This window comes from Bos indicus x Bos taurus, chromosome 3 (genome assembly GCF_003369695.1).
Source record: "Bos indicus x Bos taurus breed Angus x Brahman F1 hybrid chromosome 3, Bos_hybrid_MaternalHap_v2.0, whole genome shotgun sequence".
NCBI classification, from domain to species: Eukaryota; Metazoa; Chordata; class Mammalia; order Artiodactyla; family Bovidae; genus Bos; species Bos indicus x Bos taurus.
The window spans coordinates 2633955-2922312 of NC_040078.1; the positions used below are offsets into that span (position 1 = coordinate 2633955).

Below are 288358 nucleotides of genomic sequence, written 5' to 3' on the forward strand. Positions count from 1 at the left end.
ATTCTTCTGTTTTTCCTCCTGCTTTCTTAAATATGGGCATGATGGCTGAGCTTCTGCAACCACATTGAACCATTAGGTTACTGTGAAGTTAAAGACTATGGTCTAGAGATAGTGAAACCAAAAAGATAGAACCTGTGTCTGAATGACTTCATGGTGCTGCCATACCAGTTCTGAATTTCCTACTTCTGGATTGCTTTTATGTGAGAGAATAAGTACTGTGTGTCTATAATGTTGCTTAGGTTTTTTAGTAATTTACAGCAATATCAAGTCCTGACACAGAAGCTACCTGTGGTTAACTTTTCCAGCAAAAGATTTCACTGTAAGCCTCCTTTTATGTACTCTGTTTAACAAGGAAAAATCATGAAGGACTAAGATAAGGACATATAGTATATGCTAAGTGGAGAGTGAAAAAGTTGGCTGAAAGCTCAACATTCAGAAAACGAAGATCATGGCATCCGGTCCCATCACTTCATGGGAAATAGATGGGGAAACAGTGTCAGACTTTATTTTGGGGGGCTCCAAAATCACTGCAGATGGTGACTGCAGCCATGAAATTAAAAGATGCTTATTCCTTGGAAGGAAAGTTATGACCAACCTAGATAGCATATTCAAAAGCAGAGACATTGCTTTGCCAACAAAGGTCCGTCTAGTCAAGGCTATGGTTTTTCCAGTGGTCATGTATGGATGTGAGAGTTGGACTGTGAAGAAGGCTGAGCACCGAAGAATTGATGCTTTTGAACTGTGGTGTTGGAGAAGACTCTTGAGAGTCCCTTGGACTGCAAGGAGATCCAACCAGTCCATTCTGAAGATCAGCCCTGGAATTTCTTTGAAGGAATGATGCTATAGCTGAAACTCCAGTACTTTGGCCACCTCATGTGAAGAGTTGACTCACTGGAAAAGACTCTGATGCTGGGAGAGATTGGGGGCAGGAGGAGAAGGGGACGACAGAGGATGAGATGGCTGGATGGCATCACTGACTCAATGGGCGTGAGTCTGAGTGAACTCCGGGAGTTGGTGATGGACAGGGAGGCCTGGCGTGCTGCAATTCATGGGGTTGCAAGGGGTCGGACATGACTGAGCGACTGAACTGAACTGAACTGATATACCATATGGGTCAAATTTGTTTAAAAATTCATAAAATTTATTTTTAAATTTATAAAATTAATACAAATAGCTAAAATTTACTGGGTGCTTACTGTAGGCTAGGCTATCTGCTAAGCATTTGTGCATATATTATTTCATTTACTACTCAAGCCAACCACATGAAGTACGTGATATAATGATAGTTTTCAGATGGCTGGTGCACTGGGACGACTCAGAGGGATGGTACGGGGAGGCAGGAGGGAGGAGGGTTCAGGATGGGGAACACGTGTATACCTGTGGCGGATTCGTGTTGATATACGGCAAAACCAATACCATATTGTAAAGTTTTAAAAAAAAAAAGAATTAAAAAAAAAATCAAGGCCAGGAGGAGTCCGCTACTTATCTACGGTTTCACAGCTAGTTCATTGCAGAGCAGAGATCTGAGACTATATCTCCTTTCTATAACAAACAGCAAATGAAAGGGGACTGAAAGTTTAAGCAAAATAATTTGATCAATAAAGGGTCTTTTGAAGTACTTTATAATAAGGATAGTCTAAGCAGAGTATGTTCTGACTCAAGTTCTCTTTCATGATCTAAACTTGGGATAAAGCAGCTCTGGAATCAGACTGGCTTGGGTACAAATTCTTTCTCTACCACTTTTTGGAAGTGTGATTTTGAGCAAAATTCTTTAACTTCTCTGAGCCTCAGACTGCCTTGCACAGTAAGGTGGATCCATGAACTAAGGCATGTGAAGTTTACAGCACAATGCCTGCATCTGATAGGTGAGCAAGTCTCAGTGTTGTAGCACAGGGCAGGCTCAAATGGGAGGAATGAGGTAAGAGGTTATTCACTTCTTTTCAGAAGGGTTTCCAAACATCTCCTTGGAGGTTTTGCACAGAACAGAAGAATGTTTGTAGCATTTGTGAAACTGAACAAGATACCTCTCTTTCATCTCAGTTTTCTCACCTGTAAAGTGGGAATTACAATGTCTTTTATGCAGGATCATTGGAAAAAAGACACAATTGGCCATAGAATGCTACACAGTGTTAAAGATCATTATTAATCTTCACTCACCCCGGTCACTTCTTAATTTTTCCAAATGAAGCAACAAACTACCTATCCCATCTTATTTTTCTTATTCCAAGCCATTACTAAGATTTCTTTCATATTGTGGAAATTGATGCCAACAGTTATGATTCAGAATTGCTAACCCTAAAGAAGGTGAAGTATCAGAATTGGATAACAGAGAAAAAAAAGTGTGGCAAATACACAGAATGGTAATTTCTACAGGAAAAAATGGTAATTTCTAAAATCACAAAACTCATTAGGAGATTAAGTCAGAATTTAAAACTTCTGTGCATCGAAAAACACAATCAACAGAATGAAAAAGTGGCTTATGGAATAAGGGAAATGCAAGTCATATCTGATTAAAAAGATTAATATCTAGAATATATAAAGAACTCCTATGACAACACAAAAAACCTGACTGAAAAATGAGCAAAGAACTTAAATAGATATTTCTTCAAAGAAGATATACAAACGGCTACCAAGCTATGAAAAGATGCTCAGCATCACTACTCATTATAGAAATGCAGACCAGAACCACCAGGGCTGTGCTGTGTGTGCTTAGTCACTCAGTCGTGTCTGACTGTGACCCCATGGACTGTATTCCACCAGGCTCCTCTGTCCATGGGGATTCTCCAGGCAAGAATACTGGACTGGGTTGCCACGCCATCCTCCAGGAGACCTTCCCAACTTAGCATCGAACCCAAGTCTCCAGCACTGCAGGCAGATTCTTCACCATCTGAGCTACTGGGAAGACCAAAACCACCATGAAGTATCACTGTATACACATTAGGTTGGGTACAACCAAAAAGATAGGAGTAACAAATGCTGGGAAAGATATAGAGAAACTGAAAATTTGGTGCACTGTTAGGAATGTTAAATGGTGACCCACTGTGGAAAATAGTATAACAGTCTCTCAAACAAATTCTATTAAAAATAGAATTTCCATATGATTCTGCAATTTCACTTCTGGGTATATAAATAAAAGAATCAAAAGAAATGTACACCCTGCAATATTCACAATAACTGAAAGGTAGAAGCAACCCAATTGTCCATTAACAGATGTATCGATAGTCAAAATTTAGTGTAGATATATATGTAGATATATATAATGGAGTATACATATATATATATATATATATATAATGGAATATTATTTAGTCTTAAAGGGAAAGAAATTCTGACACATGCTTCAATGTGAATGAACCTTGAGGACATTATGCTAAGTGAAATAAGTAAGTCACAAAAAGATAAATACTCTATGATTCTACTCACACAGGGTATCCAGAGTAACCAAATTTGTAAAAAAAGAAAGTAGAGTGTTCCAGGGGCTTAGAGGAAGAGAAAATGAGAGCGGTTGTTCAATGGGTATAGAGTTTAATTTTGCAAGATAAAAATGTTCTGGGGATTACTTGCACAAGAGTATGAATATACTTAATACTACTGAACTGTACACTTAAAATGGCTAAGGTAGTAAATTTAATGTTATGTGCATTTTATTACAATTGAAAAAACTTGTTTGGCAAAAAGCAACAGGAAGAAGTGTAAAAGAGATAGAACAGAAGAGTGAGCAGGTGACAGGAGTACAGTAACATTAGGTGGGCATCAGAAGTGCATTTGACAACTACTTCCATAAAAGTTGTGCTCCAATTAAATTGGCCTGTTTTTGAATGCTGTCATCTAAATGGATTGCTGGCAGGGTGAAAATACTACGTAATCAGGGATAAACGGGAAGTACATGTGGTTGGAAGCAAAAGGTCCACTAGGGCATGTCAGAGGCTGGTGCTGGAACTGACCTCATTTAACAAACTCATTAATGACCTAGAAGAAAACGGAAATAGCCACTGCTAATGAAATTTGCAAAGATATCTTGGTGATGCCCTGGACTTGGCCATCACAGCATAAGCATTGCTGGGATGGAGAGATTTTCCACTAGGTAGTTAATCAGATTAAACCAATGACTTCCTGGGATAAGAACACTTGCTCATTTCCAACTCTCATCTCCAGAGCAAAAAGCAAATTTTGAAATGTGATGCAGATCAGAAAACCATACTTGATAGAGGCCTATGAAAGAATAGTGCTTTCCCAGAGCACAATTCTGCCTTTGTCCTTTATCTCTCAATGGCACCCCACTCCAGTACTCTTGCCTGGAGAATCCCATGGACAGAGGAGCCTGGTAGGCTGCAGTCCATGGGGTCGCTAAGGGTCAGACATGACTGAGCGACTTCACTTTCCCTTTTCACTTTCATGCATTGGAGAAGGAAATGGCAACCCACTCCAGTGTTCTTGCCTGGAGAATCCCAGGGATGGGGGAGCCTGGTGGGCTGCCGTCTATGGGGTCTCACAGAGTTGGACACAACTGAAGTGACTTAGCAAAGAAGACAATGGAATCTATTCATTAAAAAGATATAAGAAAGGAGAAGGTAAGAGAGGCAGAGGAGATACAGTGTTTCTTCCACGGAGGAAAGTCTAGGCAAGAAGCCCATATGTGCGTGCATGCTCAGTCGCGTCTCCACTAAACTTAGTGTACACGCTCTGAATTTTGGCACAAATTATGCCATCCTAATCCCTTGCTTAAAACCTGTCTGTGGTCTCCCAGTGCACTCAGGAGGAATCCAGCATCTTTGACAAGGCCCTGAGTGATCGGCCCTGCCTCCCTATCCAGCCTCACCTTGCACCACTGCCCTTCTCACCCATGTAATGGTCTTCAGCTTCTCTGCCAGCCCAGCAGAAGTTCAGCACCACTATTTGCCTTGGTAGTTCCACCCCTTGCCACTCTGAGTCACTGTGCTTGGTTCAGGAGTGGACAGGGGACTCAAGCTGTGCCAATCTGATTCTGTCCCCTCACTTCCAGAGAAACAAACACTGAGGGGCAGCTCTCCTGATGCGGTTGGCTGCCTATGGGCTTCTCAGATGAAGACGTTTTGGCATTTCAAGCAGGACTCTTCTTTGTTATGCAGAACCATCATTAGCATTTAGTATTGGTGCTTCTGTACACAAACTTTCAGTTATACTCCCTGAATCTTTGTGATGACAACCGCAACAACGAAATGACACACCTGAACACTACCCAGGGTTGAGAACTCCAAGACTTAGAACTTTTTGCCACAAGATGGAAATCGAGGAATGAAGCAATTTGCCTAAGGCATTCGAGTCTTCAGTTAATGTGTCACTTCCTCAAAGAGACCTTTTCATATCTCCCCCATCTGAAATATATCTCTGTCATGACACTACTTATTATATATAGTACAGAACACGTTTACAAATACGTGCTTAGTTGTGTGGTTTTTTGTTTCATATCTGTTTTCTCCCACTAGACTGTAAGTTCCATGCTGTTGCTGTTCAGCTGCTAAGTCATGTCTGACTCTTTTTGACCCCATGTACTGCAGCACACCAGGGTCCCCGTCCTCTACTATCTCCCAGAATCTGCTCAAATTCATGTCTATTGAATAAGTGATGCTATCTAACCATCTCATCTTCTGTCACCACCTTCTTCTTTTGTCTTCGATCTTTCCCAGCATCAGGGTCTTTTCCAATGAGTCAGCTCTTCACATCGGGTGGTCAAAGTACTGGAGCTTAAAAAGGGGCTGTTTTGGTTTCCAATGACTGACATTCAATAAACATTTGTAGAGAAAAGAAGAGAGGGGAAAAGGAAGGTCCTTTGGAAACTAGTAACACTGTTCAGTATTAACATCTCAATCCAACCCACAAAAGCCTGTTTAATCTAAAAACCTAAATGTCATCTCCTACACTGCTTTATGAGAGATGAGTTGACTGTAGGACGCCAGGAGCCCACCTGCCTCTCCATAAAACCAGTTTTGAGAATTCCCCTGGCTCCCAAGGGAACAGGTCCCACTTCAGAAGAGCAGGTCTTGGAAGACGCAGGGCCATTAGGAGTCTGATAGCATTTCATTAACCCTTACCTCTCCCCTCCCTCACTCCGCATTAGCAGTAGGGGCCACGGGAGGGAGAAAAGGCAGGCTCCAGAGAGGGAACGTTTGCACCACTTTGGAAATCAGACACCTCTCTTTTAGAATGCTCCTTTTTTGGAAACGTGTTGTTTGTGCTCACCCAGCACTATGCCCTCCCCTCCCTAGCACACTCCTGTCCCTTAACAGAATTACCCTTTATTTTGTGGGTTAGCCTTTGGGGGTGGGAAATCTAGATGCCTGGCTCCCACTCCAGAAGCCAGTAGATCAAATCCTTCCTGCCATGCTTGTTGTATAGCTGCACAGCTGATAGAGTCTCTCCAGGGCTTTAAATATTGAGTGAGCAATTTTTTAAAAAAGCCTGGGGGACATTTCCTCAGGAATGTAACACTGATCATAGTGTTTCTACTGCTTGGTTAATCCTGACTTCTAGTTTCCTGGCCCTCAAGGGGTGCCTTGCCTCCTGCCCATTTCCAGGCCTAGTTCTCTGTTTTCTCAATTCTTGGACTATCTCAATATCATTCCAATAAAATCTCCTTTGTTTAAATTATCAGAGTCAAAGACTCTGTGGGCAATGCAAGAGTCTAGATGAATTTCCTGAGTCCTGATCAAATTATTCATTGGAGTTTCATATTTGCATTCATGCATTTCAACTATAGCTAATGAAAGTCCATTATGCCCCATGCACTGGGCCAAGTGTTAAGTGTGCAAAAACAAATAGGATTCAGGCCCAGGCCTAAGAGGACACATTCTGCTGGAAAAGGCAGAGAATTAGATCAGAAATTGAAACTGAAGTGGTATAACCTGTTGCAAGAGTCCTTGGAAGATAATGATCTGAACTCCTTTGCTCTCTCAGGCACGCATTCAATCTCTCTACCTCTCCCACTTCTAATGGCTTCTGGGGTCTTTGGACAGCAGGCTCTAGTGAAGATGTGGGTAATGTGAGTTTCTGCTGACACAGAAATATCCATAAGAAGACACAGAATGTATGTACAGTGAAATAGAGCTGCTGAAGAAGAATGTCAACACTTTTTAAATAAAAATAATGAGTACTTGGGGACTTCCCTGGTGGTCCATTGGTTAAGACTCCATTCTCTCAATGCAGGGGACATGTGCTCAATCCCTGGTTGGGGAAATAAGATCCCACATGCTACAAAGCATGGCCTAAAAAGATAAATTAAAAATAAAATAAAATATAAAATAACAAGTACTTATGGAGACTCAAGTACAAAACACACAACAACAAGATAGCCTTACTGGAGTCTAAAAAAATCTCAACTAAGAGATTCAGGAAAGAAATCAAAATAGAGAGTGGTCATTGTTGAGACCCAAATTAGTGGCCTGGAAGATCAAATTATAAGAAATATTTCAAAGCACAAAGGAAAAATGTGAAGAGATGTAAATCATGAAGGAAAACTTAAGAGCCATGGAGAATATATCCAGAAGACCCAATATGTGAACCATGGGTGTTCCAGAAGAAGCAAAGAAGAGTTATAAGACATAAGACTCTTTGAGTTCTGTCAGGACTATAGAGTAAAGAGACACATGAAGAAACATCTTGGTAATATTCCAAACTTTGGGTAAAGACAAAAGCATTCAAATAAAAATAATGTAAGCTCAGACTTGTAGAGACAATGCAGGAAGGAGACGGTGGGACAAATTGAGAGAATAGCATTGAAACACTGCCATATGTAAAATTAAATAGCCAGTGGAAATTTGCTGTATATGATGCAGGGAACTCAAGTCGTGTGCTCTGTGACAACCTAAAAGGGTGGGTTGGGGTGTGAGGTGGGAGGGAGGTTCAAGAGGAAGGGGACATACTTATACCTATGGCTGATCCATGCTGATATATGGTAGAAACTAACACAATATTGTAAAGCAATTATCCTTCAATTAAAAATATTAAAAAAAAGAAGAACACAAGCTCTGTAAGGGAAAAATAATCAGAATGGCAACAGATTTCTTTACTGCCACCAGAGAAGTTGAAAAACAGTTAAATAGCAGCCACAGACACTGTGAGATTGCAACCAAGATTCTACTCCCAGTCAAGATTATTCACATATTAGAATGAATGGAAAATGTATAGGAACATGCCAGAAATTGGAGAGTGTATCCACACCTTAGGAAAAGAATCTAGGGAGGATATCCATATGCAAAACAACAAACTGGGACTCCTACTTAACACTATACAAAAAACAACCCAAAGTGGAACATAGACCTAAATACAATAGCTAAAACTCCGAGAAGAAAATATAGGAGTAAATCTTCGTGACTTTGGGTAAAGCAATGATTTCTAAGCTATGTCACTAAATCACAAGCAACTGATGAAAATATTAGAAATATTGGACTCATTGAAATTTAAAATGTTTGTGGTTAAAGTGACACCATCAAGAAAATAAAAAGACAACCCATAAAAAGGGAGAGAGTATCCACAATTCATGTATCTGATAAATGACATCTATCCAGAATACAAAAAGAACTCTTTTCAATTCATTATTTTAAAGGTAGACTTTATTTTGGGGACCTCCAAAATCACTGCAGATGGTGACTGCAGGCATGAAATTAAAAGATGCTTCCTCCTTGGAAGAAAAGCTATGACCAACCTAGACAGCATATTAAAAAGCAGAGACATCACTTTGCCAACAAAGGTCCATCTAGTCAAAGCTCTGTTTTTTCCAGTAATCAGGTATGGATGTGAGAGTTGGACCATAAAGAAAGCTGAGCACCAAAGAATTGATGTTTTTGAACTGTGGTGTTGGAGGAGACTCTTGAGAGTCCCTTGGACTGCAAGGAGATCAAACCAGTCCATCCTAAAGGAAATCAGTCCTGACTATTCATTGGAAGGACTGATGTTGAAGCTGAAACTCCAATTCTTTGGCCACCTTATGTGAAGAACTGACTCATTTGAAAAGACCCTAATGCTGGGAGGGATTGAGGGCACGAGGAGAAGGGGACTACAGAGGATGAGACAGTTGGATGGCATCACTGACTTGATGGACATGGGTTTGAGCAAGCTCCAGGAGTTGGTGATGAACAGTGAAGCCTGGCGTGCTGCAGTCCCTGGGGTCACAAAGAGTCGGACAAGACTGAGAGACTGAACTGAGCTGAACTGAGAACTAACAATAGAAAGGTCTTACCAGACCCACTCCCACAATATACATTTTAAGATGACAGAATTAGTCAGAAGGTTCTTAAGAAGGAAAAACAAGTCCTCAAGCAGGATACATTGTTGTTAGATAATCATTGGTACAGAGCTTAAGGAAAAACAGAGTCTCAAAGAGTCCGACACAACTGAGCGACTTCACTTCGCTTTAAGGAAAAACATACCCTTGAGCCATTCAGTTCAGTTCAGTAGCTCAGTCATGTCCGACTCTTTGCGACCCCATGAATCGCAGCATGCCAGGCCTCCCTGTCCATCACTATCTCCTGCGGTTCACCCAAACTCATGTCCATCGAATCAGTGATGGCATCCAGCCATCTCATCCTCTGTCGTCCCATTCTCCTCCTGCCCCCAATCCCTCCCAGCATTAGAGTCTTTTCCAATGAGTCAACTCTTCATATGAGGTGGCCCAAGTATTGGAGTTTCAGCTTTAGCATCAGTCCTTCCAAAGAACACCCAGGACTAATCTCCTTCAGAATGGACTGGTTGGATTTCCTTGCAGTCCAAGGGACTCTCAAGAGTCTTCTCCAACACCACACTTCAAAAGCATCAATTCTTCGGCACTCAGCTTTCTTCACAGTCCAACTCTAACATCCATACACGACCACAGGAAAAACCATAGCCTTGACTAGACAGACCTTTTTTGGCAAAGTAGTGTCTCTGCTTTTGAATATGCTATCTAGGTTGGTCATAACTTGCCTTCCAAGGAGTAAGCGTCTTTTAATTTCATGGCCTCAATCACCATCTGCAGTGATTTCTGGTCTTAAAGAAAAAACGTTTTATGTGACTAAGACAAAGGAATGTAGGAAAAAAAAAAATGTTTGTCCTTTTCTCCTCCTTGAGAGCCCAGGACACTTTTATCCTTCTCAAGGGCCTGGACCCTTTCCTCCTTGAGGGCTCTGAACTTCTTATCAACCTACCTAAATTAACTCTCTCACATGGAGATTGAGGAAATGAACAATAAAATTATAGGTATGTTTCAATCCCAAATCCACCAAACAAGAACTACTCATTTTTTTCTTATGTCCCTGGAATATTTATGAAAACCAACTATGCATTTGTCCACAAAGAATATATTATTTGGAAAAAATTAAGGATTAAATTAATAGTCAATAAAAAAAGAAAGTTTTTCAGCCAATAAAAAAATGAATAATTAAAAAGTAATCAAAAGAAAATCTTAACTTCTGGAAATTAGAAATACCTTCTTGACTAATATAGCATATATATGCTATATATTAGTCAAGTTTTTCTCTAGAGAAGCAGAATTGAAAACAGGGACTCAGATTCATGTACATCATAATTATTTTGCTTTTAAAATTTTTATTTTATTGAAGGATAATTGATTTACCATGTTGTGTGAATTTCTGCTTTACAGAAAAATGATTCAGTTATACATAATACATATATATATATTTTTTTTAATTTCTTTTCCATTATGGTTTATTATAGGATATTGAATATAGTTCCCTGTGCTATATATAGGATCTTGTTGCTTATCCATTCTGTACATAAAAGCTTGCATCTGCTAATCCCAAACTGCTAATCCATCCCACCTCCACTCCCTATTGGTAACCACAAGTTTGTTCTCTGTATCTGTGAGTCTGTTGGTGGGGAGAGAGCAAATGAGCCAAGATGGCGTGATCAGGCTCTCTCGCCCATTTTGTAAATAATGAGTGTGTAACAGTTGAGATCACTTATGTCTGACACCTGAGCTTAAAAACTGAAAAATTTAGGGACTTTTCCCATGGTCCAGCAATTAAGACTCTGTGCTCCCATTGCAGGGTGGGGCGGCGTGGGGGCAGGTTTGATACCTGAGGGCTTCCCTTGTGGCTCAGAGGGTAAAGTGTCTGCCCGCAGTGCGGGAGACCTGGGTTCGATCCCTGGGTTGGGAAGATCCCCTGGAGAAGGAAAAAGCAACCCACTCCGGTACTCTTGCCTGGAAAATCCCATGGACGGAGGAGCCTGGTAGGCTACAGTCCATAGGGTCGGAAAGAGTCAGACACGACTGAGCGACTTCACTTTCAATTTCAGGGAACTAGATCCCACATGATGCAACTATGAGTTTTCATGTTGCAACTAAGACCCGGCACAGCCAAACAAACAAGTTACAGTGTGAGTGTGAGTGCACGCTCAGTCATGTCCGACTCTTTGTGACTCCATGGGCTGTAGCCTGCCAGGCTTCTCTGGCCATGGATTTCCTAGGCAATAGTACTGGAGTGGGTTGCCATTTCATCCTCCAGGGGGTCTTTGTGACCCGGGTATCAAATTGGCATCTCCTGCACTAGCAGATAGATTTTTCACATGTGAGCCACCTGGGAAACCCAAATAAATAAATAAATAATAAATAAATAAACATTTTTTCAAAAGGGAAAATTTAAAAGCTACTAAAATTTAGGATCTGTATAAATTATATGTTAGCTTCACAGGCTCCAGTCTCAATCATTTGGTAGTTACATTAGCACACTTATTTGGGGCATATTATGTGTAAACTCTCTGTGCCTCAGTTTCCTCAGCTAAAAGGAGATGATCACAGCACATTCTCCAGAGAGTGGCTGTAAGAATTGAGAAAGTTAATATATATATAAAACATTCAAATGGTACTTGTTATCATTACTTTCTATATGGCTGGTTCTTTCTGCACATTTTGTATAAAACCACAGCTGGTCCTATACAGAAAGTAAACAGATAATCATTTTTCTTCTCATTGATTTTTCTTCCTCTTCTCCCCTCCTTTTTCCTGTAATGGAAGGAAGTGTGCTCCTTGCTTGTTCTGTGGCAACTCTGGAGTCATGGCAACACTGAAATGAGAAGTAGGCCAAGCATCGGGCAAGGCCAAGTGATAATATAAATGGACTTAGTGGATTAGAAATATGGACAGCACATAATAAAATGAGATTTATTTGGGGAGAAAAATAGTTTATCTAAGAAGAAACAGTTCAATGCATAGTCAGCCCAGAAGGGGAAAAGTGTGTATCTCAGGGAGGTAGAGATAATGAACAGAGAGAGGAAAGGGTACTGGCAGAAATACAGCCAGAGTGTCCCTGTGCTATACAGCATGACCCTAGGAAAAGGAGATGGGATGCCCTTTGATAAGTATCTCCTCATCCTATGGACTGCTTGTTTTGTGCTTGATTTAAAATTTCCAACTCTAACAGAGGTCAGTGGTCAAGTGGTTGATGTCATTGTGCACCAAAAATATTTTTGTCAGTTGCATTAGTCATTATTTTGGCTGTTTAAATAACCAAATTAGAACAATCACAGACAGTCTGAACCATAGCTGGGCAATGTGCCCTAATGACAAGCACAGATACCAAATCTAGTACCGAGAGAAGTCTCAGTCACACTGCATAGACACAGCCTTGGGCTCCAGAGCTATTGCCAGAAAACACAGTCCAGTCCAGAGCTGGTGCTGGGAGCTAAGAGGCCATGCCACAGTTGCATCTCTAAACTGGATGCCACGGGAGCCTGCCCTTCCTCTTCTGTGCGTTAAGTCACCTCAGGAGGCTTTATGTCTGTAGACAAGAGCTTTGGACTCCCTTAATTAAGAACTAAGGCTTTAGTGTAAAATTGATCTATAAAGACACAATCTTGCTTGAAATCCCTCCCCATCTTAATTGGTTTAAAACTGACATCAATGGAGAAAACAAAGAGAGCCAGGATATAATTAGTCCCTGGAATGGTGCTGTGAGGACCAAGAAAGCAGTAGATCCAACAGAGGCTGTGATACCTTTATCGCATCCCTCCAGGGCTGAAAACCCCAGACGAGGAAGACCTTCAGCCTGGGAGGCACCCAGAGCCAGAAGGGTGACTTCCTGCTGTCTGACCATGACGGGAAAAAATTCCCAAGCACTGGATTCACCCCCAAAATAGATCATTATGTTCCCTCAGTTTTCCCTTCAAACAATCTCAGGGACCTGTTCTTAGTTCTTCAACACCACTGATTGTCCCTTAGTTCAGATCCCCCCTATACTGGATCCCGAACTGATCTCCCTGCTTCTCGGCCTCGAAGCCTTCTCCCCTTCAACACCTCCCCGACTTCATCTGTCCTTTGAACAATGAAATGCGTGTAGCCTAAGAGATCTACTTAAAGCACAAATCTGACTATGACAGTCCCTCATCCGTCAAATTAAAAATATCCAGGTAATTTATTCAACAAACATTTAATGTGCACAGATGGGTCCCAGGCACTGTACCAGGGACTGAGAATATGATGATAAAAAAATAAAGAAGACCCACCCTCATAAGCTTGGAGTTTAATGGGGAAAAAAGATGCCAAACCATTATGCAAGACATAGTTAAATTCTATGAAGAAGAGGGGGATCTAGCAGAGGCTCAATCTAGCCTGGGAGATCAGGAGACTTTCCCGAAAAAGCAACTTGTGAACGGAGATCTGAAAGATAAGTAGGAATCAACTAGGCCAATGCTTCTTGTAAACTCTTATCAGGTTAAGGAAATTAATTACTGTGTTACAACCAACGTCTTTTGAAATGAAATAATAGACTGGACAATAGTACAGTAGAAGAGAAAATAATGGAAGGAAACAGAATAGAGTATAGATCGGAACATGATTCAGGTAGCAAAGGTTAATATTTCATGATATGTTTATAATGCTGCTGCTGCTGCTGCTAAGTCGCTTCAGTCATGTCTGACTTTGTGCAGTCCCATAGATAGCAGCCCACCAGGCTCCCCCATCCCTGAGATTCTCCAGGCAAGAACACTGGAGTGGGTTGCCATTTCTTTCTCCAATGCATGAAAGTGAAAAGGGAAAGTGAAGTCGCTCAGTCGTGTCTGACTCTTAGCGACCCCATTGACTGCAGCCTACCAGGCTCCTCTGTCCATGGGATTTTCCAGGCAAGAATACTGGAGTGGGGTGCCATCACTTTCTCTGATGTTTATAATGAGTTGACTATAAAATGTATTTCTTAGTGTGGGCTGTAAACTAGACAGTGGCAGAAGTAAGGAGAATGGAAACCCAGATCCTGGAAAGGGAATAGCCTGTGCAAGACTCAGAGGTGAGAGAAAGGACGAGGTATTTAGCCTCATTTTTAATCTGAAAGAACCCACACGTCATTCATTCAGCAGGTGCTTATTTAATTCTCTTTCAAAGCAGCACACCCAATCAGAGTCACAAGGAAGAGCCAGGCAGCTTTCCTTGTCCTAATGAGTTTACGTGCCATCAGGAGAGAGAGGTATGTAAATAAATATCAGACTAAGTTTGAAAAAAAAGCTGCAGGAATAAATCAAATATAATGAGAAAAGAATATAAAGAAATTGCTTCTATCTAGGAAAGATCTCAGAGAGCTTTATGAAAACAGAAGGCTTTTTCCTGAGGTCTGGAAGGACAACTAGACGTGAAAATTCAGAAAGGAGGAGACACAGAGGCACAAACAGTCCAGGATAAACATCAGCGGTAATAAAGGCATGGAAAAGTAGAAGGCATATTTTGGGAATGGTGAATCAGGGCTGAGAGTGGAGAGAGGGTCATTGAAAGACCTCATAAGGACCAAAGCAGATCAGTATCTGTCTCAACCTCCAACTGTGATACCTCAGACAACTCTAGCCTTCTCTCCATTGGTTATTCCCTCTGTGAATTTGGGAATATAACTCTGGCCTCTGATACAATCAGCAGAGCTGGGGAAAATAAAATGCATTCAACCACATAAAGTGTTTACAGCTCACTGGAGTAAAGGTGCCCAAAATCTACAAAAATCTTAGTAGCCCCCAAAAAAGTCCGTTGTTTTAGAGTAATAGGATTAATGGGGTTTTGGGGGAGGGGGTGTATTTTTCAGTCCTTCCAATCTTCTTATCATTGAGCTGCCTCAATTTCCTTTTTAAGAAAAAATTTCCTTTTTAAGAATAAAAACTAAAAGACCTGAGGGTCATTATAGAGTAAAACAAATATCAAAGCCTGAATATTTCTGTAATTATATTATGAACACACCCTCAAAGTCATAGGATCTATCCTCAGGTGGTACTACCCATCAATAAAGGGTATTATCAAAATCTGTTGATTTTTCTCTATATTTATGTATCCTAGATTCTTGATTCACTAAAATCTATTAGATTATAATCTCTGTTAGGTAAACACATATCTTGTTCACCTGACACATCTTTATCACCTCGCACAAGTAGATACCCATCACTGAATGAATGAATGAACTGGGTCTCTTCCAGTGAATGAAGCCATTCTCCTACCAGCAAGATGTCACAGAATCACTTTAATCAGACCACTCCAATAAAATAAGGGGAAGTGTCAGATGGACCCAAGCACTTTTTCCAGGGGAGGAAATATATTTTTTAAATGTATATATATTTCTGGGACTTTCATGGTGGTGCAGTGGTCAGAACTCTGCACTTTCACTGCAGGGGGTCACAGTTTCAATCTCTGGCCAGAGATCTAAGATCTCACATGCCTCACAGCATGGCCAAAAAGAAAGTATAAGTATCTCTAAAACACTGATTCTTATTTCCTGCTGACTGACTTCTTTCTGTCTCAGTCTCATTTTTCTTAAGGATCTGTACATAAATGCTGAGGCAGAAGGTATGGGGATCAGCAGCATCATTTGAGTCAAGAGTCTATGTTACAAGTGACAAAAATCTATTCAAACTGGTTCATATAATGGCAAAGCACAGCATCGGGTTTGTCGTCAGGTATGACTAAACCCACATATTCAAACAAGGCCAGCAGAGTTTGGCTGTCCTTCCCTCTGTCTGTATTCTTGGCTGAACTCTCCTTTGTTTGTGACGAAGAGACCAGAAACTCTAGGCTTAATAAAAAGAGAGAGCTGTTCTTTCCCCATGTGTGTGTGTGTTAAGACGCTTCAGTCGTGCTCGACTTTTTGTGACCCTATGGACTATGGCCCACCAGGCTTCTCTGTCTGTGGGATCTTCCAGGCAAGAATACTGGAGTTGGTTGCCATTTCCTCCTACAGGGGATCTGTCCAAGCCAGGGATAGAACCTGTGTCTCTTGCATCTCCTGCTTTGGCAGGTGGGTTCTTTACCACTAGTCCCACCTAGGTCCCAGGGTTGCCTCTCACTGGCTCAGCTTGGGTCACATGACCATCCTTAAACCAATCATTGAGATTCTAATTGTGTAAGACCTGCCCTGGAGCATGGGAAATGAGATCAGCTCTACTTGAACCACACGGAATATAAGCAGGCAAAGTGTAGGAGGAAGGGTAGGTCCCAAAAGAAAATCAGGTTCCATTAACAAAAAGGGTAAATGATTGTTGAGAAGACTAGACTGGCAGCTGTCATCATCTCCATCTGTCCAGAAAGAGGCTGGCAAAAAGAAAGTGATTAAGCCTTTTGCCACTATTGATGCCATGCATGTGCTTAATGATAACAGATGAGATTCAGTGCCAGTGAACAGCTGCAGAAAAGAGCCAGCAGGGTTGGAAGTGGAAACCTAGTGGCAATCCATCTCACAGCCCATGAGTTCCCCCAAGTCTGTTTTACTGCATGAAATGCCCAAACTGACTCAGGCACTTTTCAAGTTGCAAAACTTGCACTCATGATCAGCAGATATATTTAAAACTGTTTTACAACCAACAATTAAACAGAAGGAAATTAAGGGAGAAAAATCAAGGATACAGCTTCATGCATAAAATTCAACCATACAATTAACAGAGCCCAAATTAATCACATGTCAGTTAGGCCTCAGTGGTTCGGTAGTTTTTTGTCGGCAGAAATAAGCCAATCCTGATAGGCAAAGATGGTTGATGCCAGTGTAACTGAAAGACTTTAAACATAGGGCCTCTATCATTAATTAATCAAGTAATTACTCTCTTAGTGCCATATTTGGTAATTAGGTTTTTAGCGTTTCTCCCCCTTTAGCTCCAGCTCTTTATCATACCAACATTACTTTATCTAGAGGTTCCAGTGGAAGATGAGATGTGTTTTTAATAATAATAAAAATGCTTGTATTTGTAGATCACTTTGTACTTTATAAAATTGCTCACTAGAGTCTTCCAGCAGCTTTTGCAGATAAGCAGGACAAATATTATTCTCCCAAATAACTGCCAGAGTGTCTGGTTTAGACTCAGACCTGAAAAATGCCAACAGAACCCCATTCTCTTGCAGGTAGAGTAAGACATCATCTCATTCTGATGGTGGAGTCTTGGTTCTGGGCTAATGCATGGACCAGAATCACCCTTAGTACTTACAGTCCCCAAGGACATGAGTCAGCACTACACGACTCCAAAGGCATTAAATATACCTGGGCTTGAATGGAACGATAACTTTCTTGAGGGGGAGGAAAGCAATCAAATAGAAAACATGAGTTCACAAGATAATATTTCACAAGATAATTAAAATGTGCTTTAATGTTGCTCCCACTCATATTGTGGTTAGGAATCCTTCATGAAATGCATTATCCCATTAGTCCTCAATCTCTGTAGATCAGAAGTACTGTCATCTCTATTATGGTGAGAAATCTTATAGGAAACAGACAAGGTCCTGCATTGCTGAGAAACCTCATAGTTTTTAGATTAATCTTTCTCGGGGCTGATAATACAATAAATGCATTCAGGAAGTGGCTCTTTATTTTAATAAGAAAAATATTGGCTCCTTGAATTAATACTCATTAGCTTTTTGCATGATTTTGAGGCCCATTCTTGGAACTACTATCTTGAAAAATGATAATTATAAAAAGGTAACTGAATTTACTGTCTAAAGCATTCATTTGTCCATTCATTTAGTCAATAAACTTACAAGGACATGATGCCAAGTTCGACAATGGTGCAGAGTATGTAAAGATGAAAATTATAGTCCCTTAATTCAGTGGCTAGACATGCAAGTCAATCATTACAACATTAACAACAAATAATGCCAGATGTTTTTGAGCACTTACCATAGTCCAGGCACTGTGCCAAGTGCCTTCTTTGTAGTTTTTAATCTTTCCCACAGCCAATGAGGTAGATATTATTAATAAAACCATTTTATAGATGAGTAAACTGAGCCCTGAGAAGGGAAAAAGTAGAAGCAGTGACAGATTTTAATTTCTTGGGCTCCAAAATCACTGTGGATGGTGACTGCAGCCATGAAATTAAAAGATCCTTGCCACTTGGAAGAAAAGCTATGACAAACCTAGACAGGTATTAAAAAGAAATATCACTTTGCTGGCAAAGGTCCATCTAGTCAAAGTTATGGTTTTTCCAGTAGTCAGGTATGGATGTGAGAGTTGGTCCATTAAAAACACTAGGCATCAAAGATCTGATGCTTTTGGACTGTGGTGCTGGAGAAGACTCTTAAGAGTCCCTTGGACTGCAAGGATATCAAACCCATCAATCCTAAAGGAAATCAACCCTGAATATTCATTGGAAGGACTGATGCTGAAGCTATAGCTCCAATTCCTTGGCCACCTTTTGCAAAGAGCCAACTCACTGGAAAAAAACTCCAATGCTGGGAAAAATTGAAGGCAAAAGGAGAAGGAGGCAGCAGAGGATGAGATGGTTAAGTATCATGACATGACTTTGAGCAAATTCCATTACTTAGAGGAGCCTGGCATGCTCCAGTCCATGGGGTCACAAAGAGTCAGATATGACTTAGCAACTTAACAACAATAAACTGAGGCTCCAGTTATTTTAGTGACTTGCCCAGTTAGAGGTGGACCTGAGAGCCAAGCTCAGGCAGTCTGACAACACAACACATTCTTTTAGCTCTGTAACTCATACTCCATATGAACACATTAGTTATAGCATATAGAGAAAGTTTGAATGTTGCACAAGGGAAGAGGCTGTATGATATCCATGAAGAAATTAGGTAAGCATCACAGGGGAGAGAGGACCTAGGCTGAGACCTAATGGACTTGTAACACTTTTTCAGGCTGAATAGCTTGCAAAGAGCATTCCATGTAAGGGAACAGCATGCACAAGCACAAAGCGGGAAGAGAAGCCTGGCACATTCTGTGATGGAGACCTAGATCCAAGGGGCTTGGCGTGAGCAAAGACTGGGGAGAATGGAAGGCAAGGCCAGTGAGGAAGGCAGGGTCTGAATACCATGCCTTATTATATAAGGCATCTATGAGTGGCAAGCAGTGGCAGTGCTGGAGCAGCGAGTGGCCAAGAGGAGATACCCCACGCCCAATGTAAGAGAAACCCCAGGAAGATGGTAGGCACTGAGAGAAGGCATCAGAGGGCAGACAGCCTGAAACCACAACCATAGAAAATGAACCAATCTGATCACATGGACCACAGCCTTGTCTAACTTAATGAAATTAAGCCATGCTGTGTGGGGCCACCCAAGACACACTGGTCATGCTGGAGAGTTCTGACAAAATGTGGTCCACTGGAGAAGGGAAGGGCAAACCACTTCAATATTCTTGCCTTGAGAACCCCATGAACAGTATGAAAAGGCAAAAAGATAGGACACTGAAAGATGAGCTGCCCAGGTCAGGTCAGTTCAGTTCAGTCGCTCAATCGTGTCTGAATCGCAGCACTCCAGGCCTCCCTATCCATCACCAACTCCTGGAGTTCACTCAGATTCATGTCTATCGAGTTGGTGATGCCATCCAGCCATCTCATCCTCTGTCGTCCCCTTCTCCTCCTGCCCTCAATCCCTCCCAGCATCAGAGTCTTTTTCAATGAGTCAGTTCTTCTCATGAGGTGGCCAAAGTATTGGAGTTTCAGCTTTAGCATCAGTCCTTCCAAAGAACACTCAGGACTGATCTCCTTTAGGATGGACTGGTTGGATCTCCTTGCAGTCCAGGGGACTCTCAAGAGTCTTCTCCAACACCACAGTTCAAAAGCATCAATTCTTTGGCACTCAGCTTTATTCACAGTCCAACTCTCACATCCATACATGACCACTGGAAAAACCATAGCCTTGACTAGATGGACCTTTTTGACAAAGTGATGTCTCTGCTTTTGAATATGCTATCTAGGTTGGTCATAACTTTTGGAAAGTTATGACCAACCTACATAGACCAGGTCAGTAGGTGCCCAAAATGCTACAGGAGATCAATGGAAAAATAACTCCAGAAAGAATGAAGAGACGGAGCCAAAGTGAAAACAATGCCCAGTTGTGGTTGTGACTGGTGATAGAATCAAGGTCCAATGCTGTAAAGAACAATATTGCATAGGAACTTTGAATGTTAGGTCCATGAATTGGAAGTGGTCAAACAGGAGATGACAAGAGTGAACACCAACATTTTAGGATTCAGTGAAGTAAAATGGACTTGAATGGGTGAATTTAACTCAGATGATCATTTTATCTACTACTGTGGGCAAGAGTCCCTTAGAAGAGATGGAATAGCCATCATAATCAGCAAAAGAGTCTGAAATACAGTACTTGGATGCAATCTCAAAAAAGACAGAACGATCTCTGTTTGTTTCCAAGGCAAACCATTCAATATCACGGTAATCCAAGTCTATGTCCTGACCAGTAACACTAAAGAAGCTGAAGTTGAATGGTTCTATGAAAACCTACAAGACCTTTTAGAACTAACACTCAAAAAAAGATGTCCTCTTCATTATAGAGGACTGGAATGAAAAAATAGGAAGTCAAGAAACACCCGGAGTAACAGGCAAATTTGACCTTGGAGTACAGAATGAAGCAGGGCAAAGGCTAATAGAGTTTTGCCAAGTGAATGCACTGGTCATAGCAAAACACCCCTTCCAAAAACACAAGACTCTACACATGGACATCACCAGATGGTCGACACCGAAATCAGATTGATTATGTTCTTTGCAGCCAAAGATGGAGAAGATCTATACAGTCAGCAAAAACAAGACTAGGAGCTGACTGTGGTTCGGATCATGAACTCCTTATTGCCAAATTCAGACTTAAATTGAAGAAAGTAGGGAAACAACTAGCCCATTCAGGTATGACCTAAATCAAATCCCTTATGATTATACAGTGGAAGTGAGAAATAGATTTAAGGGCCTAGATCTGATAGAGTGCCTGATGAGCTATGGACAGAGCTTCATGACATTATACAGAAGACAGGGATTAAGACCATCCTCAAGAAAAAGAAATGCAAAAAGGCAAAATGGCTGTCTGAGGAGGGCTTACTAATAGCTGTGAAAAGAAGAGAAGAGAAAAGCAAAGGAGAACAGGAAAGATATACCCATCTGAATGCAGAGTTCCAAAGAATAGCAAGGAGAGTTAAGAAAGCCTTCCTCAGTGATTGGTGCAAAGAAATAGAGGAAAACAATAGAATGGGAAAGACTAAAAATCTCTTCAAGAAAATTAGACATACCAAGGGAAAGTTTCGTGCAAAAATGAGCTTAATAAAGGACAGAAATGGTATGGACCTAACAGAAGCAGAAGATATTAAGAAGAGGTGGTGAAAATACACAGAAGAACTGTACAAAAAAGATGTTCATGACCCAGATAATCACGATGGTGTGACCACTCACCTAGAGCCAGACATCCTGGAATGTGAATTCAAGTTGGACTTAGGAAGCATCACTACAAAGCTAGTGGAGGTGATGGAATTCCAGTTGAGCTCTTTCAAATCCTAAAAGATGATGCTGTGAAAGTGCTGCACTCAATATGCCAGCAAATTTGGAAAACTCAGCAGTGGCCACTGGACTGGAAAAGGTCAGTTTTCATTCCAATCCCAAAGAAAGGCAATGCCAAAGAATGCTCAAACTACTACACAATTGCACTCGTCTCACACGCTAGTAAAGTGATGCTCAAAATTCTCCAAGCCAGGCTTCAGTAATACGTGAACCATGAACTTCGTGATGTTCAAGCTGGTTTTAGAAAAGGAAGAGGAACCAGAGATCAAATTGCCAACATCTGCTGGATCATCACCAGAAAAACATCTATTTTTGCTTTATTGACTATGCCAAAGCCTTTGACTGTGTAGATCACAATAAACTGTGGAAAACTCTGAAAGAGACAGGAATACCAGACCCTCTGATCTGCTTCTTAAGAAACCTATATGCAGGTCAGGAAGCAACAGTTAGAACTGGACATGGAACAACAGACTGGTTCCAAATAAGAAAAGGAGTACGTCTAGGCTGTATATTGTCACCCTGCTTATTTAACTTATATGCAGAATATGTCATGAGAAACGCTGGGCTGGAAGAAGCACAAGCTGGAATCAAGATTGCCAGGAGAAATATCAATAACTTCAGATATGCACATGACACCACCCTTAAGTGAAGAAGAATTAAAGAGCTTCTTCATGAAAATGAAAGAGGAGAGTGAAAAAGTTGGCTTAAAGCTCAACATTCAGAAAACTAAGACCATGGTATCTGGTCCCATCACTTCATGGCAAATAGATGGGGAAACAGTGAAAACAGTGGCTGACTTTTGGTGGGGGGGGCTCCAAAATCACTGCAGATGGTGATTGTAGCCATGAAATTAAAAGACGCTTACTCCTTGGAAGGAATGTTATAACAAACCTAGACAGAATATTTAAAAGCAGAGACATCACTTTGTCAACAAAGGTCCATCTAGTCAAGGCTATGGTTTTTCCAGTAGTTATGTATGTATGTAAGAGTTGGACTATAAAGAAAACTGAGCACCAAAGAATTGATGCTTTTGAACTGTTGTGTTGGAGAAGACTCTTGAGAATCCCTTGGACTGCAAGGAGATCCAACCAGTCCATCCTAAAGGAGATCAGTCCTGAGTGTTCATTGGAAGGACTGATGTTGAAGCTCAAATTCCAATACTTTGGCCACCTGATGTGAAGAACTGACTCATTGGAAAAGACCCTGATGCTGGGAAAGATTGAAGGCAGGCGGTGAGGGGGATGTCCAAGGATAAGATGGTTGGATGGCATCACCAACTCAATGAACATGAACTTGGGTAAACTCCAGGAGTGGTGATGGACAGGGAGGCCTGGCATGCTGTGGTCCATGGGGTCACTAAGAATTGGACATGACTGAGTGACTGAACTGAACTGAATTGATGTAACTGTCCAGTTATGAAACAAATCTGTCATTTAATTTTGTCAGGCAAGTCATAGCTATCACTGCCTGATTAACATCAGAATGAACTTGACCGTAGTTTGTTGGGGTCTAGTCATCTTGGTAAATAGGCTAATTTTATTGCTACTGTTTAATGCCAAGGTCTCTTTGCAGAAAGATTTTAATATCATGTTTGTTTTGGTTTCATTTGAAATTGTAAAGGAGATTTTAAATGTTACAAATTACCTATGGAATCTAAGTTAATCAGTTTAGCTTCACAAATTTTTGTTTGTTTGTTTGTTTGTTTTTTAATTTTTTATTTTTTGGCTGCACCAGATCTTAGTTGCAGCACACAGGATTTTTGTTGCTGAGTGTGGGATCTTAGTCACAGCATGTGGGATCTAGTTCCCTGACCAGGGATTGAACCCAGGCCTCCTGCATCGGAAGTGGGAATCTTAACCACTGGGCTATCAGGGAAGTCTCCCTAGCTTCACAAATTTTAATACATCAAGTTTTATCCTTACTCCACATAATCACAAATGTATGTAAATGTAATTGATTTCAAAAGACTGGAAGAAAATGAGCCAATATTTTAAGAGTTACCTCTAAATCCTGAAGAAGTTTTCTATAGTTTCTAGATTTTCCATAATGAAAACATATCACTTTCAGGAGTACAGAAAGAAATTTTTGTAGAGTGGAAACCAGATATTTTAAAATTCAGTGTAATGCACACACATTGTTCAAAAGTCAAATTTGTCCCAAATGACTAATAATGAAATTAATACTCTATTCTTCACTCTCACCCTGTCTTAATTCCCCAAAGTCAACCCACTAACTCTATATCTTGGTTATTCTGTAGTTACATCAAAATTCTGTATTTCTTCTATGATTCTACAGTATATGTGAGTTTATATACAATGTCTGAATTTGTCCATTTTAGATATTCAAGTTGCTGCTATAAGATTTAGCTCACTTATATCACCTCACATCGATCTTCCCCAAGTTCCCAGTGTAATTATAACACATATTTAGTTCTCTATTGTTTGGCTATCTTTGAAATTTTAGGCAGTAAACATATACCAAATATAATCTGTCTCTTAAAATCCCCTTGAGTATAAAGAGAACACTGATGCTCTTAGACTTATCTTTATAGCTCTGCTGTCTACCTTTTCTGGCATTCCAATCATAGGGCATTCCAGGTGACAACATTTACATTCAGTTCTGTAATTAAAATTAAATCTTCCATGCTTTCTCTATCAGTTCATTTTAAAATTTGAAGACTAATAACAACGTTATACATTATTGTGACTTTGAGAGCATTATTCACGGAGGAGTCAAATGGTATTCTGTGAAGTTAACTTTCTCCTTATACTTGTTTTAGTTTCTTCTAATTCTCACACTATTTTTAAATTTTCCATGACAACAGATATTCTACAACGTCTCCTTTTGTCTCAGGAGACCTCTCTCCCAGAGCCATTTGTCCTCCTGCTTTGACTGGGATTGTACGTTCTCCAGGTACAGTGGACACTGTGGCTGATTCCCCAAATCCATTCCATCGCAGACAACGACTGAGGAGACAGTCAAGTCCCTCACTAGACTGAGCACACATCCTCAGTGAGGATGTTCCCAAACACCCTTCCCAAAGTTCCAGCAGTCTACAACACTTCCTATTCCCTCCTCTACTTTATTTATCGCGCCAACACATATCACTTTATAGCATAGTTTCTTCTCATCTCTTCACCTGAATGCAAGCTCTATGAAGGCAGGAAATGGCATTCCATTCCATTTCTATTTCCTTTATTTTCTATTAATATTTTTTCCTAGTGCTGAAAATAGTGCCTGTCTAATGAAAGAATCAAATGAAATGAGCTAAATGAAAGAATCAAAATAACTCCATCTTCCTTGCTAGAACTCTTTCAGCAAAGGGCAACCCCCTAGACCAGTTTGGGCTAATGAATTGTGAGGGGATACTTGCTGGAAAAGAAAAACCAGTCCTTTTCCCACTAGAAATGAAAAAAGAAGCATTTGATCAAGTTGCTTCAGGCAGCCAGGTATCATCAGGAGGAAAAGCATCTTTGTGCTAAGTTCCTACAGTCGTGTCCGACTCTTTGTGACCCATGAACTGTAGCCCACCAGGCTCCTCTCTCCATGGGGTTCTCCAGGCAAGAATATTGGAGTGGGTTGCCATGCCCTCCTCCAGGGGATCTTCCCGACCCAGAGATTGAACATGCATCTCTTATGTCTTCTGCATTGGCAGGCAGGCTCTTTACCACTAGTGCCACCTGGGAAGCCCCCTAGCTTTAGGATGAAGGTAATACCAGGAATGACAGAGCAGAAAGATGGTAAAAAAAAGACTGGATCTTTGTTGATCTATGAACCATTAAATCAATTTGGGAGACCTCCCTATCTTCACTTTTTATTTAAGCCAACTTGAGTTGGATATTTCTTTACTTGCAAAGAATCTCACCAGTTACTTTAGTTCTGCTGCATACCTGACATCATAGGAGCTCCCTTCACTGCCTTTCTGAACCTGAGTCACGCTTTTATGTACTCTATGTCTTCTTTGGTTTACTTGCCAGTTTTACTGGGATGCATACTGGATAACATTCTGAGAGGCAATTTTTTTCTAGGCCCTTGAATGTCTTAAAAAGTTTTCATTTATCCCTTCATTGATGACTTGGGTAGGTATTGGACTCAAGGTTGAAATTTTTAATGTCTCTGAATTTTGAAAACATCAGTCAAATTGCCTATTGATGGGCTAATTGATGGGATGTTTGGGTGATCTGGTTTTACTCTGAAAAAGAGGATTGCCACATCTAGCAAGTAAAAATATAGGATATCCAACTAAGTTTGCATTTCAGATAAACAAGGAAATTTTAGAAATAAAAAAAATTACTTATTGTCTATTTGAACTTCAACATTAACTAGCTGTCCTATATTTTATGTTAACACTATTGGCACACTTTTAGGATATTCTTTTATCCTTAACATTCTGAAATTTCACAGTATTTCTGGTTGTGAGTCTTTAAAAAAAAAAAAAAACTCTTTATATTAGTGCTTGAGCCCCAAGAAAGAGGGTATGATTATTATTGACATGCTGCTGCTGCTGTTGCTGCTGCTAAGTCGCGTCAGTCATGTCCGACTCTGCACAACCCCATAGACCGCAGCCCAACAGGCTCCTCCATCCCTGGGATTCTCCAGGCAAGAACACTGGAGTGGGTTGCCATTTCCTTCTCCAAAGCATGAAAGTGAAAAGTGAAAGTGAAGTCGCTCATTCATGTCCAACTCTGTGCGACCCCATGGACTGCAGCCCACCAGGCTCTTCTGTCCATGGGATTTTCCAGGCAAGAGTACTGGAGTGGGGTGCCCTTGCCTTCTCCTATTATTGACATAATAATGTTTAAATGATGAGTCACCATCGCTTCCGTGCTCTGGCTGTCTATCAGCTTGTGTCTGCGGAACAGGAACAAGAAAAAAAAATGTAAAAAGTTTCATCAATCTTAGGGTTTGAAAATCTTTAGAGTAGTTATCAGAGTGGAAGCACGAAATGACTATAACCTATTTCATACAAAGCCTGGTTGTCTAGTAGAGTTGTCTGGTTTCAAAACTTGCCACCCAACTAGCATTTCATACAAGTATCAGTGAACAATCAAAAGTTCAGGCTGAAGAGCCTTGTTTTATAAGAGTGAATACTCTGGACACATCCCAAATTTACCACGTAATTGCTCCACAGTGAACACAGCACAGAGATACACTGTCTCCAAAGGAGAAAATGATTTGCTTGTGAGATGCATATTTCCTGTGGTTATCTGTGGGTGAACTAGACAAAAAGCAAGTGAAGAGTTGAAAGATAAGTCATCACTTTGCAAAGTAGTGGTAAAATCAAGCAAGGTAAAACTGGTTTAAAGAAACTCGGACAACTATAGAGTTGAGAGAGAAATTTTAAAATCTGACTTTAGAATCAGTGAACGGGACATAACCTTAGAAGTTATCTAGGTCAGCCCCCCTTTTATAGGTGACACTACCCAGGCTAACAGAGTTGAAGAGACTTGCCCAGAGTCACAGAACCAGCTTAAACCAGTTCCCCTGATTCCCAGTTCAGTGTTTACTCCCCTCCATTGCTGCTGTGCATTGGGACCTATTGCACAACAGCCCTATTTAATCATCCTGACAGCAATCCTGAAAATGATAAACTTTCTCTGCAACAATCTGACTCAGCTCAGGGTAGCAGCTTCACCAAATGCCCCGTTAAAATGCAGTGAACTCCAAGGGGAGGTGAAAAAAAAGGGAGGGGGGTCGTGGTCCAGAGGGCCTGGAAAAGTTTCTCCTAACCAAAAATATTGCCCACACCCACATGCCTGTGTGCCTGAAATTAAACATTGACAATGTCTGCTGTAATGCAAATTATTATCTGTAACAGCTTGCTTGGATCTCTAGAGAGGCTCCTTAACAAAGAAGAAGGTCTTAATGGTATATGACACCAGATAAATACATTGTGATTGGACATGGTAGAATGATTAGACAGTGGTCTGAACTGTATTAGGACCCATCAGGTACAAATAGCAGCAGGTGCCTACTTTACCATCATCATTTCAAATCAGAACAAAGCAAAAGATTGCTTTGTGCTCTAATCATTTCCCTGTCATCAGATTTCACTTTTGGTGCCTGATGTCATGGTAAGGTATTTTAGTAGACCCAGTTTCCTTGATTACTTGAATAATTCACATTTTGATTCTGAATATGGGATGTTTTCCGCAGAACAAAGGCCCTTTAAATGGCAATTTTGATTTCAGTTTTGAGACTCAGTTTGTCTGGACTCAAACTTAAAAATGTATTTCCCACACCTTAAGGTCATTTGCCTTCTTCTCCTTGTGGTCAAGAGTTAAGGAAGATAAAGATCAAAAGGTAACCATTTGTTTTTGTTAATGAAGAGGTAGTTTTAACCAGAGCTGGTGTAATGATAGTTAGGAGGCCAAGGGCAGATTGCCATGCCTTGTTAAGAAACAACTGCAATGGAAAGGTGGAGGAAAATTAACGCAGATAACCTTTTAGGAAGGTTGACTATGACCAAAAAGAGAAAGTCATTTATTGAAATGTTTGGATGGATATTGATTGACTGGTTGATTTTAAAGGGCATGGGGGAGACATGTGCATTTCTATTACCTGGGAGGGGTGAGTCAGGTCTCAGATTCTTCATCCAAATATTGCAGAAATGTTAATATAACTGTAAACAAAAACTGTCCAAGGTCATCCAGCCAACTGACCAAAGCATCAGAATTAAAATCCTGGTCTTTCAACAGCTTGTTTTCTTGGGCACATGAGGTCTCTCCATTTTGCAACTGTTTCTGATTTCAGTGGGTCATGGGAGGATGAAGGTGGTCATTTCTGTACAACTGCACTTGTAAAGAGCTATAAAGTCTTCTTGGGCAGGGAAGGGATAAGGAAAGTAAATACTTGATTAAGTTAACATTTTCCATTTGACAGACACCAGGCTAAGTGCTTTACCTAAATAAGTTATTCAACCCTCACAGCAACATATGAAGCAGATAAAGTTATTATCCTTTCACAGACAAAGAAATTGTAGCTCAAAGAGATTTAGTAATTCGCCTGAAATCACATCAGCAAAAGCCAAATTAAAAAACTGTGGATTTTAACCACTAGATTATCCCATCTCTCACAAGAATGTAGAGTCATACTGATTTAACATCACAATTAGTTAGTCATATTTTTAAATATCACAACTCATTTTTTCTAGGCATAGTCATATTTTTGTCCTGTTTCATTTTATTTCCAGGAAATGCTGAAGACAACTGAGAACATCAACTCCATTTGAGAATAGGGATAATGAAACACATTCTCTCTCTGTCCTCTGCTCCCACCTCTCTCTCGTACACACACATACACACATACACACACCATTAGGGAGGGAAGCCCATTAGAACGGAACTAACAGAGCCTAGATAGCTCAGTGGCCAAATTTGCCACAGAGCTGCCAGGACCCTTAAGAGAAGAGATTCAGTCCTTTGCTGTTTTTAGCCAGTCGCACCTCGTGTCCAGGGTAAAGAAAATAAAACCATTCCATCAAAATGCCAAAATGTAGGCCCTCAAGCAGCTTTATCAGAAGACCAGGTGAGAGGATTCATAAATAATAACTAGGAAAACTATTTCTAAGTGGAACAAACTCTTAAAATAATAAATGCAGCAGATCTTGACCACTACAAGAATTCTTTCCTCTTCCAAGTGAACTACAGTGAGTCTCTTGCCATCATAGGGCTCTGTGCTGAGATGAGAATTTGCAATTAGCTTTAAGAATAAAAGAGTAAGTACAAATTGGACCCATATAGCCTTGATGCATAACATACCACTTAAAAGACAGTATCCATCAGTTATACATCAGTCTTTAGTGTGAAGAACAAAGGTCAGCCTAGGTATGGTTTGTTGATAATTTTTGTGCAAGAGCTATGTCTTATTCATCTTTGCATCCCCAGCACCCAGCATAATGTCTAGCATATTGTTAGTGCCCAATAAGTTTTGTTTAGTGATTAATGAATGTTCAGTTCAGTTCAGTTCAGTCGCTCAGTCGTGTCTGACTCTGTGACCCCGTGAATCGCAGCACGCCAGGCCTCCCTGTCCAACACCAACTCCCGGAGTTCACTCAAACTCACATCCATCGAGTCAGTGATGCCATCCAGTCATCTCATCCTCTGTCGTCCCCTTTTCCTCCTGCCCCCAATCCCTCCCAGCATCAGTCTTTCCCAATGAGTCAACTCTTCACATGAGGTGGCCAAAGTATTGGAGTTTTAGCTTTAGCATCAGTCTTTCCAAAGAACACCCAGGACTAATCTCCTTTAGAATGGAGTGGTTGGATCTCCTTGCAGTCCAAGGGACTCTCAAGAGTCTTCTCCAACACCACAGTTCAAAAACATCAATTCTTCAGTGCTCAGCTTTATTCACAATCCAACTCTCACATCCATACATGACTACTGGAAAAACCATAGCCTTGACTATTAGCCAGGACATAATGATGCCATGTCTGCCACTTTGCTCCAATTCTCTAAAACTAAGGAATATATTTAGGATTCAGTTCAGTTCAGTCACTCAGTCATATCCGACTCTTTGCAACCCCATGAATTGCAGCACGCCAGGCCTCCCTATCCATCACCAACTCCCGGAATCCACCCAAACCCATGTCCATCGAGTCGATGATGCCATCTACCCATCTCATCCTCTGTCATCCCTTTCTCCTCTGGCCTTCAATCTTTCCCAGTATCAGGGTCTTTTCCAATGAGTCAGCTCTTCGCATCAGATGACCAAAGTATTGGAGTTTCAGCTTCACCATCAGTCATTCCAATGAACACCCAGGACTGATCTCCTTTAGGATGGACTGGTTGGATCTCCTTGCATTCCAAGGGACTCTCAAGACTCCTCTCCAACACCACAGTTCAAAAGCATCAATTCTTCAGCGCTCAGATTTCTTTATAGTCTAACTCTCACGTCCATACATGACTACTGGAGAAATCATAGCCTTGACTAGAAGGACCTTTGTTAGCAAAGTAATGTCTCTGCTTTTTAATGTGCTATCTAGGTTGGTCATAACTTTCCTTCCAAGGAGTAACTGTCTTTTAATTTTATCGCTGCAATCACCATTGCAGTGATTTTGGAGCACCCCTCAAAAAGGTCAGCCACTGTTTCTCCATCTATTTGCCATGAAATGATGGGACTGGATGCCATGATCTTAGTTTTCTGAATGTTGAGCTTTAAGCCAACATTTTTACTTTCCTCTTTCACTTTCATCAAGAGGCTCTTTAGTTCTTCTTCACTTTCTGCCATAAGGGTGGTGTCATCTGCATATCTGAGGTTATTGATATTTCTCCTGGCAATCTTGATTCCAGCCTGTGCTTCATCCAGCCCAGCGTTTCTTATGATGTACTCTGCATATAAGTTAGGATTTACTCTACATATAAGTTAGTCTGCATATGTTTAGGATTATGTTGATCAGATATACTTAGCTGGATGAAGGGAACACTGGATTGACATCAAAAAATTCTAGCCTGAATTTCCTAGGGAATTGCCTCAACTTTTAACTTACATGGTTTTTAGCATTCTGATTTAATGGAAGCAATCCCATTATTAATGGATGAGTTTCTAGATCAACTTGTAAAATTCAGTCAGTTCAGTTATTCAATCATGTCCAGCTGTTTGCAGCACCATGGACTACAGCACGCCAGGCTTCCCTGTCCATCACCAACTCCCAGAGCTTACTCAAACTCATGTCCATAGAGTCAGTGGTGCCATCCAACTATCTCATCTCTGTCATCCCCTTCTCCTCTTGCCTTCAATTTTTCCCAGAATCAGGGTCTTTTCAAATGAGTCAGTTCCTTGCATCAGGTGACCAAAGAATTGGAGTTTCAGCTTCAGCATCAGTCCTTCCAATGAATATTCAGGACTGATTTCCTTTAGGATGGACTGGTTGGATCTTCTTGCAGTCCAAGGGACTCTCAAGAGTCTTCCTGTACACCACAGTTCAAAAGCATCAATTAAAACCTTCTGCACAACAAAAAGAAACTATAAACAAGGTGAAAAGACAGCCTTCATAATGGGAGAAAATAATAGCAAATGAAGCAACTGACAAACAACTAATCTCAAAAATATACAACCAACTCCTGCAGCTCAATTCCAGAAAAATAAACGACCCAGTCAAAAAATGGGCCCAAGAACTAAACAGACATTTCTCCAAAGAAAACATATAGATGGCTAACAAACACATGAAAAGATTCTCAACATCACTCACTATCAGAGAAATGCAAATCAAAACCACAATGAGGTACCATTTCACGCCAGTCAGAATGGCTGCGATCCAAAAGTCTACAAGCAATAAATGCTGGAGAAGGTGTGGAGAAAAGGGAACCCTCTTACACTGTTGGTAGGAATGCAAACTAGTACAGCCACTATGGAGAACAGTGTGGAGATTCCTTAAAAAACTGGAAATAGAACTGCCATATGACCCAGCAATCCCACTGCTGGGCATACACACTGAGGAAACCAGAACTGAAAGAGACATGTGTATCCCAATGTTCATCGCAGCACTGTTTATAATAGCCAGGACATGGAAGCAACCTAGATGTCCATCAGCAGACGAATGGATAAGAAAGCTGTGATACATATACACAATGGAGTATTACTCAGCCATTAAAAAGAATACATTTGAATCAGTTCTAATGAGGTGGATGAAACTGGAGCCGATTATACAGAGTGAAGTAAGCCAGAAAGAGAAACACCAATACAGTATACTAACGTATATATATGGAATTTAGAAAGATGGTAACGATAACCTTGTATGTGAGACAGCAAAAGAGACCCAGATGTATAGAACAGTCTTTTGGACTCTGTGGGAGAGGGAGGGAAGGGGATGATTTGGGAGAATGGCACTGAAACATGTATAATATCATATAAGAAATGAATCGGCAGTCCAGGTTCGATGCAGGATACAGGATGCTTGGGGCTGGTGCACTGAGATGACCCAGAGGGATGGTACAGGGAGGGAGGTGGGAGGGGGGTTCAGGATTGGGAACACGTGTACACCCATGGCAGATTCATGTTGATGTTTGGCAAAACCAATACAATATTGTAAAGTAATTAGCCTCTAATTAAAATAAATAAATTTAAAAAGAAAACAAAACAAAACAAAAGCATCAATTCTTTGGCACCCAGCTTTCTTTATGGTCCAACTCACATCCATATATGACTACAGGAAAAACCATAGCTTTGACTAGTTGGACCTTTGTTGGCAAAGTAGGTCTCTGCTTTTGAATATGCTATCTAGGTTGGTCATAACTTTCCTCCCAAGAAGTAAGAGCCTTTTAATTTCATGGCTGCAGTCACCATCTTCAGTGATTTTGGAGCCTCAAAAAATAAAGGTCTGTCCTTGTTTCCACTGTTTCCCCATCTACTTGCCATAAAGTGATGGGACCAGATGCCATGATCTTAGGTTTTTGAATGTTGAGTTTTAAGCCTGCTTTTTCACTCTCCCCTTTCACTTTCATCAGGAGGCTTTTTAGTTTCTCTTCGCTTTCTGCCATAAGGGTGGTGTCATCTGCATATTTGAGATTATTGATATTTCTTCTGTCAATCCTGATTCCAGCTTGTGCTTCACCCAGCCCAGCATTTTGCATGATGTATTCTGCATATAAGCTAAATAAGCAGGTGACAATATACAGCTTTGATGTACTCCTTGTAAAATTACTTTATCTGAATATAGAAAAGTAATGGCATTCAATAGTATTACAGACCTGTTTTCCCATTGTAATCATTCTTACTTGGCAACATTTATTTGAAGTTCCAGTCTAAGATGGCAGAAAGAGATTGCCTGCTGTTCAGATTTGGGAATTCATTCGTAATTCTCCACTCTTTCTTGCCTTCCATTACCTGTATTCACCTCCCCACCTTCATCCACAGAAAGCCTACTTCTCCTGTTTTCTGAGTCTCAGTGAGTGGCACTTGTCGTCTAGCCATTGATTAAAGTCTGACACTTTGGAGTCATTCTCCCCTAGTGTGTCCCCTCACTCCCATCACATAGACCCACATCTACACATACATGTCTAAGAGGCTATCAAGTACTGATGACTATCTCAGCCACTGCTTTAGTTCAGGGCATTATCTTTCTGGACTACTTCATATGGTTTCTGGGTTCCAGAGAGAAGAAATCTGTAAATATGGTAACTCTTCTTGTCATTTCCATGCATATAAAACTTACTTGAATTCATAAGTTAGTATGTATACTCAGGTGAAGACAACACTGAGGTAATAAATAAGACTTTAGTAGTGGATAAAGTCTCCAAAGAAGGACACAATCTTTCATCAGGACCTTGGACAGAACCAACAAACTGCTGCTGCTAAGTCGCTTCAGTCGTGTCCGACTCTGTGCGACCCCAAAGACGGCAGCCCACCAGGCTCCCCCGTCCCTGGGATTCTCCAGGCAAGAACACTGGAGTGGGTTGCCATTTCCTTCTCCAAGGCATGAAAGTGAAAATGAAAGTGAAGTCGCTCAGTCGTGTCCGACTCTTAGCGACCCCATGGACTGCAGCCCACCAGGCTCCTCCATCCATGGGATTTTCCAGGCAAGAGTACTGGAGTGGGGTGCCATTGCCTTCTCCGAGAACCAACAAAGGTAGCTGATAAGTAGAACTAGCCAAGTTCTGTCAAAACCAGGATTATAAACATGCAAATACTGGAAAGAAGTCAGGTTAGACTTTTCCAGCCACAAGTTGTCTTTCTGATCCTTAAATGCTTCAAGTCCAGTCCTGTGACAGGTTTTGCACCAGATGTTTCCCTTGATAGCAACCTTCTTCCCCCATATCTTTGCATTGCTGTCACCTTCTCACCATTCCGGTCTCAATCCAAATGACTGTGCAGTACAGCCTTTCCTCAATCACTCCTATCCCATTTCCCCATTTTACTTTCTTAATAACAATCATCACTGCTTGAAACTGTGTTATTTATTCATTTGTTTACATGACTATTGTCTCCCTAGGCTTCACAGAGAGTAAGCTTTGTGGGTGAATGGACCATGCCTATGTGATTAACAAAGAGGGCAGACACCCTGAAACCATAATCACAGAAAACTAGCCCATCTGATCACATGGACCACAGCCTTGTCTAACCCAATGAAACAAAGCCATGCTGTGTGGGGCTACCCAGGACAGGCGGGTCATGGTGGAGAGGTCTGACAGAATGTGGTCCACCGGAGAAGGGAATGGCAAACTACTTCAGTATTCTTGCCTTCAGAACCCCAAGAACAGTATGAAAAGGCAAAATGATAGTATACTGAAAGAGGAACTCCCCAGGTCGGTAGGTGCCCAATATGTTAGTGGAGATCGGTGGAGAAATAACTCCAGAAAGAATGAAGGGATGGAGCCAAAGCAAAAACAACACCCAGTTGTGAATGTGACTGGTGATAGAAGCAAGGTCCAATGCTGTAAAGAGCAATATTGCATAAGAACATGGAATGTCAGGTCCATGAATCAAGGCAAATTAGAAGTGGTCAAACAGGAGATGGCAAGACTGAATGTCAACATTCTAGGAATCAGCAAACTAAAATGGACTGGAATGGGTGAATTTAACTCAGATGACCATTATATCTATTATTATGGGCAGGAATCCCTTAGAAGAAATGGAGTAGCCATCATGGTCAACAAAACAGTCTGAAATGCAGTACTTGGATGCAATCTCAAAAAAGACAGAATGATCACTGTTCATTTCCAAGGCAAAACATTCAATATCACAGTAATCCAAGCCTATGCCCCAACCAGATACTGAAGAAGCTGAAGTTGAACGGTTCTATGAAGACCTAAAAAACCTTTTAGAACTAACACCCCCAAAAAGATGTCTTTTTCATTATAGGGGACTGGAATGCAAAAGTAAGAAGTCAAAAAACACCTGGAGTAACAGGCAAATTTGGCCTGGAGTATGGAATGAAGCAGGGGAAAGGCTAATAGAGTTTTGCCAAGAAAACACACTGGTCATAGCAAACACCTTCTTCCAACAACACAAGAGAAGACTCTATACATGGAAACCACCAGATGGTCAATACCGAAATCAGACTGATTATCTTCTTTGCAGCCAAAGATGGAGAAGTTCTATACAGTCAGCAAAAACAAGACCAGGAGCTGACTATGGCTCAGATCATCAACTCCTTATTGCCAAATTCAGACTTAAATTGAAGAAAGTAGGGGAAACCACTAGACCATTCAGGTATGACCTAAATCAAATCCCTTATGATTATACAGTGGAAGTGAGAAATAGATTTAAGGGCCTAGATCTGATAGATAGAGTGCCTGAAGAACTATGGACGGAGGTTCGTGACATTGTGCAGGAGACAGGGATCAAGACCATCCCCATGGGAAAGAAATGCAAAAAAGTAAAATGCCTGTCTGAGGAGGCCTTACAAATAGCTGTGAACAGAAAAGAAGTGAAAAGCAAAGGAGAAAAGGAACTATATAAGCATCTGAATGAAGAGTTCCAAAGAATAGCAAGGAGAGATAAGAAAGCCTTCCTCAGAGATTAATGAAAAGAAATAGAGGAAAACAACAGAATGGGACAGATTAGAGATCTCTTCAAGAAAATTAGATATACCAAGGGAACATTTCATGCAAAGATGGGCTTGATTAAGGACAGAAATGGTATGGACCCAACAGAAACAGAAGATATTAAGAAAAAGTGGCAAGAATACACAGGAAAACTTTGTAAAAAAGCTTCACAACCCATATAATCACGATGGTGTGGTCACTCACCTAGAGGCAGACATCCTGGAATGTGAAGTCAAGTGGCCCTAAGAAAGCATCACACGAACAAAGCTAGTGGAGGTGATGGAATTCCAGTTGAGTTCTTTCAAATCCTGAAAAATGATGCTGTGAAAGTGCTGCACTCAATATGCCAGCAAATTTGGAAAACGCAGCAGTGGCCACTGGACTGGAAAAGGTCAGTTTTCATTCCAATCCCAAAGAAAGGCAATGCCAAAGAATGCTCAAACTACCGCACAATTGCACTCATCTCACACGCTAGTAAAGTAATGCTCAAAATTCTCCAAGCCAGGCTTCAGCAATACGTGAACTGTGAACTTCCAGATGTTCAAGCTGGTTTTAGAAAAGGCAGAGGAACCAGAGATCAAATTGCCAACATCTGCTGGATCATCGTAAAAGAAAGAGAGTTCCAGAAAAACATCTATTTCTGCTTTTATTGACTATGCCAAAGCCTTTGACTGTGTGGATCACAATGAACTGTGGAAAATTCTGAAGGAGATGGGAATACCAGACCACCTGACCTGCCTCTTGAGAAACCTGTATGCAGGTCAGGAAGCAATAGTTATAACTGGACATGGAACAACAGACTGGTTCCAAATAGGAAAAGGAGTACGTCAAGGCTGTGTATTGTCACCCTGCTTATTTAACTTCTATGCAGAGTACATCATGAGAAATGCTGGGCTGGAAGAAGCACAAGCTGGAATCAAGGTTACTGGGAGAAGTATCAATAACCTCAGATATGCAGATGACACCACCCTTATGGCAGAAAGTGAAGAGGAATTGTAAAGCCTCTTGATGAAAGTGAAAGGAGAATGAAAAAGTTGACTTAAAGCTCAATATTCAGAAAACTAAGATCATGGCATCCAGTCCCATCACTTCATAGCAAATAGATGGGAAAACAGTGGAAATAGCATCAGACTTTATTTTGGGGGGCTCCAAAGTCACTATAGATGGTGACTGCAGCCATGAAATTAAAAGACGCTTACTCCTTGGAAGGAAGGTTATGACCAACCTAGATAGCATATTCAAAAGCAGAGACATTACTTTGCCAACAAAGGTCCATCTAGTTAAGGATATTTTTCCAGTGGTCATGTATGGATGTGAGAGTCAGACTGTGAAGAAAGCTGAGTGCCGAAGAATTGATGCTTTTGAACTGTGGCGTTGGAGAAGACTCTTGAGAGTCCCTTGGACTGCAGGGAATTCCAACCAGTCCATCCTAAAGGAGATCAGTCCTGGGTGTTCATTGGAAGGAATGATGCTAAAGCTGAAATGCCAATACTTTGGCCACCTGATGCAAAGAGCTGACTCATTGGAAAAGACCCTGATGCTGGGAGAGATTGGGGGCAGGAGGAGAAGGGGACGACAGGATGGATAGCATCACCAACTCGATGGACATGAGTTTGAATGAACTCTGGGAGTTGGTGACGGACAGGGAGGCCTGATATGTCTCGATTCATGGGGTTGCAAAGAGTAGGACATGACTGAGTGACCGAACTGAACTGAACTGATGTGATTAACTGTCATGTATATTTAGTGTTTAAAACATACCTGACATGTAGGAGGCAGCCTATAAATATTTGACAAATGGGAAAATGAAATAAGACATGCAATGAGAACAGGCAATTAGATTTGAGGTTTAGGAGACTAGTGAGGACCTTGAACTGAGCAGTTGGAGCTAATATCAGACACTAATTATTGAGTTTGGAGAAATAGGATTCAAGATGCCATGTATAGATTTTTGTTCGCACGACCCATGTAGGACCAAACATCACACACACTCATTGGGTGTCATGCATGCCAATACTACATTTTAATCTCTAGAATAGTTGATATAGCTTGAATAAAAGCAAGACAGCCCTTATTTTGATCTCTGCAAAAGGAACAACACTTTTCCTTTCATTTCCTCTAGAAAGGGATTTTTATTTTCTCAATGGCATTAAGTGGGAACTGACCAAGCAAATCAAAGGGTGGGTTGTTTGACTACTCCAGAGGTCAGTGAGTTCGGACTATTTCCCTTGAGCCCTCACTTTCAGAATTCTTAGAAATGAGAGAGTCCTGTGGCTTGGAGTCTTGGGTCTTGCCATTTGTCTCTGCAAATGGAGAAAGCACACAAATGGTGGTAGGATTAGCATAGCACACAAACTGTATGTCCAGGATTTTAATCAGGTACACATGTTTCATTTGGCCAATGCAGAGGTTTTAAATGTTTTTGATTAATCACCAACATTTTAAAAATCAGAAGATTTCATTTAAACAAAGATTTCCAGCCTCTCTTAGAAATACAGAAGTTCTAGAAATATTAGCCCTTGATTTCCCACATGACAAAAATCACCTAACATGGAGTGGCAGCTGCCCCCTTCAAATAGGACTTGTAGTCTCAACACCACCACTGTCTCCAGTACTCCACCTACTTCACTCCTTTATCTTAACTACATGGCCCTTGAAGGTATTTGAGTTTGAGGTCCTCCACTATCAAATACAAGAATTAGATGATTCTAAGAATTGGAGACATGGGAATAATTATAAAGGTAAACTATCTATAAAGAATCACAGTGTGCATTTCCCCCAAAAAGCAACTAATTCTTGGTCTATTGCTATGGGCATGAAACTTGTATGTATTATAAGATATTTATGAGGATATTGACACCATTCACACAGTGTCTCCTTAAAAGAAGATGTAAGGAAATTGTGTTTATGTGTATATGTGTTCACACATGCACACAGATATGCATAGAGTAGATACTCAATAAATATTTATTGAATAAATTAATGAGAGGCTTGAGAACATTCATCAAAATCCTAAGCAATAAAAAATATTATGAACTGCTGCTGCACACCTTACAGCTTATGAACTCACTCTACTTCTCTTTTTTCCACTTATTTTCCCCCAGTTGTAGTCCAAGACTGAGAATCTAATTGAGATATAATTAAAATGTATTAATTAATTGTAAATAGAACTGGTTGATCAAGCATCAGTTAGTCTGTCTGCATTAGTTTGATGTGGTCTGAGAGTGAATTCATTACTATAGTGAAACCAGAACTTCTTGGTTTGGAGATATGGGTTCTGGCCCTGATTCTGCCACTAACTATAGTTCTTTGAATAAGTCACTTGGCTCTCTGGCGAAAGTTTGATCATCCATAAAATTATATGGTCTTCAGGGCTTCTCTCTGCTTTATGATCTCTATTTATGTGAAAAACAAAGACACATCAGAAGTAAGAGGTAGAAACTCAGAGCCAGCAATGTCTAGTACAGAAAGACCAAGAAGAGATTTTTTTTTCCCCCCAATAATTAAGACAAGGACGTCTCCAAATGCATGGGCAGCAATCCATAGAGGGACAAGAGTGGAATGTGAACTCATTAGCAGACTGTTGAGTAAAACTCAGGGAGGAAAAGAGAGTAATGGAGAAGGAGTCCAACTGTAGACTAAGAAAATTCTAAAGAAAAAAAAAAAAAAAATGGAAAAACTGCTGCTAATTAGGTCATTTAGAAACTGAACAACTGAATGTAATTCTTGCTGAAGCAATAAGAAAACAGCCATGGGATGCATGATAATAACAAGAACACATGCTAATAGACAAAATAGGATCCCCCAAATAACTTAACAAGGCCCATGCAAGCTAGTAGATATCAGGTGGAAAACGGCACCTGAATTTCATGCAGATTTTTAAAATATACTGAGGAAACATGTAGCAAAGGATCAGATAATATTTGCTGAAACAAATTCTGTTATTAAAAACTCTGGTATGCTTCACTATTTAAAAAATTTAATGTGAAAAAAATTAAAAATTTGAAAAAAATTTCAGAAAGATTATTTCTTTTTCCAAAAGAATTCATTGCCGGTATATTTTGTTTCTTTTTTTTTTCCCCACTTTATTTATTTATTTATTTTTGGATGCTAATTACTTTACAATATTGTAGTGGTTTTGTCATACATTGACATGAATCCACCACGGGTGTACATGTGTTCCCCATCCTGAACCCTCCTCCCACCTTCCTCCCCATCGCAAGTCTCAGGGTCATCCCAGTGCACCAGCCCTGAGCACCCTGTATCATGCATCAAATCTGCACTGGCAATCCATTTCACATATGATAATATACATGTTTCAATGTCATTCTCCCAAACCATCCCACCCTCACCCTCTCCCACAGAGTCCAAAAGACTATTCTATACATCTGTGTCTCTTTTGCTGTCTTGCATACAGGGTTATCATTACCGTCTTTCTAAATTCCATATATATGTGTTAGTATACTGTAGTGGTGAAGAAGACAATGGCAACCCACTCCAGTACTCTTGCCTGGAAAATCCCATGGATGGAGGAGCCTGGTAGGCTGCAGTCCATGGGGTCGCTAGGAGTCAGACACGACTGAGCGACTTCACTTTCACTTTTCACTTTCATGCATTGGACAAGGAAATGGCAACCCACTCCAGTGTTCTTGCCTGGAGAATCCCAGGGACGGGGGAGCCTGGTGGTCTTTGGGGTCGCACAGAGTTGGACATGACTGAAGCGACTTAGCAGCAGCAGCAGCAGCATACTGTATTGGTGTTTTTCTTTCTGGCTTACTTCACTCTGTATAATCGGCTCCAGTTTCATCCACCTCATTAGAACTGATTCAAATGTATTCTTTTTAATGGCTGAGTAATACTCCATTGTGTATATGTACCACGGCTTTCTTATCCATTCCTCTGCTGATGGACATCTAGGTTGCTTCCATGTCCTGGCTATTATAAACAGTGCTGCGATGAACATTGGGATACACATGTCTCTTTCAATTCTGGTTTCCTCAGTGTGTATGCCCAGCAGTGGGATTGCTGGGTCGTATGGCAGTTCTATTTCCAGTTTTTTAAGGAATCTCCACACTGTTCTCCATAGTGGCTGTACTAGTTTACATTCCTACCAACAGTGTAGGAGGGTTCCCTTTTCTCCACACCCTCTGCAGCATTTATTGCTTGTAGACTTTTGATAGCAACCATTCTGACTGGTGTGAAATGGTACCTCATTGTGGTTTTGATTTGCATTTCTCTAATAATGATCAGTGTTGAGCATTTTTTCATGTGTTTGTTAGCCATCTATATGTCTTCTTTGGAGAAATGTCTATTTAGTTCTTTGGCCCAATTTTTGATTGGGCCATTTATTTTTCTGGAGTTGAGCTGCAGGAGTTGCTTGTATATTCTTGAGATTAATCCTTTGTCAGTTGCTTTGTTTGCTATTATTTTCTCTCATTCTTAAGGCTGTCTTTTCACCTTGCTTATAGTTTCCTTTGTTGTGCAAAAGCTTTTAGAAATCTTTCACCCTTAAAAAAAAAATTGAAACATTTCCTTTGACAAAAATCTTTCATTAACAAACATATAAACGAGGTAGAGTTCAGAATCACTGCTGTATTTAGTCTTGCATTCACCTCGCCTAATGCAGAGTCAGGCACAGATGGACAGTTCAGTAACTTTCAGTGAATGGATTATGTGTGGTTTTCTACCGCTGCATAACAAACCACTCCAATTCAATGGCTTAAAATGACTTTAGCTTTCACAGTTCAAAAGGTTGACTAGGCTCAGTGGGAAGTTCTTCTGGTGGTTTCAGTTGGGTTCTCTCATTTGCTTGCAGTCAGATGACAACTTAGCATGGATTTATCTGGAGGCTCAACCAGGATGCTGGGATGACATGGTCTCTCTCCCTCTCCATAGTCTCAAGTTTCTTCCTCTTTATGTAGACTCTACATGTGTTCTTTGCAACAGGGAAACAAGTACAAAATCAGAAAACTGCCAGGGCTTCTTAACCATTGTCCATTGGTTAAAATAGATCACTGGGCCAGCCCAGATTCAATGAGTAGGGGAACCACATAAGAATATGAACCAGAGATGTGATTCACTGGGGCATTTTCATAGACTAGCCACCCCAGTTTGCCTTCACTTTGGGCCCTTAACTTCCAAAGAGATAGGAAACAGGTTTAGAGTTATGCAGCTACAAACATAGCCCATTTTAATGAAAATGGAAGAATGACTCAGAGCCAGAACCCAGAGGATAAAACCAAGAGCAGAGGGAAACCATTCCTAAAAAGCAAAATTGTATCTTAACCAAGGACTATCCTCTGCCTTGAGTTAGAGAAATTGGGATATGCACCAGGCTGGATTTTAGAGTTGCTATAAATTAGGAAATGCTCATGTCTCCCTTTTCTCCTTTTTTTGAACAAGGGAGTCTGCTGAAGTTTTTCTGTCTCTTTCACCATTACATGAAAGAGATGGGTTGGGGGTGGGTGGATAACCTGCTCATCCTCACTCGTCTCTGCACCTGAGGAAGTGCATATGAGAAGATGCCTCCTAGCAGTCACATCCATACCAGCACCTGATTTTGTTGACAATATCCTGGAATTTAAACTGATACAATATTAGGATGAGATTTGCAGAGATAAGATTTTTCATGTAGAAAGGCCATGAATCAGTAAGAGCCAAAGGATCGTACCTAGTCTCCAAAGATGGCTCCCAATGAACCACATCTCCTTGAATTTACACCATGTGTAGACCCCTCCCTCATTGAAGTTGGGCTTTCCTGGGACTTGATTTAAATGACAGAATACGGCAGAACTGACACTATACCAGCTAGAGCCTAAGTTTTATAGGCCTGGCAGCTTCCACTTTTTTAGTTTTGGAAACCTTGAGCCTTTACATAAGAAGTCTGGCTCTCATTCTGGAAAGACCACATTGAGAGAAGGCATGGAGAGGCCACCCAGAGAGACAGAGGAGACCACTTAAAATGGGAAAGAGGAGCAGCTATCCTGGCATCTCAGCCAAGCCTCCATCTAACTACAACTGCATAAGAAAACTCAAGAGTGATCAGCAGAAGAACTGCCCTGATGACCCCAGGCATCCCACAGAAATATGAAAGATAATAAAATCATTGTTCTAAGCCACCAAGTTTTTCAATAGCTTATTAATGCAGCTATAGATAAATAAAACAGTATCCATAAATGAATATGGACAAAGTATCCTATTTAGGGGAGTTACAGTTTCACATACTGTCCATAAAGTTCTTTTCTCTCTTCAAGAAATATTTACTAAGCCCCTACATCAGTCAACACATCCTTCTTATGTATAAAAGAAAGATTTAGGCTTATGGAAAAACATTTTTAATTGAAAATTGAAATGTTTAGTTGAAAAAAATTTTCATCTATCATTTGCTCCAGCCTCCTCAGGCCTCAGGGGAGATAATTTCAATACATTAGCAACAGGAAACTATTGCAAACTCTTGGGGGAAGAGTGACATGATGGAAATGGTATTTGGAAAGGTTCATTTGGCAGCAGAAAACAGGATTAGTGGCAGGGTTAGTGAGGCACAATCTTAGATGCAAGTTGATCTGGCTTGAAACCAGGGTAAATGGAAGAGGAAAGAACTTGATTACAGATCTTGAAATTTTGTTGAAAGAGTAAAAGAGAACATGTCCAAGATTATAGAGGCTAGGAGAATAATGGTGACAACAACTAAAGGAAAATGTGGGACACTTGGAAAAGGAGTCATGAATGGGAAGAACAGATCTGTACAGATTTGGATTTAATCATTTGGATAAGAGGACAATTGAAAAGAGCTATCTGATAGGCAGCTGGTATTTAGTTAACTTAAAAACAAAACAAACAAGCAAAAAGACTAGGGCAGCAGACTACAGGTGAGAGAAAGAAAGACAAGAATTCAGGAGATGATGATCTGCTTCTACACTTACACCCTTGGATTCAACATGGCTTTGCTGCACCAGCCAGTGAACCGTGTGGTCTAGGCCACAGTGTCTAGATCTGAGACCTGGAATTCTGCAGACCTATCCAGTCATCCTGCTTCTAATGAAGATCCTACTTCATGTGGGAGGATCCAGGAAACACAGTGGGGGGCTGAGTGCTAGCAGGGAGCAGATATCAAAGACCAGGCCTCTGTGGAGCAGCCAGTGACAAAGCTAGCAAAATTTGAGCCCAAAGCATATCATTTTCTGACTTCTCCCTCAAAATTATCTTCAAAGTGGTACAATTTCATTACTGATTGTTTTGGACTGAATGTTTGTGTCTCACCTCAAATTTATTTGTTGAAGCCCTAACCCTAAGCATTTTGAACTGTGGTGTTGGAGAAGACTCTTGAGAGTCCTTGGACTGCAAGGAGATCCAACCAGTCCATTCTGAAAGAGATCAGCCCTGGGATTTCTTTGGAAGGAATGATGCTAAAGCTGAAACTCCAGTACTTTGGCCACCGCATGCGGAGAGTTGACTCATTGGAAAAGACTCTGATGCTGGGAGGGATTGGGGGCAGGAGGAGAAGGGGACGACAGAGGATGAGATGGCTGGATGGCATCACTGACTCAATGGACGTGAGTCTGAGTGAACTCCGGGAGTTGGTGATGGACAGGGAGGCCTGGTGTGCTGCAATTCATGGGGTCACAAAGAGTCGGACACAACTGAGCAAGTGAACTGAATTGAACTAACCCTAAGCATTAGAAGGTAGGGCTTTGGGGATGTGATTAAATTTAGATGATTTCATAAAGGTGGAACCCCCATGGTGGGACTAGTGCCCTTATAAGAAGAGGAGTAGACATCAGAGTTTCCTTTCTCTACCATGTGTGGATACAGCAACAAGGCAGCCATTTGCAAGCCAGGAAGAGAGCCCTTACCAAGAACCAAACTGGCCAGCGTCTTCACCCAGGACTTACCAGCCTCCAGAACTGTGAGAAACAAATGTTGTTCTTTAGGCCAGCCAGTATGTGGTGTGTTTTATAGCAGACCATGAAGAAAGTAGGGAAAACCACTAGACCATTCAGGTATGACCTAAATCAAATCCCTTATGATTATACAGTGGAAGTGAGAAATAGATTTAAGGGCCTAGATGTGATAGATAGAGTGCCTAATGAACTATGGAATGAGGCTCGTGACATTGTACAGGAGACAGGGATCAAGAACATCCCCATGGAAAAGAAATGAAAAAAGCAAAATGGCTCTCTGGGGAGGCCTTACAAATAGCTGTGAAAAGAAGAGACATGAAAAGCAAAGGAAAAAAAGGAACTATATAAACATCTGAATGCAGAGTTCCAAAGAATAGCAAGAAGAGATAAGAAAGCCTTCTTCAGCGATCAATGCAAAGAAATAGAGGAAAACAATAGAATGGGAAAGACTAGAGATCTCCTCAAGAAAATCAGAGATACCAAAGGAACATTTCATGCAAAGATGGGCTCAAAAAAGGACAGAAATAGTATGGACCTAACAGAAGCAGAAGATATTAAGAAGAAATGGCAAGAATACACAGAAGAATTGTACAAAAAAGATCTTCACTACCCAGGTAATCACAATGGTGTGATCACTCACCTAGAGCCAGACATCCTGGAATATGAAGTCAAGTGGGCCTTAGAAAGTATCACTACGAACAAAGCTAGTGGAGGTGATGGAATTCCAGTTGAGCTATTCCAAATCCTGAAAGATGATGCCGTGAAAGTGCTGCACTCAATATGCCAGCAAATTTGGAAAACGCAGCAGTGGCCACTGGACTGGAAAATGTCAGTTTTCATTCCAATCCCAAAGAAAGGCAATGCCAAAGAATTCTCAAACTACCACACAATTGCACTCATTTCACACACTAGTAAAGTTATGCTCAAAATTCTTTAAGCTAGGCTTCAGCAATAGGTGAACCATGAACTTCCTGATGTTCAAGCTGGTTTTAGAAGAGGAAGAGGAACCAGAGATCAAATTGCCAACAACCTCTGCATCATGGAAAAAGCAAAAGAGTTCCAGAAAAACATCTATTTCTGCTTTATTGACTATGCCAAAGCCTTTGACTGTGTGGATCACAATAAACTGTGGAAAATTCTGAAGGAGATGGGAATACCAGACCCATCTCAGGAAGCAACAGTTAGAACGGGACATGGAACAACAGACTGGTTCCAAATAGGAAAAGGAGTACATCAAGGCTATATATTGTCACCCTGCTTATTTAACTTCTATGCAGAGTACATCATGAGAAACGCTGGACTGGAAGAAACACAAGCTGGACTCAAGATTGCTGGGAGAAATATCAATAACCTCAGATATGCAGATGACACCACCCATATGGCAGAAGGTGAAGAGGAACTAAAAAGCCTCTTGAGGAAAGTGAAAGTGGAGAGTGAAAATGTTGGCTTAAAGCTCAACATTCAGAAAACGAAGATCATGGCATCTGGTCCCATCACGTCATGGGAAATAGATGGGGAAACAGTGGAAACAGTGTCAGACTTTATTTTTCTGGGCTCCAAAATCACTGCAGATGGTTAGTGCAGCCATGAAATTAAAAGATGCTTACTCCTTGGAAGGAAAGTTATTTCCAACCTAGATAGCATATTGAAAAGCAGAGACATTACTTTGCCAACAAAGGTCCATCTAGTCAAGGCTATGGTTTTTCCTGTGGTCATGTATGGATGTGAGAGTTGGACTGTGAAGAAGGCTGAGCACCGAAGAATTGATACTTTTGAACTGTGGTGTTGGAGAAGACTCTTGAGAGTCCCTTGGACTGCAAGGAGATCCAACCAGTCCATCCTGAAGGAGATCAGTCCTGGGGTTTCTTTGGAAGGAATGATGCTAAAGCTGAAACTCCAGTACTTTGGCCACCTCATGCGAAGAGCTGACTCATTGGAAAAGACTCTGATGCTGGGAGGGATTGGGGGCAGGAGGAGAAGGGGACGACAGAGGATGAGATGGCTGGATCGCATCACTGACTCAATGGACATGAGTCTGAGTGAACTCCGGGAGTTGGTGATGGACAGAGAGGCCTGGTGTGCAGCAATTCATGGGGTCGAAAAGAGTCAGACACGACTGAGCGACTGATCTGATCTGATCTGATCTGATGCTGACTAAAACACTTATCCTTTAAGTAGATACGATATTCTATATGGAAGTGAATTCAGTGAGCTTCCAATAAATTCATAATGGTTTAGCATAACTGGAAAAGACTCTTGACAATCCCTTGGACAGCAAGGAGACCAACCCAGTCAATCCTAAAAGAAATCAACCCTGAATACTCATTGGAAGGACTGATGTTGAAGCTGAAGCTCCAAAACTTCAGGCACCTGATATGAAGAGCCAATTCATTGGAAAAGACCCTGATGCTGGGAAAGACTGAGGGCAGGAGGGGAAGGGGGTGACAGAGGATGAGATGGTTGGATGGCATCATTGACTCAATGGGCATGAATTTGAGCAAACTCGGAGATAGTGAAAGACAGGGAAGACTGACATGCTGCTGTCCATGGGGTTGCAAAGAGTTGGACATGACTTAGCAACTGAAAAACAACAAAAGCTCCCTTTGGAATCAGTTTGTGTCTCCAACACCTGCGGTACTAGATATTCTTGAATTTAAGCTGTAAAGCAAAAATAAACAATGCTTGTGAAGATGATGAAACAGAACCTGAGTTCCTTTAGTTCTAACATTCTATGTGACCACATGCTTTCTATTTGTGTTTAAAAGCTTAAAACAGTGAAACCTCCCACCCTTGCCTTCTCCCACTGATGATTTGAGAGAATAGCACTGAAACAGGTAAATTACCATATGTAAAATAGATAACCAGTGCAAATTCAATGCATGAAGCAGGGAATCCAAAGCCTGTGCTCTGGGACAACCAGAGAGATAGGGTGGGGAGGGGTGTGGGAGGGGCGTTCAGGATGGGGCAGGGGGTAACATGAATACCTGTGGCTGATTCATGTTGATATATGGCAAATCCATCACAATATTGTAAAGTAATTATTCCCCAATTAAATTATTTAATTTAAGTAAATAAATAAAACAGTGAAACAGAGTGACCAGGGTGATTATTTGAAAACATGCTCAAATGAATCTGAAATCCAAATACCTCTCCAAAGTACTCTTCAAGTGTGGGGTTGGGCCCTTGTGTTTTAAGGGCCCATTCTAGCTACATAATACCATTAAATATCAATAGTATTGCAGTAAGTCTTTAAGTCTTCAGTTCAGTTCAGTTCAGTTCAGTCACTCAGTGTCCGACTCTTTGCGACCCCATGGCCTGCAGCACACCAGGCAGTCCATCAGCAACACCCAGAGTTTACTCAAACTCATCTCCATTGAGTCGGTGATGCCATCCAAACATTTCATCCTCTGTCATCCCCCTCTCCTCCTGCCTTCAATCTTTCCCAGCATCAAGGTCTTTGCAAATGAGTCAGTTCTTCGCACCAGGTGGCCAAAGTATTGGAGTTTCAGTTTCAACATCAGTCCTTCCAATGAACACTCAGGACTGATCTCCTTTAGGATAAACTGGTTGGATCTCCTTGCAGTCCAAGGGACTCTCAGGAGTCTTCTCCAACACCACAGTTCAAAAGCATCAATTCTTCGGCTCTCAGCTTTCTTTATAGTCCAACTCTCACATCCATACATGACCACTGGAAAAACCATAGCCTTGACTAGATGGACTTTTGTTGGCAAAGTGTTGTCTCTGCTTTTGAATATGCTGTCTAGGTTGGCCATAACTTTCCTTCCAAGGAGTAAGCATCTTTCAATTTCATGGCTGCATTCACCATCTGCAGTGATTTTGGAGCCCCCCAAAATAAAGCCTGCCACTGTTTCCCCATCTATTTGCCATGAAATGATGGGACTAGATGCCATGATCTTAGTTTTCTGAATGTTGAACTTTAGGCCAACTTTTTCACTCTCCTCTTTCACTTTCATCAAGAGACTTTTTAGTTCTTCACTTTCTGCCATAAGGGTGGTGTCATCTGCATATCTGAAGTTATTGATATTTCTCCCAGCAATCTTGAGTCCAGCTTGTGCTTCTTCCAGCCCAGCATTTCTCATGATGTATTCTGCATAGAAGTTAAATAAGCAGGGTGACAATATACAGCCTTGATGTACTCCTTTTCCTGTTTGGAACCAGTCTGTTGTTCCATGTCCAGTTCTAACTGTTGCTTCCTGACCTGCATACAGATTTCTCAAGAGACAGGTCAGGTGCTCTGTTATTCCCATCTCTTTCAGAATTTTCCACAGTTAGATAACAGTTTTTCTTTTCAGTTCAGTTCAGTTCAGTCGCTCAGTCATGTCCAACTCTTTGTGACCCCATGAATCGCAGCATGCCAGGCCTTCCTGTCCATCACCAACTCCCGGAGTTCACTCAGACTCACGTCCATCGAGTCAGTGATGTCATCCAGCCATCTCATCCTCTGTCGTCCCCTTCTCCTCCTGCCCCCAATCCCTCCCAGCATCAGAGTCTTTTCCAATGAGTCAACTCTTCACATGAGGTGGCCAAAGTACTGGAGCTTCAGCTTTAGTGTCATTCCCTCCAAAGAAATCCCAGGGCTGATCTCCTTCAGAATGGACTGGCTGGATCTCCTTGCAGTGCAAGGGACTCTCAAGAGTCTTCTCCAACACCACAGTTCAAAAGTATCAATTCTTCGGTGCTCAGCCTTCTTCACAGTCCAACTCTCACATCCATACATGACCACAGGAAAAACCATAGCCTTGACTAGATGGACCTTTGTTGGCAAAGTAATGTCTCTGCTTTTCAATATGCTATCTAGGTTGGAAATAACTTTCCTTCCAAGGAGTAAGCGTCTTTTAATTTCATGGCTGCAGTCACCATCTGCAATGATTTTGGAGCCCAGAAAAATAAAGTCTGACACTGTTTCCACTATTTCCCCATCTATTTCCCATGACGTGATGGGACCAGATGCCATGATCTTCGTTTTCTGAATGTTGAGCTTTAAGCCAACATTTTCACTCTCCACTTTCACTTTCCTCAAGAGGCTTTTTAGTTCCTCTTCACTTTCTGCCATAAGGGTGGTGTCATCTGCAATCTGAGGTTATTGATATTTCTCCCAGCAATCTTGAGTCCAGCTTGTGCTTCTTCCAGTCCAGTGTTTCTCATGATGTACTCTGCATAGAAGTTAAATAAGCAGGGTGACAATATACAGCCTTGATGTACTCCTTTTCCTATTTGGAACCAGTCTGTTGTTCCATGTCCAGTTCTAACTGTTGCTTCCTGACCTGCATACAGATTTCTCAAGAGGCAGATCAGGTGGTCTGGTATTCCCATCTCTTTCAGAATTTTCCATAGTTTATTGTGATCCACACAGTCAAAGGCTTTGGCATAGTCAATAAAGCAGAAATAGATATTTTTCTGGAACTCTCTTGCTTTTTCCATGATCCAGCGGATGTTGGCAATTTGATCTCTGGTTCCTCTGCCTTTTCTAAAACCAGCTTGAACATCAGGAAGTTCACGGTTCACGTATTACTGAAGCCTGGCTTGGAGAATTTTGAGCATCACTTTACTAGCATGTGAGATGAGTGCAATTGTGTGGTAGTTTGAGCATTCTTTGGCATTACCTTTCTTTGGGATTGGTATTAAAACTGACCTTTTCCAGTCCTGTGGCCACTGCTGAGTTTTCCAAATTTGTTGGCATATTGAGTGCAGCACTTTCACAGCATCATCTTTCAGGATTTGAAACAGCTCAACTGGAATTCCATCACCTCCACTAGCTTTGTTCATAGTCATGCTTTCTAAGGCCTACTGGACTTCACATTCCAGGATGTCTGGCTCTAGGTTTTTCTTTTAGGAAGGTGTATTTTATTATTATTTACTGCATATGACAATAATAAAAAAAAGACCAACTCACAGATGGTTTATAATTTTAAAAATTTCCTTGCAAAAAATGCACCCACTCATTTCCTGCACCCAGGGAAAACCATTCATGTGCTTCTTCCTTGGTATGCCAGATAGGGCCTGATTCTCAGAAATAGCATAGCAATGTCGCATTAAACAGCCTCAGTTCTTAGTATGAATGGACACAGACCAGAATGAAAAGACAGATTGGCATGAGGTCACTTCTGTATGATTGTACAATCCACACAGGACTATTTAACTATCAAAGAAATCAAGTAACTTGCCTAATTGCCTAGTTAATGAATTGCTAAATGAGACAGATTTCTGTGTCTCACCAATATGTATTTTCTCTCTTTCCTTGGCACACTACTGGATCATGTTCCCAGTCCCTTTACATCTAGATGGGGCCATTTGACTAGTTCTAGCAATGGAATGAGGCAGGAATTAACTTCTGGCATTTACAGCCCTTAAACCAACCAGACTCTCCATGTTCTTTCTCTTTTCTTGTCTCCTGGCTAGTTGCAGAAGATCCAGTGGAGGACTCAAAGAACACACTAGGTGGAAGGATCCTTGGTCCCTGAATCTCTACATGACTATACATGAGTGTGATCATGCACAAGTTAGCTGGAGGACAAGATACCATCCCAACTGAGCCCTCTTAGACCTGCCAGCCAGCCAGCTATGCAGATCATCACAGATGTGAGTGAAGTGTGTTAGTTGCTCAACCATGTCCAACTCTTTGCAATCCCATGGACTGTAGCCCACCAGGCTCCTCTGTCCCTGGAATTCTCTAGGCATGAATACTGGAGTGGGTTCCCACTTCCTTCTCCAGGGCATCTTCCTGACTCAAAGATCAAACCTGATCTCCTGCATTGCAGGCAGATTCTTTACCATCTGAGCCATCAGAGAATCCCACTGCATATGTATAGGGCACCAAATACATAAATATATAGATGAGCAGTGACATAGGAAAGAAATACACCTTTATGGTGTGAAGCCACTGAGATTTTTATGTTTTTATACCATTGAGATTTTATAGCCATTACTTCCACACTGACATAATGCCATGATTGGAATCAAGGCCAGTTTGACTCCAAAGCCTGTGCTCCCAAACAGCACAGAGCATGACTGGTAACAGAGCCCCCCTGCTAGCCCAGTTCACCCACATTACACTTGGCACAGTAGAAAATGTCCCTAAAATCCCAGCCATATGATCCCACCAGTGGCACTGGGCTCCAGGAGAACCCTTAGGGAAATATCTGTGTCAGTTAACTTTTGCTACATAACAAAACACTTCAAAACCAGGTGGCCTACAACAACAAAAAGAAAAAGGGGAAACAAAGACATTACTCTGGCTCACAATTTTGATAAGTTGTAGTGTAGGCCTCTTGTGCCTGAGTGGTTCTTGCAGCTTGGGACCATACTCTGCTAATAACAGCTGGGCATTCATACATCTATAATCAGCTGTAGAGTTGACTGGCAATGGGCTAGTCTATGATGGCTCAACTGGGATGGCTTATCTCTGATCATGTGGTATCTCCTCCAGGAAGCAAACTTGTGCTTGATCATTTGGTGGCAGCAGCAGTGGTTGCAAGGCCAGCAAGAGGACCAGCCCCAATATACAGGTGCTTTTCGGGCTGCTCCCTTGGCCAAATCAAGACACGTGACTATGCCAAAAGTCAGCACAGGGGGGCATTATCAAATGCCTGGATACAGGCGGTGGGAACAAATTCAGTCATTACTACAATTAATCTACCCCAATATCCAAGAGTCACTGGGTGGAGACCAGAGCACAGAACAAGTGTGTCCTAGATATTAAAGCACCTCAAATAATTTCTTCCAGTTTCTGACTTGCATACGTGCAGCAATCCCATGGTAATACTGATATAATCTATGAGACAACAGCATCAGTTGGTTGTTTCTTGTGTGTGTGTGTGTGTGTGTGTGTGTGTGTGTGTGTGTGTTTTAGTTTATTGAAAGCCATGCTTGGGAGGAAATGACCAACTCACTGCTCTTGTGGATGGTTTGGCAGAACCCTGGAGGCAGAGCCTTCTCCATCTGACAGAAGGATGGTTTTTCTGGGTGTGAGGAATCTTCTTCCTGTAAAAAGAAAAATGAGTCATGATAAGAATAGAGTGCCAGACCTCCTTCGTACTCCTCATGTGGAAAGGAGAATGTGACCAAATCCCTGGTGAATACAGCCCTTTTCCTAAGAGGGAAGAGATAAAAGGCTGTCAGGGAGAAGAAAACTGCTATTGAAGCTACTTCCTGGTCTACTCTCTCCTAGAAGTTTCCCTTTTGTCTTGATTTCTATGTTCAAGATCTTCTCTTTGTGGCTTGCTGTTATTTCTATAAAAATGCCTTTCACTTGGCAACATCTTAGCCAAGAAAAGCAAAATATCTACCATGAAAAAACACAGCATGTCTGTCATTCCAGTGACTTAAGGCCAGAGCAATAATGAGTTGTTACAGATTAAATTGTGCTCTCTCAAAATTCATATGTTAAAGTTTTAATCCTCAGTATCTCAGAATGTCACCTTATTTGGAAATAAGAATATTGCAGATGTAATTAGTTAGGATGGGGTCATAGTGGACATTCACACAGAGAACATGCTGTATGATGATAAAACCAGATTGGTGTGATGCAGCAGAAGACAAGAAACACCAAAGACTGGCAGCAAAGCAGCAGAAGCTCGGAGAGAGGCATGGCGACAAAGTTCAGAAGGAACTGACCTCACCACACCTTGGACTTCTGGGCTTCAGAACTATGAGACAAATTTCTGCTCTTTAAGCAGCTTGGTTTGTGGTACTTTGTTATAGCTGTCCTAGCAAACTAATACACCAGTGAACAACCACCCATGTCATGGGCTATTTCAAGCTCATTTTCTTTTTTAATACTTGCCCCCCCAAGACTGTTGGCCCCTGTTCCAGGCTGAACCAGCATGGCCAAAAGCCAGATTCAAATCTGGCTCTCCTGACCCTCTCTATACATTTCCCTTTATTCACTGTTGCTGTGTAATGGTTGCTGGCAAAGGCTGGTGGCAAAGCAAAGGTTGGAGCGGCAATTCTAAAGATAGTCACATCCCCCTTGTGCAATAGATCGGTTTCTGAAAGAATTGGTTCTTAATCGATTCCTTATAAACTCAATGATATTTTAACTGCTCCTTAGCAGTTTCCTATTTAAAGGAGCCCTGTGGGAGATCCTTTTGTTTAGAACAGGGTCTCTTTGGATTGTGAGTTATCACCTGCCTCTCTCCAAATTCATTTGCTTCACGAGTGTAATTTATTTTCATATGAGAGTTTTTTATGAAAGCAGGCCTGCTGCCTTCAATTCTGCACCTCTGCCTCGGCTGGCAGGGGCTCGGTGAACACTGGCTGTTGCCATTGTGGTTAACGATGGTAATGAAGGACACCCACCAGCAGCACTGTCTTTTAAATACACGTGATGTCTGGAATGATTTCCTCCCCTTTCATGCCATTTTGAGCATCCTCAATTTAAAATCACTGCTTGGGTAGAAAAAGGGGAAAACATTTTGTTAAATGCCAACATTTACCTATTAATTACTCCCTAACTATTAGTGAGCTCTGTGCTAATTATTATTCAAAATACCTAGGTGTTTGTAAATTAGCAGGTGTTTCATTGCCTTTTCTGGGTCTGCTTAGGCTGTCTATGCAAAAAGATTCCCCTTAGGGGATGCACATGGTTCACTGGAGATGGGACAGCTGTGGCCAGAGTGACTAGAATCTTACTATTTTAATAACAGCCTCTATTCGGGAATTCAGGTTGCCGAGTTGCCAGTGTTTTCAACTAGTTTCAAGATTCTTTCCTGCAAGTGTTTTTATTATTAACTAATTTGTTAATTTCACAAGCATCATCTGAGTTTGTACTAAGTGCCAGGCACTGTCCTTGAACCTGAGGATGCAGAGGTGAAAAGAACTTTGCCCCTACTCTTTACAACTTCACTGTCCAGTGAGAAGATAAACACGTAAGAGTCAATAAACACAATAATGTGGTGAGTGCTATATTAGAAGGAAGGGGAAAGGCTGGGAGCACAGAAAAAGAATTGCTACACATTGATGGAAATGGCAGAAACCATTTCCCAGAGTTGGGTGGCATTATCACTAAATCTTGAAGGATGAGTAGGAGTATGCCAAATTCATAATATGACAAAGGACATTTCAAGAAAAGGGAATAGTGCACAATGAGATGCAGCTCTGAAAGCCAGGTACTTGGAGACTGGTGGGTGGCTAGACAAGAGAGGTGATGAGGGCACAGCAGGAAGTGTATCTAGAATGATTTTCTGGAGCAAGATTACAAAAGAGCTTGGACATTTTTCTACTAGAAATAGGTAACCATTGGAGGGTTTTATCTTCAAAGGAAGGGTAGCTTGATTAAATTCAGTGGCATGGAAGATGGCCTGAAACGTGAAGAGGCTGGAGACAGGGGCTGAACTAGGAGACAAATACGACAGACAGAGGACTAAGCTAAGGGAGTACCAGTGGAGATGGGAAGAATAGCAATAGTTTAAGCAATAATATCAAGGTCAAATTCTGAAAGTTTGTCACTGGTAAATGAGGGAGAGGAACGGTCTGGGATGACTGCACACCTCAGGCTGGGCATCCAAGGATACTAATGAAAAAGGAGGATGCAGGCAGAAGAACACTCATGTCCAGTATATTTAAAGTGCAGAAATTGCAAGGAAACTTTCAGAAGTGAGAAGTATGCTCACTTCTTCAAGAACAGTTTGGGACCTACTCGCTCATTCTGACCCAGCAGCTCTTAAAAGGCTGCATCTTTAATCAAAAAAACAAACAAATGACATCTCTTCATGTTTGCTTAAAAAGGAAGCACTTGAAAAGGAAGTCTTACCAGTCAACAAAGGAGAGTTTTTTCAGTCAGGTTCTCAGTTACACATAACAGAACTTCCTCTAGCTACCTTAAGCAGAAAAATGATTTATTAAAGATTTTGGGGAATTTCCTTGGTGATCCAGTGAGTAAGAATCCACCGTATAATACATGGGACTCAGGTTCGATCCCTGGTCAGGAAATTAAGATCCCACATGCCTCAGAACAAGTTAAGCCTGCCAGCCAAAACTAAGATCCGACCCAGTCAAATAAATAAATAAATAAATATTTAAAAAAATTAAAATTGGAGGGTTAGCTCAGAAAATCTCTAGAAGGGTCAGAAAGCCAGCCTTGGAGGTGACATGATAAGGTATAATATTTGGACCATACTGATGTCTTCCTGGGAGATCCCACTGAAGGACTTGACACAGCACAGATTTCACACTGCTGACACTGGGACCTGGAAGCCTAAAACCCTGCCTCTGCTGCTCCCAACAGCCAAGTGCCCCACCGTCTTCCTCGTCATCAACTGGGCCCCTGCTTCTTCACTCTACTCTTTTCCTAATCAGAGTTTCCCATCAGCATATCTGATTGGCAGAACTTGGATCTGTGAATATACATAACCCAACTGCAAGGACAACTGGAAAAGTGAGTGTCTACTTTTCCCCTGGGGGTGGGCGAGACTTGTAATGCAGAAACTATCCCAAATATAGGAAGGGTTTTACAACATGTGATTAGAAAACAGACACGCACTAGCTTCAGAGGGCTACTGTTTTAAGAAGAAGCTTGAATTAAGGGTTCTCTTTCTCCTGGGTTTTGTGAGTCACTGCTTTTGTAGACATTACAACTTTTTTATTTTGTACTACAGTTCTTTGCCCCAGACTGCAAAACTCACTATGGCAGATGAGGTGTCATTTTTAGTTTCGTGTACCACAAGGTTGCTGCCACACACCCAGGAAGAGCTCAATAAATGCATCCATCTCCAAGCCCATGGCAACTATAGAACTCTCTCTGCTTACTCATTCAGTGAGCATTTCCTGTGTGCCTACTGTGTGTCCTGACCTACATCAGGCATTTCAGTGATTCAGCAGACATTTTGGACACACATATGCTTATGCTTACAGTCAACAATGCTTTCTAAGCAAAGTGCACAGAGACGATGCCTGGCATTTGTTATCACTATGATAACCTATCATCATTGTATGAGTCATCACAACTGGCCCTTAGGAAGAGCCCTTCCTAGTCATTCAAGGAGGTGATGGCTTTGCTTGTACTTCCCTCCACTGGCTGCATTTCCTCGGCATTGGCTTCTATGGACTCTGCCTCAATAAAAAGAAACTAAATGGGAAATGATACTGTTTCAGGAAGATATAAAGTAAGGATCTTCTAGGCTATTTAGCCAGACTGTTTTTTTTTTTTTTCTTTCTTAAAAATGCTTTTGTATTTATTTATTGTTGGCTGCACTGGGTATTCACTGCTGCAGGGCTTTCTCTAGCTGTGGTGAGTAGGGACTACTCTCTAGCTGCAATTGCATGAGCTTCTCATTGCCATGGCTTCTCTTGTTGCAGAGCATAAGCTCTAGGTATGCAGACTTCAGTAGTTGCAGCACACAGGCTCAGTAGTTGTGGCTTGTGGGTTTATATACCTCTGGGCACGTGGGATCTTCCCAGATGAGGGATTAAACCCATGTCCCCTGCATTGGCAGGTAAAGAGTTCTTAACCACTGGACCACCAGAGAAGTCCTAGCCAGATTCTTTAAAATAAGGATCCTAGACCTGGGAGGCTTAGCCTATAGGTAACTCCTTCCCTATCTGCCTATCCCCAGAAGGTAGTCATCAGGGATGCTCAACCATCCAGGCCACCAGTTCCCCTGCAGCATAGGGAACGGCCCAACACTTATTTCTTAACCCAGCAGAGCTGATCCACCCAGGAAATCTGAATTACTATTAAGGAAAGAAGGTAGTTTATCAAAACTCTGTTGCCACAAAGTTAATCATGACTCCAGTGGGCAGAATTGAGGCACTAGAGGATGGCTTCACTTCTCGCTCTTCAGTTCCAGTGCTGAGGTGTTAGGAGGTCCCATGGGCTCAAGCTTGTTTCCCTATAAACACAGGCAGAAATAATCTTCAAGGAAGCCTGGAAAATCTACTGTGACCAGGGACCCAGGCCCAACCTTGTCTGATGACTTCATCAACTTCCTGCAGATTGGGGCAGCTGGGTTTCCTAGAACCAAGAATACAGTAATGCCCCTTACCCATGATGATGAGGGTTTAGATGCCCTGCTCCAGCAGTTTTCAGCAGGGTCTAGTGTGTGCTTTTGATCTGAAGCAGGGTGGAACTGATTATATCAACTTTAGGCATACTAATATTAGTCACTTGCTCCCTATTATGTCATAGATTTCCATGCTCTAGGTTTTTGTGACCATGGCATTATTTTTTTGGATCTAAAGCATCTTGAAATCAAATCTTTAAGCAATCTCATCTTGAGCTATTTTCATGTTTATGTCTACTTTCAACAAAGATGAATTGAAAATGCCTAAAGTTACCCTCTCTCCTTAGACAATTAAAATACAAAATATATGATTTTAGACATTGGGAATAAGCAGTAAAAGACAGAGTCCCCTGACAAAAGAAGAAACAAGCAAAGGAAGCCCTATGGTTGTCCCAGACTGATGCCTAGGAAGTGTTTCCTAGGCAAAGAACAGAGAGAGGAGTCCAGGGTAAGTTGAGTTGAGGAGATAGAGTTGGGAGTTTGGGAAGCCCAAGGCAGCTAGAGTTCACAGAGTGAAGTATCAGAGAAATAGACTTGCATACAGAAAGGGCTCCAGAGCTCTGCAGAGGGTTCACTTTGATACTTTGGCTGAATACTGATTACTGCTTATGTATGAGGAAACTGGGCTTCCCCAGCGGCCCTGACAGTAAAGAATCTGCCTGCAATGCAGGAGACTTGGATTCTGCCCCTGCATTGGGAAGATCCCCTGGAGAAGGGAATGGCAACCCACTCCAGTATTCCTGCCTAGAGAATTCCTTGGACAGAGGAACCTGGCATGTTACAGTCCATGGGGGTCACACAGAGGTGGACACAACTGAGTGACTGACAAACATATGAGGAAAGTAGCTTAGGTAGGAGGAAGAACCACTGGAAAAGAGCAGAATAAACAACTCTCAAAGCTATACAGGGCTGGGAATAGTTTATGTTCCCAAAATTAGAGTGGAATAGGTTGGGTTTTCAGGAATAGGATTCCAAAGAGTATTGCCAAATTAGCCCCATGTAAAAGATTGCCTGACCTGTCTCTTGAGAAATCTGTATGCAGGTCAGGAAGCAACAGTTAGAACTGGACATGGAACAACAGACTGGTTCCAAATAGGAAAAGGGGTATGTCAAGGCTGTATATTGTCACCCTGCTTATTTAACTTATATGCAGAGTACATCATGAGAAACGCTGGGCTGGATGAAGCACAAGCTGGAATCAAGATTGCTGGGAGAAATATCAATAATCTCAGATATGCAGATGACACCACCCTTATGGCAGGAAGTGAAGAACTAAAGAGCCTGTTGATAAAAGTGAAAGAGGAGAGTGAAAAAGTTGGCTTAAAGTTCAACATTCAGAAAACTAAGAATATGGTTTCTAGTCCCATCACTTCATGGCAAATAGAAGTGGAAACAGTGGCAGGCTTTATTTTTAGGGGCTCCAAAATCACTGCAGATGGTGACTGCAGCCATGAAATTAAAAGACGCTTACTCCTTAGAAGGAAAGTTATGGCCAACCTAGACAGCATATTAAAAAGCAGAGACATTCCTTTGCCAACAAAGGTCCATCTAGTCAAGGCTATGGTTTTTCCAGTACTCATGTATGGATGTGAGAGTTGGACTATGAAGAAAACTGAGCGCCGAAGAATTGATACTTTTGAACTGTGGTGTTGGAGAAGACTCTTGAGAGTCCCTTGGACTGCAAGGAGATCCAACCAGTCCATCCTAAAGGAGATCATTGGAAGTGTTCATTGAAGTGTTCATTGAGTGTTCATTGGAAGGACTGATGTTGAAGCTGAAACTCCAATACTTTGGCCACCTAATAGGAAGAGCTGACTCATTTGAAAAGACTCTGATGCTGGGAAAGATTGAGGGCAGGAGAAGAAGGGGACGACAGAGGATGAGATGGTTGGATGACATCACTGACTCAATGGAGATGAGTTTGAATAAACTGTGGGAGTTGGTGATGGACAGTGAGGCCTGGCGTGCTGCAGTCCATGGGGTCACAAAGAGTCAGACATGACTGAGTGACTGAACTGAACTGAACTGAAAAGATTGCCTGGTCCCACTTACCAAAGTTTAAAAACAAACCTCAAAAGGATCAGATGAAAGAACTATTAAACAAAGACCTTAAAACAACTATTAGATATACAAGTACATTCCATATACTCAAGAAGATAGTGGAAACCATGGACATGTTAAGGAGATATATAAAAGATATTTTTTAAAGATCTAAATTGAATTTTTATAGATGAAAAATACTCCTAATATGAAAAAATATAATAAAAAATGTTAAGAGCACTGTAGAAGAAAAGTTCAGTAAATAATAATAAGAATAATGATAGAGTATTCTAAATAAACTACAGAGAGAAAAATTATTGAAAAAAATTACCAAAGTACCAATGAGCTGTGGAAGAACTTTAAGTAGTCTAATATATGTATAATTGATGGCCATAAATGAAAGGAAACGGAAAGAGGAAGAAGATGTAAAAAAATTTTGAAGAAAAAATTTTTTTTCAAAATTTGGTGAAAACTATAGACACAGACCCAAGAAGTTCAAAAGAAGAAACATTACAAAAAGTATACCAAGGCATATCAAAATCAGATTGCTCAAAACCCATGATAAAGCAAAAATCTTTTTTAAATGGAGATTAAAAAGCAAAAAAACATATCACATGTAGAGGAACAGGGTAAGAATCACAGGAGATTTCTCTTTGAGTACAATATAAGGCCCAAGAAAGTGGAGCAACATCTTTAAAATGCTTAAAGAAGAAAACCATCAACCTAGAATTCCGTAAATACTTAAACATTAAACAGCACATATATAACTAAACCATGGGTCAAAGAAGAAATCACAAGGGTCCATATAAAGTATTTTGGACTGAAATAAATCTAGTGTAAGAAGAAAGCAAATAATAACAATCTAAACCAATAAAATAAAAAGAGAATAACAATAGATAAAATCAGTGAAACAAAAGCTTTTTCTTTGAGAATATCAATAAAACTCATAAACTTCTACACAGATTGTTCATGACCAAAAAAGAGAAATGACACTAATAACCAATTAGAACAAGAGATTGGATTTCACAATATATCCTATGGGACTAAAAAAAAATAACAAAGGAATATTATAACCAACTTTATGCTAATAAATTCAGCAACTTAGATGAAATGTTAAAAATTATGTTTAAAGGCATTATCTACTGAAGCTCTCTTAAAAAGAAGTATATAATCTGAATAGTGTTAAGCCTATTAAAGAAATTTCATCTGTAGCTAAAAATCTTTACATGAAGAAATCTCCAGGCCCAGATGACTTCACCAGCAAATTCTACCAAACATTTAAGGAAGAAATAATACTAATTCTACACAAATTTTTCCTTTAAAAAATTGAGTAAAAGTAGGAAGGAAGAACAGAACATGTTACCTTATATGGCAAAGGGGACTTTGTAGAAGTAATTAAACTTAAGGACCTTAGGATGGAGAGACTAATCTGCATTATCCTGATGGACCCGATGTAATCACAAGAGTCCTTTCACTTCAGAGAGAGTCAGGAGACTTGAAATGAGAGATCAAAAAAGATGCTACACTTCTGGCTTTGAAGATAAAGGAAGATGATATGAGCCAAGGAATGCAGGTAGCCTCCAGAAGCCAGAAAAGGCAAGGAAACTGATTCTGTCCTAGGGCCTCCAGAAGGAAGTCAGCCCTATCAATACCTTGATTTTACCTCAGTAAAATTCATCTTGGACTTCTGATCTCCAGAACTGTATGATAATAGATTTTTGTTGTGTTAAGCCACAAAATCTGTGTTACTTTGTTGAGCAGCAATAAAAAACTGATATGATAAAGAAGGACCACTTACAACTTATTCTATGATGCCTGCACTACTTTGATAGAAAAACCAGACAGTGATATTACAATAAAGAAACCACAGAATATAAACACTAAATGTCATTACCACATTTTAGCAAACCCAGTCTATCAGTATATAAAGAAGATGATTCACCATGACCAAATGGAGTTTAACCAAGGAAAACTATTATGGTAATACTCTATTGTTTTTCCAACCTGCTCCAAATTCATTGAAAAGACCTAGCCTCCAGCAACCCATCCTATATTGTCTTCCATCTTTCCCCATTCCACCCCTAAATTAGAATTTATCTGCATCAGTCTTCTCTCCATTTCCTAAATACTTAAAATACTTCCATATGCTCATACCTTTGCCCACGCCATTCCCCTGCAAACACCACCCCACAATGGCCCTCTCAATGGGGAATGCTTATTCATCCTTCAGATCCTAGAACATCTATCTTCTGTTCTGAGAAGACTTCCCCCTCTGCCTCAAGCTTCTCTTCCCTATCTCTCCTATCTCTCCCACAACTTAAAACTTCTATTATAGAACTTCACTGTCTTTTATATTAATTTCTTTCTTCCTAGACTGTGAGTTCTACCAGGGCAAGAATAGTATTTACCTTTGAATCTTCAATGGCTAGCATATTGTCTGACATGTGGGAGATTTTTCATAAATTATCAGTCAATAAACACCTTAGCAGAGAATAGTTGACAGTCACTTGAGATACAGTCTAGTGCTTTACAGAAAGAGGACATTAATCCAAAAGGAAGAAAAGATCCTCAGAGGGGCTTACAAGAGTTCCAGAAACAAACACATCATCTTTTCCACTCAAAATGTCATCATCTGACTTACGCATTCATAGTCCCACTATGTCCAAGTATTTATACATATAATATTCTATTTGGAGGCAATGAGGAAGGTGTGACTAATTCTACTTTTCTGATGAAGAAACTGAAGCTCAGAAAGGATAAATTATTCACCCAAGGTTGTAGTATGAGATAGTAGATGAGCACAAAGTCTACTTCCAACCTGGCTGACAGTTCCCTACTCTGACTTCTTTTGAGCAAATGCCACAGTTGTCAAACCCCCGTTTCAAGAAAGTAAAAATTAATCGAGCCTTTGTGCTGGCCTGTATGTATCGCATCTGATTTCTGAATTGCCCATCCTTTGGATGACTTCCACCACAGGTCAAGGTGTTAGAAGTCTTCCCAGCCCTGTACCATGCTACTCTTACCTGTAGACCTTCTAGGCATTGCTTTTACCTCCAACAAAGTGCTCAGCTCCCCTTACTTCTCTCCTCAAAATACTAGTAACAACAGAAAAAAGAATGTTTGAACTGAAGCTTAATAGGTAAACCCACATAGTAGGCTAACAGCCCACTGAGTCTTTCCCATTTCACATCTTAGAAATCATCTAATCTCCCAGACACACCCTACCAGCTCCAGGACAGTGCTGCCTTCCACCCTGGGGGAGTCAGGGGTCACTGCCCCAAGCTAATGTGCCTGCAGGTAATCCCTTTATGCCTGTTTGCCATGTATCTTATCACACTAATTTCCTCGGTCTGCCTTTTGGTTTTTATCATTTCTGCTTATATATCTTCTTTACACATTCTGCTCAGTTGTCTCCACATCCCCCTGAAACTTGGATAAAGTAGGTAAAATCGCTTTTGCTTTTGCCTCTACTCCTTACCTTGAAAATTTCCTTTAGATTGCCTCTTTTCAGATGCCATTACTCTCTGTCATCTGGAAAAGGAGCTGAATTCCCTTCCATTGATCATTTTTTCATTTGTTTAATGTCATATTTTAATTTCTTCTTCTTTGAGGAGGAAATTGCTCAATTTCTTTATACCTTTGCAACATTTCTCAGTTTTGCATTTATTTTAGTTATTACCATAGATAGCTTGCTTAGAAAGATGCTACCTCTACAGAGTGGCCTTTGGTCTCCAACAACCAAGAAGAACAAACAATAACCTTTGTGTAATGCTTTCCAGTATGAAAATTGAGTCATCAAGTCTGAGGACACAAGAAGAGAGCGCTTTAAGCTGCATAAAATAGTAACAGTAATAACAATATCTGACTAAGTGATAAACTTTCACATACATACACTATCCACCTGATGGCCCCCGTCAACCTTTAACAACCATATAAGGTAAGCAGGGCAGGGCAGTTTCCAGCAATAATAAAAGGAATTACTTATTCCAGTGGTATGTGCTCACAAAGGTTTCTGCTTTTGTGTTTTTGCCATTTTGAATGTGACCTGGTGTATTTGGGCCTGCCTTCTCCTTCAGAAAGAAGGATTGGCTTGGCTCAAATTCTTCTTACCTATGCCCTCAGAGGAGAAGGCAATGGCAACCCACCCCAGTACTCTTGCCTGGAAAATCCCATGGATGGAGGAGCCTGGTAGGCTGCAGTCCATGGGGTCGCTAAGAGTAGAAAACCACTGACTGACTTCACCTTCACTTTTCACTTTCATGCATTGGAGAAGGAAATGGCAACCCACTCCAGTGTTCTTGCCTGGAGAATCCCAGGGATGGGGGAGCCTGGTGGGCTGCCATCTATGGGGTCGCACAGAGTTGACACGACTAAAGCGACTTAGCAGCAGCAGCAGCATGCCCTCAGAAAATTTATTCACTTTTTCCAAGGTTTCTGTCAACTCCAGGAAGTTTATGTCTCCATAGGCTCTTTTGACTCTAACTTCATGTCACTTCTCAACTCTTGTTCTTATTCTAACTCATACAGTTGTTTGCCCTTTAATTGACCCAGACATGGGTGGAACTCAGTCCTATTCTTTAATTTACAAACACACACATACACCCAATGCCTTTGTAAATAAGGAAGGTTGTATTAAAGGTTTGGGAACAAAGAGGAGTGGGTTTTTTACACGAAAAAATAATACAGAACTTCTATACTGGAAATTAGATATCCCTGTTCTAATCTTCCTACCCAGAGAGCAGGCCACCTGCTCTCATGTCTTTCCTCTCTCTTCCCTGTGCTACATTCTCTTCCCATCCCCCGAGTTCTATGGGAGAAGCAACTACCAGGTTTTTAACCAGGTCTCAAGTTCCTGTTGTCAAATTCTCATCTTTTGCCCCAAGCAAAGTTTTTTCCAAAAACAAAAACAAGAGGAAATCTGGAGATAACCATGAAGATCATCTTTTTGAATTACAAATCTAAACAAGAGGCTCAAAATCTTTTTGTGACTTCCTGGGACTAGAGAGTTGATATCATTTTCAATCCTCTAAAAGCCAATTAAAATACATAAATTTAAATTAAAAAAAAAAAAGCCTCAAAGACATAACTTTCTAATAAAGCTCCCAGTGCCAGGCTTTGGGCCTATTTTAAGATGTAATAAATTGTGCTTCAAACATTTTGGGGAGAGAGCATGGCATTCTCCACCCAGCTCCATGAGGTGTTTATGAAATAAAATGCGTGACCTACTTGATACTTGTCTCATGTTGGTACAGAATTGTGGGTGTTGCCTGAGGAAGTGAAAACACTAATGTTATTTTGCTTCTACTGTGTGTGATACTTACTGAGCAATACCAATAAAATTAGTTTCTGTTTCAGTAAAAACCCAATTTAAAGATCTTCTCTGTTTTTCTCCTTCCCTTTTGTATTGTGTTCATATACTACTCATTCCTTTTATTATAATGTGATTTGGTCTTGTTTTCCATCAATCACTATTTCCCAACAGTAATAAAAAAAATAAATAAATAAATACTTTTTTCAAATGGTAAACCCTCACTAAGAGTTCTACCCCAGATTGTATTTCTTTAGCCTGGACCAAGCCCCAGGTTGAATTTTCTGAGTAAATACAACCCACATTAAAGCACTCCACACAATCAGTACCTGGGAATCCACACACCATCTCATCACAACCTCTTGTGCTATCTCCAGATACATGTCCCCAACACAATTTGGATGAGGAAGTCCAGGAGGGGTAGGACTTGAAACTAAGGAGGAGATCCCAAAGCTGGCACTGAGAGAAATGTGTCTAGTCCTGAAACCACGCAACTCAGACTGGGACTCGAACCCATGGTCTTTTAACTGAGATCCCAGACCCATGGTCTTTTAACTGAGATCGCACCTGGTCCCAAGACTTAATGAAGCTTAAGCTCTTGACATCTCATCGCATAAAGAATTCAGTGAGAGAAAAATTGACAGGTAAGTGGATTTATTTAAAAAGAAGCACACTTCACGGATAGAGTGCAGATTATCTCAGAAGGCGAGAGAGGCACCAGGGTAGGGAGTTGTCAGTTTTTATTGTTGTTGCTGCTCAGTTCCCAAGTTTTGTCCAACCCTTTGTGACCCCATGGACTGCAGCACACAAGGCCTCCCTGTCCTTCACTATATCCCAGAATTTGCTCAAATTCATGTCCATGGAGTCAGTGATGCTATCTAACCATCTCATCCGCTGCTGCCTTCTTCTCCTTTTACCTTCAATCTTGCCCAGCATCAGAGTCTTTTCCAGTGAGTCAGCTTTTAGCATCAGGTAACCAAACTATTGGAGCTTCACCTTCAGCATAAGTCCTTCCAAGGGATATTCAAGGTTGATTTCCTTTAGGATTGACAGGTTTGATCTCCTTGCAGTCCAACAGACTCTCAAGAATCTTCTCCAGCACCAAAGTGTGAAAACATCAATTCTTTAGTGCTTAGCCTTCTTAATGGTCCAATTCTCACACCCATACATGACTACTGGAAAAACCATAGCTTTGACTAGATAGACCACTTGGTTGGCAAAGTGATATCTTTGCTTTTTAGTATGCTGTCTAGGTTTGTCATAGTTTTTCTTCCAAGGAGCAAGTGTCTTTTAATTTCATGGCCACAGACACCATCAGCAGTGATTTTGGAGCCCAAGAAAATAAAATCTGCCACCGGTTCCACTTTTCCCCCTTCCTATTTGCCATGAAGTGATGGAACCGGATGCCATTTTCTTAGTTTTTTGGAATGCTGAGTTTTAAGCCAGATTTTTCACTCTTCTCTTTCACCCTCATCAAGAGGTTCTTTAGTTTCTCTTCACTTTTGGCCATAAGGGTGGTGTCATCTGCATATCTGAGGTTGTTGATATTTCTCCAAGAAATTTTGATTCCAGCTTGTGATTCATTCAACCCAAGATTACACATGATGTACTTTGAATATAAGTTAAATAAGTAGATTGACAATGTATAGCCTTGTCATACTCCTTTCCCAATTCTGAACCAGTCAATTGAGAGGTCTGACAGAATGTGGTCCACTGGAGAAGGGAATGGCAAACCACTTCAGTATTCTTGCCTTGAGAACCCCATGAACAGTATGAAAAGGCAAAAATTATAAGATACTGAAAGAGGAATTCCCCAGGTCAGTAAGTGCCCAATATGCTACTGGAGATTAATGGAGAAATAACTCCAGAAAAAATGAAGGGATGGAGTCAAAGCAAAAACAATACCCAGTTGTGGATGTAACTGGTGATAGAGTCAAGTTCTGATGCTGTAAAGAGCAATATTGCTTAGGAACATGGAATGTTAGGTCCATGAATCAAGGCAAATTGGAAGTGGTCAAACAGGAGATGGCAAGAATGAAAGTCAACATTCTAGGAATCAGTGAACTAAAATGGACTGGAATGGGTGAATTTAACTCAGATGACCATTATATCTTCTACTGTGGGCAGGAATCCCTTGGAAGAAATGGAGTAGCCATCATGGTCAACAAAAGAGTCCAAAGTACAGTACTTGGATGCAACCTCAAAAACGACAGAATGATCTTTGTTCATTTGCAAGGCAAACCATTCAATATCATAGTAATCCAAGCCTATGCCCCAACAAGTAATACTGAAGAAGCTGAAGTTGAACATTTCTATGAAGACCTACAAGACCTTTTAGAACTAACACCCAAAAAAGATGTCCTTTTCATTATAGGGGACTGGAATGCACAAGTAGGAAGTCAAGAAACACCTGGAGTAACAGGCAAATTTGGCCTTGGAGTACGGAATGAAGCAGGGCAAAGGCTAATAGAGTTTTGCCAAGAGAACGCACTGGTTATAGCAAACACCCACTTCCACCAACAAAAGAGAAGACTCTACACATGGACATCACCAGATGGTCGACACCAAAATCAGATTGATTATATTCTTTGCAGCCAAAGATGGAGAAGCCCTATACAGTCAGCAAAAACAAGACCAGGAGCTGACTGTGGCTTGGATCATTAACTCCTTATTGCCGAATTCAGACTCAAATTGAAGAAAGTGGAGAAAACCACTAGACCATTCAGGTATGACCTAAATCAAATCCCTTATGATTATACAGTGGAAGTGAGAAATAGATTTAAGGGACTAGATCTGATAGACAGAGTGCCTGAAGATATATGGGCGGAAGTTTGTGACATTGTACAGGAGACAAGATTCAAGATCATCCCCAAGAAAAAGAAAGGCAAAAAAAGCAAAATGGCTGTCTGAGGAGGCCTTACAAATAGCTGTGAAAAGACGGGAAGTGAAAAGCAAAAGAGAAAAGGAAAGATATACCCATTTGAATACAGAGTTCCAAAGAAAATCAAGGACAGATAAGAAAGCCTTCCTCAGCGATCAATGCAAAGAAATAGAGAAAAACAATAGAATGGGAAACACTAGAGATCTCTTCAAGAAAATCAGAGATACCAAAGGAACATTTCATGCAAAGAAGGGCTCAATAAAGGACAGAAATGGTAGGGACCTAACAGAAGCAGAAGATATTAAGAAGAGGTGGCAAGAATACACAGAAGAACTGTATACAAAAGAGCTTCACAACCAAGATAATCACAATGGTGTGATCACTCATTTAGACCCAGACATCCTGGAATGTGAAGTCAAGTCACATTTTCTAAGTCAAGCCTTAGAAAGCATCACTATGAACAAAGCTAGTGGAGGTGATGGAATTCCAGTTGAGCTATTTCAAATCCTGAAAGATGATGCTGTGAAAGTGCTACACTCAATATGCCAGCAAATTGGGAAAACTCAGCAGTGGCCACAGGACCAGAAAAGGTCAGTTTTCATTCCAATCCCAAAGGAAGGCAATGCCAAAGAATGCTCAAACTACCACACAATTGCACTCATCTCATATGCTAGTAAAGTGATGCTCGAAATTCTCCAAGCCAGGCTTCAGCAATATGTGAACCGTGAACTTCCTGATGTTCAAGATGGTTTTAGAAAAGGCAGAGGAACCAGAGATCAAATTGCCAACATCTACTGGATCATTGAAAAAGCAAGAGAGTTCCAAAAAAACATCTATTTCTGCTTTATTGATTATGCCAAAGCCTTTGACTGTGTGGATCACAATAAACTGTGGAAAATTCTGAAAGAGATGGGAATACCAGACCACCTGACCTGCCTCTTGAGAAACCTGTATGCAGGTCAGGAAGCAACAGTTAGAACTGGACATGGAACAACAGACTGGTTCCAAATAGGAAAAGGAGTACATCAAGGCTGTATATTGTCACCCTGCTTATTTAATGTATAGGCAGAGTACATCATGAGAAATGCTGGGCTGGATGAAGCACAAGCTGGAATCAAGATTGCCAGGAGAAATATCAACAACCTCAGATATGCAGATGACAGCACTCGTACGGCAGAAAGTGAAGAGGAAGTAAAAAGCTTCTTGATGAAAGTGAAAGAGGAAAGTGAGAAAGTTGGCTTAAAGCTCAACATTCAGAAAATGAAGATCATGGCATCTGGTCCCATCACTTCATGGGAAATAGATGGGGAAACAGTGGAAACAGTGTCAGACTTTATTTTTCTGGGCTCCAAAATCACTGCAGATGGTGACTGCAGCCATGAAATTAAAAGATGCTTACTCCTTGGAAGGAAAGTTATGACCAACCTAGATAGCATATTGAAAAGCAGAGACATTACTTTGCCAACAAAGGTCCGTCTAGTCAAGGCTATGGTTTTTCCTGTGGTCATGTATGGATGTGAGAGTTGGACTGTGAAGAAAGCTGAGTGCTGAAGAATTGATGCTTTTGAACTGTGGTGTTGGAAAAGACTCTTGAGAGTCCCTTGGACTGCAAGGAGATCCAACCAGTCCATTCTGAAGGAGATCAGCCCTGGTTTTTCTTTGGAAGGTATGATGCTAAAGCTGAAACTCCAGTACTTTGGCCACCTCATGCAAAGAGTTGACTCATTGGAAAAGACGCTGATGCTGTGAGGGATTGGGGGCAGGAGGAGAAGGGGACGACAGAGGATGAGATGGCTGGATGGCATCACGGACTCAATGGACGTGAGTCTGGGTAAACTTCAGGAGTTGGTAATGGACAGGGAGGCCTGGCATGCTGTGATTCATGGGGTTGCAAAGAGTTGGATGCAACTGAGAGACTGAACTGAACTGAACTGAAGGTTCTAACTGTTGCTTCTTGACCCACATACAGGTTTCTCAGAAGACAGGTAAGGTGGTCTGGTAAACCCTTTTCTTTAAGAATTTTCCACAGTTTGTTGTGATGCATACAATCAAATGCTTTATTGTAATCAATGAATCAGAAGTAGATGTTTTTATAGGCATGGGTAATTTCCTAGGCTAACGAGTGGCTGAAGTATTCCAGCTATTTGAGGGAAGGGATGGGGATTTCTAAGAATTGGGCCACTGCCCACTTTTTTACCTTTATGGTCAACCTTTGAACTGTCATGGGATTGGTGGGTATGTCATTTAGCTTGCTGATGTGTCAAAATGAGCGTACGCTGAGGTACACAAGGTCTAGTGGAAGCCAACTCATCAGCCATCTTGGGCCTATTTTGTTCTAATCAGTTTGAGTCATGTCCTTGGCCTAGGTCACTCTTTTAAAGGTTGTGCCCTGTCCCTTTCCCTCCTGTCAGAAGGACTGGGAAACTGGGCAGGTTACATCACCCTCATTTGACATTTTGTGAACAACCACTATGCATTGGGCATTGTTTTGAAGGCTGGAGAAAATAGCAATGACAAAATTAAACATAGTCCCTACCCTTACGGAGTCTATAATCTAGAGATGAAGACAGAATAATTAAATAATCCCAGAAATGATTATTAATAATATGATACATGGTGTGAGGAAAAGATACAGAGGGATTTAAGGATGCACAATAGTGAGCCCTCACTGAGTCCGGGAAGTCAAAAGCATTGCTGAAGGAGTGGCATTTACGCTGAGATCTGAAGGATGAGTTGGCTATGTGAAAGATATGTGACAGAGAGAAAAGATCTTAATGAGGAAGGGAATCAACACACACTGAGTAGTCCTGCAGTCAATAAGTATTTATTAAGCACCCACTATATACGGGCATTTGGAATACAAAGATCCCTGCCCTTATGGAGCTTACATTTTTGCAGAATGTGAAAGTGGAGAGCACACGGGTGGAAATTAGGCAATGCTAATCACCTCGGTGTGACTAAATTTAAACAGGAGAGTTTGGAAATTAGGTTGCAGATTACAAAATCTTTCATCACGTGGTGGAACAGGAGATCACAAGGAGCCTACTTCCCTGGATTCTGTAAAGGCAAGGACGGCATCTCACTCATCTTTGTAAGTCTAGAGTACAATAGTGCCTGACCGGTGGCAGCTGCTCAGCACATGAATGAATGAATGACTTTAGACAGGCCAGTGAACAATGAGAAATACATTTCAGAAAGAGAATCTTTGGTATAAGGCAGATAAATTAGGAGCTTAGGGCTAATGTATATACACTACCATAGTATACCCAATATAGATAAACATATACACACAACATAGATAAACAACAAGGACCTACTGTATAGCACAGGGAACTATATGCAATGTTTTGTAATAACCTATAAAGGAAAAAAATTGAAAAGAATATATATATTCTTTTTCAGATCACTTTTCTGTACACCTGAAGCTAACCCACATTGTAAATTAACATAATTTCAACTTTTAAAAAGAGATTGAAAAAAAAAAGAGATAATCCTCAGTGTAATATACAAGATGGGATTGAGCCAAGACCAGTTAGAAGGAATTGCAATTAGACAATTGCAAAGATAAAAGATCAGTAGTTGCCATATGGGTTTGCCTGTTTGATTATAAATTGTATCCATCAGTACCACAACACTGATACTGTATAGTCATTAATAAAACACAAAATAGGAATTTTATTATTTTCTTCCTCTCCTCCAGTGGAGACTGTCCTGGAGACTAGTGCTCTGGATGATGAGGACTGAACACAAATAGAGACAAAGGAGTTGGAGAAGGGTGTGTTTGAGGACAAGTAGGGGTCTGCTTCCCACACAGCACAAGAGCTGGACAGCAACTAATGAAAAATAATCATGTGTGGATAGACAATGGCACCGAATTGTTGCTCCAACAAATTCTATTGTCTGACCCACATGAAAGAATTTGGTCAGACACATCTCTTCCAAGATTAGTTGGAATTTGGCAGGATAACCTGAGACTGAAGTAAGAAGAGAAAAGGGAAGTTGTCTAAAAGAAATGTGGTTGACAGCAAAGCAAATCCAGGTGCCTGCCTTCTGCTAAGGGTGTTTCCTGACCTGATCTACTGTGAGTAGAAATCTCACCTGGGGCCTCACGCCGTGAAATCAGTTTACAGTTTATCCCCTTGAGTCATGAAGCCAAAATAGAGAAGCTTCTAAAGAAGTGAAGTCTCTCAGTCGTGTCCGACTCTTTGCGACCCCATGGACTGTAGCCTACCAAGCTCCTCTGTCCATGGGATTTTCCAGGCAAGAGTACTGGAGTGGGTTGCCATTTCCTTCTCCAGGGGATCTTCCTGACCCAGGGATTGAACCCCGGTCTCCCTCATTGTAGGCAGACGCGTTTACCATCTGAGCCACCAGGGAAGTATGACCAAAATAGAGAAGGGAGAGGCAATAGCCAGAAGGCCTAACACATGGATGATTCATCCACTCTAGAAATCCCTATAGGCAGAAATGATATTTTCTCTATCTGCCCAGACTCACACTGTCCGTCACCTACCCTGGTAATGATGATCACTACCATTTATTGAGTGCCCACCATGGGCCAGGCATTGACCTAGAAAATTTACATCAAGTTAATGCTCACAGCAGCCTTGTGAAGGAGACATTTTGCTTTCCCTGTTCTCATGTGTAAACAAGGAAAGTGAGAATTAGGAGCAATGACATTGTACCACCAGTACTTGTCCAAACTGAGATTAGAACTCAAGTATGTCTGACTCTGGGCTTCCTGGGTAGTTCAGCTGGTAAAGAATCTGCCTGCAATGTCGGAGACCTGGGTTCAATCCCTGGGTTGGGAAGATTCCCTGGGGGAGAGCATGGCAACCACTCCAGTACTCTTGCCTGGAGAATCCTCATGGACAAAGAAGCCTGGTGGACTCCAGTCCATGGGGTTGCAAAGAGTCAGACATGACTGAGCAACTAAGTACAGCACAGTACAGCATGCCTGACTCCAACTGCATTAGCTTCCCACTATACCTGGGAGCCATGGCCTCTGGTCCTAACCTCCTTTCTGGGCTCATCAATCCCCATGCCTGCCCTTTCAGGGGCTATTCTCTGCCGCACTAAATTTCCTACTTCTCCCTTACACACCATCCTCTCCATCATGCTTCTCAACTTGTCTGCCAATGCTATGAGTCCACAAACCACATTTTGAATAACAAGGACCTAGAAACTGACTGCAAAGGCAGAATCTCATTTCTGGGCCCCTCCATGCCCCCGCCCCAGACCTACTGAATCAGAATCTTTTAACAAGATCCCCAGGGGATTTATACATGCATTACAATTTAAGGAGCACTGATCTCAACCCAAAATATCCTTTCCTTTGTTCTGTAGCACATGACTTTTTACTCAATATCATTTGAGCATTTACTATTTGCCAGGCACTGTGTTTAGAACTAAAGACACAAAATCAAATTAAATATGAGGCACAAACTTAAGATGATAATGTATTCATGAGAAAGATATATAATAAATAGTATTTTTAAAAGGGTGAGTGCTATGAACAACATAAGAACAGGATGTAGTATCTTACATATCCAACTCTAAGCACCATCATAATATCAGATACTAAAAAAAGGCTCAATGATATTTCTGAAGGAAAATAAAGAAGGGAAGACAAAAGACATAAAAGGAAGGAAGGAAAAATGATAGAAGGAATTGCACTAAACTGTAATTTCCAGGAAATTCTCTGGTAGTCCAGTGGGTAGGACTTTGCACTTCCACTGCAGGGGGCACGGGTTCAATCTCTGGTCAGGGAACTAAGATCCCACAAGCCACGCTGTGCGGTCTAAAATGCATAAATAAAATAAACTGCAATTTCTAAAATGACAACTCAGACAAGACACTCATCAATGACTTCCCCATGGGGTAGCTTCATTTGGATGCGCGGTTATATCCCGATATCAAGATCACTGCAACCCTCAACCCACCAAACTCTCCTTCTCTCAAATTAGTCCAGAAATCTGGATTTATCCTTAATGCTTTCTTCTCCTTTAATCTTATAAAGCTATTAAAATTGCTATTATTCTATTCATTCATGTATGAGCTATTCAGTGTCCAGTGTATGCTCTGAGCAGGAGTTCAGGGGTTGAAAAGATCATATCTAGCTGAAGTGCTTGCAGAAGTTCTCATGAGTCAGGGGGTCAGATTGTGTGGTCAGACAGAGATCTGAATCTTGACACAGCCACTTGCTATTTGATCCTGGGGCAGGTTCCTACTCTCTTTGCACCACTGTCTGTAAGACAGGATAATGATATTGCCTCACAGACCTAGAGGAGGAATCAATGAGACACACACCATTGCTATTATTATGATTGTGTGGAGCAGGGTGGGATATGAACATTCAGTCAACAACATAACTTACAAAGAGAAGAGGAAAGAATGGCGACCTCTTGAGGGACGGATGAGCCATCTGCTTGGCCTGAAATCCAGGGTATAGTAGAAGTAGAGAAAAAGGGCTAGAAGCACTGCTTGGGGTTCCGTCAATGGAGCACTTCAACACCAACTCAAAAACCTGTGGTGAATTCAAATAATAACAAAAAATACCCGAAATTTCTAGAATAGGCGGGATTAGGATCAAAATTTGCTCTGCCTTGATGTGTGGGAGGAGAATGGCAAAAATGGAGAGGGAGGAAGCTTCACCTAGAAACAAGGTCATCAAGAGGAGACCCTGGCTTGCAGGAAGAGAGGTGTCAACTCACCGAGATGAACAAGTTGGCAGTATATCCACACAGAAACATCTAGAGGCAGATGGACAAGCTGGTGTTGAGTTCAGGAAATGTCTGGGCTGGAGGGAAGAACTTGGCACACAGACATCACTGAATAATAAATAATTTTGAAAATAATAGTTAAAACCAGAAACATGAGTAAATGCCTTGAGGGAGTTCAGGCTGGGGAGGAGGGCTCCTTAGGAAGTATACCCTGGGGGAAGGCAGGAAGCAAGAGGAGTCAAAGAAGCCAAGAGAACTGGGATTTGCAGAATCCTAGAATTAAAAGAAAGCCTTCAAGGGATATCCTTAGTTGTCGAGTGGCTAAGACTCTGTATTCCCAATGCAGGGGGCCCAGGTTCAATCCCTTGTCAGGAAACTAGATTCCACATGCTGCAACTAAGATCCAGTGCAGCCAAATAAATAAATTTTTTTTTTTTTAAAGCACATGCTGTGTGTATTTAAAAAAGAAGAAGAGCATCAAGCCCTGCATATAAGGACTGAGAAAAGGATTTTGTGGCAAAGACAGGCACAAGTGACATTCAACAAGACAGCTCACCAACTAGGCCATCCTTGGTAGTCTCTGCAGCCTATTGTAATGTGAGGCTACTAGAAAAACTTGATGAATATTGGCCACTTGAAGAAGCTGCTGCACCTTGGACTGAACGCATTCAGCAAAGCAGCCTGAGTCCATTGCCAGGGTCCACTTCCTATTTCCTGTAAGGCTTCTTAGCCGAGCCTGGAAAGGAAACTGGTTACTCTGACTTGAAGTGGCGGTAGGAGAGCTTTACCCACCGCCCCCCACCCCCACACCGCCCGCCAAGAGTCGTTTCTTTAATCATATTCTCTAAGACCTTGAGGATTCAGTTAACCCCTTGCTTGCCTTTGGACCATCTAAATCAAATAGAAATTATCTCCCTTTTAAGAAATTCCAGGGGTAATTCCTCAACAATTTTTGGTGGTCTGTTACAGTCTCTGAAAACTCTTACCAAGATCAACTAGAAAATAGGCCTTTGTGACCCAGAGTTTCCAAAAAGCTCACTTAACAAATTGAGTAATGAGTCAACTGATAGGAAAAATAAAGTCAGAGATTGACCAGCTTCTAGAAACATGGAGTGTGGGGTCACTGGAGGCTGAGGGAGGCGGTTGTAAAGGGGATACAGAGGCCAGCGTCCTGGAGAGTGCGCGCTAGGGCTCTCACTCGGGGAACTGAGAGGCTCTGTCATGCACAAGAACATCAGAAGCATGAAGTACAAAGGAGGAATTGTGTGTGCCCTGAGAATAAACTCGAATGAAGTTATTCACAAGGAATGATTGTCTCCGAGGTCCTGTCATTAAAGCTTTTCCATTTCTTGGTGTTCAGAACTGATAACCTTTGAGAGGAGATAATAGTGCTCAAGACAAAGGATGTCAATTTGACATCAAGTAGGGATGCTAATCGAAGAAGGCAATGACACCCCACTCCAGTACTCTTGCCTGGAAAATCCCATGGATGGAGGAGCCTGGTAGGCTGCAGTCCATGGGGTCGCTAAGAGTCGGACACGACTGAGCGTCTTCACTTTCACTTTTCACTTTCATTCATTGGAGAAGGAAATGGCAACCCACTCCAGTGTTCTTGCCTGGAGAATCCCAGGGACAGGGGAGCCTGGTGGGCTGCTGTCTATAGGGTCGCACAGAGTCTGACATGACTGAAGCAACTTAGCAGCAGCAGCAGCAGCAGGGATGCTAGAGAGAGAGACAAAGTGGGTGGGGGACAAAGAGGTGCCATGCAGAAAGAAGTAGATTAAAAAATATATGCTCATTGGGCTTCCTGATGGCTCAGTGGTAAAGAATCCGCCTGCCAGTGCCAAAGGTACGGGTTCAAATCCTGGTCCAGGAAGATCCCACATGCCATGGAGCAACAAAGCTCATGCACCAAAACTACTGAGACACAACTACTGAGCCTGACGCGCTGGAACCGTGCTCCACAAAAGAAGCCACCACAATGAGAAGCCCACACACCGCAACTACTGAAAAGCCCTCATGTAGCAACGAAGATCCAGCATAGCCAAAAATAAATAAATAAAATTAATTAAAAATATATAAAAATATACGCTTAATGTAAGTAAAGAGACAGTGCTCATAGTTAAGTTATGGGAAATAGTATTTTATCAGATTAAAAAAATAAATTTAGTGATTCAAACATTTATGGAGCAGCTCCTAGGTGCCAGGCACTAGGCTGGGCAACAGGGCAGACGACACATCCCCTTGAGAAGTGTACAGCCTGCTGAGGGAGACAAGAGTGAGCAAACAACCATGAAACAGCAGGAAAGATGCTAATAGAGGCAGGTACATGATGCTCACAGAGGCAGGGGAGACTTCACCAAGAGAGAAAGAGAAACTTACAAGAGCAGCACAGAGGCATCGTCACACTTCTGAGGACTCTGGTTTGAGCTACATGCAGCAGCCCATTGCTCTTTGCAGACTGAGTGTTAATGAACGAAAATAGTCTCTACTGAGTGACCTGAAACATCCCTGTAGTTAGATACTTTGCTGAGACACAAATTTGAATGGTCTGCTAGGAGGCCAGAGTGTACTTGCCAGCCATTTACTAGTGAATGGATCACACCCCACACCTGGCATTTGTGCCCCAGCACAGCTTACCTCTTCTTTTCTCATTGGCATCTATGTAGTAATTCTCACCCTGTGATTAACTTTTTTTCCTTTGCAGAGTCAGAGAAATATGGAGTTAATAAGGTACAGATGTAATGAAGTAAAGAGTTTATTTTAATGGCAAAATTTATTTAAGAAGCTTTAGAAATTACCTTGGCCCCATATTTATAGAACCATTAAGAGTCTAAAAAAGATCCCTTACATTTTTCAGTTACACTTTACTGCTTTTTATAGTGGAAATTATAAGTCATGGTGATATTCATGATTCTGGTAAGGTCATGGATGAACCCTTTGAGAATGTCAGGGGTCCACGTCTGTGAATAATGAATTTTATTTTATTGGCACTCTACTGGATATAATACGTTCTCATTTTAAATTGGAAAAATAAGATATATTCTCTATTATACGATTTTCTTATAATTTGGAGAAGACTACTATTGCCCTTCCCTGTTTATAAAGGCTCAGTATGTATTACCAGAAGACAAAGAATAATATTTATCCACAAAATTGCAGCCTGACAAATCAACATAGATAACTAAATTCCCCCAACTGAATGCTTTTCCCTTAGTCTATTTCCTGTAACTTAATAACCACTGAAACTTCAATCTGGCCCCCTCCCCAAAATACCTCAAACTTAACATGACAACACACAACCTCAATCTGCTTCCACTTGTCACCTTGTTTTGGCTATTAGGATCACATGTATTTAATTGCTGAAGCTGGAAAACTTAGAACTGGCCAGACTCTTCTCTTAACATCTAATCAATTACCAAGTAAATCGATGTTACCTCTTAAATGACTCTCAAAAGCAATTGGGCCTCTCCAGTCCCCTGGCACTGCCCTAGCTCAGACCCAAATCATCTGGCATCACAATATTCTGACACAGTGCCTCTAACCTGTCCTTCCTCTATCCCCCAAGTTGATAGAGAGTAATTTTTCTCAAAATGCAAATCTTGCATTCATTAGTTTCCACTGAAGATAAAAATATGGTTCCATCAATAACTGGTTCCTGGCCCGTGAGTCTGATGTCCATGGGTCTACACATAACACTTTGAGAATTGCATTGACTGTGAGCTGTTTATTTTCCTAATTATGCGGTGTTCTTTCATACCTCTATGCATTTTTGTATTTATCCAATTCTTGTGCTGCCCGGCCTTTTCACTCCTGTACTCTTAGCGAATTTCTACCAGACCTTGTAGATTCAATTCAAATGCCACTGCTTCAGGAAAGCCACGTGTGAATCTCTCAGTGGCTCCTCTATCTGGGCTCCTGTGGCCCTGAAAACATGCTATTAAAGCACGTGTCACAGTTCACAGCAAGAACGTGGTAACAAAGTTATCTTCTCCTGTGATCCACAAGCTCTTGTCTTTGAATCCTAGTATTTAGCACGATGCTTGGCTCCTGCCACGCAGTCAGTGTTTGCTGAATGGAAGGACCAGCGATTGAGATTGGTGGTTACATGGTAAAATGAGAGAAGCATGTTATCAAAGGGCAAAAACTACATTTTTTGTTAACTCTAAACTGAATCAAGGTGCCAGGAAAGTTAAAATAAGGATAGGGTACTTTTAGATCTCAACTGACTTTTAAATTACTCATCACATCTGTCCTTAGCTAAAGACTAACTCTAACCAGCGTCCTGTGCAGCCTAAGTCAGAATATTTCATACTTGGACACTGGATCCAACAAATGCTCAATGACCATGGAAGAAGTACTTAAAAAGAAGGTACTGGCTTTAAAAATACAAATGGGAAAAAAATGCCCAGTAAAATCATTTGCTTTTTTTTTTTTTTTTTTTCCCCTGTTTGGTATTTTAGAGCACAATATCAGACACAGGGCATCACACTGTACACAATGTCCAACATCTGTGGTGGCAGTCTCCACTAAACAGTTACTGCGATGCTGTTTTTTGTTCACTCATTCATTCACTCACAGAAACTGCTGTGCAGCTACTGCGGGCCAGTCACCAAAGCACAAGTGAAGGAAACAACAGGTCCCTGAGATCCAGGATTTCTACAGGACAGATGGATTACTACAAATGGCCCTGGACTTGTATCATTAAGCAGTTACTATTTAAATCCAGCCCGGTTCCAAAAATGTTCTCAAGTTCTCCTTGTACTTAACAGGTCACAGGTTACCTTGGGTAACCTCAAGAAGGCTGCTAAGCATTCTAATGCAGCCAGTCTGTAACGCAAGGCATAACCCGTCTTGGGACACAGCTACATTCAAAATGCAGCGTTTAGGGTACGTTCACTACTGCTCTAATCTCCCAGTGGGTAGGGGTTTGCTGAAAGTCGGTTTTCTAAGAAGGAAAAGATTTGGATGAAGACAGATGATGAGTGAAGCTGAGTTCGAACTTCAACCAAAACTCTTGGCGTGTTAGGGCACGGATGAATTCTCTGGATACCCTCACCATGTAGAGTGGTGCAAAGAAAAGCTTCCAGGGCAAACCCAGTCAGGGAAAGACGTAAATTCACTGCATTTAGCACCATACTGGAGCCCAGACTTCGGCCTTCTTCAGGGTAAAATACTAGGGGAGCTCAAGCCTAATTCTTAACAAACTACCTTATAAATGACGGGCCAATCTCAGATATAGCTGCTCCCCTAACCCTTAGGCTGCCCCATAGGTTCACTGCCGGGTTCCCACCCAGACTCTGGACAGCGCCCCGCCCTTCTCGGTCCCACCCACTCACCCCAGAAGGGGTCCCCGCAACCCCCAAGCCCACCCCTAGAGAACCACCCACTGCAGCCCCGCCCCTCCCGAGACCCACGTGTCGGGCCCCACCCCGGCGCTGGCGGCCCTTTAAACACCCCCACCCTTACACAGTACCCCCCCAACCCCGACCCGAACGGCAGCCGGAGAGGGACAAAACTCATGGCGTTCAGCCAGCTTCCTCCGCGGATCTCGTCCCGGACTGCCCTGCCCGTGGGGCCTTCCACCCTGGGTCACAGCCCCTTGCGGCCCCGAGCCCGCGGCGGCCCGGCAGAGGAGTGTCGCAGCGGCCCAGCTGCGGGGCGGGGCCGGCGGGAGAGCAGGTCTCCGCCGCTGCCACGGCTGCCTCCGCCTGCTGCTCAGGCCGCCCGCTCGCCCGCCGCTGGGTGCGCTGCACGCGGGGGGCCGCCGCGGTGCAGAGGTTCATGCAGCGGCGGCGGCGGCGGCGGCGGCGGCGGCTGCTGCCGCTGCCGCCGCGGAGGCAGACAGACCGGGCGCTGCCGCCGCCGCCGCCCTCCCCCGGCTCCATGCCGCCACCGCTGCCGCCTCCTCCTCTCCGGCGAGGGGCGGGGGGCTCCGGCCCGGGGTGGGCACCACTCCTCGCAGCGCCGCTCCCCTCCCTGCCCTCCGCTAGGGCCCTGGAGCTGGCGGGGGCGCCCGCTGCCTTCTAGGAGCGCACGCTCTCCGCGCGCCCTGCGGGAGAGAGGGGGCGGGCGTGGGCGGGGGCGGGCGGGCGTCGGGGCAGCCGGGACCCCGCAAGGCGGCGAGAGGAGGGGGCTGCCTCGGAGGATGCCCGGCGGCGGCTCCCCGCTCTTGGGCGCGAGCTGAGCCGGACCCAGAGCGGGCGGCGCGTCGCCATGCCGGTGTGACGGGCGCCCCCGGCTGCCCGCGCGGTCCCCGGCGCTGCCCCACGCCGCGCCGCGCCGGCGCCGGGCGGCAGGATGGGCTGTATCCAAAGCATTACCTGCAAGGCGCGGATCCGGCGCGAGAACATCGTCGTGTACGATGTGTGCGCCACCATCGACCAGTGCCCCACGCGCATCGAGGAGACCTCGCCCATCGTCCTGCGCTACAAGACCCCCTACTTCAAAGCTTCAGCCCGCGTGGTCATGCCCCCCATCCCCCGCCACGAGACCTGGGTGGTGGGCTGGATCCAGGCGTGCAACCAGATGGAGTTCTTCAACACCTACAGCGACCTGGGCATGTAAGCGACCGGCCGCGCGGAGTAGGAGCGGGCTTCGTGGCAGGGTCTCTCCCCACCCCGACCCTCCTCCCCAGCTCCTTCTTACTGCTCTCCCCATCCTTTTTATAAACCTTCCTCCCGCCTCCTTTTCCATCTCCCTCCTCCCTACGCTTTTGTCTCAGTGACAGGGCTGATGTGTGTAGGGAGGCTCCTCGCGAAGGCATTTTCTCGTAGTTTGCTTCTGATTCCCTATGAATGCTAGGAGCACGGTGCGGGGCGGGAAGAACGCTCTGAGGAGGGTTCAAGAGACGGAGGTGGGGGTGGCTGGCTAGTGCCCTGGGAGTTTTGGGGCGCCGTCTGTGGTTTGCAGGGCTTCTGGGGAAGAGTTTGGGGGGACCTGTAGAGAGTAGTGGAGTGCTGGGGGCGCGTGGGCTGTACCGCGCGTGCTTTGGAGAAACCCGAGCCGGTTTGGAGAGGAAGGTCCCAGGCGTCCAGCCTGGACTTGGTCTGCCCTTGTTCCTTCGACTGTTGACTTCGAGTTCTTGTACCCCGAACCGGAAAGCCTGGAGGCGTTTCCATCCGGAACCGCACACCCGACAGCCACCTCTCTGGCTCAGCGCCCTCCTGAAGAGTACTGGAGGTGGTGGGAGTGGGAAGGCTCCGGGCGCGTCCCAGCGGAGCGAGGCTGATGGCCTTGTGCGAGCAGCCTCTGATTGGCGTGGTGCGATACGTGTCTTTGCTCAGTGAAAGTATGGGTCTCATGTCGGTCTAGGGTCTTTACTTACTCCAAAACTTTATTCTCCGGCGCTGGGAGGGATTCCCCAGCGCCCACCGCCGAATTCTGTCCGAGAGATGGGAGCTCTCCAACTTCTTTCAGCAGCGCCGCTCGGCGCGCGCCTGGCTCCGCAGCTGCGGTGGAGACCCGGGATCGCGGCGACTCCTCTGCCGCCAGGGGCCGACAGCCTGCCCCGGAACCGCAGGCTGCTGACAGTCGCGTCCAGGACTTTTTTATTAACTAAATTTTCATAACTCCCTGCCAGACTCCTTTCAGAAGTACACTCTACACAGTTGGCAACTACAATGGCTAAAAGGTTTGGGGCCTGCATTTTGCCTGCTGTTACAATGTAGGTCTAAACACCCTAATTAGCTTGCAGCCCGTAGGGAAACCCTCTTCTGAAAAGTCAGCCTCATTTCATTAGTAATCTAAAACTCCAGAGTTCCCAAGGTTCATCTTTTGAATATGGATATAAGGTGGGAGAGTTTCCATTTTAAAAGGTCAAACTATCTTTTTAACAGCAGTTTGCAGGCTTTTTATTGCACTTTGGGAGCATGTAAGTTAACACTAGTCATAGGTGCTAAAAGGAATTCTGACAGGTTGCTTTGTCTCTCCCGGCTTCCACTCCCACCCTTTTCCCCACCCCAGAGAGTCTGAACTTTCCTCTCTAATCATAAAAATACAATTCTGGAGAAAGCTCCTTCCTAGGGAAGATATGTGACAGCCCGGTTTACTCCGTCTCTGCACCCGGAGTGTATCTTGTCTTTCTGGAAGGCAGCTGGATGTGAGAAATAGGGGAAATCTTATTTGGGGTGAATTCTGGTGGCTCAGATGGTAAAGAATCTGCCTGCAATTCAAGAGATCCTAGTTCAGTCCCTGGGTTGGGAAGATCCCCTGGAGAAGGAAATGGCTACCTACTCCAGTATTCTTGCCTGAAGAATCACATGGACAGAGGAGCCTGGTGGGCTACAGTCTCAAAGAGTCGGACACAACTGAGCAACTAACACACATGCCATTTACAAACATACAGCCCCTCAAAAGAATTATTATATCTGAACATGTGTGTCTTTTAAAGATTTTTTTTTTTAAGAAACTCATTATTTCCAGCTAAATCAGAGAAAGCCCCAGACAGGGCAAGGGCACCCTCACGTTTGTTCTCTTGGCCTGGCCCTAACGGCAGTGTGCAGCATTGGTTGGGGGCAGTAATTGCAGCCTGGGGCCACTCTGGGAGACACGAGGTGGGACTGAGCCGAAAGTCTTATTTTTCCCAAGACTGCACAGCCAAGAGTCTCTGCTGCCTCACATCTCCTGTAAATTAGTAATCTGAAAGTAAATAAATCATTCTTTCATAAAAGAGAATATATTCCACCTCAGGAGAAGCCAAGGTGAGGTATAAACAGACATGGTAGTTGAACTTCCTTGACTCTATGAGATGTGTCTACATGGGAACCCACTTTAGGGTGTGAGTTGGTGCCTGCTCAGAGGGACACATTCTCCCTGACCCTTCCTTGCTGAGTTCTTGCCTTTGGGATTTGGAGGGGAAAAAAAGTTCTGCCTTTAAACTACCACTTTCAGTATTTTAAGATTCTTGCTTTTCATGTTGTTGTTGGCGGGGGACAAAAATAGTCCCCAAGAAATCATAAAACATATTATTTTAGATTTGTGTCCAGGGGCCTCCTGTCTTTGTGGCTGCAATAATGGCTGTGTGTGTTTAAGGCCTCTTTGGAGCCTGGATTTGATTGAACCAATTTCCACGAAATGTTTGAGCCCTGAAAACTTGGCCAATGTAAACTTTCTGATAGAAACCCATATTGCATGAAAGTCACTGCAGCCTATTAGTTATTATGTCCATTTTAGCCAGTACCTTGAGTGGAGAAAACACCACAGGCTGAATTCTCCCCCCTGTGTAATGCTCTTGTTACATGAAGTATGGTATGATGAGAGACTATAGGTTATAAAACTGCCTTTTTCAACATTTAAAAGGGACTATGCCAGAGGAAACCTGCAACTTAAAATGCCAAGAAAATTTATCTATAGGTTTAAAGAAAACATGAGCTTTCATGGTTTAAATTTCTCCACATTTCCAAGAAAGAAAAGGCTTCTACAAGAGCATTTGAAGTAGCTGATGGTCAGGATGGCCAGAGCTTAATTTGAACTTTAACTCAAGTGACTTGAAACTCCCTCTAGTGATTCTGTAGGAAGCAGGCTATTAATGCTTGTGGCCCCCATTTCTTTCTCATTTGGCCCTAATGAACCTGCTCCTGCAGCCCTGCCAAGACTGCTGCAAGGCTTCATCCTTCAGGGAGGAAGAACCACTGGATTTTCTCAATCAACCCATCAATAAACAAATGTTTATTTTACCAACTGCCTCTGATGTACCAGTGCCAGCAAAGAAAACAAAGGAATAAGCAGGCAGCTTCAGTGTTCCTCAGTGCAGGAGGTAAGTAGGGGCACAGGCAGAAAAGGCCAGTGCTCCCAAGTAATATAGGAGAAATGCCAGAGAAAGGGACCAGGCCAGGTATTCTCGATATGTAAAGACTCAAGCTGGATGCAAGGGACTGGTGAGATTCAGCCAGGCAAGGAGGAGGGGCTAGTTCTAAAGGGCAAAACCAGCAAATACATGGAGTAAGCAAATATAAGGGGGCGCACAGAGGCAGTAGAGGAGCTTTCAAGGTGAAGAACAGTGGGCGATAAGGTCAGAAAGGGTCTGCTGGGAAGGCCTGGAAGAGTAGATCTAGAAAAGGGAAGCTTGAGATCAGATCTTCTTAACCAAAGGAGTATGAGGAAGCTCTTCATACCCTTTCAGTGCCTCTTGGGCATACAGGAGCTTTTCAGTAGAGACTTAAGACCTTTATGATAGAACAGGGTTTGTTTTATTTTCTAATTTATTGATATAGTTGACTTACAGTGTTGTGCCAATTTCTGCTGTACAATGGAGTGATTCAGCCTACATATGGACAGGGAGGCCTGGCATGCTGTGATTCATGGGGTCACAAAGAGTTGGACACGACTGAGCAACTGATCTGATCTGATCTGTTATTTGGGGGGGCTCAGCCCATAAAGAATCCACCAGCAATGCGGGAGACTGGGTTCAATCCCTGGGTTGGGAAGATCCCCTGGAGCTGGGCATGGCAACCCACCCCCGTATTCTTGTCTAGAGAATCCCATGGACAGAGGAGACTGGCAGGCTACAGCCCATGGGGTCACAAAGAGTCAGACATGACTTGGAGGACTAAGCACAAGTACATATATGTGTACACACACACACACACACACATTCTTTTCTGTTACGGTTTATCACAGGATAGAGCGCAGTTCCTGTACAGCACGGTAGGCCCTTTTTGTTTATCTGTTGTATGTGTGATAGTTTGCATCTGCTAATCTCAGACTCCCAATCCATCCCTCCCCCCACCCCATGATGGAAGTTTTGAATGCTCGAGTACAATACCCAAGAGTAAGGAGTGGGGTTCATGTGCCAAAGATGCAGGCAAAGCTGAGGTCAGGGGGAGAGCCGGCAGCGGCTGAAGGCCCTTCCCGCTCCCTCCCCGCCTAGGTGTGGTGTCTTCTAGAGCTGTAAGGGTCAGCTGTGGTCAGCTTAGGGCTGACAGTGTAGGGCTTGGAGAGCCTTGGCCTGGGTGCAGCTTGAGGAGCTGGGAGCTTACACCTCACCTTCAGGAGACAGCTCCTGCCTGTCTCTCTCCTCCTCCCGCAGAGCCAACATTACTGAGGGTTTGACTATCCCCACCCACCTCTGTTACCGTTTCAGTTTATTCCAAGCTGGTTTCTCTCAGTTCCAAATTTGCGCTTGCTCAGCTCGTCTGGGCTTTCCATATTTCCAGATCCAGCGGACACTTACCTTTTCATCAATATTCCGCATGACAGCTTTCCTGTGTCTTGAGTCACTTCCATCATTTAGCCCTCCTGCTGTTTTTCTGGCTGTTCCTCTATCTGACCTCAAAGTGCAGTTCACTGGGACACTTCTCATTCTGTACTGGATGGATAGTTATTTCATCCATCCCAAGGGCACCAGATGGCCTCTGGGACAGAGTCACCTGCAGTACAGGCGTATGTGTCTACACAGTGTCCACTTGGCTGGCTGGAAGAAATCTCAAGCTCAGCGTATCCAAACCTGTGCTCTCGATCTCCGCTATAGCTCCCACCCAAAAGCTGCACCTCTGCCATTCTTTCCCATCTTAGTAACACCTTCAGTCCCTGGGTTGCTTCAGCTGAAAATCCGTTTGTCACTGTAGATATTTCCCCTGACATTCATTCCATTATCAAATCCTGCTGATCCCATCCCGCAGATAACTAATCCAGCCACCACTTTCTATGCCCACCTCTTCCAGTGTAGGACATGTCACCATCCCCTATCACTTGCTCCGACAGAGGATTTCTGACCAAACTTGCCACTTCTGTTCTTGCCCTCCCCCATATGTTCCAGCCTATCCCCCATATGATAGTCAAGTGACATTTTAGAAATGTAAATACTGTTGCTTTCTTGCTTAAACCCTTTAATGGCTTCCCTTTACAATCCCAGGATGAAATTTGCAAATCTCTTCCCACTCTGAATGTCTGTTCTTAAGCCTCTTCAACCTTTTTTCATTTCTTCAGAGAAACTAGCTTCATCCTGATTCAGAACTTCTCCATGTGCTGCTCTCTGTCTGAAATGCTCTACACACCTACCCTTTTCTAGCAAATTCCTACTCCTCATTCAGGTCTCAGCCGTTACCTCAGAGAGGCAACCCTGAGTTCATAGTTTATATTAGGGTTGTCCTGTTCTCTTGAATAACACACTACTCTTTTAGTTGTTACCGTTAATAAGCCAGTATTTATATGTTTATGTAACTTCTGATTTATCTACAAGACTGTAAGCCCCATTAAAGCAGGTATTATATACATTTTATTTCTCTGTGAATAGTGCTTGGCCCATAACAGGTGTTAAACATTTGATCAAAATAAAGGAGCCCTTTTTCTAACCTCAAATAGTCTGTGTCCCTTTCAAAAAATCATGTGTCTCTGGAAAATTAGCCTTTCATGTAAAACCTAGTGCTAATTCCACAAATCTCTCCAACTCCCGACACTCCAGCAGTCGCTTGACACACGAGCAGTTGAACTCCACCGTGCTTCTGTGTCATTTTGAGCTGCATCGTCCCGTGAGATTCCCTGCTCCTCAACCCAGGGCACGTGTATGCCGCTCCCCCTGTTTCCCTGTGGTCTTCTGCACACCAGGAGTGGGGTTCAGTAAACACTGAGGCCTGCCTGTCACGTTGCCTGCTGCAGAGTGGCATTCAGCTGAATGCCATGTCCCATGCCCAAGGAGCTGGGACATGGAAGCCGTGTCCTAGCACAGCTCCACCTGCATCATCAACTCATAGCCTGAACTCTGGGACTTCTGGAGGTGATGGTCCTAGCCAGGCCGAGTAGGGCGATTGCCCCCCTTGTTCAGGGCAGCACGTGCAGCATAGCTTTGAGCGTGGCCCTCACTGGTCATCAAGATGCCTCCTTCAGGCACTTTGCTCTTGCGTCCCAGGAGCCAGATGAGCGTGAGGTGCAGTGTCCCACCAGGCCCAGTGCCCCTCAGCAGCTGGCGGCCACGTTCTCAGTCTCCCTGTGGAGACCAGAACCGACACCCCTCCCCCATTCCCATGACGCCCCCAGTCAGGGGCCTTATTATCTGGAAGTAGTGAAGGCGGATCCTCACCAGAAACGATGGGGACCCCTGTCCCAGAGCATCAGATGGGAAAGCAGGATGCAATTCCCTTATTAAAGTCCTGAGTGCCCTTGAAAGGGAGGCAGCCTAACCCTTTGCCTCTAATCTTCTCCATCTCGGCAAAAGAGGAGCAGCAGCAGATTAGCTGGTCTTATCAGGAAGCATTAATCTCACTGGAGATAAAGCACAACTCTGGAGTTGGAGGGGGTTAGAGGAACAGGCAAGGAAACATGATTCAGAAAAAGAAGGGGAGCAGTACGTGGGAGTTAAAAACAAAATGTGGCTTGTGTAGCATGGGATGCTGAAACAGCTGCGCTGGGTGGAGAAAGCAGGACAGGTGAGCTGGGAGGTGCGGGACTGCAGGGTGTCAGCGACCTTCCCCATGACAGCAGCGGCAGATACTGTTTGTGGGGTGAGGTCTGCACATGCTTCATGATCCAGGTTAAAGGAGGCTGCCAGTTGAGTCAGGAAATGCAGAATCTAGTGTAAGATGCAAGATCCCAAACATCCCCTTCCCTCTGATTTGTGGAGTGCTGCGATCTTGTCTCATCCTCCCTATTATGACCCTGGGAGCTAGATGCTCTGATTATATCTGTTGAGAAAACTAAGGCTCAGGGAGTCAGAGGACTTGCCTGAGATCATGCATCTAGTTGATGGCTGAGCTGAATCTTTGTGAGAGGGTAGGGCCAGGAGGGTGAGATACCAGGTCCATCCATTGCTGAGCTCATTCCCTGGGAGCAGGGGGACACCTCCTCACCTCTCAGGGACCCAAGCTGGCCAGGACTGCAGGTTTTAGTCCTGTGCTGTCTCCTCCAGGATCTTCCCTTGGGCTCACATGTCAGCCCAAATGGGCAGCCCTGGACCCCAGACCCCTCAGTTATTGTACTTGTGAGCCCTTTCATCCCTCAAACTCTCCACACAATTGCTGTTTGGACAGATGATTAAGAGGAAAAAAGAGGACCCCCTTCTGGTAGTGGGAAGGACCCCTGGCTCTACCCTCACTCATTGGACTTTCCACTGGCTCCTAGGAATTCTTATACTGTTATTGCAAGGTTCACTCAGGCCTAGCTGTGTGGACTGTGTGCGCTGTGTTAGCTGTGTGGACCCCACTCCCTCAGCAGCTCTGACACAAGCCAGTTGGAACTGTCCACTGTGCCAGTTGAGGGTATACCAGCTCTCTTTCCAGCACAGGGATTTGAGTCAGAAGACCTTGGATTTGATTCTGAGCCATATGACCTTTGGCAAATTCCTTAACAATCAATCTAGTGTCTAGTTCGCATTCATGTAAATAGACAGCAAAAAGTCCTGTGCTGTCTACTTGGCTGGGGGTCAGGAATCAAGTGAGATGAAAACCGAGAAAGTGCTCTCCAGACTGGTGTATTGTGCACGTGTTTTTTTGTTTTGTTTTTTTTATAGCGCATGACTCTTGTTGGGCTTCCCACGTGGCTCAGCAGTAAAAAATCTACCTGCCAATGCAGGAGATGTGGGGTCAATCCCTGGGTTGGAAAGATCCTCTGGAGAAGGAAAGGGCAACCCACTCCAGTATTCTTGCCTGGAGAATTCCATAGGTGGAGGAGCCTGATGGGCTCCAGTCCATGGGTTCGCAAAGAGTCAGACATGACAGAGCAACTAAACAGCAACATGGCTGTTGTTACTAGAGGGTGACTCTGGATCAGCCTCAAGGAACAGGGAGGTTGTGGCTTCCCGCACAGAGAGAAGCATTCACACTCTGGGGAAGGGTCCCTCGTGCATCAGCCACACTCCCCCAGGTGCCACTCAGAGTCAGAGGGGAGGAGAAAGGCTCACTTTATACTTCAGATCCAGGGCTGTTTTTCATTCATACTCAGAGGAAGGGGGTAGCTGCTACCTTTTGTCCCACCCAGAGGTTGCCCTCCCAGATCTGCTCTGAGCTGTGGACTCTGGGCAGCAGCCAGGACCCTGCCGCTCCCAGTCCTTGGCACCATGCCTGCATCTCAGCCAGGTCCTCATGGGGACTGCCAGCCCTGCCCCCAGACCCCCTGATGTCAGTGTCAGTTAGGCCCCAGATGAGAAGTCAGGGACTTGGGGCTGGAGTGATACTGTGCTGTCCCTTTTCAGGAAGGTCTGGAGTTTCCAGCCTGAGTGGGCAATGAGACCCACACCTGAAATAATTTGTGTCCAAAACTATTTCTAATACATTCTTCCTGATACATCTTATAGTAGATCTTTAACTTATACTTTCATGAATTTGTCCCTTTAGAAGGCAACCTCACGTAATCCTGAAATCATGAGACCTATGTAGGACAGCCATTTTTCCTATTTTAGATAAGCAAGCTGATTAAATAACTAATGTACTCAAGGTCACTCACTGTGGCAGGCACTGGTAGAATCAGGGCTGCCTCATGCCCTCCTGTGCCAAGTGCATGGTCTGTGCCAACCCTGTACAGGAGGTGGGGATGAGAGAGGTCATCCCCGGGGTTGTGTACATGGAGCCCCAGGGGCAGTCGGTGCACAGGCATTTTGGAGGGCATCATTTATGGTCTCTGAAGATAAGAGTGGGCAGATAGGAACATCCAAATGTGTTCCAAAAAGGCAAACAGAAATTTTCAGGCTGTCCAATTAAGCAAAATAAATAAGGCCGTGTGTCACCTGACGGCGCCTCGGTGGGGTTACTGTGACAAGCCTGTCTCAAAAAGCCTCTGGCTGACTGACTCTCTGGAGACCTGACCTTTCCAAGCTGGCGTGTGGGCTATGTCAGGCCAGGGTGCCTAGAGGCTGTCAGAAGTCTGGCTAATGGGAAGCAATAAATCGGCATCCTCAGTCAGCAAGCTCAGCAGCATCCTGAAGGGACAGGCAGGCCAGGGAGGTCACGGTTTGTGGGCACGAGTGGTGACAGGGACAGCCTTTGGCAAGGCTGGAAACTGCCAGAAACAGGCAAAGGAAATGTTCCTTTGCCCTGGGCATGGGTAAGGGGAGTGAGTCAGGATCTGGCATGTGTCGGGAGGGAAGGATGAAGAATGAGAAGTGGCTTTCTCCCTCCTCCTCCTCCCAAGAACCACCAGCTGAGCCTCCATTCCAAAATGGCAAATGACAGCCTTCACACCAAAGCCTGGGCAACTCGCTTCAAGACCAGGCTTTAACTGACTCGAATATCTGAGGCTCTTTCAAATTTCCATAAATAAACTTCACTGTTTTTTTTTGTTGGTTTGTTTTTGTTTTTTGAGGAAGGATAAGAGATTTGTGCTAAAGAACTAAACCCAAATTCCTGTTGAAGATGTCTTCCTGACCCTTGGAGCCAGGGAGCTTGTCTTCCTGGGACACATGTACACTTTAAGAAATGGGCAGGCATTAGGCTATTGTCTGTCTCCCACGAGGCTGTAAACAATGTATTCAACTTAATGATCACAGCCACCGTTTATTGAAGACTTCGCCAGTGCTAGATACTTCGTATGCTCTGAGAGCCAGGTACCATACTATCCCCACATTAGAGATGACAAAACCAAGGCCCAGAGAGAGTGGGTAATTTCCCTAGCATTAACCAGCTCACAAGCAACAGAGCTAGGATCGGAACCCAGAATTCCAGTGACTCCTTACGATGTTTCACTGCTGCATTAAGGCCAAATGGTAGAGAGAATGGATGAACACATGGGTGAGCAGAGAGCGTTCAATATAATGCCTTGAGTGCTTGCCTTTGTCCTTGCTGTGGAGACTCAGGGAACAAAGCGTTTAAATCACTTTGGAAGCAGCCAGTCTCGTCGCCTCCCAGCTGGTTTGCTCAGCTGGTCCAGGCATGTTAATGAGATCAGGGTCTTGGGGTCAGACCCAGGGGACCCTCCCAGCACCCAGGTCAGCACTCTCTGCCCTTCCAGCTGCCTCACACAAGACTGCTTCCAGGTACCAGTCATAGCAGACTCTAGGTTACAGGGCAGAGGCACAGCCGGGAAAATGCGAGTCAACAGAGTCACCCTTGACTTGGGGGTGTTAGGGCCATGTGAGAAATCGTGTAGCCCAGCCGCTCACATTACAGACGGGGACAGTGAGCCCCAGAGAGGTGCACTGACACAGCGAGTGAGTGCTGGAGCCGGGAAGAGACCCGGGTCTCTCTGACTCCACAGCCAACGTTCTTCACCACCAGGCTGCACTGGGCCTGACGGGGAGCAGGTAGCTCACTCCATGAGTCAAGGCTGGTGCACCCCGGTCTGTAATGCAGTCATCAGGGGTCAGCGCCACCTATTTCTCGTTTGTTGAGGGTCCGAGTCTGTGGGCCGCCCAAGGGAGGCCAAAGCACAGCCCTTCTGCACAGAGAGGAAGTCAGATGGGCCCTGGGGAACAGCTACCCAGGTGCCAGGAGCACAGAGACCAGCCTCTTCCCAGTGTCCATAGGCAGTGATTAGCAAACCAGAAAGGAGAGGGGCTCCCCGGAGACGCCCGGCACAGATGGCAGGAAACGGGAGGGCTTGGCAGCCAGGGGAGGAGGCATGCATGGAAAAATTGAAAATTGAGATTCGGCCTGGATGCCCAACAACCCAGAATCCATTTCCTCCGCCCCTCAATGCTCCCCAGCCCCAGCCCAGGTGCCGAGGCCATCCCCGGGCCCCTGGTCCCCTGCCCACAGGCAGCAGGGTAGCTCCAGGGCCCCTGGCAGCTCCAGAAGAAATGAGATCCAAGTGATGTCAGAGATGGCAGATTGTGAGGGGGCCAGGGCCCTCCCCTGACAGCAGGGCTCAGCTGGGTGGCCCCTGTGGAGCGGGAGCAGATGGGGAGTCTGAAAGGGAGATCCTGGAAGCCTGGAGACTGTTTCTATTGTGGCTTTTAGTTGGGTTTTCTCCTTTTTTTTTTTTTTTTTTGTGTGAACTCAATACAGTTTAGCATCGGGTTCTGATCCAGTTTTGCTGTGTCTGCTTACTCTAAAGGAGGTGAGGGCAGGGAGGAGCAGGAGCGAGCAAGCTGGGCTACAGCACAGTTTGCTTTGTCCTTGTTGGGATCTGAGGGATGGATTAGAGGAAGAGGGAGCTGAGTTTGTGCCTCCAAGCAGCCTGTCACCTCTGCCTATCTGGCTGAATCCAAGATCTTTGCACCACTCCAGGCTGCCTCTCCTGAGGAAGATGCTAGAAATTCAGCATGATGTCAGGGAGTCTGCTTTCTCTACACATGGTCCCATTCCAGCGTTAGCCCTCCCTTTCAAAACCTGTACTAGTGACCTACCTCTGGCATTCTCTAGAGGCCTCCGTGGAGGAGGAGGCACCTTTAGGTCTCCTGTCTAATCAGCCTATATTTGGGAAGGCTTTGCCTGCCTTTATCCCTGTCCAACACTTGTGCTGTCTCCGTGTCCATCTCAGTATCTCCCTGCTTGCCCTCTGACCCTGTTTCTGGTCAGGCGCTCTTTCAAGCTGTTGGGCTTTAGCCAGATGCCTGCTCCCAGGCGCCCTGTCTCCTGGCCCTCCTTGTCAGGCTTACTCTGTCCCTCTGATGGGGAGACACAAGTGCAGAGGGAGCTGCTGCCAGAGAAGCTCACACACGCCTCTGTCCTCCTTGGACCCTCCAAGCCTGTCCTGGACTTCCACCTTCGTCTCTTGAGTGAGCATGATCTCTGTAAAGAAAACTGCTTGTGCCTTAAATGGGCAACTAAACTAGTGTTCTGGAGGTCTGATGAGGCAGCCGGAAGAGCTAGAACCAGAGCACCAGAGACAGCCTCAGAGCAGGTGGGGGCAGGGATGAGGAGATCAGTGTGACAAGCCTTCAGGCCTAGGCAGCACACAGTCTGGAGCAGGGAGAGGGGGCATAAAAGGAGGTTCAGAACCTGCTTTACAGCCCTTGGCTTCCCAGCAGCCATCAGAAAGGCCTGGGTGTCCAGAGCAGACCCTCAGACAGAGAGGACAAGTGGCAGGGATAGATGGAGTCCCGGGGAACCATGGGCAGCCTCATTCCTGCCCAGCATGCCGAGATAAGCTCTGGACGCTTTGTCTTCCCAGGTGTGAACGTGGGGGGGACTGGCCCATCCTTGTTTGGACCCCACCCCACCGCACAGCCGATGCCACAGAACAACCTCCCGCAGAGGCTTCCCTGCAGAAAAGCCCCCGCAGGAAACTTTCTCCACATGGGTAGTCGAGCTGAGAGGCTTCTGAGATGGAAGGGAGGACCGGAGCCGGGAACTCCAAAGTGGTCTCTCTGCAGCCAAGGCAAACATCCTCCTGCCCGAGCCAGTGCCAGCTCCTCTCAGATGTCTCTGGAAGAGTTCATCTTTTCAGGACCTAAATCCCACCGGGAACCTAGACCATCTGGCTACTAGTGGGGTTGCTAAATCACTGTTGAAAAGACTTTCAGAAATGGACCTGATGGAGAGTTGGACCCAGGGCAAGGCTGACAGAGAGGGGTCTTGCAGATGTAGTGCCAAGGGCCCCTCTCTCCTGCAGAAACCCCAGGCCTCACCGCCGAATGGAAGGAGAGAATTTGTCCGCATGAGAAGAAGTTTTCATGGAAACTGTCAACCTTAGGATCTGTGCCCAGTTACCTTTCCACCAAGTGGCCAGTGGTCTTTCACCAAATAGTGGCGTGGATCCCACATTAAGGCTGAGACATGGGTACAGCCCTCATGGAGGATTGTTTGTATCTACTTGGAATTGAAGATGGTTTCCTCTCCACTCACAGAGGCCATAGTTTCTGCAGTTTGTATCAATGCCTTCAGACTTGGGATTAAGGAGTCACAGGCCAGGTACCCCTACCATCGGACAAACAACCGCTATTGAGCCGAGAACAGTGGGGGTGCTTCTGGATGAGAACACAGGCATGTTTGTGTGGTTATTCTGAGAAAGAAATCCCCTACTTGGATGCCAAGAGGTTTTTTTCAAGATTTACCCTCAGCATCTGGTGCCTCCTGAAACGTCTGGTTGTCAGAATTGGTATCTAGAGTTACATGCCAGTGTCTGGGTCCACGAGAAGGAAAAGCACCTTGGAGTGTTGTCATCCCATCTTGAAAGAACAAAGACATTGAAAAAGTATTCTCCTAGAAATATCTCTGGTTAAATGGAAGCAGAGTAGCCAGAGAGAAAGAAGTGGGTGGGATGGTCAGGCTGTTTTCACTGGGACAGGTCAAGGGCTAAGTATCTATCAACAGTTCAAGAGCGCAGACCAGTTTACAAGGTAGCAACGAATTCCTGAACTGTTTCAAGTCTACATGCAGTTGTTTCCAGTCTCAAGTGTTCATTTTCTTCAGATGCATCCCTGTTTGTCAACAGTGGGATATTTACATGACCCAGGATAGAACTGAGGTGGGTCTCCCTGGCAGAAATCACTTTTCATAGGAGCTCAAAATTCCAGTACCAGGCCACTCCATTTAACTTCTAAACATTCCCAACGGGCTTCTATGTATGCTTAAAATGAATGTATTTTTACTATTTCTTATGTCCATAAGCTCAAGCTTGTTAGCTGTGTTATGGAAATGTTCTATATTCTTGCCAAGTTTTATCTGCTCAGTCTATCAATGATTGAGAAAGTGTGTTGAAATTTCTCTCTCGCTTGTGTATTCATGACTCTTCCTGCAGGGCTGTCCACTGTCGTTTTATACATTTTGAGCCTGAGCTTGTTTACCTGTTTGATTTTCAGTTTCCTCTTCATTGCTGACTCCTGGGGATTTGTTTTGCAACCTGAACTGTGGATTCAGTAAGAAATTTGTAACGGAGGGTTTTTCAAGATATTTAGTTTACCACAATTATGATTTGCATACTAGATTCTTCTGTTCCTCAACTATAGACAGAGCTTTTAGTGGCTACTTTTTCCAGTTTGAAGGGATGCCTTTCAAAGCAAGCTGCCTATCTAGGAAAGGTGCTAAGGTGCTTTGATAAAAAGAGCTGAAGTTTCTTAGCACTGACATTGAGGGTGAAGAGAGGAGCTAAGGCACTGTAAGGATCTTGGGCCCACAGCTCAGGACAAGAGTGTCCAACAAGACCCCTGCTCTGTACTGGGCATGAATGACAGGTGCAAACCACTGCCTCAGTGGACCCAGCGCCTCTGCAATGTGGTAAGCGACTGCTGAATGATAACTGCATTTGCCAACCATTTGTACACAATTCAGGGCCCTGAGATAGCCTTGGCAGGACAGAATGTTCTGCTGGAGAAGAAGCTGCTTTCCTAAGAAACCTCAAGGCCCCACTCAAACACAGGCATCCTCAGTGACTCTCTGTAGTGGCAGAGACATGAGTTGGCTCCAAGATTCCCCACTCTCCTTCCCTGGGCCTTTCCCCCCTCCCCCCCCCCACCCCCACCCCGAGGCTCACTTTGCACTGGCATTTGGCTTCTGGCAAATGGTGAGCTTGTTTTACCTCCTTCTGTTCCAGATGGCTCTGAGAAGGAGCAACAGGAGGAAGAAGGGTGGGAGGGCAGCTGGGAGGCAAAGCTGTCTGCTATTTGGAAGGCATATCGAGGGACCCCTGAGAAGGCATACATGCCTGGCATACATGGCCCTGGCACTCAGCAGGCTGACTGTCTCCAGAGGTAGGGGCAGGGGGTGGAGATTCCCTGTATTGAGCTATTTAGGGCTGTGTAGATCTCAGGGTGGTTGGGGCCACATAAAGCTCAACTTAGATAAAAAAAGACAAAGCTAGCATGTCGGCATTTACAAAAATGCTTTCAAGTATGTTACCTCTGTTGAACTTCATGCTCACTCTTAGAGATGATATTGTCCATATAACAAGGGGAAAACCAAGGCTAAGCAAGTTGTAAGTGATTTGTCAGGTTAAGTGAGGAAGTGGTAACACTTGCTATCTGATTCCAAGTTGATTGTTCCCTTTAGGTAGCTGATATTGGAAGGAAAAACAGTGATAGACCTTTGGAAGCTGAAAAGATGTTGAAATTCCATGCTCTGACTCCTTTAAATTTTTTGCAGGTTAAAAGAAGAGGGGAAAAAAAAAAAAAAAAACATAAAAAGAGGTAAAAGGAATTGTCCAAGGTCATACAAAAAGTAAAATGGCAGACCACTTAGCAATCCTCAAAGGATTGCATTTATTTTAAAACTTTGTGTTTCTGATAGCATATCAATTCAGTGAATTTCATTTTTTATGAAAGCTTATCATTTCTTTGGGAAATACACTCCATAATGTAATGATAGTCTACAGGAATGGCCTAGCCTAATAGACAACTATATTGGTAAGAAAGGTCCTGACCACAATTGTCAGCTGGGCCTCCTGACTCCTAACTGGTTGAATGAATTGTCTCCTCCTTCACATCCATTTAGTACCCATCAGAAATCTGAGTTGTGTAACCCACTTGGCTGTCAGTATAGGTCCATTCCTAACCCAGATGTCTATTATTGATTCATCACCTGATAAGCACAAGACGAACAGGAGATGTTAGGTGTTTTACACAAATTGTTGTTGTTCAGTAGCTCAGTCATATCTGACTCTTTGCGATCCCATGGACTGCAGCATGCCAGGCTGCCCTGTCCTTCACCATCTTGTGAAGCTTGCTCAAACTCCTGTCCATTGAGTTGGTGATGCCATCCAAGCATCTCATCCTCTGTTTTCCCCTTCTCCTCCTCACTTCAGTCTTTCCCAGCATCAGGGTCTTTTCCAATTAGTCATTTATTTGCATCACTTGGCCAAAGTATTGGAGCTTCAGCTTCAGCATCAGTCCTTCCAAAGAATATTCATGATTTGATTTTCTTTGGAATCTGGTTTGATCTCCTTGCAGTCCAAGGGGCTTTCAAGAGTTTTCTCCAACACCACAGTTCAAAAGCATCAGTTCTTCAGTGCTCAGTCTTTTTACGGTCCAACTCTCACATCCATACATGACTACTGGAAAAACCATAGTTTTGACTATATGAACCCTTGCCGGCAGGGTAATGTCTCTGCTTTTTAATATGCTGCCTAGGTTTGTCATAGCTTTTCTTCCAAGGAGCAAGCGTCTTTTAATTTCATGGCTGCAGTCACCATCTGCGGTGATTTTGGAGTGCAATAAAATAAAGTCTGTCACTGTTTCCATTGTATCCCCACCTATATACCATGACATAATGGGACCAGATGCCATGATCTGCTTTTTGAATGTTGAGTTTTAAGCCAGCTTTTTCACTCTCCTCTTTGATCTTTATCAAGAGGCTCTATAGTTCTTCTTCACTTTCTGCCATAAGGGTCCTGTCATCTGCATATCTGAGGTTATTGATATTTCTCCCGTCAATCTTGATTCCAGCTTGTGCTTCATCCAGTACAGCATTTCATGTGATGTACTCTGCATAGATATTAAATAAGCAGGGTGACAATATACGATCTTGAATCTCCTTTCCCAATTTTGAACAAGTCCGTTGTTCCATGTTCAATTCTAACTGTTGCTTCTTGATCTGTGAAACCTATATAGGTTTCTCAGGAGGCAGGTACACAAATTACATCTCATTTAAAGTTCATTTATATTCATCTTATCTCTGTTTCACACATAAAGAAACTGAGGTTTTTGAAAGATCATGTAACTTGCCCAAACTCAACAGTGCTAAAACCAGAATTTAACACCAGGTTCAAAGGACTCCAAACATACGCTCTGACCACCAATATTAGTATATTATTGCTTCATCTGAAAGAATAATTCAAACTCCAGGCGGTGGTTGAGAATGCTGGGAACAGCGAATAATTTGAACATCTGATAACAAAACTATTGCAAACATTCTTACCAAACTGCATGCATATGAAAGGTATTTCAAGATTTATCTGTTAAGCCAAAAAATCAGACTTAACAGAATAGTATCAAAGATTTCAGTTCTTTTTGTGTTAACAGCTCTCTAGACCCCTTACATCTTACCTTGCATTCATCTGGGGTTTCTGTGTAGGTGGACCACAGCATTGGAGACTCATTGTTGTAGTTATTATTGTTAAAGATAAAGCCATAGGTGAACAGGTAGAGTGTGCCCCTAGGGAGAAGAGCATGGGGTTCATAGCCATTGGTCACTGAAAATGCATTGTGCTTTACTTCTCTCTGACGGGAAGCACTGTAGCATTAAAAAGCACTGACCTTGCAGCCTCTGTACACAGGTTCAAATCCTGCCTCCACCACTTGTGTGTGTGTGTGTTAGTTGCTCAGTCATGTCTGACTCTTTGCGACCCCATGGACATCTTCTCTGTCCGTGGAATTCTTCAGACAAGAATATTGGAGTGGGTTGCCATTCCCTTCTCCAGGTGGTCTTCCCGACCCAGGATCACACCTGGGTCTCCCGCATTGCCGGCAGATTCTTTACCATCGGAGCTTCTCGGGGAGCCCCTCCCTGCCTCCACCACTTACTAGCCGAGTAACTTCAGGCAGCATAACTAACCTCTCTACAACTCTGCTTCTCCATCCATAATGAGAGGTAATAATATTTCCTACATCATAAAGTTATTAGGAAGATGTAATGAATTCACATTTATAAAGTGCTTAGTATGGTGCCTGATGAGTTGCAGGCATTATGTTTTTGTTACGTTTTAAAAAATAGAATGGAAACCACAATTACAGAAAACTAACCAAACTGATCACATGGACCACAGGCTTGTCTAACTCAATGAAACTATGAGCCATGCCATGTAGGGCCACCAAAGACGGACGGGTCATGGTGGAGAGTTCTGACAAAACATGGTCCACTGGAGAAGGATATGGCAAACCACTTCAGTATTCTTGCCTTGAGAACCCAATGAGCAGTATGAAAAGGCAAAAAGATACGGCACTGAAAGATGAACTCCCTAGGTCAGTAGGTGCTCAATATGCTACTGAAGAAGAATGGAGAAATAGCTCCAGAAAGAATGAAGAGGCTGAGCCAAAGTGAAACCAGTTGTGGATGTGACTGGTGATGGAAGTAATAGCTGAGAAAAGAAGAGAAGCAAAAGGCAAAGAAGAAAAGGAAAGATATATCCATTTGAATGCAGAGTTCCAAAGAATAGCAAGGAGAGATAAGAAAGGCTTCCTAAGTGATCAGTGCAAAGAAATAGAGGAAAAGAGTAGAATGGCAAAGACTAGAGATCTCTTCAAGAAAATCAGAGATACCAAGGGAACATTTCATGCAGAAATGGGCACAATAAAGGACAGAAACTGTATGGACCTAATAGAGGCAGAAGATACTAAGAAGAGATGGCAGGAATACACAGAAGAACGACAGAAAATCTAAGATCACTTACCTAGAGCCAGACATCCTGGAGTGCACAGTCAAGTGGATCTTAGGAAGCACTATTACGAACAAAGCTAGTGGAGGTGATGGAATTCCATCTTTGTATCCTCAAAGATGATGCTGTGAAAGTGCTGCACTCAGTCTGCCAGCAAATCTGGAAAACTGTGCAGTGGCCACAGGCCACAGGAAAAGGTCAGTTTTCGTTCCAATCCCAAAGAAAGGCAATGCCAAAGAATGTTCAAACTACAGCACAACTGCACTCATCTCACACGCTAGCAAAGTGATGCTCATAATTCTCCAAGCCAGGCTTCAACAGTACGTGAACCAAGAATTCTAGATGTTCAAGCTGGTTTTAGAAAAGGCAGAGGAACCAGAGATCAAATTGCCAGAAAAGGCAAGAGAATTCCAGAAAAACATCTACTTCTGCCAAAGCCTTTGACTGTGTGGATCACAGCAAACTGTGGAAAATACTTCAAGAGATGGGAATGCCAGACCACCTTACCTGCCTCCTGAGAAATCTGTATGCAGGTCAAAAAGCAACAGTTAGAACCGGATGTGGAACAACAGACTGGTTCCAAATCAGGAAAGGAGTACGTCAAGGGTGTATATCATCACCCTGCTTATTTAACCTATATGCAGAGTTTATCATTTAAAATGCTGGACTGGATGAAGCACAAGTTGAAATCAAGATTGACGGGAGAAATATCAATAACCTCAGATATGCAGACGATACCACCCTTATGGCAGAAAGCGAAGAGGAACTAAAGAGCCTCCTGAGGAAGGTGAAAGGGGAGTGAAAAACCTGGCTTAAAACTCAACACTCAAAAACCTAAGATCATGGCATCCAGTCCCATCACTTCATGGCAAATAGATGGGGAAACAATGGAAACAGTGACAGACTTTATTTTCTTGGGCTCCAGAATCACTGCAGATGGTGACTGCAGTCATGAAATTAAAAGACACTTGCTCCTTGGAAGAAAAGTTATGACAAACCTAGGCAGTGTATTAAAAAGCAGAGACATTACTTTGCCAACAAAGGACCATCTAGTCAAAGCTATGATTTTTCCAGTGGTCATGGATGGTTGTGAGAGTTGGACCATAAAGAAGGCTGAGCACCAAAGAATTGATGCTTTTGAGCTGCAGTCCTGGAGAATACTCTCAAGAGTCCCTTGGTGAGCAAGGAGATCAATCCAGTCAATCCTAAAGGAAATTGGTCCTGAATATTCATTGAAAGAACTGATGCTGAAGCTGAAGCTCCAATACTTTGGCCAGGCGATGCAAAGAACTGACTCATTGGAAAAGACCCTGATGCTGGGAAAGATTGAAGGCTGGAGGAGAAGGGGATGACAGAGAATGAGATGGTTGGTGGTATCACTGACTTGATGGACATGAATTTGAGCAAGCTCAGGGAGCTGATGATGGACAGGGAAGCTTAATGTTCTTCAGTCCCTGAGGTCGCAAAGAGTCGGACATGACTGAGCGACTGAACTGAACTGAATGAACAGTGCCTGATGAGTAACAGGCATTATATGTTTCTGTTACATTTTTTGAAATGGGTGAAGAAATTATTAAATGGACAAATATTTATTGAATACCTGGTATGTGGCAGGAACTGTGCTGGGAAATATTTCATACTGTGAAGAAAAGCTTGCCGTGGTTGTGTAAGAACCCTTTATCCTGCTGGATCAGCCTGGTGGTACTGTGCAGCACCTTGGTACTTGGCACCATGCTGGGTCCAGGAGGCCCACCCAGAGGAGGGAGAACCCTGTAGATGTGTAAAGACCAGCTGACATCCACCATTAGTTCACCTTTTCATCCAGCTTTTCTAGGCAGAATTTCTAGGTATCCAGTTTCCTAGAGTATCCTTGTGGGGTCTAACTTGCTCATCCCTGGACTCTGTTCTCAGGGAAGATCTAGCCTGAGCAGGCAGCAGCCATGAGAGACTTCCCCAGGCCTCCTGTTTACTGATTTCCATCTGGGTGTTATTTTTCCCAGTGTTGTATCTGCTTCCTATCTCTGGAACCATAGCATTCCAGTAAGAGATACCAGCTGTTACCTTCAACAGCCCCTAGGACTTTGCTGACTGTCCTCACTTCACACACAGCCGGTCTTTCCTGTCCTGGGTTTGAACAAATTTCCTTTCCTTGTGTCAATTGCTGGCTTGCAAAGTTGCACTTTGTTCTTCCCGGACATCTCTGTGCTCATCTCCTCCTAGATATGGTCTCCCTTAAACACCAGGCAGGTGAGATCCAGAGCCAGAGCTCAAAGCCCTGGAATTAGGTTATGAACTCAGAATTTCTAGGAACCCTGATGGCAGGGGGTGAAACCAGCAAAGAGGGACCGTAAGTCATTATCACAAAGTCATAAACTGAGCTTGAGCACGGACTACTGGGGAAGGCTAAGGAACTAATGCTTCACCAGAAGGAAGCCCAGGAAAATTCCAGGTCCTGTGAGCCCAAATGAAATGAATACCAGTGCTCAGGAGGCTCTTTGCCTCTGCTGAGAGGTTGGAGGAAATGTCCCCCAAGACGTGTTCCCTGCTCTCGGTCCACTTTGACATCCTGTTGGCTTTATAATGTGCCACCCCTGGCCCAATAATCAAAAAGGTTAATTCAGAGATAGAAAAGGTGACTCAGACAGGACCTTCAATAAACCCAATGTTTTGTGGTCCCAGATGCCATAAAACCCTGAATGGAGAAGTTAGAAATTGGCCCTTGAGGTCAAAAGCCTTTTCAACAAAATGGTGGTGGCAGTAACTCTGAGATATTAGTCTGTTGGACTAAAGGCCTAAAGCACACCTCTGAATTGTCCTCAGGGAAGATTCTGGCCCTTGCAAGCCATGTTACTACTAACCATCCTTCATCCTGGTAATAAAAGCTTACAAAGTGCTTTTGCTTATAACATTTCTTTTGCTTCTCACAGTAGCTATGAAAGTAAAAGTAGAGAAAGTGTCATTTCTCTTCCAAATGAAGAAATGAAGACTCAGAAGTTATGTGACTTGTCCAAGGCCAGAAGGTGCAGATAGACTAAAGTATCTTTACCATCCTACTAGCCTTTCGGGTCCTGAATTTGAGAAACAGTTTAATGTGCCACCAACCAAGAAAAAGAGTCAGTCCCCTTTCATTTGGAAAACTTGCCTAGATGGGCCCCTTTGGGTGCCACAACTGTGTCAGACTGGAGATTGTTTTTGATCATATACAGACCCAAGACTGGACATTCTGCTGACTTTTTCTAAGATAATGCTTTGTGGCATCTCTCAAACTTGTGAAGCAACTGGAACGGAATTGGGGGAAACATCTGACTCTTCCTCTCCCTCCTCCACACCGCCCAGAACAGGTGGGTGTCCTGTACCATGCAGGCCCTTCCACACATTCCCTCTGCCCATTAGGAAGCCCTCTTTTCCTTTTAAAGCACAGGCAAAGTGCTGATGCTATGATGGCACCTGGTGCCAACCAGCAGGATGCCCTGGAGGCAGGATGCCAGATGTGCTCCAGGATGATATTTTTTGCCAAACAGGTTGGGCAGGGGAGTGAGGCAGGTGGGAAATCATGCAAAATGTAAAATCTTGGCTCTGTTCCTTGTGTAGGAGGCACCTCTAACTTGGAGAGGCAAACGTGACAGAGGCAACCTTGATGGAACAGATGAGAATCTGAAGCAAGGATGGTTAAGGATGTCACACAAGGGTTCAGCTTTTTTTGTCCTCGGGCACATTCTTCACTTTAACTATAATGGACTCAACCCAACCTGAGGGCACCCTGCCTCCTGTCTTCTTTGACAAAGTTTGAGATCTAGGAAACTGGGAGCAGATGTGTGTCTTTCAAATGATGGTCATGTCTGGCAGGTACTGAGTCCCCACAATACCCACCCCATCTTTGGCTTTTTCAAAGAAACCCCAAAGTTCTCCCTTTCCCAGGCAGGAGGTTGGAAGAGAGTTGCTTTTCTTATGGAAAGATGAATGAATTCCTAAGGAAGCCTCCAGGTGAGGTACCTCCATAGAGAACATAGAGGGGGCTTCCCTGGAAGGTTTGTCCTTCACCCATAGGCTCTGTACCTTTGGTGTGCTTTTTCCCTTTGCAGCAGAAGATCTTGCCCTGAGCGAAGTTAGTTTACACCTTGTTACTGAAGAAAATAGCTGAGGTTTGAGAGATAAACAGCCACCCACTCCCTGTCTGTCAAGAGCCAGTACAGCTGAAGATGAATGGGAGACCTCACTCTGCTCCCATCTCTGCCCGCCCCATTACTCTCTAATTCTTCCTGCTCCATCATGGGGACAGCCAGCCGCCTCTTCCCGGTCCTTGCCTCCCACCTTCCAGAACTGAGCTTATCCTTCAGGAAATATTTAATGTTCGTATGCCTCCCTTGCATAGAAGCAGTTTAAGGGTTCCTGTGATCCTGGATTTAAATCTGTCTCTTTCATTTTCTACAAATTTATTGCCATCTGTTGATTTCATTCCAGTGACACCCACATCACGATCATTCATAAGGAGAATCAGACTCATTCCTAGACCCCTCCCTTACTCACAGCTCTTTCTTCCCATCCAAATGCTGGAGCATGCATGAATTTGTGAAAATATAGTCTCTCTCTCTCTGTCTCACACACACACACACACACACACATTTGACAGACTGCAGACTGTCAGGCAGTTTTACATGTTGATATTTATTTCCTGAAGCATTAGCAGTAGAGACCCACCGACTCCTTTATGCTTTGGGAGCCCTGGTTACTGTGCCCACTGATCTGTGTTCAGGATTTCTTTGGTGCCTTTTGTCAGCTGTTTTGGCTGCCTCATGATTACTTACTCCTTGATAAAATTTCCTTTTTTATTTCTATCAAAGGTCAGTTAGTAGGAAGTGTCTTATCTGTCCTCTAGTCCCTAAGTGCATCTGTCCTTCCCTCATCCCTCCACCGCACCCCTGTGAAGTTCGTAAGGTAGGAGTAAGGACTAAATGAGATGATCCATGCGGGCTATTAAGCCCAGGGCCTGGACCGTTGTTGAGGGCTCCATATGTGTTATTATTGTTGGTAATTTAGTATATGCCAGTCTTGTTGTTTAACACGACTTATTTAACTAATCTTTCTGGGATCTGTCTGTCCTTTTCTCTCTGTCCCCACTTCTTTACTGCCAGCCTCAGCATCTCATCTGCCTTACTGCCATGGCCTCCTAACTGGCCTCCCTGCCTCCCCTCTCCACACTCTTCACCTCTACCACCCGTCCTCTGCATCACGGTCAGAACGAGCATCTCACAGTATAAATCTGATCAGGTCACTCCCTCCTAAGGTTCTGCATGCCCTTCAAGATAAAATTTAAACTCCTTAGCAACTAATGCCAGACCTTCCCCACTTAGAAAATCCGAGGCATCTCTTAACCATCTCATCTGTGGTCCCTCCGCCAGGTCCCATGGACACAGTCAGTCGTGTCCAACTCTTTGCAGCCCCATGGACTATAGCCTGCCAAGCTCCTCTGTCCATGGAATTTTTCAGGCAAGGATACTGGAGTGGTTTGCCATTTTCTTCTCCAGGGGATCTTCTTGACCCAGGGATCAAATCCACATCTCTTGTGTCTCCTACATTGGCAAGTGAATTCTTTACCACTAGTACCACCAGGGAAGCCCCCCTCAGCCAGAGCCATACCACATTACATGCAGTTCCCAGCCAGGATGTGTCATCTCCCCAGAGAGTCCCCCTGGCACCTTCCCCCAGCCTGATTTCAGTGTCCCTTCCCCCAGCCCAGCCTCTTCTATGTGTTAATAACTAGCACTTACGTGTTTCCAGATACTTCATATATCTTAACACATTTAAACTGGGATCAAGATTGCTAGGAGAAATATCAACAACCTCGGATATGCAGATGACACCACACTAATGGCAGAAAGCAAAGAGGAACTAAAGAGCCTCTTGATGAGGGTGAAAAAGGAGTTAAAAAGCTGGCCTCAACATTCAAAAAAAAAATTTTTTTTTCAAAATATTAAGATCATGGCTCCAGTCCCATTACTTTATGGAAAATAGATGGGTAAAAAGTGGAAACAGTGAAAGATTTTATTTTCTTAGGCTTCCACATCACTGCAGATGGTGACTGCAGTCCTGAAATTAAAAGACGCTTGCTCCTTGGAAGGAAAGTTATGACCACCCTGGACAGCACAAAAAGCAGAGACATTACTTTGCTGACAAAGGTCAGTCTAGTCAAAGTTATGCTTTTTCCAGTAGCCATGTACAGATGTGAGAGTTGGACCATAAAGAAGGCTGAGCACCAAAGAATTGATGCTTTCAAATTTTGGTGCTGGAGAATACTCTTGAGAGTCCTTTGGACTGTAAGGAGATCAAACCAGTCAATCCTAAAGAAAATCAACCCTGAATATTCATTGGAAGGACTGATGCTCAAACCGAAGCTCCAGTATTTTGACCACCTGATGCAAAAAGCTGACTCATTGGGAAAGACCCTGATGCTGGGAAAGATTGAGGGCAGGAGGAGAAGGGGATGACAGAGAATGAGATGGTTGGATAGCATCACTGACTGAATGGACATGAATTCGAGCAAACTCCAGGAGATGGTGAAGGACAGGGAAGCCTGGAATACTGCATTTCATGGGGTCACAAAGAGTCAGACATGAGTTAGCAACTGAACAACAACGACAAAACATTTAATCCTCACAGCAACCCTGTGAACTAGGCACTGTTACTGTGGCCACTCACAGAGGAGGAAATTGAGACACAGAGAAATTAACTGATTTGTCCAAGATCTCACAGCTCTTTGGAACTGGGATTTGAATCCAAATGAACTTGGCTCCAGAGTCTACACTTGTAACCACTGGGCTCTGTCACGTCTAGTGCTGTCGGCCAAGCCACAGTCCTCTCTGGTCCCAGCCCCTTGACCTGAGAAGCCCTGTGCTGTGCATGTTTGATCCTGGAGCCCATCCCACTGTCTCACTCAGGGTATAAGCACAGTTCCTTTTCAGGTAACCTTTCCACCAAACCATCGTTCTAAGTCTGTGGCACTCAGTAGATTTAAGATTAACCCAGTTTGCCACCAGTTGCCCCTGCATCATTCTATAAAAAAAGGTCTAGAAGGCCTTCATGTGCTAAAACTTTGGAGTCAGAGACATAGAAGATGCAGCTGCACCCTTGGGAGACTTATAATTTGGTTGAGATAGAGAACATTATACGCAGGCCTAAAGTAATGATATTGATTCCTCAAATCACAAACAAAATCACTTTCTTTGTTTTATAACAAGTCCTTGTGTAAAAATAGTCTCCCATTCGTCCCCACTAGATCCCAAGTCCCTTGAAAAGCGAGCCAGTGAACTGCAGCTCCACGCCCAGTGCTCAGCAAGGGCTTCTCTGTGAACCTAAGACTTCTGCAGCTGCACTGTGTCCTAGCTTCGGTTATGCAGTCTTCCCAGGCCTGAGTAATAAAGGTCATCTGAGAGATTCCAGGTTGGAAGTGGATTTCTGGGCACAAGAGTCCCAAACGGCAATAGACCCAAGTTGTTCAGGACACTGGAGCCTCAATAAGTACAGCCTGACCCCTCCACTCGTTACCAGTTGTTTTCCATTGCACAATACACTCTACAAGGCAGCTGCCTCCATCCATGCAGACACGCCCTAGGGCAGAGCAGGGCTGCCTGCCACTGTGTCAAGTCACCCTCATAGCCAGTCTGACCACAGGGAAACTATTCTCAGAACAAGGAAACCCAGGACCTCTCACAGTTGGCACATCTTGCCAGGATTGCAAGAAACACCACATTTTTGCGAGAGCAGCTCACTACCTATCAGCCTGCCTCCTCGCCTTCTCTACCTCATCCAGCCCAGAACAGTTTCCCTCTAACAGAGTCAGGGGCACTTGCAGTCTATCCCTGGCTTATACAGCTTTGCATCCTTCGATGTGGATTAAAAGGCAATGCACGCTGTCAGGGACTGCCTCTAGAAGCACCTTGGACAGCCAGAGGGTTGCCCACTCTTCTATAGGTCACTCTTTACCAGGTCCCGCATGCATATCCAAGTCCTGTCACCTTCTAGTAGGAACACACTTTTCTCTTCTGTAAAATGGGAATAAACATACCTACTTTGCAGAGTGTTTGTGGAGATTCTATAGCTGTTTGTTTAACAAATATTCAAGTACCTATTAGGGACACAGCTTCCGGTACATAGTAAACACTCAAATGTAATAGCTTTAAGAAATTCTGTCTTAGACAAAGTGGTTTCAAAACAACATGGAAAAACACACAGGTAGCAGTATTCCAACTCTTTTCCTTCAATTGTTTGATGCTTTTAGAATATGCAGGGAAATAGAGTGTCTTATTCGGTAACTAGAGTCAAACCCACAGAGATTTCCATGTCTCCAAACCTCTTGTGGTGGGGCACTTGCCCCATTAGTCATCTGTCTGACTATAATGTAACTGTGTGTTGACTTATCTCTTTGTTGCACTAGAGACCATGAGGGCAGAGACTGTCTCTGCACCTTACATGTTGTTGCCCCAGTGGGCACATCATACAGATTTGTTGGCCCATGGCGGGTGAGCCATTTATGCGCATTTTGCCTGCTCACTGACCCAGCCTTCAATATCAAGGGAGCATCGCAAACACATAAAGGTGTCCACTTTTTGGACACTTAGTGCCCCTCTAGTTGAGCTACTTTCACTTACAGAGGCAGCCTGGGCTTTAGTGTCCGAAGGTCAGATTGTAGTCACAGCTCTGCTATTGGTTGGTCATAAACTCTGAGCAAGTTGCCTGATTTTTCTAACCATCATTGTCTCTTCATCTAGAAAACAGACATTAATAGTAAGATCCCAGCCTCATGGGAGTGTTCTGAGAGTGTATAAGATGATGGGAATAGGAAGATTTTGTAAATTTCAGAGCACTGCCCCTCCTCTCTTGCTATAAACCAGTGGTCAAGACTGATACAAACCATGGAGAAAAAAAAAAAAATTTTTTTTAAGTCTTCTTTGTAGTTTTCTTATCAAGCGTTTTCTTAGAAATGTCCACTGTTTCCTTATATTCAGCAACTTTGCCCACTGTTTGCAATAAGGGAAACAGGCACATCATATGACTTTGCATTGGCAAAATAGAAAAGGACGGAGGCCTTCTGCAGGTCAGTTTCCTCATCCCACCCTAGTGCAGAGATGAGGGTGCCTCTTTCCTCTGGCTCAGATTCATTAGTTGCCCTAACGATCATTTTCTGAAGGCCCAGTGCTCTGTAATGCTGCTGTCTGACTTCCCAGATTTATAATCAGTCTCTAGCCCCTAACAATGTCTGGATTCTAATTTGCATATTCACTTTCACTGTCCAATCCAGATCCCCCAGGCCGCAGTCTGGCTGGGGCTGGTTCTGTCACCTAATTGTGGTTGCTGCTCTTGCCTCCTCTCTCCAGGATGGGGGCAACTCTTAGGAGTCGTATGTTGGCAGTTGATTGTGAGGTGGACGAAAGAATGAATAAGGAATCTGCACATTTGAAGGCTTGGTGGGGAGGGGGATGCGATGGGTAGATAGCAGTTCTGCTCCTGGAATAGAAAGGCTATCTCCTAGCTAAGAAGAGTCCAGCCCTGCTGGGTGGTGTCAGAAACACCTGTGCTCTGCAGCTCTCTTTCCTGGTCATTTAAAGCAGTCCTCCAAAAAGGTTTGGAGAAATCTCCCTCCACCCTGCCCCACATCCTGTATGGCCATCATTACATCCTGCCTTTGAGGGTCCCCTGCTGATGGTAGTAGTGAGGCGGCCACCCTGGCTCTGCATCATAGTAGAGTTCAGCCTGTAACCTTCATCCCCAAAGTAGGACAGCCCAACTTGGACTTGCCTGATAATGCAACGGCAGCAGGCTGTTCAGCTCTTTGGCCGAAAGAACATATTTCTGGGGCAACACAAGCCTGGCTGATGGTGTCCACAGGAAGAGTAGCCCATGGGATTTGCTAGTATGGTTAAGACCAGCCCTGCACCCCCTCTGCCAGCTACACATCTGTATGTATCAGGGTTCAACCTGAAACCAGTGGCAAACCCAGACCAGGCATGTCTTGGTGGTGCTTACTGGTGCTCAAATGCTCCTTCCCTCTCCAAGAAGCCTACCCCACCTCCTTGACACTGACTGAGTGGCTCCTCTCTCTCTATTCCTATTAACTCTGCCCCTGTATCACTGTGGCCATTTTGTCTGCTTGGGTTTCTCCACTAGACTGTAAGTATCAAGTATATAGAAGTCTAAGTGTCAAGTGTATAGAAGTGTGTCAAGTGTTTTTCCCTCCGCTTTGTAGCCTCAAAGCCCAGCACAGTTCATAGCACACACTGATTTGTCAACAATGCTCGTTGAAGAAATAAAAAATCTGACTAAATAGGGAGCCATAGTCGTTAGTTTCCCTTTAGAGACACCTGTTTATGCTACTCACAGGGATAGCATCAAAAAGTTGGGAAATGCGTTGGGACTTGTTTTACCTATGAAGTTTCTGCATCATAGAGCTTATCAGTTGTGTCTGATGTTGGCCTGCATGCCAAATCACTTCAGTCGTGTCCGATTCTTTGCGTCCCTATGGACTGTAGCCTGCCAAGCTCCTCTGTCTATGGGATTCTCCAGGCAAGAATACTGGAGTGGTTGCCATGCCCTCCTCCAGCGGATCTTCCTGACCCAGGGATTGAACCTGGATCTCCTGCATCTCCTGCATTGGCAGGTGGGTTCTTTACCACTAGTGCCACCTGGGAAGCCCTTATGTTGGCCTACCTGCTACTTAATAAAGATTTGAGCCCAGGCCTCTCCTCCTAGCATAGTTGCTGTGCCTTTATGGGTCTCCAAGTTTGAGTCTAAAGTGAGAACATGGATTAGCTCGGAAAACATCAGTTATCCCCCTTGCTGTCTTGTGATTCTGGAGCATGTTCAGAGAACACCCCAAGATGGGAAAAGGTCTGGATAAACTTCAGATAATATTTAAGGGATTGTCAGTATTTAGGGATGGAGGAAAAAGACTCAGGGATATACCAGTTGTTTTGAATTATATGAGGTGCTATAATATATAAGATAAAAAGAATCAGACTCTCTCAAAAAGCCCTAAGGGCTAGAAAGAAGACCAATTGTTGTTCAGCAAATAATTATTAAGCATCTTCCATATGCAGGCACTATTCTAAGCAATGTTGTTTAGTCGCTAAGTCATGTCCTACTCTTTTGAGACCCCATGGACTATAGCCCACCAAGGTCCTCTATCTGTGGGATTCCCCAGGCAAGCATACTGGAGTGGGTTGCCATTTCCTTCCCCAGGTGATCTTCCTGACACAGAGATTGAACATGCATCTCCCACGTTGCAGGAGGATTCTTTACTGCTGAGCCTCCAAGGAAGCCCTATTCTAGGCAATAGGGATGCAGTAATGAAAAAAAGAGACAAAAATCCTTACCTTCGTGGAGTTTGCATCTAGTGAGCAGTGACAACCCAAAAATAAAATAAATGTATTGGGTGGAGTTTCTTGGACTCCCAAAATGGGCTGCCTGGGAGCTAGTGTTTGCTGTGTTCAGGGATACTTTTCTAAATGAGTCACAAAGGACTCATATATCTGAACTCATAGAGCTGGAACTGAGTTCAGTTGCTCAGTCGTGTCCAGCTCTTTGTGACCCCATGGACTGCAGCATGGGGGAACTAGGTGTTGGGACCAGAATATCTGACATAATGAAAACGCAGTGGACTAGTTGTCAGGAGTCCTAGCTTCAGATTTCACTTCTGCTACAGTCCAGCTGTGTGACTTCAAATACATTAATTTTAATATTTATGATTTGTTTCCGGTGGCTGGTTAGACTAGAGCTTCTTAATGCCTTTTAGCTCTGCAATGTTATGAATCTAAGGCTAGTTAAGATGAGTGATCTGGCTGTATTCTAACACCTGTAGGCTTAATCATGGCCTCTACTCTGGTGACTTTCATTCTAGGAGAAAAGGTAGATGCTGTGGCTGTTTTTATGAAAGGCATGCAAGCTCAATACTTCACAAACATGCATGGCAAGGGGTGGGTGCTTTTTCTTGATATCACTGTGATACTGAGGCTGAAGAAGGAGGACTTCAGAAGCTATGCAAGTCGGTTGAAGAACCAATAAGAGTGAGTCAGAAGGAGGAGGAATTAGCAAGCCTGAGAGATGGAGCCTTTGATGAGCAGAATGAGGTGGGAGCAGAAGTAAGAGACAGACAGAAAACCCCTGAATGCAAAGCCAGAAATCCCAGCTCACTCTCCTGTAAGCCCTAATACTGACAAGTGGGGAGGCTACCTGCAGTCCAGAATTCCAGTCACACAACTCATGTTCATTGACTAGGTCTGGGACATGTACTCTGGAAAGTAGGCTAGAAGGATGAGTGGGATATAAGAGGACAAAGCTTCTACCTCCAGTCCCATGCTCTCCTCTGCAACATACACAGACCGACTGCCTCCCAGGGGACTGAGGACTGCTTCCCTGTTAGCCTTGCTTCTCTCCCGTCCTGAGTGTTCCTGAGCTGAGCCCATTTGGCTATAGAGAGAAAGCCTGCAGAGCACCTGCAGGTGTGGAGCAGATGCAGCTGAAGAGAATCTAGGGCTCCAGACTCCTCACTTCCAATAATACTGCTTTGCATTTTTAGGGCTGCTTTTGCCTTTCAGTGTTTTCATGTCTATTGATAGCATCGTGGTGCAGTAGCAAGAATGTGGGCCTGGAAGCTTCAAGTTCTGAAATTCTGGCATTTCATTTGGTTTTGAGTAATTCTGAGACTGATAAAACAGGGTTTTATCTCCTCTAATCTGCAAGTGAGGAAACAAGAGTCACAGGGGACTGTATTTGTATCTGTATTTGTAGAGCTAGAACTAAGTATTGGGGTCAGGATATTATTATGAAATAGTGAAAGTGTACTGGACTAGTAGTCAAGAGTCCCGGCTTCAGATTTCACCTCGCTTCCGTCCATCTGTGTGGCTTTGAATATATTAATTTTCTAATAGACTTTATTATCTATAATACAAATAGGTAGACTAGAAAAAGAAATATGACAATAGATAACATCCTTGGTTCTGTTCGCCCTTTCCAGACCTGTGGCAGACATGGCTAATCGGTCACAGCACACTTCTCCCCTCGGCAGCCCCAGAGTTCTCAGTGCCATGCTCCCAGGGGGTCGGCAGCCACCACTGAGAATCAGAGTTCGCACATAGAAGGAAACTGCTTGTCATCCCCCAGCTATTTCGCCAAGTTCTTTTCTAGCCTAACATTCTGGGGCGTAGAAACCTGGCCTCCTCCCTTCCAACTCATGCTGTTTCTACTAAGTCAGCCTGGGACATTCCTTTTCTACAGACATTTAGAAGAAGTTATGGAATGAGATGATCTGTGTTCAGGCGCTTTCTCTCTCCTTTAGAGTCGTAGTGTTCTTGAGTTTAATCTGAGGGTCAATAGCACCATGGTAGTTATGAGAAGTGAGGGGATGAGGTGAGCAAGCACTTTACTAAACTATAGAATGCAGTACATGTACGGACACTTAACAGACACTCGGTGGGCACCTGTTGTATGCCAGGCACTGAACTGACACGTGGGGTAGAGCCTTATTTGTACTGGGCCAGGCCAGGACCTAGAGCACCCCACCAGGCAACTAGATCTTCTTCCTGCCCAAGGGCAGAGAGCCTAGACTCTCTGGAGCAGATTCATTCCCAGCTATGGGCAGGGTGGCCTGGGACCTTAGGCAGGAGGTAGATTTGTCCACCCCATACTTACCATGTGCTCATTGTTTTTTTCTTTTGGAACATCTTTCTGTTACCCCCTGTACTCACTTATCTGCTCTTTGGCTCTCTTATTTTTGGTTATTACTTAATAAAGTTCTGCTGCCATAAAGAAAGTGAGAAGTAAGGAGTCACAGTTTGGAGTAACACTGGCAGTGAGAGCTGTCAGCACTGGCAGCAGCAATCAGGGCAGAAGGATGAGACATCTGGATATGGCTGTCTTGGTACCCACGTCACTGATCTGCTCTGGGGGGCCAGCACACAGCTATAAGTCTGCTTCCCCAACCTTACACCCTGTCCCTGAAGGCTCAGGCTTTCCATTACCCAGGCTCTGGGAAGATTAACGTGTCATCTTTAAAGCACTTGGCACTTCTTGGAATAAGCCATGCTGTGAATTCAGACATTGGTATAGATTGAACTCATTAAATCTCTGACACCCTCCATGCATTAGAATTCTTAGAGCCTTGTTCTGTTACATCTCCCGTGTCCTTTGCTAGTTCCCAGCTGGTCTCATAGACAAGCAAATTACTAGCAGGGTTTGGTTAAGGCATTGTACTTAGCCCATCTTGAAATACTGGTGATTGACAAGTCCCCCTCAAAGGGGCTATTTGAAAAGATTTAGTGTTGAGGCTTGCTATGTTTATACATTCCTTCTGCTCCATCTTACAAATGCATGAACCCCTGGGGATTTCCTGGGTCTTGGGAGACTAGATCTCTTCTTAATACATAGAAAACCGGCTTTTGGAAAGTGGGTTTGGTCTGTACTGATTCTAAAATACCTCAGATTATTAACCTTTGCACTATCTCTGTGGAATGCATACAGATTGTAAATCTATTTAGAGGAGAGAGAAGCACATTTGGGCACCAGCCTCCACTCTCCTCTGGACAGACGCCATGGTGCTGAACTAGAAGCACTCTGTGCCTGTGTCAGTTGGGGCTGCTAACGCAGAACCCTGCACCTTAGTGGAAACGGCTCCGTCTGGAATTCTCTCTGGCCCAGTTTTCTCTCCATCCCTTTCCTGCCCTGACCACAAAAGGAGACTCAGAGGGTGCCGTCTAGCTGTTCTTTCTTTGAGTCTGGGAAAATGTCTTCACCCAACATGTCTCATGCTATGGGCTGAATAGAAAACAACGGAAGCTTATTCCTTATTGTTAGCAAAACAGAGGCGGGGGTGGGGGTGGCAAAGCATACTTTCATTAAATCGTGATCTGGAAGGATTCAGGTGATGAAATCTGAATCTTCATCAAAATGGTGTTTCCTACTATCCTATCTCCCAGCTTTAGCTATGGGAGTCAGTTAACCATTCCCAACATACCTTTGTCAGAAAGGAGTTATTTTTGGTTTTGGACTTTGAAAACAAAAGAATGCATTTTCACGATGTCATTGCTATAAGACTCTAGTTACAGATTATATATCCCTGCCCCTCAGACTCCCTGTTTTCATTTTTCTTCTGGGGAAGCCACAAACCATGCCCACACAGGCATGAAAAGAAAATTCCTACTCAAGTAGATTCTACCTGGAAGACATCTGGAGAAGATCAAGTCCTGTAGGTGGACTGAACTCTTTCAGGAAACTTGTAGGAACCTCAAAATTGGCCTAATTAACGCTTTTGCATAGTAAATATACCTATTTTCATTGTAGACTTAATTAGCTGCTTTAAAAATAATTCTTCAGGTGAAAGATGTTAATGGCTTCTCGTCCTGACCTGCTGAGCACAGCTAGAGAACTTGATAGTTTTAGGCCAATAAAAGGAAGTAGTACTTTACACTGTAGGTAGTAAATGTGTGAAAACCATTGCTCCTAGAAACAGTATGGACTGAAATTATAAATAGATTCCAGGAATGAACTTTTAGAGTCATAGATGACAAATATAAATTGAGCTAAGGAACCCAATAAGTTAGGCAACATTTTCCAAATGCGTAAGTTAACATTAAAGATGAGTCTCCCATATTTTCCCTCGACCCTTGGTGACACCACCATCAGGGGCTCGGGATAGGGTGGAGTGAATGTTGGTCTGACTCACTGAGGTGTTTTAAATTCTCATACTCCATTCCTTTTAAGCCATTTTAACCAATTGAACCTCTTGTTTTTTCTTTCCTTTTCATTCTTTTCTTTCTTTCTGCTGTTGATGATTATGATGTTCTGATCGTTTCAACAGCCACTTTTTCAGAATTCTCTGAAATGGTCTGAAAAACCTACAGGGGATTAGTGGAGAAAACATAAAAATTCTAAGTAGGAATAAAGAAAAAAATCTTACAGGGTAGTACAGTCCAACCGTAAGACAGGGCCGTTGAGCTCCAGCCCTGCCTCTGCCACTAACTAGGTGCGTGACCCTGGAGTGTCACTGCATTTGTCCTGCCTGGTTTTCTTCTCAAAGAAAGGGAGTCCAATCAAATGCCCTCTGAGGTCCCATTCGTGGTGAAATTCTCTGAATCTATAAATAAGTATGTTATGCACATTCATTCGAGTAATTCATAGAGTAAAGAATAGTGGAGTGGAAGAGCTGTTTTGTCTTGTTTTACAATAGGGATAAAGTAGAGAATTTCCCCCTTCTGATAGGAAATGGACATTATAAGGGCGGTGCAAGGAAGCTGGTGTCCGCACCAGGAAGCTCATAACTTCCTTTTCTTTGAATTTGGTAGACGATGTGAGACAGAGAGAGGGGTGAGACAGTGTGTGTAAGAGTGAGGCAAAATCTGAATTCAGATGTGGCCCAGTCACCAGCAGAGTCCAGTCTTTCGATGGTAAAATGGAAATAATAATGGAACTTGTGGCATTGTAATGAGGCTGAAATGAAATTAGTGGCATAAAGTGTTCTGTCCAGTTTCTGGTATAGAGTCAGTACTCAGTAAATCATAATGTTTAGAGAAAAGAGAGAGGTGTTCCAAAACAGAACAGTTATAATGGCAAGCTCCTCGTTAGTAGCCTTCAAGGAAGGAGAAGCTGGTGCTGCTGAAGGAAGCAGCCTGGGAAAAGTTGCAGCCTGCAGTCCACAGCTGTACAAAGTCTTCTGCAATTAATTAGGCTTGAAATTAGCAGCGGAAAACATTCCTAACCAGTAAAAGTCAGATTCAGTGTTCCACATTATATCCATGTTTTCTTTTCTTTAAAATTGCTCAGCTTTGCATATAATATTGTTCAAACGTTGTACATGTTTTAATAAATCAGTGGACATAACAGTTATACACTTGTGGAGTTTGGGGAGAGATCTCCACAGAAGCAGATGTCTTGTTTGGTTCACATCATTGTCCTCTACTGGCAGAGTATGTAAATTGCAGGTTCTTTCAAGAAATTGTACCTTAGGAAAGATAAACCTAAAGTTATTATACAAGAACAACAATCATCTTTTCCTGAGATGTAGCCTGCTCTTCAAAAAGAAACAAAGAGGGCCTTATTAGGAGTTTCAGGCACTGCCTTCAGCTCCTGGATCAAGACATTCAGCTCTGCAAAGCTCAGCCCTTGTTCACCATAAAAAATGCCAAGAGAACACTGGGGTCTGGACTCTAGCAGAAATACTGTTCTCAAAGATGAGAAGGAAGCCACTTTGTCCTTCCTAGATTCAGCAATACCCCTTTCCTGCCAAGATCCTGCCAATTTAATAAACAACCCATCGCTTCCCACATTATTGGAAGCACAGTGGCCCAGCAAATACCCAGTGCTGCTGATGACATTGGACTGGCCCAGAGATTGTCCCCATATCCCTGAAGGAGACACATGGGACAATGGACATCCTTACAAACTGCTCTTCCTGCTTTCATCATGCTTCATCTTAAGAAGCCAACAGATATTGTGAAATATTGTTTCATCACACTGATAAGCCAGTGTTATAACTCAGGTCACTGTTTATCTAATAATACTTGGGGGCCATTAGCAACAAAACTGACCTTCCTGGTTCACATAGTTGATGAATTATACTATACTTTATAGTTGTTCCTTCACAGCAAACAACTGGAAGTGAGTGGCTTTTTAACTTGGTGCCTTCATCTTAACATGAGAATCTTTGTCTAGTTGGGCAGAATAATTCAGTGAGAAGAACAACTCTTAGGTGGAGAATTGTGCAGTGGAGGGAGGCAGAGCAGATTCTTCCTCTGCTGCGACTTACAGCAGTACAAGGAGAGGGAAATGACTTGGGAAAGCCCTTTGTAATGATGGCTGACATTCAGCAGCCACCTGACCACACTTCCTGTGCCCTGTATGAACATCTCGTTTAATCCTCAGCAGTCACCCTATAAAGGTAAGTAGTAGTATTATCCCAATTTTACAGATGAGGGAACCACAATGTGAAAATTACATGACTTACCTAAGGTCACCTGTTAAGCTGCAGTGTCAGATTTTGAATTCAAGAAGTGGCAGTCAACGTCAGTGTATCGTTCTCTTCATACTGTGAGTGTTGGGGGAGAAGAGAACTGGCACCACCCCTCTCAGTAACAAAGTGAGAACAGAAAAACCACTTTTCAATTGTTTACTGAGCCACTTAGCCCCCATGTTACACAAAAGTAATAAGATACCACTGAACATACCCACTTTATTACAAGTTTTCATAATGATAACCAATACATGCTGACTCTTCATAGCCTGTGGCACTTACCATAGAGACATCTGCTAACAAATTTAAAAAACTGGAGAAAACTGTACTTAAGCGAGTTTTTACGGCCTTCCTGACTTTCAGTCTCAAATTGAAGCGGAAGTCTTTCTCAACTGAAATCAACAGCTTTGATCAGAGTGAAAGCAGTGCATATTCGTCACTGTCACTGCAAAATTTAAGACCTAGGTCTTCTGAGTTGAGCTGAACGTCTCCTGCTATGTGGGGGCAGGGCTTTTTCAAGTCACATCTCCATCCCAGACCAATCATAAGCTTAGACCCTGCAATTGGCACATTGTCACATAACCTTGCTTTTTCTTTCATAAAGCACATAGGATTTTGGAGATATCTAATTGGGAACTTCTTCAACATCTCTTGGAGATCATCTAGCTTACTCAGAATCCCAATGATATGGAACTTCATGCAGTTGTATACGTTGTCTCTATTCTCTCTCATATTGGGCCCAAATCTGTCAAATTTTATCCTGTCCATGAATGTCAGTTCTACCCACAAGAGCCCCCAAGATAATTCCTTCTCAGAGATCCACATGGCTGTTGAAGAAGCGGTCATACCCACCAAGCCTCTGCGCTCCCCATCAGTCTTCCTCAGCCCTTTTCCATCCTATTGCTCTCCTACTGATGGTAGGTTTCAGGACATGGGCCCAAATGCTAAGAAAAAGTGATATCTGTGTCTGTCAAGCCCTCCATGCCAGCATGCTGCCTCTCTTGAATCAAGGAATTCAGTAAGCAAGCCTTGGTGTAGGGTTTCCCAGCATGACATTTTCATCACTGGATATTGACTCCCCTTGGGCCTCTTCCCAGACTTCATACAACACTTGGAGCAAGGAAAATTGACCTTGATGCTATTCGATCTCCACAAAGCCACTATCTGCTGGAGGGTTCAATTGTCTATTGATGGGAAGGGCCGGCGTTTTCCTCTCTCTGACACCCTTCCCAACATGGCACAGTGGAGTTGGTTCAACCCCAGAGCAATCTGGCCCTACCTCCTGGGATGGGGGTCCACTGCCCTCTGGCATTGCCTTATACTATCTTGTTCAATTTGGAGGATCTATAGAAGAGCATCCTGGAGCAGGGGTGGGTGGTAGACCAAGTTTTCCAACCTGGGCCTACCCGCATGGTTGTTTTGGCATCAACCAGGCTTAATAATAGCATCTTCGTCAGGTCTGGTGCCTCTGAGTTCCTGCCATGGTGTCTGCTCTGTAGATGGATGCATAATCTAAGAGAAAGAATGTAGGGCTGGAAAACAGGGAACCTGGAGTTTAGACAGAGGAAAATTACTGTCACTTAAACTGCTGTGTTATTGTGGGGAAATCATCTGTCTTGTCAGTTCTTCATCTGAATTATGGGGTTAATATGCCTGTTTTACATTAATCTAGGGTTTGTCAACAATAGTGTTGATATTTTGGCCCAAATAATTCTTTGGTGGGGGCCTGAGTGGAGGACTGTCCTGGGAATCGCAGCATGTATAACAGAAGGCCAGGCCTCTGCTCCCCAGATGCCAGTATCATTTCCACCTTGTGGCAGCCTGAAGTGTCTCTAGACATTGCCAAGTGTCCCCAGGTGGGAAAAACTTCCCCCTGTTGAGAAGCACTGCATTAACTCATAAGATTATCTGGATACATGAAGTAACAATGTGTGCAAATACAGGACATCATAGTTGACATCATCATGCTTTTTACATTTTAGTGTTCTCTGATTTGACTATAATTCTGTAGAAGCAGAAACACCCTCTTCCAATGACACAAGAGAAGACTCTACACATGGACATCACCAGATGGTCAACACTGAAATCAGATTGATTATATTCTTTGCAGCCAAAGATGGAGACGTTCTATACAGTCAGCAAAAAACAAGACCGGGAACTGACTGTGGCTCAGATCATCAACTCCTTATTGCCAAATTCAGACTTAAATTGAAGAAAGTAAGGAAAACCACTAGACCATTCAGGTATGACCTAGATCAAATCCCTTATGACTATACAGTGGAAGTGAGAAATAGATTTAAGGGACTAGATCTGATAGAGTACCTGATGAACTATGGACGGAGGTTCATGACATTGTACAAGAGACAGGAATCAAGACCATCCCCAAGAAAAAGCAATGCGAAAAAGCAAAATGGCTGTCTGAGGAGGCCTTACAAATAGCTGTGAAAAGAAGAGAAGTGAAAAGCAAAGGAGAAAAGGACAGATATAAGCGTCTGAACGAAGAGTTCCAAAGAATAGCAAGGAGAGATAAGAAACCCTTCCTCAGCAATCAATGCAAAAAAATAGAGGAAAACAATAGAATGGGAAAGACTAGAGATCTCTTCAAGAAAATTAGAGATACCAAGGGAACATTTCATGCAAAGATGGGCTCAGTAAAGGACAGGAATGAAGGACCTAACAGGAGCAGAAGATATTAAGAAGAGGTGGCAAGAATACACAGGAAAACCGTACAAAAAAGATCCTCACGACCCAGATAATCATGATGGTGTGATCACTCACACTCACCTAGAGCCAGACATCCTGGAATGTGAAGTCAGGGGGGCCTTCATCACTATGAACAAAGCTAGTTCATCACTATGAACAAAGCTAGTGGAGGTGTTAGAATTCCAGTTGAGCTATTTCAAATCCTAAAAGATGATGCTGTGAAAGTGCTGCACTCAATATGCCAGCAAATTGGGAAAACTCAGCAGTGGGCACCGGACTGGAAAAGGTCAGTTTTCATTCCAATCCCAAAGAAAGGCAATGCCAAAGAATGCTCAAACTACCGCACAATTGCACTCATCTCACATGCTAGTAAAGTAATGTTCAAAATTCTCCAAGCCAGGCTTCAGCAATACATGAACCGTAAACTTACAGATGTTCAAGCTGGTTTTAGAAAAGGAAGAGGAACCAGAGATCAAATTGCCAACATCCACTGGATCATTGAAAAGGCAAGAGAGTTCCAGAAAAACATCTATTTCTGCTTTACTGACTATGCCAAAGCCTTTGACTGTGTGGATCACAATAAACTGTGGAAAATTCTGAAAGAGATGGGAATACCAGACTACCTGACCTGCCTCTTGAGAAACCTGTATGCAAGTCAGGAAGCAACAGTTAGAATTGGACATGGAACAACAGACTGGTTCCAAATAGGGAAAGGAGTATGCCAAGGCTGTATATTGTCACCCTGTTTATTTAACTTCTATGCAGAGTACATCATGAGAAACGCTGGGCTGGAAGAAGCACAAGCTGGAATCAAGATTGCCGGGAGAAATATCAATAACCTCAGATATGCAGATGACACCACCCTTATGGCAGAAAATGAAGAAGAACTAAATAGCCTCTTGATGAAAGTGAAAGTGGAGAGTTAAAAGTTGGCTTAAAGCTCAACATTCAGAAAACTAAGATCATAGCATCCGATCCCATCACTTCATGGCAAATAGATGGGGAAACAGTGGCCGACTTTATTTTTGGGGGCTCCAAAATCACTGCCAGAGACGGCAATGGCAACCCACTCCAGTACTCTTGCCTGGAAAATCCATGAACAGAGGAGCCTGGTAGGCTTCAGTCCATGGGGTCGCTAAGAGTCAGATACGACTGAGCGTCTTGACTTTCACTTTTCACTTTCATGCATTGGAAAAGGAAATGGCAACCCACTCCAGTGTTCTTGCCTGGAGAATCCCAGGGACAGGGGAGCCTCGTGGGCTGCTGTCTGTGGGGTCGCACAGAGTCGGACACGACTGAAGCGACTTAGCAGCAGCAGCAGTAGCAGCAATATCAACTGTGTGTTAGGTGAAGAGCCAGAAAGATGAGTGAAAGTGAAGTCACTCAGTCTGTCCCACTCTTTGTGACCCCATGGACTGTAGCCTCCCAGGCTCCTCTGTCCAAGGGATTTTCTAGGCAAGAATACTGGAGTGGGTTGCCATTTCCTCCTCCAGGAGATCTTCCTGACCCAGGGATTGAACCCAGGTATCCCGCATTGTAGGCAGACGCTTTACCATCTGAGCCACAGGGAAGTCCTTTTTCCAACATATTAATATCAACTGTGTGTTAGGTGAAGAGCCAGAAAGATGTGTAGCCATGCCTATTTTCATGGATGATAAATTCCAGTGGGAAAAATATTTAAACACAGAAATGACTGGAAATGCAGAGTATACATACCTAAGACCAGAAAGAGGCACTCAGGTAGCAGAGAGAAAATACTCATCTAAGAGGCGTTTTTTGGGACAGGCCCTGAGGGTTGAATGGGATTTCAGTAGGAAGCAGTGTGATTAAGCGCAGAGAAGCACATAGGATTAGATGACAGGGCGGCAGGAGATAAGACTCTATGGCCTGTTCACGGAGGCTCCAAATGCCATGTTTGCACAATGTCTTTAGCTTGATGGGGGAACCATGGAAATTTTCTAAGCAGTGGGATGGCAGGGTCAGAGCTGTATTGAAGGGGGTTGGCAGTAGTGTCAGGGATGAATTTGAGTGAGGAAGGGCCAAGTACAAGATGCCTGAGGGGTCAGATTAGAGTGATAGTGGTTGGAACGGGGGATGAGGAAGTGGAGAAGAAGGTGCAGGGGGAGAAACAACGGAACTTGTAGGAGGTGAAGGAGGAAGGGAAGGAGGCAGAGAGGACATTGAATCTGATCCCTGAGAAAGAGGTTTCCATTAATAGAACAGGAGGAGATGGAGGCAGAACCAGGAACCAAGAACTTTGGGCACTGGAGAGGAGCCAGGGAAAAGCATTAAATGTGTGTGTTTCCCAAATCCTTCCACATCCATGCATGACTCAGTCTAGCACACTTCCTGTGGGAAAAGGCACCCCGTCGTTTGCTCAATGCTTTGTCTTTTCAATGGAAGTGGGCTTCTCAAATCCACTTATTTTTGAGGGACTACTTATGTTCCTAACATTCAGTGAAAAGAGGGAGGAAAAAAAACCTCAGCTTAGGGCCTGAGTCCCTGTGCAAAGCACCTTTTATAAGCAAAAAGAATCAGAGTTTGGAATTAACTAAGTTAACAGTAGGAGAAGAATTGCATGCAGAGTATATACCATATGCTGTTTTTTCCTAATATTCTAACAGTACACCGGGACGCTCTAAATCAATATACACAAGTGTGTGCCCACAACAGGGGCTCTGAGCTCGAATTGGTCCACCTGCTGGAGCAGGTATCCCCATGCTTATGTTGCCACAAAAGGCTTCACCTTTCCCAGGGACTCCTCTGTCACGTTCCCATCTTGTCCTGTCAGCAGGTGATAACGGTTTTGGTTTATTTTTTCTTTATCCTCACCCTGTGTACTATTTTATTCCAACGCACTCTGCAATTATGATGTTGAGATTCTTAAATGCATCTAAGAAGGGACAATCAAAGGGATGGCTCCCAGGACACTCATCCATCTTCCACCCTACATACATGTTTAGTCATTAATTTTTATCTGCTAATCAGCCAAAGAGATGCTTCCTGCATATGTAGGGCTGTCACGGGAAAGATGGCCATGCTGCCTCGGCCACTCTCATTGACAGCCCCATGCTGGGTTCACTCTCAGGGGGAGAGTGGGAGGAGAGGTCCAAGGACCAAGTCCTCTGGCTCTGGTTTATAGAAGTTGGCAGTGGGAGCCAGCTGTGAATCTTCTTCCCTCTGTTCTCCAGCAGTGATCAAAAAACCACACCTTACCTGTGGATACCTGTTCATAATTGATCAAGAATTTTCAGGCACATTAGCCCAGCCAGCTGGCATGATGGAAACTAGCAGAGGTATTAAGTTGCCTCTGCTTTGTAGGGGACTGAGGTGCAGAGAGGTGCATGGCTCACCCAGGGCCACACAACTTTGTGCCAGAGCAAGGGCCGGAAGCCCAGTCCTCTGTCCAGGCTCCTGCCCCCTGGTGACTTTTGTCAAGTCCATCATCTTTGCTTTCCTTTCTCCTGCTGCAGGCTTCCCCTGGTCCATTCCATTGCTGATTAGGGCTGCCATGGAGTGAGGAACAAATAAGGGAGGAAAAAAATAAATACATAAAATAAGTGACTTGGGGATGAATAAATAATGTGTAAATAAATGAATGAGGAATGAATTAACTAGAGGAATAAATAAGGAAAGGATATGATGTACAAAGAAGCAAAGTTTAGCTCCTGGGAATAGATCTAATTATGGTGTCAAAACGATATTTGTTGGCTGAGCTCTTCTATTTCTCTGTTTACCCATTTCCTTTAGCTCCTGTGTCCTGGGCTTTTGTTTTATACATGTTTCCTGAGGTTCCTACAATAAAGTTTATACTAGTGAGGCCAGCTTCACACGTGGTTTTTATCTCATAGAAAAATGCCTTGTCCGATATGATGGCTCTACATTTTATATTGGTCACTTTGAAGATAATCACAGGTGCATACTCAGTAGTTCTGTGCAGATCATCCATTGGCTGCCTGACCGACCAGGACTGCCGCAGGTGAGGTGTGATCTTGGTACCCGCCCGAGAGTTAACCCTAGCAGGCAGTCTGTGCTCTCGCATCTTGGTGCAGCTGTGTCACTGACTTGCCCACATATGTAATGGCTGTTCAGACAGATTTGTGAACTAAATTTATCTTTCTCTTTCCATCATTAAGTTTTCCCTTTCCAGTGTCTGTTCAAATTGGCAAGACAGTTTTGGTGGCAGTGAGGTCCCTTTCTACTAGTAATAGCGACAACCATTTATTAAGTACCTACTACATGTCTGTCACTTTAAACAGAGCTGCAAGTGCATACAGAAGGGCCCCAGCTGAGAGGAGAGGAACTGCGGAGACTCACGGCTGGGGACCTCCGGAGATGAGGGTGGAGGACAGTGGACTCGCCATGCACAGGAGCAGATAAGGGGGACGGTGCCCCACAGTCCCAGGGAAACTCCAAGCTCCCCACTATATTGGCAATGATTGCAGGGAGGCTATCAATACATATCCTTTCTGTCCATGTTGTTGCAAATGTCATTATTTCATTCTTTATGGCCGAGTAATAATCCATTGTGTGTATGTACCACGTCTTCTTTATCCATTCCTCCATCAATAATAAGGACCTACTATATAAGACAGGGAGCTCTACCCAATATCCTGTAATAACCTATGTGGGAAAAGAATCTGAAAAATAATGGATACATATATATGTATAGTTGAATCACTTTGCTGTATATCTGAAACTAACACAATATTATAAATCAACTATACTTCAATTAAAAAATTTTAAATATATATCCTGTCTCTGTTTGAGATAGGGTTGAGCTTTGAGATTGGATTGTCACTGACTGCAGCTCCAAGAAGCTGGGGGAGGAGATAGAAAAAAAAGATGAACTGTAAGCATTTTTCAGAGCCCTGGTACATACATCATTTCATTTAATCTGCACAACTATATGAGGCAGGAGTGATTGTTTCCATTTTACAGGTAAGGATACCTGTCAAATGTCATATGACCTGTCACCCAGCAAGAGGGAACACCCAGGCTTCAGCCACAAAGTCTATTGTTCCTTCCACAATACCAGAATTGGACGAGAAGATTTCTAGCGTTCCTTGCAAGTTCAGAAACTTCTGAATCTTGGGTCCCACTCAGCCTAACTTGGTTGACATGGGAGGGTATCAAGAAACTTCCTGGTTTGCCATGTGTGGAGAGAGGGGGTATATAGTATTAGGATATGCACATGGGTTGTGATTGTGGTTAAAGCTGGTTAATTCCCAGCACTAATACAAATCGTGGCGTGTTGGGCATAAACTTTCTCTGCCTTGGTTTGCTCATCTGTAAAATGGAGATGATAGTGGTATTCATCTTGTGGCCTACAAAGCCCCACCCCACGTGGTCCCTCGTAGCCTCTCATCCACACCTTTCCCACCTCACTTCTTTCCAGCCTTACTGGCCTCCTCACCACTCTCTGAACACTCCTGTCATATTCCCACCTTCAAGCCTTCACATTGGCCATTCTCTCTGTCTAGAATGATCTTCCTCTATCCACACAGCCTATTCCTTTACTTTCAACAAATTTTTGCTCAGATATCATCTTCTCAATGAGGACCATCCCCCAGCACTCCCGGTCCCTCTTATCTGTGCTTCTGGTTTATCCATAGTATTTTTCCCTAACCAACTACATATTGACCTTGTAGTTTACTACTTGTTTATTATCTTTATTGCTTGCTGTCTGTATGCAAGTTAAAGGTCTTTGACTGTTTTGTTCACTACTGTGTCCCAGGTGCCCAATACAGAGCCTGGCATATACGGATGCTCAAGTCATAGCATTGAAAGGATTTACACAGATTTGTGAGGACTAGAGAGTGTTTCTTAATCACTTAGCTCAAAGCCTGACCCATAGCAAAGACTCAATAAAAGGCTACTCTTGTATCTGACCTTCACGTTGATTAATTTGTTGGGTTGAGGTCCCACTGGAGGGAAACTCAGGGTATGTTCCACAGGCTTATCCATTGTAGGCAAGTTCCCTGTTGCTGCCCACCTTCCTAGTGCACACAGATAGAACATTTTGTGAAGCTCTGTGACCCACTCGGGCTGGAGAAGCCAAGTCAGGGAGCATTTGGTAGCTTGTTTAAGGAAAGACGGTGAGTCAGATACCTGCCTATGTGGCCATCCAGCAACGGAAGGAAGGTGCAGCTACGCTGAGAAATGCCTCAGCCCTGGGAGAGAATCCCCTCAGCACGGTGCACCCCAGCGCTGGCCTTACCAAGTTATGGGTGGAAAAGAACTGCAGTCATCAGAGCTCAGTGCAGAACCTTCCTTTTTTGTGCCACTAGGCAAGTCTCAGAAAACCGTAGGAGAAGCCAAATTTGCCTAAAGAATACGGAGACAAATTGGAGAAAAAGAAAGTGTGGCCCAGTCAACCAGAGATATTCCCCAGAAATGGCCGGGTGGGCAGCAGGGCCCGGCCAGCCTGTGTGGTATCTGTGCCCGTGCCCCAGCCCCCACCCAGTCCTGTGACCACCAGGGCACAGGCGATGTGAGACTGGACTCCTCTGATTCCATCCCTTCCTCGGCCCTGCAAACCCAGCTCCCAGGGGCCCAATTAGCCTTTTCTCCTTCCTTCTTCCTCCTTTTGTCTCCCAACAGAGAAGGTTCTGTTGAGTCCTGTCTGGTAGTGTTTTGTGAAGGCCCGCTCAGCCATCACTAAGCATGTGAGGATGGTTGTCACTGTCCCTGAATTAGGGCTTCCAGCCCAACACTACCAACTGAGGCTCTTGAAGCCATTTCTAGAGACAGTAGTTAGGAATACAGACCCAGAGCCACCCTGGGTTTGAACCTGGCTCCCATAGATAGAGGATCCTGGTGGGCTGCAGTCCATAGGGTCGTACAAGTCAGACACAACTGAAGCTACTTAGCACACGCTACTACTTATTAGCTCTGTGATCTTGGGGAATGAGGACTAATAATAGTGCCTATATCATCAGGTTACTGTAAGCTACAAATGAATGTCAAGTGCCTAGAACAGTGCCTGGCGTATAGTAAATGTTTGTTTTTCTTGTCATTATTATTGTTTAGTGTTATTCTGTAGTAAGTGCTATAAAGATTCACAGGGGTTCTAGGAGTCCAAAAAGAAACTTTAATGTGGGGAAGATTCCTGGAAGAGGTAACAATGACCTGAATCTGGAATGATAAGTAGACATTACCCCAGTTGAGAAGGTGGAAGGTGGTGCAGGAAAGGGGTGTTGATAAACCATGAGTGTGACGTACCCGAGTGTGTTAGGAACTTCACGGAGGCTAGTTTTGCTTCTGTGTTGAGGTTTGAGGCAGGATGCTAAGGGATGAGACTGAAGCAAGATCAGATCATGGGGGGTTTTATTAGCTCAGCACCTTCTTCTGAATTCTGTTAGCCCAGATCCCACTCTTCTCACTTCCTTTAGGTCCAGGTAGCCATCACCTTCCCTGTACTACTGGCCACAAGAGTTTTGGAGAGATCGGTGTGTTCCCCAAGCTGGCCAATCATTATGGTCCCTGGGGAATTTCCGCTGGGGCCTGGGAGGACCAGCCCACAGCCCCTCGTGGCATATTGCTGGAGGAGTGTGGTTCTGGGGAACTACAGGCCTCTTTCCCACAGTGACGTGGTCCCCAGTCCTGGCCTCTCAGGTCCTGGGACTGCCCAGGTGCCTGCAGGCCTTCCTTCTGTGCTGTGAACTTTCCCATTGTCCTGCCAGCAAACCTGTTTGTAGAATCTCAGCTTCTTCTAAGAAGTTTCTGACATTTGCAAATGAAAAAGGCCTAATAGACCATGCCAAAGAGCTGGGATTTCATCTGCTGAGAGTGAGGAGCTATTGAAGGGTGTTAAATTGGGGTCGGTTGGGCCTCTCAGAGACATCTCCCTGACAGCACTGTGGAGGATGAATTAGAGAGAAAGATTGCAGATGGGGACACCAGGTACAGGCTGTCATCCTCAACTAGGAGAGAAGTGGCGAGGGCCTGACCTGAGAGAATTGAAGTAGGAAGGGGGATAACAGGCGGATCCTAGAAACGGAGGCAGGTGCCTGAGGAGGCCCAGAGCAGGAGGGATCAGGAGCTGACCGGCCATCAGCCACGTCCCCACCCGTGAAGCCCAGGGCCTGAGGCCTCTCGACCAGCTGCAGGTGGCCTGGCTTGGAAGGTCAAGGCCAGGTGGTGGCAGAGACAGGGAGAAATGCTGTTCTCCCCTTGCAGCAAAGCCTTTCTGCTCGACACACTGTCACCTGGCCATGGAGGGTCTGCCTCCACCCCCCGTCCACCCCAGTGGTCTGTTATCTGTCACTGCCGAGGGGGTTCTTTTAAATGTGTTTGTCCATTTTCCCATCTTTCTTAGAGTGATTCCTCATCAAAAGTAGGCCCTGCTCTCTGCTGCCTTTGTGCCTTCTTCCTGGGGCTCCCAGCCTGACCATGTTTCCCCTACATGGAAGAGGCCTCCTGGAGCTGGGAAGCGCCCGCCCCACAGGAGCCTAAAAGAGGCAAGAGAGAGGCTTGCCCAGGGGAGGAGTGGAAGGGGACACGGCTTACGAGTTGGGGAGAGCACGTTTTAAAAGTACATTCTATGGGAGGAACTTAAGGATCCATCAACAGACAAGTGAATACAGGAAAGGTGCTATATATATATACTTATAAATGGAATACTGTTTAGTCAATAAGATTGAAGTTTTTCACTTACAGCAACATGGATGGACTTGGAGGACATTAGGCTATGTGAAAGAAGTTGGACAGAAAAAGACAAATACTGTATTATGATGTCATTTATATGTGGAACCAAAAAAGTACAACTAACTAGTGACTATAATAAGAAAGTAGAAGGCTCACAGAAATAGAGAACAAACTAGTGGTTTCCCGTAGAGAGAGGGTATGGAGTAGGGAAAAAGGAAAAAATTGTTACTGTGAGATTATATAAAACCATGTATGTGAAAGCTTATAAAATCATAAAGCACTATAGCATTTGAAGAACCCTTCATTCAAGTTTTTAAAATTAAAAAAAAAAATTGAGAAAAAAGTTCATTATATATATGAAAGACTTTACAAATATCATTTGATTTAATTCTCACAATACCTTGGTAGATACTTTCTACTCCATTTTACAGGTGAGAAAGCCAAGGTTCAGGAAAATCAAATAACATAAACAGCATCATGCAGCTGCTAAGGGAAAGAAATGAAGTTTTGAGCCCAGCTCCTTGGTCATTCTCACCTTTAGACAGTTTTTTGTTTTTTTTTTTTTCTTACCATTTTAGAGTGGGTTGCTATTATCTAAGTCCAGCAACTATAATTATCTAAGATGTGAGCTGGTTGACATAGCACTGGATAATAAACTTTACAAACATAATGTCAAATTGATGGTGTTTTTCTTCACTTTAATTATCTGATTTAAGTAGAGATGGGTTGCACTTTTTAAAGGAGCAAGTTGAGGTACAGAAGTTTTCTTTTTGTTGGTTTGTACTTTCCCCCAGTTTCAAAGCAGGTACCATCGCTGGCTTCTAGAAACCTCGTTCATCTGGGGTGTTTTCCACCTCTCACATTTTAGGCAGATCTGTGTCCTGAGGAGAGCAACTGTTTTCTGGTTATCAGCCATGGCATCAAACCACACGGGCCCTCAAACCATGCTTACCCCTTCCTTAGGGAAGATTCAATTCCTTATCTCAGCTGAGTCAAGAAAAAAAATCCATCTTCTAAGTTACTTCCAACTCTTCAAAATGATCCTTCAGCAAGTCTACCACACAGACCTGGGAATTAATCTGTGATTCATCAAAGGCATCAGAGATGCAGGGATGTGACAAAAAGTTATTCCAAACATTCAGGCATATGGGCAACAAGTATCCTGTAGGTGCTCCATAGTGCCTGATTGGAAGTTATCTTGAGGGCCATGCATCCCTCTGGGAGGGAGGATCCTGGGCATGTCTTCTTGGCCCTTCAGAACTCCATACACTGTGGGGTGCAGGACTCTCTAAGGCATGGGGTCTAAGGACAAGGGTCTAAGAGTGGAAAGAGGCTTATGTGCCCCGAAGGTGGGCTTTACCATGTGAGGAGGGACCTGGAGTGATGGATAAGAGTGAAGACCTATAGCCAGACAGCCCACTCCATCAAATATAACCCTGGGCAAGTAGCTTGTCAGTTCTGTGTCTCAGGTTCCTCGTCTGAGAAATGGCGATAGTGGTACCTAGCTCATGGAGTTGTGAGAATTACCTAAGTTAAACCCCATAGAGTGCTTAGGACAACTATTATTACGTGATGCTCAGTGGGTGTCAGAGAAGGTCATTATCACTCTTAGACCCTTGTCCTTAGACCCCATGCCTCAGAGAGCCCTGCACCCCACAATGTATCACGTTCTAAAGGGCCAAGAAGACACGTCCAGACTCCTCTTTCTAGACCATAAGCTTCAGATACCACGACTTCAGAATCTTCATGAAACAGCCTCATATTTGCTTCCAGAACTCCTGTAGACCTTTTCCCCACATCTGCCTCTTGTGGGTGGACTCCACTGCCTTGGGAAACCCCAGAGGCCCCATGTAACTGAAGATGATGATGTGGATGGAACCTGGACCTGTGGACTTCGGTGTCCCCACCTGGGTGTGATCAGCTCTCTGTGGACCACAGGGTCTGCACCTGTGTCTCTGTGGCCCCTCATGTCTCTTGGGGATGTGGGTGTGCTCCTCATGGACTGCAGTGTCCACATCCATGTGACTGCTGTGTCCCGCCACCATGGTCCTGCAGAACTCAGTGGAGTCTGATAATTCTAAATTTGGGTCCAGTCTTCCAGACATGAAGCTTTAGAGTTGTCAGGGTCAGAGAAGAGCACATATTTTGTTTAGCAATTTGTAAGATTGACCTATAACTTTAAAATACTTACTCATACTGTATGTGGGCTTTTCTTAAAAAAAAAATCTTGTCCCAGACCCTGAAAATTTTAGGGGAGTTGAGGGAATGCACTGCTGATATTGGTTGTGAAGGGGGAAATGGAGAGTGATTGCCGAGCTGATGCTCTGGGCCCAGCACCTGGAAGTGACAGCGAGGTATTGATTTGCTTTCTCACTTCCTCCCTCTGCTAACTGGCCAAGTGGAGAGAAGGCAGAGGTGCTGGAAACTTAGGAGTAACAAACAAAACAGTGTGTGTAGGTGTGGCAGGGTTCCTCGAGGCAGGCCGAGCCCTCCCACCGCAAACATCTATCTGGTTGCGCAGGTTAACTGGGAGCTCTCGGTGGGGATCCCACTCTCTCTTCTCTTGGAAGCAGCTTTTGGCTCCTCCTGTTTTCTCTACCCACCTCACTCCAGAACCAGCTGGAATCTTGTGTTTCTGTTATCTTCGGCATCCCTGCAGAGGCCTTCAGGGACCCCTCTTCAGGAGCCCTAGGGTCTGACTTCACACAATTGTCTGTACATCTGGCTCTCTCACCAGCCAAGATAATTCACATGATTCACGCCAACATAAACAATTGTATTTCCACATAGATTGAGTTTGTTCTTCCCTGCCTCACTCTCCGCATTCCCTCTCCAAATGACCTTTGAAAGTTCCAGAAGCTCTGGTTTCAACATGACATAGAGTAACTCAGTGCCCTTGGTTCCTCAACCCAGGTTCTTGCAGCTGCTGAGCACCCCACTAAGTATGTGAGGCACAGTCAGCCAGCACCTGCAGTGAAAGAAAGTCCCCAGATGTAAGAAGTGGCACAGAGTGATTGGAAGCACCCACACACAACCATGAGTTCAAAGCCCAGCTCCAACACTTAATTCCTGTGCATCTTTGGGCCAGTTACTTAACTTCTCTGAGCTGTGAGTGCTAGATATATAAAATGAGGATAACAATGCTGACCTTAGGGCTGTGCAAGGATTTAAAGAACTGCACATGTAACACCCCTAGCATAGGACCTAGCACAGATAAATTCTCAATAAATGTGAAGACAGTGACCTTATTTAGTTTTTATTCCCAGTACCCCATCCAATGGCTGACATAATACATGTGGGTTCTCTAAGCTATTAGGAGCTGACTCTGCTGAGAGGAGCAAACTGGTACAAGTAACAGCAGATCCACCAGCTGAACCCCAAGCACAGCTGCCTCTGTTGATCCATCTTCTCTCTCAATCATTGACTTTCCTCCCTTGACTAGAAAATGTCATCCTTGAAATTCGAGCTTGAGTTGGAATTGGGCAGGAGTACTGTGGGCCCAGGGAACCACACACATGTCAAATGTGTTGCCTTGGCAAGGCTTGCGGGGTCTCCTGTGGCCACTTACAAACCTCATCATTTATTCTCTTGACCACTTATGTCAGGGCTGCTGATGCACTTTAATCTCCTGCATGAATATTCTTTCTTATCTGTCTAAGAGAGATGTGTAATAGAAGTGGAAATGCAGAAAATGTAAAGGTTTATAAATGGCAAGGAGGAGGAAAATAGCCCTCTTAGGGAGGCAAAGTAGGGGTTGGCTTTCAGCTTATACTCTCCAGGACAAATGTAGATTGTTCTATTGGTCTGATTGATCCTCATCGCTCTGGGAAATCTCCCACAGGGAAAGTGGAGGCCTGACTTGGGCCTCAGATTGCCTGTTTGTTCCTTTAAATATGATTGTGGGTACATAGGGCTTGGGTTTTTTCCCCTCTCCTTTTGCACTGTCTCCTTTGGAATCTGTTATTTCAAAAAAAAGTAAATATCAGGTACTCATATGTTTTGCTGTTTGTAGCAGATGCCACCAAAGAAATTGAAGGCAACTGAGTGTGTTAAAATCATTTCAGCCCATCAGGGCTGCTTGAAGTAATTTCCCTGGAAACCTGTGAAAAGGGTTTTCAGGCTGAACTCAAGACAGTTGTAAATGTGTCCTTTGTTGAATAACAGAAGGTGAATGTTAATGCTGAGAGGGACTCAGGGAGCCAGATGAGTGCTAGTCTTAGAAGCTCTCAGAAGCTCGCACTGCCTCCCAAGGCCTCAGTCTTCCTGGAGGAGCAGTTTGGAGCCAGCTCTGTCAGGTCAGAACTTGCAAATGACCATGGGCCAGTCAGTCCACCTCCGCCCTGGGGCCCTGGGTCTGTAAAATATGAACGTGGCAGGACGTGAAGAGGTGCTTGTACAGAGAACAGCCAGGGTTGGGAAATATGGAATGAGGTAGAGAAACACAGGCTTGAGTGTCAGATGCTGTGATTCTTAAACCAATTCAGTCACCAACTAACTCAGCCTAAAGGGAAGTCATTGAACAATGTCAGTGTCTTGTTTTCTTTTTTTTAGGTTTTGGCTGTGCTGGGTCTTGGTTGCTGTGCACAGGCTTTCTCTAGTTGCGGCGAGTGGGGGCAACTCTCTAGTTCTGATGTGCATTCTTCTCATTGCACTGGCTTCTCTTGTTGCAGAGCACAGGCTCTAGGGCACGTGGGCTTCAGCACTTGTGCTGCATGGGCTGAATTGCCCTATGGCATGTGGGAGCTTCCCATACCAGGGATCAAACTGGTGTCCCCTGCATTGCAAGGCAGATTCTTAACCACTGGCCCACCAGGGAGACCCAGCCTCCATTCTCTTACCTATAAAATGGGGGACTAGATTAGACTGAGGACCGTACACCACCAGGCTCCTCTGTCCATGAAATTCTCCAGGCAAGAATACTGGGGTGGGTAGCCATTCCCTTCTCCAGAGGATAGAACCCTAGTCCTCTGCACTCTAGGCAGATTCTTTACTGTCTGGGCCATCAGGGAAGTCCTGGATTAGATTGAAGAGTGGCAAACCTTTTCTCTAAAGGGCCAGAAAATAAGAATTTTAGGCTTCACAGTCCATTTGGTCACTGTTGCAACTACTCAGTTTTGCCATTATAACATGAAAACAGTCAAAGAAAATATGTAAGTGAATGAGCATGACTGTTCTAATAAAACTTTATTTGTAAAAACAGCCAGCAGGCCATAGTTGACCAACCATGGATTAGATGACCAACAAGGTCCTGGTTTTTTTAATTTACAAGTTTTTAATTGACAGCTTTATTGAAGTATAACTGATATACAAAAAAACTGCACATATCTAATATTTAATTTGATGAGTTTGGACATATGCATCCACCCATGAAGCCATCACCTCAATCAAGGTAATAAACATTACCAGTAAGGTTCTTCTTAATAATAAAGTTACAGGTTTTATCTTGTGAAAGCACAAACCCATTAGAATGTGAAATTGTTCGTGATTTTATTTGCTATGTGGTTAGCTAAGTTACACATTAGATGACTATCTTTTTTTTTTTTTTGCTTGTTTTGAGACATGTATTTATTTATTTTATTTAATTTTATTTATTTTAATTAGAGGCTAATTACTTTACAATATTGTATTGGTTTTGCCATAGATGACTATCTTAGTATGCACTTTTAAAAATCTCATAGAATGGTGGACTCATAACTTAAAGGGTCTTAGGGACCACCACCTGCTTCATCCTGGAAGCCCCTCATGAGTTCCTGATTCATGCTTACCAGTACTTTGCGCTAAACTTCTCATCTCAGGAGATAGCCCAGCCCATCCGGCCCTTACTGCTGTCAGTAAGTTCTCAGCAAAGGCAGACTCTGCTTCCCTGTGACCTACCCAGTTGGTCCCACTTATGCATGCTTCTTGCTTCTACCTTCTCTTTCTGGCCTCAACCACCACAGATGAGTAGCACATCCTCTTTCGAGTCCAAGAGGTTTGCCTCAAAGGACCATTTCAGTGCTGCCTCCGTCCTTCCAGTAGAAAGCTGGCCCACTGTCCCTGACTCCTCACACCTTCCCAGCTGCCACATGTCAGGCTGGCTCACCCAGGTCCAGACTTTTGGGGGAAGCACTCCTGCTCTAGAAGGTCTGCATGTTAACTTTCCATTCCAGCTGCACTCCCAACTCTACTTCTTAGACCGTACTTGGTTCAGCCCCTATGCCCTTCCCAGATATCCAGAAGCTCTTCCTGGATAGCCCCTGGGCCCCAGTTATCCAGGAACATTTAGAATACATGATAACTCTTTAGATATTTAAAGTCCACTCTTTTTCAGACCAAGCAGACTCCCTAGTGTCTTTCAGTTCAGTCCAGTTCAGTCGCTCAGCTGTGTCCGACTCGTTGCGACCACATGAATCGCAGCACACCAGGCCTCCCTGTTCATCACCAACTCCCGGAGTTCACCCAAACTCATGTCCATCAAGTCATTGATGCCATCCAGCCATCTCATCCTCTGTCGTCCCCTTCTCCTCTTGCCCCCAATCCCTCCCAGCATCAGGGTCTTTTCCAATGAGTCAACTCTTCGCATGAGGTGGCCAAATTATTGGAGTTTCAGCTTCAACATCAGTCCTTCCAATGAACACCTAGGATTGATCTCCTTTAGGATGGACTGGTTGGATCTCCTTGCAGTCCAAGGGACTCTCAAGAGTCTTCTCCAACACCACAGTTCAGAAGCATCAATTCTTCGGCACTCAGCTTTTTTCACAGTCCAACTCTCACATCCATACATGACCACAGGAAAAACCATAGCCTTGACTAGATGGACCTTTGTTGGCAAGGTAATATCTCTGCTTTTCAATATGCTGTCTAGGTTGGTCATAACTTTCCTTCCAAAGAGTAAGCGTCTTTTAATTTCATGACTGCAGTCACCATCTGCAGAGATTTTGGAGCCCAAAAAAATAAACTCTGACACTGTTTCCACTGTTTACCCACCTATTTGCCATGAAGTGATGGGACCAGATGCCATGATCTTTGTTTTCTGAATGTTGAGCTTTAAGCCAACTTTTTCACTCTCCTCTTTCACTTTCATCAAGAGGCTTTTTAGTTCCTCTTCACTTTCTGCCATAAGGGTGGTATCATCTACATATCTGAGGTTACTGATATTTCTCCTGGCAGTCTTGATTCCAGCTTGTGCTTCTTCCAGCTAGTGTCTTTAGCCTACCTATAAATCCACAGTTCAGCCATTCCTGCTTTGAAAAAAAAAAAATAGTTAACTGCCTTTTCAACAGAAATCTATGCTAATGAAAGCATATATCCATTGAAAATAAGTGCCATTAAAACTGGGAATGAAGCAGCAGCCCTAGGAACTTTGACTCGGGTGGGAGTAAATGGACACTTATGTTATTAGCCTGTCAGAGAAGTAGGAGCTGTGCTGATGAGGAGACACAGCTCTGGGGGTACCAAGGTGGCAATGGCTGCACGTCTAAATGAGCAAAGAAAAACTTGCTATTTGGGGGTCGGTTATATTGCTGTTGTGTTTATTGACCACTAACAGTTAACTATATGCTCCACACAATATCATATTAGGCAGGAATCCCCTCCAGCAACTTGTGTCTTTCCCTAAACTGGGGCGAGATGCAGAAAGAGACCATGGAAAGGCAAAAGTCAAGGTAAAATCAAGGGACATGGTGACTTCTCAGACAGGACAAGATGGCAGGGTGGTATCATTGAAAATGAAGAGTCCTGTGACCTTGGAGTCATCTGGTCTCATTCCCTCATTTCACAGACAGTCACTGAGGCCCAGGTGCTCAGAGTCATAGAACCAGTACTTAAACCCAGCCAATATTCCCCTATGAATCAAGAATGGGTGTTTCAGTTGAGGAGGGTGAGGTTTCCATAGGACAACTCTGATTGAAGAAAATACCCTGGAACATGAGGTGCATAAAGCCCACGATAATTGAAAGGAAATTCTCTTCCTCCTAAAGGGACCTAGGAAAAAGAGCTTTTCAATCATGGAATAAGATGTTAAGTTCGTTGGGGATTGTTTGGTGTTAAACTATGACCTTGCCAATCTGCTGATGAAAATTTACTCCCAAGATGGACCTTCTTTATAAAAAGAACAGCCTTGCTCTTTCCCTGGCTGAATGCCTCTTACTGCAGAGAACTGCCTCTCTGGACAGAACCAAATCTGGTGTGTGTTAGTTGCTCAGTTGTGTCCGACTCTTTGTGATCACGTGGACTGTAGCCCACCAGGGCCCTCTGTTCATGGGATTTCCCAGACAAGCATACTGGAGTGGGTTGCCATTTCCAGCCCCACTGGTGTCCACAGTATGTGAAGAGTCTACAGGATGCAACCAGGCCTCTAGTTGAGAAGCTTGGCTTAGATCTTCACAGACTGAGCCACCAGCTCTGGTTGGGCTCCAGAGGAAGGAGAGAGGCCATGAGCCTGTGCACTCACACACAGAGTCCTAATTCATAGGAAAAGAAAATCATGCAATGAGAGAATAGCAGTGTTTTACATCTGTTTGGGGCTTTACAGTTTTCAAAGCATTTTGACATCTATGACCCTGTTTTTGTTGTTGTTGTTGTTGTTGTTGTTCAATCGCTTAGTCATTACCAACTCTTTGTGACCCCACGGACGGCAGCACCCCAGCCTTCCCTGTCCTTCTCTATCTCCTGAAGTCTGCTCAAATTCATGTCCATTGAGTCGGTGATGCTCTCCAACCATCTCACCCTCTGCCAATTTTTTCTTTAAAGAACAGGTATTATTATTCCCATTCTATGCATAAGAAAGTAGAGGCTCAGAGAGGAATTGGACTAAAATAGCAAATGAGCAAAACTGGATCTAGAACACAGAACACTGGATTCTTGCCGGCTCTAGTGACATCTCTGGAAGGTCTTTCCTGAGCCCTTGGCCCCTCCAAGTGCCCCCTCAGCACTGACCCTGGGGTCCTGGGCTCCCTCTCTTTGTCTGTCACCCTTCCCTAGACCATAAGCTGCATGAAAGTGGGGGCCACGACTGTTCACCGGAATATCGCCAGGTCCTAGGACATGCCTGGCCCAGAGAAGATGCTCAGCAGACCCCGAATCAGATGCGCTCAGGTGCACCATAGTCCATTCAAACTGGCTTCTAGGGCCCATAACATCTGCCTCACCCTTGGATCCACAGCCCCCATGACCTAACCTCTACCTACCTTCCCTAAGATGACCTCAAATGCATGAAGTGCTTCCACTGCAGGGCCTTTGCCTTGGAATCCCCTCCTTTGCCTTTGCATATACAAGCAGCTGTCTTCCTCACTTCATTCTGTTTTTTGCTTAAAATGACAATGGGACCACATTCCCAAAGAGCCTTCCTTGCACTTCTGTCTTAAAAAGCAGCCCCATTCCTCATTACCTCTATCCTGTTTGTTTATTTATTATCTATTTCTCCTACCACATAAGCTCCCTGAGGGCAGGAGCTTTGTTTTGTTTGCTACTGTGACCCGAGAACTTAGAACAGCAGACATCTTTCAAATGAATGAACAAGCCATGCTGTTCCATGTTAAGGCACCAAAATTTGCTTTCTTGTTACATCTGGAGAGCATAGTGGTACCACATGCCCCTCCTCATCCCTCATTTGCATCCTCCACCCTTCCACCTACCGACCTGCCCCCCAAGTTGAAGAATCTCCATCTACATGCTAGCAATTAGAGAATGCTACAGGTAACCTCTTGTACAAGACGAGACTGTCTTCCTAGGGCTTCCCTGGTAAAGAATCCACCTGCAGTGCAGAAGATTCCTGGGTCAGGAAAATCCACTGGAGAAGGGATAAGCTACCCACTCCAGTGTTCTTGGGCTTCCCTGGTGGCTCAACTGGTAAAGAATCCACCTGAAATGTGGGAGACCTGGGTTCGAGCCCTAGGTTGGGAAGATACCCTGGAGAAAGGAACGGCTACCCATTCCAGTATTCTGGCCTGGAGAATTCCATGGGCTGTATAGTCTATGGGGTCATAAAGAGTCGGACACGACTGAGTGACTTTCGCTTAGACTGTCTCCTTGGGAGTCAGGAGCCCTGAAGTTGACATTGCTAAGACATTGGCCGCCGCAGTTACAGTTTCTGAGTTTTTGGGGGAAAAAACCCACAAAGAACCTAAGCTGCATTGTTGCCTCTTTTAAAATAAAGAATCCACGTTGTTATACTCTCCTGAGCTGGCAAAACGCCTTTCTCTTCTGTGTCCTCCGAGGTGACTAGCACAGGGCTGGGGAAAGGAGGTGCGGGGCTGGGAGTTGGGGCTGGGAGCGGGGGCGGGGGCTGTAAAGGCCACGGCCCTACCCCGACTCTATTATAATGCGGGATGGACTACATTTTTTTTCAAGTCCTACTGGAAATCTCCTGCCTGGAAACCTTCCCAGATGTCCAATTTTCTTGCTTGAAGTGCATTTCTTTTCTCCTTGAAAATTAGTACAGGAGAATTTGTCTCCATTACAAACCTCGTCCTGGTGACACGAGTGTTCAGTATCGCACAGAACTTCCTAAACACTTGGTGTGCGCTGAGCACTGTGCAGGGGCCTGGGCTCCTAGGGATAGGGTGCCAAGGATGTGGGCAAGGGGCATTCACTCAAAGGAATTTCCGTGGACTCTGGTGTGACTCAGGGACATGTAAACTGGCCCAGGATTCCTCTGTGTCAAGACTGGGAAAAACTCTCTGTAAGGCTTAGGTCAGGAAATTGGGGTGCAGATCTACATCCCAGAGGAGCCACATGCCCCATTCCTTTTTAAACTTCTTTTCTTCCCTCAGGGACTAAAATTGCAGGGAGCTCGGGCCATTCCCATCTGGAGACCCAGAGGAAAGCAGAATTGGCCTTTTCTTTGGGAACAATGGGCTTCCCTGGTGGTTCAGGTGGTTCAGTTATTCCCATCTGGAGACCCAGAGGAAAGCAGAATTGGCCTTTTCTTTGGGAACAATGGGCTTCCCCGGTGGTTCAGATGGAAAAGATTCTTACTGCGGACAATAACTCAGACCTCAGGAATATCTGCATTATTTGAATAAGTCCATCACACACCTCAATAAATGGCAGCCCTGTTCTGGGTACAAAGAACAACTGGACATAGACCCTGCCTCCAGGATGTTTCCACTCTGAAGGAGACAGACGTGTAGGTTCATCGGGACACAGTGGGAGATGAGGTCAGAACATGGAGAACTTTGGGAGCCTCATTAAGGAGCCTGTTCTTCATGCTGTAGCTGACAGGGAGCCACTGAAGTGTTTTGAAAAGAGGAGTGCTTTGCTTAGTTTTTCATTTTCAAAAGGACTCTCAAAGGGGATTCTTAGGAAGATGGCTGACGTGGACTCGTCTTGGAGGTCCCCAGCCTCCCTTGACCATGAGCACCCCCTCCCTTGCCTCCACCAGCTGGACCAGGTGCATCTGCCAGGCTCTCATGCTATGCTTGGACTTGTCCCTGTGACAGCGCTCATCCTCACGTAGGGCTGCCTGTTCTCCTGTCGTGTCCCTCACTAGAACAGCAGACACTAACTTCTGTGTCTTGTTCTATCCCAGTGTCCAGCACACAGCCTGGGACACTGCTGCTACTCACTAACTGTACACATATTTTTTTTTAACAAATGTCAGATGGAATGATTGCAGTAGCACAAGAGAGACAAAATCAGGGTCTGGGTGAACTAGAGCCACGACAGCAGGAGGATGGAAGGAAGGAGAGGACTTGCAAGATGGTAGGCAGTCCTGTAGTGGTCTGTGCTCCTGGCAACCTGCAGGGCAGTGGGGGGATGCAGCAGCTCTCTGCCTCCTGTCCCTGTCCTGCTTTTCCCTTTTGGAAAGCAGGGTTTTCACACCTCCTCCCACAGATGTTATGGAGATGAAAAGAGTGTGTAACATGGCAGCTGACCGCCCCCCAGTGTGATTTGTGATGCTGGGCTTCCTGTGTCCTCTGTGTCATGGTCTCTGGACCCATAGGAGCTGAGCAAAAGAGAGGCACAGTTTGAAGTTGGTAAAAGTTCAGTTTTCTACCTGTTACTCCTCCCTCTGTGTTCAAGAGAGCAGCCACTGTCCTAGCAAGACCACATCAACCAAACAGACATCTCTGTCTCTCACAGGCCACTGGGTTCTCTGGCCTCAACAGTCAGTCTTTTCTAAAAGATGACAGATCTACACCAAAATCAATTAAGAAAAATCCCAGCCACTTTGTGAGTGATGAATAAATGAACAAATGGCCTTTGGCCTGAGCTCTGTTATTTACTTTGATTCAGGGTACCCTCTCTGAACCTCAGTGTCCCAACCTCTAAATGGGCATTAGACTATGTTCTGCAGTTTGTTTCAAGGACTCAGTTAGATAACACATGTGTGAGCACCTCAAAAATTCTAATGTGCATTAGAAATGCCTTTTTATACCATATATCTTATTCCCCAATGGTCCCCAACATAGAGTGAGCACAGAGTGGGCCTTTGCCTGAATATTAAGAGCATAAACGATGTCGCTTTGATTTACTTACTGCCCTGCATCTTGTTACATAAAGAGTCTGCATGCCAACAAGCATCCTCAGGGTGATGAATCTCGGGACGGTAGAGGGTGTTACAGGTTACGATGGGCTGCCTCCTTTTGGCCTGTTTGACCTTCTTTGGATTATACATTTGGATCCTGACACAGCTCCTGCCAGAGGTGGCATCTTCCCCCAGCTTCCCCATCTTGCATGGCAGAGCTGAAGTTTCACAGTGGCTCTCATCTGCGTGCAGGCCCCACTCCCTACTGCCCACCCCCGGAAGCCCCTCTGTACCAGGAAACACCAGCTCATTTCTGTGCTGGGCTGTTCACGGAAACACACTTGAGTGTGGGTGCACCAGGCTGTTCAAGGAAACACTCTTGAGTATAAATGCACAGAGACCAGCTAGAACAACACAGCAGGGCCAGAGTCTTTCTGAAGCAAGGACAGCGGGCCTGCCTGCTGGAGGAAATAAATGGGATTCTTGGATTCCTGGTGTCATATCAACAACCCAGGGCTTCAGCCTGATTTGTTTTGTCAGATTCCTCTTTTAAAATGCAAGGACGCTTTAAAATGCAAAACTCCTATTGGTCATTCACACCCTGGTGAAAATGAGTCTTGTTATATATTTAACTGCTAACATTTACAAAGCTCTCCTTGTGTTCTCTCACCACACATTTCATGTATCTTCACAACTGTGATGGACCGATTAGCTAGCTCTGCTTCACAGCTGAGGACACCAAAACTGGAGTGCTAAAGTTATCTGAACATATAGGTACAAATAGGAGAGATGGAATTTCAAATCCAGCTTTCCCCTTCCCCCTCCCTGACCCCTACTTGTCTCCTGTCTCCAAGGAAACCTGTTGGGGGGCAGGACCCTGATGGGGAAGGGCTGTGAGTCCAGAGCCCACAGAAGGGGAATCCTGTCTGAGTACAGCAAAGCGGTCCGGAGGCTCATCATGAGAGTCAGCTTGCTCATCTGCTGCCCACCCACCCACACCCACCCCCACACCTGGACCAGGACAGGGCATGCAGCGTCTGCAGGCCAGTGACTATCTTCGGGCTCAATAGCCTGATGAATGATAGTAAGTTTCTGTAGTCTTATTTTTTAATTAAGAAGCATGTTTGTTTTTAATCTCTCATCTCTCTAATTTAGCCATGTACATTTAACGATGTACTTTGAGTGGACTTCCCAAGAACGCAGTCTAATGGTTTCATGTCTCAGCTCTGGCACACATTAGTGACTTTGGTTAAATTACATACCCTCTCTGGGCCTCACTTTGCACATCTATAAAATAGGGGTAGCCTAGTCTGTGCTTTTTGGTGTTGTTGCAAAGATGAAATGAGGTGACTATATAGAATTCTTAGCATGGGGTCTGGCATATAAGGAAGTACTCCCAGAATGGTAGACGGTCCAGGGCCTTGTCAAATCCCCGTCCTTCTTGATTTGAAGAATCAAGGAGCTCAAACAATACCTGCCTCTTGGGGTGACGGAGCACCTACTGTATTTTAGCTGCTTCTTGAACGGTGAGCCATCTGCAGAGGAGTGGGACATTGGTGTGTGCTCTGCTCTTCAGGGAAATCCATGAATTAACATCTCCCTCAGGACTTTTCCTCAGGTACATCACTGAGGCAGTGCCGTGCGTGCTGAGGGCTGGGAGCTTGGTCTGACAACATTTAAAGGAGGATTATGAGGGAAGCTACCCTTTTGGGTTCCAGAGGTTTCTGTCCAAGGTAATTCAGATTGTTGACCTAAGCAAGAGCTCTGGTTAGTGCTTAACAGACATAGAGAACAGATTTGCGGTTGCCAAGTTGGAGGGATGCGGGAGAGGAAATGGATTGGGAGTTTGGATTAGCAGATGCAAACTATTGTATATAGGATGGATAAATAACAAGGTCCTACTGTACAGCACAGGGAACTCTATTCAGTATCTTGTAATAAACCATAATGGAAAAGACAAAAATAAACTGGGTGAAGTGAGGTGAAGATTGGGCTTCAGTGGTGAGGTGGCTCAGTGGTAACAGAATCCACCTGCTGATGCAGGAGACACAGGTTCGATCCCTAGGTCAAGAAGATCCCCAGAGGAGGAAATGACAATCCACTCTAGTGTTCTTGACTGGAGAATCCCATGGACAGAGGAGCCTGGCGGGTCCCAGGCCATAGCCACAAAGAGTCGGACATGAGCACACACAAATGAGGTGAAGAACAAAAGAGAAGAAATAGGCTGGACTCCATAGAACCCTGCTCTGGGCTTGGGCCTGTATTTTCCCTTGACCTTTCTCTCTGTTTTGTGTCTGTCCAGGGACTGGGGTTGTGAGTATGATTGTAATAGAAATGTGATAAATAAGAAAGTTAATCTCTAGTAAGTCTATTCTGGAGAAGGAATGACTAAGCTGAAAGAGGATTGTAGACAGAGCCAGTGGGGAGATACACCCCAAGAATTTAGACAGAAGCAGCAACGCCAGAGACCTGGCTGCTTCTGGAAACAAGATTACAGAATATAACCAGGGAAGTTCATAGTGCTGAGTAATGATTCCTGATGTTAATCAAGTCTCTGAGAACCAGGATCATGCAACTTACTGAATTCAATTTATATTCTCTTAGGCAAAATCACTATGACCGGGATAGAAATTTAGCCAGAGAGCATTAAAAGCTGGAAAGCCACAGGTAATGAATTAGCCTCTGGGAAACCAGGAGCCCTACTTTCTGGCTGGTTATGTTTTAAATATTGTAGGAAATTAGATAATTGAGCATTTCCCAAATACTTACTATGTATTAAGAACTGTACTTCGAATAACCTGCATTCACTGGATCCCCTCTAAAGGCCCTGTGCGGGAGGCATCCTGGTTTAGTAAGCACTTGACAATTTTCTGTTATAAAGACATATTCTGGGACCTTGTGGTTTGGCTTTTCTCCCACTTTGGGTGGCCAAAAAGACGGCAATTCCTAGTTATTTGTAACTACAGGAAGAGACTGATTACATTTCCAGAACAAACTGTAGGTACATCAGAGACTGTACATGAACCACAGTCAGTGTGTCCTTGTTGGATGACAGCTATTCTAGCCTCTGTTACAAGTTGTCCTGTACTTGTCTGAGACTTCTGGTTTTCTGTCTGCATTGATGAGATCATCATGTCAGGCATCTTGACTTGACAATCAAGCTCTGAATGCAGAGGCCCATTTACTGGGGTGCAGAGTACAAACGTAACACCCAGTATAATCTTATCCTTCCTATTTCTGCCCATAAGTGCTGGAAAGAGTACCTACTTTTAACAAACCTCCTAATATGGAAGGAGCAGATGCACTGAAAGGCGCATTCTCTGGACTGATCTCAGCCGCTTAAATCCCACGGTTGCTTGATCCAGGGGACATATGAAAGAGAAGCGTCAGGTCCAGACCAGCATTTTCAAGGTGGTCAGGAGACCCTTATCGACAGTGATCCCATCTGTTGTCTTCACGAAGAGGCTTAATTCTTTCCACTCTCCAGCTGTGATCATCAAAGGCAGCTCATCCTGGTCACTGGGTTTCACACAGCTATGGTGTCCTTCTTCATGCTTGCTCAGCAGGGACCTTTCAGGTTTCTTGGTCATTCCTGTCGACACTTGTAGGGCACAGGACCTCTCAAAGCCTGATCGTATAGTGCCAGCCCAAGCTCACAACTGTAACTTTTTAATTCTCAGTATTGTAAGCAAAGAAGCTGGAGGCTCAGAGCTGATGCCTGTCCCGGGCCATGCCATCCCATACCTTCTGCCTTGCTCCTCACAAGTCCAGGCGTGCTCAGCTTCCTGGAGCTCTGCCCAACAAGATAGCAGAAGCTGAATCTTTCATAGTTGAGGGCCACAGGCTCTGCTTTCCTAAAGCAGAGGAGTCCCCAACTTTGTAGAATCTGAAGTGCCTGATGCCCACCTGGCCAGCAGCCAGTGTGCGCAGGGTGGGCTCAGAGCATCAGTGACCAGCAGGCAAGAAAGGAGCAGGGAAGGTCACTGTTCGCTGGGATTTGGCCGCTCATGGGAGGAAAAGCCAGCCATTGCTCACCGCTTACCTTGGCCTCGGCCACAGGAAGAAAAGATAATGAATAACGTCCAAAACAGCAGAAGTAAGACAGCAGTTACAGTCTCTTACTGCCTGACTCTTCAAAGATGCCCAGCTGTGCTGAGGAAGGATGTGAAGTCAGGATTTCATGATACCCAGGGTCAGGGCCAGAGAAAAATCCTGCTCTTTTCCTTTTGAAGACAGCTCTTCATTGTCTCTTGATCCTAGGACTCCAGCCTGGTTTCCCTGGTGACTAGACTGGCTTCCAGAGGCAGAGGTCAGGGTGCAGTAAGATGCAGGAAGACCTGCCGTGATGGGTGTTCAGGACAGGAAGGCCAACTGGGTGAAAAGAGGATGAGAACACTGGAGCAGTCCTCTCTGGTAACTTCAGGGCAGCCGGAGATATTCTTCTCCTTAGTCCTCATCTTGGATGATGAAACTGAACCAGCTAAGCAGCTAAGTAACCTGCCCTAGGTCACATGGGAAGGACACTGTAGAACCAGGAATTAGATCTATCATGGGGTGACTTTTCCTTGTTTCCAAAGAAAATGCTGCCACTGAGCAGCCATCAGGAAGCTGAGTGCTTACAGTTGCTTCTCTTGGAGAAGAGACAGGTGTAGAGTGAGGTGCATGGAGGGCTGTTAGGGCTGGCCAGTGGGGTGAGCTTCTGGCCCACAGGTGGGAGTAGACCCACCTCACTGCCCCTGCCAGACCTGCCAGTCCACCTGCTGGCCAGTGGCCAGTCATCCCCAGCAGTCTCTCCTGGGTAACAAGCAACAGGGACCCAGAGGAAAGCTGGAGGTCCAAACTTATGTTCTTCCCACCAGTCAGAACAAGTCAGGATAAAAACTTGCTGAGAGCAGCAGAGAGTCTCCTGGGATGACTGGCAATTTGAGTTTCTTAGAGACAGACACTGCTGGTACCAGACGTCATTTTAAGCTAAAAGCCTATGGTTATGTTGCATAGCTGATCTTCTTTATTTACTCTAACCCGTAATCCAGAAGCCGCTCTAGATTGAATGTGGGCCGTTAAGCATTCCTGTGAGAACCACAGCTCAGTATTTTTAGGTGTTGTCATTGCCAGCTGGGGAATTACCTTTCTGTCTGCAGCTTGTACATTTAAGGTCTGATCATCTCTGTGCTTCTTCTAACCATCACCAGTCCGCGGGAGTCAGCGCCTTGCTCCTCTCTGCCGGTGGAGTGTCTCCACCCACAAGGGTTCCCGATTCCCTCCCCTGCTCCAGCCCTGGAGGCCTCTCTGGAGAGGGTCTGTGCCTCACTAACTGTATCTATCACTTGGGCAATGCGCTGCCTGTTTCCCCCCGCCTCTGTCTTGGCTGGGGTGACAAGAGGGATGACTAGGGGTTGCTCAGGGTCCCCAGGGGCTCAGGAGTTGTGGGGCAGAGGCAGGGAGTGAGGATTCTCTGCCAGGGCCTTGCCCAGCAGTCTGTGCTGGAGGCTCCAGCTGTACCTCTCCTACTGAAAATGCTCGTGGTGGCCTTCCTTCCCATGAAGTCCCTACCTCCCATCTCCTGACAGCCCCTGCTGCCCCATCAGGAAGCTATAAAGTGCACCCATGCCCCCGATGTGCCTGAACCTCGGGCCAGCATGAGGCCAGCCTCTGTGTGTGTTCTGACTCCTCCCTCTCCACGAGCTCTCCTGCCTGCCTGGCCTGGCTCCAGGCCCACTGGCCACTTGGACTGCCGCCTCTACCTGCCTCTCTGGCTTTTATTTAAACTGTCCAGATGCCTCCCGATTACCCTGGTCTCCACCTCTGCACTCCTCCGGGCCTGGCCTGCCACTGCAGAGGGGCTGAGACAGAGGGAGAAGCCTGTGCACTGAGCTTGCCACACTCAAAGGAAAGGAAACTGCCACCACAGGGCCTGGCAAGCCCTTGGAGAATGGGAAAACACAGCCACCTGAGGCCCGGCCGCCCGAGCCCCCAGGTGTGTGGCAGCCTTGCTCCTGCAGGGTCCTAAGGGCAGGTGCAGATGGACAGAGGTCTCCTGCCTAATGAGGAGGGCAAGCATCTTGCCTACCAGCTCGGCCACCTCTGACTCACCAGCTCCTTGAGCTTGCGTTCTTATATATTGAATGGCTCTAACAATACCCACTGTGCAGAAGCATGGTTCTCAGTACTAAGGGAAGAAACGTCTATAAAATGCTCTTCACCCTCTGGCACGTCACAGGTGCATAAACCACAGTAACGAGTACACTCGTATTACTGTCACTGCAACAGAAGCCTTCCCTTGTCCCTCCCCTGCACTTCTCAGCTTCAGGTGGCCCCAACCATCCTCCTCTCCTCTCAGGGCTCCTCCCAGAATATGTGACCATTTCAATTCATAGCAGCATCCATACGGGGCCAGATGTTCACTTCAGAAGAATTAAGGCACGTTCTGTCCCCGTATCTACAGGACACTCCTGCCCCGTCAGCCTTCTAGCTAAAGTACAAACCGTTTGAAGCAGAGGGAAGTCTTCGCTGACAGAGCACAACAGCAGGAATCCACAGACTCATTGCAGCCCCAGTGCAGCCTGGCCAAGGGCAGCGAATGCTGGGTCCACCTTGACTGGAAAATGCCTGCTGCAGCCTTCTCGTGGAGAACAGGTCAGCGTGGCGCACACCTCCGGGAGAGAGGCTAGCAGGCTCATCCCACAGGGAGTGCAGCACATTTCCTGCCTCTGTAGGCGGCTGGTGGCCTTCCACTTCCATCCCCTCCTCCTGGCTGCAGCCTCACACTCCATCAGGACCACATCGACTTTCATTCCCACCACCCCTGTTTGCTCTTCATTTGCCTCCATGTTTCTCTTGGGTATGGGCGCTTCCCTAGGCACAGTCCCCCTCAAATGGCTTCTGCTGTGCGGCTGCATTCAGCGTTTGCTGTTTGAGATCAGCCCTGCATCCCGACCTCCTGCTTCCCCTCCCTCTGCTGGCCCGCTGGCTCTGTAGAATGTGGACTCCAGAACACACACACATACGCACAGATTCACACTCCTCACGTGCCCCCCTCTCCTGCTCCCCACATCCACATCTGCCTCTCCCCTGTGCAAACATTGTTCCCAAGATACGCAGTCTCTTCCTTGCAGCCCTATTCTATCATCCGAGCCAATCAGGAGGCATCAAATCTTCCCTAAAAATCAATGCCTGCCTTACTTCCAGTGCCTAATCTACATCTGCTCATCCTCTCCCTTTCTTTTTTAAAAAAATAAATAAATAAATAATAAAACGCTCTTTTCGCATGACCTGCTTGCCTGCCATTGCCAGGGCCCTGAAAAGCTTCTGCTGATCAGGAATCTTTTATTCTGCAAAGAATTGGTCTGACACACTTTTCTCTCATGAGTTTGTCCTCTGTTCATGTGGCACAGGTTTTTAGAGGCTGTACTTGTGAGAAGGGCCAGGAAGATATTTGATAGCAAAGAGGGCTTTTAAAAGGGTTCTCTGAGCTCTGGGTCCCATAGCACCTGGCAGGGAGTGACATATTAACCTCTTTCCTTCTGCTTTTGGCCTAGAGAAAAGGGAAATAAAAAGCAACAGATGCCCCTCCCCACCACTACACACCCGTGTCAAGAATTCTTTTTAAAAAAAAATCTTTGTGTTGAAGTAAAGTGGATCTTCCCAACACAGGGATAGAACCCTGGTCTCCCTCACTGCAGGCGGGTTCTTTACCAGTTGAGCCACCAGAGAAGGCCGTAGTTGTTTTACAATGTTGTGTTAATTTCTACTGTATAGCAAAGTTATTCGGTCGTACATATATATACATTGCTTCCCTGGTGGCTCAGATGGTAAAGAATCTACCGGCAGTGCAGGAGATCCTGTTCAGTCCCTGAGTCAGGAAGATCCCCTGGAGAAGGGAATGGCAACCCACTCCAATATCCTTGCCTGGAGAATCCCATGAACAGAGGAGCCTGGCAGGCTACAAACTGTGGGGTCTCAAAGAGTCGGACACAACTTAGTGAATAACACACATAAATTCTTTTTCATATTATTTTTCATGACAGTTTATATTATAGGATATTGAATATAGTTCCCTGTGACATACAATAGGACCTTGTTTATCCATTCTATAAGTACCAGTTTGCATCTGCTAATCCCAAACTTCCAATCCATATCTTCCCCAACTCTCTCCCCCTTGACAACCACAAGTCTCTGTAAGATCCCTTTTTTTCTTGGTAAGAGTAGTAGGAAGGGCAGGGACTTAGAATAGCTGCTTGAAAATTAGAATTCATGATCAGCTGTGTATTCGCCCTGCTATTCACAACCACCATTCATGACTAGACTTGAGACATGACTTGGCCATGTCTTCCCACCATCCCTTTCTGCCCAATACTTTTTCTGGGTCATTTCTCACAAACTGACGTGCCCACTTTAAGGAATTGGACATACAGATTTAGAGAAACTTATAAAACCAGAAAACTAACGGGTGCTTATTTATATTACATAAAGATTTTTCTGTTCCACAGTGCTTCCCGGACAAGCTCGTTTAAGGAGCAGCTGCCCAGTATATCTGTCTCTTTACATATCCTTAACTACTGCTGAAGTTCCAAGTGGATCTAAGAGTATAGGCTTGGGGCTCAGACAGGCGGAGGTTTAATTCTAGCCTGGCCACTTAGTGGCAAGTTAGAAGACCTCAAGATCCTACGTGCTCATCTGTAGAGTGAACATGGTTGAGAGTATTAAACAATTTCCTTGTCACTTCACTCATCAAAAATGTGGTTTATAATGGCATGTCTGAGAGACTCCTTTACTGTTTCATACAAAAAGAACCCGGCAGATGTGAGCAAATTTAAGAGACTATGTTTGGGATGGTTGGACCTAAGATAAAAACTCTGCTGTGCACACAAAATTCACTTTGGGGAGCCCATATCCATGGCTCCCAAGTGTCAGGACTGGAGTTCTGGGTGGCCAAGGCTGACTTGTAACTAAGGGTCATGGAGTAAAGGAGAAGCCAGGTCTGCATCCTGATTGACAAGAGCAGGCTAAGGAAGCCTGAAGCATGAAGGCAGAGAATAGGTAGAGAACCAGAATGGAATCCAAGGTGAAAGGTCTGCAGAAGAGAAGACGACGAGCAGGACTAACTGGAGGCAGGAGGGGGGTTGGGACCACTGACCACCTGGAGGGGTCCCTTTAAACAAAGCCCCCACAGAGAGTAGGGTCAGGACCGTTAGGCAGGTTTGGAGGGCAGGCCAGCCCAGGACCCCCAGCTGGGGAGCAGGGCCATGGCCCCACCATCTAAGAGACGGTTTCCTGTGACTTTTTACCTCCTTCCTCAGTACCTGTCTCTTTGGGCACAGATAATTAGCACTGATGGTAGCTCATTAGCTAATTATTTCTGCTTCATGTTTACCAAGTGCATTACGGACAACTTGGACACGTCTTTCTGAGAGTCAAGTACTGGAAAATTCTTCAGAAAAAATAGATGCTTGATACATAAGGCTCCCATCCCTCTGTCTTTCAGAAAAATGACAGCTCAACTGTGTCAACAACAGTGTTTCTACATTTTCCTCCATCTTGTCTCAGTGACGGCCGTGGGGAGTGTGGCAGGAGACACAGAATGTATATGTGGGCTCAAGACCTGTCTCCATTGCTGACTAACTATTGAACCTTGAGAAAAATTAGTTAGCTTTTCTGAGCTTCGGTTTCCCTGTCTATGAAGTGGAGGACATATTGTCTATTTCGTAAGATTATCATGAGGATTAAACAAGATCCTTTATAAGAGGGGTATGTTTTGGGACCTCCCTGGTGATCCACTGGTTAAGACCCTGTACTTCCAATGTCGGGAATGCAGGTTCGATCCCCTGTCAGGGAACTGTGCTATGCTTAGTCACTAAGTCGTGTCCAACTTTTTGAGACCCCATGGACCGTAGCCTGCCAGGCTCCTCTGTCCATGGGGATTCTCCAGGCAAGAATACTGGAGTGGGTTGCCATGCCCTCCTCCAAGGGATCTTCCCAACCCAGGGATCGAACACAGGTCTCCCGCATTGCAGGTGGATTCATTACCCTCTGAGCCACTAGGGAAGCCCAAGAATACTGGAATGGGTAGTCTGTGCTTTCTCCAAGGGATCTTCCCGACCCAGGAACTGAACCGGGGTCATGGAACTAAGATCCCACAAACTACGTGACACGGCCAAGAAAAAGCTAAGAATGTTGTGAAAAGTAGAATACTAAGCCAATATTTGTTGGGCTTCCCAGGTGGCGCTAGTGGTAAAGAACCCACCTGCCAATGCAGGAGACATAAGACCTGTGGATTTTAATCCCTGGGTGTAGAAGATCATCTGTAGGAGGGCATGGCAACCCATTCCAGTATTCCTGCCTGGAGAATCCCATGGACAGTAGCCTGCCAGGCTCCTCTGTCCATGGGATCACACAGAGTCAGACACAACTGAAGCAACTTAGTACAGCACAAGCCAATATTTGGCTGTCATTGTTTTCTCGTTCAGTCACCAAACGCTGTGGAGCATTTCCATGGCTGCAGGAGGTAACAGGACCACAGGGTCCTGTTCTTGAGACCCTACATCCCTGTACCAACCTGCTCAGACAGCCCTGGGGTAGTTGTCAAGGCCACTACCTCCCCTCCAGCCTTGTCCTTCTTGTTTTTAGCCCAGCATCTGTTCAGGTGATACAGAAATTACTTCTTCTACCTTTTCTGCCCACCGCACACATCAAGGCCTTGCTCACACTGCTTCCTCTTCTGCCACCCATTCTTTCTCCTGATTCTGCTCAGGAGGCAGCTGGCCTGCATTCAAATCCTGCATTACCCTAAGACTAGTTTCTTCACCTCTCCAAACCTCAGTTTTTCCCACTTAAAATGGAGACAAGGCTGGGACTTCCCTGGTGGTCCAGTGGCTAAGACTTCATACTACCAATGCAGGGGTCCCAGGTTTGATTCCTGGTCAGGGAACTAGATCCCACATGCTATAACTGCAGATTCTGCATGAGACAACTAATATACAGAGCAACCAAACAAATAAATAAATGTAAGTATTAAAAAAATAAGTAAAATGGGGACAAGGCTGGTGCTGCTGCTAAGTCACTTCAGTCGTGTCCGGCTCTGTGTGACCCCATAGACGGCAGCCCACCAGGCTCCTCTGTCCCTGGGATTCTCCAGGCAAGAACACTAGAGTGGGTTGCCATTTCCTTCTCCCAGGGGACAAGGCTAGTTCCAGCCTTACTGGGTGACTGTGAAGATTAATCAGATAATACATGTGAAGGGCCATGAACAATGCCCACACAGAGCAGATGCGGCATCAGCGTTGGCCGTCGATATTGCCACCACCACCCTCTCTCCAGAAAAAGCACTCCTTCTCCCATGACGATGTGTCTCTGTCCCCAAATGTACCACACTGTGTTGGAGTGGTCTGCCTCTAAGTCGTCCCCAAATAATGTTGACATTGTCTGAGGACAGGGACCCTGTCTTATGAGTCTTGATGTTCTCTGTGCCCAGACAGAGCCAGGCACATGGTACAGGTTCAAGAAATCATGGAACTGACTTCAAATATCCCTGTGGTGGTTTTTCTTTCTTTAATACCATTTTTTATTATACAGGTAATTCATCCATAAGCAGATAAGGCAGAAAACAAAATCACCCTCAGCACCACTCTCAGAAATAACATGACATTTCAGTGTACGCTGTAGATGACTTCTGTCCTGTCTAATGGCATCTGAGCTTCGGGTCTGGAATGAAGACTCTACAGTTGGGTGGGACTTCAGTGTAACTTCTTTCCACGATTTATCTAATTAGGTGTGCAAGCAGGATGCTGCTGAAAGGAATTTGGCAAACTTCCCTGCCTCCATATCCATTTGATCATGATTGTTTTTTTAACTGAAGTATAATTTGACCTACCACACTGTTAATTCCTGGTGTACAACATCAGATCAGATCAGATCAGATCAGTCACTCAGTCATGTCTGACTCTTTGCGACCCCATGAATCGCAGCACACCAGGCCTCCCTGTCCATCACCAACTCCTGGAGTTCACCCAGACTCATGTCCATCGAGTCAGTGATGCCATCCAGCCATCTCATCCTCTGTCGTCCCCTTCTCCTCTTGCCCCCAATCCCTCCCAGCATCAGAGTCTTTTCCAATGAGTCAACTCTTCGCATGAGGTGGCCAAAGTACTGGAGTTTCAGCTTTAGCATCATTCCTTCCAAAGAACACCCAGGACTGATCTCCTTTAGAATGGACTGGTTGGATCTCCTTGCAGTCCAAGGGACTCTCAAGAGTCTTCTCCAACACCACAGTTCAAAAGCATCAATTCTTCGGCGCTCAGCCTTCTTCACAGTCCAACTCTCACATCCATACATGACCACAGGAAAAACCATAGCCTTGACTAGATGAACCTTTGTTGGCAAAGTAATATCTCTGCTTTTGAATATGCTATCCAGGTTGGTCATAACTTAATATCTCTGTACTTTACAAAATGACCACCACAATGTCTAGCTACCATCTGTCACCATGGGGTGGTTTTTCTTTACTATCAATTTTGACTGGAACAACGTTCCTTTCAGCAGAGCTAGTCATAGTCATGGAAGAATGGATTTAACCTATGATCTTGTATGGCTCTGACTCCACTGTCATCATCAAAGTGGTCAGCTTCTGGCGCCTGCTTCTCCTGATGACCTTTACTTTTTCAGCCTGTCTTCCTGTTGCGTGAGGGTCAGTTTCAGTAGCTCTGGAATGTGGTCTGTCTGTCTAGGGACAGGGCTTGTGAATGAGCAGATGGTTATCATGGTCCTGGCTTGGAAAATGAAGATCTACCCCCACAGCTTATGCTTAAGAGCCCTGAAAAGTGATACACACGGGACAGGGCTTCCTGTTTCCCAGTTTTCATGTTGACATCTTTCAATCCACATGAGAGCATCAGGTCAGAAAGTGGACATTGAGAAGAATTGTAGGCCTGGACAGGACAGGGCGAGTGTTGTTTAACTGCCCTTGGTATGAACCTTTGTATTACAGAAGAGCTGCTTCTGCAAGAGGCTATTACCAGCTTCCTATCTGGCCTTCCCTCCATCCTCTGCTGTTCAGCTTTATCATTGCCACCAAGAGGATGAAGAGCCCCAGTGTGGCCCAGGGGCAGTGAAAGCTGAGACTCACAGAGTCCATGCAGCGTTTTTGGCCACACAGCTCCAGACCATAATGGAAAGCTGCTACTTGACTCCCACTGCAGTTATGTTCACAGAACCACTGCCTCCCAGAGAGAGCTCCCTCCTGCTGAGTCCAAGGAATACATGTGAAATCCCAACTCCCGCAGATACCTGGAGGCAGGGCTGCCCCATCCCACAGGGTCATGACAACACAGGAGCTCACTCCTACTTCCTGGTCTGTTCCCTAGCTCCCAGGGCCTCTGGATGCCCCAACTGCACAAGACCCAATCAGGAGGCAGCACGTACCCCTTCTGGGAGCTTCAAAACAGACCATCTTTCAAAACTGCTCCTATGAAATCTTAAATTCAAATACTCACTCTCAGGTCTTCCACTGGACTCATCTTCCATCTCATGGAGCCCTCTGCTTTCTCCCTGCCTCCTCACCTCTCAGGCGCATAATCATCATCACTCATTTTGCAGCACTCTCCATCCTCTTGCCTCTTCTGCAGACATTCACCCTTCCACAAATTCATGAAACAGCACCATGAGCCAGACTCTGGCAGGTGCTGAGTCTGTAACAGTCATCAGAGTCTACGTGTCCAGTCAAACATGAAGAGACAGAGATTAAGCCACAAATGCATTCACACATCTGTGATTGCAAGCAGTGATATGTTCTATGAATCTGGGCTCAATAAGAGACCTAGTTTAGTTCAGTGATCACATGCAGACCAGAGAGGATCCCAGAGGAAGTAATACTTGTACTGACAGCTAAGATTACTCAGTTATCCACATTAACAGTGGGAAAAGTGGTTTCTCAACAGCGTGCGCCAAGGCCCTGAGTCAGGAAAGAGAAGGCACGTTTCAGAACTATAATGGAAGCTGCTGGGGATGGAGAGATGAGAGCTTAGGGAGTATAGTGTGAGGTGAAGCTGGGGAGAGAGTCAGAGACCAGAGTAGGTAAGGCCATGTGGAGCAAGTTAGGGCTCTGCATTTTATTCTACTTGTGATAGGAAGCCTTTAAAGTGTTATGACTGGGGAGGCCATCAGCCCAGCAAAACCCAAACCCCAGATTAATCCAGCATCTGCTTCCTGTGCCCATACATCTGGGAAGAAGTCACACAGCCCTCTGGAAGTCAAGTGGGCTAGACTAATCAAGAAGCCCTTCACAGAGATTCAGAGGGTGGAAATGACTTGGCTGTAGCTGAAAGTTACTCGGTGAAGCCTAGAAGTTGTAATGGACATAAAACCTAGCATTTCACTTACTTCTCATGTAACTCACATGGTGGATCCACAAGAGGGCATTATTATCTCCATTCTACAGCTCAGACAACTGAGGCCTAGGAGAATGTGACTCATGAGAGTCAAGCCGCTGACAGCTGGGAATGTGGACCTGGAGCTTCTGCCTCCCAGTGTTTTTTCTGCCCCACCCAGCAGGGTCTGCAGAAGAAAGAAAATTCCCTTGGAAAGAGAGTGAAGTGGAACATGGTGGGGCTGCAGGCCATGCAGGTGTGATGCTGGTGTTCTTTCTGAATCCACGGTAGCTCCCAAAGTCATAAAGCTCCGCTTTCAACTCACCCTTTAAAAAGCATGAGGTTTCAGAGGCCTCTGTTGAAAGCTAGCTCCCCTCCTGGCTCTCAGGCTGACACCAGAATCATCAGAGCAGAGATGATCCATCCAAGGGAAAGAGCCAGTCCCATGAGTATTTGATGGAGGTGATCAACGGCTTGAAGGGAACGGGTTCAAAGTGTGTAAGCCTGGACTTCACACTGGAGAAGGCTGACTCCTAAGCCATCTTCCACAGGGTGCAGAAGGAAACAGTGGCAGACGCACTGTTTCAGGTGCTCCCTGAGTCAGCTGCATCTCCATACACTAATAATGAACTATCTGAACAGGAAATTAGGAAACAATCCCATTTACAGTAGCATCAAGAATAAAGCACCAAGAATAAGTGCCCTCTGCCATCCCCGACACCCCCAAAATGTTCTCTGGTTGAGCAACACTCCTCACCTTCCTCCTTCCTCCTCGGATCCCAGTCACCATACCCAATGGGAGCCAGACTACAGCCAGCTTTGGTTCCCTCCCCCATACTGCCTTGGACACAGAAGGACTTCAAAAATTACATGTTAAAGGAATTAAACAATCAACGAGCAAAGCACTGTCAATAAATACAGCTGTCCCTCTGTATTCACAGGATATTGGTTCCAGGCCCCCCGGAGTATACCAGAATCTGGGAATGCCCAAGTCCATTATATAAATGGCATAGTATTTGCATATACCCTACACACATTCTCCCATATACTTTATTTTATTTTATTTTTGGCCACACTCCATGGCATGTGGAATCTTAGTCCCCCGACTAGGGATTGAACCTGTGCCCCCTACATTGGAAGCATGGAGTCTTAACCACTGGACTACCAGGGAAGTCTTCCTATATACTTTAAATCATCTCTAGTTTATTTATACCTAGGTATAATACCTAACACAATATAAATGTGTAAATAGTTGTAAATACAATATAGAAGTGAAATGAAGTCGCTCAGTCTTGTCCGACTCTTTGCGACCCCATGGACTGTAGCCTACCAGGCTCCTCTGTCCATGGAATTTTCCAGGCAAGAATACTGGAGTGGGTTGCCATTTCCTTCTCCAAGTGCTATGTAAATAGTTGGCAGGAGGAGATGGGGACAACTGAGGATAAGATGGTTGGATGACATCACCGACTCAATGGATATGAGTTTGAGCAAACTCCAGGAATGGTTAAGGACAGGGAAGCTTGGCATGCTGTAGTCCATGGGGTTGCAAAGAGTCGGACATGGCTGATGAACAACAACAATGGCAAATTTAAGTTTGCTTCTTGGAACTTTCTGAAATATTTTCCCAAATATTTTCAATCCATTGTTGGTTGAATCTGTGGATGCAGAACCTTTGGATGCCAAGGGCCTGTTGTAGTGTAACTTCTTAAAATTGGAAACACTATACAGCCATGTAGGAGGCACACCATGCTCTTTCCCATGTTAGGGGAAAGAGCATGGCATAGAGGCATCGCTCTTGGGCTAAATCTCAGCTCTGCAGTTACTAGCCAGGAGAATGTAGATAGGTTACCAACTTCCGTCAATCTAAGTTGCTGCATTTCCAAGTCAGGGCTTTGCCTCCTTCACAAGGACAGTTATGAAGCTTGGATGAGTTGACCAAGGACCTAGCATGCTGCCTGAAGCATAGCAGGTGCTCAAGAAAAAATATTTTTCTCTCTCTCTGAAGAGCCAAGTGCCTGAATATGGGCCATGGAGAGAACTGCTTGGGTGTGAATCCTGGCCCCGTGGTTACCACTCACGTGATCCTGGGCACCTCTTAATCTTTCTGCATCTGTTTCCCCCTTTGCAAAATAGGATGGCAATAATATTGGGTTGGCCAGAAAGTTTGTTGGGGTTTTTCTGTCACATTTAACAGAAAAGCCCAAATGAACTTTTTGGTCAGCCCAACAGAAAGCACCTGGTAGTGATTCAGATGCAATGAGGACAAGCGTGTGAAGCACTTACCTCCACTGGAGCCCAGAGGAGCATCACACCTGGACATGCTGCACTGGGAAACACCGAGATGCCCCGCATGGAGCCCTCTGTGCCCACGCATGTGCAGATCTCAACTCCCTGGACACGGGTGCTCCTTCCATGTGCTAAGCAGGCACCTGTCTAATGAGTCCTCTTCATGGCTCTGTCACCAGAACACACACTGAGCTGCCAGCATCCTCATGGTCTGCCCCCAGCTTAGCTGCTGCCAGTAACTCCCCACATCTGCTGCCCTGCTCAGCCTGTGGTGAAATGTGGCCTGGGATGAACACACAGTGGAAAGCTAATGAAAACAGTCAACTGTGATTTTCAAAGCCTGTGCGGCTACACGCCTCCACCTCCATCCTCAGCCTGGTCCGTTCTGGGTCTCTGTGTCTGCCTCTCTCCTCAGCTGAGCCTGGTGAACCTGACCCTTCCCTCTGCCTCCTTTGCCACTGAAAGTGAAAGGAAGTCACACAGTCATGTCCAGCTCTTTGTGATCCCATTGATTGCAGCCTGCCAGACTCCTCTGTCCATGGAATTCTCCAGGCAAGAGTACTGGAGTGGGTTGCCATTGCCTTCTTCAGGGGATCTTTCTGACCCAGGGATTGAACCTAGGTCTCCTGCATTGCAGGCAGATTCTTTGCCAACTCAGCTACTAATAATACCTTGGCCATTATTTGGCAGAATATAGGAGCTCCCTGAAGAAGCAGTGGAAGGATTTGGCAGCTGGGAGAAGGAGAACAGGCATATCCATATTCTGCCAATGTGGCTCGCAGCTGCACCTGGCCCAGTACTGGGGAGAGAGAACTGGTCCCAGCAGCCAGCAGCAGCAGCCAGCAGTCTTGTCCTTCTGCCATCATGCCTCCCCTGGGGACCTGCAGTGTCACTATAGTGTCACCTGTACAGAGAACCAGTGTTTGGGGGCTACTCAAGCAATCAAGTTAGGGAACGGTGGTCAATAACTTTGGTTCCAGGCAAAAGATGGGCGCAGGTGCTAGAGAGTTAGGTTCACAGCAGCTCGGCCACCTACTTGCTTTGTGACTTTGCCAAGTGACTTAACCTTAGTTCCCTTAAGTGGGGAGAAAAAAGGTGGAGGGAGTAGCAGTGCCTCCTTTGAAGCTGATGTGTCAGGCATTTAGTAGATTTGCTTGGCACACAGTAAGCCTCCAGCTCTTATGAGTAATAGCAGTATTAATAATACCTGACTTCTGAGAGTCTCCCCTCTGTCTGCCTTGATCTTCTCAACCTTGTCAGCATGGCTCTTTTGCTCAGTCTGATTCTCCTGGTCTTGTTCTTGCTCCAATTAATGTATTTTTAACTTTGACTTTGTTTCCCAGCTTCCAGATTTTAACCTCCTCTAGACCACTGAGGCTAAGGAGCCCACCCCCCAAAATCCTGCATTGCCCCCCCCACCCCTCGTACCCAAATCATTGGGCCACTCTTGAGCCCAAGCCTTGGCTCAGTGGCACAGACCAGAGTCTGTTAGCCTCTCTACCTGCCTCCCTAACTCTAGTCCCCCAAAGCATCCAGAGCTCAGTGGGATGTTCCTCAGGGCCAGCTGATGGGGTGGGCAAGAGTGGAAGAGGGCAACATTTCCTCTTCCCCAGGCTGGGATCAATGAGCCTTGAGCAGCTCTGGTCCAAGGAGCTAGGTTTAAATAAGTTGACAAGCAGACATGTCCAAATCATGGTCATTTCTTACTTGGTCCCTGAGACCTCTGTAACCAGAAGCAGGAGAAAGGTAAGGATGCTCCCTGACACCAGAGGGTGGGTGGTGCCCTGCAAGCCTGCACAGAGACTTGTGCCCAGGAGTCCTGCTCTGGTTCATTCACTCACTCCGATGGTAAATATCTAGGGACTTCCTGTTCATCTCTGGGAAGACTTGACAATTGTGTCATTACCCATACCTCCTTGATCTTGAAGAATTTTTCCCCTTAATAGTCCTCAAATTAGATGGAAATCTAGAAATCACAATAACTCCTGCCCAGGCCAACAGATAGGAAGACTTCTGAGTTCTGGCCTCAGCCCCCTTCCATGTTAGGTGCAGATGACAGACTGGGGTGGCAGAGTGTCTGTCTCCTCTGGGCTGCCCAGGGCTCCCATCCAACCTTCCTCTTATTGCCTTCATCATACATATGTGCCACCATCAGATTCAGCCCCCAGAAAACTAGCCGTATCTGTATAAATAACAGTTAAAGCTGCATATATTCTGGGGTAAAAGAGTCAATGAGACTGCAGAGCATGCAGGGCCAGATGGTGTCAGCTCACTGAGATGGAGTAAATGGGAGGACCTCAACATGTCCAGCCCTAGGATCAACAGAAGATTCCATACTAGGAATCCTACTTTAATAACAAAAAAAGAAAGAAGCAAACCACACCTCCTCCCAGTCAGGAACAAGAAACAAGAAGAAAAATGCAAATAAAGAAAGAGATTGGATATTCACACTGTGAAAGGCTTTTCATCATCACAAAGCTCCCAGATTCCAGGCTCCATTGGGAACTGTAGGGGAGGCCTGGCTTGGGGCTGGGATCCAGGCCATGTGAAGGCAGGTATGGTGTCTCCTTCCACCACCAAGGCACAGGTTAGAAGCCTGACAACTGGCAAGTCAGATACCCATCAGGGCTCAAGAACTGCAGTGGCTCCCCAGCTGCAGGCTGTGCAGGAACCTCAATCAGGATGATGTCAGACCCTGGAGTGGAGTGTGAATGAAGGGAAGCCACCGTAAGTCCCCAGTGTTCTTGGACCTCAGGGAGAACAATTTGTGTGGGATCTTGTGTTCTGGAACAGTGCTCTTCCCTGTCCCTGGGGAGTACCCATGACATTTCTCTTCTGAAACCAGAGCTTCTTCCTCTGTGGCCCTGCAAACCCCACTGGCCATTAGCACAAGAACTGAGGTCTTTGGTCAGAGAGCATAGGAGCTGAACATGGCCTTATTCATGAAGCTGTTTGTTTCATTCTCTCAGTTTTATAGATGAAGAAGTTGAGGATGAAAGGGCTGGTATTGGAGTAGGAGCCCCACAAGTCATCCCAGAAGAGCATGAGAGGGTAGTCTCTCACCAGGCTAGTAGCTTCCAAAAGAGGTATTTTAAAATTGAAAACTCTTCTCCCATGAAATTGTATGCAAAATTTGACAGTGGTGGTGTCTTTGGTCCTCTGTATTAACCACAAAGTCTGACTCAATGTTGAGAAGAAAGTTCAATTCAGTTCAGTTGCTTAGTCATGTCCAACACTTTGCAACCCCATGGACTGCAGCACATCAGGCTTCCCGGTCCATCACCAGCTCCTGGAGCTGTCTCAAACTCATGCATTGAGTTGGTGATGCCATCCAACCATCTCATCCTCTGTTGTCCCCTTCTCCTCCTGCCTTCAATCCTTTACAGCATCAGGGTCTTTTCCAATGAGTCAGTTCTTCTCATCAAGTGGCCAAAGTATTAGAGCTTCAGCATCAGCATCAGTCCTTCCAATGAATATTCAGGGTTGATTTCCTTTAGGACTGACTGGTTTGATCTCCTTGCTGTCAAAAGGACTCTCAAGAGTTTTTAAACACCACAGTTCAAACGCGTCAATTCTTCAGCACTCAGCTTTCCTTGATAGCTCAGTTGGTAAAGAATCGATCTGCAACGCAGGAGACCCCAGTTTTATTCCTGTGTTGGGAAGATCCTCCGGAGAAGGGATAGGCTACCCACCCCAGTATTCTTGGGCTTCTCTTGTGGCTCAGCTGGTAAAGCATCTTCCTGCAATGTGGGAGACCTGGATTTGATCCTTGGGTTGGGAAGATCCCCTGGAGAAGGGAAAGGCTACCCACTCCAGTATTCTGGCCTGGAGAATTCCAAGAGGGGTTGCAAAGAGTCGGACATGACTGAGCAACTTTCACGGCTTTCTTTATGGTCCAACTCTCACATCCATACATGACTACTGGAAAAACCATAGCTGGGATGGAAGGGATATACTCAGGTACCCACATTACCTGCATAAAAGAAGGAAATACCTCTTACCCTTTGAGGATGCTTGGGTCCCAGTCAGTCAACATTCTCCCTAAATGAGCTGTGTCTGTAATAACAGTTCCCATTCATGAAGCACCTACTCTGTGCCAGGCACTAAAGAGATTGCTTTGCAAAGCTGTCTCATTTATTTCTAAAAGCAACCTGTAAGATAGGTTTTATTATTATTCCCATCCTTGTTGGAAACTGAAAACCCGAGAAGCCTAGCTGTTTGCCCAAGGCTGTGTGGTGCGTTACGAAGCGCTGTCCAGAGCTACACACAGGTCAGCGTCAGCCGCACCTGCTGCCTCCCCATGTCACCTCCAGTTGCCAATCGCCTACCCAGCTCAATTCATCTTACATTATGTTGCCACTCCTCTTCCTCTTTTTTCTCCCCAAATGCATCATGCTCATGATATGCAATCCTGTGAAGCATCTCATCACTTTTGATTGCAGAATAGATACACATTAATTATTTTTTATGTAAGCCCAGTGACCCAGTGTTAGTCACTCTGTCATGCCCAACTCTTTGCGACCCATGGACTGCAGCCTGCCAGACTCCTCTATCCATGGGATTTTCCAGGTAAGGACACTAGAGTGGGTTGCCATTTCCTTCTCCAGGGGATCTTGCCAACCCAGGGATCAAACCCAGGGATCAAACCCAGGTCTCCTGCACTGCAGGCAGTTTCTTTACCAACTGAGCTACCAGGGAAGCTCCCTTTTATATGAGAAGACATACAAAATAAAAATAAAAGGGAATACCCATAATCTTATCATCATACTTTTAACATTTTGATGGTCTCCACCCAACAATATCTTTTTTAAATTTTAACTAAGATTCTACCTGTAGTAGCAGAATTCCAAAATAAGAAGAAAAAAAACACATGTCCACTTTCCATCTTATTTTGTCCACTATCTGTCTGCTTCAAGAGATGCCATGCCGGAATTGTGCACCCGCACCACCCGTCTCCTATGGCCTCTCCCACCACCTGGGGAGCCGGGCCCATGGGCAGTGCTCACTGTCAGGAGGGCACTCAGCACCAAGCCAGAAGCCCCAGGCCATTTGTCCCAATGCGTCTTCATCCAATCCCTTTGCATTCCTTTGGCTGTCATATCCAGCCTGTCTTCCTGGTCTCTTGAAAAGCCTTCCTCATCTCATCCCCTCTGCTGCAGATGCAGCACACGGAAGTTCACAGGCTGTTGGGCAGCCCCTCTCAGGAGGTGAAATTGTAACTGCAAATTGAGGATGAAAAGGAGTCAAGCATTGAAAGAACTGGGAGAAGGGAGCTCTGGGCAAAGAGAACAGAAAGTCCCAAGGCCCAGAGGTGGGAAGGTGTCTTGTTCCAGGGTGAAGACGGCCAGTGCTGGTGGAGTGTAAGGAGCTGGGGGAGGCAGTGGAGATGAGGCTGGAGAACTGACAGGGGCCAAATAATGCATTGTGGATGTTAAGTGCAAGAGAAACCATCATAGGAGTTTTCAGAGAAGTGAGGCATGACCTGACTTACATTTCTTAAAAACCTCGTTTGTGGCTTGTGAGGGTAGGGCAAGCTTAGATCTGGGGCCCAGCAAGGAGGTCATTGCAGCATCCCAGTGAGAGGAGAAATGATGAGAAACAGGATGGGGGCCTCGCACACAGAGAGAAAAGGTGAATTCTGGTCTCCAACTCATCAGGAGGTGTGGTCTGTCACCTCAGCTCTCTGAGGGTAGATATAGACCCTCATGTGCCAGGGCCTGGTCAGCTCTGTAGGGGACATAGCTCCTCATTCCCACCCCACAGGCATACATGAGGATGCTCCATGGGTAAATCTACCCCAGCCTGTAGCTCGCTCTCGCTCTGCGGGGGAAGGACTTTGCTCCAAGAAGCTCAGAACTGGAGTCAGAGACAAACCATCCCCAGACATGACCCAGAAAACTGGCCACTGATCCAAGACCTCAAGGCTATCAAGTAAGACAGCCCAGCAGAGGCCCTCTGAGACAGGGGCTTCGAGATGGTAACTGACCTCCAAGTGGTGATGGATAAGTACATACTAAAACGTGTCTCCAGTGGTAGAGAAACCCAGTCTAAACAGAACATGAGAGTGACTGACCAAAGAAGCCTTTCACTTAAACATGGAGTCTTGCCCAACACTGATGACTCTAAAAACACTGGAAATTGTCCTTTCTGCTGTGGGGGAAAAAATGCCTCCCTGTGTGCCAGAAAGAAAAGGATGTGGTCAGGAAGGAAGAGGGCGGAGGGGGAGGTGGGAGGGTGGTATTTACAGGCTTCTCAAGAGTCTGACATAAACAGAGCAGAATGAGGAAAAACCTAATTTTAAGACTTAGTCTGTAATCATGGTGCAGACCATCTGAGAATCAGGACATGTGCCAGCACCCGGGCTGGGACTGGTGCCTGAGCAAGCCGAGGGGCCATGGACTTCGTAACTCCCCTGGGGAACACAGGGTGTTGGTTTCACCCCCACCTCAGCCCTCTCCCAGTTGTGAGCCCCATCCCCACCAACTCTTTCCAAAGGGGCGTATCTCCATCCTCTCCCTCTCAACCTCCCCACCTGCCTTGGACTGCTGCTTCCAGAGCCTCTTCTGCAGTGGGTTATGGGGAGGAAAGATGCTGGGTGCTGCGTCTGCCAGAAGTGATGCAGAGTAGGAGGTTTCCTGGGACATGGGCACAGGGCCCTTAACACAGTCGGGAGAAGAAAAGCTGAATTCTCAGAAAACCTTGTGTGCTCTTTAAACTTTCCACATTCCTGAGTGGTAACTGCATAGGTTCAAACCATGACATAAAGAAACAAGGTAGGGGCCTCTTTTCCACCATCTAAATGCAGTAAAGTTTACACAGCAGTCAGACTTCCTTTAAAAGCAGGCTTGTGATGGTGGTTAGGCCACAGACTCTCAGAACAGGGCCTGTGACATGACCAGGACTGAGACTCAGTGGCAGAACTTGTCCTCTGCCATGCCTACGCTAACACTTAATTGTTGGGCAGAACGAGAGCCCAAGGAAGAACCTGGGTAGCCTGGGAGGGTGCTCTTAGGGAGAGGGGAGTCAGTTTAGTAACTGTTTCAAAAATGTTTTAATATTTTAACAAGGGGTATACTGATAGCAGTGTGTGCCAGCCATTATCATCCATGACTGTTATTTTTCAGAGCCTTTGGAGCACTCATTTAATACTAGAGTCAGTGTACAGAATTTAGAATAAGATCTTGTGTTTGCAACTCAATTCTGCCCAGCACTAGCTGTATGACCTTGAGTGGGTTTCTTATTATTATAATGGAAAGTGGAATGATGTCCACCTCATGCAATCGACATAAGAGGTAGATGCAATGCTATTTCCAAGAGTTAAGACTAAGTGGATGTGAATAAAACTCACATACCCAGAGAAAATTCAGAATTGGAACTCTTCATGGTTCCTTGGAGAAGGAAATGGCAACCCACTCCAGTACTCTTGCCTGGAGAATCCCATGGACGGAGGAGCCTGGTGGGCTATAGTCCACAGAGTTGCAAAGAGTCAGAGACGACTGAGCGACTTCACTTCACTTTATGGTTCCAGAGTTGTGGATAGAGATCTCCCACCTCTTGTTGTTGTTCAGTCACTCGGTCTTGTTCAACTCTTTGCGACCCCATGGACTGCAGCACACCAGGCTTCCCTGTCCATCTCCTGGAGTTTGCTCAAACTCATGTCCATTGATTCGATGATGCCATCCAACCATCTCATCCTCTGTCATCCCTTTCTCCTCCTGCCTTCAATCTTTCCCAGCATCAAGATCTTTTCCAATGAGTCCCACCTCCTACCCACCCCTAATATTTTCATGGTCCAAGAGAAGCATGAAGGCCCACATACCATATTTTTGAATATTAATTTTAAGTCAAACTAACAATGCTAAATGTTAAAGTCATACTAACAGAATGCTAACTTCTATCCTCTGACCTTAACAGAGGTATCTTTTTAACAACCTGGAGAGCCAGGTTCAGCTTTAGAATATTTAAGCTCCCAAAGTTCTGTGCCAGATATAGCCACATAGGTGTACCCGACCCTCAGGACCTAGTTCCATGGCTCTTCCTTCCCCTCGCTCTGTATCATACTGACCTTCAGGACCTAGTTCCATGGCTCTTCCTTCCCCTCGCTCTGTATCATACCCAACCCTCAGGACCTAGTTCCATGGCTCTTCCTTCCCCTGGCTCTGTATCATACCCAACCCTCAGGACCTAGTTCCATGGCTCTTCCTTCCCCTCGCTCTGTATCATACTGACCTTCAGGACCTAGTTCCATGGCTCTTCCTTCCCCTCGCTCTGTATCATACCCGACCCTCAGGACCAAGTTCCATGGCTCTTCCTTCCCCTGGCTCTGTATCATACCTGACCCTCAGGACCTAGTTCCATGGCTCTTCCTTGCCCTGGCTCTGTATCATACTCGACCCTCAGGACCTAGTTCCATGGCTCTTCCTTCCCCTTGCTCTGTATCATACCCAACCCTCAGGACCTAGTTCCATGGCTCTTCCTTTCCCTCACTCTGTATCACATCAAGATATGGATCATCACACAGAGGCATGTGGACATTTAGTGTATATATGTCCAAACTCCATGAGTACAAACACCTTGGTTCCAGGGGTACACACACAGGTGGAGTGGACTACCCTTAGGAAAATAGACCAGGAAAAATGCCTATATATATATCTTGAAGGCAAGTTTGGGGCCATCTGAGCAGATACCCAGAGGAGTATCTTGAAGGAGGGGCCCCGGTTATAGGTGGGCATGCCCTCTTGGCCCCACAGACTCCCTGCCCACCATGTAAGGGCATGGCCAGGAGATACTAGAGTGGGTCTCTTTAAAGTGTAGGGCCAGGCAGGGGCTGTTCTTACCTAGGCTTGGTGGGTAGAACCATCCAGGATCTCAGAGCCTTCCCTGGCAGCTATACAGGCTTGAAACCATCCGTCATCTCGTGTGTGGCTCTCTGATTCCCATTCCAGTCTCCATCAGAAGATGTTAGTATCAACCGTGTCCTGCACACCTGCCCACTCCCTGCCTTCAAGAATGCTGCTGCCCCAGCCCACATCCACTTGGTGACCACAGGGCTTCCATGAGAGCAAAGCAAGGCTCCTTCAGAGAGGTTGCTCTGGCCCTCATGGACACCAGGAAAACTGCCTGGGTCTGGGTGGAGGCCTGTACTTAAACCCAGGGACTGGTTATTTGAATGAAATGCTTCACATAAGCTTGTTTGATTGAGATTTGCCTCTTTATTCTAGAAACGGGATTCAGAAAGCATGAAGGTTGCAGTAATCGATGTTTTCATTATCAGCTCCATTGGCGAGTCCATTAGCTGTGAGCTTCAGGTCAATGGCTGATTGTCTAAAACAAAAACACTGTGTATATCACAGTGAAGAGAAGGGTTTTTGGAGAAGGAGGGGAATGAGATGATAAGGATTAACACTGACCTAGTGTGTTACAGTTTACAAAGCAGTTGTTCACACATCACATCACTTCATCTGATCCTTGGAATAGCCCTGAGATTAAGGAGGTGGGCTTATTTTTCTTCCCATTTTGCACATGAGCAGCCTGAGGCTGACTTGCTAAGGTCAGCCAGCAGCCACCTTGGGACTGACATCCAAGACTCCTGAGGGCAGTGCTGGTGCTTCCTCCATCCATCACACCAAAGACTTCAAGGAAGGAAAGGTGAGACATAAAACTCAAAGGAGCTGTTCCCACAAGTGTGGTGCAGTAGAAAAGGCAGAGTTTGAGGTCAAGGAGATTCAGCTTTAAATCCTGGCACCACCCCTTCCCATCTATATGACTTTGCATCATTCTCTTTTCCTTATCCATGCTCAGTCGCTAAGTCATGCCCAGCACTTTTGTGACCACATGGACTGTAACCTACCGGGCTCCTCTGCCCATGGGATGTTCCAGGCAAAACTACTGGAGTGGCTTGCCATTTCCTCCCCCTTTCCTCATGGAAGGACACCGCATAATCGTCTCTGCCTCTTAGAGTTGCTGCCAAGTGCTTGCGCATGCAAGGGTCCTGTGGCTGTTTGTTTCCTTTCTCTCTAACCCTGTCCCATCTCTGTTCCTTGTGCTGTGCTCAGTCACTTCAGTCATGTCTGACTCTTTGCAACCCTGTGGACTGTAGCCCACCAGGTTCCTCTGTCCAGGGGATTCTCCAGGCAAGAATACTGGAGTGGGTTGCCATTCCCTTCTCCAAGGGATAAGTAAGTTATATAATATGTTGTTGTTGTTCAGTCGCTAAGTCATGTCCGGCTCTTTGAAATCCCATGGACTGCACCATGCCAGGCTTCCCTGTCCTTCCCTATCTCCTGGAGTTTATTCAAACTCATGTCCATTGAGTCAGTGATGGCATCCAGCCACCTCATCCTCTTTCACCCCCTTCTTCTCTTACTTTCAATCTTTCCCAGCATCAGGGTCTTTTCCAATGAGTCAGCTCTTCACATCAGGTAGCCCAAGTATTGGAGCTTCAACTTCAGCATCAGTCCTTCCAGTGAATACTCAGGGTTGATTTCCTTTAGAGTTAACTAGTTTGATATCCTTGCAGTCCAAGGGATTCTTAAGAGTCTTCTCCAGCACTACCCTTTGAGAGCATCTATTCCTCAGTGCTCAGTCTTCTTTATGTTCTAACTCTCACATCCATACATGGCCACTGGAAAAACCATAGCTTTGACTACATGGACCTTTGTCAGAAAAGTGATGTCTCTGCTTTTTAATACACTGTCTAGGTTTGTCATAGCTTTTCTTCCAAGGTGAAAACATCTTTTAATTTCATGGTTGCAGTCACCATCCATAGTGATTTTGGAACCCAAGAAAATAAAGTCTGTCACTGTCCATCTTTTCCCCAACTACTTGCCATGAAGCAATGGAACTGGATGCCATGATCTTAGTTTTCTTAATGTTGAGTTTTAAACTAGCCTTTTCACTCTCTTCTCTTACCTTCATCAGGAGTCTCTTTAGTTTCTCTTTGCTTTCTGCCATTAGGGCAGTGTCATCTACATATGTGAGGTTATTGCTTATCTTTATTCCAGCTTCTGATTCATCTAGACTGGCATTTTGCATGATGTACCCTGTGTATAAGTTAAATAAACATATAAGTTAAATATATGTACTCTGCATATATCTAATATACTATATTAGACAGTGCTGTAGAGAAAAATGAAGCAAAGATGGGGGATGGGGAGGGCTGGGGCAGGAAGTTTTGATTTTAAATATGGCGATCAGGAAAGATTGCGCTGAGATTCAGGCAATCAGGAAAGATTGCCAGGAATGATGGGGCCAAAGGGGCAAGCCTTCCTGATAATTAAAATCCAGGACCTATAAAGACCTGGAGATATCCATGGAAGTGCAGAAGAAAGCTTCCTGGAGGAGATGGTGCATGCAATGATTCTCAAATATCAGGTAGTTACACACAGTAAGACTTTAGGAGAGGAAAGAGAAGTGCAGGCAGAGGGCACAGCATGAGCAAAAGGGCAGAGGTGAGAAACAGCATGGTTTATAGGGACAGGAAGGCCAGACCACAGAGGGCCACAAACGTCCTGTTAAGGAACTTGAACTTTTCCTGTAGGTGATACCAGTGATGTCCATGTAAAGGAGACTATGAAGGGTTTTAGGCAGAGAAAAGACATAATCATATCTGCATATTTGAACATCAGTGCAGCCTGGAAGATGAATTTAAGAGGGATCAGAGTTGGATGCAGAGAGACCAGTTGTGGACCATTATAGTAGACCAGGTAAGAGATGCTGAGGGCTTGGATTAAATGAGGGCAGTGAGAGTTTGATGGAGAAAGGGAGATAAAGTCAAGCATCACTTATGGGAAAAAATTCACAATATGCAGTAATACCAGTAGCTGTAGCAGTCTAGGACAGGGCAGAGGAAGAGCCAAAAATGATCACACTTCTGGCCTGGAAGGTGGGATGAGCAGCGGACCAATGCCTGCAGCAGAGACAGGGTGAAAGGACCAAGTTTATGGTGAAGGTTGCTCAGTCATGTCCAACTCTTTGTGACCCCCATCGACTTTACTGTTCATGAAATTCTCCAGGCTGGAATACTGGAGTGGGTAGCCGTTCCCTTCTCCAGGGGATCTCCCACATTGCAGGTGGATTCTTTACCAGCTGAGCCACAAGGGAAGCCCAAGAATACTGGAGTGAGTAGCCTAGCCCTTCTCCAGCAGATCTTCCCAACCCAGGAATTGAACAGGGGTCTCCTGCATTGCAGGCAGATATTTTACCAACTGAGCTATCAGGGAAGCCCAAGTTTATGGTGGATGTGGTGGATTTAGTTTGGGTCATGTGGAATTTAAAGTGATTCTGGCATCTCATTCAAAGTAGTTGTAATAGTTATAGAATGACTCCAGTGGTCCTATTCTTGGAACTTATCAGGGATCTCTTTGAAGACTATTACAAAAGCTGCATTAACTAGTTATGTATTTTATAGGCATAACTCTTTTTGTAAAAATCCACTACCTTGGAATGCACATTAATAGCTATTTTTCATAAAAGAAATAAAGATGATATGATACTTTTCAAAAAGAAACCTACTCCCAATCACTAGGCTTAAGTCATAATGAGTTTTGGCTGCTTCCAAAATCAAACTCTTCCTTAACCATTGTAGTCCTGGGGCACCTGGGGCTGTGAAAGAGACCATACCTCAGACCTGAGGGATTTCCAATAGAGCAGTGGGCAAAGTCACAGCAATGGGTGGAATGAACAAGTGTGTAGCCTCCCAAGGTCACCACATTCACTGGCTACACGTTCCAGATGCCTTTGTTTTGATGTGATGATTGTTGTTCAGTTGCTAAGTCATGTCTCTGCGAACCCACGGACTGCAGCACTCTGGACTTCCTGTCTTTCACTATCTCCTGGAATTTGCTCAAGTTCATGACCATTGTGATGATTAAGAAGCCTGTTTCATTTCTCTGTTCCAGAGAATCTTCCAAGACAAGGGTATCTTTTTTCTCTTTCAAGACAGGCACAAGAGTGCAACTTTATTTTATTATCTCTGTTTTCAGAAAATCTGGGACCAAACTAAGCTTTGGGCCCAAGTCTCTGCTCACATAATTTTGTGTAGGAAAATAGAGGCAAAGTATGAACTGTAAATACTCTATAGAAAAAAATAATTTAATGACAAGATATTCAGCCCAGAAAAGGACAGCATTATAACAAGCCAAATTCCCTAAACAACATACCACAGCCGGCCCAGTGTTTAGGACAGGAGAGCAAGTACAGTTTTACACTATTGAGAATACTTGTCCTCCAGTCCCACAGAGGAAACCTCAGGCCAGCAGAGCCCGGTCACTGTAACCAGTGAAGAAGCAGGTTGGAGCAACACAGAAAATGAGTGCCTTGCAACTGAATAATTGTAGCAATCCTTTGACTTGGGACAAAAAGCTACCTCCAGTGTGGTTGTTTCATCAACCCAGCGAGCAGTTCAGTTCTCACTTTACCTGACCCTTGTATGATTATATCCCACTCAAACAACACGTATTCCCTTTTGTACAGTAAGAAGCAGCTATAGAATTATCTGGCAGCTACTTCTTGGTCCAGCTACAACTAGCACAGGTAACAAAATGGTAACAAAATCTCCAACTTTCTGCATCAAGTCAATTCCTCTTACTTAGTTTCTGCTAACCATTATACACTGCAGTTATTGCCAGCAGTTATTAAGGGCATGGAGGCAAGATAAAAGGTTCTTGAAGCTGTGGGCTCACCTCCTTTCCAGGCAATCCAGCCTTCCCTTCCCTTCAGGCTGGGTCTGACTAGCATAGGGAATGCTGGGGCAGGGGGCAGCGGCAGCAGGAGGCAGCAGTTATGTTATCCTTGTATGAAGGATTCTGAGACAGTTCAGTACTAACCTGGCAACATAGCTCCCTTTCAGGCCATTGGTATAAAGTCCTGCAGGATCTCTGTCACTTCGTAAGAGGAAGACCATTATATCAAACAAGACTACCTCTTCGCTGATGAGTGGCACAGTCTCCTTTCTTTCCTTAATTATTGAATTCTTACACAATATTACTGAGTTATTCTTGGTCCCAGGAAAGGATATATGGAGGTTGCATAGCCAGACTCTGCTGACTAAATATCTGCCCCCAGTAGGGTCCAGTCCAGCTTCCCATGGCTGCTCTGGGACAGCCTGAATCCCCTCCACTCTGGCTTCTTCCAGCATCATGCAAGGACACTTCAGAAGGCATTGTTGCTTAGTGGTCAAAAGCATAGACTTTGGAGTCAGACAACTCCCAGCTCCACGCCTTACAACATGTAGAACTCTTGACATGTGCTTTAATATTTTTAAGTGTCCATCCTCTCAAGTATAAATGGAAATAAAAATATATTTATCTTGTGGGATATTTTGATCATTAACTGAGATAACATAAAAAACCCAGCATAGTGGCTGGAATAGAGTAAGCACTCAATAAGTATCAGCTATGATGATGATGAAGAATATTCCATAGCATTGGGGGAGAAACATGGGCTAAGAATATGGGCATATCATCTCCTCCTTCCTTCTGTTCAAAGTTAGAAGCAGCCAGGAGGAGTAACAACATGCCCAGAATGGCGTGTTTGCTAAACTAAGCAATTAAACTTCCAGGCTGGACTTAAAGGTGATGGGAGAACAGCACAGTAGACTATGTATGCCAGTCTGTGGTACAACTTGCACATTGAGGTGGTTTCCCAAAGGTGACCCTTATCTCCTGTTACAAGTTTCTGTGTGCAGGTTTTCTAAATACTGGATTGGCCAATGACTAGAATTTAAACATTTTTCTTTGTTGAGTAGAAATTCTACTACTGTGATTTCATATGAAATCAGTATAACCTTTAACCTCAACTTTCTTTGCCCTCCTTTCCACCTGCAACTTCCTTACAAGTATGTCAGATTTCAACCACCATCTTTTCTTAACAAACAAACCTTACATAAGCTCACACTTCCTGAGAAAGTATTTTTATTCAGTTGAATACCTCTAGATAGTTCATTACGATTATACTATTGCAGCGAGTTGATGCCTTTGTGGATCTCACAAATGCTTCTTTGAGATTTTTGCTCTCTGTTGAACTACTTATGGCTTAATTTAATTTGTACTGGTGTTGCATTTTATTTTTGTTTTGTTTTGATTTGTTCTCATTTAATCCTGAAGCAGCACAGCATAGAAATTTTTTACCTGAATTCCCCCTCTAAACTTCCCATTTTGCCCAAGTTGACTGTTAGTAAGTGGTGGGCACCTCTCCAGCTTTTAAAAAATTCATTCAGCCTCTTCTTTTCTTGTGCATCTCTTCTGCTTTGCCAGGTCAAGCTGGGAACTGCCTGACTTGAGGGAAGGGAGAGTAAAAGCCATCAGTGACTCAGATGGGGTGAGCTACCCTTGGTACGGGAACACCACAGAAACTGTGACCCTGGTTGGCCCCACCAACAAGATCTCCAGGTTCTCCGTCAGCATGAATGACAATTTCTACCCCAGTGTGACATGGGCGGTGCCAGTGAGTGACAGCAATGTGCCGCTGCTCACACGGATCAAGAGGGACCAAAGTTTCACTACCTGGCTGGTGGCCATGAACACGACCACAAAAGAGAAGATCATTCTGCAGACCATCAAGTGGAGGATGAGGGTGGACATTGAGGTGGACCCTCTTCAACTTTTGGGGCAACGGGCCCGGCTGGTGGGCAGGACTCAGCAGGAGCAGCCCCGGATCCTGAGCCGGATGGAACCCATACCCCCCAACGCACTAGTGAAGCCCAATGCCAACGATGCCCAGGTCCTCATGTGGAGGCCCAAGCGGGGGCCACCTCTAGTTGTGATCCCTCCTAAGTAGAAGCAGACTGGCCTGACTGTGTGTGGAGCATATGCCACTGAGACACGCAGTGAGGTTGCCAGGGGTGGCAGGAGCCAAACTGAATTTCTGAGCCAAAGCAGACCTCATGGTTTGCCAGCCTTTGCAGCCACTTGTGAAGAGTAAAGCTGCTCCTTGGGTGGTAGAACCATAATCCTTAGGGAAAATCCCTTCCTTTTAGGAATAAAGAAAATCGCTGCTCTGAAAGACTTGCTGTGATTACCATGCAAGTAGCCATATTTTGGAGCTGACCAGGATGATTCTTTTATCTGAACTATTGACCATTTCTTTCCTGTGAGAGGCAGGGGATGGAAACAAAATTAAACAGTGCCTGTGGCAAATGCTGCTTCCCAACCAATTAGAAGTGAGAGTGAAAACATCCACATCAGGTGTTTGTAAGACATATGTCCCATTGTCTAACTGGAGGGTGCTGGGGAATGGGGTGGAATGAAAGTGAATGGGCAATGGAAAGAGGAGGGGATAACTTTGTTACTGCAAAGTAATACCTGTGCATGTATTAGTTAATAATCAGATCATCAACACACTCACTGAAATGAAAGAAACGCTAAGAAAACAAAATATGTTGGTTCCATTCCAAGGGAGAGCCTCCTAGGAACTGTCCAGGGTGCTGACGGTGGTTCTAGTTGATGATGATGACAGCATTTCCATCTACCCACATCTTTCCAAAAACTGTTTATTCAAAGTATCCTCAGTCACAGTATTTGGATAGATGGTTTCTGAATTCTGCAATAGCTGTGATATTTGGGGCCTTCACCATGTTTTTACTGAAACCCAAATTGTGATTTTGTTTACAGCTTCTGCTTCTCTTCCCATTACCAGCCCTAAATTTACAAAAAGATAATTGTTTTTAAGGCACGAACCCATGCAGAGTTTCGAGACCATTTCAACAAGTAAGAATGGTATTTTGCTGTTACACATTCACACATGCAAACACACATGCCAGCATGATTGCTAGCAAATCTTCTAGCTGTATCTGCATGTGTGCTTATAGCCTGTATGCACACACAGTACATATGCTGTGTATCTGTGAATGTTTATTTTAGCTCAGTTTCACAGAAGCTCAACTTTAACTGCTTGAGCATTTGTGAGAAAGTGCTTCATAATGCTTAACTTCAGACTCTTAATGAAAATCTGAGCTACTCACAGGAAACAAACCTGTATTGGTGAGATCCAACCAATAAGGATGAGAGGCCATATTTCCTCTAGTCAGCACAATATAAGTTTTTAAAGGTTTCCAATCTTTGCCATAAGGATCACCACAAAAAAGAACTTTTAAATCATTACAAAAGAACTTTTCCTTTTATTCTTGCTAATGCTAATTTTGATAGATAGATAGATAGATCCTCATTCAAAACCCCCCATGCAAAATAATTCTAAAACTCCCACAATACCATTGTGGATTCTATGAGTGGATATTGCCAGCCTGATTTCAGAGATGAGAGAGTTAAGGTTCGTGCAATTATTCTAATCCCATGGTTGGCTCCACTGATCTATCTTTTATCTGAGTTTGAAGATGGAGAATAAAAAGCAGGAAGACTTGTTTATTACTTTTATTAAAAATGGAGTGTAGTCTCATTTACTTCAGGTTACTTCAGGTCACAGGAGTAGGTGCTTATTTACATGAGAAGTTTAACAGATCCACTCCAAATTTTAACCTCACACCCTAACCACCAACTCCTCTCTTATAGATTAGTTATTGATGGCAAGCTGAGCTATTTATAACACCACATTAATGACACATCAGTGACTCACAGAAGACCTGGAGACATTCCATTTAGAAACAGTTCAACTGTTACATTTGGATCTCCCTGTCCTTTCCTATCTCTCCTTATTTTATGGGAGAAGTAGTCTGAGAGAGCTCCATGGTTTAGTTTAAGAGCAACATGGTTTAAGTAGCTCCAAAGCTACTTAATTTTCCATGTTGACATCAGAAATAGGAATCTGTCCCTGTGATTGAATTAGATGTTACCCTTATGGAATTCTGGAGTGTTGATACTGATCCTGAAATCTAATCCTTATGGCCCTACTTTAAGAAAACCTGATATTTAAAAATCTAAAATTGTAACAAACAGAAGGTTAAAGAGGAAAGGTTTTTTTACATTACAAAATGCTATGCAAGATTTCTGCCCATGAGAATATGATATGATTTACACAATTATGTTTACACATAGCATAACTTTTTCCAGGGCATATCTGTATTTATAAATGCTACATACTTAGTTAGATGTTTTTCCCACTGAAAACTCACATTTTCTAGAGTTTTAAAAGAAATTACCCTGGGCAAGTTTTCTGGAAAATTAGGTAATAACAAAAATGAGAGAAATAGATAGGAAGGTACTTATAAAATTAAAGGTACTGTGCAAATATACATTATGATTATTGTCAGTGATAGTGCTGTGAACTCTTAGTTGGGTGTCTCAGTTCTGAAGTCAACCTGGCAGAATGTTCTATTGCTCTGCAATCTATTATTTTGAAGTTAGAGTTGCTTTACAAGGAAATAGTGTCTTTTCTGTCATCCATAGGTCATTACCTTCCAGCTTAGTCGGATTTGGCAAAGGAAAGGCTCTCCAACAAGAGTGAATTCACCTTGAAATCTCTGTTTGAGTCACCTCCATCCTCCCATCAGGCCTTTCTTTCCCTGACAGTCCCTGTGTCTGACACCAGATGCCGTCAGTTTGAAGGGGTTCGTGCGGTGCCTCGATTAGGTTTTAGTTGGGTAGTCTCAGTAGTATATTTGGATTCTAAACACACATACATACCACAACAGTCTCTTAGTGGCACAAGAGTTCTTAATTCCTGTGTGGAAAAGAGCATTTTATTAAGTCATAAATTCCTCATAGATTCCTTTGAGATTTTTTTATTCCATAATCTCAAGGAAATTGAGGTCGCATCTATTCAGGGTCACATCATTCTCAGGGTCATAATCAGCAGCAGAGCCAAGAGAAGACCTGGGTTCCTGTATGTCGTATCACAGCATGGTCACACTTACCTGAGACCCGTAGTTCTCCTCTTGGCTCCAGGCAAAACGTTGTCACAGTCCTTGAGCCATTCACCCTCTTAGCACTAGAGACAATCAAATCCATCCTTTAAAGAACAGTTGTGTCCAAGAAATGAATGTTCCTGATTCTCTTTTATCTATACCAGCTGTTTTGAACTCTTAGTCTGGGTCTTTGCAGCATCTTACATTCCCAGCTTCTTGCTTTGGTCCACAGCACCCAAGAAGGTTGGAAGCTAGTTCTTTCTCTGTCTTCCTTTCCATGGGCCTTTTTGCAGTTCCCTCTTTTCTGAAGCTAGGAATATCTCACAGGTCAAAATCATGTTCTCAGCAGTCATTCTGAGCAGTAAAATAAAAGAACTATGATTTATGAAGTAGTTTACAAAAGGCTTCCACATGCATTTTTTCATCCCCAGACAGTCTTAGGAGTATAACCGTAAATTGAGATCCACTGAGGTTAAGTGGATAGGCACACAAATAGAAAATGTGGGGAGTTGGGATTCAAACTGAGCCACTTGGCTCCACATCTCTCACCATGACGCTACACTGTGGCGCCTCCTGGGTTGTTCCCTGCCTGGAGAGCACAGAAGAGAAGGAAGGAGAAAACAGGTCACTTTCACCTACACAGTCATGTAGTCCCTACCCGTCAACTAAGTGGGCATATTAAACTAAGAGAAGTAACACTGTTTTCTTATGCAGAAAACTGTGCAATCCACAAGGAGATTTGCCCAGAAAAAAATTCCTGTGAGGGGCTGCAGTGTGGGTGAGCTGGCTGTCACTCACCAGCTTTTAGCACAGTACTGGTAATCAGTGGAGTAGGAAATCTACTCTCCTGGTCTCAGAATCCCTGAAACACCAAGAGCACAAAAGGGGGAGGAAAGCAAGCATCCCACAGCTGAGGTCGCAGCTGAGCAAGGCCCTGCCACCCGCCACCCCTCAATGCAGCAGGAGCAGCCCATGGGGCGGAGGCACTGGAAACAATGGCTTTCCAAGCTCCAGTTGGCACATTGACTATTCTTGTTAGAACTGAGGGCACAATTAAACATTGCCAGAGCCAGCTCCCAACTGAGTTGCAAAAAAAGATGTAAACACACACACACACACACACACACAGACCTGCTACACTCACACATGCTTCAAGCTGAAAAGAAAATTAATCAAAACCCCAATGAATGCCTGAACTCTATAATTAAGCCTAAATGATCCTTACATAGAAAGGGAGTGGAGTGAGCTAGCTCAGTGCCCAGAGATATTTTTACCCCAGAGTCTTATTGCCATTAATTTCTTTTGAGATCTTGAGTACGTCTGGTTCCAGTTTCTTAGTTAGGACATCTGCCTATGGAAGGCCTTCAGAAGAGTTGCCAGCTCAGTGACTAGAGGACAGCCAAGGTTGTTTGGCCATTTTTAAACATTCATAAAAATGCCTCTGGAGAGATGGAGTCCTGCTGCTTACCTTGGTTAGCCATGCTCCCTCCCATGATGGATCCCATTACTAATTAACCTCAGCCCTCCAAACAATTCCTTTGAGGTCTATAGCACTTTACAGCTTACAAAGGGTGCTTTCTTCCCTTTACATAGAGTATAAAACATCTCTATTCAAGATAGAAATTCTTAGTATTGGTCTAATCCTTATATTCTTATTAACAACAATAATTCCCATTTGATTAGTTTGTTGCAGTTTGCATAACACAGACACAAATACTTTTTGATTTGATTCTCAACAATCTTGTAAGGTCTAATTTATATCCCCTTTTTACAGATGAGAGACTTGAAGGTCAAGTGGCCTGTCCAAGGTCACACTACTACCAATGGTGCTCTTAAGATTTGAATTTCAGTCTTCTGGCTCCTCACCTTTCCTCCACTCTCATGGAGCATTTTCTCCACTGCTATTCCTCAGGAAGGGTGACTCACTTGCAGGGGAAGTCTGTGCACAGCCACCCTAATTGATCTCTGGGTGCACTTTGACCAGGCAGCGTAAGCTCCCCTGAGGAATCTGGGTTCAGTGGTCTTAGGCTCTGTGTTTTCAGTGACTTCTCTCTTCTTCCCTGTTGGAAAGGAGGCCTACTTGGGTGCTCTGAGGTCAGAGGCCAGAGCCCAGGACCTCCGAATGACCCAAATCTTCTAAACCCAGCTGATGAACTAGACTGTCAACAAATCATGTCATTCATCTCAGCCTGTTTCCTCCTTTGCTAACTGAGCCACTAACACAGCCCAGCCAACATCGTAGTCAGGAAGACACAGTGATGTGATGTCTGGAAACACTCCAAAATGTCTGAAGTGCTGCCTGATGTAAGGTCTTGTCGTGTCAGTAGAATCATGGGGCCCAGGAAGAGTTGCAGGCTCTCAAGCCCCATCAGATTGGAAGCCCAAGACCATCTCAGAGAAGCCCACTGTCCCTGCCAGGGGAGGCCTGGCTTTGTGGGGAATGGTGGGGATCTCGAGTTCACCCTGCCCCCGGATACCTTGTTGGTGAGGCCTGGACCCTTGCAGTCAAGGAAAGAAAGCAGATCTCTACATAGCCCTGTAGAAAGCAGCTCTGGGAAGAATTTATAGCTGGAACTCAAAGAGATCTTTCAGAAAGGAAAAGAGGCTGATCAGATCTGGGCCAGACTTGAAATCCCAAAATGATTTGCCTATTTAAACCTCCTGCAGAAGCCAGCCAGGGACAGTTACATTTTTCCTATCGTGGGCTCAGGCAACAAATACAGAGGGGGAAATTATTCTTATTATTATATGTATACATATCTTTATGTGGGTCTTCACTGGCCTGTCTGTCTCTACACAGTTCCCATCTCTACAAGATGCACCAGATCTTGGCTGGGACTCCAAGTTTGTAACGTTACAGATTTGGTCACATGGGTGCACATAAAAGGAGGAAATGCTTCTTCCTACACTGCCCCCTACCCCCGAGCTGTCTCACCATGCTGGAAATATAATTGGCTATGGCCCCTCTCTCTGCCTGCCCTGCCTGCTAAGGCCCTATTCCATATACCCCACCCTGGACCAGCCACAGAGCTTGCTTCAGGGCTGCTTCCCAAGGCCCCCTGCTCCCACATCCCAATCTGTGCCTCACTCCTAGGTTGGCCGCACCACAGAATTTCTGGGATGAAAAGCAATTTTGCTCAGCTGGATAGTGATCCCAAAGAGAACCTACTATCTTTTCTCAACAAAACAAACATGAAGTCAGGCCTTTGGGCAGCAGGTCACATGGCCATGCAAAGGAGGCTCTTCTTTGCCTCCCACTCCTATCTGTTCTTCACTAACCCAGAAAATGTGGCCTGACCCTTAAAACAGCTGAATACTGGGTCAGAAATGCCCAAGAGAAGGGAAAATAGATGTTCAACTTATAGGAGAAGGGAGAAGGCCAAGACACAGCCTAGCTGCATGCAGACCTCCCTGGGGATTGTGAGGGGCTCTGATAGTGCACATGAAGCATCTGAATAGAGAGATGGCTAAGCATGGGGGCTGGGCTCAGACTGGCTGAGACCCCACATCACTGGGAGCAAGGAGGATACAGGAGAGAGGATGGAATGCTTTGCTTCAGGCCAGACATAAACCAACCAAGGTGCCTGCCCTGGAAAATCTAAGAAGGCACTCACTCCTGTTTGCAAACACTCATTCTGCATCTGCTGAGAGGGAGACCCCTTCAGTGTCTGCCCTGGACACCCGATTGCTCACCCCAGGCCCAGCCCTGTTTCATGCCTTCTTCTATGCATTGTTCTCTTCACAGGAAGAGCAGATATGGGAAGGTATTGTGAGGTCCTTCTGGAGACTCACTCTTAAAACAAATATTTATAAGAGGTGTTCACTCTTGTAGGCTAAACAGAGTCTGCAGATAGACAATATTCACAGGAAACTTTAGGAGCTACTCATTTTCCCTTTGGAGTCACACATCTCAGAAAACCCAGGGACCTTGGCAAGAGGTCCCTTTGTCTGTCTGGCCCAAGAGATCGGTGAGGATGGTTAAGGTGACAAGGCAGCACTCTGTCAAGCTCTTTGAGCTCTTCCAAGGAAAGGCATTGGGGAAAACCTATAGCTGCATCAGTGCATACATGGCTCTGGTGATGAGAGGAGCAGCTGGTCATCTCTCTATCTGCTCTCATCCCCTCACCCCCCTCTTCAAACCAATTAGAATATTCCACACAGACATGATCCAATGAAATATTAATTGGAAAAATAACAGGAAAGATAATACATACACTTCAGGCTGAGAACTATTTCATTAAACTGGGCTTAAAAAGCAAGACAGCCAATTAGATTATTTCCCACTTCATTCCCTCACATACCAGAAACTATAGAAAGCTATTATTACTAATTAATTAGGAAAGAAAGAAGGACTCTGTGTGTGCATATCCAATGAACAGGGACCAAGGCACTATCCCACCTACCTCTCCATGCACAGTGCTTATGCATATACACAGTGTACGTACATGCACGCACACAAACACACACACACACACACACACACACACATCAGGGACTAAAGACTCACTATCTCACCTGAAGAAATAACAAGAAAATACCACCTCTGAAAAGCCATTCACAATAGCAAAGAGAAATGCTATCTTTGGGTGTGTTTATCATAAAGGAAATGGGCCATTTCTTATGAGAGAATGCTGCTAAGTCACTTTAATCGTGTCCAGCTCTGTGTGACCCCAGAGACGGCAGCCCACCAGGCTCCTCTGTCCATGGGATTTTCCAGGCAAGAGTACTGGAGTGGGGTGCCATTGCCTTCTCCGTATGAGAGAATAACCAACTCTAAACTCAGTTGGATTCCAAACTTTCTGCAGCCAGAACAATCTTGTCTTTTCCTCTTCAGTAGAGAAAGAGTCATTTCCCAAGCCTATTTCAAGTGCTCAGGAGGTCTTCTGGATGCAGAAACCTGACATTGGCCTGATATTGAATTGACTTTATTAGGCAGGACTTCTCATACAGATCACCTGCACTTTTCCATCTATAAAATGGGAAGAAAACCTGTCCTCAGTGCCACAGTCACTCCTTTAAAGCTTTTAGGTTTGTGGGAGCACATTGACAGAGAACTCTAAGCTTCTTGTGCCTTACCTTGGGGAAAATTGGTAGATGAAACTCAACTATGTAGTTGAAAAAAATTTTTGTGCAAAAATTATGCTAATCTAAAGGCATCCTTATTGTATAACTATTATAATAGGAATATGATAATAAATATAATAGTCATATAAAGTGGTCATCACGATGATGTGACTTTCACACACAGGTATCTCTCCACTGTGGTCCATGAGCAGTAGACAGATTCTGAGGTTGTCTCCAAGCTTCTGCACACCTGTATCCACTCAGTACCCCACTCTTCCCCATCACGCACCGTATGTGTCACTCTGTGGCATGCGTGACGTCAAAGGCTGGCAGAGCCCAGCACAATCAGTCTCCCACTGCAGGAAGGGGAACTGGCATTCATTGATGCTAGAGCATGGCAGTTATTCCAGAGCACAAGATGAAGGGAGGGACAGTTTCTAGAATGGCTTCTAGGCTATTAAGTCCCTATTTGTATATATAATGGGGTTGTCTGCAAACTTCAAACAGTTGGAACAGGTTTATTTCACCATCTCTATAAGAATTTGAGATTTTTTTTTTTCTTTCTGAAACTGACACCATGCCTAAAATCTGAATGCAACAGTGTTCATTTGGAATCACAAAAACTCATTGTGCCATTATAGTAGTACATTGCTATAACCAACCCCGCCTATCAACAATCCAATGATACAAAGCATAAACAAATGATCAGGAAAGCAAGAGGAGGATGTCCAATGCTTGGATTTATCTCAAAGAAACTCCTTTCATGCATTCAAAAATTCCCTTTTTATTTTAAAAATTCGGTTCACTTCTTCTTTAGGACCACAACTTACCATATATGCAAGTACTCCCCAAAAATAGTCTTTAAAAAAAAAAAAGAAAAATTGATCAACACTTTAAGTTGAGTAATACAGATTCACATTCAAAATGTTTTAGCAGAGCTCGAATATATGCCCATGCACAGGTATACTGGGAGGGCCCTAGATAGAGTTCTGGTGAATCAGCAATTCTTACAAATTACCTTGTGCCTTTGGATGCTGAGAACCAAAGCCATGGAGGGTCTGGAATTCCCACCCATTTCTGTAGACCCTTTTGTGCCTTGCTAATGGGTTACACTTATAGATGATCTAGAATCTAATATTGTTTTTGCTTAAAAACCACATAAATACTATAGACTGTCTTGACAGAGCAATGCATATGTAAATAAGTACTCATAATTTTGCATAAAAATCTCAGGGTCATTGTCTCCTTGCAATCTATTTATGAAGCCCAGATTATAAACATCTGCTTTTAAGGAAAAACGTTATTTGGCCACTGTCTTAATGCCCATTTTATTTACATGTCTCCATGTCCACATACAGGTCACCTAGTAGAACAAGGCACGCCCAGGAGCAGAACCACATGGCAGAGACTAAAGAGGAGGAAGTGAGCAATGGCTGCTGGCTCCAGAAGCTGAAGCCCTGGATAGCTGACTTCCCATTAAAATGGGTGCCATCCTATCCTATCTGTCTCCTCGCCATCCTCCCATTCCCTCATCCCATGACCTGTCCCCCCTCCCACCCCACCACATGCCATGCAGCACTCTCCATAGGCTGGCTGGTTGGCTCCTGGGGAGCTGTGTTGAAGTGGGAGTTGTGCCTGCTGTATCTTTTTGTGTGGAAAGATTGGGTCCATCCAGATCTCAAGTCCATTCCCACACCTCTAAGTGAAGCTGGGATGAAGGACTTCAGATACCGAAAATGTTCCAGCATTGGTTCCCAAGCCCTAACTTCCCTCCCTATACTTTTGGGCGAAAAACAGAGGGAATATATATCTCCTCTCTTTCTCCCTCCTCCACATGGGTGGCCGATGTTAATACTCTGTCTAGATTTCTCTGATCCTTGCAGAGCCGGGGCCAAAGCAGTCCTACTTCCTCCACACAACTGGGCTGGTTACCTTCAGGTGACCAAGGGCAAAGTGTATGTCACCAGGATCAATGGGATGAGGAGAGAATCACTCTAACAGAGCAAAAACTGTGTGCACTTTTTTGTTTATTGCCTTGCTTACTGGTTTGTTTACTTATTTATGAAACATGTGTTTATTATATAACAGAAAAATCTACTCCCATCTCGCCCCAGAATTTGTCTTCTTGGCCCCATACAGCACAGTGAATTATTCCTCTTTGAAGTGACAGGAAACAGCGGGGGCGGGGGTGGGGGGGATTTCTCTCCCTGTGCCCAGACACCTCCACCTCAGACAGATTTTAAACCAGAAGTGGGTTAGAGACCTAGTCAGGCTGTAAAGCCAAACAAACTAGTAGAGGCTTGACTGTCCAAATAGAAGCTCTCAGAACCGTCCCCCACTGTCCCCCTTCATATCAACCCATCTCTTCTCCTTCTTCATGTGATGGTGGGCCCTGACCAGTCAGCTCCAGCCTGGCCCTCTCAGAACTAGACTTCTCAATTGCTCTGGTGCTGTCTTCTCAACTAACGCCACATGTACATTTGAGACACTGAGGAGCTTACAGAAAACCCATGTCTGATCCCTGCCCCAACTCATTCCAGCAGAATCTTTGGGGGTGGGGCCTGGGATGGGTGTTTTTAGAAAGTCACACAGATGATCCTAATGTAAGACTAGGATTGAGAAGCTCTTCTAGTGTCTTCCCACCTTTGCCCCTCCCCCCGCCCACATTCTTCATCTGTGATTTCCCAAGTTTTGTTCTGTGCCAAGAATAAGAAAAGGCCATTGAGGATTGACGAGTTCTCATCCCACTCCTCCAGCTCTGAACCTTCCCCATTTCTGACTCTTCCCCATTAGGTCAGTCAACCAGAGCAAACCCCTGGAGAGCTGGCAGATCCTTCCCGCTGTACCCAAGAGTGGTTCATGCACGCGGCCTGGGGGCTGATCTCAGACCTACCCTTTGCCAAATTCTCTCTCCACTTGCCCCTCCCCCAGGCTCCCCAAGTCCACATGAATGTCTCCAAACCCCAGTCCAGATGGAAAGGCCCACGCCCAGTGTTTATAACCCAAGCCTTAGGCCATTTCTGCAGAGCCACCTGAACTGAACGAAAATCTGCTGATAATGAAGAAAGGAGCCATGTTGCCCCAAGCCAGTCCTTTCCCCAAGAACTGGACCCATCCAAATCCCAGATGGCTTACAAGATCTCTTACTGCGGAGTATGAGGACAGGTGTGTGTGTACACATGTGCACAGACTGTATACACACCATAGGGATGCACAGAGATGTGTTCTGTTCTTCAAAGGCCCAAGTGAATTCTGTTGGGTTGGCCAAAAAGCTCATTTGGGTTTTCCATAATATGTTACAGAAAAACCTGAATGAACTTTTTTGACCAACCCAATATATTGGGCATATACCCAGAATGTTGTAATATTTACAAACTGTTAGATATACCACACACACACACACTAAGGAAACCTGTGATGTGGGAGGAGGTTTTTTTGCTACCCCATCCCTCCAAGGGTTACTCTCTTGCCCCTGAGTAACTTCCTGGAGTAACTATTAACACGATGTCACACACCCTCAGCTGCCCAACCTGTCCCCCTCCCGCATCCCACGTCACCAAGCCTTCTTCCCCCAACAGTCAGAATGTGCCCACCCCTCCATCCCATCTGTCAGGGTCCTACTCTGGATAGGAGACAGATAGTTCAGTCAGTGGGTGCTAAAGAGTTGAGTGTTACCCTCTCCGGTGACACTTATGTTTTAATAGGGGCTATAGATTTTGCCTTAATCTGAAAGCGTGGCTCTCATGGTGGGAATTTCAGGCACAGTGGTGGGCCAGTAAGGGATATTATTTTTTATCAGAAGGGGGCCTTTTAGAGCCCCTAAATCATACCTGTATCTAAAATCAAACCCTCTTCAGTGCATGAGCACAAGCAGGCACATTTACTGTGTACACACTTTCCATAATTTTGAGACACCTCCCTTATATTGGCCCCATCTTAAAAAAAGGAACCAGCTAAACTAATTGAAACCTCACTGGGAAATGTAGCCTATTTTTCACTGGCCACCAGCCATCTGGCCCACCCCGCCCTGTCCCATTTCCCTTCTGCTCATTCTCTTTTCTGCTCCCACTGTGTCAGTTCATCGATTTGTACATCTTCTCTGTGTTCTTCTGACCCACCTCACCACATGTATTTCCTTCCTTTCCTGTTTCCCAATTGGAATTGTGCTGTTTTCTGTGTCGTCAGGACAAAGAGCAGGTTCAAAGCATGAGCATGTGTGTATCACTTTGAAGAAAGAGAACCCAGGTATTCTGCTACAGTTTGGAGAAAAACCCAATGAAGGAAGAGAATGAAAGCTGGCTCTGCAGAGTGCCTTAAAAATGACTTTAATTAGGAAATTCTGAATTGTCAGTCTTTGGACGTTACACAAACTCAAACAGATGTTGCATTTCACTTCTCTGGGATTAAAAAAATGTTAAATACAGTATGTATTCAACAACGTATCTTTTCTCTTTAATTTGGTCCTTAAAGATGCAGTGCTGGGTTTTCCATAAAGCCCAGGGAAGGCTCCAGGAATAAGCAACCCTGGGACATACAGAGGCAGATGCAGATGCCCTGCTCAGCAAGGAGATCTGGCAGACTAAGGCAGAGTGCTGCGACCATCATTGGTCCAGAAGGCAAGTCTCAGTTGAGAAAGAAGCTGGATGACATTGAGTAAGGAACAGAAAGGTGTCCTCATCCTTCTCCCTGATGATATTCTATTCTAGTCTGTGACTCAGTGCTATGAAATTAGGGGAAGGAGAACATTCTAGAAACACAGAAGGCAAATCTTGCTCTTCCATCCTCTCTCTCCACCTTCACTTCCCTGGAGCACTCTTTGACCAGTTTCTGCTTTGCTTTTGCTAAATGATTTTCCTCTAGCTTAACACTTGCTACTCAAGTTCTGACTACACCAAGATATTTGGAAGAAGGCAGTTAAACCTTCTGGGGTATTGCCTTCTCTCCATCAGAATTGCATTTTCAGATGATCAGATGGCAGCTAGGCAAGAGTGGAAGGTGTAGTGGGGATGGACCTCTTGGATTCTGAAACCCAATGGAGACAATAGGAATTGATGACCCAGCCCATCAGAATCCCAGCCCCACCCCGCCCCTCCCTATTACCTAACCCTGAACCTGCTTTTCTGCTTTGGAAGTCAGTGTCTGGGTGGTAAGAGCTTGGAGTCATCCAAGTAACAGCTCTTCTCTCTACTGCAACTTTTATTTAAATCTGTCATGGCTATTTTAAATATGAGTTGTGACCATTCTGTGGGATCAGCAGTTTTAAGAGGGCTAAGAGTCACTAGTTCCATCTCTCTTTAATTCTTTCTCTCTCTCTCTGTCTGTCTGTCTGTCTCTCTCACACACACACATACACACATACAACCACCACCACCACTCAAAAGAGGGAGAGCAAGAAAGGAAGCCCAGATATAAAAATAGTAAATAGTGGTTTCCATTCCTGGAAAAAATATTTCTCTATCATACATGTCACGAGGCGAGGGGAATACATTTTTAAGCATACGTATTCTTAATCAAAGACACACAACCCCCCCACAACCTTACAAGTTAGCCAAGCCACACATCCTCAATTCCACAGGAAGCAGCTTTGTGGACACATTTTAGGAAAGAATTTCTGCATCTTCTTCACTAGAAAGCATATTCTGAGGTACTGTCTCTGAGAAAGGGCAATTTGCACTGTTTTTCTATATCATTCGTTTTAAGAAATAAACGATGCACTGGCAAAGGCTGAACGCACCAAGTATGAATGTATGTATATATAAGGGTCTCTCCCACTATCCGAAAGCAGAGCATCCAATGAAACCTTTCATTAATCAAAATGGCATAAAGCAAAGAAGTAAGTACCTTAGGACACATCTTGCTAACGGATGCACCAAATAAATTTAGATAAAGCACAGATGCTCACAGACACAATTCAAAGCCAGGGAGGCTTGATGCTGAGAGCGTAGTTCCTAGGGATGGAGCTTGGCAGGGCCACTCTCACTGCTCTAGGTGACCTTCCAGAATCAGTCCTACCTTATGCCAAAGTCACCCTAGTCACAAATCTCTATGCCTCTGCTTTATGCCCAAGTCAAGGAGCTGAGCCCTGTCCTCCCTGGGTCAGCAGTCTCATAACCCATCCTTCTCTAAGCCAGGGTAGGGGCCCCTTGGAGATCCCAGCTTCTAGCCTGTAGAGGAGTTGGCTCTCAGTCCTTGTAAATGCCCAGGTTCTCTTTGCAAGCTGATGTGTTTCTTCCATGCCCCCTCTCTGAAAGCCTGCTCTTGCATAAGTGAAGGAGATCACTGGATTGATCCCCAGAGAAAAAAGATTTTTTATTTCAACAGATACTTATTAATGACCAATATGTGCCAGATGCTCTGTTCTAGATGCTGAACATTCCTCAGTGAACCAAACAGATGAAAATCTGTCCCTCCTGGCACTTCCATTCTAGCGGGAGGAAAGACAGACAATAGATACAATAAATAAGGACATTGTACAGTAGTTAGATGGAAAGAAGTACTATGGGAGGGGGAAAAAGAATAGATAAGAGGGATCAAGAGTTCTAGAAGATCTGCTTCCAGGTGATTTTCTGTGTAGGCTTTATACCAAGAAACAGTGTCAAAAGCACTTACTAATAACAACAACAAATAATTATGGTCTCTCCAGATACCCCATTTAATCTCTGCATTAACAGTCATCCTTTTCCATGTAAAGCTTGAGATCTACAGTTTATACATTCCAAAGCAGTCTTAGGTTTATTGTCGCCTATCTTAACCCACGAGGACTTAATTTATTGCAGCTGAGAGAGTTTAAGTGCCTTCCCAAGGTCACATAGCTACTAAGTGTCACAGTGAGAATTCCAATAAGTCTCTCTTGACTCCACTGTGTGATTTTCTCAATGCATTTGTAAAGAGCACAAGATATGAAGCCAGAAAATCCAAAACGGAGACCCAGCATTGTCTTACTAGGTGTATGAAACCTTGAAAAGTTCCCTGCAAACATAAGATAAGACCAGATTTTAAATTACATTATAAATCATAAGGCACAGTACAAATATGATGCCTTGGGGCAACTCTGCAGGCTGCCTCAACACTCCACACACCTACTATCTGTGTGATTCATTAAGAAAATAAATATAATTAAAAGGAGTTATTTTTATAGCACGCTGCACACAACTCCCAAAGCAGTTCTTACTAAAGTTGGACAAATTAAAACAGTAAATATTTTCTGTTTGTAAACTAATTATCTGATTCAAAGAGACTCAAAGCAAGCCTGCTTTGAAGGTGTTCTGTAACTGCACATGCATAATCACACTAAATGTATTGAAGAAGCACTGGTACGTGGACCTTGTTAGGAGCTCCTGAGCATCAGTGCAGACAAAGACAGTCCTGTGATACATCCCAGGGTACAGTTGTGGCTGTGAGCAACTAGTTGTGTTTCTTATTCTCTTCTAGGACTCTTCATCATTTTTGTTATCTTTGTTATCTCAGCAATTGGAGAATCCCCACCAGTAAATTAAAAAAAAAAAAAAGATGTCACATTGACATGAAAGGCAGCTTGTACTGAGCCTAGTCTGGTACTATTTCCTAGTCTAAGCTAAGAAATAAGTCTGAATTTTGTTTCCGTGAAAGCTTAGAAGATACAAACTATAGGAGGAGAAGTGTTATGGACTGAATGTTTGTACACTCCTCAAATTCATATGTTGAAGCCTTAATCCTCAAAGTGATAGTGTTTGGACATGGAGTCTTTGGGAGGTAATTAGGTTTGAAAGAGGTTGTCCTGAACCCAGGAATCAAACCAGTGTCTCTTGCATTGTGGGTAGACTCTTTACCCTCTGAGCCACTAGGGAAGCCTGTGTGGGAGGAGCCTCAATAATGGGTTTGGTGCCTTTAATGAAAAGATCCCAGGCGTCTCCCCTGCCCCATGTGAAGAAACCAAGAAGAGGGCCCTCACTAAAATGCAATCATGCTAGTACCCTGATCTTGGGCTTCCAGCTTCCAGAATTGTAAGAAACAAATCTTCATTGTTATCTAAGCGACCAGTTTATGGTGTTCTTGTTACAGCAGCCCAAACTAATGCATGAGGCATACTCTATTTTCTGAAATGGTTCTTAAATCTAACAGTCCAATCCCTGTGCTTCTATAAAGGGACATACATACTTGCCTTCAGGGAAAAAATTTAAAAGTTCTCCAGTTGATAGAACTGCCAAATGTTGTCTGCTCCCTTCTCCCCATGGTCAGTATAGGAGACTTGAGTAACCAGGAAAGACTAATCTCTTCATCCACCCTGCCAGCTTGGAGGATGCATGAAAATTGTTCTCTACTTCTGCTGCTCCTACCATAAAGATTCCAAGAGAAGTTGGGGGTGGGGGCGGTCCTAAGATGGTGGAGGAATAGGATGGAGAGACCACTTTCTCCCCCACAAATTCATCAAAAGATCATTTGAATGCTGAGCAAATACCACAGAACAACTTCTGAACGCTGGCGGAGGACACCAGGCACCCAGAAAGGCAGCCCATTGTCTTTGAAAGGAAGTAGGACGAAATATAAGAGATTAAACATAGAGACAAAAGAGGTAGGGATGGATACCCATCCTGGGAAGGGAGTCTTAAAAGAAGAGAAGTTTCCAAACACCAGGAAACCCTCTTACCAGCGGGTCTGTGGGGGAGTTTTGGAATCTCAGAGGGCAACATAACCAGGAGAAAAAAATAAATAAACAAAACCCACAGATGACATCAGAGAAGGCGATGGCACCCCACTCCAGTACTCTTCCCTGGAAAATCCCATGGATGGAGGAGCCTGGTAGGCCGCAGTCCATGGGGTCATGAAGAGTTGGACATGACTGAGTGACTTCACTTTCACTTTTCACCTTCATGCATTGGAGAAGGAAATGGCAACCTACTCCAGTGTTCTTGCCTGGAAAATCCCAGGGACGGGGGAGCCTGGTGGGCTGCCATCTCTGGGATCACACAGAGTCAGACATGACTGAAGTGACTTAGCAGAAGCAGATTACGTGCCTAACAACAACTCCCAATGGAGAAGTAGCCCAGATGCTCGCATCCACCACCAGCAAGCAGGGGCTGAATAAGGAGGTGCGGGCTGCATTGCTTAGGGTAGGGACGGGGCCTGAATGCCCTAAGGGCAATCTGAGGGAGCCAATGTAAGATAGCAACCCAGACTGTGGGATAGCCAGAGAGGAGAAAAAAAAGACGAGAGAGAGAAAGAACTTCCCCACAAAAAAACTCCAACCTAAGGTACTGCTGGGCCCGCTCACAGAACAGAGGACTGAGCGAATACCAGAGGAGAGCTAGCTAGCTGCAGACCGGCCCATCCCCCACTGGAGGCAGGAAGGCAGGTGGGCGCCAGCCAGAGCCAGAAAGCAAGGGGCAAACTCAGCCCCAGAGACGGCATCCTCTACCAAACTGTGAGCAGGCTTCCAGTTCCTGACCAAGTCTTCCTGGGATCCTGGACAGTTGACATCCGCCAGGAGGGTCGCAGCCAGAGATCAGCTCTCCAGAGGAAACACACGGAAGGCGCTCCCACTGTACACCCAGGAAACCGAGCGGCTGGGACCAGGAGGGTGATAAGATGCACCGCCTACCTGAGGAGAGTGTGCTTGCCAAGCACCTGGTCGCCCGAGCTGCTCAGACCTGGGAAGGGCACAAACCACAGGTCCAACCGAGTCTGTGCGTTTGTGGAGTACCCAAGAACCTGAACCTGAGCGGCATAGATCTGGGAAATGCAGGCAACCCAGGGCCCAGCTCAAACAGTTCCCCAGCAGAGCAAACTGGAGCCTGAGCAGTGTAAACTAGGAAAGTACACACAGCATGAGCAGGGGCAAAGCCACTGTGGCCCAGACACTGCAAGCATTCCCCACACACGCCAGTGGTATTTGTTTGCAGTGTTCCTCCCTCCCCGCAGTACAATTGAACAAGTGTGCCTAAATAAATGACCACCTTCACCCCCTTGTTACAGGGCAGAAGTTAGATACTGAAGAGACTTGCAAACAGAGGAAGCCAAAATAAACAAAGAAGAGGGAACGGCTCTGGAAGTGGCAGGTGCAATAGATTAAAACCCTGTAGTTAGCACCGGCTACATTGAAAGGGACCTATAGACCTTGAGAAGAAGTATAAGATGGAACAAGGAACTATCTGAAATGGAACTGACCACACACTACCCTCAAGAGCTACAGAGAAATTCCTAGATATATTTTACTATTATCATTTTTTAATTTTTTATTTTTAAGTTCTTTATTACTTTTTAAATTTTCATTTCAAAAACCTATTACCATGGAGGGGAGAAGACCCTATTTTTAAAGCAAATTTCATATTTTTTTAATAACTTTTGCAATTTTGTTTTGTTTTGTTTTAATATTGTATTTTTGAGAGTCTAACCTCTACTGTAGATTTTTAATCTTTTCTTTTTAGTATTTGTTATCAATTCTGTACCTTTAAGAATCCAATCTTCATTTTTACTTAGGAGTGTGATTACTGGCTTGATTGCTGTCTCCCCTTTTGACTCTCCGTTTTCTCCCCCAGATCACCTCTATCGCCTCCCTCCCCCCTTCTCTCCTCTACTTAACTCTGTGAATCTCTTTGGGTGTTCTGGGCTGTGGAGAACACTTAGGGAACTGACCACGGGCTAGAATGGTCTCTCTCCTTTTGACTCCCCCTCCTCTCCTCCTGGTCACCTCTATCTCCTTCCTCCCCTTTTCTCTTCTCTGTGTAACTCCGTGAACTTCTCTGAGTGTTCCAGACTGTGGAGAGCAAATAGGGAATTGATTCCTGACTAGATTGCTCTCGCCCCTTTTGATTACCCCTCTTCTCCTGGTCACCTCTATCTCCCTCCTCCCTCTTCTCTTCTTCATGTAACTCTGTGAACCTCTCTGGGTGTCCCTCACTGTGGAGAATCTTTTCACCATTAACCTAGATGTTTTATCATCGGTGCTGTGTGGATGGAGAAGTCTTGAGGCTACTATAAGAATAAGACTGGAAGCCAGAGGCAGGAAGCCTAAATCCAAAACTTGAGAACACCAGAAAACTGACTCCAGGGACCATTAATCGAAAAAGCTCATCCAAAAGCCTCCATACCTACACTGAAACCAAGCTCCACCCAAAAGCCAATAAGTTTCAGAGCAAGACATACCAAGCTAATTCTCCAACAAAGCAGGAACATAACCCTAAGCATTAAAACACAGGTGGCCAAAAGTCACACCAAACCCATAGACACCTCAAAACCCACTACTGGACACTTCATTGCACTCCAGAGAGAAGAGATCCAGCTCCACCCACCAGAACACCAATGCAATCTTCCCTAACCAGGAAACCTTGACGAGCTACTCGTCCAACCCCACAAACAGGGAGGAACCTCCACAATAAAGAGGAACCACAAACTTCCAGCATACAGAAAGGCACCTGAAACACAGCAACCTAAACAAGATGAAAAAGAAGAGAAATATTCAGCAAGTAAAGGAACGTAATAAAAGTCCACCAAACCAAACAAAAGAGGAGGAGATAGGGAGTCTAAATGAAAAAAATTCAGAATAATGATAGTAAAAATGATCCAAAATTTTGAAAACAAAATGGAGTTACAGATAAATAGTCTGGAGACAAGGATTGAGAAGATGCAAGAAAAGTTTAACAAGGACCTAGAAGAAATAAAAAAAGAGTCAATCAATGATGAATAATTCAATAAATGAGATTAAAAGCACTCTGGAGGGAACCAACAGTAGAATAACTGAGACAAAAGATAGGATAAGTGAGGCAGAAGATAGAATGGTAGAAATAAATGAAGCAGAGAGGGAAAAAGAAAAAAGAATTAAAAGAAATGAGGACAACCTCAGAGACTTCTGGGACAATGTTAAATGCCCCAACATTTGAATCATAGGAGTCCCAGAAGAAGAAAACAAAAAGAAAAGCCATGAGAAAATACTTGAGATAATAGTTGAAAACTTCCCTAAAATGGGGAAGGAAATAATCACCCAAGTCCAAGAAACCCAGAGAGTCCCAAACAGGATAAATCCAAGGTGAAACACCCCAAGACACATATTAATTAAATTAACAAAGATAAAATATTTTAACAAAGACCAAATATTAAAAGCAGCAAGGGAAAAACAACAAATAACCCACAAGGGGATCCCCATAAGGATAACATCTGATCTTTCGATAGAAACTCTTCAAGCCTGAAGGGAATGGCAGGACATACTTAAACTGATGAAAGACAAAAACTTACAACCCAGATCATTGTATCCAGCCAGGATCTCATTCAAATATGAAGGAGAAATCAAAAGCTTTACAGACAAGCAAAAGCTCAGAGAATTCCAGACCACCAAACCAACTCTTCAACAAATGTTGAAGAATCTTCTCTAGACAGGAAAGACAGAAAAGGTTTATAAACTCAAACCCAAAACAACAAAGTAAATGGCAATGGGATCATGCTTATCAATAATTACCTTAAATGTAAATGGGTTGAGTGCCCCAACCAAAAGACAAAGACTGGCTGAATGGATATAGAAACAAGACTTTTATATATGCTGCCTACAAGAGACCCACCTCAAAACAAGGGACACATACGACTGAAAGTGAAGGGCTGGAAAAAGATATCCATGCAAATAGAGACCAAAAGAAAGCAGGAGTAGCAATACTCATATCAGATAAAGTAGACTTTAAAACAAAGGCTGTGAAAAGAGACAAAGAAGGACACTACATAATGGTCAAAGGATCAATCCAAGAAGAAGATATAACAATTATAAATATATATGCACCCAACATAGGAGCACCACAATATGTAACCCAAATGCTAACAAATATGAAAGGGGAAATTAACAATAACACAATAATAGTGGGAGATTTTAATACCCCACTCACACCTATGGATAGATCAACTAAACAGAAAATTAGCAAGGAAACACACACTTTAAATGATACAATGGACCAGTTAGACCTAATTGATATCTATAGGACAATTCACCCTAAAATAATGATTTTCACCTTTTCCTCAAGTGCACACGGAACCTTCTCCAGGATAGATCACATCCTGGGCTGTAAATCTAACCTTGGTAAATTTTAAAAAATTGAAATCATCTCAAGCATCTTTTCTGATCACAATGCGGTAAGATTAGATGTCAACTGCAGGGTGGAAAAATCTATTAAAAATACAAACATATGAAGGCTAAACAACACACTTCTGAATAACCAACAAATCACAGAAGAAATCAAAATATGCATATAAATGAATGAAAATGAAAATACAAGAATGCAAAACCTGTGGGATTCAGTAAAAACAGTGCTAAGGGGAAGGTTCATACCAATACAAGCCTACGTCAAGAAACAGGAGAGAAATCAAATAAATAATCTAACTCTACACTTAAAGCAACTAGAAAAGTAAGAAATGAAGACTCCCAGGGTTAGTAGAAGGAAAGAAATAACAAAAATTAGGGCAGAAATAAATGCAAAAGAGACCATAGCAAAAATCAACAAAGCTAAAAGCTGGTTCCTTGAAAAGATAAATAAAACTGACAAACCATTAGCCAGACTCATCAAGAAACAAAGGGAGAAGAATCAAATCAACAAAACTAGAAATGAAAATGGAGAGGTCACAACAGACAACACAGAAATACAAAGGATCATAAGAGACTACTATCAGCAACTATATGCCAATAAAATAGACAACTTGGAAGAAATGGACAGATTCTTAGAAAAGTATAACTTTCCAAAACTGAACCAAGAAGAAATAGAAAATCTTAACAGACCCATCACAAGCACAGAAATTGAAACCGCAATCAGAAACTTTCCAACAAACAAAAGCCCAGGACCAGACGGCTTCACAGCTGAATTCCACCAAAAACTGAGAGAAGAGCTAACACCTATCCTACTCAAACGCTTCCAGAAAATTGCAGAGGAAGGTAAACTCCAAAACTCATTCTATGAGGTCATCATCACCCTAATACAAAAATCAGACAAAGATGCCACAAAAAAAAAGAAAGAAAGAAAACTGCAGGCAAATACCACTGATGAACATAGATGCAAAAATCCTTAACAAAATTCTAGCAAACAGAATCCAACAACATATTAAAAAGATCATACTTCATGACCAAGTGGGCTTTTTCCCAGGGATGCAAGGATTCTTCAATATTCGCAAATCAATCAATGTGATACACCACATTAACAAACTAAAAAATAAAAACCACATGATTATCTCAATAGATGGAGAGAAAGCCTTTGACAAAATTCAACATCCATTTATGATTTAAAAAAACCCTCCAGAAAGCAGGCATGAGAGGAATATACCTCAACATAATAAAAGTCATATATGATAAACCCACAGCAAACATTATCCTCAATGGTGAAAATGGAAAGCATTTCCCCTAAAGTCAGGAACGAGACAAGGATGCCACTCTCACCACTGCTATTCAACAGCATTTTGGAAGTTTGGGCCACAGCAATAAGAGCAGAAAAAGAAATAAAAGGAATCCAGATTGGAAAAGAAGAAGTAAAACTCTCACTGTTTGCAGATGACGTGATCCTCTACATAGAAAACCCTAAAGACTCCACCAGAAAATTACTAGAGCTAATCAATAAATGTAAAATTAACACGCATAAATCCCTTGCATTCATAGACACTAATAATGAGAAAACAGAAAGCAAAATTAAGGAAACAATTCCATTCACCATTGCAATGAAAAGAATAAAATACTTAGGAATATATCTACCTAAAGAAAAAAAAGACCTATATATAGAAAACTATAAAACACTGATGAAAGAAATCAAAGATGACACAAATAGATGGAGAAACATACTGTGTTCATGGATCGGAAGAATCAATATAGTGAAAATGAGTATACTACCCAAAGCAATCTATAGATTCAGTGCAATCCTTATCAAGCTACCAATGGCATTTTTCACAGAACTAGAACAAATAATTTCACAATTTGTATGCTACTGCTACTGCTGCTAAGTCACTTCAGTCATGTCCAACTCTGTGCGACCCCAGAGATGGCAGCCTACCAGGCTCCTCTGTCTCTGGGATTCTCCAGGCAAGAACACTGGAGTGGGTTGCCATTTCCTTCTCCAACACATGAGAGTGAAAAGTGAAAGTGAAGTCACTCAGTTGTGTCTGACTCTTCACGATCCCATGGACTGCAGCCCACCAGGCTCCTCCATCCATGGGATTTTCCAGGCAAGAGTACTGGAGCTGGGTGCCATTGTATGGAAATACAAAAAAACCTCAAATAGCCAAAGCAATCTTGAGAAAGAACAATGGAACTGGAGGGATCAACCTGCCTGACTTCAGGCTATACTACAAAGCTACAGTCATCAAGACAGTATGGTACTGGCACAAAGACAGAAATACAGATCAATGGAACAAAATAGAAAGCCCAGAGATAAATCCACACACATATGGGCACCTTATCTTTGACAAAGGAGACAAGAATATACAATGGAGAAAAGACAATCTCTTTAACAAGTGGTGCTGGGAAAACTGGTCAACCACTTGTAAAAGAATGAAACTAGAACACTTTCTAACACCATACACAAAAATAAACTCAAAATGGATTAAAGATCTAAATGTAAGACCAGAAACTATAAACCTCCTAGAGGAAAACATAGGCAAAACACTCTCTGACATAAATCACAGCAGGATCCTCTATGACCCACCTCCCAGAGTAATGGAAATAAAAGAAAAAATAAACAAACAGGACCTAATTAAACTTAAAAGCCTTTGCACAACAAAGGAAACTATAAGCAAGGTGAAAAGACAGCCTTCAGAATGGGAGAAAATAATAGCAAATGAAGCAACTGACAAAGAATTAATCTCAAAAATATACAAGCAATGCCTGTAGCTCAATTCCAGAAAAATAAGTGACCCAATCAAAAAATGGACCAAAGAACTAAATAGACATTTCTCCAAAGAAGGCATACAAATGGCTAACAAACACATGAAAAAGTGTTCAACATCACTCATTATCAGAGAAATGCAAATCAAAACCACAATGAGGCACCATCTCACGCTAGTCAGAATGGCTGCTATCAAAAAGTCTACAAACAATAAATGCTGGAGAGGGTGCAGAGAAAAAGGAACCCTCTTACACTGTTGGTGGGAATGCAAGCTAGTACAGCTACTATGGAGAACAGTGTGGAGATTCCTTAAAAATCTGGAAATAGAACTACCATCAGATCAGATCAGATCAGATCAGTTGCTCAGTCATGTCTGACTCTTTGCGACCCCATGAATCGCAGCATGCCAGGCCTCCCTGTCCATCAAATCTATCTGCAAAATTCTGGAAACTTTGCCTCAGCCCCACAGCCCAATCTGTGGTGTGGCAACTGTTCACTCTAGTGGGATTATCTACATTGAAGATGATGGGGATCAATTATTTTCCTATCACTGAGGAAAGAAAAAGAGAAATGGGCTCTAACTGAAGCTTGTTAAGATTCTGAGCGAGTAAAAAGTGATATCTGGTGGAGAATTTTTCTTCTCTTCCTAACATCCCTCTCCCATCCCAAACAGAGGAGTCCATACAGTGTCAGCAAATTCAGCAGACTGGAGGGTTTGTTCTGGGCAAGTCTGAGTTGACTCTGGCTCTTTCTTCCAAATACCACAGTGGTAAACAGATGGCTTGAAGAACGCCCCAAATGCCAGCTCTCTAAAAGAGCCTGCTTCCAGTGGGAGAACCACCTCCCAGGGGAAAGCCAAGCACTCTGGGGTGCCCATGACCAGGCTGTATTTGAGGTTGTCAAGAGGCCTCAGGTCATCTGACTCTCTTGAGTGTTTAGCGGTGTTCAAATGTCTCCTCAGTGTCAAATAAGGAGTGACTTCAGGGCTGCCTTCCATTTGTAGTTATCATTTATTCTGAGAGAGAAGTGAACTAGCTCCTAGAGGGTTAAGGTCTCACATACCCCCTGAATTGCAGTTTCCTCTCATTCCCAGATTCAGAGATTTCTAAGTACATTCCACTGTATAAAATCTCGAAGTTGATAAAACTTTGTCCCACACAGTACTTCAACTTATCCTACCAGTAATCCTGTAGGGTGATAACTGTTGTGCAGTCTCAGTTGTGTCTGACTCTTTGTGACCCCATGGACTGAAACATACCAGACTTCCCTGCCCTTCACTATCTCCCACAGCTTGCTCCAACTCATGTCCATGGATCCGGTGATGCCATCCAACCATCTCATCCTTTGTTTTCCCCTTCTTCATGATACTAGCCTGGGCTTACATAGGAAGAAAACAGATTCAGAGAGACTGAAAGTAAACATTGTCCTGAAACTTTCAGTGAAGTGTCCTGTCTCTATTCTATGCAGTGCATTTTGCATGGCTCCTGCTTGGAAGTTTAGAACTGAAGAAATAAACCCACCTATCATGCAGTCGGGCCATTTTAGCAATGACTACCTGAGGTTCGAGAAGTCATTGTTTTTTTCACTTAGCCACAGGACTTGCCCAAAGTGCAGAAAAGAGGTACCTGGATCCCCAACAAACATCTGGCAAGGATCTAGCCCCAGGTTCAGGAATGGAGAGGTGGCCAACCAGGAAAAGGGCCCTCACTCTCAGCTCTGGCTTCTCCCTCCCTAGTCAGGTGGGGACAGGCAGAGAAAGCCACAACTTATTTCCTGTGGATTTGTGCTCTTCCAGAAAGTTTCTGATGTATCTCTTCCACCTGAGGTCAATCCTCTGGGAACCGTCTACCTCCATAACAAGAACAAGCTGCAGAATTAGAATTCTCCCTCTGAACTCCAGGGCAGGGTTAGGATTAGCTGGGGGCCCTCTTGGGCATAGCAGCAAGACACTTATTTCACAAGTAGCATCAGTTCTGTGCCTAAAGCTGCAGAAGCAATGGGAAGAGAAAATCAGCTGCCTTTGGATGAGAACTCAAAATACCACTGACACCCACAAGCCAGCCCATCTACCAACACACATGACTGCTTGGTCTGGCACTGGGTCCCAACTCCATTCAAGCTCCCTCTAGCTGAAGGCTCCTGAGGACCAGGGTTCCCTCTGCTATGGGAAGAGTGAGGGGGGCTGAGGCAGCTCTGTCTGGGGGTCCTGCTAACACCCCACAAAGGCTGAGGACAACCTCCCATTCCAGCCTTGAAGAAGTCCCCCTGACTCAGGAAGGCTGATTCCCAGGGAACTCTGGCTGACCCATCTCTGGGAGGGAATGACGGGATTTCTCCCCAGTGTCTCCCTTCATGATTCACTCCTGTTTCACCTTCCTGTCTCACAACCCCTATCTCCCCTAAAGACAGGGGAGGGGTAGTGGGAGGTCTCAAGGCGGATGAAATGAAGACCAGCATCACTGCACTGATGGTATGTGTATGGCTAGTCTAGGGAACTGAGTGACTCAGTAATCACACAGCCTGGGATCCCAGGGACAGGGAGGCCACCACAGGAGCAGCAGGAAACACAGCAACAAAGTTAATCAGGGACCCTGGCTCTGTACTGCCTGCTTCCCGCAGTGAAAGATCTCCCTGCTGGTGAGTTCAGGTAGGCAGAAACCAGAGCCCATACAAGGACATTCTTATATCTCTGTTTCATACCTTTGTTGCCAAGCTACACTAAGAAAACACTGCCTGTGATGGGAGAGGTGGAGGGGATAAACAAACATCTGAGCAGCATCTACTGTGCAGGGGTTGGAAAGAGGAGCCCTACTGCCTTCCTAATCCCAAGCTCTCAAGGATGAGGAGGAGATCTCAAGGATGCTGTGACCAGGTCTGCCTAAAGGGCATGAGGCCTCTCTGAAACAAGGCTGTGGGCCCCAAAGCCAGGGAAACAGGGGCTTGGAAATGGCACAGAGGAGGCAAGCAGCAATTTCTCTTGTAACCCACAGCCACCATCCAGTGCCTTTCAACAGATGTACAAGATAGGCCCAGCTACCTCCCTTCAGTCTCATTGTTCAGCCCTCAGAAACAACCATGTCTTTACTGTTTATTCAACATACACATAGGGCATGCCTGATACACTCCAGCACCCATTCTAGGAGTGAGGGACCCAGGAGTGAGCAAGGCAGGCAAAACTCTGCCTTCAGGAGTTTACAATATAATTGGGGACTGGGGAGTGATAGATGAAACAGACAATTTGTAAGCAAAATATAATTTATGTGAATAAGTGCTCTGGAGGAAAATAAAGCAAGAGATAAAGGGTAGATTAATGAGTGGTTGAAGATATGATGGTCAGTGAGGTTTCACTGAAAAAGGAGCACTTAAAAAGAGACTTCGAATTGATATGTATACACTACCATGTGTAAAATAGATAGCTAGTGGGAACCTGCAGTATAACACAGGGAGATCAACTCAGTGCTCTGCAGTAACCTAGAAGGGTGGGAAGAGGGCTGGGAGGGAGACCCAAGAGGGAAGACCTATACTTATACATGTAGCTGATTTACTTTGTTGTACAGCAGAAATGAATGCAACATTGTAAACCAACTATACTCCAGTAAAAATAGACTGTGAAGATGCAAGCAGGAAAAACCAGAAACAGAGCACAGATACTGAAACCAGATAAAGCTGGACACACAGAGAGCCCTTTACTTCCTAGCAGAGTGGATGTGAGCAAGTCACTCAGTCTTTAACACCTCTAGTTCTTAAAAGGTGAAGAGCGATATACCTACTTCATGGGCTGACTGTGAGGATTAAGTGAGATAATGCAAAAAATGCTAGATCAGCCCCTGTCATGTGGTAGGCAGTTAATATATGGCAACTACATTTTTTTTAATGTGAGTGAGTCATGCAGATACCTAGGAAAGGAACTTACTAGGAAGAGGAAACAAACAGTGCAAAGGCCCTGAAGCTGGAGTAAGCTGGACATGGATGAAATTGAGGAACAGCAGGAGCCCAGCGGGGTGAGAGTGGAATGAGTCTTGTCTTTAAGACCCAGCATGCCAGGAGCTCATTCAAGAGCCCTCCCAAGTCAGAACTGACACTGCCCACTGGTCTTCATTAGAGGTGAGGATGTTCTGGCTGGGTGGTCAAGTTCCCCATGAAGATTCTTCACTGGTTCCTAGATTTATAACAGCTGGTGAAGATGATTTCAGAACTGAATAGAGAAAGTAAAGGAGGAAAGAAAATAAGAAGAAATAAATATAGGACACTTCTAGTGGTGGCAAGACCATGGATGTCTGGACAGAACTTTGTGAACATGTCATGCTGATTTCTTGGTGCCTCTGCACAAACTGTTCCATCTACAGATGGCCCTTGCTCCCTGCCCTGCTTGTGCTACAGAGCCCAGTCATTCCAACCTGCCCACACACACCTCTAAACTCACATCAGCTGTTCTGCAGTTTGTTTGTTGTGAGTTTCTCTAGGTCAAGAGCAATACCATATTCCCAGGACCTCAAAATAGATATTCATTTAGTGAATGAGTATGAAATTCTAGGATCACAGAGCTTTCTTGAGAACCTAATTCTCTGAGGGCAGTTATTGCAGCCAGTGGAGGGAGCATATAACTGCATGCGTGCTAAGTCACTTCAGTCTTGTCCAACTCTGTGTGACCCCCATGGACTGCAGCCCACCAGGCTCCTCTGTCCATGGGATACTCCAGGCAAGAATACTGGAGTGGGTTGCCACGCCCTTCTCCAGGGGATCTTCCCCACCCAGGAATCAAACCCAGGTCTGCTTGGCAGGCGGATTCTTTATTACGGAGTCACCAAGGAAGCCCAGGGAGCATCTATACTGGAGCAAAACAGTTCTTTTTTTGAGTTATTCTCCTCTCCCACTGCATCTGTGGGCCATCTGTCCCATTCTCTGTAGGCCTGAGACTTAACATCCTTGAAGTGGGGCAGGGCCTCCCAGAGCTGGAATCAACTCAGCACAGCCCTATCTTCATGAAGACTTGGAAAGGTGAGGGATGTGAGGGAGGTAGGGGACAGTTGAGGATCCCATTATTAGTACTAAGTGCCTATACAGAAAACCCAAGCAGGAGCTCACATTAGTGCCATTTTTAGGAGCCCAGAGGGATAAGGAAAACTTCATTGGCTTCAGTTGTTTATTTTTTGCCATGAGTGTGAGATTTCACCCATGGTATTTGCTGCCTCATGAGTCCAGGGTTTTTTGTTTGTTTGTTTGTTTGTTTTTTAGTCCCTAAGTCATGTCGGACTCTTTTGCAACCTCATGGATTGTAGCCCACCAGGCTCCTCTGTCCTTGGGATTTCCCAGGCAAGAATACTGGAGTGGATTGCCATTTCCTTCTCCAGGAGATCTTCCTGATCCAGGAATCAAACCTGTGTCTCCTGCATTGGCAGACAGATTCTTTACCATTGAGCCACCACGGAGTCCAGGGCTTATTCTCAAATGCCCCTGTTATAAAAGGCTGCTTGGCAGGAGGCAGTTACCAATGGAGGTTACATTTTAGTATGAAGAGGCACAAGCTCAGGTGCAACCACAGCCCCACACCGCCCTGAATGCCACTGAAGCGCACTCCCAAGTAGCACTTGTCCTTCACACCTCATGCGCTCACAGCACTGCCCCGCCCCCCCCACCCCCACCGCCCCCCCCCCCCCCCCCCCCGCCTTAGCCATCACACAGAAGCACACCAGCAGCCATTCAAGGTGCCAGCGAGGCAGGTGTATTTGTCTGGGGCAACAGGGTGTGAGAAAACAAATCCTTTGTAGAGCAAATGTAGAGAATGTTTATTTAGTTGTTAGACATTTCAAATCATGTTTTCGGTAAAAACTGGCTCCAGGGCAAGAGAAGCTGCATAAAAAATCTTGGAAGCTGAGATGATGAAAGCACAAGAGTGAAATACAGGAGGGTCTGAAACACAGCCCTTCAGACAGGAGGAAAACAAAAGATCTTATTATCTCTCAGGAGAAGGGTCTTAGAAACTAAGAGCAGGATAAGGAGATTAATTCTTACAGAACACCCTATTGCCATATTTGATTTGTTTCTATGTATGTGTAATAGCTTTTCAGAAGTTGCTAATTCATCATATTTAATGTACATAGCCTTTCCCACATCTTACAGTGATAGTTTTACCATTCCTACATATTTCCTTTCCAAGAAGCATTGAAAACTACATTTACTGAGATTACTAAGTGCTAACTGCTTAAACACCCTCATTTCACCTTCACAACAACCCTGCAAGGTCACGGGATGACCCTTCACAGGTTTTCCATTGAAGAAGCTGAGGCTCACCAGCACTGAGTAACTCTCCCCAGACCACCTGGTCCAGAAGTGGCACCATTATCCTAAAATCCAAGTCATTTGGCTGCAGAGTCCCTATCAGTCCACTTTCTTGTCTCCTGTGTGAATCCTGAACAAAGTGGTCTGGATGAGATTTGGGGAAAGGTCCCAGAGAAAACAGAGAAAAGATTAAACAGAGAAGATTTAAAACAGAGAAGATTTAAAAGATTAAACAAAGAAAAGATGCTCTGTTTAATACATACTAAGAGGCAGATGAGGAAATGGAGTCAATCTGCTCCCTCTGGCCTGCACACATTTCCTGTTTTCTGACTTACCTTTTCTGGGGTGTTTGCTTTCCCTCAGTCTCAGCAATACCCAACCTTGTCTTGTCTCCTAGACTGTGTGGACAAGACAACAATTAGCTGTTCTTACCTCTGTGAGTTCCTTAGTGTCTCCAAATCAAACCTCTTGACAGCTTCTCCCCCCACCCCACCCCCCCCCCTCTTTCACATACACACCCACCCCACCTCTCTCTCTCTCTCTCTTTCACACACACACACACTTCTGCATCCACTTTCAAATTTGTCAAACCAACACTCTTACAGCAGAATATCAGCTCTACACTAATTTAGACTTATTTCCAGAGAATGGCATGAACTCTTGATCCAAGTAAGGGTAGACATAGAATGAATGAGCTGGATGAACAGTGAAGATCTTTGTACCCAAGGCTGTATTCTCGTGGTGGAAGACTGAATGACAGATGCATGGTTTTCTCAGGAGCCTCAGGGAACCCCACTTCCAGCATCCTTGATGCTACATGCTGAATGTTTGTGTCCTCCCCAAATCCATATGTTGAAATCCTGATTCCCAATGGTATTAAAGGATGGTACCTTTGGAGTGATTAGGTTATAAGAGTCTCATGAAGGGGATAAGTGCTCTTAGAGACTCCAGAGAGCTCCTTTGTCCCTTCCAACCTGTGAGGACACAGGGAGAAGATGGTCATCTACAAACCAGGAATTGTCCCTCACTGGACACCAAACCTGTTGACACCTTGGTCTTGGACTTTCCAGTCTTCAGAATGTGAGAAACAAATACTGCTGCTTATAAATGTTCAATCTGTGGTAATTTATTATAGCAGCCCAAACAGACCAAGATATTGCTTTAAAAATACCTATCGCCACCCCCAGTGGGCAACACCACAAGTTCTTTTTACAGAAGGCTTTGATGCTATTAAATGCACTTGCCTCTGAAGGCAGCCTGAAGTGGTGGTGAGAAAGCCCATCCCCATCATGGCTGCTGTATGTGACTATGGACTATATGCTCCACAACTCATGCGATGTCATTTACACATCATAATAGTGGTGTGCCAAAGAAACGATGCTTTTGACCTGTGGTGCTCAAGAAGACTCTTGAGGATCTCTTGGACAGCAAGGAGACCAAACCAGTCCATCCTAAAGGAAATCAACCCTAAATACTCATTGGAAGGACTGATGCTAAAGCTGAAGTTCCAATACTTTGGCCATCTGATGCGAAGAACTGACTCATTGAAAAGACCCTAATGCTGAGAAAGATTGAAGGGAGAAGGAGAAGAGGACAACAGAGGATGGAATTTCTGGATGGTGTCACCTATTCAATGGACATGAGTTTGAGCAAACTCCAGGAGATGATCAGAGACAGGGAAGCCCAGTGCACTGTAGTCCATGGGATCACAAAGAGTCAGACACACCTTGACAACTGAAAAACAACAGAGGTGTGTGTGTGTGTGTGTGTGTGTGTGTGTGTGTTGATTATAACTTTTCAACAGATGGTGGTCAAAGGTCTAGTCTTGGTGCTGCTTGCTCCCAACAGGACAGAACCCAAGTGATGCGACTACCTTGCTGCCCTCACCCCCTGGAGAGGGTGCAAGCATCATGAACGGTGTCTTCTGGGGTCTCTTCTTTCCACCAGGGCTCGTGCTCATGCTCCCTGGTGGTTTCAAGCTGCCTGCACCACCTCCTTCTGCATCTTGACCAGGACCTGCATCCCACTCTCCTGTAGGAAACCTTGCTTGGGACTCTAGCCCAGGAGTTGATGGACAGTCACAGGGTGGGGAAAAGGGGTTGGAGTGGGTGGTCAGGGGTCAAGGGAGCTCTACCTGTTGACCACTGTAGTCTCTAGCTATTGAGATGCTCTTGCTCCCTAGACTGAATGCCTTCAGTGCTCTGCCACAGCCCCTAGTGCTCCTGGGCTCCTCTCATCCCCCCAGACTTGGTAGCATCCTCTTTGGAACCACAGCAATGACTGGAGCTACTAACATTGCTGGGCTGGGCTTCTGAAGGGCTCTGCCTCCACCATTGTAGGTGCCTCAAATGCTCACTTTGCTTTCTCAGTTCTTATGGCTATCTTTCTCAACAAACTGGGGACCTGATCCAACACTTGAGCCAAAATACCTCTGTAGAGTCCCCACACTCCTACCCTGAAACTATCTCACCCTCCAACAATCCCTAGGAGTCCCAGCACATTGGCTCCCTGTCTTTCCAGGGTCATCCTCTGTGAAGCCAGGGTCACTTCTTGGCCACAACTAGGACATCCAGTGTCTGAAAGCTTCATTCTTAGTGTTCTTTATTATCCATGGAGCTTTCTTTCTTATAAGTTTTATTTTACTTTTTAATTTTAAAAGCCATGTAACTCCCCTCCCCTACTCTCCCCCACAATTTTTCCTATGCCTGTATAGACAGCAATATACCCCTGGTAGCTGTTGGGGACTCTGCCTAAAATAAGGTCCCTGACAGGTGCCCAGACCTACCAACTCCCTAGGTTGATACAAAGCCGAGCCCCCCACCCCACCCCCGCATCTCCTTTGGTGGGGCTTCTGCTTTGTCTAACACACACAGCCCCTGGGCAGATGGAATCTCTGTTCCAATGGGACACAGCCTCAGAGCCTTGGTCAGTAAAGGTGTTGGGAGATTATTATTTACAGCTTCTTAATGTCTGCTTTCCATACCCAGCTCCTCAGGAAGCAATAAAATGGGAGGCATACTTGCACCTGCCCCAAAGATTCACCTTGCTGCAAACAATGGTTTCTGGTAATTTACGTCCCATGCTCCCAGTAGGGCCAGGCAGAGGTTCCCACAACCCTGTAATTATGCTTCTTGTCCTGAAGGGGTCTGAGGCAGCCCTGTCGGACTGTCTAAAACAGGGCAGTGTATTTATGTGTAAGCAAGCCAGACAGCCAGCGAGGCCAAGCCCACCAACCTGAGAGGGTCGAGGGCTCAATCACAGGAATTAACCCAGGAGCCAGCAGCACTCAGGACAGGCAAGCCATCAATAAAACATCAAAGGCTGGTGCCATTAGAGGAGGCAAAGCAGGATATTTTATTCATGACTGTATTTTGAAGGGGCTTGCTCATGACTCACAAATTATTCATGAACTTCTTTCTATTTTTAAATGCAAATATACAAGGGTGTTTAAAGGGGCAGAAGTGCTACGCCCTACCTTCGATACCTCTCTGGGCTATTTCGAGGAAAGAATAACCTACTCCAGGCACAGAGCCTCTTTCCTTTCAGAGTTCCGTCCCACTGCATGGTCATCATTTTTCTCTCCCAAGGGCCTCTCTTGGCCAATCAGAAGGCAGGCCAAGCACCTGCCTCCCAGATCCACCTTTCTGTCAGTTGTACCAACAGCTCCTAGCCAATCAGAACCAAAGGCCAGATGCTGCCACAGGTGCTTCAGGGATCATCTCCTGTGGTGTTGACAAACTGGAGGCAGGATCTGGAGATGAATTCTGAATCTCCCAGGATGCTTGTTAAAGGTGCAGTTTCCTGAGCCTCTCTGACTTTCCAAATCAGTACTTGTCTGATGGAGTCTAGGGATCATCACTCTAAGTATGTTACCCCAGATGGGGAAACAGTGGCAGACTGTTTTTTGGGGCTCCAAAATCACTGCAGATGGTGGCTACAGCCAAGAAATTAAAAGGCACTTACTCCTTAGAAGGAAAGTTATGACCAACCTAGACTTCATATTAAAAAGCAGAGACATTATTTTGCCAACAAAGGTCCGTCTAGTCAAGGCTATGGTTTTTCCAGTAGTCATGTATGGATGTGAGAGTCGGACTATAAAGAAAGCTGAGTGCCGAAGAATTGATGCTTTTGAACTGTGGTGCTGGAGAAGACTTTTGAAAGTCTCTTGGACTGCAAGGAGATCCAACCAGTCCATCCTAAAGGAAATCAGTCCTGAGTGTTCATTGGAAGGACTGATGTTGAAGCTGAACCTCCACTACTTTGGCCACCTGATGGGAAGAACTGACTCATTTGAAAAGACGCTAATTCTTGGAAAGATTGAAGGCAGAAGGAGAAGGGGACAACAGAGGATGAGATGGTTGGATGGCATCACTGACTCAATGGACATGAGCTTGAGTAAACTCCGGGGGTTGGTGATGGACAGGGAGACCTGGCATGCTGCAATCCATGGGGTCATAAAGAGTTGGACATGACTGAGCGACTGAACTGAACTGAACTGAAGTGTTTCTTACACAGAGGGCATTTTAAGAAGCACTGAGCTAGTCCACAGGTTGTCCAACCTTAGCATCTATCAGAGTCACCTAGATGACTTGTTAAGACACAGATAACTGAGTCCCAGTCCTGGAGCTCCTGATACAGTAGGTCTAAGGTGGGTCTGAGAACTTGACTTTTCAACAAAGTCCCTGGTGATACTGATGCTGCTGGCCTGGGGACCACACCTGGAGAACCACTGACCTCCTGAAGACTACTGAGGCCAATCATCTGGGTAAAAGAAGAGTCTTACCTAGAAAGTCCCCAGACCCCAGAACTGTAGGCCACTTCCTCCCATCACATCCAAAAAGCCTTTCCCACTTTTGAATGTGCTCCCAGAGCCTTCTCACTGGCCAGAAAATGGCCAGCGCAGAGATAATTTAAATATGATAGCTTTAAGAAGAAATTTGCAGTCTTTCCCTTCAATTCCTCAAGCCAAATTTCACCATACAGATTGCAGAGGCATTTCCTTTATAGAGTACCCTCCCTGCACTTCTTGACCCAATAAATGCCAATTAAGCATTTACAACATATGCACAATGATGGGACAATACAGAATTTCTGTCCTTAAAGAGGACAGTATGCAGGGGCTCACAGAACATAGCACACAGGTTCAAATACAAACATAATTTAATGTATTGTGGTTATGGGCAATGGTGATATTTAGGGGAACAGGGAGAGGGGTACATAATCCAGCCTGAGTCAGGAGGAGGGGCAACACTGGAGCTGAGTCTGGAAGGTTGTAAGGAGTCAGCCTGTCAAGAGGAGTGAGGAGAAGGGAAGACCGGCTTATGCTAAGGAACAAAGATGAAAAATAGCATTGGTCCAAGGGCAGGGGATGTGGGCTTCTATGGGTCATCAGTCTGAGTGACAGCATCTTTAACATTTTAGAGTAATTCATTCAGTACTTGGAGAAGATGCAGTGTAGAATAAGAAGGTGGAAGAAGCTAGAAGTGGGGAGCTTCCTCAGCTCTCGTGTGATGAGCCAGAAAGAAGATAGTGGACTCATGAGCCTGACACTGCATGAATATGACCTTGACCATCAGCCTTCATCACTGCTCCAACTTGAGAGAGTAAGAACTGGGGCTGGCAGATAGGTGGCTGGCAAAGTTTCTGGAGACAGCCAGCAGCTGGCCTTGGGGAAGCCGGGATCCTGATTGGCCTTCAAGAGGGTCCTGCAGACTCACTCACACAAATGGGTTTCTTCCACCTCCTGCTTCCAATGTCCAGATTAAATCCACCCTTCAGACCCAGCTTCACCATAGCCTTTCCCAAGAAGACTTCCCTGCTGTCCCATTTAAAAGTAAATTTCTCCTCCTGTCCTCTGAGCTCTGGGAGCGTTTGAACTGTGCCCCCCTCATAGCATATAAGACTCCCTTGTGTACTTGCTGTTTCCTCAACTAGACTGATGTTCTTTAGGGCAGATGCCATGGCTTATTGACTCTTGAATCAGACGTATAGCACCTGGCATGATGTCTAGCACATAGTCATGTCTCAAAAGATGTTGAAGACATGAAGGGATGAGTTGAATAAATAATTGAATGAAATCATTTCCCAGGATGGCCTCATTCCCAGGAAGGAGCCTAGCCACCATGCGGCTGGAATGGGGATTCAGGAGAAGCTAACTGGTGACCACTGGGTGATCCTCACCGACAACCAGCCCCGGTAAGGGATGGGGCCTTTACAGAGCCTCCCGTAGGCCAGAGCTGTCCAGCCAGGGCACCCAGCACCCAACCAACAGACAAGGATGCAGAGCCCCAGATCCAACAGAAGCTTCCAGAACACTCTGGGCCTGCTCCGCAGATAATTAGCTGTGTGCACTGGGGACTGCAGGCAGTTTGGGAAAATAATTATAACAGGGCAAGGACTCAGCCAAAGCAAAACCAGAATGAAATCATACGGACTGCTGAGGTTAGGAACAAAAGAAAAAAAAAGATTCTCTGGTCTTTGAAATCCCATCAAAGTAATTAGGAAAGGAAGGTGGAGCTGAGAAGGAGGATGAGAGAAGTAGAGAAAAGTCAGATTCCTGCCCCTGACTTTCCGAAAACTGTGGACCCAGCCTGCCAGACCCAGCTCTGCCTTCTCAAGCAGCTGAGGGTGACAGGTGTGGGAGAGGCCAAGAGGGTTAGCCTGTGTGTTTCACTTTTCTTTCTTCGGGTACATATAAAAGCTTGCTTACCCCTGTCTCTCTCCTCCTTGAGGCAGATCTGAAGGGACGGTTTCAAAAGAAAAAATTAAAATCACAATGCCTTGCTCTGGAGTTGCTGGGAACAGGGAACCACTCCAATTATTCACTCACAAAATCAAGGAGTCATGTGTTAAGCAGGGACCATGTGCCCAGGTCTGTGCCAGGCTTAGGCTGTGGGTAAAAGCAGTCAGATTCCTCCTAGGCATCAACAGCTTATCCCTGGGCTGGGGGAGAAAACCAAGGTTCGTGAAAACATTCGAGAAACCACAGGGTAAGCTACAAGTCACTGTCAAGAAGCAGCATGCCAAGGAGAATTGGCAGAGCATCCATCCCAGTGCAAGTGGTAAGCTGGTACCCTGTGCAGAAAGAAGATAGAAGCAAAAGACTCAATGAAGGCAGATCTGATTTATATTATCACCATTGCCATAATTAACAATATCTGTGATAGAATATTCCTCCTCACAGGCAAAGATGGCTCCTACCCAAATGCCACTAGTCTTAAGATAAAGATTCCCAAGGAAGGGGAGGTTAACGTAGGTTAGAGTAGCTTGGAAAGACTTCTCAGGTAAACAAAAATCTGAGATTCTGTGGGGAAAATGTAAATAACAAGGGATATGTATAAGGATTCCACTCAAGATCCCACAACTCTTGTCTGTTGCATTGAGCAGCATTCCCCCCACCCCACAAAGACTTCCTGTTGGTTGTAGATCAATGAGCTGGTGGAGGAGGAGCCTCTGGTTGAGGCTTGGTGCCCTGGAGCTCCCTGTTGGAATTTAATGGAGAAGGAAGGAGCTTGTCTCTTGGAAGCAGGCCCTGTGGTGTGCCTGAGGCACATGAGATGGTGCAGGCAACATTCTTGGAAAAGAAGTAGGATGTACTAAACAGCTTTGATTGGGGTCCCAGGGCACCGAAATGAAAAAAGAAATAGAAATGGAATTTTCAGAAATAGAATATGGAATAGACAGCAGAGTTTATTTCTTGGATTCCACAATGCAAGTAACAAAAATTGAGCTCTCCAGAGAATCAGCCCTCTAAGCTCCAGATTGAGGCCTCAGTTCTGGGGACAGGCTCAGAAGCAGTGTCATTTCTCAGCAGGGGTAGCTGAGAGGTGGCTCCAAGGATCTGAAGGAAGGAGAGGGATGAGTTTATGTGTATAGCTTCAGGTGTAGAATTCAGCTCAGTGTGTAGAAATTATAGGGAGGCAGATTTCAACCCAACATTAGCCTGATATTTTCTTGCCATTAAAGATGTCTCCTGCTAGGGTGCACAGCTTGAGAGGTGGCTGGCCCCTAGTCACTGCATATGATCAAAAAGTAGCTGGACAACTCACTGAGGGATTGTAGGAAACCTTGGAGTTTGATTCTAAATGTGATTTCACCCTTCCTACCATCTTGCTGGGGCTTCTCCTTTGCTCTTGGACGTGGGTGGGGTATCACTTTTTGTTGAAATCAAACATTCTCCTGTTGATGTTTGTTCAGCAGCAAGTTGCAATTTTGGAGTTCTCATAGGAGAAGATGAACACATATCCTTCTACTCTGCCATCTTCCAGATGTTCACGCTGGATTTAGAAAAGGCAGAGGAACCAGAGATCAAATTGCCAACATCCATTGGATCATAAAAAAAGCAAGAGAGTTCCAGAAATACATCTACTTCTGCTTCATTGACTACTCCAAGGCCTTTAACTATGTGGATCACAATAAACTGTGGAAAATTCTTAAAGAGATGGGACCCTTACCTTCCTCTAGAGAAATCTGTATGCAGGTCAAGAAGAAACAGTTAAAACAGAACAAGGAACAACATAATGGTTCCAAATTGGGAAAGGAGTACATAATGGCTGCATATTGTCACCCTACTTACATAACTTATATGCAGAGTACATAATGCAAAATGCCGGGCTAGATGAAGCACAAGCTGGAATCAAGATTGCCAGAAGAAATATGAATAACCTCAGATATGCAGATGACACCACTCTTATTGCAGAAAGCGAAGAGGAATTAAAGAGCCCTTTGATGAAAGTGAAAGAGGAGAGTGAAAAAGCTGGCTTAAACCTCAAGATTCAAAAAATGAAAATCATGGCATCCGGTCCCACCACTTCATAGCAGATAGTTGGGGAAACAATGGAAATGGTGACAGACTTTATTTTCTTGGGCTCCAAAATCACTGCAGATGGTGACTGCAGCCATGAAATTAAAAGATGCTTGCTCCTTGGAAGAAAACCTATGACCAACCTAGACAGCATATTAAAAAGCAGAGACATTACTTTGCCAACAAAGTTTTATATAGTCAAAGCTGTGGTTTTTCCAGAGTCATATATGGATGTGAGAGTTGAACTGTAAAGAAAGCTGAGCACCTGGAGAACAGTGTGGAGATTCCTTAAAAAACTCAAAATAGAACTGCCTTATGATCCAGCAATCCCATTGCTGGGCATACACACTGAGGAAACCAGAAGGGAAAGAGACACGTGTACCCCAGTGTTCATCGCAGCACTGTTTATAATAGCCAGGACATGGAGGCAACCTAGATGCCCATCAGCAGATGAATGGATAAGAAAGCTGTGGTACATATACACAATGGAGTATTACTCAGCCATTAAAAAGAATACATTTGAATCAGTTCTAATGAGGTGGATGAAACTGGAGCCTATTATACAGAGTGAAGTAAGCCAGAAAGAAAAACACCAATACAGTACACTAATGCATATATATGGAATTTAGAAAGATGGTATTAATAACCCTGTGTACGAGACAGCAAAAGAGACACTGATGTATAGATCAGTCTTATGGACTCTGTGGGAGAGGGAGAGGGTGGGGAGATTTGGGAGAATGGCATTGAAACATGAATAATATCATGTATGAAATGAGTCACCAGTCCAGGTTCGATGCACGATACTGGATGCTTGGGGCTGGTGCACTGGGATGACCCAGAGGGAGGGTATGGGGAGGGAAGAGGGAGGAGGGTTCAGGATGGAGAACACAGGTATACCTGTGGCAGATTCATTTCGATATTTGGCAAAACTAATACAATATTATAAAGTTTAAAAATAAAATTAAATTAAAAAAATAAAAAAAAAAGAAAGAAAGCTGAGCGCCAAAGAATTGATGCTTTTGAACTATGGTGTTGGAGAAGACTCTTAAGAACCCCTTGGACTGCAAGGAGATCAAGCTAGTCAATCCTAAAGGAAATCAAGTGTGAATATTCATTGGAAGGACTGATGCTGAAGCTGAAACTCCAATATTTTGGCCACCTGATGGGAAGAATTGACTCATTGGAAAAGACCCTGATGCTGGGAAAAATTGAAGACAGGAGAAGGGGATGACAGAGGATGATATGGTTGGATGGCATCACCGACTCGATGGACATGAGTGCGAGCAAGCTCCGAGAGTTGGTTATGGACAGGGAAGCCTGGCGTGCTGCAGTCCATGGGGTCATAAAGAGTCGGTCACCACTGAGCAACTGAACTGAACTGAACTGAACGAACTGAACAGGATGCCTTGGGGAATATTCCAGCAAGTGTGATGGGTCTTGAGGCCCACTGGAAGGGGCCTCTTTAAGTTTGAGATTCTGTGATTTTGAGTTCCTTCTTTGGCAAAGCTCTTGGACTTAAATTGTGCTACCCAATATCCAGACTTACCCAAACCAACATGGAATAACAATGACCATCTCCAGGGACACACCCTCCCTGTTAGCCTAGTGGAGCCCAACAAACCATCACTAGAGGGAGACAGGAAAACCACAAAGTCTTCTGTTTATGAACAGTCAGGGTCAGTTAAGAGAGCACTGGCCTAAGACCCAGGAGACTTATGTTCTGCTCTGAAACCTCATTAACTAGCTATGGAATCTTGGGCAAATCTCTTCTGGGACCTTGCTTTCCTTATCTATTAAACAAAAGTTTTTCAAAGAGGCCCTCAGGCTCTCCCCAGCTCAAATCAAATCTCTTATCCTCTTCACACCAAACTGAGAAAATGAAAACAACCACCTAAGAATCATCTCCACCTTCTTACCCACCTTCCTCTAAAGCAGGGGTCCACAACCTTCTGGATCTAATATCTGTTGATCTGAGGAGGAGCTGATGTAATAATAATAGAAATAAAGTACACAAAAAATGTAATGCATTTGAATCATCCCCAAACTATCTCCCCTCACCCTGCCCTACAAAACCAGTCCCTATGCCAAAATTGTTGGGGACTATTGATTGAAATCCTCACCCCCTGCCTCCTCCTTTGGTCAAATGGGAAAGTATCTTCACGCCTCTCTAATGTCAACTTTTCTGCTTGTGCTCTGAACCCGCCATCCACAGCAGCACTTTGGTACTGAAATTATCTCTCACTGTCCTGCATTAACAACTTAACCCTCCCTACTAGATTATTCCCATCAGCACACACACAGGCCAAAATAGCTACAAAGTACATCCTCTGGACCTTGTTCAGACCACAATTTAAAGAAATATACCCCATATAAGCATTTGTGGCACAATCAGGGAAAAGTGAACTCCTACTAAATGCTTGCTAATATTAAAAATTTTTTTCTTAATTTTTAAGTGTGATAGTGGTATTGCAATTATGATTTTTTAAAAAGTGCTTTCCTTTAAAATAACCTGGAGGGCAGGAGGAGCAGGTGGAGTTATGAATGAAATAATATTGGATATTTTGAAAAGACATGAGGGTATGTCATACTATTTTCTCCGCGTTTATATATGTCTGAAATTTTCCAGAGTAAAAGTTATAAATGATAAACAAAGGACAAGGCATTCAGCAGATTTCACGCTACATCATGCTGGAGTCTTACCAGTGTTCCAGATATCTGGCAGGGAGGCGAGGTAGGTGAGCTTTGTGGCCAAGAGGACTCATCCCCCAAAAGGCCAGGCCAGCAGGCAGAGAAACAGAGGTGATGAGTCCCAGGCTCTAGGTGTAGAGCCCTGAGACTGCAGGATCTCCAGACCCCTGACAGGAGGAGCAGTCAGGTCTGGTGATGAAATGTCCAACCAGGAGGCCTCAGTTAGCCTGCCCAGCTCTCAATCTACCTGATGGCCTAGGATGACCCATTTATGCAGTGATTTATTTGTACTTATAATGCTCTTCACGTGCTTTATCTCACTTCATCTTCACCATCCCTTTGAGATTGTTCTCATTCGCCTCTATTTTGTTGGTGAGGAAACACAGACTCCGAGTGGAAAAGAAACTTGCCCAGGGTTATTCAGCTGGCAAGAGGCAGAGATAGGACTTGAGCACAAGTCTCTACAAAAGTCATGTTCTTTCCCTGGCTCCTCACTGCTAATTCTTTAGAGATAGAAACTTTTTTTTAACATGTTTAATCTTTGAATCCCACACGTAAGAATCAATCTGAGAGCATCATAAGAGTTCAGTAAATGTTTTCTGAAAGAATGAATGGGTATGAGCTGTGCCCCATGTTTGTTGTAGATGCCTCTTCCCTCAGACAAGTGTTTACACAGCCTTATGTTACAGATATAAATGAGCATGTTTGCTCTCTCCCTAAGTGGACCATAAATTCCCCAGTGTTAGAAGGGGCCTTCCTCATTCCTGTGGTCCCTACCAGACATGGGCCAAGAGGCAGTCTGGGTAAATGGTTAGGAAAAGAAGGACAAAGATTCCTCAGCATGGTCAGTTCAGTTCAGTTGCTCAGTCGTGTCCGACTCTTTGCGACCCCATGAATCGCAGCACGCCAGGCCTCCCTGTCCATCACCAACTTCCGGAGTTCACTCAGACTCAAGTCCATCAAGTCAGTGATGCCATCCAGCCATCTCATCCTCTGTCATCCCCTTCTCCTCCTGCCCCCAATCCCTCCCAGCATCAGAGTCTTTTCCAATGAATCAACTCTTTGCATGAGGTGGCCAAAGTACTGGAGTTTCAGCTTCAGCATCATTCCCTCCAAAGAAATCCCAGGAGTAAATTTTTTATTTTCTCTCTCAATGGAAGATTATAGTTTTGTTTCACAGAATAAATAGAGCCATAATTTATTATTCACATACTGATATCTTAAACTGTTGACATATATCCCTTTTGTGACTTTCATAAATTATTTCCTCTCTATCACTGAAAAGTCAAATTGGGATGTTGGCAACCACACCCCCTTCTCCATCTCTCCACTGGCTACACGCACCTCAGGGTAGACAAGAATGATTCTCTATGGAATAACATTAGAATTCTCAGAGCCCGTCAATGGGTTGGCAGAGGCTAAATGGATATCCAGATTCACTGAGAATTCCAAGTGCCATGACTCTGGCAAATGGCAAGGGTTGGCACTCTTGGGCACATTCTGAACAGAATTGATGGGTTACCAGGAAGTAGGGAGGGAGGGCTGGGGAAATGCAAGGTTTAATTTCTTTCCCTGGCACCTTGCCAGCCGGATATAACAGCAGTTGCTAATATATTTCAAACAGTAAGTTTCATGCTATGCTGGTGATGTAAAAGCTGGGTTTTTGTCAAACCCTGGGAAGCTAAAATAGTGAATTGTGAGTGAAAGCCTAGGACTGGCATGGTCTAGGTGGACATGTCCACGGGCCCTGACCCCAGCAGCTCCAGCTGGGAGCAGCTCTTCGCCAGCTCTGGCCCAAGGTCCTCCTGCCTGGAGGGAAGTGTCAGAGTGTCTGCCAGGAGCAGCATGTCTCCGAAACCACCAGGCATTTTGAGTCAGCCCTGAAAACTCCTAGGGATTTTGGAAACAAAAAACAAAAGGGCTCAGAAGCAAATAGGCACAGAGCAATCAAGGTTTTTAATAAGCAATGACCTCTCTGTGCACCTCTGACCCATTCCTGGCACATCTGCGGTGTCTTTCCAGGATGTGGGTGGCCCCACCAGGACTTGGTTGATTTGATGGAGATGATGACCAAGCAGGCTGGGCTGACATCTAAGCAAATCAATCTAAGGCATTTCTCTTCCTCCCCCACTAAGACCTAGGGGAAATGTGCCCATAAACTCCTTAATACCACTGAAGAAGGAACCTAAGATAACATGGAGTCAAGGTCAATGGAGAATCCCTCAGATTAGCATCTAATCCTGCCCTTGTGGAAACTATGCCAGTTTCCTGGGGAGAAAAGGGCAGTGATTCAAAGTGATGCAAATGAAGGTTTCCAGCACTGGAGGCACTGAGAGGTCTGATGACATTGACAGAAAGATGCTGTGTTCCTACCTCCCACTTCCCTTGTAACGAGGAGCAGAACAGTGGCAGGAAAGGCCATTCAGTGAACAGAAGCCAGAGCCATAACTATCAGCCTTCATTCAATCCAATCCTAACCTCAGTGCTACTCATCACCAACCCTAACTGAACTGTCATGGGCCCAGGATCTACTGCAATCCATATTAAAAGGCCTTTCTGGGTTTTAGTTCTGGATCTCTTTGCTCCAGCAAAGAAGACATCACTGCATGTGGAAAACATGCGATGTGGGGCACCCCCTGGTATGTAGAAGTTGCCCTGGACCCTTATTAATGCATAGGTCTAGAGCTACCACCATTTGCCAGGAGGTGCCCCTCAAATGAATTACATCAAACAGATGTTGAAATGCACCCTGTGCTCAGTCTCAGTATGATGTCATTATGGTATGAAAGTCCCAACTTCAAAGTAACAAAAGCAACCTTTGGGGGACCACATGGGTTCACACATATGGCTCCACTCCAGGGTCCCTGCCTCTGGGCTCCCAGGGTATCAGAACTAGACCTGAATGCAAAACACACTGGGCCTGCATTTTCTTGGGAAGAGAATTCATTGCTTTCAGCAGATTTTCCAAAGGCAATGTGTCTGTAAAAGTTGAAAATCACTGATGTGCAGGCAGAAACTGCACATCAGTGCAGTTTACACTGATTGTAATGGTTTACACTGTTTGTAAACCAAGTTTACTTGGTTTACAAACAAGCCCAAGGGTCTGGCAGCCCTTTCCAAGTACGGATTGATGCTATGACCTTACATATGGAAGATAAACAAATCAGAAGTTCCCTAGATTTTTACTGTTTTTATAATTTAAGGAAACTACTAAACCTAATCTTCTCACAAGAAATTCCCAGGGTTTGTTTATTGGCCAGTTTATTACAAAGCCTTGTGACTTCACATTTAAATTGCAAATAGCTCTTTTGTGTGGACATTTGATTTGATCTTCAAAAGTCCACGATATTTTTCCATGGTTTTTGGTGGAATTGGTGGCTCCCATCCAGAAATCAATTAGTATACTTGAAATACAATAGATAACAGATAAGTATAATAATATAATAGGTAAGTAACTAATTTGGTTAAGTGAAAAAAAGTGAATAAGTGAATTTGAAGATAGATTTCTTACTGCACTGTAACAACACACATTCAGATGTCTCCAATTATAATGCTTAAGAGCTTTGCTTTTTTAAGATTAAATACTCATTGTTGTTTTGTGGCTAAGTCGTGTTCAACTCTTTTGTGACCCATGGACTGTACCTGCCGGGCTCCTCTGTCCGTGGAATTTTCCAGGCAAGAATACTGGAGTGGATTGTCATTTCCTTTTCCAGGGGTTCTTCCCAACCCAGGGATCGAACCTGTGTCTCCTGCTTGGCAGGAGGATTCTTCACCACTGAGACACCTGGGAAGCCCATATTCATCATTTATTCATTCATTCCACAAATATTTGTTCAATAACTCACTTAATTCCTGACCAAAAATTCCATGATAATAGGAAGCCTAGAACTATATCATATTCAACTTTGCGTCTTCCACATTTTCTGGTATATATGAAAGCTCAATAAGTATTTGTTTGGTAAAAATAGGAATTCTACTTATCTTTCTTCTTTTTTCCCCCAAGGAAATGCCGAACACATTTAAGCTAAGAATCTGATTTATGTACCCAGTTCTGAAATAACAGTAAATCATCAACAGATAGGATGCCTTGGTGGCCCTTTGGATATTCATAGCACAGACTTGCAAATTTGTAGCAACCCATTCATATGTTACTTCAACACATATCTATTAAGCACCCATCACTATGTACACACCAAGGATACACAGGTAAGCCTGATCTCTGCCAGATGATACATAATTTCAGAAATCTTAATTGATTGTGGGAGGAGGTAAGGGGAGATTAAGAGGCGTGACTGAGGGAAGAGGTGAGGAAAGCTAGGCCAAGTTCCTGCAAACATTCTCAAACATGTGATGTGTAACTGAGATTTTAAAAAACTGAAAGGGACTGAGGGCCAGGCAAAGAGGCAGAGCTGGAGGTGTCACAGGACTCACCCAGGAAAACTCTACCTCTGGCTGAAAAATCTTCCATCCCCAGCTCTTCAATGAAGACACCTAGAGTCAAAAATCACCTCCACCCTTGGGTCTATTGAAGACCTAAGAGTAGTTTGAAATGAAGAGATAAAACACCCTGATCTGATTTCACCTCTACCTGCCTCTCCTTTTCTTTCTCAACAATAAGATCCATGGTGAACGATGAGAATGGGCTTGACAGGGGGAATTTTCTTTGAAGAGGAAAAAGTATGTGTGAGGCCTGAAGGTAAGAGATAACTGGTCCATTAGAAGAACTGACAGAAACTCAATAAGGGGAGTGGGTGATGAGGCTAGAGAGGCAGGCAGGGGGAAAGTCTGCACAGCCCTGTGGTCCGTGCAAGGAATTTGTCCCAAATCCCAAGAACAAAGGAGTTGGGCTTGAGAGGAATGTGACATCACTCACATTTGTACTTTTAAAATATCTTCCTGGCTGCAGAGATTCCATCAGGAAGCACTAGTCCAGCTGAGTAATGATGGTGACCAAGGCTGGGTCGTGGCAAATGTTAAGAAGTAGATGAATTCAGGAAATGTTTAGGAGCTAGAATCCAAAGAGCCTAATGATTCTTAGAGCACAGACTGAGCTCTTGCTATATAACAGGCATAAAGCATCTTATTTAATTCTAACTCCATGGATTGTCTCTATCGTTAGCTCCATTTCCAAAGAAGAAATGGAGACATCAAGTGGAGGCAATTGCAAAAGACCGCCCACTTTGTCAATGGCTGGTCTAAGATGCAGGCCTACACATAAGCTCCCATCCTCCTGCCCTTCCCTCTTAATCCTCATGCCCTCCCATTCGGGTGTCTGGATGGAGCAAAAGTGAGAAATGGTGGTGCTAATGTCAAAGTTCAGGTTCTTTGTACACTATTGCCAAATTGAATCTCAGAGACAGAGATTTGGGTGAAGTAGAAAATGATAGTTTTATTACTATACTCCTAGGCAAAGGTGACCACATTGGGCTAATGTTCTTGAAACTGTATGTCCTTCCTTGGAGATGGGTTGGTGTTGAGGTAAGTAGGAGTCAGCATTATCAACCTTCAGGTCCAACTGGTCTGGGGTCTATTGCTATGAGCAGCAGACCAACATTAACTTCTCCCACCTGGAGGGTTGGGGGGAGGGAGTGGTCTCAGCATCTGTAAGTAGCTCAAAGATATTATTGTATGTATTTGTTGATGGGGAATAGGACCTTACCCCAAGGCTGCTCTTGACTGTTTCTCCCTGGTCTCACAACTAGTTAACAACTTCTAGTTAACAACTGCATGAATCTGCCCATTTGAACTCAGAAAAGGTCATGGAGGCTTAATGAAGGCTGTTTCCTATAATCTAAGAAATCGGGGACACAGAACGGCTTTGTGCCTAGGAGGCTTACAGAGCCCTTGTGTGTATCAGTGACATTTATGGAGGTGGAAAACATAAAAGGATTCACGAATTTGGGTGGGAATAAAGTTACGTGTTCAGTTTTCAGCGTGCTTGTGAGATCTCCAAATGGAAACAAGCAGTAAGTAGGCTGGACTCAGGACACAGGTTTGGTGGTAGGCAAGGTAAACACACAGATGAGACTCATCAGCACATCAGCGACGATTACACTTCATAGGCTTCCTCCCTGAAAATGATGTTGAGTGTGGGAGCAAACTCAACACCTTCAAAGTGCAGAGGGAATGAGAAAATGCCAGTGGTAATGAGCCTGATTTGGTCAGGGCTCTGGGACCTCCTGGAATGTGTCCTAGTAAGCTCATCCATCTCTGCACCTGGGTCTTGCCCATTAGCACTCAAAGGGTGTGTTGTCAGGCCCCAGGCACTACGGAAGCTCAGCCTTCCAGCCATTGGCGCCTGCTTTGTGACAATGCCACGGGAGCTGCTTTAATACTGATTAACTCCTCCTTTTATTAATTTTTTTTTACAAATTTAGTCATTTTAATTGGAGGCTAATTACTTTACAATAGTGTAGTGGTTTTGCCAGACATTAGTCACATTTCCACACTGCCTGCCAAACAGTAACAGACAGGTAATGTACTGTGTCATTATCACATCCCTGTCTATTTAAAAACCTCCAGAGAAACAAGCAGATGAGCCTTGGAGTTAGCTCAGCGGTGGTACTATTGCTTGGCTAATTATAAACAGCATTCTCAGAATTCTAGAAAACATGAAGCAGGGCACGGCCCCTATCTGCCCTGAGGAGCCAGGAGTAGCTGCTGAAACATACCAACTCAACACTCAACACACAGGGAGTTAAAATGGGATAAGACAGCTTGGCACAGCTGTGGATCCAGAAATAGGGCACAGTGTGCTAGTCCAGGGACCCTCTTCTGGTGTCTGACCCTTTGTCTCCTCCCCCGTGAATCAGGGCTGGCCTGGTGTGGCCAGTAGAATGCAGCAGAAGTGCATGATTTTCAAGGCTCCAGTCTTTCCTGATGATGAATAACACTGCAGGTTCCACTTTGGTCTCTTGCGTAGCTCACTCAGACCATGGTCATGCTCACCACATTGTGAAGACACACAAGCAGCCCTGTGGAGAGGCCCATGTGCTCTGGGAATTCAGACCCCCAGTCAGCACCAACTTGCCAGTCATGTAAGTGAGACATTTGATGTTCCAGCCTCAGTCAAGCCTTCAGATGATGTGGCCACAGCTGACTTCTAACCGGAACTTTATAAAAAACCACCAAGCTAGAGGCACCCAACCAAGCTAGTCTCAAATTCCCTACCAACAATAATTGCTAGAGATAATAAATAAATATTATTGTCTCAAGTCACTGAGTTTTTATGTGATTTGTTACATTGGCTAACTCAGTTGATTAGAACTGGGTCCAGGGTAGGGAAAGAATATCAACTGAACCCCCACTCTGTCTCAGGAACTTATATATATGATCTCATTTAATCCTCACAGCATCCTAATGAGATAGATATCAGTTCTATTTTATAGATGAAAAATACCAAGGCACCAAGTATAAAAGATTGCAAAGCTTGCCCACGCACAGTCCCATAGCTGGAAAATGCAGAACCAGGGTTTGAATCCTGACTTACCTACCTTCAAAGCTTCAGCTGTTTTTATCACCATCTTCTTCTGTCCTTGAAAATAAGCAGCCTCAGACTCTGGCTCTAGCTCTGCCACCGAATATCTCAGTGATTTGGAGAAATTTTTCATTCCCCTAGGCTCATTTTCTCTCCTGTAAAGTGGGAGAATCAGTCTTTAGCCTCTGAGGTCTCAGCACTAATATTCTTTGACCCTCTGGTCCCATATCACTACATCTACCTTCCTTCTAGGACAGGTTGTTCTCAAAGACTTCCCTTTGGCTCTTCCCCATCTCCTTGAAGAGTTGGCTTCAATTGTAGCAAAAGGGTCTTAGGTTAGACTTAAGAAATCTTTGGGAGTTCTAAGAAACCCAAGTTACCAAGAAAACATAAGAAATTTGCTTCCCTGAGACTTTTCAAAATAATGTAAATAACAGTCTGTCTAGGAACTCTTAAAATACCTGGACAAATTAGAAAGAAATGAAGCTAAGTTTAAGAGAAACCAGGTAATGAGCTTTTAGTTATTTCTATCTTGCACATACCATCTTCAGGAGAACTATGGAATGAATAAATAAATAATGGTCCTTTTCCCTTGTGTCAGTGGAAATGAGCTGGTGTGACATGAGCAAGTTATTTAACCATTCTGAGCCTCAATTTCCTTATCTGTAAATAGTAACTGATTCAAAAGGATTGTAATAATTATAAAACACAATGATGCATATTAAGCCCTTAGCAGAATCTCTGGAAGATAGAGTGCTGTTGGTTGTTGCTGAGTCGCTCAGTCATGTCCAACTCTGCAACCCCATGGACTGCAGCATTCCAGGCTTCCCTGTCCTTCACCACCTCCTGGAGCATGCTCAAACTCATGTCAATTGAGTCAGTGATGCCATCTGACTATCTCATCCTCTGTCATCCACTTCTCCCCCTGCCTTCAATCTTTCCCAGCACCAGGGTCTTTTCTAATGAGTTGGCTCTTTGCATCAAGTGGCCAAAGTACTGGAGTTTCAATTTCAGCATCAGTCCTTCCAATGAATATTCAGAATTGATTTCATTTAGGATTGACTGGTTTGATCTCCTTTCAGTCCAAGGGACTCTCAAGAGAAAGTGGAATAGAACTAGAGGAATCAACCTTCCTGACTTCAGACTATACTACAGAGCTACAGTCATCAAGACAGTATGGTACTGGCTCAAAGACAGAAATATAGATCAGTGGAACAAAATAGAAAGCTCAGAGATAAATCCATGCACCTTTGGACACATTATCTTTGACAAAGGAGACAAAAATATACAATGGAGAAAAAACAATCTCTAACAAGTAAGACTGGGAAAACTGGTCAACTACCTATAAAAGAATGAAACTAGAACTCTTTCTAACACCATACACAAAATTAAACGCAACATGGATTAAAGATCTAAATGTAAGACCAGAAAGTATAAAACTCTTAGAGGAAAACACAAGCAGAACCCTCTTTAGCATAAACTACCACAAGATCTTCTATGGCCCACCTCCCAGAGTAATGGAAATAAAAATAAGCAAATGGGACCTAATTAAACTTAAAAGCTTTTGCACAACGAAGGAAACTATAAGCAAGATGAAAAGGCAACCTTCAGAATGGGATAAAATAATAGCAAATGAAACAACTGACAAAGAATTAATCTCCAAAATATGCAAGCAGCTAAAGCAGCTCATACCATAAAAATGAACAACCCAATCACAAAGTGGGCCAAAGAACTAAACAGACATTTCTCCAAAGCAGACATACAGATGGATAATAAACACATGAAAAGATGCTCAGCATCACTCATTATTCAAGAAATGCAAATCAAAACATGAGGTATTATCTCACACTGGTCAGAATGCTGCTGCTGCTGCACTGCTTTAGTCGTGTCTGACTCTGTGCGAATGGCCACCATCAAAAAGTCTACAAACAATAAATGCTGGAGAGCATGTGGAGAAAAGGGAGCTCTCTTATACTTTTGGTGGGAATGCAAACTGGTACAGCCACTATGGAGAACAGTGTGGAGATTCTTTAAAAAACTGGAAATAGAACTGCCATATGACCTAGCAATCCCACTGCTGGGCATACACATCAAGGAAACCAGAATTGAAAGAAACCCCAGTGTTCATCACAGCACTGTTTACAATAGCTAGGAAATGGAAGCAACCTAGATGTCTATCAGCAGATGAATGGGTAAGGAAGTTGTGGTAGATGTACACAATGGAATATTACTAAGCTACAAAAAAGACTGCATTTGAGTCAGTTCTAATGAGGTGGATGAAACTGGAATCTACTATACAGAGTAAAGTTAGTCAGAAAGAGAAACACCAATACAGTATATTAAAAGATGGTAACAATGATCCTATATGCAGGGCAGCAAAAGACACACAGATGTAAAGAACAGACTTTTGGACTCTGTGGGAGAAGGCGAGGGTGGGATGATTTGAGTGAATAGCATTGAAACATGTATATTAACATATGTAAAATAGATGACCAGTGCAAGTTTGATGCATGAAGCAGGGCCCTCAAAGCCAGTGCTCAGGGACAACTCTGAGGGATGGGGTGGGCAGGGAGTTGGGAGGGGGGTTCATAATGGGCAGACATATGTACATCCATCACTGATTCATGTCAATGTATGGCAAAAAAAAACACCACAATATTGTAAAGTAACTATCCTCCAATAAAAATAAATTAATTATTTTTTTTAAAAAAAAAGAGAGACTCTCAAGAGTCTTCTCCAACACCACAGCAAAAAGGCAACAATTTTTCAGCACTCAGCCTTCTTTATGGTCCAAATCTCATATCCATGCATGACTACTGCAAAAACCATAGCTTTGACTATACGGACTTTTGTTGACAAAGTCTCTGCTTTTTAATATTCTGTCCAGGTTTGTCATAGCTTTTCTTCCAAGAAGCAAGTGTCTTTTGATTTAGTGGCTACAGTCACCATCTGCAGTAATTTTGGAGCTGAAGAAAATAAAGTCTGTCACTGCTTCCATTGTTTCCCCATCTATTAACCATGAAGTGATGGGACCGATTGCCATGATCTTAGTTTTTCGAATGTTGAGTTGTAAGCCAGATTTTTCACTCTCCTCTTTCACCTTCATCAAGAGGCTCTTTAGTTCCCCTTCACTTTCTGCCATAAGGGTGGTGTCATCTGCGTATCTGAGGTTATTGATAATTCTCCCAGCAATCTTGATTTAGGCTTGTGCTTCATCTGGCCCAGCATTTCACATGATGTACTCTGCATAGAAGTTAAATAAGCAGGGTGAAAATGCACAGCCTTGACATATTCCTTTCCTAATTTAGAACCAGTCCATTGTTCCATGTCTAGTTCTAACTATTGCTTCTTGACCTGCATAAAGATTTCTCAGGAGGCAGGTGAATCGGTCCAGTATGCCCATCTCTTGAAGAATTTTCCAGTTTGTGTGATCCACACAGTCAAAGGATTTAGCATTGTCAATGAAGCAGAAGCAGATGTTTTTCTGGAATTCTGTTGCTTTTTCTATGATCCAACTGATAGTGGCAATTTGATCTCTGGTTCCTCTGCCTTTTCTAAAACCAGCTTGAACATCTGGAAGTTCACAATTCACATACTGTTGAAGCCTGGCTTGGAGAATTTTGAACATTACTTTGTTAGCATGTAAAATGAGTGCATTGTGCAGTTTGAACATCCTTCAGCATTGCTCTTTGGGGTTAGAATGAAAGCTGACCTTTTCCAGTCCTGTGGTCACTGCTGAGTTTTCCAAATTTGCTGGCATATTGAGTGCAGCACTTTAACAGCATCATCTTTCAGGACTTGAAATAGCTCAACAGGAATTTCATCACCTCATCCACACCATTTCTGTCCTTTATTGTGCCCATCTTTGCATGAAATGTTCCCTTGGTATCTCTAATTTTCTTGAGGAGATCTCCAGTCTTTCCCATTCTATATTTTTCCTCTATTCCTTTGTATTGGTCACTTAGGAAGGCTTTCTTATTTCTCCTTGCTATTCTTTGGAATTCTGCATTCAGATGGGTATATCTTTCCTATTCTCCTTTTCCTTTCACTTCTCTTCTTTTCTCAGTAAGTCCTCTTCAGACAATCATTTCGCCTTTCTTTTTCTTGAGGATGGTCTTGATCACTGCCCCCTGTGCAATGTCATGAACCTCCGTCCATACATCTTCAGGCACTCTCAGATCTAATCCCTTGAATCTACTTCTCACTTCCACTGTATAATCATAAGGGATTTGATTTAGGTCATACTGAATGGTCTAGTTGTTTTCCCTGCTGCTGCTGCTGCTGCTGCAAGTCACTTCAGTCGTGTCCGACTCTGTGTGACCCCATAGACAGCAGCCCACCAGGCTCCCCTGTCCCTGGGATTCTCCAGGCAAGAACACTGGAGTGGGTTGCCATTTCCTTCTCCAATGCATGAAGGTGAAAAGTGAAAGTGAAGTCACTCAGTCATGTCCAACTCTTAGCGACCCCATGGACTGCAGCCTTCCAGGTTCCTCTGTCCATGGGATTTTCCAGGCAAGAGTACTGGAGTGGGGTGCCATTGCCTTATCCGAGTGGTTTTCCCTACTTTCTTCAATTTAAGTCTGAATTTTGAAATAAGGAGTTCATGATCTGAGCCATAGTCAGCTGCTGCCAGTCTTGTTTTTGCTGACTGTATAGAGCTTCTCCATCTTCGGCTGCAAAGAATATAATCAATCTTATTTTGGTATTGACCATCTGGTGATGTCTATGTGCAGTCGTCTCTTGTGTTGTTGGAAGAGTGTGTTTGCTTTAACCAGTGTGTTCTCTTGGCAAAACTCTGTTAGCCTTTCCCTGCTTCATTTTGTATTCCAAGGCCAAATTTGCCTGTTACTCAAGTTAACACTTGACTTACTACTTTTCCATTCCAGTTCCCTATGATGAAAAGGACATTCTTTTTCTGGTGTTAGTTCTAGAAGGTCTTGTAGGTCTTCATAGACCCATTCAACTTCAGCTTCTTTGGCATTAGTGGCTTGGGCATAGACTTTGATTACTGTGATATTGGATAGATTGTGCTCAATAGCATGTATACAATGGAATATTACTCAGCTCAGTTGTATCCGATTCTTTGCAACCCCATGGACTGTAGCCCACCAGATTCTCCTGTCCATATAATTCTCCAGGCAAGAGTACTAGAGTGGGTAGCCATTCCTGATCCAGGGATCGAACTTGTGTCTTCTGCATTGCAGGCAGATTCTTTATCATTGATCCACAAGGGAAGGCCCATTAAAAGAATGAAATTATCCACTGTAGCAACGTGGATGGATCTGGATACTATCATATCAATATTAAGTGAAGTTAGAAAGGGAGAAACAAATATCACATGAAATCACTTATATGTGAAATATAAAAAAGATGATACAAATGAACTTATTTACAAAACAGAAACAGACCCACAGACTTAGAGAATGAATTTATTTTTACCAGTGGGAAGGAATAGATAGGTAGTTTGGGACTGACATGTATACACTGCTATATTTTAAATAGATAACCAACAGGGAGCTACTGTATAGCACAGGGAACTCTGCTCAATATTCTATAATAGCCTAAATGGGGAAAGAATTTGGAAAAGAAAAGATATATGTTTATGTATAACTCAATCACTTTGCTGTACATCTGAAACTAACACAAATTTATTAATCAAGTATACTCCAATATAAAATAAATATTTTTTAAAAAGAATGACTATATTAATTCAACAGAGATGAAGAATACTCTGCTATTGACAGTTGGAATGTGGGTTTTTTCTGTTCCTATGAACCCTTGAAAAGCACTGGCATGTGTGGAAGGGGAGTGAATTTTGGAAGGAGAAGACCAGATGTAGACATAACAATGCCTCTCACCTCTCAAGATGCTTAATCTCTGCCTTGGCAGCCCCTCTTCACTGGAGTTCTCTTGCCCCAACCCTCACTTTTGCCATGTTTCATCCCGAGACTCCACCAATGCACTTAAGTGACACCCAGTCCTATTAAGGAAAAGGTCGTGGCCCCACTTCTCTCTATTTCCATCTTCTCCTGGATCTCGGTTTGGTGATTCTGACCTATCCTGTTTGTTCTCCAGCATTTTCAGATGACTTCTTCCCTTCCTTTTCCTTCCCTCCCTTCCTCCATTCTTTTCTTATTTCCTTCCTTCCTTCTTTCCATCCTCTCTGCCTTTATATACTCATGTTAGGCCTCATGAAAAGGAAGCAGACACAGGACACAGCAGGCTCCCAGTTGACTGGGAGTGACATTAATACGGAAGAGTCACAGATGTCAGTCTGTAAATTAAATTTGTGTATGAGGTGTCTCTGGTGTAAACCAATCATTGTAATCTAGTGTAATAATAAGGGTTAAAATAAAATAAGTAGAAGCAGAGATGAGGGGATGGTAATCCCACCTGAGGACATTAAGGAAAGTTTTGAGTGAAAAGTTTTGGTGCATAAAGAAATACTTTCCAGCTACCGGGAAAACTGTGCCATGTAAAGCACTTAAGTTTTCATGACTATTCTTTAACTGAAGCACTCCTAAACCCCACAGAAGTATTTGTAGATATCATTTAAGTTTAGGGAACACTGGTGGAGCTACAAATTGTCAGGCAGTAGGCTAGACACAACTGATAATTCCATATGCATAACAGAATGACTGGTGACAAGACATAGCTTTTGTTGTGTTGAATTATTCTTTATAAAGAGAAATATTGGTCCCTGGACCAGAACGTTCCAGGCACCAAAAACAATCTACAAGGAAAGGCTGATGTTTTGCTATGCAGAACATTGCAAGCTCCTGCTGCTCACATGATGGGACTTTTTCATTTTCTTTCAGAACATTCTCATCTGTCTTTCCAAGCTTCTCACCCTTCTTATGAGCAAAAAGAGAGAGAATAAATCTCTTATTTTAAAACTGATTTCACTTACGTGGTTTAAGATGGATTTTTTAAAAATAGAGGATCTGATGTGTACCTAATTGGGGGACAAACATCTTACATCTCTCCCCTAGTCAGTGGGGCTAATTCTGTTGGCCCAGCTTCAAGGTCACAATTAGACTCAGATCCTGAGGAGGAAGAGGAAGGCTCAAGTCCAGCTCTGCAAGTCATCTGTATGATTGATGGCTTCCCCACACCTACACATTGTCTAGTAGGGAGTAGATGCTCAGTGATTGTTGAATCAAGCAAATCTAAATTTTCTCTACACCTGAAAAATGGGCGTAAAAGCTGTTGTGCATGCTTGCTCAGTCACTTCAGTGTGTCTGACTCTTTGCAACTCTGTAGACTGCTATTGTGAGGATAAATTAAACAAGATAGAGCAGGTGACAAAGCTTTGTAAACGGTAAAGAGAAAAATATATCTCAAAGTGACTTGAATCCATATATAGTCAGGTCAACTTTGAATTAGCTTCCTTATCTCCAAATTGGATATGAGATTTCTGGCTTAAAGTGAGGCTGTTTGTTGTGGTTGCTTTTTGGTTTGTTTTTATTAACTTTGGTGAGGTTCCTGGTATTTTTTGTTGGGGGAATATTGAAGGAAATAGCATACTCTTTAGAGCCAAATGAAATGAATAGAAAACAAATCATCTCCACTGACAATCTTAGTGAGGACTAATGAAAAACAAGGGTCATCTTTGATCCAATGATTATATTTTCTCCCTCGGCCTAACCTGATTGTATTATTGAATGTTCTGGAGCCCTCCTCAGTTATTTAACTATCATAACCCTTTACTTATGAGCTTCAAGATGTAATTATAGTCTCCTCCCCTTAATGAAATGAGAGCCTTTAACTGAGTTAGCCCATCAACAGCCCATGATGAAGCCTGACAGATCCCTTTTTGGACTACATACTCTTGATAACATTAATGTCAAGGCCCTTTCCTCTCTCCAGGCTCACTTTCCTGTGCTGGGTGAGTGATAACAAAGCATTTATGACATCTTTAGGGTCAGAATGGAATTAGTACCACTTATGGGTCTGCCTCATAGAGACTCATACTAGATCTGAAATCTTGGAAAATTCTTTGCATGGGCTGAGCTTCAGGAATCAGTCTTCTGAGAAGGCAGGTATAAATGATCTGATCTGGAGACAGATGGGAGGCAGGAGGCTGAGTGGTACCTTCCTCGAGTTCCCCTGGGAGATGTATGTAGGTGGCTGCTACATTATGTAGCTGGTAAAGCTGAAAGTCCCTTTTATGAATGAAAAGTCCTGAAGTGGCCACCAATCAGGAGCCAGGTTCCTAAAAGGGCTGGTAAAGTGAATAGATTTCCCAACCTTGGGCTTGAGAATATTTGCTAATTTCAGAGGGTTTTAAAGCTTCCAGGCTGTAGTGAGACAAAGTTTGATCGAGATGGACTCATAAAACCTGCCTACCTTTGTTTGGAAGCTCGAGGAGCTGTGAGGGTGAAACACAGGTGAACCAGCCCTCGTAGTGACCATGGCTCAGCTTCTAGGCATCTCAGCCCCTGAAACTGGGTGAAGATAACCCCTGATTGACTGGGCCACCAGGGGCCTCAGAGAAGCAAACAAAAAGCCTCACTGGAGGCAGAGAACAAAAACAAAATTAGATAAAGGCATTATCAGACAAATGAAACTGAGAGTTTACCACAAGCAGACCTCCACTACAGGAACCTTAAACATGAGTGTTTTAAGTAGAAGAAAAATTATCCCATGTGGAATGATATAGCTGTAGGAAAAAATGAAGAGAACAGAAAAGAGAAAACGTATGTGTGATATTGGCTATGTAAACCAATAAAAATGTGTCTTATGGAGCATAAGATATATATGTTGAAATATGCAACGACTATGGCAGATATCAGAAGGGGATACAAGAATTTACTAATACCCAAGATCTTTGGATTTTTCAAGAAAATTTCAAAAATACCAATTAACTGTGGGCTATGACGAGTCAGGATGCATATTACAGTCTCTTAGGTAACCAATAAAAGGACAATAATAGTGTATAACTGTTCATCTAATAAAAGAGGGAGATGAATTTTAAAACTCAATCCAAAAGAAGAGAAAAGGGGTGCAGGGAAAGGAACTTAAAGCAGGTGAGATGAAGAAAAGCACAGAGTAAGATGGGAGATTTAAACCTAAACATGCCAATGATTACATTAAGCATAAGTAGACTCAATGCTCTGATTAAAAGGCAAGATTATCAGCTTGAGTATAAAAACAAAACAGAGTCATGTGCTCTTTACAGGAGACACACATACAAGAAAAGGAAACAGAGAGGTTGGCAGGAAAATGAAAAAGAAAGATAGGCCATATAAATGCTAGCTCGAATAAAGCTGGTGAGCTCTATCTACTACAGACTTTATGTCTAAAAGGCATTACTAGAGATTAAGAGAAGACTTCATTATGATAAAAAGTTTAATTCACTGAAAAGATATGTCACATTCATGATCTCTGAAGAAGATTTAGCTTCAGGACCAGGGACCAGCCTTGATCAATCAAGAGCTTTTGTGCAGCAGAGTTTCATTAAAGTATAAAAGGGACAGAGTAAGCTTCTGACACACACATCAGAAGGGGGATGGAGAGTGCCCCCTCGCTAGTCTAAGCAAGGGAGCTGTATACTTTTTAATTGGTTATTACAATAAATCACAAGAATGTCTCAAAGTTGAAAAGATCTTACTAGACCCACTCCCACAATTTACATTTTAAGATGACAGGATTCTGTTCAGATCAGTTCAGTTGCTCAGTCGTGTCCAACTCTTTGAGACCCCATGGGCTGCAGTAGGCTAGGCTTCCCAGTCCATCACCAACTCTGGAGTTCACCCAAACTCATGTCCATTGAGTCAGTGATGCCATCCAGCCATCTCATCCTCTGTTGTCCCCTTCTCGTGCCTTCAGTCATTCCTAGCATCAGGGTCTTTTCCAATGAGTGAGTTCTTCCCATCAGGTAGCCAAATTATTGGAGTTTCAGCTTCAGCATCAGTCTTTCCAATAAATATTCTGGAATGATTTCCTTTAGGATTGAATGGTTGGATCTCCTTGCAGTCCAAGAGACTCTCCAGAGTCTTCTCCAACACTACTGTTCAAAAGCATCAGTTCTTCAGCACTCAGCTTTCTTTATGGTCCAACTCTCACATCCATACATGACCACTGGAAAAACCATAGCATTGACTAGACGGACCTTTGCTGACAAAGTAATGACTCTGCTTTTTAATATGCTGTCTAGGGTGGTCATAGCTTTTCTTCCACACAGCAAGCATCTTTTAATTTCATGGCTGCAGTCACCATCTGCAGTGATTTTGGAGCCCAAAAAATAAAGTCTGTCACTGTTTGCATTGTTTCCCCATCTATTAGCCATGAAGTGATGCCATGATCTTGGTTTTATGAATGCTGAGTTTTAAGCCAACTTTTTCACTTTCCTCTTTCACTTTTATCAAGAGGTTCTTCAGTTCTTCTTCACTTTCTGCCATAAGGGTGGTGTCATCTGCATATCTGAGGTTATTGATATTTCTCCCGGCAATCTTGATTCCAGCTTGTGCTTCCTCCAGCCCAGCATTTCTCATGATGTACTCTGCATATAAGTTAAATAAGTAGGGTGACAACGTACAGCCTTGATGTACTCCTTTCCTGATTTGAAACCAGTCTGTTGTTCCATGTCCAGTTCTAACTGTTGCTTCTTGACCTGCATACAGATTTCTTAGGAGGCAGGTCAGATGGTCTGGTATTCCCATCTCTTTCAGAATTTTCCAAGTCTGTTGTGATCCACATAGTCAAAGGCTTTGGCATAGTCATTAAAGCAGAAGTAGATGTTTTTATGGAACTCTCTCACTTTTTCAATGATCCAACAGATGTTGGCAATTTGATCTCTGGTACCTCTGCCTTTTCTAAATACAGTTTGAACATCTGGAAGTTTATGGTTCATGTACTGTTAAAGCCTGGGTTGGAGAATTTTGAGCATTACTTTCCTAACGTGTGAGATGAGTGCAATTGTGCATTAGTTTGAACATTCTTTGGCATTGTCTTTCTTTAGGATTGGAATGAAAACTGACCTTTTCCAGTTCTGTGGCCACTGCTGAGTTTTCCAGATTTGCTGGCATATTGAGTGCAGCACTAATAGCATCATCTTTTAGGATTTGAAACAGCTCAACTGGAATTCCATCACCTCCACTAGCTTTGTAGCGATGCTTCCTAAGGCCCACTTGACTTCACATTCCAGGATGTCTGGCTCTAGGTCAGTGATCACACCATCGTGGTTATCTGGGTCATGAAGATATTTATTGTATAGTTCTGTGTATTCTTGCCACCTCTTCTTAATATCTTCTGCTTCTGTTAGGTCCATACCATTTCTGTCCTTTACTGAGCCCATCTTTGCATGAAATGTTCCCTTGGTATCTCTAATTTTCTTGAAGAGCTCTCTAGTCTTTCCCATTCTACTGTTTTCCTCTCTTTCTTTGCATTGATCACTGAGGAAGGCTTTCTTATCTCTCCTTGCTGTTCTTTGGAACTCTGTATTCAAATAGGTATCTTCCCTTTTCTCCTTTGAATTTCACTTCTCTTCTCTTCGCAGCTATTTGTAAGGCCTCCTCAGACAACCATTTTGCCTTTTTGCCTTTCTTTTTCTTGAGGATGGTCTTGATCACTGCCTCCTGTACAATGTCATGAACCTTCGTCCATAGCTCTTCAGGCACTCTGTCTATCAGATCTAATCCCTTGAATCTCTTTGTCACTTCCAGTGTATAGTCGTAAGAGATTTGATTTCAGTCATACCTGAATGGTCTAGTGGTTTCCCCTTCTTTCTTCAATTTAGGTCTGAATTTGGCAATAGGGAGTTCATGATCTGAGCCACAGTCAGCTTCTGGTCTTATTTTTGCTGACTGTATAGAGTTTTTCCATCTTTGGCTGCAAAGAATATAATCAGTCTGATTTCAGTGTTGACCATCTGGTGATGTCCATATGTAGAGTCTTCTCTTGTGTTGTTGGAAGAGTGTGTTTACTATGATCAGTGCGTTCTCTTGGCAGAACTCTATTAGCTTTTGCCCTGCTTCATTCTGTACTCCAGGCCAAATTTGCCTGTTACTCCAGGTATTTCTTGACTTCCTACTTTTCCTACTCCCATAATATATATTATAAGATAACAGGATTAGTCAGAAAGTTTTCAAGGAGAAACTGTCCTCAAGCAGGATACATTGTTGTTATAGAATCCTTAGTATAGAGCTTAAACTGAGTTGTCTTGTTGTGTAATCATCCGCTCCAGGCCTAAAAGAAAAAACAAACAAACAAACAAAAACATTTTATGTGGCTACCCCAGTGGTAAGGTATGGATGCGAGAGTCGGACTGTGAAGAAAGCTGAGCGCCAAAGAATTGATGCTTTTGAACTGTGGTGTTGGAGAAGACTCTTGAGAGTCCCTTCAACTACAAGGAGATCCAACCACTCCATTCTAAAGGAGATCAGCCCTGGGATTTCTTTGGAAGGAATGATGCTAAAGCTGAAACTCCAGTACTTTGGCCACCTCATGCGAAGAGTTGACTCATTGGAAAAGACTCTGATGCTGGGAGGGATTGGGGGCAGGAGGAGAAGGGGACGACAGAGGATGAGATGGCTGGATGGCATCACCGACTCGATGGATGTGAGTCTGAGTGAACTCCGGGAGATGGTGATGGACAGGGAGGCCTGGTGTGCTGCGATTCATGGGGTCACAAAGAGTCAGACATGCCTGAGCGACTGAACTGAGCTGAAGACTAAGGAATGTAGAAAAAAAAAAAAAAATGTCCTTTTTCTCCTCCTTGAGAACTCCAGACCCCTATCTCCTCACTGGGGACCCTGGACTTCTTATCAACCTACCTAGAAGTTGACTCCCTCAGATATACCACCTTGAAAATTTTACATATTTAATAATATAGTCTCAAAATAAATGAAGAAAAAACTGAATTACTAAGGGAATAAACAAATCTATAAAAACAAGAGGGAGATTTAAATATACCTCACTCAAATTAAAAAAACAAGCAGACAAAAATCAGTAAGGATGTAGAAAATCTGAACAATGCATGTAACAAGCCTGACCTAATTGACATATTTAGAACACTGCACCCAGCAACCAAAAATTCTACATTCTTTTCAAGCACCCTCAGAACACTTTAGCCATATGTTAAGCAAGTCTCAACATAGTTCCAAGAATAGAAATCAAACTATCTTTAACCACTGTGCAATTAAGCCAGGTATCAATAACAAAAAAATAACTAGAAGTATCTTTTTGTTCAGAAATTAAGAACCTCACTATCTAAATAACTAATGAGGAAATAATGATGAAAATTAGAATATAGTTTAAATAACAATAAAAAATATTACATATTCAAACTTGCTGCTGCTAAGTCACTTCAGTCTTGTCCGACTCTGTGTGACCCCATAGACGGCAGCCCACCAGGTTCCCCCATCCCTGGGACTCTCCAGGCAAGAACACTGAAGTGGGTTGCCATTTCCTTCTCCAACGCATGAAAGTGAAAAGTGAAAGTGAAGTTGCTGAGTCGTGTCCGACCCTCAGCAACCTCATGGATTGCAGCCTTCCAGGCTCCTCCGTCCATGGGATTTTCCAGGCAGGAGTACTGGAGTGGGGTGCCATTGCCTTCTCCAATATTGAAACTTGGATTCAACTAAATTATTAATGTATCAGAAAAGGAGCTGAAAATCAATAAATTCTCAATCATGTTTTACAAACTTTTCTTCTCAAAAAGCCTCCTTCTTCCTAATTTCCTGAGCCAGACTTCACACCTGCTAAATAAACTAACTTCTCCCCAGGGCTGAATCCATCATTTCCTGAATCCCATTTCTTTTTCTTTCTTAGTGGGCTTCCCAGGTGGTGCTAGTGGTAAAGAATCTGCCTCCAATGCAGGAGACGTAAGAGATGTGGGTTCGACCCCTGGATTGGGAAGATCTCCTGGAGAAAGGCATGACAACCCACTCCAGTATTCTTGCCTACAGAAATCCCATGGACAGAGGAGCCTGGTGGGCTACAGTCCATAACACTTTTCTTTCTTAGCTTATGCCTTTATTTAGATGGTAGTGCATTCTCAAACAACTTTCTGAGAGAACATGATGGGAGATAATATTCCCCAGTTCTTAAAAGTATGAAAATAATTCTATCCTTATATTTGACTTGTCCAGGTATAGGACTTCAGGATAAAATTCTTTTTCTCTCAGAACATTTCCTGAAGACATTTCTTGATGAACTACCAAAGTACAAGGTTACTGATAAGAAAGTTGATACTAGTTTTTTTAAATACCTTTTTTTTCTTTCTTTCTTTCTTTCTTTCTTTAGCCGCATCATGCAGCACGTGGAATCTTAGTTCCCTGGCCAGGGATCGAACCCATGCCCCCTGCATCGGAAGTGCAGAGTCTTAACTACTGGACCACCAGGGCAGTCCCCAGGATGTTTCTTTTTTCCTTGTACACATTCTGTTTTTGTTTGTTTTATTTTCAGAAGCTTTTAGAAGCATCCTTGAGATTTGAATTTCACATTCATACGTCAAGATTTGGGTCAATTTGCACTGATTGTGTTGAAATACAATAGGCTCTTTCAATGAGGAGATTTTGCTCTTTGACTCTAGGAATTTGCTTCTATTATTTCTTGGGCAATTTTCTCTCCCCAATTTTATCTGTTTTCCTTTTGTAGGGCTCATTATTAGTCAGATGTTGAACTTCCTATATTGATCTGCCATGTAGATCATTTAATTTCTTTAAAGATAATTGCCATTTTTGTTTCTGTTTTTTTGTTTGTTTGTTTGTTTACCTGAGTTGAGGGAATATGTAGGTGACTTGATTGTATTCAGTGTGGGGAGTGAGGAAGAGATTGATGGTTCTACTCGCAATTTCAATTACTTCCTCTCTTTACAGCCCCTCATACTACCACCCCCTCCAGTTATACTTGATGTCCTTGTTCCAGTGCCTGTTTTGCCTCTAAGTTTTCTTCTTCGTTGCTGTCTCTCCTTTTCTCTACCTCACCAGTATCACTCTTCACCTATTTTCCATCTTTCAGAAAGTGTTGAAAATTTTCATTCTCTTCATTGAATAGAGATTATAATTTTTTCGAAAGTTTACAATTATCTTAAGGGTTTTGGGAGAGAGGTGGTAAATCTATGTGCTCCATCTCCTGTCTTTACTTGGAAGCTCACCTTTTGTTTCCTTAGCTGTCTACCCACTGTAAGGCAGTAAACAAAGGGCCACCTTCTGTTTTTTCATCTCTAGTTTTAGTGCCTGACACAAACATCCTAACTATCATTGTTTAAACAATTGTTGAATAGAATTGCCTACTGCATATTAGGCATGTTCAGTCACCCTAGGACAATTGCTAAGTCCTTAAGTAACCTATAAAGATATGCCTACAATAACCTTTGTCCAAACTAAAGTTAGGATAAAATTTCTGACAAACTCCAGTGCCTTGAATGAGGACCAAATAGGTGAATGTTTTAAATCTAGATGATCCTTCAGAAATCTGCAGCTCAGGGTTAACCTACTACTCTGTTAAATCTCCAGCGTCTACTTACAAGAAACCCTTTTAGTGTTGCTTTTTTTTTCTTGATGATGAATGAAGTTAGAAGAAATGTCACCTATCGCAATCCTGAGGCTATTAGGGATTTTCTAAGTTGAAAGCAAGAACGTCTCTTCAGAGTGAATAACTGCTGAGTATTGTTCCAGATGTTGCCACTCCTTTTCTGAGTTGATAAAGCCTCGAGATTTTGATCAATGAATTAGGAGGTTTTCCCTTTTATCAATGATTTAGAACCTGCCTTGTGGCTGATGAAAGAGTTTAATTCACAGAGGATTGATTTTCTAGTTATTTACCAGGAAGCAGTCATTCGACTCCCAGAAAGAATGATAGCTCATTTTTCTTCCTTTGTCTGAGCTGGCCAGTAACCTGGGAGAACCAGAGCAGCCCAGATTGAAAGCTTAGACTAGCAGTGTGTACTTAACTCGAAGAGACTTAGAGAAAGTACATCTTTGAATGTTCTGAGACACTAAAAGCCCAGTGAAAGTATTACAAATAAAGTCATGTGGGTCAGAATCTGTATCTCTGGCTGTGTCTCTTGGTACAGATATTCCATGGCAGAGTGATAAAAGCAAGGGCTTTTGAGTCATGCAGGCTCATCTGACTCTTCTACTTTCCAATCTGAGATTTTGGGAAGCTTCTTGACCTTTCTGAGCTTTACCTCCCTTACTTATGAGGCTATTGGGGAAAACTACATGAGAATGTGAATGTTAAAGCATTTATCCAGTGGCCAGTACATAGCAGTTGCTCAAGAAATGCTCATTCTCCTTTTTCCTTTGTGTCTTGGGTAAGAGCCAAAGAGCATCCCTGTGAAACTGTTCTCCTCGACAGAGGACCTGCTCGTGGTTCGCCCCTCTGCTCAGGTGATGGAAACTGATAACTCCTTAGGCAGATTCGACACTGCTTCTCCATTTTAAGGCACCCTCCCACTGCTCTTGCTCCTGTTTCCCTCCCTGTTTTATCCTTCCTTCTTTCCCTCTTTCCCTCTCCTTCCCCACCAAGTCTCACATCTTGTAATAAGAAAAGACATGGAAGACAGTGTAGAGTCAAGAGTAGGAAGTAAAAAGGGAAGAAAGAGAAGAGAATGATAACACTGCTCTGCCTTTGTCCCCCCAAATATTTTTTTCCCCAACATGTTTTTTTTTCCCCCCTCCCACCCTGAGGTCTCTCATCTATGCCTTTTTTACAATTGTCATTCTAGGTTGGTGTTTTGTGATTCTTCATCTCCACCTCAGTTATCTCCTCTCTAACACTGCATATCCAACAGCCATTCAGTGCCTTCACTTCTGTGTCCATATGCTCTTCAAGAGCAATATTTTTAAACTAAACTCATCATTCTCCCACATGCCCGGTTTGCCCACAACCCACTTATCCTCCAGGACAATCTGTTTTAGGTAGTAGCACTGGTGTCCATTCAACTGTCCAACAATAAGCCTTGAAATTTCCTCTCTATCAATTACTGCATGCATCAATCATTAAACTTACCAAAGTTCATGTCCACTAGGATTGAATACTACTCACTGCTGAACAAACATCAACAAGAGAATGATGAATCCCACCAAAAAAAGATACCCCATGTCCAAGGGCAAAGGAGAAAGCCCAGCAAGACAGCAGGAGGGTCTAAATCACACTAGAATCAAACCCCATACCTCGGAGCCAGCGATGCTCAGAGGTTTCAAACAAAACACTGTGTGCACCAGGAGACCCCACAGAGACTGAGCCAGACCTTCCTTTGAGTGTTTGAGTATCTCCTGTCACTCAAACAATATATAGGTCAGCAGTGGCCACTGCAGGGGCAGAGGCTCTGGGTGCAGCAGAGCTGGGTGTGACATAAGCCTTCTTGGAGGAGATCGCCATTAACCCCACCATAAAGCCACCAGAACTTACACGGGACTGGGGAAACAGACTCTTGGAGGACACAAACAAAACCTTGTGTGCACCAGGACCCAGAAGAAAGGAGCAGTGACCCCAAAAAAGACTGACTCAGACTTGCCTGTGAACGTCCAGGAATCTCTGATGGAGGCATGGGTTGGCAGTGGCCTGCTGCAGGGTCAGGGGCTCTGAGGGTGGCAGTGCATGCATGGGACCTTTTGAAGGAGATCACCATTATCTTCATTACCTCCACCATAATTTGGTTTCAGGTCAACAACAGGGAGGGAACACAGCTACACTCATCAACAGAAAATTGGGTTAAAGATTTACTAAGCATGGCCCCACCCATCAAAACAAGACCCAGTTTTCCCCTCAGTCAGTCTCTCTCATCAGGAAGCTTCCATAAGCCTCTTATCCTTATCCCTCAGAGGTCAGACAGAATTAAAATCACAATCACAGAAAACTAATCAAAATAATCAGATGGACCACAGTCTTGTCTAACTCAATGAAACTATGAGCCATGCCATGTAGGGCCACCCAAGATGGATGGGTCATGGTGGAGAGTTCTGACAAAATGTGGTCCACTGGAGAAGGGAAGGCAAACAACTTCAGTATTCTTGTCTTGAAAACCCCATGAACAGTATGAAATGGAAAAAAGATATGACACTGAAAGATGAACTTCCCATGTCAATAGGTGCTCAATATGCTACTGGAGAAGAGCAGAGAAATAACTCCAGAAAGAAGGAAGAGACAGAGCCAAAGTGAAAACAATGCCCAGTTGTGGATGTGAGTGGTGTTGGAAGTAAAGTCCAATGCTGTAAAGAACAATATGCATAGGAACCTGGAATGTTCAAGGTCCATGAATCAAGGTAAATTATAAGTGGTCAAACAGGAAATGGCAAGAGTGAACATTGACATTTTAGGAATCACTGAACTAAAGTTGGCTGGAATGGGCAGATTTAACTCAGATGATCATTATATATACTACTGGGGACAAGAATCCCTTAGAAGAAATGGAGTAGCCATCATAGTCAACAAAAGAGTCTGAAATGCAGTACTTGGGTGCAATCTTAAAAACAACAGAATGATATCTATTTATTTCCAAGGCAAGCCATTCAATATCACAGTAATCTAAGTCTATGTCCCAACAAGTAATGCTGAAGAAGGTGAAATTGAACAGTTCTAGGAAGACCTACAAGACCTTCTACAATTAACACCCCCAAAAAAGATGTCTTTTTCATCATAGGGGACAGAAATGCAAAAGTAGGAAGTCAAGAGATAGCTGGAGTAACAGGTAAATTTGGCCTTGGAGCACAGAATGAAACAGAGCAAAGACTAATAGAGATTTGCCAAGAGAACACACTAGTCATGGCAAACAACCTCTTCCAACAACACAAGAAAAGACTCTACACGTGGACATCACCAGATGGTCAATACAGAAATCAGATTGATTATATTCTTTGCAGCCAAAGATGGAGAAGCTCTATACAGTCAGCAAAAACAAGACTGAAAGCTGACTGTGGCTCAGATCATGAACTCCTTATTGGCAAATTCAGACTTAAATTAAGAAAGTAGGGGAAACCACTAGACCATTCAGGTATGACCTAAATCAAATCCCTTACAATTGTACAGTGGAGATGACAAAGAGATTCACCAGATTAGATCTGATAGACAGAGTACCTGATGAACTATGGATGGAGGTTCGTGACATTGTACAGGAGACAGGGATCAAGACCATCCCCAAGAAAAAGAAATGCAAAAAAGCTGAGCACTGAAGAACTGGTTGTTTTGAACTGTGGGGTTGGAGAAGACTTTTGAGAGTCCCTTGGACTGCAAGGAGATCCAAACAGTCAATCCTAAAGGAAATCAGTCCTGAATGTTCATTGGAAGGACTGATGCTGAAGCTGAAGCTCCAATACTTTGGCCACCTGATGCAAAGAACTGATTCATTGGAAAAGACCCTGATGCTGGGAATGATTGAAGGCAGGAGAAGGGGACAACAGAGAATGAAATGGTTGGATGGCATCACCAACACGATGTACATGAGTTTGAGTAGGCTCTGGGAGTTGGTGATGGATAGGGAGGCCTGGCATGCTGCAGGCCATGTGGTTGCAAAGAGTCGTACACGACTGAGCAACTGAACTGAACTGACCTCCCCTAAGCTCTTATTATTCACATATTGTCTCCTGTATCTCCTCTTCAAGTCTCATTTTCCCCATGATTTCTGTCTTTTTGTAGTTTTGATGTGTATGCCTACTTCACAGGGTTTAGTGAGCCTTGACGTGAGTCTGAGTGAACTCCGGGAGTTGGTGATGGACAGGGAGGCCTGGTGTGCTGTGATTCATGGGGTTGCAAAGAGTCAGACACAACTGAGCGACTGAACTGAACTGAACTGAATAAGAATATATCTGTCAGTTTATGTTTTCTAAACAGAAAAGTCATATAAAAAATTGAGGTTTCCAAATAATTGGTGTGATTTGAGGGAAGCTATAATCTTAAAACACAACCTCTACCAGCTTGTCACTGATGCCTGTAACTTCCACAGTGAGAGGAGCTCCCTGGGACTGGGGCAGTATGATTCCAGTAAGCCACTGTTAAAAGGCACATGAGGGATTTCCCTGGAAGCCCAGCTATTAAGACTCCACACGTCCACTGCAGGGGATGCAGGTTCCATCCCTGGTGAGGGAACTAGGGTCCCGCATGCCACGTGGCCAAAAAAAAATAGAAAATAAAATTTCTTAAATGGAATAAAAATGAAAACATAACAAAATAACTAGTTATTTTTAAAAAGGTTCATGATACAGGAGAAGGAAGGGAAAGGGAGAAAGCATGGAGTCATTAGAATTCACTGTTATGGAGGAGTCTCAAGAAATTATTGCTCAGATTGGCTAATTCTCTGAGTATAAGAAATAGGAGAGGTAAGGTTTAATGAGTGAGGGAAGTGTGGGAAAGGTTCCAGGTGATAGCCACAGAGAGAGCCCCTGGTATGCACAGTATTGGTATTCCCTGACCAGTGCCATAAAAGCAGAAAGGCCAGCTTTCTTCATCCTTGAGCAGTGCTTGTCTTTCTCTTAATTTTGTTTTCAGAAGTACTTCTTCCTTTCAGACAATTATCTTCCTCTCCATCAGGCAAAATATTCCATGTATGAAGGACAAAATTGAGGGAAAAAAACATTCGAATCCCTGGTTTCCCTTCAACCAAGAATGCTATATAATATTTTATCCTTCTTTTTCATTTAATGTAAGATACCATCAATTATAAGATACTATAATTTTATGTAATATCCAGTTCAGTTCAGTTCAGTTCAGGTGCTCAGTCATGTCCGACTCTTTGCGACCCCATGAATCACAGCATGCCAGGCCTCCCTGTCCATCACCAACTCCCAGAGTCCACTCAGATTCACGACCATCAAGTCAGTGATGCCATCCAGCCATCTCATCCTCTGTCATCCCCTTCTCCTCCTGCCCCCAATCCCTCCCAGCATCAGAGTCTTTTCCAATGAGTCAACTCTTCGCATGAGGTGGCCAAAGTACTGGAGTTTCAGCTTTAGCATCATTCCTTCCAAAGAAATCCCAGGGCTGATCTCCTTCAGAATGGACTGCTTGGATCTCCTTGCAGTCCAAGGGACTCTCAAGAGCCTTCTCCAACACGTGCTTTCTTCAAAAGCATCAATTCTTCAGCGCTCAGCTTTCTTCACAGTCCAACTCTCACATCCATACATGACCACTGGAAAAACCATAGCCTTGACTAGCCGGACCTTTGTTGGCAAAGTAATGTCTCTGCTTTTCAATATGCTATGTAATATTAAGAAAGAAAAATTTCTTCCAGTTTAAACTATGACATGATATTGATTACTAAGACTTATCCCAGTTTCAGAGATGATAAATGTGAAAAAAAAATGTACATCTTAAAATCTATGTAATATAACACCTATATATCGATGGGGTCGATATATCTGGTCTTCTGCCACTATCTGACATAATACTGTCTATCTGGATAGGTGATTACAATATGAAATTTTACATACACTCAGAAAATCGTTAATTGCTACCAAGGACTTTTTGATAGAGGAGCTATCCCACATCCAAGGTCAGGAGCAGTGGCTGCGCTTTGCTGGAGCAGCCATGAAGAGATACCCCCACGTCCAAGGTAAAAGAAACATAAGTAAGACAGTAGGCACTGAGAGAGGGCATCAGAGGGCAGACAGACTGGAACCACAATTACAGGCAACTAGCCAACTGATCACATGGACCACAACCTTGTCTAACTCAATGAAACTAAGCCACACCATGTGGGGCCACCCAAGAGAGCGGGTCATGGTGGAGAGGTCTGACAGAATGTGGTCAGCTGGAGAAGGAAATAGCAAACCACATCACTATTCCTGCCTTTAGAACCCCATGCTTCTGCTGCTGCTGCTGCTGCTGCTGCTCCTAAGTTGCTTCAGCCATGTCCGCCTCTGTGCGACCCCATAGACGGCAGCCCACCAGGCTTCCCTGTCCCTGGGATTCTCAAGACAAGAACACTGGAGTGTGTTGCCATTTCCTTTTCCAATGCATGAAAGTGAAAAGTGAAAGTGAAGTCGCTCAGTCGTATCTGACTCTTAGCGACCCTATGGACTTCAGCCCACCAGGCTCCTCCATCCATGGGATTTTCCAGGGAAGAGTACTGGAGTGGGGTGCCATTGCCGTCTCCAAGAACCCCATGAACAGTATGAAAAGTTGAAAAGATAGGTTACTGACAGATGAACTCCCCAGTTCGGTAGGTACCCAATATGCTACTGGAGATCAGTGGAGAAATAACTCCAGGAAGAATGAAGGGATGGAGCCAACGCAAAAACAATACCCAGCTGTGGATGTGACTGGTGATAGAAGCAAGGTTCAATGCTGTAAAGAGCAATATTGCATAGGAAACTGGAATGTTAGGGCCATGGATCAAGGCAAATTGGGAGTAATCAAACAGGAGATGGCAAGAGTGAATGTCGACATTCTAGGAATCAGCGAACTAAGATGAACTGAAATAGCTGAATTTAACTCAGATGACCATTATATCTACTACTGTGGGCAGGAATCCCTTAGAAGAAATGCAGTAGCCATCAGAGTCAACAAAAGAGTCCAAAATGCAGTACTTGGATGCAATCTCAAAAACGACAGAATGATCTCTGTTCACTTCCAAGGCAAACCACTCAATATCAGGGTAATCCAGGTCTATGCCCCAATCAGTAACACTAAAGAAGCTGAAGTTGAACGGTTCTATGAAGACCTAAAAGACCTTCTAGAATTAACACCCCAAAAAGATGTCCTTTTCATTATAGCAGACTGGAATGCAAAAGTAGGAAGTCAAGAAGCACCAGGAGTAACAGGCAAATTTGGCCTTGGAGTACAGAATGAAGCAGGGCAAAGGCTAATAGAATTCTGCCAACAGAATGCACTAGTCATAGCAAACACCCTCTTCCAACAACACAAGATAAGACTCTACACATGGATATCACCAGAAGGTCAACACCAAAATCAGATTGATATTATTCTTTGCAGTCAAAGATGGAGAAGCTCTATACAGTCAGCAAAAACAAGACCAGGAGCTGACTGTGGCTCAGATCATGAACTCCTTATTGCCAAATTCAGACTGAAATTGAAGAAAGTGGGGAAAACCACTACACCATTCAAATCCCTTATGACTATACAGTGGAAATGAGAAATAGATTTAAGGGACTAGATCTGATAGACAGAGTGCCTAATGACCTATGGACAGAGGTTCATGACATTGTACAGGAGACAGGAATTAAGACAATCCCCAAGTAAAAGAAATGCAAAATAGCAAAATGGCTGTCTGAGGAGGCCTTACAAATAGCTGTGAAAAGAAGAGAAGTGAAAGCAAAGGAGAAAAGGAAAGATATACTCATTTGAATGCAGAGTTCCAAAGAATAGCAAGGAGAGATAAGAAAGCCTTCCTCAGTGATCAGTGCAAAGAAATAGAGGAAAACACCAGAATGGGAAAGACGAGAGATCTCTTCAAGAAAATTAGAGATACCAAGGGAACATTTCATGTAAAGATGGGCTCAATGAAGGACAGAAATGGTATGGACCTAACAGAAGCAGAAGATATTAAGAAGAGGTGGCAAGAATACACAGAAGAACTGTACAAAAAAGATCTTCACAATCCAGATAATCACGATGCTGTGATCACTCACCTAGAGCCAGACATCCTGGAATGTGAAGTCAAGTGAGCCTTAGGAAGCATCACTATGAACAAAGCTAGTGGAGATGATGGAATTCCAGTTGAGCTATTTCAAATCCTGAAAGATGATGCTGTGAAAGTGCTACACTCAATATGCCAACAAATTTGGAAAACTCAGCAGTGGCCACAGGACTGGAAAAGGTCAGTTTTCATTCCAATCCCAAAGAAAGGCAATGGCAAAGAATGCTCAAACTACTGCACAATTGCACTCATCTCACACGCTAGTAAAATGATGCTCAAAATTCTCCAAGCCAGGCTTCAGCAATACGTGAACTGTGAACTTCCACATGTTCAAGCTTGTTTTAGAAAAGGCAGAGGAACCAGAGATAAAATTGCCAACATCCTCTGGATCATCGAAAATGCAAGAGAGTTCCAGAAAAACATCTATTTCTGCTTTATTGACTATGCCAAAGCCTTTGACTGTGTAGATCACAATAAACTGTTCAAAATTCTGAAAGAGATGGGAATACCAGAACACCTGACCTGCCTCTTGAGAAATCTGTATGCAAGTCAGGAAGCAACAGTTAGAAATGGACATGGAACAACTGACTGGCTCCAAATAGGAAAAGGAGTATGTCAAGGCTATATATTGTCACCTTGCTTATTTAACTTCTATGCAGAGTACATCATGAGAAACGCTGGGCTGGAAGAAACACAAGCTGGAATCAAGATTGCCAGAAGAAATATCAATAACCTCCGATATGCAGATGACACCACCCTTATAGCAGAAAGTGAAGAGAAACTAAAGAGCCTCTTGATGAAAGTGAAAGAGGAGAGTGAAAAAGTTGGCTTAAAGCTAAACATTCAGAAAACTAAGATCATGGCATCCGGTCCCATCACTTCATGGCAAATAGATGGGGAAACAGTGAGAAACTTTATTTTTCCGGGCTCCAAAATCACTGCAGATGGTGACTGAAGCCATGAAATTAAAATATGCTTACTCCTTGGAAGGAAAGTTATGACCAACCTAAACAGCATATTAAAAAGCAGAGACATCACTTTGTCAACAAAGGTCCATCTAGTCAATGCTATGGTTTTTCCAGTAGTCATGTATGGATGTGAGAGTTGGACTATAAAGAAAACTGCTGCTGCTGCTAAGTCACTCCAGTCGTGTCTGACTCTGTGCGACCCCATAGAGGGCAGCCACCAGGCGCCCCCATCCCTGGGATTCTCCAGGCAAGAACACTGGAGTGGGTTGCCATTTCCTTCTCCAATGCATGAAAGTGAAAAGTGAAAGTGAAGTCGCTTAGTCGTCTCCGACTCTTAGCGACCTCATGGACTGCAGCCCACCAGGCTCCTCCGTCCATGGGATTTTGAGTGCCGAAGAATTGATGCTTTTGAACTATGGTGATGGAGAAGACTCTTGAGAGTCCCTTGGACTGCAAGGAGATCCAACCAGTCCATCCTAAAGGAAATCAGTCCTGGGTGTTCATTGGAAGGACTGATGCTGAAACTGAAACTCCAATACTTTGACCACCTGATGCAAAGAGCTGACTCATTGGAAAAGACCCTGATGCTAGGAAAGATTGAGGGCAGGAGGAGAAGGGGACAACAGAGGATGAGATGGTTTGATGGCATCACCGACTCGATGGACATGGATTTGGGGGGACTCCAGGAGTTGGTGATGGACAGGGAGGCCTGGCGTGCTGCAGTTCTTTGGGGTCGCAGAGTTGGACACAACTGAGTGACTGAACTGAACTGAACTGATGGTGATGGTAAACTTAACCTTCAGTTTTTCATGGAGTATAGTGTGGGAAATTTTACATACATAGTAGATAAAGAGTTGGGCATGACTGAGTGACTAAACACAGCAAGACAACAGATACAAAGGAGATGTACAGCATAGTGTTTCAAATTTTTTATAGATTAATTTCTTTTATAGTTATAAAATATTTGCTTTATTTCCTAATATATATCATTGTAGCTAATTTATTTTTCACATATTAATAGTAGTTTACACCTTTTAATCTCTGATCCCTGTCTTGCCCCTTCTCCCTTCCCCCTTCCTTCTCCGCTGCTGGTAACCACTAGTTTGTTTTCTGTACCCTGTGGGTGTATTTTCTATACCCTGTCTGTGGCATTTTTCTTCTTATATTCACTAGTTTGCTTTATTTTTAGGTTCCCCACAGAAGTAATAACATACAGTATCTGTCTTTCTTTGTCTGACTTATTTCATTAAGCATAATACCCTCTAGTTCCATCAAAAGATTTTTTAAAGGATACAAATGGTTTTATTCCCCAAGAAACAGATTTAGTTCTTACCATTAGTTTTCAAACTGAGGCTCAGAGCTCAACTGTAGGCCCAAAGGGCCCTCCCAGGGACCCTGAGAACAACAGGGATCCTCAGACCCCATATGAAGTCTTATAGAAAACCCACCTCATTCCCCAGACCCCAGAGACCTCCTCACCAATCACAATAAAGGACAAACTCCATCAATCCAAGGGACACCAATACCATAGGACATTCAGTTCACATCAGATCAGATCAGTCGCTCAGTCATGTCCGACTCTTTGCAACCTCATGAATCACAGCATGCCAGGCCTCCTTGTCCATCACCAACTCCCGGAGTTCACTCAGACTCACGACCATCAAGTCAGTGATGCCATCCAGCCATCTCATCCTCTGTCATCCCCTTCTCCTCCTGCCCCCAATCCCTCCCAGCATCAGAGTCTTTTCCAATGAGTCAACTCTTTGCATGAAGTGGCCAAAGTACTGGAGTTTCAGCTTTAGCATCATTCCTTCCAAAGAAATCCCAGGGCTGATCTCCTTCAGAATGGACTGCTTGGATCTCCTTGCAGTCCAAGGGACTCTCAAGAGTCTTCTCCAACACCACAGTTCAAAAGCATCAATTCTTTGGCGCTCAGCCTTCTTCACAGTCCAACTCTCACATCCATACATGACCACAGGAAAAACCATAGCCTTGACTTGCCGGACCTTTGTTGGCAAAGTAACGTCTCTGCTTTTGAATATGCTATCTAGGTTGGTCATAACTTTCCTTCCAAGGAGTAAGCATCTTTTAATTTCATGGCTGCAGTCACCATCTGCAGTGATTTTGGAGCCCAGAAAAATAAAGTCTGACACTGTTTCCACTGTTTCCCCATCTATTTCCCCTGAAGTGATGGGACTGGATACCATGATCTTCATTTTCTGAATGTTGAGCTTTAAGCCAACTTTTTCACTCTCCACTTTCACTTTCATCAAGAGGCTTTTGAGTTCCTCTTCACTTTCTGCCATAAGGGTGGTGTCATCTGCATATCTGAGGTTATTGATATTTCTCCCAGCAATCTTGATTCTAGCTTTTGTTTCTTCCAGTCCAGCGTTTCTCATGATGTACTCTGCATATAAGTTAAAAAAACAGGGTGACAATATACAGCCTTGACGAACTCCTTTTCCTATTTGGAGCCAGTCAGTTGTTCCATGTCCATTTCTAACTGTTGCTTCCTGACCTGCATACAGATTTCTCAAGAGGCAGGTCAGGTGTTCTGGTATTCCCATCTCTTTCAGAATTTTCCACAGTTTATTGTGATCCACACAATCAAAGACTTTGGCATAGTCAATAAAGCAGAAATAGATGTTTTTCTGGAACTCTCTTGCATTTTCGATGATCCAGAGGATGTTGGCAATTTGATCTCTGGTTCCTCTGCCTTTTCTAAAACCAGCTTGAACATCAGGAAGTTCATGGTTCACATATTGCTGAAGCCTGGCTTGGAGAATTTTGTGCATTACTTTACTAGCGTGTGAGATGAGTGCAATTGTGCAGTAGTTTGAGCATTCTTTGGCATTGCCTTTCTTTGGGATTGGAATGAAAACTGACCTTTTCACATAGTCTTCATTAAATAATGCCTATAAGCCCAGCACCAAGTAATATTATTAGAGTTAAAAAGGAAGTTGATCACCCAGACCCTGCCCTACTCTTCCTGGAAATCCCAAAATAGACAGTAGGTTCTTAGCACATGGTAAAGTCAGGGTATTCCCTGGAAAAAGCCAACGAGACCCCCATAGTCTATATGGTGTGAAGGCATGCATCATTACTTTGGTGAGTTCACCCAGAGTCTGAGTTCTGGCCCTGAAAAGTTTCATCTCTCTAGAGAAGAGATTTATCTCTCGGGATCAGACTCATTAAACAGGACTGATAGATAAAATCAGAATGTAAGTTAATTCACTTAACAAGAAGAATTGTAGCTGCTCCATGGACTTGAATTCTTCAGTTCCCAGCTCTATATGAGACACCAGTCCACAGATGGAGTTATTGGGTGATCCTGGAAGCAGGATAAAAGGAGGGTAGTACAGGACCAAATGTGTAGGGGCAGCAGGTTAAAGTTGCCCTGAGGGACCTACCTCCACAGTAGGTTCTCACCCATTTGACTGGAAATGCAACAAACTCATTGCCTGCAGCCGTTTATCTCCACATTAGACACAGCTTTGCCTAATGGGATCAGAATAAGCAAAATGCTATGGCTAAGGCACCTGTCTCTACTCCCTGGATGAACATTGTTCCAAGATTTGCCTTTTATTTTTATTCTGAGGCTAACCAGCCCCTTCTTTCTTTAGATATAATAATTCTTTCCACCAGGTCTTATTCTGACCTGAGAGCCATTCTGTCTCCCTAAGTTAAATTCATTTTACTACCCATTCAATAAGAAGTAATTGAGCAACTACTATGCGCCAGTATTCCAGGCACTATGGTAGGCACTGGGACAGAAGTGTGAGCAAGTGTGATAAGTGTCACAACCGAGGAAGTCCAGATAGACAAGGAACACATGGGAGAGATTCTGGAATAGACTCTGGGATGGAACGTTGTCCCAGAAAGCTGACTGGAGAGTTACCTAGAGAAGGCTGAAGGACCTACAAGGAAGAGAGAAGCACAGGAAGAAAGGCTAGCCTGCAATTCAATTGCAGCTGATGCTTCGGTTGATCCTCCAGGGAACTCTGAAATTGAGCTAGCCCTTCAGAAAGCTCCTAAATAGCTCTCCTTTCTCCAACTTTGTGTCCTGTGCCCTTGACTCAGGACCTCAGGATTCAGTCCCAAGTGTAGCCTTCCAGCTCCTGCTGGTACATGTTAGCCAGATTCTGTGGCCACTTCAGCAGATGGTCCCTCTTCTCCTTAGTGGGCCGAGCTTATCTTCAGTCATGTGGGGATTTAGCCCATGTGATTGATCTAATTACCAGGAGAGGAGACAGAGGTAGACTCTGAGAGAAACAAGCATCATCTTGTAAGACACCTGCCTCAATGGAAGCCTCCACACGATCTTCAGAACCTGCCTCCAATGGGGAGTAGGTCCTGTCTATGGATAACCAATAGCTCTGGGAAAATTTTTAATTTCAAGGTTCTCAACTGCACCTACTCAGATATCCTAGTCTCAAGTCTTAGGGTCCCATTTCTTCTCTATTAGAACCCTAAAAAAAAAAAAAAAAAAAAAGAACCCTGACTTGAGCAAAGAAGACTTGGTAGAGTGAGATTCAACTTTCTCGGCAGGTCTGCTCATCCTAAAATTGAGTCCTGAGCCTGATTCTCCACACTTCCTGGCCCTACTGCAGAGATTCATTTCAGTTCAGTTCAGTCGCTCAGTCGTGTCTGACTCTTTGTGACCCCATGAACCACAGCACTCCAGGCCTCCCTGTCCATCACCAACTCCCAGAGTCCACCCAAACCCATGTCCATTGAGTCGGTGATGCCATCTAGCCATCTCATCCTCTGTCGTCCCCTTCTCCTTCTGCCTTCAATCTTTCCCAGCATCAGGGTCTTTTCCAATGAGTCAGCTCTTCACATCAGGTGGCCAAAGTATTGGAGTTTCAGCTTCAACATCAGACCTTCCAATGAACACCCAGGGCTGATCTGCTTTAGGATGGACTGGTTGGATCTCCTTGCAGTCCAAGGGACTCTCAAGAGTCTTCTCCAACACCACAGTTCAAAAGCATCAATTCTTCGGTGCTCAGCTTTCTTCACAGTCCAACTCTCACATCCATACACGACCACTAGAAAAACCATAGCATTGACTAAATGGACCTGTGTTGGCAAAGTAATGTCTCTGCTTTTGAATATGCTATCTAGGTTGGTCATAACTTTCCTTCCAAGGAGTAAGCATCTTTTAATTTGATGGCTGAAGTCACCATCTGCAGTGATTTTGGAGCCCAGAAAAATAAAGTCTCTCACTGTTTGTATTGTTTCCCCATCTATTTGCCATGATGTGATGGGACCAGATGCCATAATCTTAGTCTTCTGAATGTTGAGCTTTAAGCCAAATTTTTCACTGTCCTCTTTCCCTTTCATCAACAGGCTCTTCAGTTCTTCTTCACTTTCTTCCATAAGTGTGGTGTCATCTGCATATCTGAGGTTACTGATATTTCTCCCGGCAATCTTGATTCTAGCTTGTGCTTCATCCAGCGCAGCGTTTCTCATGATGTACTCTGCATATAAGTTAAATAAGCAGGGTGACAATATACAGCCTTGACGTACTCCTTTTCCTATTTGGAGCCAGTCAGTTGTTCCATGTCCATTTCTAACTGTTGCCTCCTGACCTGCATACAGATTTCTCAAGAGACAGGTCAGGTGGTCTGCTATTCCCATCTCTTTCAGAATTTTCCAGAGTTTGTTGTGATCCACACAGTCAAAGGCTTTGGCATAGTCAATAAAGCAGAAATAGATGTTTTTCTGGAACTCTCTTGCATTTTCAGTGATTCAGAGGATGTTGGCAATTTTATCTCTGGTTCCTCTGCCTTTTCTAAAATCAGCTTGAACATCTGGAAGTTCACAGCAGAGATTAGGATTTCCTAATGCTGCCAAGGAGGCTTTGGATTTCCTATTTTGTCTAGAATTGATCATTAATTCTACTCTGCTCTATACCTATCATCATCTCTCAGTGACATTCAATGACAGTCAGTAACTGCCACCAATTCCATGATCCTCTTAGGTACATTTTACTCACACCCCTTCAGTGCCTAAGCTATAGTAAGTCCCCTACGTATGAACCTTGAGGTTGCAAACTTTCAACAATGTGCACGTGTGTTCACATGTCCAATCACATAAGTTAGTTCAGGTGTCTGGCATACCTTGTCACATGTGTGCACCCTCTACAAGTGGTCGTGCTTTTGTGTACTTTACTGTACAGTACCATATAGAGTACAGTAATACAGTATCTTTACTTCAACCTCAGGATGTCCTGAAGCAACCTTAAAAGCAGCAGTTTATAGCTGATTGTGTTAGTTGGGTACCTAGGCTGACTTTGTTGGATGTAGGAACAAATTGGACATATGAACATACTCTTCTCGTTCACATGTAGGGTACTTACTGCACTACACGAGCCAGTGCATCCCCTTCCACTAGTGTCCTAGCCCAGTCCTCACAATTGACCTGCTACATACACCAGGGGCTATCCTGACTCTATCTACTACCAGTGTTGACGTTCTCTTTGCCAGATGACTGGTGAATGAGACCAGTTCACATTTTAGCATCTCCTTCCCAGGACCACTCCTGACACCGCCTTAGCTGGGATTTCTGGGAGATAGATCATTGTACAGAAAGTTGACCAGAGGGTCCTCTCAGAAGACATCCCTGTGAGGAAGTGAGGAAGGCAGGATTGGAGAAGCCGGCCTGCAAAGAAGCTGCAACCAAGGCTCCAGACAATTTTATGAGGAACTCTGGTGCTGAGATGGCCTTGTGAAGTGGACCCACATTGAGGCAAGGGAGCTAAGCCTTGGTATCTCTGAAATCAGCTAGTCTTTGGCTGTGACTGCACCCCCTGTGGAGGGGCATGACTTTGAGGAGGCAGTACTCCACGGCCCATAACAAACCTCAGTGAGAGCTGCAGCAGCTGCTGACATTTCCAACAAATAAGGATGCATATGCTAACCAGGAAAAGAGGGTCTGGAGCCCCAGTGTCCAGCACAAAGAGATGTGGGGCCCAATCAAGAGAAGGGGTGAAAAAGTCAAATGGGAAGTGAGTGGTAGAAGGAAGAGGGGAAGTGCCTCAGGCAGAGGGAGGAACATGAGCCAGACAGGGACAGAGAATGAAATGACATTTGATGAGGCTGGAGCTCCGGTGGAGTGCTGGGGGGAGGGTGCCGGATGAGGCTGGAGAGGGAGACAGCAGACTCCTTTGTCATATGGAGGGAGGCAGCAGGCATGGTGTGCACAGTGCATGACGCACTCATTCCACTGTTTAACCTTCAGCGAGGACTCTTGTTTCTCTCATTTCTAAGTTTTTGTGGAAGTGAGTCACTATTACCCCGTATTCACCCAAGAGTCCCTTTGAGGAATTAAGGCTTATGGACAAAAAATAAGAAGAGTTTAATACCTAGCAATCTAGATAAAATGCCTGGGATGGATGGAATGCCCTAGGAACATGCTGTGTAACACACTCCCTCTGCTCTATGCTGTTTTCTGTGGGAGAGGCTGCAATTCTTTCCCTGCCTTAGTACATCCAGTTATAGCTGATGCCAGAAAGCAGAGAGATTTTACCCTAGCTTCCCAGGAACCACATGGGGCAGAAATTAGCATGCTCCATGAAGAAAGTATGACAAGTGAGGCTGCCAATCAACAGATTAGGTTATGTGGAAGAAGAAGCTGGACAGGAAGATGGGTGGGTATCAACTCAAGGGTGTGCTCTGTGTGGTGCTTTGGGAAAATCCCTGTACCTCCCAGGGCTCTAGAGAGCAAGACTAGGCTCAGTCCTCTCAGTTCAGCAGTCCTTTGATTCTGTATTTCTTAATAAATACCTTATAATATACTTAATGAAAGCAAGACATCACCCTTTGATGACCAAATCCATCCTGAGTCTACCTTTCTTTTGGGCAAGGTTTTTGGTAGTAAGAGGAAAAAGCAGGTGGCCTATGGGAGCTGGTGAGAATTTCTTCCCCTCTAGACACAGTGATCAATGAACCAAAAAGGCATGTAACCTTCCAGTCTAAGGTTTCCTCCTGAATGGTAGGTTCACTGACTTTTCACTGGAGCATCCCACCCCGCACAAGGAGAGTTCAACCATCCTTGGCTTCAACTCTTATCTAGCAATTAGCAGGCACCCTGCCCTTTCTAATTCCTAATCTAATCTTCCCTGGCGCTTTCTCCATGCTCTCCTCACTTCATCTCTGCCTTGCAGTGCATGTTACTTGATTCACAAAATTACTGCCTTCCCAGCCCAGGCAAACATGGTTTAGGGCTTTATCTAAGCAGTGGGTACAAAGACAAATACTACATTACAGAGTTAACTTTGTAAAGCAAAGACCAATCTATTATTTATAACCGTGAAGAACTCTATTAATTCCCTGTCCTCAAATAGAGCAAATCTATGCCTTAAACAAGTTGGTTCTCTTAACAGTTGTTAGTTTAAGATTGGCTTACTGCACTAGGCACCAATGCACATTAGTGGATTACACATATTACTTATTTAACCAATGTATTTCATTAATGGGTTCACCTAACTACATATGAAAGCATAGCTTATCTACTTAGCAGGTGTGCACTTGCATCAAATATTCATTTTCAATAGTAAATATGCTTTATAAGAAGCCAACAGCCTCCCGCAGTGACCACGTAATTCTGGACCATCAGCAGTGGCAGCAGCTGGCAGCATCTTTTGGTCAAGCCACCCAAGGGGCTCCCAAATGGAGGATACTCCCTAAGGTGTTAGTAGGCATCATTTCACCTGTCAACAAGCACCTGATGGGCATCTGCTCTGTGCCCCAGACTATGCACAGGGAAGAGATGCAGTGGGAGGCACTGGGAGGCAGTGGAACCTTCCTGGAAGCTTCAAGTCTAGCTCCAGTCCCACTGTTGTCTCTCATGAGCTATATAAGCTTTGGCAAAACATTTCATCTCTGTAAGCTTTAATTTCCTCCCTTAAAGAAAGAAGCTACTTACAGCTCTGTCATGAGGCTCAATGACCACAGTGAAGTGAAGGTGCTGGAAATCATCCTCAAAGAGGAGTCATTCTGGCTACTGCTGTTGTTGTTGTTAGGCATAAAACAATTTCTGCTCTTTTGATTTTCTATTCTCAATTACAAATTTTCCCATGAAAGAACTGAGACTGTTTATTCATCTCCAATCAGTGCCTGGCACATCTCTGACCCTCCATAATTGTTGGGTAAATGAGTCTCTTCCTTATGAGTAATTGTTTGTTTCATTTCTAATTATTAAATAAGTTTTAAGTAAAATAATTATAATAATACAAATGATAACTGGTAACAGATAGATCATCATTTGACACAATTAAAGACAAACAAGATATTACAATGCACATACATGCATTCATTGAATAAATACTTCAGTTCAGTTCAGTCTCTCAGTCATGTCCGACTCTTTGCGACCCCATGAATCGCAGCACGCCAGGCCTCTCTGTCCATCACCAACTCCCAAACATCCGCTGGATCATGGAAAAAGCAAGAGAGTTCCAGAAAAACATCTATTTCTGCTTTATTGACTATGCCAAAGCCTTTGACTGTGTGGATCACAATAAACTGTGGAAAATTCTGAAAGAGATGGGAATACCAGACCACCTGACCTGCCTCTTGAGAAATCTGTATGCAGGTCAGGAAGCAACAGTCAGAACTGGACATGGAACAATAAATACTTACCAAAGTCCATTTTAAGTTCTAAGCCCTGTTCTAGGTGCTGGGGCAAAAATGAGAACAAGACACACACGGTTCCTATCCTAATAGCAGGGCCCTTATAAAAGGAGAAGATGAACAAGAAATAAATATGCAAATATCAAGATAATTGCAGGACTTCCTGGTGCTCCAGTGGTTAAGAGTCCACCTGTCAAGGTGCCTGGTCCAGGAAGATCCCTCATGTATCAGAGCAGCTAAGCCCATGCACCACAAATGCTGAGCCCACACTCTAGAACTCACATGCTGCAACTACGGTGCCTATGTACTGCAGCTACTGAGCTTCTGTGCCTAGAGACCACGTTCCACAATAAGAGAAACCACCGCAATGAGAAGCCTGCGCACCGCAGTGAAGAGTAATCCCCACTCACTGCAACTTGAGAAAGCCTGCACACAGCAGTGAAGACTCAGTACAGCCAAAATTTAAATAAATAAATAATTTTTAAAATTAAAAAAGGATAATAGCAAAGAGTTGTAATGGAGGGAAGGCGTGTCTACATTAGAGTGACTTCTCAGAGGGAATGATAATGGGACTGGACTGGAATTTTAAAAGGGAGCTTGGCCCCTGAAGTTCTGATATCAATTTTCTAGGCAGAAGGAGCAAGTGCCTTAAATGGGGGTGGGTTGTTACATTCAAGATATAAACAACAACCCAGTATAGAAGTAGAAGAAACAAAGAATGGTATGCAAGGAGAATCTGTAGCATGTTGAGCTATAGCCAGCACTTGTGATTTTAATTTAAGAGCAGGGGAAGTGAGCAGAAGTTTATAAGTAGAGAAGAGATGAACCACTTTACATTTTCAGAATTTCTGTCTGGTTATCATGCAGAGAAAGATTTGTAGGAGAAAAGAGGCTATTTCCATAAGCCAGAGTTTCAGTTGGGGTTCCCCAGAAGCAAACCCTAAGACAAGAGCTCAAGTGCAATTTGTTTATTTCGGAGATGAAGGGAACTCCTTGGTAGAAGTGTGGGGAAGGAATACAAAGAAAAAGCAAGCAGCAAAGAGTATATTATTAAGCCGGTTGCCATAGTAAGTGACTGGAGCTTAATGCTGCAGAGAAACCTAGGGAAATGCTTCAATACACATCGAAGAATAGTCCTGCCTCAAAGGTGAGAGAGTCAGGGTATTTATGCACCAACTCCCAAATTGAGGTTGCTGTTAAGAGATAGCAATTGTTACCTCCATAGCCCTTCCTGTCCATAGCAGGTGTGCAGAGTGACCATTCAAGATTGGAGGAGGGCAGGTTTGCTCATTGAGATGCAAAATCCAAGGGAGATAAGTGGGCACCAACATCAGCTACTACATGAGGTTAGATATAACGATGACTTGAAATAAGAGTAGTGGTGGAGAAGGGGATGAACTTGAAGCCAAATTGGCAAGGCTTGCCAGATAAGTTTGGGGAGTGATGGAAAGAGAAAAATCAAGGATAGTTCCTGCACTAGGACCTAAGTAACTGGGTGGATAGTGGGACCATCTTATGAAATGGAAATGTTTGGAGAAGGCATCAGCTTCAAGGGAAAAGAATCAACAGATTTGTTTTGACATGCCTGTTAGACCTCAGAAAGGAACTGCCAAGTAGACAATTGTATGCAAAAGTTGAGCTCATGGAAAATGGCCCTGCACTCAGTCTCCCACCCTGACTCTGACCAGAATAGCATTGTTTTGGCTCAGATGGTAAAGAATCAGCCTGCAGGAGACCCAGGTTTGATCCCTGGGTGGGGAATATCCCCTAGAGAAAGGAATGGCAACCCACTCCAGCATTTTTGTCTGCAGAATCCCATGGACAGAGGAGCTTGGCAGGCTACAGTCCATGGATTCATAAAGAATTGGACACAACTGAGCAACTAACACTTTCACTTTCATATTTTTTATTCCCATTTTCTAAGTTGGTTTCCTTGAAGAATTTCATCTAAATTCATGATTCTGGCACTAAGAAGTATTTGCCAAACACCTACTAGTGCAAATAGGTTGACTGCAGAAACTTGAGATCCAGTACTTACTGAACAGCTATTATGTGACCAGCCTTGTACTAGACTATGTCACATGCATTATCACATGTAAGCCTCCAGTAACCGAAGATAAGATATTATTATTGCCATTTTACAGCTAGGAAATCTGACTCAGAGAGGTGAGGTGACTTATCCAATGTCACACAGCTAAGAGAGAGAGGAGAGGAATCAGGCTTCCATGCTCCAGCTCGACACTCATTCCCCAGCACCAAGTTACCTGGCTCAGTAATGAAGAGCAGACTCTGCCATCCAGCTTGGGTCCCTGAGTTTGGCTGCTGAAGGATTTTGGCATGGCTTCTTAGTCATTTGTTAGAGACCCCACCCAGAAGAAACCAGAAAGGAAGGACCCAATGACCATTTCCCAGGAAGTGTCTGAAGAACAGCCTCCACCAAGGAAAGATCCAATGATCACCAACTTGAAGAAAGATTGTCCTTCTCTTAAAGGGTCTGGGTGCATGCTGGAATGTCAACAAAGCTAATAACACAATAGTTTACCAAAACAAAACCTGCTTTTGGTTTTTTGTTTGTTTCCTTGCTTTGATTTGTTTTTTTGGCCATGCCATGCAGCTTGCAGGGTCTTAGTTCCCTGAGGGTTTGATCCCTGGTAGGTGAACTAATGTGGAGTCCTAACCACTGGACCACAGGGCATTCCCCCTGCTTTTGTTTACTCTAACATTTCCCAAATCTGCTCAGCCATTGGACCCTAATCTCAAGAGCCCTATTACCATCCCCAGAGGGAGTGTTCTGAGGGACATGTTTGAAAATCCCACACTTGGCTAAGTCAGCACACCTTGGATTTCATCTTGTCTCAGTCATCTCAACCCCTCAGATGGCGCCATGACTTTGAACATCTTGCTTAACTCTGAAATTCAGTGCCCCCATTCTGACGATAGCATTCACAACTCTTCCATTCAACAAATGTTTGCTGAGCTTGTGCCAGGCCCAGTGCCAGGAGTGGCAGGTCCGCAGTGAATGAGTCGGCTCCTGACAGCTTGATTCCTGGTGCAAGCCACAGAGAAGGAGGCCACCTATTGCAGCTACCTGATCTCCAGAGCTTTCTCTTCCGTGAGAATCCACGCAAAGCTTTTATCAGAGTAGACAAGATTAACGATCATTTATCCACAATGAACCTTAAGCCAGCTGAGAAGTAGCCCTGACAGCAGGACTACTACACACCCCGTAGGACCAGTTCGAGGGGCCCCTTACTCTAAAAGCATGTGGATTGCACTAGAACTAAGTAAGACATAAAGCTTTTTTCTTCAAAAACAGTGTTACTTGCAAACTACCATAGGTATGATGATGATACATAAGTCACACATAAATTTATAAACTGCAAAAATACAATATTTTGATATCATTTTACAGAACAAAAGAACAATAATATGTTATTAATGTGATATCTTGATTGACTATGAGATTCTTCTGTCTGGCTTTTCTAAATATTCATTTATTAGGTCCAAAATTTATACTTTTAGCAACTTCATTTTCAGTTGATGTAATTGAAAGCATCTCTCTTGGCAAATGCCAGATCACAAATAATTTTTGGTAATTTTTTATCTTGAGAAGGATCTTTCTGCTGATGCAGCTATTACTGGAACTGTTAAGAGTATTTTATAGGTTGTGACAACATTGGGATAAATTTCTGATAAGTTATTTCAAAATATAAATTTTAGTGCATCTACAGCTGATGATTCTTACAAAACAATTTTTCTAAAAAGATTTAACTCTTCACACAATTCATTTTTGTGTAAGTCTGAATTTAATTTGAAATATAAATTCATCCAATGACATCTTAATATTTCCTGTGATATTTCCTGTAACTTGTGGAGGATATACAAGAAACCAAAAGTGACATCATGATTTACATATCACTCGAAACATCTGTGTATGGTATATGGTTGTATCGTCAGTTACAAAGCAAAATTAATTTTTAAATAGTTTTCATGAATAATTGGCTTATCCAAAGCATCTTTTGAAAGTGGTGTTCTTTTCTATTGAATGAGATGATCTTTAAATTTGATTTCTCTTTCTAATCATGCTTGCTTTGCAATGTTGCAGCAGTTTTCAAACCCAGAGATTCTGAACTTTTTGAAGGGGGAGACAGGGACAAATTGGGAAGTTGGGATTAACATATACACACCACTATATATATATATATATATATATATATATATATATATATATAAAATATATAGCCAACAAGGACCTGCTGGGAACTGTACTCAATATTTTGTAATTATAAGAGAAAAGAATCTGAAAAAGAATGTGTTTGTGTATAACTGAATCACCGTGCTGTACACTTGAAACTACCAAGATATTGTAAGTTAACTGTACTTCAATATAAACATTTTTTTAAACACTGTAAAATAAGATACTGGGAAATGATTAAGTGGATCATCCTTTCTTCCTCTAAGCTTCTAATACAGCCAGCTAATCAATATCCAAGTGAGCACCACCTACTTGCAGTGTGACTTCAAGAATGCAGAGTACATGGGGATGGACCGGGAGACTGGGCTTGACAAACATACACTACCATGTATAAAACAGATAACTAGCGAGAGCAAATTGTATAGCACAGGGAGCTCTACTCAATGCTCTGTGGTGACCTAAACGGGAAGGAGTCCAAGCCAGAGGGGCTATATGTAGACATGTAACTGATTCACTTGGATGTACAGCAGAAACTAACACAGCATTTCAAGCAACTATACTCCAGTCCAAAAAAAGAATGCACAGTATAGTAAATACAGGCCTCAATATTGTAATATAGTCAAAGTTGTTAAGAGACTAGATCTTAATTATTCCAATCATTAAAAAGAAATGATGATTATGTGACATGATGGAATTGCTAATTCTCTCTACAAAGGCAATCATATTATAGTATATAAGTGTATCAAATCAACACATTGTACACCTTAAATTTACAGTATTATATGTCAAATATATTTCAATAAAAAAGAACATTTGTAGTTCTTTAATAATAAACAGACTGAAGAATTATAATTCTAAAGTATACTTTATAGCAAAGTCCATGTGCATACTCACTGGCAGTTTGTAATAATTTTCTGACAAAGCTTGCTCGCTTTTCCTGTGGTTCCTGTCCTATTGCTCAGGCTGGAGTCAATACTTGTGCAGCTGGCATAGGGACAGGCTGTAGGATGGACAGGCAAGTCTCGACCCCAGACCCTAGCACTGGCCACATGGGGTTCCACCTTTCTCCCATGGCCATATCACTACCTCTGCTGCTTCTGTCACCATCATCACTGCCAATCCAGCCCCAGGGCTGTGCCCTGCAGCACCCTGAACACCCCAAGCATGCAGGCAGACTGTCAGGCCAACTCCTCAGCATGCACGTTACCTGCTATGTTTAGAAGTCTGGCCTATACTTACACACATGTTGCCTAGAATATCTCCTCTGCTCGCATACATGCTCCATTGGGCTTTCTTACAAAACACATTCAAAGATAAGATTATTAAGAATTTCAAGACACTGACAGCAGAGGATAAACCAAGATCCCTGCCTCCTCTGAGAGTAGAGTCTTGCACTGGTCTTATACCCGTAAAGCCAGCCCTGCCTGAGAGGCATCAACATTTACACTATTTACAGGTTTTTCAAAAACCCTATGACATCCTTCAGCATTATGTTTGCAGCCCTAACATGTGTCAGCCTTGAAGGACTGCAAAGATACAAATAGCCTGGCCCTGGACTCTTCCATCAGATCCTTCCCTATATCATACCAAGGTAGTTATCCTGTTGGATTCTTTGAGTTCCAACCCTAGTCTGTCTTCTTTAACTTTTCAATTCATCCCACCTTTATTTTTTAAATCCTCCACTGATAGATCCATCTGATCCAAAGATTTAATCTCTCCTACAGGTTTTGCTCATTTGGCTTTGCTGAGTTCCAGCTTGATTTTTCAGAGAAGGCAATGGCACCCCACTCCAGTACTCTTGCCTGGAAAATCCCATGAATGGAGGGGCCTGGTGGGCTGCAGACCATGGGGTCGCTAGGAGTCAGACACGACTGAGTGGCTTCACTTTCCTTCTCACTTTCATGCATTGGAGAAGGAAATGGCAACCCACTCCAGTGTTCTTGCCTGGAGAATCCCAGGGATGGGGGACCCTGGTGGGCTGCCATCTATGGGGTTGCACCGAGTCGGAGATGACTGAAGCAATTTAGCAGCAGCAGCAGCTTGATTTTTCCAATGGCAATAATACTGTATTTAAAAATAAACTGAAGGAATTATAATTGTGATAAGAATTAGCCTATAAGCAGTGACTAATGGAGGTGACTGTGGATTAAGTGACTAAGCAGTCAGTGGGCTAAGTAGCTATTATAAGATAAATCTCAGCTAGAATCAAAAGAACAGCACCCTACCTCCTTGGCCCTTTTCCCACAGCTCTCTTTTTCTCTTGAAATGTTGAATTCTAAATAAGAAGAGCCATCATCTTTCTTCTCTCTGAGTCAGCCCTCTGGAAGGTCCTATGAAAGGAAGAGAATTAACATTCTTAAGTACCACTGTATACCAAGCATGATGCCACGCACTTTATAAAATCTTATTTACTCTTCATTGTTGTTGGTGTTCAGTTGCTCGGTCATATCCGACTCTTTGTGACCCCATGGACTGCAGCACATCAGGCTCCCCTGTCCTTCACCATCTCCCAGAGCTTGCTCAAACCCATGTCCAACAAGTCGCTGATGCCATCCAACTGTCTCATCCTCTGTCATCCCTTTCTCCCCCTCTCAATCTTTCCTAATATCGGGGCCTTTCCTAATGAGTCAGCTCTTGGCATCAGGTGGTCAAACAAAGCATTGGAGCTTCAGCTTCAGCATCTGTTCTTCCAGTGAATATTCAGGGTTGATTTCCTTTAGGATGGACTGATTGGATCTCTTTGCAGTCCAAGGGACTCTCAAGAGTCTTCTCCAACACCACAGTTCAAAAGCATCAATTATTCATACTCAGCTTTCTTTATGGTCCAACTCTCACATCCATACATGACTGCTGGAAAAACCATAGCTTTAACTAAATGGACCTTTGTTGGCAAAGTAATGTCTCTGGCTTTTTAATACGCTGTCAAGTTTCATCACAGCTTTTCTTCCAAGGAGCAACTGTCTTTTAATTTCGTGGCTGCAGCCACCATCAACAGTGATTTTTGGAGCCCAAGAATATAAAGTCTGTCACTGCTTCCATTGTTTCCCTATCTACTTGCCATGAAATGATGAGACTGGATGCCATGATCTTGGTTTTTTGAATGTTGTGTTTTAAGCCAGCTCCTTCACTTTCCTCTTTCACCTTCATCAAGAGGCTCTTTAGTTCCTCTTCACTTTCTGCTATAAGGGTGGTGTCATCTGCATATCTGAGGTTATTGATATTTCTCCCAGCAATCTTGATTCCAGTTTATGCTGCATCTAGCCCAGCATTTCACATGATGTACTCTAAATAGAAGTTAAATAAGCAGGGTGACAATATACAGCCTTGATGTACTACTTTCCCGATTTGGAACCAGTCAAATTCTATCTGTTGCTTCTTGATTTGCACACGGGTTTCTCAGGAAGCAGGTCAGGTGGTCTGGTATTCCCATCTCTTTAAGAATTTTCCACAGTTTGTTGTGGTCCACACAGTCAAAGGCTTTGGCGTAGTCAATAAAGCAGAAGTAAATGTTTTTCTGGAACTCTCTCAATTTTTCGATAATTCAACCGATACTGGCAATTTGATCCCTGGTTCCTCTGCCTTTTCTAAATCCAGCTTGAACATCTGGAATTCTCGGTTCACATACTGTTGAAGCGTGGCTTGGAGAATTTTGAGCATTACTTTACTAGCGTGTGAAATGAGTGCAATTGTGCAGTAGTTTGAGCATTCTTTGGCATTGCCTTTCTTTGGGATTGGAATGAAAACTGACCTTTTCCAGTCCTGTGGCCACTGCTGAGTTTTCCAAATTTGCTGGCATATTGAGTGCAGCATTTTAACAGCATCATCTTTTAAGATTTGAAATAGCTCAGCTGGAATTCCATCATCTCCACACTAGCTTTGTTTGTAGTGATGCTTCCTAAGGCCCACTTGACTTCATATTCCAAGATGTCTGGCTCTAGGTGAGTAATCACATCATCATGGTTGTCTGGGTCATTAAGATCTTTTTTATATAGTTCTTCTGTGTATTCTTGCCACCTCTTCTTAATATCTTCTGCTTCTGTTAGGTCCATAATGTCTCTGTCCTTTATTGTTCCCATCTTTGCATGAAATGTTCCAATTGTGTCTCTAATTTTCTTGAAGAGATCTCTAGTCTTTCCCATTCCATTGTTTTCCTCTATTTCTTTGCACTAATCACTGAGGAAGGCTTTCTTATCCCTTACTATTCTCTGGAACTCTGCATTCAGATGGCATATCCTTTTCTCCTTTGCTTTTTGCTTCTCTTCTTTCTCAGCTAATTGTAAGGCCTCTAACAACCATTTTACGTTTTTGCATTTCTTTTTTAGGGGATGGTTTTGATCATTGCCTCCTGTAAAATGTTATAAACCTCTGCCCATAATTCTTCAGGCACTCTGTCTATCATATCTAATCCCTTGAATCTATTTGTCATGTCCACTGTATAATTGTAAGGGATTTGATTTAGGTCATACCTGAATGGCTTATTGATTTTCTCTACTTTCTTCAATTTAAGTCTGAATTTGGCAATAAGGAGTTCATGATCTGAGCCATGGTCAATTCTTGGTCTTGTTTTTGCTGACTGTATAGGGTTTCTCCATCTTTGACTGCAATGAATATCATCAAACTGATTTTGGTATTGACCATCAAGTCAATACCAAGAGACAAGAGTCAACAAGAGACAAGTCGTCTATTGTATTATTGGAAGAGGGTGTTTGCTATGACCAGTGTGTTCTGTATGAGGGTGTCTGGCCTGAACTAAATGATAGGCTGAGGCAAGGTTGCCAAATCTCATTCTGCTAACCAAGAAATGGAAATATTCAATAAAGGGTACAGTGGTCCAGGAGATCCTCTACAAGAGAAGAGGATGGCAAGGAGTCAACATCTAGAGGTATCTCTAAGCTGGAATTTAGGGTTGCATTTATGTGGTGGCCACAGCTGTTCATGTGAGCAGGCTGTCACCACTTTATAGCTAATGGAATAAAGATAAAGATGTGAGAGTTGGATCATAAAGAAGGCTGAGCACTGAAGAATTGATGTTTTCAAACTGTGGTGCTGGAGAAGACTCTTGAGAGTCCCTTGGACAACAAAGAGATCGAACCAGTCAATCCTAAAGGAGATCAACCCTGAATATTCACTGAAAGGACTGATGCTGAAGCTGAATCTCCAATACTTTGGCTACCTGAAGCAAAGAGCTGACTCACTGAATTAGAAAAGATCCTGATGCTGGGAAAGAATGATGGCAAGAAGAGAAGCGGGCAGCAGAGGTTGAGATGATTAGATAGTATCACTGATTCAATAGACATGAGTTTGAGCAAACTTCAGGAGATAGTGAAGGACAAGAAAGCCTGGCATGCTGCAGTCCATGCGGTCACAAAGAATCGGACAGGACTTAGCAGCTGAACAACAACAAAAATGAAGTAGGTTCCCCAGGACCATATCAACAGAACCTAAATTCCAACTGGACCTGGTACATAAAGACTCCAACATTATGTGATTATGACACTGATAAAAAAGTTTGGTTTTGTGAACTCCCCTGGGCCCACCACACATACACACATACACACACATCCCCATTCAGCTGAAGTATCTGACAACATAATTCTCTACATTGGTCTTAGCAAAGAGCTTCATTCAACCACGCTAACTCAGCTAGCCCAGGATCTCTGGCACTGAATTAAGAAAAAAACATGAGTCTAAATACCCAGTTTGTAAACTGAATAAGCCAATTGTGTTTCTCTGGATGCCAACAAACCTTGTTAGCCTGACTCTTGCTTATTATTTTTCAAACAACTGTCTAGGCTGTGGACTGAAATTATTTTGAAACAAAATGCTACTTTGAAACAAACCTGAGCACTGATTCCTTTGCCACCTTTTTATCACTCTCTAGAAACAATGACTACCTCTAATAGGCAGAGGCCCTTGAAGCAAGTAGGAACTAGGAACAAATAGGTTTTACCAAGAATGAAAAGTAATTCAGTTAATATTTCAAGAAAAGTATCCATTCCATGCTTACAGAGGACCTTGAATGTGAAGGATATGGAGGGTGAAGGAGGCGGACAAGTAAATGGAAGTAATAGTGAGATTGGTTCAGTATCAGATGATGACATCTATTGGGGGGACACTTCTCCACGTAAAGTGGACACTCTCACCTAAGCTATTCTTTTTGTCTCTGTTGAGATAAAAACCTCTGCTCTTCTCCCCAGGAAACTCGGCCTCATACGTGCTGCTGACGGCTGAGTGGGTGTCTGTCTAGTTGGCTCTCACACTAAGCTGAGTCCCAAATTAGTCTTCATCAGTAATAAATGTGATATTTTAGTTCTCGTCAGTGGCGCTAGTTGTAAAGAACCCATCTGCCAATGCAGGAGATGTAAGAAGTTCTGTCCCTGGGTCAGGAAGATCCCCTGGAGGAGGGGGTGGCAACCCACTCCAGTATTCTTGCTTGGAGAATCCCATGGACAAAAGAGCCTGCCAGGCTACAGTCCATCAGGTCATAAAGAGTCAGACAGGACAAAGCTACTTAACATGCACAGTTCTTGTCTGCTCAACTCTTTTATCTTTACCTCCATTTCTTCAGAATGCAGGTAAGAAGAAAGGCACTAATCATGGTGCTTTCTCAGAGACCCCAGCTCCATCAGACCCTTTACCAACATATTTTGTGAATGGTCAATCTACTTCCCCCTAGAGGCATCGTTCAGTCCACTCATCATTCAAACTTCTTTGCACAGCTTGCCTGTCTCATCCACCAACATAGTCCCTCATTACAAAAAGAGATAATGTGGGTACCTCAACTCGTATTGCCTTTTTTAAAATAAACTCATGCCAGTTCCAAAGGGACACCATTTCCTCTGCTAAATCTACTTTTACTCCATGATAGCTGGGACTTAGCCAGGTAACAAGGTCAAGCGGTGGGAGCTTAACTTTTTCCCTTTATAGAAGCAGATATCGTGTGGTTCTCTCATTCTCCCAGATCCTTCAGAGTTCAGGACAGCATCTCTGTGGCCACATCTGCAATTTCTTCCAGCTCCCTTGGAAGTAATTCATCTGAGTTTGAACGCCTTTAGAGCTGCTTTGTACTGTCAATTCACTCATCTTAGATTTCAATTCCCTCTTAATCATGTTTGTTCTACCCTTTCCAGTTTCAAGGTCATTCTGCTTGATAGTGAAGACAGAGGCAAATGAGGGCTGTTTTCTCTGTCATCTTTTAACATTATCCTATCTACCCCAAGCCATGGGACTACCATTCAGCCCTTACTTCAAAGGTAACTTCTTTTTCTTTCTTCTTCTTTTTTTTTTTTTTTGGAGGGGGTGGGAGGCAATAAAAATTTTTTAAGCTGCATCTCATCCTGGGCTTTACCAATTCCAACACTATTTTTGTACATCTGTGCCTCTCTTGTGCTTTCCTGGTTATTTGGAGATATTTCCATCTTTTATGCAAGGTTTTTAAATGTCTGAGCCCCTCTGGGATCCCCCCTGCGCAGTTACTTACTGTCCCTGCCTCCACCCCACACTTATACCCTGGGTTCTTTGTGCTGATACACTCTCAGACATTTCTGCCACAGTGCTCTGTGTTAAAATCTTGGCATTTCTTTATGCATTCTCTATGTCCTGCACATCACTGGATCTGTATATACAGTCTTCAGTGTTGTTTTTGCCGCAGTCTGCTCTTCCTGCCTGTTTAGAATAGCTGCACAGTTCCACTACTCTTCTCTCCATGTCAGGACCCTCTTGTCCACAGCTATAATAGCTGATACTCAGGCATTTTTCTCCTTTTTCCCTGAATTCTGGTTTAAAACCACCTCAGCCAGGTGAACAATTTTCTTGCTAAACACATTCTTCCCCACCTCCCCTCAGGCATTCTCAGATGCAGAGTAAGTGGTGAGCAGCTGGGATGCTCAGGGCAAGCACAGTGGGTCAAGTGTCCAAGTGCAAAGTCCATTTGCAAAGTCCCTTCACCTCTCCGAAGACAAGAGCTTTATTGTCTGTAATGTGTATGACTACCTACCTCCTACGTCCTGTCATCTTGTGACAATTAAATCAGAAGAAATCTATAGCAGTCTCTACAAATGCTCCCACGAGTCCATCTGTCTCTTCTCTGTCATCTGCACTGAGCAGCAGGCCTGTCAGTCCAGTTTCCTTCTACTTCGTGTGTTTCTAAAGCCACACCCTTCTCTCCCACTCCTCACGCAGCTGAACTCCCATTCAAACCTCAGGTTCTAGGCCTGCTCTGTTCTTATCATACTGAGGAAGACGGAGACAGTCAGGAATATGGGGTTGCCCCAGGGCCCGGATTCTTCCGGTGCATCCCAGCTTCTGATGTCTGCTGCTCTTTCAGGAAGCCCTAGGGACCCTCCTCAGGGGAGAAAAAGAGGAAGATGGTTTGCCTTGTCCTTTGAACATCATTTCTCTAGAAAGAAATGTGCAGCTATTCAGAGAGGGAATGCCTGGCTTGATGCCAAAAGTTTCTGGAAATATTCTCCACTCATATCCTAAACAAAACTATAAAGATATAGAAAAGGGAAAGGGAAGTCGTTCAGTCGTGTCCGACTCTTCGCGACCCCATGGACTGCAGCCCACCAGGCTCCTGTGTCCGTGGGATTTTCCAGGCAAGAGTACAGGAGTGGGGTGCCATCGCCTATAGGCATCCTAAAGGCAAAAATGGCACCTGTATAAAATGCCTTAGAAGGATGACATCATGGGTCAGCAGTGGCTGCCACAGGGGCAGGGGCTCTGGGTGCAGCAGCCCTGGGTATTGGTGCCTTTTCTTTACAGTTTTCTCTCTCTCACCTTTAATTCCTTTAATAGTTGCTATACTATTTGAATTTTACACTATGTTTAAGGGCAAACACAGGTGTTTCAGAATATTATGATGCCTGATTGTGAGGCTGTGGAGGGAGAAGAGTCCGTTCCTACACCATGCAGTGGTGGCCAGGATTTGGACGGGCAGCTCATGCACTCTCCTGTGATAACTGAGTTAAGATTTCTGCAAAACCCACTTACTGAATTCTGAGCTATTGCACTAAGGACCCTGCATATTGTCTCAGTTAGTCCTCAACAACTTCATGAGGTAAGCATTGTTACTTCAGTTTTACCCATGATGAAGCCAAGATTTGTGAAGTTAAGTAACTCGCCAAGCAGCGTGTGGCAAAGCAAAGGTTTGAACACAGATCTATGTCTGGAATCAATTATTTTAGCCACTTTTCTATGCTATGCTAACTCCTCACCCCTACACATGCACTCATACACACACTCATATACACAGAAGTATTTGCACAGGGACAGCACATACAAATGAGTATGTGCAAATATGTGCATGCATACACATATATACACACACATGCCTATACACACAAATACATTTTCCATTCACTTCAAAGTGATGTTTGAGACTGCTAACAGATGATCAGAGCTCAAACATTTAGATCCTCTTTCACGGTTGGCAAGAAAGGAGCCCCCTTTACATCTGTTCTGCTGCTGCTGCTAAGTCACGTCAGTCGTGTAACCCCATAGACAGTGGCCCACCAGGCTCCCGTCCCTGGGATTCTCCAGGCAAGCATACTGGAGTGGGTTGCCATTTCCTTCTCCAGTGCAGGAAAGTGAAAAGTGAAAGTGAAGTTGCTCAGTCGTGTCCGACTCTTCGTGACCCCATGGACTGTAGCCTACCAGGCTCCTCCATCCATGGGATTTCCCAGGCAAGAGTACTGGAGTGGGGTGCTATTGCCTTCTCCACATCTGTTTTATATCTCTGTAAAACTGATTTACATCTCTGAAGACTGTGGTGGAGATAGTTAACTTTGCCTAACCAAAGGGCTATCTTTCAGAGCAGGGCTAGTTGCCAACCCAGAGAAGAACACTGTCTGATTTCTTCTTGAGCCTCACTGTTGAGGAGGGTCTTCAGGTTGAAGTCCTGTCTCAGTGTGGTCCACTCTTCAGGCTTTTCACCCTTGCTCAGCAGTCCCCCACTCACTGTGTGCCAGTTCAGAAGTTGCCTCTTCCGAGTCAGGATATGTATAATTTATAAACTAAATAGTAAGGTATCAATGGTTCACTAAGAACTTTGTTTTGCCAGATCCCCAGGTTGGGAAATCTACTGTGGGTCCTAGAACTTCTTAGGAGTGTGAGAACTTATTTGGTATAATTATTCTGCAGTTTTGGAGAAGGCAATGGCACCCCACTCCAGTACTCTTGCCTGGAAAATCCCATGGACAGAGGAGCCTGGTGGGCTGCAGTCCATAGGGTTGCTAAGAGTCAGACATGACTGAGCGACTTGACTTTCACTTTTCACTTTCATGCATTGGAGAAGGAAATGGCAACCCACTCCAATGTTCTTGCCTGGAGAATCCCAGAGATGGGGAGCCTGATGGGCTGCCGTCTATGGGGTCGCACAGAATCAGACACGACTGAAGCGACTTAGCAGCATTCTGCAGTTTGTGGGTCATTTGCTTGGCATCTCTATGGTGGGATTAATGGTGATCTCCTCCAAGAGGGCTTATGGTACATCCAGGTCTGCTGCACCCAGAGGCCCTGCCCCTGTGGTAGGCCACGGCTGACCTGGACTCCACAGGAGACACTCAAAAATTCAAACAGGAGACATTCAAACACTCAAAGAAATAGAAGAAAACAATAGAATAGGAAAGACTAGAGAGCTCTTCAAGAAAATTAGAGATATCAAGGGAACACTTCATGAAAAGATGCGCACAATAAAAGATAGAAATAATATGGACCTAACAGAAGCAGAAGATATTAAGAAGATGTGGCAAGAATACACAGAAGAATTATACAAAAAAGATCTTCATGGCCCAGACAACCACGATGGTGTGATCACTGGACTAGAGACAGACATCCTGGAATGTGAAGTCAAGTGGGCCTTAGGAAGCATCACTACAAACAAAGCTAGTGGAGATGATGGAATTCCAGTTGAGCTATTTCAAATCCTAAAAGATGATGCTGTGAAAGTGATGCACTCAATGTCAGCAAATTTGGAAAACTCAGCAGCGGCCACAGGACTGGAAACGGTCAGTTTTCATTCTAATCCCAAAGAAAGGCAATGCCAAAGAATGTTCAAACTACTGCACAATTATACTGATCTCACACACTAGCAAATTAATGCTCAAAATTCTCCAAGCCAGGCTTCAACAGTATGTGAACCATGAGCTTCACAATGTTCAAACTGGGTTTAGAAAAGGCAGAGGAGCCAGAGATCAAATTGCCAGTATCAGCTGGATCATAGAAAAAGCAAGAGAATTCCAGAAAAAAGTCATCAAATACTTTGACTGTGTGGATCACAACAAACTGTGGAAAATTCTTAAAGAGATGGGAATACCAGACCACCTTACTGGCCTCCTGAGAAATCTGCATGCAGGTGAAAAAGCAACAGTTAGAAATGGACATGAAACAACAGACTGGTTCCAAATTGGGAAAGGAGTACGTCAAGGTTGTATACTGTCACCCTGCTTATTTAGATTATCTGCAGAGTATATCATGTGAAATACCAGGCTGGATGAAGAACAAGCTGGAATCAAGATTGCCGGGAAAAATATCAGTAACTTCAGATATACAGATGACACTACCCTTATGGCAGAAAGTGAAGAACTAAAGAGCCTCTTGATGAAAGTAAAAGAGGAGAGTGATAAATTTGGCTTAAAACTCAGTATTTACAAAACTAAGATCATGACATCTAGTCCCATCACTTCAAGGCAAACAGATGGGGAAACAATGGAAACAGTGAGAGACTTTATTTTGGGGAGGCTCCAAAATCACTGCAGATGGTTACTGCAGTCATGAAATTAAAAGACGCATGGTCCCTGGAAGAAAAGCTATGACCAACATAGACAGCATATTAAAAAGCAGAGACATTACTTTGTCAACAAAGGTCCGTCTAGTGAAAGCTATGGTTTTTCCAATAGTCATGTATGGATGTGAGAGTTGGACTATAAAGAAAACTGAGCACAGAAGAATTGATGCTTTTGAACTGTGGTGTTGGAGAAGACTCTTGAGAGTCTTTTGGACAGCAAGGAGATCCAACAAGTCCATCCTAAAGGAAATCAGTCCTGAATATTCACTGGAAGCACTGATGCTGAACCTGAAACTCCAATACTTTAACCACTTGATGCAAAGAACTGACTCATTGGAAAAGACCCTGATGCTGGGAAAGATTGAAGGCAGGAGGAGAAGTGGATGACAGAGGATGAGATAGTTGGATTGCATCACCGACTCAGTGGACATGAGTTTGAGCGAACTTCGGGAGTTGGTGATGGACAGGGAGGCCTGGCATGCTGCAGTCTATGGGGTCACAAAGAGTCAACAACACTGAGTCACTGAACTGAACTGAACTGAGGAAATTTCTATGACTCTGCTTTTCTAAAACTGAAACTTTGTCTGACAGAGGAAGTAAAGCTACCACCTGAGCACCCAGGTACTTCTGTGTCCTTCTTCAGTAGTCAGCTGGCGGAGCATCTGCCCACATTACAAGCTCCTACTCTGAGAGGTAGACCTGTGTCCTTGTTCCCAGCACCATGGTCCCTGCAGGTCTCTGGAAGCACTTCTTTATTTTCTAACTCTCTTTAGTCTTAGGTTAAACTGCATAATCCCTTTTATAATAAGCCCTGGATGTCTGCCCTACAGTCTGTAAGAGCTGGCACAACGTCTCTGTGGACAAGGACCAAGCCTTGTGTTGCTTCAGTATCAGGGCAGGCAGACTATCAAAGTGGTCAAGGACAAGGTCTCTGGAGTCATAAAGGCTCAAGGGTTCAAGGCCCAATACTACTTTTTAGCTGAATGACCTCACATATGTTATTTAAGATCTCTGAGCTTCAGCTTCCTCCTCAGTAAAATGGGCATCAGTTCAGTTTAGTCACTCATTCATGTCTGACTCTTTGCAACCCCATGAATTGCAGCACGCCAGGCCTCCCTGTCCATCATGAACTCCCGGAGTTTACCCAGACTCACATCCATTGAGTCAGTGATGCCATCTAGCCATCTCATCCTCTGTCGTCCCCTTCTCCTCCTGCCCCCAATCCCTCCCAGCATCAGAGTCTTTTCCAACGAGTCAACTCTTCGCATGAGGTGGCCAAAGTACTGGAGTTTCAGCTTTAGCATCATTCCTTCCAAAGAAATCCCAGGGCTGATCTCCTTCAGAATGGAGTGGTTGGATCTCCTTGCAGTCCAAAGGACTCTCAAGAGTCTTCTCCAACACCACAGTTCAAAAGCATCAATTCTTCAGTGCTCAGCCTTCTTCACAGTCCCACTCTCACATCCATACATGACCACAGGAAAAACCATAGCCTTGACTAGACGGACCTTTGTTGGCAAAGTAATGTCTCTGCTTTTGAATATGCTATCTAGGTTGGTCATAACTTTCCTTCCAAGGAGTAAACATCTTTTAATTTCATGGCTGCAGTCACCATCTGCAGTGATTTTGGAGCCCAAAAATATAAAGTCTGACACTGTTTCCACTGTTTCCCCATCTATTTCCCATGAAATAATGGGACTGGAAGACTTTGACTGTGTGGATCACAATAAACTGTGGAAAATTCTGAAAGAGATGGGAATACCAGACCACCTGACCTTCCTCTTGAGAAATCTGTATGCAGGTCAGGAGGCAACAGTTAGAACTGGACATGGAACAACAGACTGGTTCCAAATAAGAAAAGGAGTACATCAAGGCTGTATACTGTCACCCTGCTTATTTAACTTATCTGCAGAGTACAACATGAGAAATGCTGGACTGGAAGAAACAGAAGCTGGAATCAAGATTGCCAGGAGAAATATCAATAACCTCAGATATGAAGATGACACCACCCTTATGGCAGAAAGTGAAGAGGAACTAAAAAGCCTCTTGATGAAAGTGAAAGTGGAGAGTGAAAAAGTTGGCTTAAAGCTCAACATTCAGAAAACCAAGATCATGGCATACCAATTCCTATTCCATAAATTTGCTATAAAGATTAAATGAGAATACACATATCAAGTGCTTAGAGTCTGGCATGAGTATACACATACACTCACACAAACACTCAATAAATTGGTAGTTATTATTATTCCTCACAGTGCCTTGCTGGGAGAGAGCAGAATAGATGTGTAATACATTATATGCTTCTTTGATCCTTTATTGTCTCACTAGTTACTGATGCTTCTTAGTATAAGGACAGACATAGAGAAATCCTAAGATTGTCAACTCCCCAAAACAGAAATTATCAGTTCAAAAAGTTGAATAACAGGATGCCCAAAAGGCATGCAGATCAGATGAATGACTAGTCTTAGCGTATTTCAGTCTTTCCCATCGCTGGAGGGCCGGAGGTCCTGACTGGGCTGGTGTTTCCCCAGCACAGTGGTCCTTAGACTTGAGGGTAAAAGAGGTGCCATTAGTTTGCTTAGTTGAAGGGAAGGCTCAGTGAAATCCAACACACTGCTCTCTGCCCGCCGCAGACCACGTCAGGGCCCGTGTTTTGTTATTTCCCTCCAATTTATGAGACAAACTTTGGTCTTCAAATCAGTAAGCATGAAGAATGGCTCTACAGGGGAATATGTTGTTCAAATCCAGCTGCTGAAATGTGGTAGTTTGTGAGTAATTAGCTCATTTGCTTCAGAGGATAAACTAAAACTATCCAGATTCAAGCCCAGGTTTCCACCAGCTGTTATGGAGTTCGAACTCCTTCCTCCAAGTCTTAGAGAATTGCATTCGTCTGCCTAAACTGCCATAGCAAAACATCACAGATGGTATGGCTTAAACAACAGACACCTACTTGTCACAAGCAGGGACACTCATCATCTCTGCATCTTTAGAGTCCTTCTTCCTTTTTCTTGAGGAACAGCATGTGTCCACAACTGAATAGGTCTATGGCCCAGTCCTATAGGATTGAAGAAGTCTGACAATTCTTTATTTTGTCTCATATTTTTTCTGTTCTCTGTCATTCAGACTGTCAGTGTCTTCACTGATATAATTGCATCCTTAGCTTCTGTTAAAACGCTGGATTCAGTCCGTGAGTCACATACATGATCTCTTCATCAAATGGTTGTTCAGTCCCTCTAATAGTGCTCTCTTTGCAAGCTTCCTCACGTGTTGCAATATGGACGGGCAGATTTCCCAAATCTTCAAGTTCTGCCTCCTTTTTGCTGAACAATCTCTTCTTCAATCTGTCTTTTTCCTTTCCCATTTTACTATAGGCATTCAAGAGAAATAAAGCTACTCCTTCAAAATTTTGCTTAAAAATCTCCTCAAATAAATATCCAATTTCATCAGTTGGAAATTCTACAAACACCACAGACACTAGCAAACAGTTCAGCCAAGTTCTTTGCCACTTTATAACGAGGATCGCCTTTCCTCCAGTTTCCCGTAACATGCTCCTCGTTTCCACCTGAGACCTCACCAGAATCACTTTTAACATTTCTAGCACGTGCCTCAAATCTTGTCCAGCCTCTATTCATCACCCAGTTACAAAGCTGCTTCCACATGTTTAGGTATTTGTTACATCAGTACCCCTCTTTCTGGTAGCAAAATCTGTATTAATGTGCTCTGGCTGCCTTAACAAAATGCCACCAACTAGGTAGCTTAAACAGCAAACATTTATGTCTTACAGTTCTTGGGGAAGTTCAAGATCAAGGTATTGGCAAGTTTAGTTGCTGGTGAGGACCCTCTTCCTTACTTGCAGCCAATCACTTTCTCACTGTGGCAAAGAAAGAAATCTCTCTTCCTCCTCCTCCTCATCCTTCCTCTCCTCCTTCCTCTTCCTCCATTAATTCCCTCTTGATGGCCTTGCTCTCATGACCTTCTCTGACACTATTTACTTCCCTAGGCCCCATTCCCAAATACCATTACACTGAGGGTTGGGCCTTCATACAAACTTGGGGTGGGGAGAATACAATTCAGTCCTCAGCAATGATTTAACATCTGCATTTTTACTTAAGCCTTGTCTGGTCCTAGGAGCCCTCTCGCCTGTATTGTGTGACATCTGTGAATATTTTTAAGGAAAGGCAGGCATAGCTGCACCTTCCGTTTTCCCTCACCCCTCTTCCTTTAACTCTTAAATAATTGGTCAAATGAGAACTGCTAGAATTTATTGAGAATTTACCATGTGCCAGGCGCTGTTCTAAATAACTTATCATTAAGCCTCATAACAAATCTATGAGTTAGAGTTCTCTTCACAAACTTTTTTGCAATATAGAATGCATGCATGCATGCTAAGTTGCTTCAGTTACATGTCCAACTCTTTGTGACCCTGTGGACTGTAGCCTGCCAGGCTCCCCTGTCTTTGGGATTCTCCAGGCAAGAATACAGGTGTGGGTTGCCTTGCCCTCCTCCAGGGAATCTTCCTGACCCAGGGATTGAACCTGCATCTCCTGTGGCTCCTGCATTGCAGGGGAAATCTTTGCTGCTGAGCCACTGGGGAAGCATGCAATATAGGATAGGTATTACTAACAACTGTATTTAAAAGATGAGCAAATGGAGACACAGAAAGTTGAGTAATGTGTTCAGAATTGAAAGACCCAGAATTTAAACAGAAGCTGTCTAACTGGAGAGCCCACATCTTAATCGTTACACCACAGGTCTCTGAATGTGTTATATGCTGCCACATCTCTTTGTGTGCCTCCTCTGTCTGAAATTCCCTTCCTGCCCCATTCCATCATTTGGTGAGCTGCTACTCACCCTTCAAGTTCATGAAGTCTTTCCCTGACCCCACTGGGAGAGTTAGATATGGGCTTTCCTCTCTGCCCCCAAAGCACATGGCATATGCTGCTGCTGCTGCTAAGTCGCTTCAGTCGTGTCCGACTCTGTGTGACCCCATAGACGGCAGCCCACCAGGCTCCGCCATCCCTGGGATTCTCCAGGCAAGAACACTGGAGTGGGTTGCCATTGCCTTCTCCGAACATGGCATATAACATAGGCCGGTTTTCCAGCACTCCCGTGACAGTTGTTCATGTATCTTTCCCCACCAGTCAAGATGAAGCAGAGGACCCCCAGCACAGGTCTAAGTAGTCCACACCTTTGAAACCCCAAAACCATGCACATGGGGCTTAGTACATTGTTGTCATTCAAAATATTATTGTTGAAGTTAAAACTAAAAAGCATAACTAGGTAATAAACTGTTTGAATTCAGCAAACTCAGTAAACTCCTTGAATTCTGACCCTCAAAATGAAATAGCTGACATCTAATTTTTCTGCTACAAATTTGTCAAGGATAAAATATGTCCCTGGCTCTTATCAACTCCTGGGAAATGTTTCCTCTTCTCTTTTAATACCACTCTTCCTCAGCTGTTGCCTGAACAATCCCATTGGTCCCCTTCTACCCCTTTCCCTGTCTTTCCCGTTCCAAATCACTAGCTTAGGCTCTACCAGAATGATCTACGTAAACAGATCCAACGATGTCACTTCCTACAATCCTTTCAATGTCCCCACCTCCCTCTCTCCTTACACACACCCAAGGCTGACCAGCATACTTGTTGTGGGTTGTTAGTTCAACCCCACTCACCCAGCTCCAATGATGCACTTTTAAATACTTAAATGCCATCACATTTCAACATCAGCATTCAGGGTTGAGGGAAGATGCTGAAATCATCTTGCAGGCTCAAGGTGGAGAAATTTTAAACTCATTGGTTTTCCGTGCTGACTAAGTTCTATGTGACTAGAGGGAAACAAATCAATCGCATCACTTTTCACTTAATTAGCCTGAAGCTGCTGGCCTGGGCATTCTTCCTGCTGAGCCAGCACAGCCTGTCTGCTTCATTCCCCTTCTGATAGTCAGCAGAGGGCCCCTCCACAGTGTACTCCTAGTCCTACGGCCATATCCCGTGGGCCCCTGAGGCCACTCACTCATGTCTATATTATGAAGCTTCTGCCTCATAGAGTAGGTGTCCATGTTCTCACCAGGCTCTGAGTCTGAAGGGGCAGAGACAATGCTCACTTATTAGTTATCCCCAGGACCTGGCATACAGTTGATATTCAGTTTTCAATAAATGATGTCACATCCCAGAGTAAAATTCCCAAAACCATGCTTAAGAATTAGATGTAATCTTCTCATTCCACTCTAGAAATTGGACAAGCATCTTGCTGGCTAGGCACCTGTCTTCTCCTTGTCTCTTCAGATGGGCACACAACAGTCTCTGTGTATCCAGCTACAAGCAGTTCAAGCCACACACCGGCATCTGGATGACATCTTCTCCCCAGTTCATGTTGATAAACTCCTTCTTGGGTTGTTTAAAAAAATAATAACCAGTCCAGTTGGCCCTAGTGGTGAAGAAATCACCTGCCAATTCAGGAGATGTAAGAGACATAGGTTCAATCCCTGGATTGGGAAGAAGAAGGAATGGCAACCCTCTCCAGTATTCTTGCCTGGAGAATCTCATAGAAAGATGATCCTGGCTGGCTATGGTCCATGGGGTCACACAGAGTCGGACATGACTGAAGCAACTTAGCACAGCCCAGCACAAGGTCTTGCTAGTCTTAGAGCCATTCAGAAGTCAAAGGGTTATTATGAAATAGAGAACATGAGTGCACTTTTTGTGGGTCAGTGGTCTTTGGAAGGTCCTAAGAAGAATACCCACATCCCTTCCTTGATCCTGGTCTTCTCATGAACCTGTGGCTGCCAACAATGACTCCATTTGTGCTAATAATCTAAGATCAATCCCTCCTTTTGTGTGGTGAATTCTATTCCCTCTCACTTATGGAAGAACAGAACTTTAACAACTTCTCTTACTCTCTCCTGTATCATAGTTTTCTCTCTTTACTGGATCATGTCCATCACTACACAAAAGCACTACAGGGACTTCCCTGGCAGACCAGTGGTTAAGACTCTGTCCTTCCTCTGCAGGAAGCACAGGTTTGATCCCTGGTCAGGGAACTAAGATCCCACATGTCTGCATGTCATGCAGCATGGCCAAAAAAAAAGAAAGGAAGAAAGAAAAGGAAAGGGGGGAAAGGCACTATATAAGAAAATTTTTAAAAAAGAGATAGGATTTGAAAAGTAAGAAACAAAATTCATTATGTACTAATGATATGAATTCTCCACAAAAAAAAAAAAAAAAAAAAAAAAAAAACCCAGAGAAGAGAGAATAATATGAGAGATTAGCAAGGTTTCTAACTTTTTAAATAAAAGGTATCCCTGGTGACTCAGATGGTAAAGTATCTGCCTGCAATGCAGGAGACCTGGGTTTGATCCCTGGGTTGGGAAGATCCCCCTGAGAAGAGAATGGCAACCCACTCCAGTATTCTTGCCTGGAGAATTCCATGGACAGAGCAGTCTGGCAGGCTACAGTACATGGGGTCACAAAGAGTCAGACAGGATTGAGCACTGAGCAACTAACACAAATACACATCCCTATATTAAAAACAATCAATCTAAGAATAATTGTGAAAATTTATATGATATTAGGAGTAAGCATGAACAAGATATTTTGGGTATAATTATAAAGCCTAATTTAATGGCATAAAAGATGATTAAAATAAGTTGAGTGATATACAAAATTAATGGGTAGAAAGATTCAACAGCTTAAAGATGACAAATTCTCTCCAATCTGAATCTAAATGGTCAATGAAGTCCCAATCAAAATATCTTCAAAGTTTTTAGCAAAATTTAATAAGCAAATGCACATATTTATATGGAGTAATAAAGGATTGAGTGAGAAAGCAGAGACATTACTTTACCAACAAAGGTCCATATAGTCGAAGCTATGGTTTTTCCAGTAGTCATGTATGTATGGTGAGAGTTGCACCATAAAGAAGGTTGAACGCCAAAGAATTGATGCTTTTGAGATGTCGTGTTGGAGAAGACTCTTGAGTCTCCTCAAGAGTCAGCAAGGACAGCAAGGATAACAAACCAGTCAATCCTAAAGGAAATCAGTCCTGAATATTCATTGGAAGAACTGATGCTAAAGCTGAAGCTCCAATAATTTGGCCACCTGATGTGAAGAGCCAACCCATTAGAAAAGACCCTGTTGCTGGGGAAGATTGAAGGCAGGACGAGAAGGGGGTCAACAGAGTTTGGATGACATCATCAACTCAATGGACATGAGTTTGAGGAAGCTCCGGGAAATGGTGAAGGACAAGGAAGACTGGCTTGCTGCAGTCCATGAGGTCGCAGAGTCTGACGTGACTGAGCGACTGAACAACAACAACAAAGGATAGAGGATATCCGGGAGAGTTTCAAAGAAGGAAAATAAGGAGGGAACTCACCTAATCAGTGGATTTGTCATTACACAATAAAAACTAAAATCATGCAGCAGGCATGGAGGTTGCTTACCCAACACCCATTCCCCCTTATTTCTCCCCAAAAATCTCAGTTCTCTCTGGGATGGCAAGGTGAACAGTCACCTTCTCAGATTCTCTTGAGCTATTGTATCCATGTGACTCAGGTGTAATCAACACGATAGGTTTACTGACTGGAAAAACTACCGTTTAAAATATAAAAAACATACTTGGGGATATGTGCCTTTTCCCTTTGCCTTTATTCTTTCTTCCTTCATAGAACAAAAGTGCTGAATGTGAAAATGCAGCAACTCTCTTGTGATCAGGAGGAAGGAAGATACATGATAATATCAGTGGACTGGAAAGAGGAATTCTGGAGGTTTTTTCCCCTTCCCTTTTCTTCCCTCTGCTTTTTGCTTCCTTTCCTACTTCCCTGTTGTATTCTCCTTCTTGCTTATAGTTTTTATTTCCCTTTCACACTTCTCTCTTTCTCTCTCTGTTCCATGCAGCTTATAGGATTTTAATTCTCTGACCAAAGATCAAAACTGCAGAGACAGCAGTGCGAGTGCGGAGTCCTAACAATTGAACAGTCAGACTGGAATTTCCTCATACTTCTCTTTTCTTCCTTCCCACTTCACTTCTTTTCTCCTACTGCCATTTTTTAAAATCTTTTTTTGCTTCCCTTTCTTACTTCTACATTTTGTTCCCTTTACTTTGTTGTCATTTTTTGCTCCCCTTTTAAAACTTCCTCTTTTTTTGCTTTGCTTTATCTGCTTCCCTTGTGTTGTTTCCTGTTTCCTGATTCCCTTTCTCCACTGCCCTTTCTTTGCTGTCTTTTCTTGCTTCCCCTTTCTACTTCTCTTTTTGCTTCCCTTCTTTCAGTTCCCTTTTCTCTGTTCCTTTATTATTCCTAAAGCTTCTCTTTTCTTCCCTCTCTTTTCTCACTTTCCTTTTCTTGCCTCACTTTTATTGACTCCCTTTTCTCGCTTCCCCTTATCACTTTTTCCTTTCATCTTCTTTCTTGCTCCCCTTTCTTATTTCCCAATCTTGTGTCCCTATCCTTGCTCCATTTGCATTTTTAATTCCCAAATTTTCATCCCTTTACTTGCACAAGATTTTTTAACGTTGTTGTTGTTCAGTCATTCAGTTGTGTCAGACTCTTTGCGACCCCATGGACTGCAGCATGCCAGGCTTCCCTGTCCTTCACCATCTCCTGGAGCTTGCTCAAACTCATGTCCATTGAGTCAGTGATGCCATCCAACCATCTCATCCTCTGTCATCCCCTTCTCCTCCTCCCTTCAGTCTTTCCCAGCATCAGGGTCTTTTCCAATGAGTCAACTCTTCACATCAGGTGGCCAAAGTATTGGAGCTTCAGCTTCAGCATCAGTCCTTCCAATGAATATTCAGGATTGATTTCCTTTAGGATTAACTGGTTTGATCTTCTTGCAGTCCAAGGGACTCTCAAGAGTCTTCTCCAACACCACAGTTCAAAAGCATCAGTTCTTCAGCACTCAGCCTTCTTTTTAACTTTACTGAGATATAATTGATATATAACATTGTTTAAGTACAAAACAAAATGTCAATTTGGTATCCTTAACAAATAACTATATTAGTATAGTTAACTAACTATATTAGTATAAATAACTATATTAATAGTATAGTTATATATAATAATATAGTATAACTATATTATTAACTATACTGTATATAATAGTATGCATTATGTAAATATAATCACCATGTTGTATATTAGATACTCTGAACTTACTCAACGAATAACTGGAAGTTAGATTCCATTCATCAATATCTCTTAATTTCCCTCACCCATCAACCCCTGGTAACCACCATTCTACTCTCTGTTTCTATGAGTTCAGCTTTTTTAGATTCCACATACAAGTGATATCTTGTAGTCTTGACTATTTGTCTTTTTCAATCTGACTTATTTTTTTATTGGAGTATAAATGCTTTATAATGTTGTGTTAGTCTGTGCTATACAGTGAAGTGAATCAGCTCTATGTGTCCACATATCCCCTCCCTCGTGGACGTCCCTCTCACCCCACCCTCCATGCCACTTCTCCAGGTTATCACAGAGCACTGAGCTGAGCTCCCTGTGCTACACAGCAGATTCCCAAGATCTGTTTTACAGACGGTAGTGTACATATGTCAATGCTGATCCACTTTGTCCCACCCTCCCTTTTCCCACTGTGTCCACACGTCCATTCTCTATTCAATTTAGCTCAATGCTCATGGCCCATTCCTGTTGTCACAAATGGCAAGATTTCCTTCTTTCTCATAGCTGAATGATGTCATTGTGTGTATATATACACACCACATCTTCTTTATCCATTCACCCATAGATGGACACTTATGTAGTTTTCATATCTTGCCTACTATGAATAATGTTGCAATAACGGGAGTGAAGATATCTCTTTAATATATACCTGAAGTGGGATTACTGGATCATATGGTAGTTCTATTTTTCCATTTTTGAGGAATCTCCATATTGTTTTCCATCTCAGCAATGTCAGTTTACACTCCCACCAACAGCCCACCAGTGTTCCCTTTTCTCCACTTCCTCGCCAACACTTGTTATCGCTTGTATCAGTGATGATAGTCATTCCAACAAGTGTGCAAATATGGTTTTGATCTGCATTTTGCTGATGATTAGTGACATTAAACAGCGTTTTTGAACCTGTTGGCCACTGTATGACTTCTTTGGAAAAGTTTGTTTTGTTCATTGACCCATTTTTAAATGAAATTGTTCAGGTTTATGTTATTGAGTATGAGTTCTTTATATTTTGGGTAAGGCATATCTCATTTTATTGTACTTCAAAGATATTGCCTTTTTTACAAGTTGAAGGTTTGTAGCAACCTGTGTTATCAGATAATAGTTAGCAATTTTTAGTAATAATTTTGTATTAAGGTAAGTTTATGTTACATGTTGCACACTTAACAGACTAAGGAATACTGTAAACATAACTTTTATACACACTGAGAAACCAAAAAATTCATGCGACTCACTTTATTGTAGTACTTGTTTCATTGCAATGGTCTGGAACTGAACCTGAACTGTCTTGAAAGTATATACCTGTAGTGATATGTAATACACCTATCAATATGTGATATGCAGGCATTTTCTCCCATTCTATAGGTTGTCTTTTCATTTTGCTAGTTCTTTCTTTTGCTGTGCATTTTAGTTTAATGTTTTAGTTTAATGTTTTATGTTTTGTGCATTTTAGTTTAGTTTAGTTTAATATTTAGTGTTCAGTTCAGTTCAGTTCAGTCGCTCAGTCATGTCCGACTCTTTGCGACCCCATGAATCTCAGCACGCCAGGCCTCCCTGTCCATCACCAACTCCTGGAGTTCACTCAAACTCACGTCCATCTAGTCGGTGATGCCATCCAGCCATCTCATCCTCTGTTGTCCCCTTTTCCTCCTACCCCCAATCCCTCCCAGCATCAGAGTCTTTTCCAATGAGTCAACTCTTCGCATGAGGTGGCCAAAGTACTGGAGTTTCAGCCTCAGCATCATTCCTTCCAAAGAAATCCCAGGGCTGATCTCCTTCAGAATGGACTGGCTGGATCTCCTTTCAGTCCAAGGGACTCTCAAGAGTCTTCTCCAACACCACAGTTCAAAAGCATCAATTCTTCGGTGCTCAGCTTTCTTCACAGTCCATCTCTCGCATCCATACATGACATAGCCTTGACTAGACGAACCTTTGTTGACAAAGTAATGTCTCTGCTTTTGAATATGCCATCTAGGTTGGTCATAACTTTCCTTCCAAGGAGTAAGCGTCTTTTAATTTCATGACTGCAGTCACCATCTGCAGTGATTTTGGAGCCCAGAAAATTAAAGTCTGACACTGTTTCCCCATCTATTTCCCATGAAGTAGTTTAATGTAGTCCCACTTATTAATTTTTGCTTTTGTTGCTTGTGCTTTTGATGTCATATCCTAAGAATCATTGCTAAGACCAATATCAAGGAACTTTTTCCCTACATTTTCTTCCAGGAGTTTTATGGTTGCTTGTTTTCTTTTCAAGTTGTTAATCTATTTAGAATCAATTTTTGTAAGTGATATGAGATAGGGGTCTAACTTCATTCTTCATTTCCCCAGCAATATTTATTGTAGAGACTATGCTTTCCCCATTGAGTATTCTCGGCTTCCTTGTCAAATATTAGTTGATCGTTTATTTCTTGTGTCATATTTCCTTGAATTTTCACGTTCCTTGGAGGTTTCTGTTGCTGACTTCACATTAATAGCAGTCACTTCCTCTACGAAGAAATATCTTTTGGGATCCCTGCTAGAGATTCTGAGACTTTCTCGAGCCTTCTATGGCTATGCCTGCTCTATTCTCCTTGCTCATTTTTGTGGCAGAGTTCTCACACTTGTATGAAGACTGCTTTTAACACTACAGGGCACCAGGTCCAGTGTTGGCAGCCTCTCTTTGCTTTTCCCAAAAGTGACACCACAGCTCAAGCTTATAATCTCTCCCTGGACTGCAAATTCAGGCCTACTTTCTGCCTGTGTTCAATAGCTGTCTTCTTAAGTTTACCCTTACTGCCACCTTTGGGAGTGCACACAGGAAGCCTGTTGCAGAGAGGGGTGGTGGGTAGAGGTGAAGCATATTGGGTTCTGGAGGTACCCATGGGCCAGCTGGGAGGTACCCATGGGCTAGTTGGGTGAAGCTTTCCCAGTGGCTTGTGGGTACATGAAAAATTTACAGATAGAGTTTTAAAGAAAAACTTTAAAAGAAAATATGACTTACAGTAGAACAGTGTATGTATGACATATTTATGATATTGGGGTAAGAAAACATTTCTTAAACAACACACAAAATGATGGGTGACAAAAGCAAAACCACCTTTGAATTTAAAACATAATTTTAAATATCTATATAAAAATTTACCCATCAAGAAAAGATTAAGAGGAAGAGAAATAAATGAAAGCATAAGCTAGATAAGGTGATGAGGGAGGGTAAACTGAGATTGGAAGGACCATGTAAAGAGCATGAGGGAGACTGTTATAAGCAAAGGAAGACTCTGTACAAAGCCCCAGGGTTAGGAAGGGCTTGGTAGTTAGCAAATAAAAATGGCAAGGGTGACTGGAGGTAGAGACAAAGAAGGAGCAATAAAGTTGAAGATACAAACAAGGGAAAATCCCAAGGGGCTTGTAAACCACAGAGTGTGGCTGACTTGTGCAACAAGAGGCTGTTGAATGGCTATGAGCAAGGGGACCTGTAAGTTCTATGAGCTGTTCATTCATAGCCCAGTGCAAATAACAACTAAAGAAGCTCTGAAGACCTATCTGCCCTGCATTATGAAAACAAAAGGTCCCTTGGACTGCAAGGAGATCAAACCAGTCAATCCTAAAGGAAATCAACCCTGAATATTCATAGGAAGGACTGATACTGAAGCTGAAGCTCCAATACTTTGGCCACTTGATTTGAAGAGCCCACTCACTGGAAAAGACCCTGGTGCTCAAAAGACTGACGGCAGGAGGAGAAGGGAGAGACAGAGGATGAGATGTTCAGATAGCATCACTAATTCAATGGACATGAGTTTGAGCAAACTCCAGGAGACAGTGAAGGACAGGGAAGCCTGGCACACTGCAGTCCATGGGGTCACAGAGTCAGACACAACTTAGCAACTGAGCAACAACAACAAATTCTCTAAGCCATTGGAGATCTCACAGAAGGAAGAAAAAAGGAATTAAAAAATGATGCCATGCCCCAGATATATAGATACAAATGTGGTCTTGGTCTCGAATGGCTGAAAACTAAAGTCACTGAGGTGGGAGGCCAGGGCTGAAGCAGTGAGGATCAGAGTGAGAGAACTAAGGTGGGTGACATGGAACTGGACTGGACTGTTGACCCAAAAAGGAAAGCTTTACTGACTTAAATAAAGATTATTCAGAGTATTTTGATATTTGGAGAAATAACTAGGTCAGAAAGCTGAACTGAGAACCCTGGATCTGAGTCAAAGCTCTTTATATGTGCTTTAGCTGTCCTGGTTCAGGGCAAATACTGCTCACTGGCTTATAAAAATAAAGCAAATCATCTTTGAAGGAAGCTTCCCCACGTTGGGCCTCAGAAACTCCTACAAACTGAGGTAGAGCAACTGAGCTCTCATTTTTCAAAGTATTTACATGAGAAGTCACTATGAATGAAAAATAAGCTGAAACAAGAATCAGTAGATTTAGATGCCCAGGAACCACTAAGGATGTGAGAATGCATTTTTAAAATAGCTATGTATAAATTTATAAATAGTTATGTGTAAATTATGTTTAAAGAAATAAAAGATGCAATTGCAAAGATAAGAACTCAAGAAAC

The 288358-nt window shown here is 43.7% G+C and overlaps 1 protein-coding gene and 1 long non-coding RNA gene across 4 annotated transcripts; one reads left to right on the top strand and one right to left on the bottom strand.

Moving 5' to 3' along the window:
- Positions 1-38320: 38320 nt before the first annotated feature.
- On the bottom strand, positions 38321-81630 carry LOC113883293. Its single transcript, XR_003508616.1, has 3 exons — positions 81550-81630; positions 52996-53086; positions 38321-38488 (listed from the first exon to the last, which is right to left on the bottom strand). It is a non-coding gene; the product is annotated as an uncharacterized LOC113883293 (long non-coding RNA).
- FAM78B (family with sequence similarity 78 member B) lies at positions 81160-186904 on the top strand. Of its 3 annotated transcripts, none has more exons than XM_027526906.1 (3): positions 81160-81618; positions 84640-84812; positions 94034-95769. In XM_027526906.1, exons 1-3 carry the CDS (start codon positions 81356-81358, stop codon positions 94348-94350), a joined length of 753 nt encoding a protein of 250 aa, XP_027382707.1. In that variant the 5' UTR covers positions 81160-81355; the 3' UTR covers positions 94351-95769. The 3 variants fall into 3 exon arrangements, with proteins under 3 accessions (XP_027382707.1, XP_027382698.1, XP_027382687.1); XM_027526897.1 differs by lacking the exons at positions 84640-84812; positions 94034-95769 and adding exons at positions 173861-174796; positions 183825-186904 and having other exon boundaries at positions 81169-81618; XM_027526886.1 differs by lacking the exons at positions 84640-84812; positions 94034-95769 and adding exons at positions 173861-174790; positions 183825-186904 and having other exon boundaries at positions 81169-81618.
- Positions 186905-288358: the final 101454 nt, after the last annotated feature.

Coding starts and splice junctions, on each gene's coding strand:
- FAM78B (XM_027526897.1), top strand. CDS start 81,356: ATGGGCTGTATCCAAAGCATTACCTGCAAGGCGCGGATCCGGCGCGAG. Junction 81,619..173,860: donor ACCTACAGCGACCTGGGCAT/GTAAGCGACCGG, acceptor CTGCTTTGCCAG/GTCAAGCTGGGAACTGCCTG.